This window comes from Maniola hyperantus, chromosome 20 (assembly GCF_902806685.2).
Source record: "Maniola hyperantus chromosome 20, iAphHyp1.2, whole genome shotgun sequence".
Taxonomy (NCBI): domain Eukaryota; kingdom Metazoa; phylum Arthropoda; class Insecta; order Lepidoptera; family Nymphalidae; genus Maniola; species Maniola hyperantus.
Window position 1 is genome coordinate 10,506,221 of NC_048555.1, and position 231,197 is coordinate 10,737,417.

General features: G+C 37.3%; 6 protein-coding genes across 20 annotated transcripts; 5 read left to right on the plus strand and 1 right to left on the minus strand.

The window, feature by feature from the left end:
• Window positions 1–3,956: 3,956 nt before the first annotated feature.
• Window positions 3,957–219,253, minus strand: Trpm (transient receptor potential cation channel, subfamily M). Of its 15 annotated transcripts, XM_069505397.1 has the most exons (35): window positions 218,927–219,252; window positions 192,840–192,914; window positions 95,927–96,009; window positions 83,630–83,786; window positions 82,478–82,691; window positions 81,574–81,733; window positions 78,759–78,895; window positions 71,707–71,863; window positions 69,985–70,132; window positions 67,304–67,493; window positions 62,164–62,422; window positions 58,543–58,726; window positions 55,792–55,981; window positions 53,866–54,077; window positions 51,230–51,382; window positions 45,090–45,290; window positions 44,519–44,676; window positions 43,615–43,805; window positions 42,830–42,975; window positions 40,705–40,926; window positions 38,755–38,988; window positions 37,777–37,899; window positions 34,628–34,819; window positions 31,658–31,747; window positions 31,317–31,334; window positions 29,554–29,743; window positions 28,889–29,006; window positions 28,158–28,175; window positions 26,244–26,386; window positions 16,217–16,388; window positions 15,429–15,602; window positions 12,414–12,581; window positions 11,722–11,840; window positions 10,101–10,272; window positions 3,957–9,644 (listed from the first exon to the last, which is right to left on the minus strand). In XM_069505397.1, exons 1-34 carry the CDS (start codon window positions 219,014–219,016, stop codon window positions 10,103–10,105), a joined length of 5,256 nt encoding a protein of 1,751 aa, XP_069361498.1. In that variant the 5' UTR covers window positions 219,017–219,252; the 3' UTR covers window positions 3,957–9,644; window positions 10,101–10,102. The 15 variants fall into 15 exon arrangements, with proteins under 15 accessions (XP_069361498.1, XP_069361506.1, XP_069361510.1 ...); XM_069505405.1 differs by lacking the exons at window positions 40,705–40,926; window positions 192,840–192,914 and adding an exon at window positions 42,006–42,224 and having other exon boundaries at window positions 45,090–45,287; window positions 218,927–219,253; XM_069505409.1 differs by lacking the exons at window positions 31,317–31,334; window positions 40,705–40,926 and adding an exon at window positions 42,006–42,224 and having other exon boundaries at window positions 16,217–16,385; window positions 218,927–219,253.
• On the plus strand, window positions 75,613–81,008 carry LOC138403738 (uncharacterized). Its single transcript, XM_069505475.1, has 3 exons — window positions 75,613–76,024; window positions 79,467–79,671; window positions 80,299–81,008. Exons 1-3 carry the CDS (start codon window positions 75,635–75,637, stop codon window positions 80,454–80,456), a joined length of 753 nt encoding a protein of 250 aa, XP_069361576.1. The 5' UTR covers window positions 75,613–75,634; the 3' UTR covers window positions 80,457–81,008.
• Window positions 85,890–93,822, plus strand: LOC138403739 (uncharacterized). Its single transcript, XM_069505480.1, has 6 exons — window positions 85,890–85,978; window positions 87,165–87,262; window positions 89,062–89,151; window positions 92,434–92,512; window positions 93,098–93,234; window positions 93,736–93,822. The coding sequence occupies exons 1-6, from the start codon at window positions 85,927–85,929 to the stop codon at window positions 93,808–93,810; spliced, it is 531 nt and encodes a 176-aa protein (XP_069361581.1). The 5' UTR covers window positions 85,890–85,926; the 3' UTR covers window positions 93,811–93,822.
• On the plus strand, window positions 123,799–127,159 carry LOC117991846 (allergen Tha p 1-like). The gene is made up of 3 exons (XM_034979485.2): window positions 123,799–123,848; window positions 125,496–125,680; window positions 126,364–127,159. Exons 2-3 carry the CDS (start codon window positions 125,497–125,499, stop codon window positions 126,570–126,572), a joined length of 393 nt encoding a protein of 130 aa, XP_034835376.1. The 5' UTR covers window positions 123,799–123,848; window position 125,496; the 3' UTR covers window positions 126,573–127,159.
• On the plus strand, window positions 132,377–134,796 carry LOC138403720 (phospholipase A2 inhibitor beta-like). Its single transcript, XM_069505362.1, has 2 exons — window positions 132,377–132,592; window positions 133,499–134,796. The coding sequence occupies exon 2, from the start codon at window positions 133,499–133,501 to the stop codon at window positions 134,786–134,788; it is 1,290 nt and encodes a 429-aa protein (XP_069361463.1). The 5' UTR covers window positions 132,377–132,592; the 3' UTR covers window positions 134,789–134,796.
• LOC117991833 (venom carboxylesterase-6-like) lies at window positions 157,914–166,372 on the plus strand. Its single transcript, XM_034979466.2, has 3 exons — window positions 157,914–158,157; window positions 162,732–163,981; window positions 164,779–166,372. The coding sequence occupies exons 1-3, from the start codon at window positions 157,993–157,995 to the stop codon at window positions 165,053–165,055; spliced, it is 1,692 nt and encodes a 563-aa protein (XP_034835357.1). The 5' UTR covers window positions 157,914–157,992; the 3' UTR covers window positions 165,056–166,372.
• Window positions 219,254–231,197: the final 11,944 nt, after the last annotated feature.

The window sequence follows — 231,197 nt, forward strand, 5'->3', positions numbered from 1 at the left end:
GACTCTAATAGCTTTAACAGTGAAGGAAAACATCGCGAGGAAACCTGCATGCCTGAGAGTTCTCCATAAGTTCTTAAAGGTGTGAAGTCTACCAATCCGGACATGGCCAAAACCCTTCTCACTCTGAGAGGAAACCCGTTCTCTGTAGTGAGCCGGCGAAGGGTTGACATGATGATTATGAACATGATGATATAACTAGTGGTGATAATTAATTACCTACGCACTTAAAACTAAAGCTACGAGTTATATTCGCTTTTATTTGTTTCTGAATCTCAACCTAATTCAATGATCTAATATTCATCATCATTCAAGATTACCGCAGTAAACCTGCGCAGTTGTGTATCTACTCTACATAGATAATAACATTTTAAAAAAAAAGAAATTAAGAAGAAAAACAATGTCTTATCTTATCTTAAACAATGTAATATATGAAACTGTCATTCTAAATTCAATAGTTTGTATTCTGAAATTTATTTAACCAATTTTTTTATAAAATTTTACCAATTTTTTATAATAGGTATTTGTTAATTTTATCTATAATGGAAGATTTTGAAAAACGATGCTACACGTCATCCCTAAAAGAGGAACAGACACATGAATTCATGCTTGTCCATCGCCCTGCACGCAATGATAATGCAAAAAAGGAACAGGAAGTGGCCCTTTCATGATCAATTAGTCCACGCTAGTGACGGTACTCTAATAACAGCTGTTGTTGAAGGACTTGGAACTATAGTAGACTCTCAGGTTGCAAGCAACGAAAACCTAGATGTAGCAGTAACAATTAATACTGGTGATACGGTTGTAAAGATGGAAAACGTAAATCCCCAACCGGGCACCAGTACTGGCGTTTTGATAAAAAGGCGCCCACAAAAACGCAGATACGAATGCACTCGAACGGCGATACCAAGGGAGTCTAAAGCAAAGGCTTTAAAGTTAATACAGACTTTACTTATTCCAGTAAAGAGTAGTGTCAAAACACCCAAGAGCACGCAGATCAAGTCAAGCCGGTCTGCGCGGTTGCAGAAAGAGCAGTGTACGTGCAAAGAGTGTGCTTCCAGATACGAAGATAGTACGTCGACCGACAGCAGCGTTTGTGAGGATTGCCATCGTAAACACTGAACTATAATAAACAACGAAGCTAGGTGTGGTTCGCAGGGGAGCATGCCGTACACAGAATATCTGAGGCGCTGCAACATGTTACGTGTCACTTGAAAATTACCTTGCATATTTTTTTTTGTTATACCTACCTTATTTAATTATAATTCTGCAAAATCCATTTTATTGGTTATATAAAATGTGCTAAATCAAGATTCTATAAGTATTCTATAAGTACTTCCTTAGATATTTTTAGCTTTGTGACTAAGTTGTGGATTTTTTTCTATTCTGGCAAGATTCTGGCTGAGATCTACAGAGCGAATTTTTACTTTGCTCTACGAGACAGCGTTATATCGCTGATTATTAATCTGTCGCGTTTTAGGCAGGCGCAAATTAAAAGGCACCCGTATTCTTTGCCGCAAAGTGCCGCGCGGTAGCCGTGCTGCTTTGTAAATCCATATAATTTCAATCAATGAAATTACGCGCGGCCGCAGCGCGGTAGTCGCGCGTTTGTTATTTTCGCGGCGGCAGCGCTGCACCCCGCGCGGCACTCTGCGGAAAATTTGAAGGCGCCCTTAACTGAAATTTGGCTGAATGAAGTCAAATTAATATGCTCTCATAGATCTCAATCACATACCTATATAGATACGGAGTACGTCAGCTGCAGGGCTTTATTATGCGACCGACCCAAAATGGCGTACCTACCTACTTCCCCATGAATTATACCGCTTATCTCTAATATTAGCAGTGATTGTTGGAACCAGAAAATAGGGGAAACTCGCCTTAAGAACAAGGCATCCAATTTCAAATATGTATTATACCTATTAAAATAAATTCATTCTGTTTTTGAATAAAGAAACTTTATCTAATCTAAAAGTAAAACAATCGTTATAGGTAACTTCTGAGAAAAATTTATATTTAAAAAAAAAGTAGAAAAAGTACGATTTAAGATCAATGATCTAACTCGTACTGCGTACCTTATGCCTAAATCGGTACTTTGAGATTTGAAGCTAGCCCCTTGTAAGTGATGATGCAGACCTAAGATGGAAGCGGGCTAACTTGGCAGGGGTATGGCGGTTTCATTTAACCCATAGGGGAAAGCAGTAGGATTCGTACACTTTTTACTCTAGGTCATATAAAAACACAACTAATAAATATTTCAAATAATTTCAACGCTGCTGGATTACCTAGTTATCTGGCTTTAATTATAGTGTAGTTCAGTGTTGATGCAAAGTAAGATGACAAAGCTATGATGAATTTCCCAAAAAATGGAAATCGTACGAAAGCACCCCACACGCGAGGTAGCTTCGTACATCGAGTAGGGTACATTCGTACATAGTGGGGAGCCTTCGTACACAGTGATTAAAAAGGCTATTTTATATGAAATTAAACATTTATTGATATCAAAATTAACGCAGAATCAACCTTAAGCATAGTAATAATTAACAATATGGTGTTTACAAACAATTTGTTACAATTTAAGTCATTCATTAATCAACATTCTAATTTACCGTTATAGTAACTCGCGTTCATCTCTTTAGCCTTCTGTTTTCTCTCTTGTTCTTCTTTTTTTCATCTTTTTTGCTCTTTTCTTTTCTATCAGTCTATTTTTTTCGGGATTATATGTTATATCCTTATTTTTCTAATACTTTTCCTTTCTTGTCTTTTAGGTGCATTCTCTTCACTTTAGGCTAAGGTAAAAGGTTGCATAATTTCTAGCGGTCATCATCCCACAGTTGATGTAGATGGTGATGGAGGTGCAATCTTGATGATAGATCTTGTTGAGTAAGAGTTATTTCTTTGGGAGTTGAATTGGGAATTAGCGCCTATGTCAAAAATAAACGATTTCTTAGTAATTATTATTAAACAGAGGGTCTTCCAAATTTCGTGAAATCCACGTCCATTGTAAGTTTTAACCATTCTAAACTGATTCTAAAGTTGTCGATTTAAATATAAAGAGTACGTCAAATGTTTATGACGTCATATCTATGTATATCTTTTATACAAGCTGGCATAAGTACTAAGCCAGCGTTTTGACGTTTGATAAGAAGTTGCTAATTTGACTTATAGCGCAGCTCACGACAGGCATGAAACTTCGAAGAAAGAAAACATCGAGGTTTCACCCACACTGGCAGGCGTCAAATGTCGCCTATATTTGACGCTCGGTAGGCTATGAAACTACTAGGTTTGATTTAACGACACCGCCTAGCCTAATATTTAGCAGATGTCGATTTCAGGATCAAACCGAGAGTTTCTTCACTCTAGTTCTACTCTGCTAGTCTAGGCACCACCACTATTTGTTGCATGTTATCATCTGGGAGTGGTTTAGAATTGGAATCCCATAACCCAGTTAGTGCAAAAACGATCTGAACTCCCGCGATCCGCACTCCTAACTGCACGAAGGTACCCCAACCAAAAAAAATCAAACAATAATTTAAAATAAAATAACGGTGAGGGTTATCCCAAAATAAATGTTACACATGAATCTAAGGCACTATCCAAAGACTATTATATGTTACTTTAACAATTTGAGCCAAGCTTATTACGAATTAATGTCGTCAAGATGAGTCGAAAATTATTTTCGCGGTGTGAAAACACGTTTTAAATTATTCTAAAAAAACTGACTGTTGTACAGCCACTGCACTTAGCTGTGAGCCTATGAATATGAGCGGGCCTCACATATACAAAAACACAAACGCGTCACCATGTAGCATAGTGTAGATATGACTGTTGTACGAATGCTCCCTCTGTACGAATCCTACCTGCTTTCCCCTACCCCTTATCTACAACGGTAGGTACGCTAAATCGTTTGGCGGCACGGCTTTGTCGGTGGGATTATTGGTGTAAAATAAAAGGTCAAATTTTTATCACAAATATATTTTATTGTATCATTGTACAATGTTTACATAACACAGACAAAGTACATACTATCACTCTGAGAAACAGTTGTATGTATTAAGAAATCCCAATAAGGACAGAATACGTTGGAGACGGGCCTAGAGCTGGTGGAAAAATTAGAATGGGGATGATGTCTATGTCAAAAATAAATTATTTCTTAGGAATTATTAAATAGAGGGTCCTAAAGTCTTAAAATCCACGTCCGCTGTGTTTTAAGTTTGTTAACTAACCATTTTAAATTATCATTTTAACTAAAAAGTACGTCAAATAACGTCAAATGTGTATAAATAAAATAAAGTAGGTTATTTAAGTTTAAGTCAGTTAGTTGTGCATAGTAAAAAGAATGTAATAGTTAATAAGTAGATATAAATAATTTAAGTTAACTTAGCTATCGCATTAGGTTAGCCTGTAATGATAGTTTTAAGTTGTCAAATAAATAAATAAATTAAAAAAAAAACGTCACATCTGCGTTTTTCATACAAGCTCCGTTGCTAAACAATCATTTTGACGTTTGATAAAAAATCGCTGATTTGACTAGTACTTAGTAGTCATCATCCTATTACCTACATCATGAAAGCTGAAACTTTGTAGATGTTTTACCCGTAGTCCGGTTCAGTTGTCCGGTCAACCAGACTATGGATAAAAGAAATTATCCATGGTACAGTTAACCGGACTATGGAACATTTTTTTTATCCATGGTACAGTTGACCGGACCACGGAAGATCTAGTGCTTAGCACTGTAATTGATAGTCAAGATAGGGGCTTCTTTAGAGCATTAAGTTATCATATTCAACCTTAATATATTGCGTAAAAACTGAGTACGACACATGCCATCTGAATGGTCCACTAAAGAAGCCCCTGTCTTGACTATGAATTCCAGTGTTAATTTTATGAGAAGAGACCCGAGTTCTGTAGTGAGCCAGCGATGGGTTGATCATGATGAGATATGGAATAGACTTACTGGTAGATGAGGTAAAGTGTATTAAAAACTTTCAGCTTTTATTAAGTAGGTACCTCCTCAAATTTTTCCACCAACTCTTAAACCATTATGGCTTAAAAATATAAAACATTGTACTAAAAGCAAAATCGATTATGTAGCATCAATTTATGATATTAAGTTGTGCTACCGTTAAAATATTAAAGTATAAGGTCACCTTTCCAGCATAAGCGTAGCGATAAATATGGTATGTAGGTACTACATACTTTAAATATCGTACCTGCTGTGTGATATGTTTATATTATAATAGTCCATAAATATAATACATAATTATATTATTTATATAAATTAAGCCCATTTTATTTTATTTCGAAAACATCATAATATTGCACAAAATAATAGGTAGGAACTAGATCGAAGGGCTTGATAATGTTATCAGAAAGTATCAGTAAGTACATTTTAACTATAATTTTGAAAATTGTATATTATTATTTAATACATTATTTACATTGAAAATTAGTGCAATTGATTTAAAATAAACGTTGTATTAAAATTAAAAAAATTGGTAGTCAAGTGGGAACTGCCAACAGAAGTCAAAACTTAAAAGTATGAAGTAACAGTGATTGTTTTATGGATTTTCAAGTTAATTGTAATATCAAAAATAAAAATTTCACAATTTGTAAATTAAAACCATTAATTAACATTAGTTTCGTTTTTATATCTATTTGCACTCCAATCACTCACTATTAACTTCATGTTGGTGATGCGACCTTGAAATTTTCCCCCATTCCAGCGTCTCTCAACGCGCCTAAAGAAAGTTTCATTTCAATAATTACTTAATTAACCATCTTCTAAGAAAAGTGACCTATATAAGGTTGGTTCAGATAAAGCAAATCTAAATTGACCCAAATAGACCACAACCGAAGGGATAAATTGACAGCAAATAAAAAACATACATTTTAAAAACTTCAAATATTGAATGGTTCACTTATTCTTATTCGACCTGCCTGAATTCAGTTCTCTATGTAGGTCTAGGTAGGAGTTGATAATGTTCTCTATGTAGGTACTATGCACTAGACCGGCAAACATTTTGCAGGCTGCAACCCGTTTTACTTAAAACTTGATGGCCACTATTGGCACTATTACACTAATATATGTACCTAAAACACCGATTTATTGGATGGGTCTAGTGCGTAGTATATATTATAGAAATCATGACGAAAACTATGGCCCTCCCATCCGACCAATCATTTCATTGGGTATAAAACAACACTTTCACATTTACATATTACATTATTTACATTTTATATGATTTTGCTTAATTTATTATATCAAATATTCTTACTTTATAAAGAAAAACGCGTTCAACTAGTTAAAACTGATAATGTTTGCAATAAATATCAAATGATCTTTGTTTTAATTTGATTTATTTATCAACTATAACGTAATTATTGCGTTATTATCATTATAAATATAATAAAAAATACTACAAAGTAATTAATGTGAATTTCAGTTGAATATTTTATAAAAGCACTGCTTGATAAAGAATTTATTCCTATTTTATTAAACCAATATAAATATATTGTTTTAAAAGGGATATATAGTTATTATTAATAAATAATAATTATATTTTATTCATTTTATTTTATTGAACCACCAGCAGAATCATACAAAAAAATTAATTCCTTCCAAATCCTAGGTGCCAAGTCATTATATAATTCAAATTATTGGCGGTTACAACATGCTTTAGAAGGAAAAGTCGTGCGAAAGAACTTATATTATATTTTGTTGGTGTAAACTAAAAACCGTAAAAAGAGAACATTTTATTTATTTTTTATAAACAACAATAAGTATAAAATATTTTAGCAAATATACAAAATTATTCATTTGATTCTCGTTTAATATTTATATACAAACGGGTAAAAATTATTCTGTTATAATATGAGTGTATAGGTATGTATAATTTGCACAAATATTTGGTATAATTGAACACATTGTGATGAAATAATTATAAATGAAAACCTTAGTTTATACCTGTGAACGGTTGGTTCATAATTATCAATTATCTTGATGTATCATAAAATATATAAAGCTGTTCCAAACCAGCACTATACAAAAATCATTACTTTTAAAATAACATACATAATACTATTATTTCTTATTTTTATGTGACAAAAAGTAATTTCTGGGACATGTACACTACCTTATCGTGTTATATACATAAGAAAATATTATTTTATGCAGTGGGTACCATGTCATGCTAGGGATGTGCCAGGACCACGATTTATCAAAAATAATTGCATACACGTTACATTAAAATGTACCAAATGGTATTTTTTACAGATTATGGCTATGCAATATCTTTGACACGTTCCTACGCTCTGTAAATATTGGAAATATTTATTAGTTATGACAAGGTCAATGCTTGTTCTAGAATCTAGTCGAAAGTTAAAAAAGGACAGTAAAATATTTCTGTAACATTAATTTGATGATTTCAAAATTATTACCTATGCATTGAAACAATTATTGAATTAATGCCCGATACCGATTTTTTTCGATATGTAAAATATTAAGAATTTTTAAGTACATACAATAAAGTACATTAGGTACAGTAAATTTTTAGAAAAAAGAGCTAGTTTTCCAAAAGCGTTAATTTTAGATAAAAATCTTAAGAAGAGATTTGGAAAATTATCATCTTATTGTTTTAACTCTACTAAACAGCTTAAGTACTTTATACAAATCTTACCGCTCATTTTCGTCATAAATTTTTGGTTGCCAGCTAATCTAGAGGCATTTAACGAAAACTTTCAAATATTCCTTAATTAATTCACTCATTTACCTGGTCACATGCGATTTTACTCCTAACCTCTACAACAATTTTAAGTTACACCGATTTGTATGCTACATATTATTTACATCGTGAGCACTACATTTTGTATTGTCATTGTCTGTCTTATTATGTACAAGAATCTTCAATAACAGTAGTTTCAGAATGTACAGTGTCAATTCCTTTTTACAATAGGTAAAGTACGAGATTTAAAATTTGTGTCAAGTGTTTTTTTAATATTTTAAATATTATGTAACAGTAATAGTGATAGTTATGAAAATCAATGATTCCTATAAAGGAAGCTTATAAATAATTGAAGTAAGTATGTTATAATTCAAAGGAATTCTATAACGAATAGCAATAATACTTATAGTTTTAACGCTTCTTATCGCATTGAGATTTTGGTGGAATGTCAACCTAATTCCGGAAAAAGGGCAAAAGCCTCATCAAAGTAAGCTTAAAATAAGATTGAGCTTTATCCAAAATTTTAAGAAAGTATTGGTAACTACAGATAATTTAGATAAATCATTTTGATCAGTTTCCAGAATAATAATATGAAATCTTAGAACGAAACAACTTCAAGCAATATTATCTTCTTAGTGACAAAGCCAGTATTTTTTATAATACTTACAACAAAGAAAGTGATAGATAAAAATTTGATATGAATGAATATGAAAAGAAATGTGTTCGATTCAGTCTATTTTCCACAAGCTGCGACTAATATTATACTTTGTACGCGTCAGCGAGTCTTTTTTGCCTTTCTTCAGAAAGTAGCGTAGATTTGCTTGCGAAGATAAATGTGCGCTGTCACTTTGATAAGTAGGGACCAACGTTTTTTACCCCACGCACTGTTTAAAAATTCAATAGGTAACTAAGTAAGTATAACTATTTTGCGAAAACAAATAAGTATAAATATAATATTATTATTAATTTTAAGTCAGTAATGGGTGCACAAAGATAATTAAATAAGTACTTATTTAAGTATTTATAAGCACCAAGTTTTTAATGTTGTTTTCTTGCTAACGATCTTTGCTAATTAAGCTTCAAAATATGAATTATCCTTTACATTACAATTTTCTAATGGTCTTTGTGGGATTACAAAAGGGTTTTTGGTTAAAAACCATGCCATTACAAAGGTAGGTCAAGTTGGGAAAAGGGGGTTTGATAATGGCCTTCGTAATAAGAGAAGTTTAAACGCACAGTATTCAACGTTGCGTAATTATATTTAATTATATCAATAATATGGGTAAAGTCAGACCCCGTTAACAGCATTAACACCGAACGGGTTTTCAGGATAAGACTCCTTTCACACGGCATTAACACCGCATGTCTTTTTGCAGGATATTATGTTTATACCGAATACCTATGTAGTAGCGCATACACTGAGTATATCAGCCACACCTGTAGGTACCTTAAACCAATATGGCGGTGGCATTAACCCACGACTGACTCGTATTTTGATTTCCAAACTGATTTCTAATCCGGTAAAAGTACGCTAAAATTTAAGAGTCACTATATATAGGGTTATAACCCCCCTTTTCCACTTATAGATTGTCGGGCCCGGATTTCAATCGGATGTTCCAGAACATTTTAAATGAAGCTATTCACACTTGTCTCTGAGCCCGATTTTGTATCAAAATCGGTTTTGGAACATCCTATTAAAATCCGTGCCCGACAAACGACAAGTGGGAACGGAGGTTTACAATCGGTCAATTTTTAAAATTTCATTGTCGTTTAAAATAATAAATAATGTTACTAATTGCAATTTTTTTTTTGGCGTTTTCGCTGTAGTGTCTCTTAAGTCTTTTTTAAAAGTTTTTGGTCGTCATTATAGTAGTGCATATCTTCTATAAATTGCTTCCTATACTTAACTTTTCTGGAACATACCTGGAAAAGAAATTTTTTATGTACCAATCGTGAAGGGAACGCCCCGCAACCCACACAGCCCCCGCGCTAAGCCAGTGCGGGCGAGCGCGGGTGACGTGCGGGTGTGCGGGCCTCATACCCCCATTGCCATCTGAACCTATCGCGAACTATAGATAGGTAATTTTAAGAAAGTCTTTTATTCAATGATAAGCTTTTGATTGCAATCCCAATGCAGTTCAAGTAGAACTGCATTGTTTCAGTTTAAGATGGAAGTGTACTAAGCTGGAATCATCATCATCATCAACAACCCATCGCCGGCTTACTACTGAGCACGGGTCTCCTCTCGGCGGAGCGTTGTCGTGGCAGCCGTGAGGTGTCCAGCACGATGGAGGGCCGCGGTGGGAGGTTCTCGCTCATCATGTGTGAGAGAGACAGTTCGCTGCAGGCGTTGGGCTGACCTGTTGGAACAAGTCTTACTTCTAGCACATAGTCTCTGGCCTGGCCGGCTGCGGCGCGGGCGTGGGTTGCGGCGCCTCGGCGGAGCGCTGTCGTGGCAGCTGTGAGGAGTCCAGCACGATGGAGGGCCGCGGTGGGAGGTTCTCACTCACCATGTGTGAGAGAGATAGCTCGCTGGAGGCGTTTGTGTCACCTGTTGAAACGATTTATCTTTAAGGCCTGATTTCCCCCTACGCTGATATCGGTGGCATGTCAGCGTTGCAAAAGCAGTGACAAATTTATGTTATTCTGTGCGCGAAACGCAACTTTGCGCCATCTATCATTCTCATACAAAACTATCGAAATTATGTTTAAAATGCAATTATACATTAGTGCTCGAATTTACCAAGTTTTTTGAAAATATATTTAAAAAATTGCACTCGCTTCGCTCGCACTTTTATTCACATACGAGTTCTTACCCATTATTTCATAGCCTGGATACAGGTAAATTTTTAAAATATTGTGGGAACTCTTTGATTTTTCGAAATAAGAAGCTATCCGTTTTCGGTATGCAAGCTATCTCTGCAAGTAGCTACCTACCAGGTTAAAAAGACGGATAGTGAAAAGGTAACAGATTACAGATAAATAAAAATAAAAAATTCTTTCGCTTTCATAATATTAGTAGGTACAAATAGGGATTTCGTTTGTCTATTTTGCTCATTTTAAAAGTGCTTAAAAACTGACATTTTGTTATGGCTGAGCTCAAACGCAGAAAAAAATTAAAGCGAAAGAGACACGGAAACGATCGTTACCCTTTGGATTTAAATTATTTTTGTACCGAAAACGAAAAACAGGATTGGTTATGAATTAATTAAGTTTTTCGTATTGAGTTTTTGAACGTTGTTAAAAATGAATAATAATACCGACGTCTACCTATTTTCTCCAACAGTCGAATTGCTCTTTTTATTAAAAACGTACGACGTATCTCGCGATAGAATATTAACGAGTTTCTGCTTACTTTTATTTTCTGCTGCAATTTCTGCCGTCGTAAAAGGAAGGTTATTATCTATTATGCAAACTATCTGTTGCTATTATAGTTGCGCGCTGGCGTAAATGAAAAGGTGTTATATTTTCAACATTTATTTATTTTGAACATCTCGACTTTTATTAGTCAGTAGTGTATTGCGTACCTAAATATTTCCATTCTAAGTTCTAAGAGGAAAGCAAACTTCAACGCAGTCGCATTGGTATTCGCGGATATTCGCATATTTTTGCATATTCACATTCTCATTCGCATTCCGCGAAATTACTGTGAATGTTTTGCGAATATAAAAATAATAATTTTGATGTAATATTTGGCTAATAAAACAAAATCCATTAATTTCTAACGTTTTTTAATGTAATAAAAAGTAACTTAACCTCGTAATCACATTAACAGTATGCATCATATCTTTATCATTTGGCAACGGGACTGCCGCCAAGGTCACCAAGCCATAGACAAATGGCGCCAAATTTAAACAAAAACTGAATATTCGCATTTGCATTCGCGAATGTTGGCAGCAGATATTCGCATTCGCATTCGCGTCCGCGAATGTCCAATATATGACATTCGTTACATCACTAGCACTCTAGCAGAGACTACTGACAAGTGCGACTGATTTACCTGACGGTTGTCTCGGAACAGGCAGCAGAACTTCACCGCAAGAGTCATCGCCCAGTAGAGGCTGCAGCGGAGAGGGCAGCTCACGAGTGTCGATTGCGGATGATCTTCGCAGTGAGTGCCTGAATTAAAATCAGTACCCTTATTATAAATGCGAAAGTGTGTTTGTTTGTTGGTTTGTCCTTCAATCACGTCGCAATGGTGCAACGGATCGACGTGATTTTTTGCATGGGTAAAGAAAAAGACCTGGAGTGACATAGGTTAATTTAATCCCGGAAAATCAAAGAGTTCCTACGGGATTTTTAAAAAACCTAATTCCACGCGAAGTAGCGGGCATCAGCATATAATAAATCGTCACTAGTCACTGCGAGCCGCTGGATTCGAGAGGCGCAGGACCGTGGCGTGTGGAAGTCCCTACAGAGAGCTATGTCCAGCAGTGGATGTCTATTGGTTGATGATGACTATGAATGGTAAAATTAAAATTAATTTTGGTATGTGTTGTTTCGACTAGCTCCCTGGCCTCCTCTTCGTATCTGGTAACCTGTGTGTTTGGGTATGTATCTGCTATTATCTCTAGTGCGGCAGTCTTCTATGGCTGACGCCGCTGACGGTGAAAAGAGTGGGGTAGTCTGGGGCGACGTGGGTTCCTTTGCACTGGTGTTACCTGTGGATGGGGTGCGTGTATCTGCTATTACCTCTGGTGCGGCAGTCTCCTATCGCTGACAGTGAGCAGCGTGGTAGTCTGGGGCGGCGTGGGCTCCTCCGCGCTGGTGTTGACGCACACGCTGATGCTGACGCCGCTAACCTCTCCCTCCCCGGCCTCCTCCTCCTCGTATCTGCCCAGGACAGACTCCATTTCTAGGCTACAGTTCAGATTGCTCCCATGTACTTATTCTCCCATTTAGTATTTGAGTTAGTAGCAATGACTGATTTTATACAGGGTGTAACCAGAACGCTAGCAAAAACTTAGCGTTATTGTTATACTACCTAAACACAATTCAATACCCATAACCATTTGTCTCATTTTGTAGTTTTAGTGATTTCAAACCCGCAATGTATAGCGTGGAAAAATCTGGTCAATGCCCCGCGTACGACACGGCATTGTCGACCACTCCGAGTGGTCTACTTACGAAACGTTCGTTGACCTCTAGCGTGAGTCAGATGTTTTATTTGCAATATAATGGCAATATATTGCGAATTTTAAAAAATATAGGACTTTTTTATTTCGCATTTTTTTCACGTTTTTTTGTGGGTAAGTATCATATCAGAGATCATCAGTACTATCATCTGTATTCATTTTGGCTAACGTTCTGGTTACACCGTATATGTGTTAGTTATTATTATTTCGATGTCATATTCCCGTTCTATTCTATACAGCGTTGCTTCGGTGAAAACCGCCAAGATGCAATGGGGCATTTAACATTCGAGACCCGGTCAACCCTTTACCTACGCTGAGTACATTATATTAACGTGCGGAAACCAGCCCAGAGTGAAGAAGGAGAACAAGATGCCATTATAATGAACATGTCATGTAGGTATTCAGAGGCTACTGAATAATCCCTGTATCGTATGTATTTTTGTAATATGTTAGGTTTATTCCGTTTATCCACCCTAAAACAAACACCCTAGGGTGTATACTCGGATACGGATAGGTACTATGTCCATCTATCCACCTTAAGGGGGCCCAGGACGGTGCTTGCTTCATACAAACGTAGGAGGGTAATTACTACATTACTTGATACTGTACGCTCAAAACTAAGTATTATATTGATTAATCTCGTCATTATCTAGGTTTATTGATATAATATGAAACATTGAAAAAAATATTGATTTTAAAGTTACGAGGCTCAAAAGATTCCGATTTTAACACTAAATTTATGACAACTTTGGGCGTGAATGAATAAGATTAGGGGTATGAAAATTCTAAAGAAATGTAACATTAGACATACATAGTTTACTTATTCATTAGTTGAAATAACTATACTTTGCAAACATAAACTCAGTAGTTTTTTCTAAAAAATACTTTTTCTAAACCCTTGATTTCGGTGAAAATCATCGTGCCCCTCACCTTTTTCATACAATGTCAAGTGAAAAGCAAACAGGTTCGGTCGGGCGTACTGCGTCACCTTAATAATGGAATTAGTATATTATTTTTAAAACGGACACATATTACCGAGTATACACACTAGAGTGTTATATTAGGGTGGATAAACATAATAAGCGATATGTTACATCTCAAACATTTTGTGTCATGAAGAAGAAAATACATGGAATAGACTCAACTGTATTAATTTATTAAATTTTATATTTTAATCTACAAAAAGTGATAACTAAGCTTATTCAAGAGACCTAATGGGTTGACGCTGGTTCCCTGGGAACGGGGACGGGCGCTAATGTGGGACGCAACTTGAGTTAATACATTGGCCCCGTGTCATCTCAGGGAGACAGTATCAAAACCGGGAGCCGCAGCAGAAACAGCTGAAAACGACAAGCGGCGCAAGTGCCTCTCTTATCGAGAGTTACATTTTTGTTCTGTTTGCCGTGGAGACCCTGGGGCCATAGAGTCTTAGTGCAAAAAAAAATACGACACATTTCACCGCGATTAATAGCCCCATCTGGTGACAGAAGGGTTGGCTAAATTTTTGCGTAACAGATCAGCCTGGCTGTCCAGCGCGGAAATGCAGCCAGTATTCTTGGCACCATTCCACGCGGGCATATTTTGTATAGTAATTAGATAAGGCTAGCTTTAAGTTTTATTGTAATATTTTCACTAAGCTTTCATAAATAAAGAAGAATATTTTAATGAAACTACATATAGGTAAACTGATGAAAAACCACTAAAATAATAGTGAAATGATTGGCCACATTTTAATAATTAATTTGCGGTAAGGTTTAATCGGAAAATTGATGAATTAATTAGTTTCGATCGAATTTCCATTACGATATAAAGGATAAATAATATAAAATACTCCAAAAATATGACTGTAAGTTTTGTTAATTTATTTTTGCTCTTTTGGAAAAACACAAACACAAAATGCGACTGTTTTATTACAGGACCTCGACAAAACAAAGCTTTGATGTTTTTTTGTTTACCATTCCGGTAAAACCAATTTTCAGCGAAAAAAAACTGGATTGAACTCGATTTATCCGCTCGGGAACTTCCTCTTTTCGGTAGGAAAGGCTTTGGCGAACCAGTGGTAGATGCATTTGACGATTCAAAAGCACTTGTAAAAGTTTAATTAAATAAAAAATAAAATTATTTTATTTTGTTTTATTTTTACTTACGTTGCTTTGGAATATAGAGGTAGGTACATTGTTAAAACAAACGAAAAAACAAAACTATCTACCTACGCGGCAGAAAATATTGTACATCAACCTTGAGAAAGCGATAGCGGTTTTGAAGAGCGTTGTCTCTGTCGTTGAGACCGTCACATAGGTATGAGTGACAGGGACAACGCTCTACAAAGCCGAAATCTCATTCTAAAGGCCGATGTACATTATTTTCTGCCGCGTACTTGTACCTAGTAAAAATTTCAAAATGGCTGCCTTGAAAATTAAAAAATGTGTTCTTATAATGGTACGGAATCCTTCAAGTGCTAGTTCAACTCGCACTTGACCGATTTTTTTGTTTAGAAACTACATATTTTGTGTTTGTGTTTAAACAAAAATTTTAGCAAGTATAAGAAGACAGGTAGATCAAATAGCCATACCGACGCTGTATGAGGTTCTCCATGATGATATAATCGTCTTCCTCGGCCCCTCGCAGATGTTCCTTCTCCATGAACAGCGCGAACTCCGGGTTGGACATTTCGCTGGCGTGCCTTCGACGGGTCGATGGAGACGACGCGTGGTTAGGTGATAGGAGTCGAGTTGTGATGGGAGTTCTAGGGGATAACAATTTGTGTCTGTCAATTAAAACTACCACTATCCATAACTACTTGTCTTTGATAAAACTAAAAAAAATATATGATGTACATTACTATGCAAACTTCCACCGAAAATTGGTTTGAGCGAGATCTAGTAAGTAGTTTTGATTTATCGTGCAAAATGTCGATAAAATACGATTGTAGTACGGAACCCTCAGTGCGCGAGTCTGATTCGCACTTGGCCGGTTTTTTAAATTTAAAAACACAGTTTTAAACATGTTTGAACAACCATGGTATGGGGTAGGTATCATTAAATGCTACAGCTTTTTTCACACTACCTACTTCTTTGTTATTTTGTCTTCTATTGTACTACACCCCTTTCGCGTCAGATTACATTGATCTATGATGTTTTTTTTTTTAAATGTGTTCCTCCCTTTTGTCCTCCGACATGGCGGTCGGAGACTGTTCTAGGTCAGTACTAAGATTGGCTTTTTTTCCATTTGCCTTTCTTATTGCTTTGTTGAAATTGGTGCACACACTAAGTGCAGTGCGTTAGGGATACTACATTACACTAGGCTTATACTTAGACTATGCTAGATTTTTTTTTTTAAATATTAAGATCTATGATGTACCTCGGCGTATGCGGCGGTGAGAACAGCCCATACACAGTCTCCAGCTCGTCAGTGATGCTGGTGTACTCGTGCATGGCCAGCAGCAGGGATCTAGGGGCGCCCCCCACTCGGCTCCGACCCGATGGCACGCCAGTCGCGCCTCCCGTCGCCTCCCAGCCTGATTGAGGACCTGCTGGCAAGGTGAGAACACCTCATGTTAATCACACGAATCAAAATAGCATTTAGAGCCTCAATAGCTCAACGGGTAAAGGAGTGGACTGAAAATCGAAAGGTCGACGGTTCAAACCGCGCCCGTTGCACTATTGTCGTACCTACTCCTAGCACAAGCTTGACGCTTAGTTGGAGAGGAATGGGGAATACTAGTCATTTAACATGGCTAATATTCTTTTTCAAGCTGTTCCATGTATTTTTAAGGAGGAGGGAAAGGAGGGTATGTGTTTGACCTGTTTATGTATATGTACAGTACGCGGCCGAAAGTAATGTACATCGGCCTTTAGAATGACATTTCGGCTTTGTAGAGCGTTGTCTCGGTCACTGGTCCTGTATGATGTTTTGTCGGTCTCAACGAGAGAGACAGTGCTCTACAAATTTGCTATCTAAACTATCTAACGGATCGATCTAAAGGTCGATCCGTTTAGTAGTTTGAATTGTGCGTTGATAGATCAGTCAGTCATTCAGTCAGTCACCTTTTCCTTTTATATGTTTAAGACTAGTGGAATTAGTAGTTACTCCGTGACTTCACTTTTGAGGCTCTTACTGAAAACCAGCGCTGCAACGGTCTGCCATTGTGGTCGTAGAAAATGAGCTTTTCGCGAAGTTTAAAACTCCTTTATGTAGGCAACACAGAAAACCTGCCATCTGTCACCCGTGAGTGGAGGTGTGACAGTGGTAGCGGCGTCGGACGGACGCAGCGAGAGAAAAAAGATGGACGATATAAAAGTAATTAAGCGAGATATAAGTACTAGGTGATTAATTAAGCTAGATATAAACTAAGTGGATGTTACAAGTGTACCTGAATATAAGACTGTGGACATCGGAACTGCGTTTGATTCATATTAGGGTCATCCCAAGACTAATAAACCCGGATTGGAGGTTAAGTTGTTTATATCAGAAGATTGGATGTGATTCATGCCCAAAAATGCGGGTCTATCCTGGAAGATGTTAAAAGTGCCTGTACAAGACGCATAGCAACATATTTATTAGGTACTTATATCGGAAATTATATGAAGAAACCTACCTGAACGAATAACAAAGTGAATATGAAATATATACAAACTGCAATGGTGCTACACTATTACTTTGGGAGTACTTGAGTAGACCTGTATCGAGTTGGAGGGCTTGTCTCCAACGCAACTACTCAAGAGATTGGTTTGAGGAAAGCACCTTGCACTGTCTGGAACAAGCAGAAGTACGTAGGTCGATGGGTCCAATGCATCCATAGGTTGTATTGAAACGGTGAATCTGTGTACTTACCTTCTTACAGTGGATGTTCATTAAAGCATGGGTGAATATTAAGAGTGCCTAATGTTAGATTACTGCATCAAAATACCTAAGTAGGTATTTGATAAGTTACAATATTACCAATTGATACTTTTAGAACAGAGTAAGTGAAGGCTATAATTATTAATAGTAAGTAGATATCAGCATTATGACTTATTTGAGAGTTCAAAGTAAGGGATTATAGTTTTGTTCTGACCGCTTTAATGGATTATTATGTAGGGACATACCTAGCCCAAGATTTGATCTATGAAGTTATAAGTAGTTTAATTTCAAGACTGGATGCAACGCACCGTAGTACTAACACCTTGTATTTTAAAATCGAAATAAGGTAATAAGTGATATGAAATACTTTAAACCAAATAGGCACCTACCTATATTAAAGTAGAATCAAGAAAACAATTAGATTATTATGTAGGTAAGTACTTGATACATGAGCTAGTGTAGAAATATAAAAAATAGAGTTTATTTGCTAGAATGTGGTACAATTTGGTCTTAAATCTGTTTTGATCTAACACATTCAACCAATAACTGAGTGTGCAAATTATTACCTATAGTACATTATCATAGCATAATAAAATGTGAAAATTTAGAATGAATATCTACTTAACTTTATCTATCTAGGAAGTAATGTTAACAGTATAATTTTATTCAAGTCTTAATTTAAATCATTCAACAATCATTTAAAAAAAAAGAAATATGTACATGTGCTTTAGTTAAAAATAGAAATAATAATCTTACAATAACAACGGTCATATCTACATCAATGGGTCAATCAATGGTTTTAGTGCAAAATTTGGGTTATATACAGGGGTCTGATATAATCAAGTAGGTATGTACTTGATACTGGTGTCACTTAAATGAAATATTTCCGAGATTATTCAACTGTTACCATTTTTTTTCATGTTTTGACAACTTTTCTGATGATGTCCACGACCCTGTGACCCCGACTTGACGATGAGGTCGACGAATGTGAGATGAACAAGTGGTTTTGGCCTGCATCTGTGGTGGAGAAGTGCACATAACCTTCAAGTTGTGATTGGAAGCAGTCATGTACCTGCATGGATCGGATAAGAACACAGTAACTCTTGGTGTGAGGCCTGTTGTAATGATACAAAAGAAAAAAAAGCCATCCCGGCCTGCCTCATTATGATGGAGGCTGTAACCTCAAGGTATTGTTATGTAATACAGTAATAAGAAGGTAAGAAACATCTGAATACTACTATGGTTAATTGAGGCAAATCTAGTTTACCTAGTAACTAAAATAAAGTCTTAAAACTTTGAATTGAATAGTCTCAATATGAGTAGTTATTCTTCTTTAATTAAATAATTACATACTTAACTATACACATAGTAATATTTTAGTACAATTTAAGGATAGAATGCCTGAAATATGTGTCAGGTGCATGTGTTTTCATTACCTACCATTTAATGTAAGATTTTTGGATTTGGGTCTATGGTAGGCATGGTATGGTTGTGAGAATGATAGACAGTGATAGGGAGACTAATAGAGTCGATTGCCAGATGCACCCATTGAATACCTATCTACCGACTGAATAGTCTGTATTATGTACTGACAGACATAGATCAACCCGCAGGCCCTGCATAATCAAATATGATTTGAGTTCTCTACTAAGCTACTACTGGACATAAAGAAAAGATTTTGGAAAATTAGACCTGGGGTGGATCAGCTAATAAATAATTAATTGGTCCACTAGATAAAGTAGGTAACATTGAACCTATTTTGAATCTGTAGGTTTACTTATTCGACCAAATTAGAGTTATTAGATTACTTTGAATACCTAGTAAGTATAGGGTATGAAATATCAGGTTTGAATTAATCTAACTATGTACATACCAGAAACAGAAAGACATACAACACTCATGCTCACGAAAGTAGCCATGTGGATGTTGGAATTTTATTTGATTCTTATACCAATAAAATTTATATTAAGTGCTAGTATGTACTTTTGTTCCGTTTGCTCACCCTTGTGGAAATTATAAATTACATTTGCTGCAACCACCATTTAAGGAGAGGTGAGGTTATGAAAGGAAAATGAATTGAATCATTATTATATTAACCTAAAGTGAATTTAACTGATCAGATCAGATGAAAATAAATAAATGGACTTGAATTAAAATATTTATTTATCAGCATAACAGTGGTTCTTTCAAATGTTCTTAGAGTTTTATAATTAAAAAAGGTAAAATTATGTGAGCTATCACATTCATATAAAGTCACTAGTAGCTGACATCCTCTTATACTAATAGATGACATGCATTCGTGATTTTTAGAATTTGGAAAATAAAAATAATAATAAAATAAAAACACGTTTCCACTTCTCATGCTCGTAAGGTTCTATTTTACGCAGGCTATAAGAGGACTAAAGTGCGTTTCATGCTGTTATACACAAGGTATTTAGAGGTAAACAACAGTCTCTCTGAATGACATATGGATGAGAAAGAATTTATGTAATTTCTATGGTGCCAGTGAACTTTTGCACTTGTATTGAGGTTGCGACCTATACCTACCTACAAACTCATTACAGCACCCTCATTTAATCCCTACTCTTTTCGGTCAATCTATAGATATGTACTTATAGTAATATTATATTGTTACATTTCCTCGCAATCGAAGTGAAAATCAGTGTTTATAACTCGGCTCAAGTGGCTTGTTTGGTGCCCTTGTTGTACAATCTGCTTTCATAAATCAAAGCCTTTAGGTACTTACTACCTCGGAAAAACACACACTGAACAACAGGTTAACTACCAAGTACATCATATTTACTGTTGTTATTATTGGATTGGCTTACCAACTTAATAGATGATACTATCTGCTGTAATAATAGAAATTAGAAAGAAATACTAAGTTACGAAGTTCAATTTTTATGTACGAGTAAAGGAAACTTTAAAAGATGCGTCTCTAATAACAAAAGAGAGTTACGAAGGTGTTATTAAATGAAGCGGCAATGACTGTGGCAATGTTATGTATAACAGGGTCTGGATTGTTGTATTTCTTTATATAGCCTACTAACACATAATTTTATCATATCGTTGTTTCTCGGGTATAAATAATGCACGAATAATTCGATCTCTGACTTAGGTTTAGATCTGAAATAAGAAATGAAATTGTCAGTATACAGAGAAGTGTAAATCTTAACCTTGCAAGCCCCATCGGATAAATAGTGGAGAAACGGATTCCCTACCTTTACTGCCCAAATTTTGACTAGCTATTTGACTTTGGAAAAAGGAGCTTATGAGATGCATATTTTTACTAAATAAATAAATTATTAATATAATTATTATAAACAAAAGACGGATTTGTCTCTTGTGTGTGTGCCCTTAAATTATATTAAAATTTCAAACGAGTTGCACAATTATTATCACCTGCAGACATTACACGTAGGGCGATTGTCTAAAACCTGCATCAATCATTATTGTTCTGATTGGCTGAATTTGTGCGATTCTTGTTGCAACAATGCATTGTGGCCAATAGTGAGCGAGCATTAACCAATCAGAGATGATTGCGATCGTGACATTGTAGCTGTCAAACAACCGCGGTAGAGCCCACGGTGAACTAAAGATGTTTACTACTGTAGATACTCCACAAATAGTTGAGAATATCGATTTGAGTGTTGAGTTCAATAGTCTCGATAACTAGTCTTTCAAATCATTAATCAAATTACTGAAAGCCATAAAGCAAATTAAGAAGAAGATTAATCAAATGAGATATTAAGGGAGCAAACACTTAGCGGGTTTGCCATAAACGTTGACACTATAATATTCATTCTATTGACTGTACACAAATAATCGCTTCTGGTGGCTGTCTTGGGGAAGCTAATAAAAAAAAATGGTGTTTAATATTGTTATGATATAACGTGTCATTGTTATGAATGTGATTATTATTTTTAGACTCTAAACGAACTGACAACCAGTGAATAAGAGAAAAGGATACCGACTTATGTATGGACTTAGTCCTGGTGCGATAAGCGGTGATCCCTGAGAATATCTGAAAAGAATACCGACTTATGTATGGACTTATTCCTGGTGTGATAAGCGGTGATTCTTGAGAGTATTTTATGATAACCTAACGAGCAAATAAGAGAGAAGAATACCGACTTATGTATGGACTTATTCCTGGTGTGATAAGCGGCGATTCTTGAGAGTATTTTATGATAACCTAACAAGCAAATAAGGGAAACGAATACCGACTTATGTATGGACTTATTCCTGGTGCGATAAGCGGTGATTCCTGAGAATAGTTGAAAAGAATACCGACTTATGTATGGATTTATTCCTGGTGTGATAAGCGGTGATTCCTGAGAATATTTTATGATGAACCAACCGGCAAATGAGAGAAAAGAATACCGACTTATGTATGGACTTATTCCTGGTGAGATAAGCGGTGATTCTTGAGAATAGTTTATGATAAGCCAACAAGCAAATAGGGGAAACGAATACCGACTTATGTATGGACTTATTCCTCGTGTGATAAGCGGTGATTCCTGAGAATATTTTATGATGAACCAAGTGGCAAATGGGAGAAAAGAATACCGACTTATGTATGGACCTATTCCTGGTGTGATAAGCGGTAATTACTGAGAATAGTTTATGTAATATAACTTGTCCCAATTGTGTCAAAGCAATCGTGCCAAAGGAGGGCAGCATTGACTATAATATAGACCTAAGAATAAGGAATCAAGAATGACAAATGGAAGGTGGCAATACTGACGTAAACAATGGATCGTATTCCGGTGACAAAAGCTGGTCCTAGTAAGAACCAACAAACGAATTGGAAAACGGCTGACGAAGCGTCTGAAAAATGACGAACAATAATAGTCTGGTAAAACCTGATTCGATAATCCCGATGCGAGTGGACGGTGATCTTCAGTATGAACTTCAGCAACTGATCGGGTCGCGATGGTGACAAGAGGGAGTCTAGTTAATTTGATGGAAAACAAGCAGACTAATTCGGGGTCGGCAAGTGGAAAGGGTGTATCCTTTTTATTAATAATAATAGATTTATCTACAGAATAGAGGTACAGAAGTAGATATCATGGTTGGAAATCACTTTACCTGTTCTAGCAGATACTCACTAATGTTCAAGGGTTACTTAAATTCAAATTAAAGTTCTTATAATTGACGTATTCCGTAATGATATATTAATTATGTCTTGCTGAATTCGGTACGTAGTAGCTAGAAGTTGTATAGACCCTTTAAAGTAGATCTAAAATGACATGCTGATTGTAAATGCTAAATATCGGTTCATGTTAATGTACATCTTCGCAGTCACTCATTGTATTACGTTGATGTTTGGTGGAAACAGCACAGTAAAGAGCAAATTCTTAAATACTATTTCAAGTAACATCTATTCCAATAGACTATATAAGCAGTTCGCGCACGAAGGCTTGCTTACTTCACTCGCTAGGTATTAATGTATGGATCGCTGATATGTTATTAAAGCGTATAAGTACACCAATGTATCACGAAATAATTTCCTACATCTTTGTCATTCATTTGTTACACACTGACACGAGACAAGCAACGGTGACCGATGCGGCAATTCACGGCTCAGCATGACGCTGGGTTGGTGCAGCGTTTGGTGCTGTTTGTCCTCAATCACCGTGTTCAAGTTAACCATATTATCATAAGAGGACGAGGGTCTCTGGCATCGTTCGTCCTTACGCGCTCAAGAATGTACAAGAATGGAAGTTTCCAGAAATCAGATTTTATTGTATGTTACATCAATTAAGTCTATAGTGCCATGAAGGACTCGTTGCTTGCGAGACAATAAAATGGGGCAACAAAACGCCGTCTGTTGCGCTCTCTATCGCACTTACGGGGCTTATGGTAGACACAGTTATGCATGCATCTGCCCCTAGTGCAAAGATGATATGGGGCATCACAGGTAACGAGTTTATAATAATACAATAATACCTTGGCTAACATCATTGTGACTTATTTTGTTATATTAATAATAGTATTTGTTGTGCTACAATCGAGATACAGTCAGAGGCAGTCGTCTCAGTTATTTGAAAATATAGGATTACATTTTACACATTGTAGATCTCATAGTGATCTGTACTGTGTGTATCATTATCAATTAGTGGATTCATGTTTCTTTAAATTTCTGGAATAATATGATTATTGGGGTCTCCTTAGAATACATTGTGGTTTGTTTCGATCTTAGTACTTATTAATAATAACAACTACATTTAACCATATTATTTATCTTGACTTCGTAGACATAGGTTCAATATTCAATAACTCAATTTGATAGGTAATTATCTTTTATTGTTATTCAAGTAGAGTACAAAATATGGTCACATAATATCTGTGCCGACATCTCTGCCTTTCTGGTCTGCAAAATTATTTTACAATCATTATTCATATACTTACCGATATTGCTTAGTATAATACTACATATATGCAATTAAAGATTGGCATATTGTTTTCTTATTATTTGTTTTACGTTACATACTTATATTGTAATAGATATATATATTTTTTTTATTTTATTTTTTTCAACGGTGTCAATCAGTAGGTACCACTTGAGAATAATTAAATGTCAATTCACGATAATCAAATTGGTAATGCATGAAACACTACAAAAACATTATAATCAAGGTCAACTCATATCAAATATTCATCAATTGTATGAGAACATTGGATTATAAGATATTCTTTTAATTTATTTTTAAGTTTAAAGAAATTATGAAGTCTACAGAAGTAGTTAGGTTCATTAGTATATTGTAAAACTTTGTGATTAATTTTGTATAAAGTGTTAGTAATGGTCAATGGGATCCAACAACTCTTACCATATCTCTTAAAATGTATATACTAGTGAAAATATTGTAATTTGTGTTGCATTAGAGCATTATGTAGGATTAGAATTCATGTCATTACAGTGGTAAGAAGGAAAGGGCAAACAAACTTACTTTAATTGAAAACTGATAGTGACATTGTTTAAAATCATAGAGTACTTAGCACTCAGAATTTAAGTTGGTGATAATTCACTATCCTTCTTTTCTTTCCTCGTTGTTGTTTTGTTTAAGGTTGATTATATTTTATTCGCTTTAAATGCAAATTACCAAAGATGTTTTATAATTCTCATAATTAGTATTGCCACATTTGCCATGCAAATATTTATTCACGTATTACTAAATACAAATACAAACTTGAAGAATATGTAGTTCATAATAATATTTAAAAATAAAATTATTGATTTCACTATAATTTCCTTGTATTAAGTATTAACATAAATTGTGTTGATTTCAATATTTGATTATACTATTGTGAATTGGTTGTATACGTATATCACTAACAATAACTAGATCATACAATTTTCTTAATATCAAGCTTAAATCAGAATGACTTATAGTATTTACTATTTACTTATCTCAGTGTGATTTGTTGTGTATTTATAAGAATTAGACTTAAAGATGTTGATTGCAATGTACATAATGATTATTGATACCAGTATTTTGTAGGTCTCATTGGCACTTGTTTTGTGCACTTGTTAAATCTAACAATGTTAGCTTTGATCTGTTAGAGGAATTATTATACTAATCATATTAATTATAATATAGGACTGTTAAGGTATTCTATGTTGCTCCTATTGAGTTATGGGTATGAGGGCATTACCCTCGGTTGGAAGGCCGAGTGGTCAGATATGAGGACATATCTGGAGCAGGATGGACGACTGTAGGCAACACAGAAAACCTGCCATCTGTCACCCGTGAGTGGAGGTGTGACAGTGGTAGCGGCGTCGGACGGACGCAGCGAGAGAAAAAAGATGGACGATATAAAAGTAATTAAGCGAGATATAAGTACTAGGTGATTAATTAAGCTAGATATAAACTAAGTGGATGTTACAAGTGTACCTGAATATAAGACTGTGGACATCGGAACTGCGTTTGATTCATATTAGGGTCATCCCAAGACTAATAAACCCGGATTGGAGGTTAAGTTGTTTATATTTATATGTTTTGTGAAAATGGAAAACTCGGCGCTGCGAACTTTTATACTAAGTTATTTGAGTTTTAGTCCACTTTCTAAGACTCTGGTTTACCTAATAGAAAATTATGTTTGGCTTAGACGAGAAAGTTTTGCAGTTCAGAAGTGGAATGACTTCCGGGGGTTTTATTAAGGATGGCTGGAGATTTTCCTTTTCAAAAAGAAGATTATTTATATTAAAGTTTAAAAAACTAAAACTCCGATGAAGTACTATAAAAAATATTAGCATTTTCATATAATATTATGTAAATAGTTAGATAAAGTAATATAAGTCCCGCAAATTGCTATTGCGCTGGAACCATGTCTCATTAACATCGAAAAGACGTCATTTTGACGTCATGCCGAAATAAAAGTATACCATCAGCTCGAAACTTCAGTCTAGTGCTGGCGTCACTAAAATGGCAGCCACGCAATTTGCGGGACTTATACACGCTTTTCAATAGGAACTCAGACTAAAGAAATTATATAGACAGATTTTACGTGGATAAAAGTGAAACCTTTTTGGTGTACATACCTGTAACTGAGTTTTGTAAAGAGCACGCATCTACAGCAGAGTTGTCAGGCTCGGAGTGGGTTTGACTGTGCTGTCTCCTCGGAGCCAGATGTTGGGCCGAGTAATGCCCACCCATACCACAGTCATTGCCGCCTTCAGAACGTCTGCGGAATATACCATTTTATTAACTTATGTACCAGCAAAACCTACTCATTTATAAGGCTCCTTCTTCACAAAATTTGAAACGTCATACAAACCTCGTACTATGAATGCCAAGAATATAATATAAAGTAACGATTTCGTTCGGGCACACACTGAGCGAAATCGTGCCAAGTAAAGTTAATAATGATAGGGAAGGTGATTTTAGTCGGACCAACATTTTTTCTTGGCTACACGGCCCCAGTAATAAATATGGACATGATTTTTTTTATTTGGCCTTAGATTAATCGAAAACATATAGATGGAGCCAATTGCAGTAAATATTAAAAGATAACGATAGGTTTATAGCACGTCTCATTTTTTTACGAATAAAGGAATAAAGTGTTTTTTGGAAGATAAGTGTTTCTGTAAAGTTTGAGATGACATAGACTTGTGGCTGTTGCGAAGCATTGTATGATATAAGTAGTTTAAAGCAAATAGAAATATTGTGTAAGGTATTTAGTAACTTTGTTTTTGGTACCACTGTGTAATATTCAGCGAATTATTATTATTGGCAAGATCAAAAATGATAATATGTGTTTACGAAAATAAATGTTTGATCAAAGAAGAAATGTGTCAAAAGATTTTAGATATTATAATTTATGATTCCGTAAGAAAGAAGAAAATATTTTTTCTTACGTAGGTACCTATAAGTCAATTCGGGCATACTTAGCAAAAAGAAAACAACTAGTGCCGCAAAAGATCAAACATTATAGACAGATGAACACATACAGTATGCTGTCGAAAATAATGTACATCGGCGTTTAGAACGGACATTTCGGCTTTGTAAAGCGTTGTCTCTGGCACTCATAGTACTATATAAATGACGTTTTGTCGGTCTCAACGACAGACACAATGCTCTACAAATCTCCTATCTAGTTCTAAGGGTCGATGTTCATTACTTTCTGCCACGTACTGTAACATTCTTCGCGTTGCACAGTCGTGTAAAAAGGGTGCACTTTTTAGATTAACTTATAATAGAAAGGAACAGATGCGCTGAACATAACTTTGGTTTAGCTTTAATATACCCGAGTCGACCATGGTAGTAAAATTGCTGTGGTGTAAAATGTATAAAGTCATAAAAGTGAGCAAGTATTCGATGTTTTACAATTTACCCATGTTCTTACCTTTTATTAATAAAAATATTATTTTGCTAACTATAAGTAGTAGATACTTAGTTACATTGTTACAAATGCAAAAATCAACAATATTAACTTTCAATTTACTGATTAATTTTAACATAGAGTACTTAAAAGAAATCGATATAGTTTATTTAGAGAGAAATAGGTAGGTAGTTAAAGTTCGAAGAAAGTACTATGAGAAGTAAAATTGCATTCTTATAAGTAGACAGTATTATACCAAGTTTATTTATAATCAAGACCAAGAAAAGTTTATTTTAAAGATATTTTTTAATTTCATATAGTCACAATAAAATACGACATAATCATACAAGTGTTTTAATAAATCAAACTTCAATCGCTAATGTAAAGGTGACGTGATAATAATTGTGTGTGTGTAAGTGAATATAAATAAAAGTGCGTGTGTTAATGTAAATAATAAAATACATCAAGTCGAAACAAATGAGCATGTGTGTACAATATAATAATAAGCTACTGATAAAGTATGATTTGTACATATTATTATAATTAAAACATTAAAATAATGTGCTCAAGAACTACTCATCTACATCGCTATATTTATAAGCAAAGCCATTCGCCAAATGACTATTTGACTTACTGTTTCCACAACCGTCTCCTAACAGATGCAAGAAAGTAACAAAAAATAAAATTAAATCAATCATGGCGATGATAAATTTAGTTTTCGCGAACGACCGCTGTACGCCAATACCGTGAGTGAATAACAAAATGAACTATTTGTCTTTTTTAGGAAATAACATGAGCGTAATAACAAAGTGGCTGACATGCTACAAAATAAAATTTACGAGATGAATGTATCTATCCTATGTATGAAGCAATAAATGGATTTTGTCAACTACTGTTTTTTCTGTTCCAATTTTTTATACTTTCAACTGTAGTAATTTGTGATATTGCTGTTTTCGATATAATCTACTTGTTTTTACAATATACTTAGTGGTGATTAATTCTGCAATTTGCCTGATGCTGGTGCCTAACATTAATTTAAGCTCTCTTTATCTTATACTTTCAATGAGAATGCTCTTCTAATTTTTTTGACTAAGGTCTACACGTAGTCGATTCCACTCCGTTTACGTCTTTGTGGTTGTTTTTGAAACAAAAAGGCCTAGATTGCAAAAAAATCTCTACTACTCTCCGGGCTTTATGAAAAAATTGTGTCAGATTCTTATTATATAGCGTTCGATTTTCCATCAATTTTTTTTTACTATGTAAAATAAGTAAACCGGAGTAGAACCGCAGTGTAAACCGAGCCTTAAGCTTTGCTCTATATCAGCTTATATTACCGCCATTTGAAAAAGAGAAGTGTTGTCTTACCGTCTGGCGTTGGCTGTTCGTCGGGTCCCTGCGGAAGTGGTCCGAGGACGGAGGCTGTGCATATCGGAAGGTACCTCACGAACTTCTGGTAGAAACGCATCGTCGGCCGTTGATGACACTATATTGTTTTAAAACTTATAGTTCAATTGTCTTTTTTAGTCCTTAGAATTTGAGAATACGTTTTTATATTTGCATCTTATTTCTTTTTTTAATCTTTTATTAACAGGCTTTTACATTTATGTATGTCAGCCTTATTGTACTCTATCTTATTCTACAATTCTATTTATATATACAATTCTAACTTACATCTTATTTTAAAGTACATTTTGTTAATCGAAATCTAGACTTGATCTCGTATAGATAATATAACTTATAATTTTTTTAATTTATCTGTTATTTTATTATTAACTCAATCTCAATCTTATCTTAATATTTTAACCATTGAACGGAGAGTTTAGAATTTTCTCTCTAGTTAAATTTAGAGTTGACAAAAAATTGTCTCAAATTTTGCTTATTGTAATTTTTACAGCAATTAGAAGTTCTTGTAGGAATTAAATTTCGCTTTTTTTCTTTAATCGCTAGAAATTCTTATCACATTTTAAAATTTTCTATTGAAATTTAAGATTACTCAAGTTCCAGAACTATCAAATCTACATCGCCTGTACCTTTCTTCTCATCGCTGGGCTCAGTCCTATTGCTGTCAGAAGACCTCTGCCTGGCGGGAGTGACAGGTGCTGTTGGTCTGATGACCGTCACATCAGGGCCGGCCACGCTTCCTCCTGATGACGTTGATATGGAGTCCGCTTCTGCCTCCTTTTCAGGCCCGGCTTCAGGCCCGGAATGAGGTAACTCGTCCTATGTTAATAGCAAAGGTTTTTTAGTATAGTCCTTGCAATTTAACAGCGCGGGAACTTTACTTGTGGTTACGTCAGACGCGAGCAAGCGCTCGCAAACATGCACATTTGCTTTACTTTACTTATACAGATACGAATTAAACACAAGGAAAAGCTACGCGCACTCGTGAAATGCAAGAACTATTACTATCATATTATAATGGCGCTGATTCTGTTGTTTTTCTCTAAACTAAATTTAGACTACCTGTATCTTTTTCTTTTTAATATTGCCAAAAAAAGACGGAACATAAGTTTTACATTTAAAGACTAAATTTTAGCGTGCGCTACAAATTTAAACAAAAGGCTCGCGGCTGGCAGCTAAAGACAGCTCTAAATTAAATTTAAAACTGTCAAACTGTGTCTGTCCTTTTCATATTACATTAGTAAGAAGAGGATGCGAATACTCTAAAATTAAATTGTGCTCAGAATCAGTACCATTAACTGCTTACAGCAAATTGAATTTGAAATAAGCATGTTTCAATTTTAAATAAGAACTAGGTAATCAAAAATTAGTGTTAAGGGTTAAACGGTAGTCGACATTTACTTAAGTCAAACTTGAATTACCTACACCTAGTTTAATAAACTTTGGTATTACAGATCATCCAAATTTTAGAGAGTATCACAATAATCCATCACCAACCAACCATCAATAACCAACAGATTAATGATATTGTAAGATTACATGATCATATCATCTCTCATTAATCAAACTGGTTTATCGTTTGGTTGCACTGTGTCATCAAAATCCACTAAACAGACGTAAGTAGTAAATTCTACTCACGACCATGCGGCAGGGCCGATTTAGGACACGATTGTCGGTTAGGCCGATCGAGGATCCGACCTACAATGATCCTACACACGACATGTTTAGGAGGTAATCTAGAATCCTCCCCACTTTTTCACCCTAAATCGACATGCAGAGTCGTGAGTAAAAGACTTAAACAAACACGATGGCACAAATATTAAAAATGTATTTATGAGTAATAAAAAATATACATGTAATTATATAAGAAAACACAGGAAAAGTGAAGTAAATAAGATTTATGAGAAGCAAAGTATTGAAGAAGTTTATGGATAAAATGAAACAAATAAGAACATAAGTATATATCGGTGCCATCTCACGCACGACAGGAAGCGTTTTACTATTAGACACTAATAAGTAATTTTACTATTAATCAAAATTACTAAAATTTCCGCGTTTTATTGACGTTGTTTTTAATAACAAAAAAAAATGATTTTCTAATTCTTAAAGTAAATTACAGTTTATGTGTTTCTTTAATAACAATTGTATAAGATTTCTTTTGTTTCTTGAATTTCAACTCAAAATCTAATTTTAGACGAATGTCTCTCTATATTTAATATCACATATCATATCAAAGTTCAAATAGTAGTGCAATATAAAGCATAAATAAAATGGGTTCTAGATATGTCCCTTGCAGAATACCTACTGTGCTTTGACAAAATATGTTTACCATTTTGTGTTTCAAGCTGTTTAAGCCAAACTTGTCGTCAAATGACTTATTATATTGACTTACTGTCTCCACAATCGTCCCCTTATAGATGCAAGAAAGAAAAAAAATAAGTAAATAGATCAATCATAGTACCGTCAACAAAAACAAATCATTATTGTAGGCCTACCTTTTAACTGAGATGGAATGGTGGTTTTATTATTTGTTATTATAGCAGCAATAGAATATGAAAATTTGAACTCTCTACCTATTACGGTTCATGAGATACAGCCCGCTATAGACACAAGGACGGACAGCGGAGGCTTAGTAAAAGTATCCCGTTAGCACCCTTCGGGTTCGGGTACAGGACACTGAAAAGTCTTTATAGGCAATAAAACGCGGAATATGATCAGCTGGAAGGGGCTTACTTCGGAGGCCTGCGAGGCGTGCTCGTCCTCCTCCTTCACCGGGCGCACCACGAAACGCGCCACTGCACCCGTGTCGCTGTCCGACAGCACCTGCCGCGACCATGATATACGTAAGATCACACTAGGTTTACTGTTCCAAAACTTTATAGCCCGGTAGGCTTAGCACGCGTTCACATATCTCGATAACGTTTAGGCATCTCGAGAAATACAAACTAGTACTAATAACACTGTTACTTGTGTACTTTTACGGTAATACCACGACAAAATTCCTACGTTTTCCAGATTTGAACTCCCGCAGATTTGCTTTTTAATGAACTTGATTTGATCTTATTCTTGTCTAACGTGTGTGATCTTACGGTAAAGCAAGGTACAAACTACGACACTTGCTTATTAAACCATGACCTTTTTGACGATACTTGTCAAATGTTCAAAAATTTAGAATTTTGAAATAAACTTTTTTATTAGAATTTTTATTGTCTTAATCATTTATAATATTTCCTAAATATATTAGATGTAAATAGTATTTTGAAACAGGGCTTTTCTATTAGGTGTCGCAGTGTGTAATAGGCTTTACGAAGGCACATCTAGTACACAATTTGTGATCTGTGTTCGGGGATTCTTGTGATTTTACTTCTCTTTGATTTGTTTTATTAAACGTAACGAGAAAAAAAATCCATGTTCGAAGCTCAGATTTAATACCAGTATTGCTTTGGAAACTTGATATTTTAGTTGATTGGCATGAGATTTAATCAGTTTCATTTTTTGTTACAAAAATTGTTTTTTTTGACACGTTCACGTAAACTATTTAAATTATTCAAAATATTATATTTTAAATGTAATAATAATGACATATATAAACTATTAATAAACTTAAATCTAAAAAAAAAACGTTAATTTACCTATCAATTTTAAATTACCTTGGACCTCCTGCATAGGAGACTGACGTTTTAACCACTAGGCTGTCACCGCTTTTTTTGAAATGTAATTATATGTATTACAAAAATTACATAATAGACTACAGATACCAAAACCGATTGAGTTGGGGTCCTATAGTGCTGGAATGGCGACCTCGCACCGGAAAGCGCAGCGTTAGAAGAGCCCCGTGGCGCGTGGAAGTCCCTAAAAAAACCTATGTCCAGCAGTGAACATCTATCGGTTGTTGATGATGATGATGATGACATTTATTTTGGTGTAAATAAGATACCTGGTGTTTATTTAAGAGAGAGAGGAAAGTCTATTTGGCCTGGTTCAACAAAGAAACAGTGTTGTAATGTTCAAAAGCGAAATTTCTTAATTTGCATTTTAATGAGGACCCAGCGGAACACTTCCGAGGTTTATATTATAACAGAAAAAGGTTTTATTTCGAGGAAAAAAGGTACTTCTGAAGAGCTACAGAACTGAGTTGTAAGAATAACGAGATATTTGTTTTTTTTTCTGAACTTTTTTTTGGGATCAGCTTTTAATCATCATGTGACTATACCGGATCCATAATAACCTAATTAAATTTCTATCTATCTAAACTTAGTAAAAATACTTATCACTATAATAATTTTAAAGGAACACTGCAGATGGGATTTTGATACCTGAAATGGAATTATGCCCGAAAAAACAGATCACAAATTGCGTAAAGTACGAACGGAATTCCAATAACAAATAAAAAAACACAAACAAAAATCTGGAAAACCATTCAAACACGTAAACATGAAGGAAATAAACAACAAAGTTGCAACAAACATATAACATTGTTAATTGTTAAATGTAACCATGCTTGAACAACGAGCAAATAGTACGAGAGCCCGTGGAACATTTTGAAGAGGTGATTGAAAAAGCTGAAAGTTTAGTTACCGTCAGGGAAATAACTCCGACTTTAGTAATATCTACTAGTAGTAGTAGGTACTAGGTACCGGTAAAAATACTTGCCACTTTTCTTTTAATATTTACTATTATTAAACTAATATTTAATTTACACTTACACTTACTTACTTAGTTACTTACTTAGTGTATTTACACTTTCAATATCAGTCTTTCATCTCAGTTTTTATAATTTTTATCATAACCAGCTCGAAGTTTTAGAAATCACTACAACCCACCGTAATATGCTGGATAGTTTAGTCTATCAACCACAGAAGAATTACTTTAAAGTATCGTGAGTGATTTCCACTATAAAATACTAGCATGTGCCCGTGACTTCGTTCCCGTGGAATAAACAAATTTCAAACCCCTATTTTACACCTTTAGGGATTGAATTTTAAAAAATCCTTTCTTAGCAGATGTCTACATCATAATAGATATCTGCATGCCAAATATCAGCTCAATCCGTCCAGTAGTTTGAGCTGTGCGTTGATAGATCAGTCAGTGAGTCAGCTTTTCCTTTTATTATTTAGATTCCGGCTCCGGCGACTCTGTGAAAAAGGACCCCGGATGGGTTCGAAACTAGTCGGGCTTACGTAGACTAACCACGTGAGTATAGCCAGTATCATCTTAATTTATAAGAGAAGAACCTCCATACTTTCAAGCACCTTTTCAAAATTTCCTTCAAGCTCTTGAACCAAAAAGAGATGTTGTGTTAGCAACAAATAACACATTGCAAAGTAAACATTGGAACATCACAATATCAATATGACAGCGTCTCTACATTATCCGATATGTCGAGATGGCAATCGGGGTATGAGGTGGGGGGACGCCACGTTTACCCGCACGTCACCCGTGCTCGTCCACACCGGGTTAGCGCGCAGGCTGTGTGGGTGTGCGGGGCGTTCCCTCCCGATTGTCATCTCGACCTGTCGCGTACTATACATTATCTGATCGCCACCATTATTATTATACACGTACTACGCATGGAAAGCCGTGGGTTTAGGATTAAATTTTCGTGATCTTTATTGTTGTCTGTATGTTTTGTGTTGTGTACTGTATTTTCTTTATTTTTTCCAAATAAAAGAATATTTATTTATTTAGGTCATGACAACTCACCTCAGACCTATCACTGGCCGTCCGAAGCCTTGGACCTCCAGTCGCGAAGCTCGGCGGAGGAGGTCCCAGAGTGTCGGTGGAGCCTCGGTTGACCAGCGACGGGTGTGTGGCCATGAACCGGTGTATCACAGCGAGGTGGTTCATAGTTTGCTCCGCTACGTCTTCTAACTTGCGTAACCTAAATTCTACACTCTGAAAAATGAACAGCCTATTACTGTGCTATTACTACTACTATTAGGGCTGATGCTAACAGACAGAGTGGAGCCGTTACTTTTAACTTAAACTCAGCTTTATATACTTTGACATACGGTTGCAATTGGTATAGTGAAAACAAAACACGAGGAAGACTCAAAGAACCAGTGTTGTGTTCGATTTTTTTTGGCGAAAACTTTGGATGTGGTTTATTCAAGAACTACCTATAAGGGGTTCGGTTCCAAAACATGCTCAAGAATTTTATACAGTGTACCCCCTATGCCTGTAATTTTTTTATCAGCATTCATAACCACATAACGGTGGGGTTTAGTTGGAATATTTAGATAATACTAGATGATGCCCGCGACTTCATTCGTGTGGGTTTAGGTATTTAAAAATCCCGTGGGAACTCTTAAATTTTCCGGGATGAAAAGTAGCCTATGTCCTTCCCCGGCATGCAAGCTATCTCTGTGCCAAATTTCGTCAAAATCTGTTGAACGGATGGGCCGTGAAAAGCTAGCAGACAGACAGACAGACACACTTTCGAATTTATAATATTAGTATGGAAGTATGGATTTCTAATTTATACGTAATATTTCTATGAGAAAAGTTGATAAAATAGTCGTGATGAATAAAAAAAAATATGAAAGTTATAAAAATAAAAATACGTTATGTTTAAATGCTAAAATATGAAAGATCATACGTCTAACGTAGAGTAGTAGGGTTCATACTATGACACTGAGGAGAGGTTAGATGAACCGCAAAAATTACTGTAACGGACAGGAAAGCGTTTTATACGACAGAATAGGAGAAAGCAATTTTGTAAAGATACGTTTCCTTTGTCTGAGGTCAGACCTCAGTTCCATTTCAAAAATGTATCCCGTCAAATACCTAAAGCTTTTAGAGAGATCGCTCACCGCGACTTTTGGTAGCGATACAGCCGCAAAAAGATCAGTTATATAGTTATAATCATCATCATCATCAGCCTGTGGACGTCCACTGTTGGACATAGACCTTTCCTAAAGAGCGCCACCACACCCGGTCATCAGCCTTCCTCATCCAGCCACTTCGCGCCAGCCTCTTTATATCGTCGATCCATCGTGCTGGACGGCGTCCCACACTACGCTTGCTTATACGCGGTCTTCACTCAAGAACTTTCCGGCTCCAACGGCCATCGCCTTAAGAAAGGCATGACCTGCCCACTGCCACTTCAGCTTGCTAATAGTTTGGGATATGTCAGTGACCTTGGTTCTTCTGCGGATCTCCTCATTTCGGATCTTATCCTTATAGTTATAATTGCGATAGAGTTACTAGTGAAACGTGGACACTGACAGTTAGCCTCGTCCACAAACTAAAAGTCGCTCAGCGCGCTATGGAGCGAGCTGTGTTGGGCATCACTCTCAGGGATAAAATCCGGAACGAGGAAATACGCAGAAGAACAAAAGCGACCGACATAGCTCAAAGGATTAGCGGGCTGAAGTGGCAATGGGCATGTCATGTCTGTCGCAGAACCGATGGCCGATGGGGCAGACGTGTTCTGGAGTGGAGACCGCGTACCGGTAAGCGCAGTGTAGGACGACCCCCCGCCCGCTGGACCGATGACCTGAAGAAGGTGGTGGGGAGCGGTTGGATGAGGAAGGCGGAGGACCGTGTTTGGTGGCGTGCTCTTGGAAAGGCCTATGTCCAGCAGTGGACGCAAACAGGCTGATGGATTGGATTGGATTGGATACTAGTGATGGCTCGCTGACCCGTGTACACTTTGCCCACGATACTACAGTAACGCTACTGTCGCAATTCAGAATCGCGTTCAAGATATGTGCGCTGTTTTGCTACAAAAAGTCACCGTGGGCCATGTCTTTTAGAGACATGGCCCACGACGTTAGGGCAAAAAAGAAGAATCTATCAAATTAGTTCAAACTCGAGCATATCGAACTCTAGGCATGCAGGTTTCCTAGCGATATTTTCCTCCACCGTTCTTTAACGGATAAACGGACGTAACTGCGAAAAGGGGGTTAAAAAGAGGATGAAAATTTCAAGATTATTTGAAATTCCACCCCCGCCGATTTTCAAAAGTTTTATTTGAGTCAGCTAGTTAATAATAATGTACCCAGTGAACGATTTTAAAACTGAGAAAAATTCAGGTTGAAGCATGTAATCAAAGTGGAGAAGGAACCAGAAAAATACAAAAGGTGGCACTGAATAAAACAATAGGAGTTCAATGGACCGACGCGCGCCGAGTAGGGTTGACGTGAAAGGCAGAATATCCTTCCCTAATTCATTGTTCCTGATGTGCACTTTCCTGAGAGGGCGCGATAGCAATGGCTCGCGATTTATTCGGTTAATGATGATAGAATGAATTGTTCTTTTGGCATTTTTTGCAAGGGTTCTGACTTCCGTACTTCAAAAGGAAAAAGGAACCCTTATAGGATAATTTTGTTGTCTGTCTGCCTGTCTGTCCGTCGTGTCTGTCAAGAAAATTTATATGGTACTTTCCATAGAATCATGAAATTTGGTAGGTAGGTTGATCTTAAAGCACAAGTAAAGGAATAAATCCGAAAACCGTGAATTTGTGGTTACATCACGAATTTTTTTTTAAATGTGTTCATGAACAAATAATCAGTATTTTTAATTTTCAAAGTAAGATAACCATAACAAGTGGGGTATCATATGAAGGGAAAACCTGTACATCCTAAAACAGATTTTTATTTATTTTTATGGATAATAGTTAGGATGTATTTATCGTGCAAAATATTGAAAAAATACGTCTGCAGTACGGAACTTTGGCCGGTTTTTTTTTTCTGAATAAAAAGTATGTCCCCAGTATGCAAGTTTTCTCCTGACCAAATTTTATCGAAATCGGTTCAGCGGTTTACACGTGAAAAGGTAACAAACTGACAGAGTTAGGTACTTTCGCATTTATTATTAAGTATTACTTGTATGGAGTAGGGTATAGTTACCTGTATAGATTGTATTTGGCAATTAGCTTTTTGATTTAAGTCTTCCATTTTGGTCGTGATATGTTCTACTCTATCTGTTGTATTTCTTACCCTTTCCTCTATAGAATTTGATAATTTAACTTCCTGGAACAAAAGTAGAAAATTAACACTAATCATAATAACATACCCTTACCGTAATAATAACCCTTCTCAATCTGAGAGGAGACCTGTAGGTACTCAGTAGTGGACCGATGATAATGATAATAACATGGCTCCATAAATGAAACGTTATTTGACACATTTTGTTTGTAATCGATAAACTCTGAAACTACTAAACCTATCTGAATAATACTTCCACCATTAGAAAGCTTATTTATCTAGGAGTAGGTAAAAAAATAGATTATACGACGTTAGTTTTTGTATACGCAAAACCTGAAAGCAGCTTGTTCAGAATCAGTAACAGAATCGATTGCAATCATTTTTTAAACGTGTTATGTTTTGACCGAAAAATACTTTAAAATCCTGCAAGTTTGGACACCTAGTTGAATGACCGCATGCACCAGCTGATTCGAGCCGTGCAAGCGGGAACGCGCACGATCGATGCCAGCCGTCCCGTTCGGTCACATTAGTTTTGCTTGGGGTGACCATGTTTTTGTGATGTCAACAACTCAACACAACAAGCTTATAACTTCGTTCGTGTTTCGGTTTTTGCGCTAACTAAAACTAACGTTGTACATTAAGTATTTAAGTTATTCAGGTCGGTATAGATATGTGAAATTCGACATGATTGAAGCCGGTGAATCTGATCCCCAATTGTGTAAGAAAAACGTATTCATCGTTGTTGTTATCGTCAACAAATTCTGCCGTTTGATTGGCTGTGAAAATCGAATCAGCAGAAAAATCAGAACAGCGAATCAACCAATCAAAGATGAATAAGTTTTTCTTACACAATCGGGGGGCAGCTATAAAGATTTAAAACAAAACAAATTAATTTCTTACTTGTTCCCTAAAATATCCTTCTACACACTCCTCCTCAAAATCGTACAACCTCTCCATGTCTTCTTTCTCCAGAAACAACTTTAACCCATTATCGTATTGAAATCTTTGGTGCGATACATTCCTGGTGACCCATTTACAAGTAGCGTAGATGTGACAGAAAATAATTATGGGAGGCGGCAACACAGGCTTCTGTTCGTATTCCATAACTACGGTAAACCTTTGGAACATCCATACCTAAAGATGAATTTTTTGTTAGAACAAGAAATGGCGAGATTTACTAAGTACATAGGTACTTAATTTAAAAGTATTCAAAAAACCCTGATTGCAGTTTGGACTGCATCTTTTTCAACCTGCACATTAAAGCGCATAAAAAATTTGATGCTAAAAATTCCGATTTTTCTGATTCGATTCTGAAAATTCTTTCACATCAGTGAAATTCGGGGATAATGTATCTATCAAGTGTAAGGTTATTTTTAAAACTTGGTTTAAATTGTCGGAAATGATATAAAATTACTAATTTGTCTAATGAAGGTAGTTTGATAAAATCTATCTTTCACTCATTCGATGTCATACGATCTGTTGTTAGGAGGCCAACTGGAGTTAATTTGTATACCTATACGGGTACTTTGAAGGTTATTATTTTAGTCTCCTCTCGAGATTTGGGGTGATTAATGAAGGTACTTTCGGTGTTAAGATCGTGGAACTGGGTAGATAAATGTTGTGATAGCAATCACGATTAGAGCGTTTAAATCATTTATTTCGTCATGTTAGTTTTTTTTAGGTTAAAAGTCTCGGATAACCTTTACTAGTTGAATATAATATGTTCCTCGCGTAGGTTTTGGGAGCACATTCCAATAATTCGTTAAAATTATTTAAATAATAGGCTGCTTTTAGAAGATAGTAACATTATCCCCGAGTGCTATGTACTTAATATAAATTATTATATAACAAAAAAGTCGCGGGAATAACTAGTTGGTAAATAAGCTGGCCAAAGTAAATTACTAAAACTAGACACCGAAAGCTCACGAATATTACTCAAAGCGACACTTCAGTGTAATGTATTGTTGTAATTCAAATGGATGAGATCTGTCACGTTTTATGGTTTAACAACAGCTTCCAGCAAAATGTATGATTTGCATATAAATTGGAACAAATTTGGAGCCTTCTATTTGTGGAAACGCATTTGTGTCTGGATCTAAAATATACAATAGACCTCTACTAATAAAAGACAAGTACGCTGGATTAGCGATTGCTGACCTGTTTTTGAAGCAACGTGATTTTCGCCATTTTGGCGCTTAAAACAGCAGTGAGCATACTCGGAACTAGGTAAATGTTAGTGAGACATCAGCTGTCCATTTGTCACAAAGTTTCAACTCTAATTCCCGGTACGCTCGGCGAAGCGAATTATTTGAAACGCCCCACGCTTTGAATCGCCACAAAAATTACTGTCATTTAGTACGCCACATCTCTTCCAGCGTAAGTACTTTGTATATATCCATTTCAGTGAAAATATGACATAATCGGAAACAACGATCTATTTTGTGTAATTCGTTGGATAATTTAGTATCTAATTTGTTACTTCAACATTTGAATTCATGCGGTTTTAACATAAATTTATTCGCTTCTGACTGCGGTTAGTATCCATATATAAAGGAAATATCACTTAGGCCTTATAAGCAGTGAACGACAAAGCATAGAAAAATTTCGTGCCTTCCATTACAGCGTAACAAATTCTCTACCGTGGTAGGCGGCAAACTCCGTAGCTGTCACTGTAAATAAGCGAAGAATGACAGCGATCAGTGTTGCATGGCACTATTGCGATTTAAACAGACGCGAATATGAGGCTCTTATTTTCGAATGACAAATATTTGCAAGAAAAGCGCCTTCTATGCTTTGTCGTTCACTGCTTACAAGCGACAAAAATAAAAGAAAAAGCAAAAAATAAAAAACCTGATGCGAGACTTCATTGACTTCATTAAATATATTGTTAAAGACTGCAATAAGGAGGTTTATAAGAAGGATGTTGGCCACGAGGAGGTACACCGTCATCGCGATGGGGGTGATCCAACGCCCCGTTACACACTTCTGGTTGCCAACGTCCATGCCGCATGGGGGGTCGATATCCGGTGCGAACACCTCACCGTACAACATGAAGTACGGCTGGTAGAATATCTACAAATAATAGGTGCGAGTCAAAGAAATAGAAACGGAATAAAACGTAGCAAAAAAAAGTGGCTAGGAACAGTTTTTAAAAACGTTCAAACATAATATAAAGTACACATCTACTTAGAATATCTATAAAAACAACCGAAATAATAATTCTGTGGATTTAAAAAACATTAAAGTCCAAAATAAAATTAAGTAACTATATAAAATACGCCCAAGTGATAGAGACAAATTAAACTAAAAAACATAATTTGATAGTAGACAAATGTGATAGTACAAAAATACATAAATAAAAATGCATACTACAATCACAATAATAGTGACTCAACAAATTATTTAAAAAATAATAGCAAAAATAATTACGGACTGGCACTAGGTATAATAAAATATACGTTCCTAATATCTACAAAATGAATATAAGAATAAAAATACTAACTACTGAGACTTAAATACAGAACCACCCTAACCCTCTCATATATCTATTTAGCATTTACAGCTAATCAAATCTCGCAGCAGGCAGCTAATGTACAACAATTATTATGATAATAATATATCTATGCTGTGGATCATATCGCAGATTAAGTATTGTGTACCTTTAAATAATATAATACCGATAAATTAAAAATGTAAACTATAGAACTCAGATTACTTATTATCAAAACCTTTTATTTGATTTGAGAGATTAGTTTCAAACTTAGAGCTGCTGCTTCAAATAATTGAAAACGTTAAAAAATAACAAAGAAAATACTGTAAATGGTCTAGGTATTAGTTTGCTTGAGTAGAGAATTAAATTAAATGTCTTTGTTGAACTTTAATATGATTCTTTGTTCAATGGTTGAACTACTATTAATAAAAAAAACTGATTACAATACTATGCAATCCTTTCAAATCAAAATCAGAGCTATGCTATATTTAAAAAAATCCAATATGCATATTGTATATAAAGAATTTGGTAATTAAAAATCCATTTATAAAATACGATATGATCCACATAATCAATTTAAAAAAGTAATAACAACCGCAACAAAAATCAACTACGGAGAACAAAAACAACGTCTACAATTTAAAGTTGTCAAGGTTGGAACCTGGTGCGATACTCCGTTTACTTCGATGAAGATATTATTAAACACGGCTATCAGAAGGTTGACTAGCAATATGTTAGCTATGAGCAGGTATATGCTCATCACCACGGGGGGCACCCAGTGGCCCACGCGGCACTCCTCGAGCCCCGGCAGCCCGCAAGGGGGCGCCATTTGCTCGGCGAAAACCTCCCCGTACAGCATGAAGTACGGTTGAAAGAACACCTGTAATTTGTTAGTGGTGATGGGAAAACACTAGAAGATTATGAATTTATGATTGTATTGAACCAAATATGTAAGTATTACTTATAATAATTTACGTAGTTAATAATAATATGATTGATGAAATTATAACATACCCCCGCCGAAGAACTAGCTTGATATATTTGATTTTTTACAATGTGTTCCTACATTTAATTCAATGTGATTTGATGGGAATTAAAAGTGACAGTTCAGTATAAAGAACCCATGCTACTTTATAGTGGAAAAAACTTAGTGATATATAGATATAATATTACCTACGTCTTAATAGAATATATATTTTTTATCCAAATAAACATTTAAGCACAAAAATTCTTGAATCATTATAATATCATCAGGAACATTACATGATAATATAAATTACTCCTAAACGGATCAGCCTGGCTGTCCGGCGCGGAAATGCAGCCAGTATTCCTGGCACCATTCCACGCGGGCATGATTTGTACAGTGATTAGATAAGGCTAGCTTTAAGTTTCATTGTAATAAATAAAGACCTTATGAATATTGTTTTAACATTTTGAATGATATGTTAGCTCATTTTCAAAACTAAATTTTTCCAAAGCACTTACCTCTCTAATCAAATACCAGCTAGCATCTCTGTCGGGATACAAGATAGCTTGCCTCGCGACTCCGAACGACATCAGCACAACCAATAAGAGCACCACGAAGTATATCATATTCTTAACCATTTTACCCATCATTGTGACTAGAGGACCTGCCAACAAAATCATTGTCTCTATTAGTAATTTTTTCTGCGTTTTCCCAATGTTCGGCTTTTTTTACTGTTCCTAAAACTTCTTAAACTGTTTTAAAACGTTTGTAACTTGTTAAAGTAATTATACTTGTATACTTGTAAAAGTTTGCATAGAGTTCTATTATACCTACTAGTTAACGAAGTTCTTTATCATCTCAACTTATCTGTTATAATTTATCTGAATCAGAAATAAGCTGTGCATCAATTAGGTTTTACTAGAGTAAGAATTTATGCAAAATAGTGCAAAAATTAACAGTTTCGCTGGCAGATTATTCTAAACAGATATGTTTGTCAACGTCTAATCATAACAATATTGTAGGATACCTACAACAGAAATTTTCAACGAAAATGATAGTTGTAAATGGTTAATTCGAAAGAATACCCGGCTGAGTTTGTTCTGGGCTCTTCTCAGACCTGGGCGCGTTTGGAACCCTCGTAGCTTTAGTTTTAGTACGTTTTAATTATCACCACTATATCATCATACAAATAAAAATTTTGACAATCAGGAAGTGTAAAATTTTACCTATTCTGAATAAATAATTTGAGTTTGAGTTTGACTAATAAACGAATTTACTTCTTGGAATATGGTGCTCGACTTACCTAAGTACTTGTTAACCCCCAAAATATTGAGGATCCGTAAATACCAATAGATGATATCGACGCAGTAGATCACTCGGCCCACGTCCATGGAGGCGGCGCGCAGGCGCAGCGTGAGCCCCACCAGGAAGAAGATGATGAACCCCGCGTCGTACGTGTTCCACATGTTCCATGCCCACACGCTGAACTTATGTCTGCGGGACCACATCGCAGAGTCAGGATATGACATTATACATATACCTACAGAGCTTCGACAAAGCCGTCTATACTCTATCCGCGGAAAGAAGTTACTATAGCGCTCTCTCTGTTGCGTAATCTCATACCAATGATAAGAGACAAAAATCTCAGTGGGCACTAACCATTTTAAGTCACCAACCTTCATTATTATCTTGGTACACGACATGTCAAGGTGGCAATCGGGGTGGGAACGCCCCGTAGACCCACACAGCCTTCGCGCTAACTCGGTGCGGGATAGCGCGGGTGACGTGCGAGTGTGCGGGGCCCCCCGCCTCATACCCCGATTGCCATCTCGACCTGTCGCGTACTATAAATAAATTTTAGTCACAGACTTAAGGATAAATATAGACGGCAAAAGCTGCATCAATAATAATTAATTAATGCTAGCAGTATATAACTGAATATTTCTGAACATCTTTTCTTACTAAATGTTTAGCCTTTTTAGTTCAAATTTAAAAGACACTGAGCTTTGGAGGGTTATTTTAAGATAACCACCATGAATTAAAAAAAACTGATAACTTTACTATACTTATCGAATTCGGGGGTCAAATAGCAATCCCCCGTTTTAAAACTTGTGGTCAAATAGGCAAACCCTGGTGAAATCCGGGACAAGCTAGGTCGAGGAAGTTTTACAGAAGTACAATTTATTATACCTACTGTAGGCACTTACCTAATAGCAACAGGCTCGGACGTAATAATTTCCCTAATTTTCTCACACAAAAACGTGAGTATATAACATATGGAGTATATCTCCGGCCAAGATGGCGTCAGGTCCATCTTGACTAATACTGTATAAGTAAACATCAGTAGGAACAATATGTAGGCGATCTGCAAGACAAAGTTAAATAAGTGGCAGTTCTGTCGAAGCAAAAGGCGTTTGTAAATCATCAACACATTGTTACGTCACAACATTGCAATTGGTCAGAATACGAATGAAAGGGAGCGCATTAGTCATGTTTTTGGTCAGCTTTATCTTGACTCTAGCTATAATGCTAAGCTTGATAATGCTCATTGGTTTGCTTTACAATAAATTCCTACATCATTTTGACGTCAACGTTAGAAAGAATTGCAAAAACTATTTTTTTTAGTGTATCTTTTGTGAAATTTTAAAATAATATGATTCTTAATGAAATAAGCACACAACTACCACGTTAAGACCAAAATCAGAATTCTACAAGTAGAATAATTTACTACTCAAACTACGAAACATAGATATACATACAATTAGAAAGACCACTCACCGAATCAGCCCAAAACTTAGTAATGGGTGCCGTGAAGAACTCGTAAATCTTTTTCCTCAGCCTCAAAGGTCGCATCCTCTTGTCCTCCGGCGCATGGTACTCCGGGAGGTCCCGGTACGTCGGGTCCCACCCAATTTTACCAACTTTCCCGTTCTGATCGACCCTGGTTTCGCATTCGGCTCCTGAGCCAATCAACGCCTGCTTGAGTATAGAGAAAATCGTATAAAGGTTACCACGACATGTCCAAGACTCAGACTAGAGAGAAAAGGTAGACGTTAATTAGCTCCAGAATATGAAGCTGTCCGAGAAAGCCAATATTAATAGAAAAGAGATTATACAAAGTCTTGGTTAGCCATTATAATCACTCCAAATTGATATTTCGACTTTACTAAAGATACTCCAATATTGTAAGGTTCATTTAAATATTTGTGAAAATATAATTAGAAAAACGACCAGTTTTCTAATCATAGTTTAAAAAATCATGGACAAACATACACACATTCCACAACGTACTTAAGAAGAAAATAAGCTTCTTTCTCAAGTTGTCTACTTAGTGAATCATAAAAAGGCCCATCGCATGGCATGAATCCTTGAATATTTTCTACAATTGGGTGTCACAAAAAACTGGCTTCACTTTAATGAACATCATAGTTCGCGAAGGCTCCGTCTACCTTTTTCATTCGTCTGTGGTTCAAGAGAGAAGTAGAGCACAATAGGGCCAGATTAGTTAGAATTTAGAAACAACAGGGAAGTTAAAGCTTTAAGCAACACTGGCTTTTACTATAACATAGCCTTTAAAACAGAAACAAAAGTCACAGAATTTTTTGATATATACGAAAATACTAATATTATTATATAGCGTGTAGTAATTAGAACGCTAGGCGCTATTATTGTACTACCTAAACACAATCTAGTACCAATAATCTTTCGCCTTATATGTATAGTTCGCGACAGGCAGAGATATTAATCGGGGAGGGAACGCCCCGCACACCCGGACAGACCCCGCGCTAACCCGGGGCAGGCGAGCGCGGAAGACGTGCGGGTGTGCGGAGCGCCCCCTGCATCATACCCCGATATACCTGTAGTTTTAGTGATTGAGTATTTTCAAACCCGCAATGTATAGTGTGCAAACTCGGGGCCAAAGCCCCGCCTATGACGCGGCATTGACCACGGGGCACCTATCTATGCCAAGTTCGTTTTATTTGCAATACATTGCAAACTTTAAAAAATACAGTTTTTTTTGCGTTTTATTTTTTGTGGTATTAATCAGTAAGTTCTATAACCTGTCTTCGTTTTTGCTAGCGTTCTAATTTCAGATAAACGAATATGTTGCAAAGCCTATATTTTCTCAAAAAAGGTTGTATTTTAATTTTTTTGGAGAACTGTCATAACTCATAACTTGGTTCAACTTGCAAAAACTTTCTTAGAAAAGGTTTTACCGACGCGGTGACTTTTATTTCTGTAGTCTCAGTAGGTACACGTAAAAGTTAAGCTAAAATATCTCTATTAGAAATCAAATACATTTTTTAAAGGCAGTCACAAGTAGAAAGTTGAAGCCGAAAAATACAAAAAAAACATATCAGTAATAAGTGATTAGTAGTGACTAAAAGATAGTTAAGTATATAAAATTATTATGTTTAGTAAAAAAATAGAAAAAAAGCTTAAGCGAGATTAAAAAACATGTACCTAGGTATGTGTACCTATCATTTTGCCAATTAGGAGAGAGATTAATAATTATTGCATAAAATAAAATGTTTTCGATGTTAAGGACAAGGGCATTATAATTAGGTAATTACCTACAGTGTTTTTCCCTTTTGTTAATACAAACATCCCTTCCACCATGTTGAATTTTTCATGAATCAGGATATAACAAGCCAAACGACGAACCCAACCCTATAATTTGTGTAAAGTAAAAAAATAAACATGAACAAATTGTGCCTACGTACCTACTATAATTTTCATATAGACTATATAAATATTTTTTAGGTCACAATCATCACGGCTGACTGTAACGGTGTTATTGCACGCTTTATTAATATTATGTAACGCCGTACCATGTATCTTTTTTATAATCTAGCAATAAGGCCCCGTTTTCACGCCCCCCTCCCCCTCCCCCCGCCTCATACCCCGATTGCTATCTCAAGCTGTCGCGGACTATGTCTAATGTCTATACATTTTAAATACTAACATAAATGCCTCAATCAAACTCAAACTCAAATTATTTATTCAGAATAGGTAAAATTTTACGCTTCCCGATTGTCAAAACTTTTATTTGTCTACTTAATCATTATTAGTATTAACTAAAATCAGTATCCCTTTCTGCTTAATATCTTTTAACTTTTTTGGGTAAAAACACAACGTATTATTTTGCTTTCCAGTCAATTCAGGCCCTTTGTGAGTAAAATGTTTTACGTTCTCCATAGGTTACATTTATTACTCATTTGTTTAGGCAGGCTCGATTTAAAAAAGCGCTGAGTAAGCCCTATTTATCGCTCAATTTGCCGAGCAATGCCGCTTTGAACAATGGCCCTAACGATACAAAAAAATAAGAAAATCCTTTATACCGACATTGAAGAACAGTTAGTATACTTTTGATCCTTTCTGATTTATACCAATTCCCTTATTTTATTTTTCACTCGAAATGATGTAGGGATTTTAACGATATCCAATATCCAAATCTGTTCAGGCATTCAGAAGTTATGGTGGAATAAAGAATCTCACATAAACCATGAAAACATTACGCTTTTTTAGGGCAGTAGTGCCATGAAAACAAAATCTGCGCACAGCCGCAATAACTTTAAAAAGAAAAAAATAAGGACGTTCCAATAAAGTGCAAAGTTCTAAGCATTGCATTGACAGAGTGAACTGAACAGTACACTGAGCTTTGTCGCAAAGTAGCAATGCACACGACGAAACAGATGTGTTTAAAGTTTAAACTATAAAGTAGCTTGTATATACCTCAGTGGTCTTAGTCTGTGCTCCTGGGGGTATTATCTTCTTAATTATAGTACATCGTTTCACCACACCCACCTAGCATGTAACAATTTAGATTGTAATTATATGATAAACCTTTTTTATTGTTGACAGGGGAAATCTTTTTAAGTTGCGCGATCCCTTTGGAGAGATATCGGGTTATGCGCGATTTCTACCTACTAAAACCCCTTCGGTGGCCATCCTCAGAGGCTCCAGGAACTCTAATGAACGAAGTCTGGCTGGGCATACTTAGCCCCTTCTTTGAATTCCTTGTATAGATTGAATAGGTATCTTCTAGGCAGGCGCGCTCCACCTTGCATCATCCCTACTATTTTATGTAATTGCAGTCAAGCTTGCATTGTTAAAAATCCCTGTGAAAGGAGAGATAGTAAAAGATGAAGATCATCATCGCCCATCGCCGGCCCATTACCACACCATTACTAAGCATAAGTCTCCTCTCAGAATGAGAATAGCTATAGTCTACCACGCTTGGACAAGTGCGGCTTAACACAACTTTTATGAACATTATATAAAGAACTGTCAGGCATGCAGATTTCCTCGCGATGTTTTCGATAGTTTTTACATATTCTAGGGTCGCGTCAGCACGACAATAAACTAGACTGCACTATTCATAGCTTTCTACTGCTTTATCACATTCGCCATGATAAGAAGTTCAAAAGTTCCCTTGCGTGAACTTAAGCTTAAGGCATGGTCTATACACTACACCCTTTTAAAGCGCAAAGTTTTTAAGTACGTTATTGTAGACGGCTTAAGCGGCGCACCTGAGTGTTTTTATACTGCTCGAGTGGGGCAATCTTCTTAATAGAATGTGTTTGAGGTTTTACCGCGATCCAAGTGAAAAATCTTGTGAATTTTTTAGAATTTTTTAATTCTCTTACTTAACGGTTTTTACTTAAAAATTGTATTATTTAATTCCGTTACACCGTACACGCAAATCACCAAAACGTGTTCTAGGTTACCTACACCAAGTACCTATTCCCTTAACTAGAGCACGATTTTGATACGATTCTATTTTATGTACACTTTATGGACACAAACAAAAAACACTTGACTTAAGATTCTCCCATTATTGGGGGATTTTTCTTTCACAAAATATAAAACCAGCTTAATTTGATATTTAAATAACGTGCCAAATCTGTATGGTACCTATAATTTAAGTGCAGTAGGTATGCGATATAGGTAGGTACTAGGTACACCGCCCGCCCTCTTATAGATTCAGAAAAAACAAGCGATATTTAGTGATGGGAGGGCGGGCATATGGTACGCGGCAGAAAATAATGTAAATCGACCTTTAGAAGGAGATAGTGGATTTGTAGAGCATTTTCTGTCGTTGAGACCAACAAAACGTCACATAGGTATGAGTGACAGACTCAACGCCGCTCTACAAAGCCGAAATGTCATTCTAAAGGAGGATCTACATTACTTTCTGCCGCGTACTGTACTGCACGTTGCGTACCATACAGAATTTTGCTTTTTTTGGAGACGGGCCTAGCCTACATTTTATTGCAGAAAACATGTTTAGTTCCATGGGAACAGTTACGAGCACGGGATACTAACTAGATATAGAATAAAACAAACGAGAGGAATTTAATAATCTGAAACATAAACTAGCGCATTTATCCGCTTAGAATAGATACAAAGTATAAAATAGTACACAGTAAGTTCTAGGAATGTGATGTGTATTACAGATACAAAAAGCGGGGTTACTTTATTCCTGATTAGGGTTACCAGAATCAAAATTGAAAAGTCCTGACTAACAGACTTCCCCTTTAACACTAAAGTTGTGATTGGTTTACTACTACAATCAAAATAATACTGTGATTGGCTAAAGGAGGATGGCGAGAAATGAGAATGGACCCACATAATTTAAAAACAAGGAAGCATCGTTCAAGTATGCATTTTAGGCCTATAGTGAGAAAGTGTCTGTCAATCAGAGATGATTGCTATTGCCACACTGTAGCTATCAAACTATGGCGGTATAGGCCTCTAATTTATAGTACTGAAAAGACCAGAAATTACCTATATACCATGTGCGCGCGCGACATGTAGTATAAGTAATGGTACCAGTAGGTAAGAAGTACACATTAGTAATAATAAAAACAAAGTAGAAGATTTTAGATTATGTCTGGTTGATAATAAAAAGTATCATAAATAAATTTTTTTGCTATGACAGTGAAATTCAATGAACATTTTTTTGATATTATCAAAATCCAGCCAGAACCTAGCCAAGTGCGAGTAAAAGTCCTGACATATCCTGACAAATCCTGCCGACTGGTAGCCCTATTCCTGCCCCAGTTTACTCCTATGCGGATATCTAAGCAGAGCACGTCAGAATGCAGGAGCCTTTGGCGCACTTTGATTACCTACTAGCTGCTATTTCAAACGGAGTGTTTCTATTATTCAACACGGACTTTTTACCAATTTTCCGTCTGTCAGTATAAAATTTCGCCTATATGAAGATCACACCTAGTGGAATATCACTCACTCACTCACACTCACTTTTTAACCGACAAAAAACCTATGTTCGTAATTTTCAGGCTTGTAGCTTGACCGATTTGAGTGCAGTTTTTTTTATTACACTTGAGTAGCTTTGGAAAACGGATATCTTGGTGTTTTATACATCTGCATAGCACTATCAAAAACTTTGACAGTAAAATTTAAAAGAACTATCACTTGCTGTTTGTGCTAGATAATATGAATGTAAGTAGGTACTTATTGATGAATTTGTTTTGTTTTTTGTCAATTTTAATGTTAGTGGAGATTTTTAGTAGATCCAAGCAATTCCAACACCTTTCAATTTAACTAAAATATGATTATATAAATAGTTAGTATAGCTATTTATTTGTTATTTACGATTCAAAATGTTTTCAAGAACTTCAGATTTACGATGGCATATATAATAATTTTAATATAAATTTTAATAAACTCTAATATTCATTCATTTGTGAATGCATGAAATACCTTAATAATATTATATAAATTAAAAAAAAACACAAATAAGAAGTCCTCGAAAAAACAACGGATTTTAGGATCCGTTTTTTTCCGGCCAACAAACAAAAACAAACTCGATTTTCTATACGCCTAAGTAGTTCCATAGTATGAATGTTTTGAAAGCGGATGGTAAGCAACTAAATACAAAACGTTACCTCGGCATCGTTCGGATCCTTCGTACTGCGGTCATCCTCCATGGACTCATTCTCGAAATGCTCCTCCTCAGTCTGCGGCATCAGCTGCAGCTCTTCCTTCGACTTGAACTCCAGTTGCAGAATGTACAGCGGACACAGCAGGCACAGAATTACCTTTGAGTACACGACAAAGCCGATGTTGCAAAGGAAGACTGCTCGGTGGATGCTAGCTATCACTTTGACTTAAGCATCAGCATGCCACAATAAGGTACGAGTATCAACTATATTGAAAAAATCTCTTGACGCCGATTATGCTTAATGCAAGCCAATTTGTAACAAATTAGGTGAGTCAACATAGTGCCTACAATGTTTAAGACAAAGATTTCTGGGTGCGTATAAACGCAATTCTGCTACGCTACGCAAAGTGCGCACGAAATAACCCGGCAATCTATAATATCTATGCCTTAGTCCACAATTGCAGTAGCTACATAATTGTCAATTTTACAGGACAGCTGTTTAAAGTTTAGATATGACTAGAACTGTAAAATAGACATTGTGTAGCTAGTGCATTACTTTGAACCAAGACATCGATATTTCAATAATAGGTATACGCTGTGTTCATACGCGCCAAGGAACCTTTAAGGTTTAGACAGACACAAAGCGGGACGGCAACGTGTCCAACGTGCGTCTATGCTAGACGCACGTTGAATGAAATGTGAACGTACAGCGAACCTACAGAAAAACTATCTCCGAACGTTGTTCTACGCAGTACCACGCTCGCGATGTACGAAACCATATTTGTTTTATTAATCCATATTTATTGAGTCCATTATTTAATACCTTCTATGTTAAAATTATTAACTCAAACGAATTTTCTCTGGTCACTCTTCCATGATGCTCCGAAATCGACACAATATCCTAAATATATTTACAAGCGCAATGAGATGCGACGCGAATCAAATTGGTCAAAAAAATTAAAATTTGAAGGAACGCGACAAGCGTGAACTAAAAGCTCGATGCGTGCTCTAAGCTTGCCGTTCGAGACTCCTTCGCTCGTTTACGCTACGCGAATATGTACATGCTCTGTTCGTGCTCGCTTCGTCAAGTGTAGACGTTTGAAGAATTTGTACAAGGAATGAATATGAAGTCGTTCACACTGCAGAGCGCTATCTCATACCACAGCAGTGGAACGCGTTACAGTATCGTGTATTACAAATCATAGACACGTTTAATGTAATATTCTGCTGTGCTGCTGCCGTAGCGATTTGTTTGTCCACGTCTTTAGGCCAATATGATAACTCACCCTTTACCAACACGAACAACTTTCTTATTTAGAGACATAACATGGGCGAATGATGTGAACTTTTTTAGGCGCGTTGGGGGATTTTGGGATGGGTAAAAACTTCAACGTCGCATCACCGACATGCTATTTTAATAGTGTTCAGAGTGCTATAGATGTGAAAACTAAACTGATGTTAATTTACCTACTAATCATGAAATTTTAATTTTTGGTACTACAAATTATTAATTTAAAAATCCGGAAAAAAAATACAGTTATTTCATACCTAACCGACTTTTTTAAGATTTCACTTATGTCGGAAGTCCCTACAGACGGCCAATTTTTGTAAATTAGATTTTATCGATTACCTTGTGGATTTAGTTTGTAGTAGTTTCCATGTTAGTTCAAAGTACCCGATAAATAATACGCAACTATCGGATTAACGAAGTGTTCAAGCGTAAGCACTTAAGACGAAACTTTCCACGTTAAAATCAGTGGATCGGCTAATCCCGGATATAACGCCTGGCCTGGAAGAAAGATCTCTCCCTATCGCTATCAAATTCATCCCAAACTATGTATACGTATATCAAATTCAACTTCATTCATATTATTAGTTTAAAATCATAATTACCATGCTTAAATGCTAATATGAGTGTATTATCATCAATTTTGAGGTCAAATCACGAGTTCATTATAAACAATTTAAACAAAAAAAAAGTTAGAATAAGTTTCTGCGAATGTCTAACAGTTGTTGGCATTGAAAGACTGGTATGTCGATTCTGGAAAACCTGTATCAATCATTATTATAATCGTAATTGTGATTGGCTAAATTTATGGGATAATCCGTACAAAATGTCTCCTCACGCGCCATTTTGACTCTATGGGTCAACTGTCATGTCAAAAGTACGGTTCACCTTTCAAATAAGGACTAATACTAAAATCATAATCGTACTTTTGACATGAAATTTGACACAAAGTTAAAATGACGCGTGAAAGTAATTTTTCACGCATTATAATATTCTTGTTGCAACAATACATTGTAGCCAATTAGAGGTGATTACGATCGTCAAACTGTAGCAATCATTTTACCGTAATCGAGCCCCTTAGAGCCCCTGAATTTATTTTATCAGCTCTTACGTTCCCGATGTGATGTCTCTAAATCAACAAAAAATCATGAAATTTTGTTGGTATAATCGGCGTCAATAATAATTGCATGCTTATTCAAGCGACGTATTGACACACAGACATCTATCTCGTAATCGTTTGTTACGATGGAGCGTTGTTATTCTCTAAACACTACTAAGTACGTGCCAATACAGGTCTGTGCGTTAATAAGATGAAAGAAAAGATTTAAGGAGTTCTTTTTGTTGTTTTTCACCTTTAAGTTGGTGTTCTTTCGAGTTCTCAAGCCTCCCATCCATAGATCGGCAAGGATGATCTGTGAGCAAGGGTGTGCGAGTAAGGCTCTATGGTTGGCTGCTACGGCTAAGCTCAGGCAAGTTTGTCCGGACCAGTTCTGGAGTTCACAAGTCAGCAGCTGTTGCGCTTGATCGTCGTCTTGTCGGTAACAGTAGTCTAGCAATTCAAGTGCTGAAACAAATGAGAACATTGTGGTTAACAGGTTTATCATTATCTTATCCAATCAGCCCCCCGATTTTGTAAAAATAACCATTTCATCGCTATCGCAATCGTCAGGAAATTCTGCCCTTTGATTGGTTGATTCGCTGTTTACATTTTTTCACAGCCAATCAAAGGGCAGAATTTCTTGACAATTGCGATAGCCATGAAATGGTTATTCTTACACAATTGGGGGGCTGATCTCGACGCGTTAATTTGGAAGGAAGATATAAGTTTTTAACCAAATTCTAAATCTGGTACCTACTATGTATGTGGCTAATTCCGTTGTCTACAATATCTACTAAACTAAAATGATTTCTGCAAAAGGATAGCACTAGATTTAAGTCAATTTAAAAATTGTTTTTTAAAATATCTCTAATTGTTTAGTTTACTTATTCCATTAAATTCCTGCAGCATTTGGAAAGCTAGTTTTAGAGACATGAAATTTGGAGTGTGTTCTTCGTAAAGACTGGGTATCCACTAAGAAAGAATTTTTCGAAATTCCGCCCCTAAGTGGGTTAAATGGGGGATTGAAATTTATGTAGTCCACGCCGACGAAGTCGCGATCATAAGCTAGTTAACGGGAATAACGGGAATATTTATAAAAATAACGAGAGATTTTATGTCGTCATAAAATTATTTTCTCCCGTCGATCTGAATAACAACGTAATAAGATCGCCATTTTACCCGTCGCGGCTTATGTTTTGATCCCAGCGGGAATTGGGGATCATTGGGAAATTGATTCAATATTTGTTATCCTTATCTATCGATCTGTAATCGCTTTTGCACACATTATTATTCAAAACAAAATTTTTTGATTAAAATGTTTCGATCGTAGTATATTCATAGGAGAAAATATTCTGAACTGGCTGATGCCCGCGACTTCGTCCGCGTGGATTTACATTTTTCAAAATCCCGCGGGATTTCTTTGTTTTTCCGGGATAAAAAGTAGCCTACGTGTTAATCCAGGGTATAATCTATCTCCATTCCAAATTTCATCCAAATCCGTTTTTTCGTGATTGAGTACCAACATCCAAATATCCACACTTTCACATTCATAATATTATTAGGATTAGAATTAGGATAATACATTTCCAAATTAGGTCACATAATTCCCTCATCATAATTTTATCAGCAGAAAACGAGTTTAGCTAATTTTGTAGTTGCCTGGAGAAATGCTCTACCTAATAATATTTTCTACAAATTATATTTTTCGTACCTCTGAAGTTCTTGCCATAAAGTCTCAGTAAGGATATTCTGTTCCACATTTTGTATTAATAGCCTGGAGCAATGTTCTAGCGAATGACACTTTTTTCATTTTTCATACCTTTGGTCTGTCTTGTTGGTCAAGTGGTTAGCGTGTTCGACTGCAGATGACAAAGTTTTGGGTTCGATTCCCGAGTCGGGCCTAAAATAGTTAATTGGGATTTTCTGTTAAGAAATTCTCAGTACTAGCCCGGAGTTAGGAAGTTAGCGGTGTTTCAGCCCCATGCCTCGGAGAGCATGTAAAGCCATCGGTCCTGCGACTGATCTCTTTCCAGTCGTGTCGGATTTCTGTCCCATCGGGCTGTGAGAGTGAGGGAATAGAGAGTGAGGGATTAGAGAGTGCACACTTGTGGACTACATCTCTCCCGCGCAGTTGGCTAACTTCTATGGAGATTTGCCTCCGTGGTCGTTATTATCTTACCTTTGGTCTCGAACTCCTTGCCATAATGCCTCAGTTCCTCGTACACCTCAGTCTCCATATCGTCCTCAGCAGCTTCATGTGCCATCGCCTTATACAGCTTGCATGCTACCAAGGACTTCGCGAGGGCCTCCTCCCCATGGGTCCACATCAGTAACGCCATCTGATGCCTTTTTGTGAGTACTGCCCACATCTGCATAGAAAAAGTTAGAAATAATTCTCACATTTGATTTAGTTGATCCACAGAATATATCAAATAGTGGTGGGGTGATCAGATCAAATCATTGATGACGGACCCGTCATCAATGATTTGATCTGATTGATAACGGACGTGGGAATTTCGAAACATCTGGCATCAAGGTCCCAAGGCACGTGAGTTGCACCGCACGATGCAGCGTGGCAAATATTATACTTGTAGTTTATATTATGAGTTTGTCATTTGTATGTACAGCAAAGCGCACTTGAGCGACGCGGCAGGCAACTACGCGACGCGGCGCGACAAGTATAGTTTATGTGAGTTTGTATGGAGCAAAGCACACCGCATTGCGCAGCGCAGCGCAAATGCGTTTAGACCTTTAATCTTGTCTACACTAATATTAGTTAGTGGGTTATCTCCGGAACTAATGATTCGATTCTGAAAACCCTTTCACGGATATAATATATAGGTTCTAGTTTGGGCTGGGCAATGAAGTGTGAGTCAGCACTTCTGTCTTTGGGGTTCTGTACCCGAAAGGTGCCAACGGGACTGATTATTTATTGCAACTAAATCTATGACTTATAAATACTGTTGAATTCAACCTAATTTAATATTTTCGTTCTAGTTTAATTTTACTTGAGTTTCCTTCACAAAACATAAGTCATTTCATCAAATTAGACTTGATTTAGGCTTCTTCAATAGTCTAGCCTAGTTTTAGCTTAATAACCATGCCTTTGATAGAATTATTTACAAAATGGAAGTAATTTAGTACATGGATAGCGTAACTATTTTTGATTATAATGTTTAGGTGCTTTTAGCGCTAACAGAAGCACTAGGGTAATGGTGATTAATGCGGTATTTATAACCTAAAAAATTTCCTTATATATATTCCATACCATATACTCATAATATACTAAATCCGAAAGTGTGTCCGTTTGTTTGATAGAGCGGTTATTTACTCAACCGATCGACTTGCACAAAGCTTATAATTTTGTTCAAAGTAGGTACTTTTCGGTTCAGTTTAAACTGGTAACAGAAAAAATACCTGAAAAGGTAACAGACAGATACTCTTTTGCATAATATAGTATATACGTAAATACAATACGAAATATATAGGTAACGTAAATATAATAGTAGGAACGTAGTATTGTTGATAATTTATTATCTGTAATACCTACGTCTTTTGTTTAATGGATTAACCTTTGAACCTTTGGCAGCAAACTTCCTTCCTACAAGATACTTTTTATCCCTGAAACAAAGGGTCCTTAGGTACGGATTTTTTAAATATCTAAAGCGAGGTCTAAACTGGGGGCAAAAGATTAGCAATACTAACATTATAAATGCGAAAATGTGTCGATCTGCCTGTCTGTCTGTCTGCTAGCTTTTCACATCCCAACATTTAAACCGATTTTGATGAAATTTGGTCCAGAGTTAGCTTACATCCCGGGGACGGACATAGGCTTTTTATCCCGCAAAAGCAAAGAGTTCCCAGGGGAATTTTAAAAGCCTAAATCCACGAACGAAGTCGCGAGTACCACATATAAATAAATATTACTTTGGTGGATTGCAAAAATAGCTATCGTGTTGCGTGTTGGACAAATTGGGCACAGCACGCAAGAGCACGTTGCTTTCAAGTTTAAATACGCTTTACAATTCGCCATTATGAAACTCCAGTGAAAGTAATTTTCAGTAAATTGTTGGCGACCTTCAGCGGGCTTTTATTCTAGGTTATATTTTGATATTAAGGGGTTAAGTAAGAATGATGATCTTTTTATTGCCACACTGAAATTTTTCTTATAAGATCTTGTAAAATGTATGGTTGAGTAAGACCTATTGAAGTACCTACTTATCGTAAGACTCAAAATAAATTCTAACTAAAAGGTCACGTAAATTTTAGTTTAGTAGAGAGTTTAGTTTCTCTAGAACCAATTACAGAGTTAAAGCCTTTGTGCAGTTATCGGTGCAATCACGGATTTGCGAATCGAATGAATACGTATTTTTATGACGGCCACTTCGAAGAATCACGGATACGACCCGAATACGGATGAGTGCAAAAACGCCCATTAAGTATAGCATTATGTAGTTTGCTCTAGAATTTTTTGATCTCTAAAAAAAATTCTGTAGGTCTAGTTCGAAGCAACGAAGTTTGCTTTTGAACTAACGTAGGTGCCTAGCTGTACATTGTTATCAATCTAGTCTAAACAATAAAATCAATCTAGTTTTCAAAAAAAGTCTATAATTGATTTCTTTTAAGTCCTGCAGCGTAAATCCAACCCTTACACAAGTGTATTATACTTAATAATTAGGTACCTACTTCCTTCTTTATAATAGAAATTTTACGGTATCACAGTAAATTTTATCCTGAAAAATCAAAGAGTTCCTACGGGATTCTTAAAGGCCCAACTGTTTAACCGATTTATTTGAAAGGTATAAAGGTAGCTTGCGTCCCGAAAATCGACATGGGCTACTTTTTATCCCGGAAAATCAAAGACTTTCCACGGGATTTTTAAAAAGGCGCTGGCATCATCTTAGTTCAAAATAATGCTATGCTTCCTTACCAGTAGTTCATTGAAGGGGTAGTCGAAAAGCGCCATTTCGGTGGTGACAGGCATGAAACCGGTGATGAGTGATAGTCCACCAGCGTTGTGCCGGGTGAACGAAGCGCTGTTGCGGTGAACGTTCACACTCTTGTTCATCACCTTGGCGTAGATTGGACGGAACTTGCGGCGAGTGTAGTAGCACCTACAATAAAAAGGACGCTGAGTAAAGAGTGTGTATGAAACCGGTGATGAGTGAGAGTTCACCAGCGTTGTGTCGGGTGAACGAAGCGCTTTTGCGGTGAACGTTCACACTCTTGTTCATCACCTTCGCGTAGATTGGACGGAACTTGCAGCGAGTGTAGTAGCACCTACAATAAACAAGACGCTGAGTAAAGAGTGTGTATGAAACCGGTGATGAGTGAGAGTTCACCAGCGTTGTGTCGGGTGAACGAAGCGCTTTTGCTGTGAACACTCACACTCTAGTTCATCACCTTCGCGTAGATTGGACGGAACTTGCGGCGTGTGTAAAGCACCTACAATAAACAGGACGCTGAGTAAAGAGTGTGTATGAAACCGGTGATGAGTGAGAGTTCACCAACGTTGTGTCGTTAACCTATATCCAACAGGTGGAAGTCTATCGGTTGATTATGATGATAATGATGAATCTCCAAGTCACGTCATGTTTTACACTAATTATTATCATTTGTGTTGTTGTATTGATATGTGTATCAATGTAAAGGGTTCATTTGATAGTTGATAAGGTTGATACCCATGTCAAACTCATAACTGACAATAAACAGTTTTGCACCCGCTGGGGATTATCGTTCAGCGCAACTTATTGATAGAACATCCAGTTGTGGTATCAATCTCAGAATTTAGATTAATTCTCTTGAGACTTCGTCTGCGTAAACTACACAAATTTTAAATCCCTATTCACCGCCAATTTTCACAAATCCTTTCTTAACGGATGCCTACGTCATAATAGAGCTTTAGCCTCAATAGCTCAACGGGTAAAGGAGTGCACTGAAAACCGAAACGTCGACGGTTCAAACCCCGCCCGTTGCACTATTGTGGTACCTACTCCTAGCACAAGCTTGACGCTTAGTTGGACAGTAATTGGGAATATTAGTCATTTAAGATGGCTAATATTCTTTTAAAAAAAATAGCTATCTGCATGCCAAATTTCAGCCCGATCCGTCCAGTAGTTTGAACTGTGCGTTGATAGATCAGTTAGTCATTCAGTCAGTCACCTTTTCCTTTTGTATCTTGTGGGCAACTGAAAGCTCAGTCGGTTGCTTCCATGCAACTTTGTCGCTAAGGAATTCATCAGTTAGATATAGTCCGTACAAAATAAATTCTCCGCGCCATTTTAACTCTATGTGACACCTGTCATGTCAAAAGTACGGTTTCACCTGTTTTAAAATAAGGCGTAAAATCGTACTTTGACATGACATAAACACTGAAGTTAAAATGGCGCGTGAGAACTCATTTTGTACGCATAAGTTTTTTTTAATGAATCAATATATTTATTAATTAAATAATCCATATATAATAGAACTATAAGTATTATAATAGCCTCGACTTAATAAGTGTCTTTTTACAAAATGCATTTGATTTTGATTACATCAAAAACATTGTACCCAAAACGTAATTCACGCGAAATGTTCTCTGCACAATTAAAACGCCAGTTACAAACCGATCGGAAATTTAAAAACGATGAAACTGAAACGATCACTCCAATCTACCCGGCTTTCAACAAATCTGCTGATATTAACTGGAAATATCGAGAGATAGAGTTTTTCACTTGTTCCCTAACACTTTTCATTTGTTTTATTGGCACTTGTATGAAATTTAAATTACTTTCCATTCGTTCAGCAGTTCACTCTGGTTTAGTCCGCTTTCAATATTCAATCTATCTGTACTAAACTGTAGTAACGTTCTTATCATCATCATCATCATCAACCGATGGAAGTCCACTGCTGAACATAGGTCTCTTGTAGGGACTTCCACACGCCACGGTCTTGCGCCACCTGAATCCAGCGGCTCCCTGCGACTCGTCTGATGTCGTCCGTCAACCTAGTGGAGGGTCTTCTGCATCTTCCTGTTAATTTTGTATCTCATCTTACTGCCAAATTGAAAACTAAAATTCGTCTAACCAGGTACTTACCCCGTCAATTAGTCAAGCAAAAGTGTGTTTCTTATGAAAGGATTCGGTTAAGGCTCTGATAAAACCCCTCCTGAAATCAATTCCTGGCTACGGCCATGGAGGCGGACGTCTTAACACCTAAGCTATCACGGCTCTTTAAGGTGGCGCAGTACCCTCGACCTAACCTGTTTGCTTTTCACTTGACATTGTATGAGAAAGGTGAGAGACACGATGATTTTCACCGAAATCAAGGGTTTAGGAAAAGTATTTTTGAGAAAAAAATACTAAATATATGTTTGCAAAATAAAGATGTTTCAACTAATGAATAAATAAACTATGTCTAATGTTAAATTGTTTTAGAATTTTCATACCCCTAATCTTATTTATTTACGCCCAAAGTTGTCATAAAAATAGGAATCTTTTGAGGCTCGTAACTTTAAAATTAATATTTTTTCAATGTTTAATCTAAATATATAAAAGGAAAAGGTGACTGACTGACTGACTGACTGACTGACTGACTGACTGACTGACTGACTGATCTATCAACGTACAGCTGAAACTACTGGACGGATCGGGCTGAAATTTGGCATGCAGATAGCTTTTATGACGTAGGCATCCGCTAAGAAAGGGTTTTTGAAAATTCGACCCCTAAGGGGGTGAAATAGGGGTTTGAAATTTGTGTAGTCCACGCGGACGAAGTCGCGAGCATAAGCTAGTATATCAATAAACATAGATAATGGCAAGACGAACCAATATTATACTTAATTTTGAGCATACAATAAATAATGTAGTAATTACCCTCCTACGTTTGTAAGAAGAAAGCACCGAATTGAGCCCACTTAAAGCAAGCAATTTAAATTAGAAATACATCACTCGAACTCAGATAAAATCAAGTAAGTAGGTATATGACAAAAGTTTCATTCAACGCCCCAACGCGTATTTTCGCGATATGAACCTGTTCCAACTTCCATTGTATTTGTAAGTCACAAAGAGCGATCCGTCACTAACCCGCGGGTCTCATGAAAATGCGATGTCGACGGAATAAATAAACCTAAGTATTTCTTATCTGTTGTTTATACAGCACGCAGTTGCTGATTTTCTAGTGCCTTTTGAGAGATAAAGGGAGAATTTAAATATGACTTTCAACAATAATCGAATTGGTAAATTCTTGCAAAGTTTTGAGGAGATGTTTTCATACAAATGCTGATATACTTAGTTCGTACAAAACGGCTTCTCACGCGCATTTAAACTCATAGAGTCCATGAAAACGGGCAGTGTTATTAAATCCCATGGATACCCCTGGTCGGTTTCTATGCGGCATCGCACCGGAACGCTAAACCGCTTGGCGGCATGGCTTTGCCGGTGAACTGGCCACGGCCGTAGCCTCCCACCAGACAAAGAAATATATATATTCCTCCCAAATAATATATATACAAAACCTAAGAAATAAGCCTTAAATAATTAGTATATAAAATATTTTAAACTTGTCTTACCTGTAGGCACCTCCCATAAGTTTATTGATCACCAGGCCAATATCATGCAGCGTGTACACATATCCTCTAGGCAGGTGCGGTCTCACGTCCCTCAGGATGTACCTCAGGGTGTTACTGGGGCCACTCTTGGTGTTATAGAGCTCTTCTAGCCTCGGTATGGTGAGGAATTTTCTCATGGAGACGCCATTTTCTAGGAGGAGCTTCACGAAATCTATCCGGTCGTGTTCCAGGGCCTGCATCATCGCTTCGTCGAGAGCACCTGAAAGAGAAGACTGATTCAGAGATTTTTCAATTATTATCTAAATCTAAATACATAAAAGGAAATGGTGACTGACTGACTGACTGACTGACTGATATATCAACGCATAGCTCAAACTACTGGACGGATCGGGCTGAAATTTGGCATGCTGATAGCTATATTATGACGTAGGCGTCCGCTAAGAAAGGATTTTTGAAAATTCTACCCCTAAGGGGATGAAATAGGGGTTTGAAATTTGTGTAGTTCACGCGAACGAAGTCGCGAGCATTAGCTAGTTCAATATAAATCATGCACGTGTATAGTGATATCAAGAATACTGGCTGGCTGGCTAATTTCAGTCTAGAGATAGATTTTGCAAATTTGCATGTAAATTCTCTCTATAACGTAGACCCAGATTAAAAGGATTTTCAGAAATCTACCGAGCGAAGCTAGGGCAGAAAAGTCAAGAAAAGTGCTGTCTTTTTGTTGTGAAAAAAATTGAAGTTGGTCATCAACGCAGATATTTCCAATAAAGTGTCTTTGATCATAAAATCACTGAGAGGATAAAAGGATTTTTTATTTAATCCCGTTCGATGGACCTTTATTAATTTTCCTTTCGCAAACACTGTCTCCCCTTCGTGTTTTATGATCGCCTTTTACGTTCTCAAAAGGCTGTGGAGGCTAAACACACTTTGGACAAGTAAAGTAACATTGGGTAAACATTAATTATAACGGACTTCAATAAAATTCTAATTTAATGAACCTACAGCCAGCCGCTAGTATGAAGCTTCCCCTCTGCTATATATCTACTCGTGTGGCCGAGGTCTACTATGATAAACTCACTAGTTGATTAATTTGGGTTCAAAATCCCAAAAATGGTTGGGTTAATAATACAAAACAAAGGACTTTCAGAAGGCCAACCTCCAATAGTGGAGAGGCACAAGACCTTCCGAGCTTGTCGTTACTTGTTCTGTTATCTTAGAAACCAAAGAAACAGTCCCAAATACCCTTGATCTAAGAAAAATCCCACAACAAACTCAAAAAGTAATAGTCTGTGAACTTCGGACTAAGCAAAAGACGCAAACCAAGAAATGCCTACATCTTCAAAACGGGAATTCGCTTTGATATTAGTTATAATTTTAGCAGTCTATGTAATAAAGTACGCGGCAAAAAATAATGTAGATCGGCCTTTAGAAAGAGATAGCTGTTTTGTAGAGCATTGTCTCTGTCGTTGAGACCGACAAAACGTCACATAGGTATGAGTGACAGTGGCAACGCTCTACAAAGCCGAAATCTCATTCTAAAGGTCGATGTACATTATTTTCTGCCGCGTATCTACTGTACCGACTTATGTCATATATAAGTATCTATTTATGTATGTTCCACTTTAGCGCCTAAACTACTGAGTTGATTTTGATGAATGACATATTCAAACAATTCAAAAAAGAGCCTCAATAGCTCCACTGGTAAAGGAGTGGACTGAAAACCGAAAGGTCGACGGTTCAAACCCCGCCCGTTGCACTATTGTCGTACCTACTCCTAGCACAAGCTTCACGCTTACTTGGAGAGGAAAGGGGAATATTAGTCATTTAACATGGCTAATATTCTTTAAAAAAAATCGTTATTAGGGTCCGGGTGACCTAAATCACCTAAATGCCTATGTGCAAAAGGCCGAGCCTATGCGGCCCGGACATCACATAGGCTACATTTTATACCATCAAAATCGATATGAAAGATGTAACTTTTTAGTTAATATTGATCAGTTAGTTTTGTAAAAATCTGTGAATTTCATACCATTGTTTCATTTAGCCGTAAGACGTCAGAACTTTTAAATTAAAATCCGAGACAATTTTAATGCGATTTTAATTAAAAACTCCCCGAGGGATTTACAGGCAATTTCTTCATCTTGTGTAAGTAAAGTCTACCGCCATCTTAAAAACAGTTTTAACTTTGGATTCATTTTAATTAGGGAGTGAGAACTTTAATTTGTTAGCCGATTTAAGTAGAAAATCTCATAAATCTAAACTAGGTAGGTAATAATTATAAATGCAAAAGTGTGGCTGGCTGTCTGTCTGTCTATCTGCAACTTTCCATCGGCCTATTTGTTTAACCGATTTTTATGTTTGGTACAGAGATAGCTTGCATTCCGGGAAATAAAAGACTACTTTTGGTCTCGGAAAATCAAAGGGTTCCTACGGGAATTTAAAAAACCTAAATCCACATAGACGAATTTCCGGGCATCATCGATTTCGTACAAAAGGTAGCTGGCATTACAGGGATGAGTATAGGTTACTTTTTATCCCGGAAAAACAAAGAGTTCCTACGGGACTTTTTATCCTAACCAATACACTAATATTATAAAGGCGAAAGTTTGTGTGTGTGCGTGTTACTCTTTCACGCAAAAACTGCTCAACGGATTTGGCTGAAATTTGGAATGGAAATAGATTATGCCCTAGATTAACACATGGGCTACTTTTTATCCCGGGAAATCAAAAAGTTCCTAAATCCACGCGGACGAAGTCAAGGGCATCATCAAGTCAGACATAGTATTATTTTTGTATTGACATACTTATACCTAATATTTATTCAGCTTGATACATACAGGCATTTATTAGGTTTACATAGCCACAGGCAATTCCGAACAATGGACGTCCGTCCGTCCGAGCCGGATATTCGGCGCTCCATTATTATACATATTCCAGTGGAATAAAGTATTAGTCCAATTGTGAAGGGAGGAATAATTTATGAAACCGCACAGCAAATACGCACGAAAGGGATGCGATGGCTTTTATTAATTAAACACGAAAGCCCGACCGGCGCGGCGACCAGTCATGATTAGACGGATTACAGAAGCGAAAAGAATATTCTTTTGGAACAAAGTATAATTAGGTAGGGATCATAGAATTATATATTACTTCGTATGGACAGGGTTATTGAACAAACAAAATGGCACCGACTCATTGGTGCTTATGCACCAATGCAACCTCAGTGACGTCTGGATTTCAAACGGGTCGTTCATTAGTATCTAAGAGGTGGCGCTGATTTATTTGGTTTCTAAACCGTGAAAAATTTTGTTCGCTTGGGCATATCTTGTCATTTATTTCGATGCTAATGGGTCTAGAGTAAAGATGGGCGTTATTGGCTATTTCTGGCCACGGTTATTAAACCGCTATTTAGTTACAATAGCGCTATTGATAACAGTTGCCTAGTATCGGTATCAAAGCTGTGTTTCAACTAATTTAATATGCGCACCGTTTTTGTTTGTAGTAAGTAGTAACTTAGTTAGCTGCCGTATCGAATCCGTCTGTAGGTATGGCTAAAGTTTCAAGTCGTGTAAGTGCATTAGAATAATATTGACGATTTCCCTTCATGCTTTTCTAGGCTTAGGACTAGCACAATTTTCAAAAACGTTTAATCAAAGTTTTGTACAACACTAATTATATCACTTAAGTAGGTACCTAAAACTATTAAAACTTTATTTTTTATCTTAACACCTTTTTACAATTTTATACACCTACTAAGTTATTTACAAATTATAGTCAATCGTCAATATCACCCACACTACAGGCAAAAGCTACCTAAATAAAACAAAGCAATATCTCAAGACAAAACTTTAGTATTTACTGAATACAAACACCGCTCAAACTATCTAATTAGGTATTAAAACTTTCATCAAAAGTCAAAACAAACAAACGCGCCGTAACACCACCTGATCTGCGCGCGCATATTTCACTAAAATAAAACCAATTTTACTTTCATGAAAATCGTGAAGTAATCACAACCTTAAGTTCATATCAGCAAAGTTTAATTATCATGATCATTGAGGTCAAACTATATTGGACGCTTGCACGGATAGTTTGCCACAGTCAAGTTAACCAACAACATTTCACAAAGATTGATAAACGAAAAACGACCTTATTTTTATTAGTCTAAAGCTTAACTGTAATAAGCTTGATAGATCAAACCTTAATGGACAAGTACTTGAACAGTTAACCAAACAAATTAGCGCCTTAGTGTAATAGACATAAGGTCGTTTTTGGTTTATCAATTTTCGTGAAATGTTCTTAGTTAAGTTACTAAGCCGGTAGCCATTAGCCAATAGCCATTAGCCAATAACCGCTCCTTCTCAGCTTTCAGTGAAAGAAAGAAAGAGAAGGCATAATTATTGCGTTTCTAGTTACCAAAAAACCAAACAATGCATTGTCAGTTGCCAGTTGGCAGCGTTGCGTTGTCAGGTGGTTCGTCATAGATGATATCTGTTAACCGTTGCTAGCTACGACAATAACGCTATGGTACGCTAAAGGCATGGCAGCGGTTTTCAGTTAAGTTAAGCTATAGCGGACACATGTCTAGTCTAGAGTTATCGCCATACCTAATTAATTTGCCACTCTCTGTAGACAACGCAGGCAAAGCTGTGAAAATTGTTGGCTTTCCTTCACTTTGATAAAATATCCTTTGTGTATGTATTAATAGTTTATACCAGAATCTAGATGAAGCCCGTGACTTTGTCCGCGTTGTTTCTTAAGTCCGCTGTGCACGAATGCACCAGAATATCGGCCAACAGGGAGAAGTGGCGTGAAAGAAAATATAAAAAAATACGTATAACATCTGCCCCCAAAAACGTCTCTTCGTGATGACCACGGCCCACTCAACATGGGGTTATTCAAGGGGCGGACCAACAGATTCCTAAAAGGCCGGCAACGCATCGGCGGTTCCTCTGGTGCTGCAAATGTTCATGGGCGGCGGTAATCACTTAACATCAGGTGACCCGCCTGCTCGTTTGCTCGCTATCTCTATTAAAAAAAAACTCTGCCAAGAGTGTTACGACGCAGAAGAAGAACCCGGTTAAATATCTAGAATTACAGTCAAATCCTAGGAGCTGCTAGATGAATGAAGTGTTACCTGGTGGCCATTCCTGTCCATACACGAAGATCTCGGACTGAGCTATGTCCACTCTGTTCCACGTTAGCGCCAAGGAGAGCTGTTCGCTCGGAGACAGATGCTGGGCGCGAAACAGTGCCGTCAGTATGACCTGGTCTAGTTCTTGGACCTCGCCGCCTTCCGCTCGCTCCTGTATCCTAAACACTGTGATCTGTTTGGAGATAAGTTAAGTTAATAACTTCATAATAACATTCCAAATCCCCATTTAACCCCCTTAGGGGTTGAATTTCAAAAAATCCTTTCTTAGTGGAAACCGTTCTTACCTACTTTTTACAAAGAACACACCTTCCAAATTTCATGTCTCTAGAATCAGTGGTTTAGGCGCTTTGATGTATAAGTCAGTCAGTCATTCAGAACTTTGACATTTATATATACAGATAGGCAAGAACAACAAAATCTGAAGGTACACCAAACAAATCGATGCGTAATAATTCATGTTATATGACGTAAAGTTTTCGATGCAAAATATCACCCGCTTTACCTATTTCCTGCTTCGCGGATAAGCTAAACAAATTCTTATCGAATATTGCGAAATATGGTAACAAAAATATTCTAATACTGCTTCACAACAGTAAAGTATTTCAATATTTACAGTCGACTTGGCGGATGCAATTTTGATATTGGAGTTTCTAGACCAGAAATAGTAATAAAACCTCTAGTAGTTTTAAAAACAGATACTTAGTCTCTGTTTATAAGACCGTTAATTACTACGGACTAGTTGTTTTACTTCTGTAATTCATCTAAGGTATCTAATAGGTGTCACACTAATCACACTATATATCACACCCATTTACCCCCCCGTAAACGGGGGATGGAAGTTTGTATGAAAGTCTATCATTTTTAAAGTTACATCGACGAAAATTGGTACACAGACTTTCGGTTAAGAATAAAAAAATATGAAAATTCTACTGCCAAGAGGGTTAAATTAAGTAAGGGATGAAAGGAAAGGGATGGAAGGGATTTTTGAAAATTTAACCTTTGCGTAGTCCACGCGGATGAAGTCGCGAGCATAAGCTAGTTTACAATAATAAGACCTGTCGTGGTAGACTATGGCCAAAACCCTTCTCACTCTGAGAGGAAACACGTTCTCTGTAGTGAGCCGGCTATGGGTTGATCATGATGATATAAGTAAAGTATCGTAACATAATTTCGTATTATAGTACTTGTGCGCAGTGAAACATAATAAATCGTTCAATTTTCCGTTCCAGTTGTTTCAATTAGACTCTTCGTTGCATATAAATCTCTTTCTATGAGGACAAATTGGGGTCTCAGTTGATGAAATGTCTCGCAGCTGACGGAATTAAGGCTGCTCAGACCTCAAAATATTATACACTGCGGGTCAGATTCCAGACGTGATCTGCTTATTATCTATAGTAAGTAATATTATAAAGAGCTAAAGTTTCTAAGTTTGTTTGTAGGGGGTAATCTCTGGAACAAGCACCTCTCTCTCCTCATTCACTCTCCTTGCAGCAGCACAAAAAAATGCTGCATCAGTATATTGATGCAGCATTATAAACTCGTATGCTTCTTCGTAATTTTTCTTATTTTTCTTGTTTTATGTAATATTTAGTATTTAGTATTTAGTACTATTGTAAATTGCAGTGGTTTTTTTTTCATATTGGTATTTTTAGCTTAAGTTAACTGGTAATCCCGCACTTGCAAACTTTTAAAATGCATGCCGGTTTGCCAGTAATTGGGTGTACACTCTAAATTTTTTCTCTGTGAATTCTAATTGTTATTTTATAATATGTGTACTATCTGTTGGCAAACCAATAAAATAAAATAAAATAAAATAAACAACTGAACCAATTTTAAAAATTCTTGCACCATCACCAGTAGAAAGCTATATTATTCCTAAGTGACATAGGCTATATTTTATTGCAAAAAATTAAAGATCCCTACGAAAATTGGAATAAATTACCCATGCGAAGCTGGCTGGGGCGGGGCGCTAGTAGTAGGTATAACAAATATGTATCCGTGATATAAGCTATGATAGCCTGATAGATAGTGGTTAGGATGTCCGCCTTCTGATCGGAGGTCGGGGGTTCGATCCCGGGCACGCACCTCTAACTTTTCGGAGTTATGTGCGTTTTAATTAATTAAATATCACTTGTTTTAACGGTGAAGGAAAACATCGTGACGAAACCTGCATGCCTGAGAGTTCTCCATAATTTAATGTATAAAACGGGTACATACCACGATTAATCCACCACCCGTGCCACCCGTGCCGTGGGGACCACGACCCGTGCAATTGGGTTGAAATATCGACAAATAAAAAGAAAAATTAATCGTGATGTACCCGTTTTATACATTAAAATAATTATGTCGTTCTCCATAATGTTCTCAAAGGTGTGTGAAGTCTACCAATCAGTGCGACTCCGACTCACACTTGACCGATTTTTTTCTTGTGAGTTAAGCTTGCGCGTGACGACAATCACGGCTTATAAAAAACGGCTAAGTATAAGTCAGACTTGCACACGACGGGTTCCGTACTGTCGTACAAAAAAATAACACTTTTTTATTTTCACAAGATACATCCCGCTGACAAACAGACGGAGGGACTGCGAAAGCTTAGTAATAGGGTCCCGTTGGCAACCTTCAGTTATGGAACCCTAAAAATCGACTTTGCATAATATACATACCAGATTCTTTTTCCTCGTGCACTGCAGCAGTTCGCTGTATAAGCACTCGGCCTGCTGCAGACCTACTTCGAAGGTCTTCTGGATGGTGCCGATCAGGTAGTCCCGCATGGACTCCAGCACCGTCTGCTCCCCACTCTCTGACGCATACCTGGTAATTAAATAAACATATTATTATTAGAACCATCGTGAAGATCTGCAGTCTGCACCCGTATACACATAGTTGAAATTCCACGGACATACAGGGTGTAACCAGAACGCTAGCAAAAACGAAGACTGATGGTAGGTACCTACTACTGACGATTACCGATATGATAACACCGAAAAAAACGCGAGGAATTCCAAAAAAATCCTATATTTTGTAAATAAAAACCGGCAAAGTGCGAGTCAGGGTCGCGCAACGAGGGTTCCGTACTACAGTTGTATTTTTTCGATATTTTGCACGATAATTCAAAAACCTATTTTAGAATGTAAAAGTAAAGCCTTTTTATATAACACCCCACTTGGCATAGTAATCTTAGTTTGAAAGTTGAAAATAGCAATATTTGTTTATAAACACATTTTAATTTTTTTCTTGTGATGTAACCACAAATTTACGGTTTTCAGATATTTCCCCTAATGTCCGATATAAGACCTGCCAAATTTCATGATTCTAGGTCAACGGGAAGTACCCTGTAGGTTTCTTGACAGACCGACAGACAGACAGACAGACAGACAGAAAGACACACAGACAACAAAGTGATCCTATAAGGGTTCCGTTTTTCCTTTTGAGGTACGGAACCCTAAAAATCACGATTTATTGACTGAAATAAAACATTTGCTGCTGTAAAGCTGTAGGCAAAAGCTAGTAAGTAAAAACCTTATGAAGTTATTTTCAGGGTCAAAATGTTCGTGAAACATACGTCCTACGAATATCACCCGCATTCAAAATTCTATATGTTCCTAGGAATTCATACATGCGCAATATTCAAAACTTTAAAGCATGTTAACCGCATTATCTAATATGTACTTGGAAAATAGTTAGGAAAGTTTAATATTTCCTTTATATCGAAATAATATACCCGCAAAGGTATTATTGAACTTTGAATAAGGGTCCTGTAATAATGAACCCGCCTTTTCCGAGAACTAACTACGCGTGAAATACAGGTAAACGACCATTTTAACAGATCTAGGTATGATCTACAATATAATGGTTGTGCGAATTTCCGTAAATAGTAATACACAATGATATTGTATGCGTGTAGTAGTGTGCACCGATGTAGTCCGTCCGTCCGTCCTCGGTTAATCTCAGAGACTATTAGTGCTAGAAATCCGTAATTTGGCATGGGTATAAATCACGTATAAATATTAATCACGCCGACTAAGTGGTGAAATAAAATTGATTTTTTAGGGTCTACCTCATAGTGTGGGGTATCGTTGAATAGGTCTTTTAAAAATACTGTGGGTGTGGGAACATCATTTTTCGATTGCTAGATCCGTTTGTAAAATATGATGTTTTAAAGTGCTAATTTTTTCTTAGTGTCAAGTGTCCGTCGTCGTCGTCCGTCCCCCCCCCCCCCCCCCCCCCTCGTAGAGCGTTCGCTAGAATTCTCAAGATGTTCGTAGCAATATTTGGCTCTATGCTTGGCTCGGCTCGTTGTTCAGTTCGAGAAAAACAAAAACGGCGAATGTTCGATGTTCTGTTGCAAGTGAATGCTCAAGTTTATCAGAACCTTTAAAACTCACTTGTGCACAAAAGCGATGAGGTCCGCGGCTCGTCCGCTACCGTCACACACCACTACGGGCACCGGCGGGTTGTCTGTCACGTACTCCAGCACTGCACGCACAGTGTTCGTTCCGCCTTCTATCACGAGGCACACAACTGGTGTTGATGAGTGGGTGTCTGTAACAAAGAAAATAAAACATTATAATAGCACACGAGCACAATTCTGTATTTATTACGACGGTTTTCCTTTCATTTCATTTATCAAGTCTCTTAGAGAGATTCCTTATAATGGATCCTAACGATCTATGCAATAAAAGTACAGGTTTTAATTTTTACAGATTTAAGTCGGGCCGATTCCCGGGTGTAGCAAGCGAATTTTCGAAAATCTTTGAATGCAGTTTTCTTTCTATCTACAGTATTAAGAGTACTTTCCTTTCAGGTGGCATTACAAAATTCTACCCTACCCTATATAATATGTCATTTATATCGATGCACACATGACATATTGTTAGGTAAACCTAGAGTTGGTTGTCCCAGTGCTTCCTCCATATTTATTTGTATACAAGTCTGTTGTTTACGGTATCGTTTAAATTATGAAATTCCTAATCTTCAGTGATGCTCAAGCGATGAACCTAATTAAAGCAGGTTACTTTAACGAGCCGAGCTTTGAAGTTAATTACGAAGAGAAATTGGTATTTTGATTACGTTTACAGCGTCGTAATCTTTAAATGAGATTTACAAGCTATTCTAAATTCGTGCTCTGTTTAAGGCTAAATGAATCTTTGACTTGTGCAAATTATAAAATAACACTTAGAATTACGAAAAGTACTGCACTAATTTTAATAAAACAAAAATTAACGATAGTTCGTGTGTGTGTGTAGGCGAGTGTGTTAGGGTGAGGGTGTGTGGTGTTATATGCTTGTGTGTGTGAGTGTGTTTGAATTTGTATCCGTACCCTTATTATGAAAGCGAAAGTGTGTTTGTTTGTTGGTTTGTCCTTCAATCACGTCGCAACGGATTGACGTGATTTTTTGCATGGGTATAGATAAAGACCTGAAGAGTGACATAGGCTACTTTTTATTCCAGAAAATCAAAGAGTTCACACGGGATTTTTAAAAACTTAATTCCACGCGAACGAAGTCGCAGGCATCACCTTGTACATAATAATATTTGGACCATTTTCTGCAATTACCGTCTTCAAACAACCAGACCCAGAAGCTGGCTTCACAGCTACCTGTGCCTATCCCTAGTGTAAATCATGGCTAATCCACAAAAACCACTCCATTTTTACCGCGACTAAATTGACATTTCAGCATCTTAAAGATAATATTGAAGACAGGCAATAACTTCAGTCTGTATAGAGTTATAGACGCGAAATAAAACTTTCAAAGATGCTTTTTATTAGGTGTCACACCTTTTTTTACGGCGGCATCGTAAAATATTCTATTTTTTTTATGTCCCATTTTTACGATTGACAATGAAAACGGACACAACTAAATTTTGTATTATTTAGGTATATATAGTGATGTTTGGAGTCATTAATTCTATTGCCTATTTACCTACTTAATTAATTCATAGAAATACACACATAGACATCATGATCATAATCAACCCATCGCCGGCTCACTACAGAGCACGGGTCTCCTCTCAGAGTGAGAAGCTCAGGCGAGAACAGCTCGGCTCGAATCGAAAGCATCTAAACATTTCATAGCTGTAGTAGAGACGTTATACTAGAGCCGATATGATTCGATCTATAAGTCCCGCAAATTGCTATTGCGCTGGAACCATGTCTCATTAACATCGAAATGACCAACAGCTCGAAAATTCAGTCTAGTGCTGACGTCACTAAAATGGCGGCCACGCGCATTAGCAATTTGCGGGACTTATAGCAGTAAAGATTAAATATACTATTTCATTAATTAACGAATTGGTCCGCTAGCGGATATATGACGCTCGGTTATACATGATATCATCCAGAAATTGGCAAAAACTAAGCCTTTTATGTTGGTATGAGATGAGAGCTCTAAGAGAGATAGGTATTTCTCTCTATTCCAACACACAAAGGAGAAAGGTCGTATAATATCTTTTATGGCCACCAGGGAGGCATGAAGTCAAGTGTGTCTTGACTTATGCACTCCGAGAGAATTCATTTCGAGACCCATAAAAGACTTCCATTAGAGATTGGCGAATTTATTAATAGTTTCTCTTCGAAATTTTGTAGTCCTGATACGTTTTTCTGGTTCTTTGAATCTACTGTTGAAGGGTGGCCAACCATGTGCGTTGTTAGTGATGACATACGGATCCGAAACATGAATGCTCAAGGAATGCTCTATGGGAGTTATAAGAAAGCTCAGAGTGACGGAGAGCGCTAGGATTTTCTCTACGTGATCAAATCAGAAAGAGGACATCCATTGAAGAACCAGAGTAATGCTGAACCTGTAGTCAAGCGGAAGTGGCAATGGGGGAGGCGCATAGTTCGAAGAACTGAAGAAGTTGGGCTTCCAAGGTGCTGAATTGGACATCTCGCACCGGCAAGCGCAGCGCGCGCTGGCCGTCCTCACAGCTAGATGGTCAGATAACATTAAATAATAATGCGAGTCGCACAGAGCTGCTGGATCCAGTTAGCACAGGTGGAAGTTGCTACAGCCTACAAGAGATCTATGTCCAGCAGTGGACATCTATCGATTGACGACGACGAAGAACTAAAAGTTTGTGCAATTTTAGCTGGGATTCCGGGGGTTTATTCTCTCAATGTAGTTTAAAGTTATTCCTATCATTGTTTTGATTGCATACCTACATATTAGTGTTAAAAAGACATAAAAAGACGTATAATTTTTTTCTGTAATCAAAGTCAAAGTCAAAGTCAAATGATTTATTCAAAATAGGTAATAAATTACTCGTATTGATGGTCTGGTATGGTGTTAATTTTTAAAGGATCTTCGAATCTCTATGAGAATAACATTATATAGATTCGATAGAAATTAGGTATCCTAATTAAATCACAATCATTCTAAATCTACCTATTAGGGTACATAATCTTAAGTTTCTTTAATTCTTAACATAAAATTGTATATAAAGAGCTTGTTGTCGATCATTCCCTTCTTTTTATCGTAAAATACTCGTACAATACATGTACTGTACGCTATTTTTATAAAATTCCTTCTAGAAAATTCTTCAAAGCTTTAAAAGCTCCTATCAATTCCCATTTGATTGAAGTTTAAAAGCAAGCCTTAAGATGAAAACAAAGTTATCTACCTGGGATTATAAAAGAAAAGTTTTATCTTTCATCATTTCATCTTAAAATCTTATAAATGTCTCAAGAGATAATGACATAAAAATAAAAACATTTTAGCACAGAATTTCTGGTACGAAAGATCGAAAGATACAAAGCTAAGATGTTTTAACTTTAATCTGAGATACAAAGATTATAAAATCAAGAAGGAAAATCGGTCAAGTGTGAGTGATAACTATGTGAAAATTTCAACTCTACCTATTACGGTTCATGAGATACAGCCCGCTGATAGAGTTACTTAGCACCTAACCTAATAGGGTCCCTTTGAGTACGGAACCCTAAAAAGTTGAAAAATACGATAGAAACGCTTTTGTGCTTGTTATTACGATTCAGTTTACTTTGTATCCTCCTCCAAGGAAAAAAAAAAAGTTTACTTTGTATGGGATTGCTGAGCAATGGGGTGTAATAACCGGACGTAGAAACTATAATAGGTATCTACTCATGTGCTTATAACCTGTAATAGGTGTGTCGAACGAGTGCAACCGAGGAGTCTGAGCATGTTTTATTGTATCGAGCGGGTTTGCCGTACTTGTTGGAAGAGATAAGCGACGAGGCGAGGGGTCGCGGGCAGAGAGGCGCGGAGTGAGGGGCAACCGAGCCGAACGACCGATCCAACACGTTCAGTGACCTGCGCGCCGCGCCGCTCGCAAGACAAGATGGCCGACGCTAACCACGTAGTATTCCCGCGTAAATTATTAAAAAAATTCATCCTTTTATACAAAGAATTATCATGTTTATGGGATAGAAAATGTTTAATGTACAAACAGAGGAAGAAACGGCACGAAGCTATAACGAAATTGACGGAATTAGTGCAGGAGTACGAACCGACGGCTACCAGAGTCCATGTTTTGCGAAAGATAGAAAGTTTACGGGCGTGCATGAGACGGGAACACAAGAAGGTGCAGGACAGTCGCATGCAGGCTAGCCACCTGAGCGAGGTATATTCTCCACACTTGTGGTACTACGAGTTGTTGTCGTTCGTGGTAGGAGAGGACGGCAGTGAGGGGATTGGTGATGATAACGATAAACAACAGTCGCCTGAGCCGGTGAGTGGAGATTCGAATTGAGTGTTGCCATTTGTAGATTATAAAAACCCGTCAACTGCGAGTCGGACTCGCACACGAAGGGTTCCGTAAAAATAAATACTTAACACATATTTTTTGTGATTTATCACAAATTCTCGGTTTTCAGATTTTTCCCTTTGTGCTAGACGTTGAGTACCTGACCAGTTTTGATTCCCTTCACGGGTCTTGACAGACATAACAGACAGTCAGACAACAAAGTTTAGTGATCCTTTAAGGGTTCCTTTTTTCATTTTGAGGTAAGTACGGAACCCTAAAAATAACGAAACGTGAATAGAATTACGTACTACATTTTAAGTGTGATATTAAAGCAATTTTGAAGCGTTGATAACCTATTGGTTAACGGTCTCCTATTCATTCCTCTCCTAGTCATTCATTCTATTCCGAGCACGCACCATTACTTCTCGGAGTTGCTTATAGTACTCGACAGGTCGAGATAGCAATCGGGTAGGGAACGCCCCGCACCCTTCCCTTTACTTCTACCGGGTCTCAGCTGAAAATCAGCATTCCTGCATCTTATGTGTGTTAACGCATATGATGCAAGACATTATGCTGAGCTGTACACCCATTTGGGGTGGTGTCACAGATGAAAATGTTACAGTTGTACTTTGTTTTTATCTGTAACACCAACAACAAATAAATGCATTTTCTTTCTTCTTTCTTTCTTCTTACTTGTGGTTTTGATTCTGACGGGTCCTGACAGATACGACAGATAGACAGTCAACAAAATAAGTAAGGGTTCCTTTTATTCTCTGGGGGAACCTACGGAACCCTAAAAATAAGCTTTTTCAATCTATTAATTTTCCAGCTTCCGCCGAGCTACGCGGCAATCTATCATAAGTAATCTTATCGTTTAAAATATGGATTGATAAGCAATCGCTTTCAATTCAATCGAATGAATGGAACCAATTTATTTATCCCGGCTATTATAATAGGTATCTAGATACTACTTTAATCTGCTATGCTACGCTTCTGCAATATAATATTAATTTTTGATATCTTTTATTGCAAATAAATTATTGATTCGAAAATATCTGTAACTTTTCAGAGTTACATATTTTCTATCGTCAAATAAACTAACTGAGGAATAAGTTTAGCTTTTGAGTTTTGACAGTTTTAGTATGAGATATCTGCCAAATTTATTGCTTGGCAAGCTTGGCAAGTTATCGAACGATTGAAAAATGGAACCATAAAAGAAATGAAAGATCACCTTGCACGGTGATGAAAACATCGTGAGAAAATCTTCACGCAAGTCTTACATAGTGTTTTCGAAGGTGTGTGAAGTCTGCCAATTCCCACTTAGCGTGAGTGGATTATAGCCTAAAAACCCTTGCCATTCTGAGAGCAGAACTGTGCTGTGTAGTGGGTTAGTGATAGGTTAAGGCGATACCTAATGATGGTGAATATTCTTTATACTGCTAACTTCACCACATTTATAACTAAAACCGCATGTCAATTACGTAATTCACAGGCAATCCGTCAGGCGGAAACAAATCGATCGTCAGCCTTAATTGTCCCTTACTGGAGGTTGGAGCACGGTCTGTCGGGGGCTCGGTCACGGGCACGCACGCCTTATTAACGGTGAAGGAAAACATCGTGAGAAAACCTGCGTGTGTGAGACTTCTCTATAGTGTTCTCACTGCGTGAAGTCTGCCAATCCTCAATTGGCCAGCGTGGTGGACTGTTGCCTAAACCAGTCTCATTTTGAGAGGAGAGTCGTGCTCAGTAAACCGCATGTCAATTACGCAATTCACAGGCAATCCGTCAGGCGGAAACAAATCGATCGTCAGCCTCAATTGCTCGCTCATTTGAGGCTGGAGCGGTCGCATTCAATGCATATTGCAAATAGATATATTCCATTATAATATTGTCAACTAACGGCCGCAATCAATTTTCAATTTAAACATGTAAAAGTAAAAAGGTGACTGTCTGACTGATCTATCAACGCACAGCTCAAACTACTGGATGAATCGGGCTGAAATTTGGCATGCAGATAGCTATTATGACGCAGGGATCTGCTAAGAAAGGATTTTTGAAAATTCAACCCCTAAGGGGGTGAAATAGGGGTTTGAAATTTGTGGAATCCACGCGGACGAAGTCGCGAGCATGAGCTAGTCCGTTATAAAAAGTAGCCTATGTCATTCTCCGGTCTTTAATACCCATGCAAAAAATCAGGTCGATCTGATGCTCCGTTGCGACGAGATTGAAGGACAAACCAATAAACCAACAAACAAACACACTTTCGCATTTATAATATGGGTAGGGATGGGTAGGGATGTACTTCATCATCAACCAATAGACGTCCACTGCTGGACATAGGTCTCTTGTAGGGACTACCACACGCCACAGTCTTGCGCCTCCTGAATCCAGCGGCTCCCTGCGACTCGTCGTAGTGGGGGGGTCTTCCAACGCTGCGTCTTCCGGTGCGAGGTCGCCATTCCAGCACCTTGGGACCCCAACGTCTATCGGTTGTACGAACTATGTGCCCTGCCCATTGCCACTTCAGCTTCGCAACCCGTTGAGCTATGTCGGTTACTCTAGTTCTCCTACGGATCTCCTCATTTCTGATTTGATCACGTAGAGAAACTCCAAGCATAGCTCTCTCCATCGCCCGCTGAGTGACTGTGAGCTTTCTTATGAGGCCCATAGTTAGCGACCATATCTCGGATCCATACGAGTATGTATGGGATGTACTTACAAGGATGTAACTTCTGGGCAGCGATGTACTTCTCCAGCTTCCGCCTGAGCACGATCTCCGCGCCGTACCGCCCCACTGATCCGTTGTCCACCAGCAGGAAGTAGGCGTGACGGTTGTTTAGTACCGCCAACTTCGATCTGCAACAAATTACACAATTAGGACAAGTAGCGAATTATAAAGCGCTGATAGCCTATCAAATTCAAAGTCACTCAGCATTATATAATAAGAAGAAGAAGAAGAAGGTACCTACCTAAAAAAAATATAAATCGTGTGAGGTCAAAGATCTTTGTCAGCCCTAGCACAGACTACGGTCTATTTGGGCTGCAAATTGCAAACACCAGTCTCGGTTTTTATCTAGTGCTTTGGTCTAAAAGCATGGTGTAAAATGTTCACTGTTCATTAAGTCGTAATAAAATTAAAATAAATTAATAAATTAACTTATATTTATTACTTCATACCTACAGGGTTTTTTTTTAATTTTATAGACTAGCTTACGTTACGTACAGTACGCGACAGGTCGAGATGGCAATCGGGGTATGAGGCGGCAGGACGCTCCGCACACCCGCACGTCACCCGCGATATCCCGCAACAGGTTAGCGCGGGGGCTGTGCGTGGCGTCTCCACCCCGATTGCCATCTCGACAGGCCATGTTGCGCAGGATACTTGTCTTTATGAGAACAGCATCTCAAGCATCGTCATCTATTCCAGGAACCGGAAGACGATGCTGATGAACCAAATATGGAACCAGACCAAGAGGACTCGTACGACGAGACGCAGAACTACCAGCACTACGCCATGGGGCAAACCATGGTGGAAGTAAGCGGGTCCCCCATACAGAAACCATATTCCAACTTCGAGGAAGACAAGTCTAAAAGACACTGCACTGAAGTGGACGACGAGTACGATGCGATTGGTAAGTTAAAGTCTTCAAAACTCAAGTTTTTAGGGTTCCGTACCCCAAAAGGAACCCTTTTAGTAAAACTTCGTTGTCTGTCTGAACAATCTCGTTAACCGTAATAGGTAGAAAGTTGAAATTTTCACAGAATGTATATTTTATTATCGCTATAACAGCAATTCTAGGTAATAAAAAAATCAAAATGGCCGCCCTCATAATTAAAATGTACCTACTATGGAACCCTTCGTGTACTAGCCCGACTCGCACTTGATCGATTTATAATAGTTATTTTTTAACATTCTATTACAAGCTAGACCTTGATTGCGACCTCACCTAATAGTAAGTGATGATGCAGTCTAAGATGGAAACTGGCTAACTTAGTAGGGGTATGGCAGTTTTACCATACCCCTTATCGGTATCTACACGCCATCGTACCGGAACGCTAAATCGCTTGGCAGCACGGCTATGCTGGTGGTGGTAACTAGCCACGAAAGAAGCCTCCCCCCCCCAGACCAGAAATAATTAAGAGGTCCTAAATTCCCAAATTGCCCCTGCTGGGAATCGAACTCGGGACCTCCACGGCGACCTCCCGCTAATAAGACCACAGCTAGTTTTAGTTCTTCAATTTTAACGGCCTTGTTCCAGGTATAAACGTAGCGGCGAAATTAAGAGGTCTGCCGCCGAGCATGAGGATATTGGCTGAGAAACTGATCAACGATGTACTGTTCCAAGCACAGATGAACTGCCTGCAGTCCTCCACTGTCATCGCGACCCCGGACCCTTTCAAACAAGACGATAGATAAACAAGATAAATAAACTACTTTTTGAGCCTCAATAGCTCAACGGTTAAAGGAGCGGACTGAAAACCGAAAGGTCGCCGCTTCAAACCCCACCCGTTGCACTATTGTCGTACCTCCTCCTATCACAAGCTTACGCTTAATTGGAGTGGAAAGGGGAATATTAGTCAGCATGATAAACTTGGCTCATATTCTTTTCTAAAAGTCTAAGTCTTTTTTTAAATTCAGACACTAGCCGATGCCCGCGACTTCGTCATGGATTTAGTTTTTTTAATCCCGTGGGAACTCTTTGATTTTCCGGGATAAACATCCATGCAAAAAATCCTGCCGATCCGTTGTTCCGTTGCGTCGTGATTGAAGGACAAACCAACAAATAAACGCACTTTCGTATTTATAATAATTTGGGCATTGCAGATATAAATGTAGCGGCAAAAGATCTGCCACCAAACAAAAGGATATTAGCTGAGAAACTGATCAATGATTTGCTGTTCCAAGCCCAAATGAACTGACTGTCATCGCGACTCCGGATTCTTTCAAACAAGATGTGCTATAAATAAACCATTCAAAAACAACAGCCTTTTTTATTATTCAGTTATTTTTCAGTTTTTTAAGTTAGCTCGGAGTTTTTCTACGTGATCAAATCAGAAACTAGTAGGATAGATCCGTAGAACTAAAGTAACCGATATAGCTCAACGGGTTGCGAAGCTGAAATGGCAATGGGCAGGGCACATAGTTCAGAAATCAGAACGCTAGCAAAAACTTAGCGTTATTGTTATACTATACAAACACAATCCAGTACCAATAACCATTTGCCTCATTTTGTAGTTTTAATGATTTAGCATTTTTCAAACCAGCAATGTATAGCGTGCAAAACTGGGGTCAATGCCCCACCTACGACGCAGTATTGACTCCAAGTGGCCTACTTACGCAACGTTCGTTGACCTCAGTCAGCGTCAGTTAGATGTTTTTATTTGCAATATATCGTGAACTTTTAGAAAATATTGGATATTTTTTTCGCGTTTTTTTTGTGGTATCATATTATCTGTAATCATCAGTTCTATCACCTGTCTTCGTTTTTGCTAGCGCTCTGGTTACACCCTATATATCAGAACATAAGAAATACCTTGGTGATGCCATCGCATGGTAAGGCACGTCTCTCCCCCGGCCGATGAGTTCGTTGGCCCCCTCCACGATCCCCCAAGGCGCTATGCCGATGCTGACGACGCGACCGGCGCGCTGCGATCGCTCCAACTGCAACGCGTCACCTACTTGTCGCGTTACACCTGTTTTTGGAACAAAAAAGTGTATCAATAACTGGTAAAGTGCATGTCAAATCTAACTGATCTATCAACGCACAGCTCAAGCTACTGGACGGATCGGGCTGAAATTTGGCATGCATTGGCTATTGTGACGTAGCAATCTGCTAAGAAAGGTTTTTTGAAAATTCAACCCCTAAGGGGGTAAAATAGAGGGTTGAAATTTCTATAGTCCACGCGGATGAAGTCACGCATAAAGTAGGATTGTGTTTCCACATCAATTACAAATTAAGTCGGCTCGGCTCGCAGCCAAGTGCGATTCGGACTCGCACACGAAAGGTTCCGTAGGTTCACACAAGAAATAACACTGTTTTCCAAATTTTCACATTCTGTGAAAACATCAAGTCTCTACCTATTACGGTTCTCGAGATACATCCCGTAGGCAAACAGACGGTCGGATCCCGTTGGCATTCTTCGCGTACGGAACCTTAAAAAGTAATGATGAGGTAGAACATGCCTCAGAATATTCACTCTTGTTTTGAAGGTATTTAGGTTGGATACCTATACGTGACAGAGCCTGGCAGGAAGTGGCTGGATGAGGAAGGCTGAGGACCAGGTGTAGTAGCGCTCTTTAGGGAAGGCCTATGTCCAACAGTGGACATCCATATGCTGATGATGATGATGACACGTGACAGAAAACACGGACGCTGGAAGAGCATTCCACATACGAACAAAACAACCTAAAAAAAGCTTTGAAAACATTTTTCTCACCAGTGTTGGTCCCTCCAGTAAATATCCACGCTCCAGTGGTCTTGGCAGCCTTCAGCAGTCCCTTCCTCAGCACCTTCTTCAGCTTGGGTTGCAGGTCGAAGTTGGCTTTACCGCCTTGTATGGTGATGAGCAGCTTGGGTCGGTCGAGGGCCCACTCCCGCGTCAGCAGCTGCACTATTAGGTCTGGCCGAGTGTCGTGGGACAGTCGGACGTACTAAAACAAGAAGATTTTTGTGAAACGCACCTTTTTATCCAAGTCTTTTTGAAGATCTCCCTGAGCGTCGTGACGCTTACGATTTAATCCGCGTGGATTTTGGTTTTTACAAATTTTTGGTCTGGTGGGGAACTACGACCGTGGTTAGTTACCACTCGGCAAAGCCGTGCTGTCAAGTAAATGTTACCGTTAATATGTATGAGTGTAAGGTGTAAAAAAAACCCCCACACTTCTTGCAAGTTAGCCCGCTACCATCTTAGACTGCATCAACACTTACTATTAGGTGAGATCGCAGTCAAGGGCTAACGTCTAGTAACGGAAAAAGAATAAAAAAGTCCCGTGGGAACTCTTCGATTTTTCGGGGTAAAAAGTGTTTATATCTGTTTCAAGGATGGAAGGCATGTCTGGTCCAAGTAAATGATGCTTGCGAATTTTTCCAAGTTAATTTAGATTTTTTGGATCTCATCATCGCATCGTCACTTACCATCAGGTGAGATCCAGTCAAGGGCTAACTTGTAATGTAGCAGACAGACAGACACAATTTCGCATTTATATTAGGTAGTATAGGAATTGAACAGGCGCCTATATTTTCACCTGCCGGCGCTGTCAGAAACGTACCTACCTGTTTTGGCCGGATGTTGTCCTCCTTGAACCTCGACGGTGCCGGTATGAATCTGTGGGTGCGGCCTGGGTGTATGTATATACTTTATTGCACCACAGAAACACAAATGACAGGTTATAAAAAGAAGAAGAAGGGTGTGTCGTGTGGGCACCCATTCTTCACCCGCCGGCGCTGTTAGAATAGTACCTACCTGTGCATTGGTTAGGTGTGGTACTCCTTGAAACTCGACGGTGCCGTATGCGGCCGTGGGTGCGGCCTGGGTGTGTCGCGTGGGCACCCATGCTTCACCCGCCGGCGCTGTTGGAATAGTACCTACTTGTGCTTTTGTTGGATGTGGTCCTCCTTGAAACTCGACGGTGCCGTATGCGTCCGTGGGTGCGGCTTGGGTGTGTCGTGTGGGCACCCATGCTTCACCCGCCGGCGCTGTTGGAATGTTGGTGCCATGAGCCGTTTTGCTGAGCCCACACCAGCATCTGTTGACAACAAGATTACAGTTTTACTAAGAATCATATAAAAATATATTATCCACACTAAAATAAGCAGCGAAAGCAAAAGTTTTTAAGTATATATTATACCTATCTGTCTGTCTATTACATTTTCCAAGCATGAAGTCGTTCCTTGGTACCTAAAATATTAATTCACTATGAACACTTCCTGATTCTTGATAACTTAGGCGGGCAGTAACCCTGCAGCATCAGCGCGAGCCAGACCTTCGTTATTTTATAAAAGCTGAAATTATCTCCGCGTATTTGTCCCCAACACAGGGAGGAACAATCAGCGACTACGAAGATTGGATCATGGTGGCTTTGGGAGATAACAGGTACCAAAGCAAAGGGAAGGTAGGTATAGTATTTTAGGTAAGTTTTTTTTATGAACTCATCATGTTGCTAGCGATAATAGTCAGCGTTTAATTTATGTTTTTACATGAAATAAATATATGATTGTCCCCTTTTAAGGTGTAAGAGACCCAAAGATTTCCCAATTGATTTCCCAACTGTCAAACATTCGGTCGAAGTAAATAAAGACTCGAAATAGAGATTTTGACCTTTTTACCTTTTGAGCAGTTTGAGGGTTAAATTACAAAAATCTTTATTTATCATTATATAAAGGTACGTAGCATTTATCTGTGGTAGATAGATATATTCATCATGATCAACCCATAACCGGCTCACTACAGAGCACGGGTCTCCTCTCAGAGTAAGAAGGGTTTGGCCATAGTCTACCACGCTGGCCATGTGCGGAGATTTGGTAGATTGGATATATTATGTTTTTTAATTTGTAAAGAAGTATATTAAAAAAAGAACTACAGGCTTCTTGTGTTCTTTTCTTGAAGTGTCTTGACATTAGATTCTATCAAAATATATTCATTTGTTTCCTTCATAGTTCTATTGAACATTTTTTCAAAATCCATGTAATAATTTTAGTTTATACGTGTTTTTAGGCATTTTAGGTATATTTATCTCAAATTTTCTGTAAAGCTGTTTAAAAATCAATCAATATTATCAGGTATATAAGAAACAAATTCAGAATGGAAGAGGAAAGCGCGGAAAAGAACGATAAGGTATCAACAACTAGCATAAACGAGACCGACGAGGCAAACCACGAACCACCAACCACAAGTAATTTCGTGGACCAGGAAGACGAAGACAGACATGCCTGGAAGGATTCCGATGAGCGTTCGGATGATGAAGTTTATTCTATGTCCTCGTGCAGTGACAGCTCCTTTGAAAGCCGACCTAAGAAGCCTAAGGTGTGTAAGAAAGTATTTCAATCCAGGAAATAAGGAAACACCAGCTTCAGTAATTTACTCCTATTTATTCGTCACAAATTACAATACTGCACATCTATCTTAAATATCTACTTTTACTTCCTCTTTTCACGTCCACTAATTAAATAATCCCCGGCATATATCCCTTTTTCACTTTTCCCTTTCTTTTCTCTCTGGTTCAGACGCCAACGAATTTTCTAAAAGCACATAATATATAGAAATTATTGCGATGGTTCTAATAAGTTTCAATAATTTTGTAAAGTAGTGATAATAAAAAGAATACCCGGCTGAGTTTGTTATGGGCTCTTCTCAGACCTGGGCGCGTTTGGAACCCTCGTAGCTTTAGTTTTAAGTTTGCGTCATAATTATCACCACTATATCTTACAAATCCAACATCTGACCATCAAAAAGAGTAATTTATTACCTATTTTGAATAACTAAATCATTTGACTTTGTCTTTGACTATTTATTGAACTTTGACAGAATTGATGACCAAGGAGTTTAGTATTGTTTATTATAATTATCGATATAAATTTCGATTCAATCACAGAATTATTTATACTCTAATTAAAAATACATTTTGTTTTAACATTAATAATAACGCAAAATTAATGAACCCTTACAGGTAACTGGCGTGGTGGAACTTCTACTGGCATCCCACTACGGGAGACAGTTGGCCAAAGGCCGTAGCAGGAAGAGAACGCAAAAAACCAGAAGAGGCCGAGTCGTGAAGAGAAAGCGACCAGCGCCCAGGCGTCCAACGGAGAGTACTGATTCAAAGGAAAGGCTGGATCAGAAGGATCGAAAAGGATCTTCCAGAGTGAGCCCTACTCGACGGTCCTCTGATGCGTCGGACGTGTGCAGCAGCTGCAGGAGGCGTAGAGGCTGTAAACGGAGGTATATAGTTTATCTCAATACTAGCTGACGCCCGCGTCTTCGTTCGTGTGGATATAGATTTTTAAAAATAGCGCAGGAACACTTTTATTTTCCGGGATTAAAATTGGCGTATGTCTGTTTCCTGGATGAAAGCTATTTATTCATTAAAAATCCTAAATTTTAACAATATAGGTATGCCCTTTACAATATTACGTAGTCATTAGTTACTAAGGACGTATGAATGGGCCGCGTGACAACCCCTGTACTAGTGAATAGTAGGGCGATTGTCTAAAACCTGCATCAATCATTATTACAATCTCAATTGTTCTGATTGGCTGAATTTGTGCGATTCTTGTTGCAATAATGCATTGTAGCCAATAGTGAGCGAGCATTAACCAATCAGAGATGATTGCGATCGTGACATTTTAGCTGTCAAACAACCGCGGTAGAGCCACTGTACTACAGTGACTTCCCCATTCCTAAAAACTTAAATAAATGTTATTACAATTTGGTGCGCTAAGGTCGGACATGTTATACCGGTGTCCTATATCCGTAGTCTGTACCAAATAGATGATGCTCGCGACTTTTTCCAGATGGATTTAGGTTTTATTTAATAATCCCGCGTGAACTCTTCGATTTTCCGGGACAAAAGTAGTGTATGTCCATCCCCGGTATGCAAGCTTATCACAGAAAATCAAAGAATTATTAAACACCATGGGATTTTTAAAAACCTAAATCCACACGGACTACATAAATTGTATGAAATCATAATAACTAACTAACTATTTAAATCCACACGGGCGAAATAGCGGGCATCATCTAGTTGTAATTGTATCTTTACTAGATTCGAGTACGTATTGCGAACGGAATTTTGCGAAAACTGCAGAAACAAAGTTAGGAATTATATTGAATACAAGCGGCCGTATAGAGACCCTACAGAGAACAAGGTCCCAATTGATAAAAAGCTAATGAAATCAGGTTAGAATTTCATAGTGTTGAAACAATAATAATAATAATAAACATTCACAAAAAAGTAATTTACTAATCATACATAGATAGCGCTGTTGTCATGAACTTGTAGTGTTACACATAAAAATGTTAAAGTATCTTGTACGATAGTATACGGAACCATTCGTGTGCGAAACCGACCCGCACTTGACCGGCTTTATTTCTTTTTTTCTTTCTAAATTTTCGTAAATCTTTTCAGAAACAATTCAGGTGGGGACAAGAAGTAATATGCTGTCACGTCTATACATCACTTCCAATTCTGCGCCTGATGAGAACACCGAAGTACAATATAGCGAGGTAAATTACTTTAGGTTACACCATACAGTGCGCCGCAGAAAGTATTTAATATACATCGGCCTTTAGAATGATATTTCGGCTTTGTAGAGCGTTTGCTCTGTCACTTATACCTCAGAACAAGGACTATTAGAAGTAGCCCTATTGTGACACTGTTACAGCGAGATAGCTAAATGCATTTAAGCTCTTATTAGAACGTGACAAAATGATTATGTCCAAAAATTATGTACAAAAGTCCTTATCACCGTGGCCACTTTTTTTTGTTTGCCAAAATGTATTTGTACGTGAGATTTTGGCAAACAACGAGAAGTGTAGAAGGAATGACATTTCACAAGAAAGAAAATCTGCTTGAGCGAGAGGGACTGAGGGGGCCACGCTAGTTGCAAATCTGGACATATCTGTGACTCATACCTGTACGTTTTGTCAGTCTCAACGACAGAGACAATCAGTACCTATAATAATATTATAAATGTAAAAGTGTGTTTGTTTCTTGGTTTGTCCTTCAATCACGTCGTAACGGAGCAACGGATCAACGTAATTTTTTGCATGGGTATATTTTAAGACCTGGAGGGTGACATAGGCTACTTCTTATCCCGGAAAACCAAAGAGTTCCCACGGGATTTTTAAAAACATAAATCCACGCGTACAAAGTCGCGGGCATCAGCTAGTGCTCTATATATCTGCTATCTCCTTCTAAAGGTCGATATATTATGTACATTACTTTCTGTCGCGTACCGTATGTGCTTTTTCATACAACGTATTACGATTATTCTATTTACAAGTTTGATAAGACATATTTCATGACTCAGCTACTGCATTAAAAAAAAAGCTATTATCATTTTACGGTGGGTTCATCTCCTAAGTAACTTAGTTTATTTGTCAAGATATTTTGCAAATCCTGTGTACACATTTTATAGATACATTTATCAGCCTGTGTTTGTTTATAAGTGTCGTAGTTTGTGTTAAATTAATGTATTGTGTGTTCCTAATAAATAAAATAAAAATAAGAGAGAGCGTGCACGAGAGCGTGCGGCGAGTTGCGGCGTGTTTTAATATCCGTTTGAATTTAAATCAATTAAAATCCGGAATTAATTCCGGAGTGCGCGCGCTTCTATATAGTTCTATAGTTTACAGATTTTGCTGAAAAAACGTACGGAAATTTATCGTGGTACTCGCTAGCTCTTCCCGTCGTGAACTGTGAACTAAGGAAACGTCTTTTTAGAAGTTTTCCTGTATGTACTTAGGTACAATTATTTAGAAATGCCACGGAAATGCTTTTACTGCCATTGCTTATACGAGTCCTTTTGAAGCCAGTCGGAGGAGAGCTCTGAAAAACCTCTATGTAAAAATAATATTTTACTACCCCACTTTTACGACTCTACTGAGAGCTTTCGCCAATAGCCCAAGTTGAACATCGATGAAACAAAAATCCATATTTCATTTCCATACCTTAGGTATATTTAGGGTTCCGTACCTCAAAAGAAAAAAGGAAGCCTTTTAGCTATCACTTCGCTGTCTGTCTGTATGTCTTTCAATTCAAGGGTCTGTCCGAAAAGCGTGAATTTGTGGTTACGTCACAAAAAAAAATTTGTTCACGACTAAATCACATCATAGATGACGCTATCCATTATTAACTTGCATTGTTACAGCTACAGCTATTGGAGCGATTTTTTTATTATACTGGTTTGAGATTTCCACGATGATGCGGAACCCTTTATTAGGCCTCATGCCAATACCTACTACTATGGCTACTTCGAATCGAAAATTTTCAGTAACAAAACAAACTAAGATTTGTTTTACAGATAACTCCTGAAATGATATTCGAAGCCGTGAAAAACCTATCGATGTGGAGACAAGATATTCCAACCAGCTCTATTCTAGATTATATCAGTGTTAGTTTCTTATTTATCCTAGCAGAATATATACACTCTCATATTCCCTCATTCCTAGTCAGGCAGGATTCCTATCTGTATGCTGGATTCATATAGATTCATATATGAGATTGCCGAAGTAAATCAAACAGTTACAATAGTGCCCATATATCTAACTAGCTTATGCTCGCGACTTCGTCCCCGTGGATTTAGGTTTTTTTAATCCCGTGGGAACTCCTAGATTTTCCGGCATAAAAAGTAGTCTATGTCCTTCCCCGGGATGCAAGCTATCTCTGTACCAAATTTCGTCAAAATCGGTTGAACGGTCGAGCCGTGAAAATCTAGCAGACAGACAGACAGACAGACACACTTTCGCATTTATAATATTAGTATGGAAGTATGGATGAGACGGACTTATATAATTATTACTATTACTTGTATAAAATATGTAGGAATCATTTATTTGTTATTTAATGACAATGACATTGTTCTCTTTTTATAAACTAAGAAAAGAGGTTTACATATGTCACACCTCCCTTCTTAAACAATAACTTCCCTTACTATCTTAACTATATAAATCATCGATGCCAAAACGTCTTGGCGGCCCTCGTTTACGAACAGACTCGCGAGGCGCCCTGTCCACCACTGCTAACTCGGGCTGCTGGCTAGTGCTGGGCTCAGGCGCCGCGCGACCGGGCGACCAGGAGCTCGTCTCCCCGCCGCTCTCCTGCGGCCCTTCCTCGGGTACCGAGCTCAACGCCACTGCCACCATCGCGCCCCTGGACCGTCCCGCTGCTGATGGTCTATCACCAGTTTCAATGTTAATTGAATTACCGATATTTGAATTAATTTCCGAACATTTTTTTATCTGATCGACATGTCTAAATATCTCAGTTCCATCTCCAGTACGCAGCTTATAATTTGTACTCCCGCTTCTTCCTATGACATCCCCGTTTAACCATTTATTGCCTGTTCCGTAGTTTCGGTACCACACCCTACTTCCGACCTCGAACGATCTCTCAACTCCTCCCGCCGCAAACTCTTGACGTGCCTGGGCAGATCGAACTATATCCTCCCGTTCCGGCTTTAGCTTATCCAAACGCGTGCGTAATGACCTGCCTTGTAACAGTTTGGCTGGGCTTTCTCCTGTCGTGCTATACTCGGTATTCCGGTATAATAATAGAAAACGACATAACGCTGTGTCTACGTCTACCCCCTGTATAAGAGCTTTCTTTATTACTCTTTTACAAATCTTAACCGCATTTTCCGCAGCACCATTAGACGAAGGATGATACGGCGCTGAAAAAATTTGTTCAATCCCGTTCTGACTTAGAAAAGTTCCAAACTCCACGCTTTGAAACGAAGCAAAATTATCACTAACTAACTGCTTTGGAAGACCAAATCTAGCAAAAATATCTCTTAATTTATTAATTACAGTTTTCGCTGTGATGGAACCCATCTTTACCACCTCAATCCATTTGGAACTAGAATCGACTACCACCATATAAGTAACCCCCGCTATAGGTCCCAAGCAATCGATATGCAGTCTTGTCCACGGGCGACTCGGCCACGGCCACATGTGCGGTGCGTGCGCCGGCGGCGCGTCGGCCACTGCGGCGCAAACCTCGCACGCGCGGCACATCGCCTCCAACGCTTCATCTATTCCCGGAAACCATACGTAGCTCCTCGCTAATGCCTTAGTTTTAACTATCCCCATGTGCGAGTCATGAAGTTCCTTCAACACTTTATCTCGGCACTCAACGGGTATTATGACCCTATGACCCCACATGAGACATCCTAGTTCGCTATATAACTCCTTCCTACGATTGAAAAATGGCCGTAATTCTTTTATTTCTACCTCCGTGGGCCAACCGTCCCTAATGTAACTTAATACTCGTCCCATGATGGGATCTCGGCAAGTAAATTTTTTTAATTCTTTATAATCAAGTAATAAAGCTTCTGAAGCAAAATGTAAATACGTTTGCTCGGGACATTCGCTCATTTGAGATTCACTATTTTCTCTATGAGCTTGTATCATCCTTGACAAACAATCAGCTGTATTTTTATCAGTACTTACATATTCAATTGAAAAATCATATGCCGACAAAATTAACGCCCATCTCTGAAGCCTGCTAGCTGTCATGTTTGGAATACCTGACTCAGCCCCAAAAATGCTCACTAAAGGCTTGTGGTCCGTTCGTAATATAAATCGGCGCCCATACAAGTATTGGTGAAACTTTTTAACGGCAAAAATAATTGCAAGAGCCTCCTTTTGAATCTGACTATAATTTATTTCCATCCGCTCGCAGTATGATGCCCAGTTCCCACTCACGACATCGAATTCCCCTAATTTCCTGGGAGAAACCATCTTCACTTTATTTTCCATCCAGTCGCCACTATAAAATATGTAGGAATCATTTATTTGTTATTTAATGACAATGACATTGTTCTCTTTTTATAAACTAAGAAAAGAGGTTTACATATGTCACAACTTGTATTTACAGGTATATATCTACAATAAAAAACCGGCCAAGTGCGAGTCAGGCTCGAACAATGAGGGTTCCGTACTACAGTCGTATTTTTTCGACATTTTGCACGATAATTCAAAAACTATGATGCATAAAAATAAATAAAAATCTGTTTTAGAATGTACAGGTGAAGACCTTTCATATGATACCCCACTTGATATAGTCACTCACTTTGAAAGTTGAAAATACTAATTATTAGTTCATGACCACAATTTAATTTTTTTTGTGTGATCTTACCCTAAATTCGCGGTTTTCAGATTTTTCCCCAAATGTCAGGTATAAGATCTACCTACCTGCCAAATTTCATGATTCTAGGTCAACGGGAAGTACCCTGTAGGTTTCTTGACAGACAGACGGACAGACAGACAGACAGACAACGAAGTGATCCTATAAGGGTTCCGTTTTTCGTTTTGAGGTACCCCTAAAAATTATATTTTCTCATTTTTTTTTTTTTTTTTTTTTTAAAGAATATTAGCCATGTTAAATGACTAATATTCCCCTTTCCTCTCCAACTAAGCCTAAAGCTTGTGCTAGGAGTAGGTACGACAACAGTGCAACGGGCGGGGTTTGAACCGTCGACCTTTCGGTTTTCAGTCCACTCCTCCACTCGTTGAGCTATTGAGGCATTGTAAGTGAATTTTTAAAAGTGTTTATTAAATCGATATAATTGCCGGATTCATATTATGTGCAGGGATTTTATATGCAGGATTCCTACAGCTACTTCATCACGGCTTCACAACTGCGTCTATAAACTTCGTTTTACTGCTTGTTTCAGCGAAATTATCCAGTTAACAGGGACAAGGAAGCGTTGTTACGTGAGCTAACCAGCAAATTGAGGATCTGTGTTTTGTTAGGTGAGCAACAATAAAATATCAAACCCCACCCCTATTTCTCACCATGTCACTTCTTTTTAGGCTTCCGTACCTTGAAAGGATAAACCGAACCATTATAGGATAACTTTTCTGTCTGTTTGTATATCTGTTTGGGTACTTCCCGTTGACCTAAAATTATGAAATATGGCAGGTAGGTAGGTCTTATAGCAGACATTAGGGGAAAAATCTGAAAACCGTGAATTTGTGGTTATATAACAGATTTTTTTTTTAAATGTGTTCATGAACTAATATTGCTATTTTCGACTTTCAAAGTAAGATTGCTATACCAAATGGGGTATCATGTTAAAGGACTTTACCTGTACATTCTATTTTCATTTATTTTTAGGCATAAATAATAGATTTTGATTTATCATGCAAAATGTCGATAAAATACGATTATAGTACAGAACCCTGAGTGCGCGAGTCTGACTCGTACTTGGCCGGTTTTTTTCTAATTGCCAGTACTAAATTTTGGGTGATACTGTACCATTTCTGTATTTTTGAGAATCTGTACTTATGGGAACAAAGGAACACTGGTGCGTCGTATCATAATTATTTATTTTCCAGGTATAGTGAGTGAAGCGCCAAACGAAACCTGGAGAATCAGCTGCGACCTGCAAAGCCGCATGCTGACTTCGAACCACGTGACTTTGTTCTGGAATCTGTATGCTGACACTCTTAGACCGGTCACGAAGAAAGACACTGTAGGTACTCTTCTTTCTACATATACAGGACTAGCTTATGCCCGCGACTTCATCCGCGTGGAATTCAAATCCCTATTTTATCCCCTTAGGGGTTGAATTTTCAAAAAAATCTTAGCAGATGTCTACGTAATCATAATAGCTATCTATAGCTGAGATATTTGTCTAGTTATCATTTGTATGGCACGCAATAGAGAGAGTGCTATAGGTACAGTTAGAACTGTCCGAGTCCGAGACAGGTTGAGATGGCAATCGGGGTATGAGGAAGGAGGACGCCCCGCATACCCGCACGTCACCTGCGCTCACCCGCACCAGGTTAGCACGGGGGCTATGTAGGTGTGCGGGGCGTTCCCTCCCCAATTGCTATCTAAACCTGACGCGTATTATACCTACTAACTTTTTTCCGCGGATAGGGTATCTAGGCCACACGTCCTTGTATTGTTGAACCCACTTCGAGCACATACTTTAAGATTACTTAGATTAACTTTCTGAATACTATTTCAGATAACTCATAGGCCAAGAACAAAACATCAAGCCCAACAAAAAACGTTGACTATATTTGACGAAGACATAACTTAAAGGCATACCTACTCGTATAATACCTAAAAATAAATTTGTATTGTAATATGTATGTAAAGTGTATGTGATATTATGTATTGTGTAATAAAACTTTTCGACAGTTTGAAATCGTTTTAATAGTAAAAACTGTAGATTGCCGAAAAAGTAGGTCAAAAGGATTAGAAAACCTCCATGTAATCTATATTAAATATAATATAGATACTGTACGCGAGAGGTCGAGATGGCAATCGGGGAGGGAACGCCCCGCACACCCGCACATGCCCCGCCCTAACCCGGTGAGGGCGAGTGCGGGCGACGTGCTGGTGTGTTCTTCTTCCTCTTCATGTCTTCTTCTTCTTCGTCGTAACAAGCCACAGTTCACGACAGTTAAGGAACTTGTAACAAAACGTCGAGGCTTCGACGTCACTGGCAGGCGTCAAATGTTCCTACAACTGACGTCTTTGGGGATAGATAGGGATAGATGGTATGATACGAAGTAGTACTTAGAAATTCTTTGGGTATGAACTTCACGAGCCGCCATTTCTCCCTGCCACAGTTCATGACATCAGTAATTAGGAAACTTGTAACCAAACGTCTATGCTTCACCAACAGCGGCAGGCGTCAAAACTAGGTAGGCTATGAAACGACTGACACTGGAATTCATAGTCAAAATAGGACGATTCAAGCGGCATGTGTCTAACGGCGGTTACGCACTCAACCGATCCGAGTCCGTGAAAATACGTTCATTTTTGTTTTGTATGGTAGCTTATGACATATAATGTCGTAGATAATCGCTGGTATTCTCACGGATGACGGGTAGAACTCGGATGACGGAAGTGCAGTGCGTAATCGCCGTAAGTCTAATCACTAATGTTTGACAGCGGATATCGATTCAGGAACAAAACCTTCCTCCCTCTTCCTTTCCTCACTCTAGTTCACTCTGGTGTTACGCAATAACGTAACTAAAAATTGCTTAAAAACTTGTCAGTTTGTTAACAAATCAGTTTTATGCTGGGTATAAGCCGACTTGATACAGAAAGTTTGTTAAAAGCGTAGACTGAATAAAAAAGCTAGACTAAAGTTCTATGTAACGTAACCGCAACTGAGATAGCGGCAGCCCGACGCGACGTAACGATGAATAACACGACAATTACCATTGTTAAGTAGTCAATATTTGTATTAACCGATCAACAATATTTGTATTAAACGTTTTTTATGTGAAAAGAAGTAAATAACTAATGAGAAATACAATGATGCCACGAATTCTCAGTTTTTTGCAACTAAAGTTGTATTCCTTGAAAAAAATCGGTTACACGATAAGGGACAAAAATAGGTTAGCTGCGTCTCTGTTTTTCACATTCGTAACTTTATCTGTGCTCTACTTTTTAGTGTGAATGAGAAAGCTAACGTTCCTTTGTCTAGATTTTTTACTCCGTCTACGGTTAAAAGCCTTATAAACTTCAAGGTAGGTATCTACTTTGTAGTTACGAACTAAGTAAGCTAAACTTCGCACTAAGCCGGCAGCGGAAACTATGATTTAGTGCAGGTAAGTGTTGCAAATTAAGATAGTTTGCAACTTCACCTCGTAACGAGAATGTCTGCTAACAATGTTTGTAACCCAGTTCATGAGAATTCATAAACAAGATAAAGACAAAACAGGCAGGGTGGTAAGAATCACCGATAGATGGCGCTATACTCTATCCGCGTAAAGAGATTAATATAAACTTAATTTAACTTATGACTGCGTGACCACATCACAGAGTCAGGATATGATATGATACACATGATAGGTTTGCCGTAGTAGTTTTTACTCTACGATACAGACAAAAATCTCAGTGGGCGTTAACCATTTTGATTCACTACAAAAACATTCGGAATTAATTTAGAAAATATACATAGTTCCGTTTATGATAGCCTATGTTTTTTGTACAAATTTTCATGGATAGAGTACGTACTCTATACACGAAAGTAGGTTGGTAATTGGTTACTACCCTCAAAATAATTAACGCCCACTGACTTTTTGTCTTTGTCATTTGTATGGGTTTTCGTAACAGAGAGAGCGTTATATTAACTTCTCTCCGTGGATAGAGTATAACAAGGTTACATTGACTCAAGCATAGGATTGATAGTTACTCACACATGCTCATCTTTAGCGCTGGGCACAAAGCACTTGCACTCCCGCTTCTGGAATGTGCTCTCGATCCAACTGCGAGTTGTTTTCTGTAACAAACAAACAAATATCCTTACTCGTCATACAGAACCTCCTTTTTTCAAGTTGGTTAAAAATAATGTGATGCGGACTCCCATCGCCGACGATAAAACACAATTTACAACCAAACTGACATTTTTGCAGTAATAGCCTAGTCACCTAGTGGGATTGGCCTTTCTATTCGGGAGGGGGGTTTCTATTCCAGGCATGCGCCTCTAACTTTTTGAAATTACAGTACGCGGCCAAAAGTGATGAACATCGATCTTTAGAAGGAGATAGCAGATTTCTAGAGCACTGTCTCGGTCGTTGAGACCGACAAAACGTCACAATTATGGGTATGAGTGACAGAGACAACAGTAGGTATTGCGGATTTTCTAAAATATAAAAATGTTAAATATTTAGGTATATAGTACTTAGGTATAATTACTGAAATTCTCTCCGATGCTTTTAGGTTTCACAGATATTAAATTACATAAAATACTCGCCTGAAATATTGCAGTTGCGATTTTGCGAACGTTTTTATTACTTTAGCAGAAAGCAATTATCACTAAGTAGTAAGATGCGAAAACTTAATGCAATCTGTATAATCTCTTCTCGACAATATAATCCATACTAATATTATAAATGCGAAAGTGTGTCTGTCTGTCTGTCTGCTGGCTTTTCACGGCTCATCCGTTTAACCGCTTTTGATGAAATTTGGTACAGAGATAGCTTGCATCCCGGGGAAGGACATTGGCTACTTTTGATCCCAGAAAATCAAAGAGTTCCCGCGGGATTTTTAAAAACCTAGATCCACGCGGTCGAAGTCGCGGGCATCATCTACCTAGTAATAGACAATACAGGGTGCGATTAGAACGCTGAAATTTGGTATGCAGATAGCTTTTATGACGTAGGCATCCGCTAAGAAAGAATTTTTGAAAATTTAACCCCAAAGGGGGTGAAATAGGGGTTTCTTTGTGTAGTCCACGCGGACGAAGTCGCAAGCATAAGCAAGTGAAAACATAAAGGCATTTTAATTCATCATCATCATAATCAACCCATCGTCGACTCATTTCTCTGCACGGATCTCCTCTTAGAATAAGAAGGGCCATAGCCCACCAAGCTCGTAAAACTTAAACTCTTAAAACGCACAGAGCTTCGAAAAGTGAGAGTTGCGTGCCCGGATTCGGACCCCCCACCTCCCGGATAGTAGGGGGAACTAAGGCTTGCTACGTTACTAGGCATCACGGCTTAGTTTCAATTATTAAAAAATAACTTTTTGTTTTGTATTTAATTTCGTAGCACTTGTAGAAGTACTACGTCTGTTCACTCTGTAGCCGTTCTACAAACGTAGCAAGCTTGTTATGCAGCCTCATTTATTTCATTATTTCATAGCTTATATTATTATTCCTGCGACTTCCTCCGCGTGGACAACACAACTTTCAAATCCCTATTTTACCCCTTAGGGGTTGAATTTTTAAAGTCTACTTAGCGTATGGCTACATCGTAATTGTGTAGCAGTTTGTTGATAGATCAATCAGTCAGTCAGCTTTTCCTTTTATGTATTTAGATTTCTTAGTTTATGAAATAGTACCGATGTTTTACAAATATCGTGGTGCCATTTTAGTATGCACTGTATTTCAATATGCAGAGCCCTGAAATCCAGAGAATTTAAATATATTGCAACGAGACAACTTGTTTCAAACCTTAACATTGAACTAATAAAATACAAAATTCCTTGTATCCTCGCTATCGTCCAGAAGTTTTCAGTAGCTGTGTAGCTTTACATTAATAAATTGTTTGGCTTGGACCAAGGACTTGGAGTAGCTAGATATCGCCAGCTGAGTCCGTCCAGGAGTGGCCTGGCCAAAATAGGGTCTTGGACAGTAGTAATAAAATTATGTGATTTTTTGTATGTTTATGTTGAGTGTGTTTATGGGACTAGAATTCATTATTAAAGAGTATAATTTAAAAAATATCTAATATATATAGAATATCTAATATAGGTATATATTATAAACGCTAAAATGAAATTAAACAACGTCATCGTAGATAGGAAAAGTACTTATAGTATGAAGACCTGTGACCTGTGAAGTGCCTTTTTAGGGTTCCGTACCTCAAAAGGAAAAACGGAACCCTTATAGGATCAGTTTGTTGTCTGTCTGTCTGTCTGTCTGTCCGTCTGTCTGTCAAGAAACCTACAGGGTACTTCCCGTTGACCTAGAATCATGAAATTTGGCAGGTAGGTAGATCTTATAGCTGACATTTGGGGAAAAATCTAAAAACCCTGAATTTAAGGTAAGATCACACAAAAAAAAATTAATTGTGGTCATGAACTAATAATTAGTATTTTCAACTTTCGAAGTGAGTGACTATATCAAGTGGGGTATAATATGAAAGGTCTTCACCTGTACATTCTAAAACAGATTTTTATTTATTTTTATGCATCATAGTTTTTGAATTATCGTGCAAAATGTCGAAAAAATAAGACTGTAGTACGGAACCCTCATTGCGCGAGCCTGACTCGCACTTGGCCGATTTTTTTAATGAATGTGCGGCATCTAGGTATTCCAGGTCTATGGCTTGGACGGTGCCCTGTTTAAACTTGGATATTCGTTTTCGCCTGGAGTCCAATTATGGTTGTTCGAGCGAATGTTAATAAGCCGGATTATTTGGTTATTTGTTCTCTCAGGACTTTCATTACAACTACCGATCTCTGCGTAAAGGGCCAATACACATTGGACCACCAATGCAATTGGCCAGTGCCGGCCACTGTGTAAACAACACTATGACCACGACATTGAGGCATGTCATAGGGATGGATCTCACTGGCACGACTATTAATTATTTTCCTACTCTTATTTAACCCAAAAAGACTAAAACAAATTAACAAAAAACTTAACAACAATGACTAACAAAAACGAAACAAAATGTGTCTAGTGCTGACGTCACTAAAATGGCGGCCACGCGCTTTATCAATTTGCGGGACTTATATAAAGTTGTAAAGCACATTTAGTACTAACTTGTTATCGCTACATAGACATAATACCTACCTAAGTATTCAAATTACGAAATAAAATTTCATTTTCACTGTAAAATTCAGATAAAACTTTTCATTATCTCTAGTAGATACTTGACTTTCCTTTTAAATTAATTATTATTATAAGAATCGTTGGAGTTTATAACTTAAGTTATCCAATATAGCCCCGATTTCGAATTAATTTAAAAAGTTTCTAGGAAGGATTTTCATTAAAATGTTTTTGAGCTACTATTATAATAGAGATATAAATTTGCATTTAGAAACTTTTAATGATATTTTAGATTTATACAAGCAAAATTATATCTCGGCGTACCAACCAATGACGGATTGAACCAATGATGATTACGGATCCACCAAATAAATCAGCGCCACCTCTTAGATACTAATGAACGACCCGTTTGAAATCCAGACGTCACTGAGGTTACATTGGTGCTAAAGCACCACTGAGTCGGTGCCATTTTGTATGTTCAATAACGCTGTCCATACGAAGTAATATATAAGTCAATGGTGCTTATTGGTTTCTGCAATAAGACTGAATAATACGATAGCTCATAGTCCCAAATTGATACTTTAAGGGGACTCACTTCAGTGCTTTCTTCATACAAACGTAGGAGGGAAAATACTACAATATTCGATATTGTACGCACAAAACTAAGAATTATATCGATTTATTTCGTCTTTATCTAGGTTCATTGATATATAAAACATTGAAAAAAATATTGATTTAAAAGTTACGAACCTCAAAAGATTCCTTTTTTTACACTAAATTTATGACAACTTTGGGCGTGAATAAATAAGATTAGGGATATGAAAATTCTAAAAAAAATTATCATTAGACATGGTTTATTTATTCATTAGTTGAAACTTTACTTTGCACACATAAATTCAGTAGTTTTTTCTCAAAAATACTTTTCCTAAACCCTTGATTTCGGTGAAAATCATCGTGCCTCTCACCTTTCTCATACAATGTCAAGTGAAAAGCAAATAGGTTCGGTCGAGCGTACTGCGTCACCTTAACACAACGACGCGACGGCTGGTTGAAATTAAACAGAAATTCAGGCATCCTTTAATAACAACCCTTGGGATAGTTGATAACTCGACACACCCACGAGAAATTAAACCTTTGTTATATAACAAAGGAGGGAGCTTATAGTTGCAATAAAATTAAATTATAAGTATTTTTTTATTCGGTGATAGCCCAGTGGTTAAAACATCGGCCTCCTATTTGGGTTTGAGTTCGATCCCGGGACCACGACCTCTGTCTATCTTTTCGGAGTTATGTGCGTTTTTTAATGGTCAAGGAAGATATTGTGAGGAAATCTGTATGACTGAGAGCTCTCCATAATGTTCTCAAAAGTGTATGGAATTTGCCAATCTGTTTGCCAATAAATAGCTTTTAAAAATAATACCTACGATTATTGTTTTTGCTGCAAAAGTTGTTACAGCGAATGCCGCCATTTCGTTCGAAGTTATAACTAATAGGAGTTGTAATGTGTTATGTATTAATTGGTCGACATGCGACTTTCCTGCAGGAAGCTGAAACTTCGGATATTGCTCAAGTTATGAGTTCTGGAAGAGAAGTGTTATTACTTATTAGGTACATGTAGATATTACTTCAGAGAGTGTGTTTTTATTTACTCACACATATAATGTATTTATTTATTTATATTAGGTAGGTATATTATACTAGCTGATGCCTGCGACTTCATTCGCGTGGATTTAGATTTTTAAAAATCCCGTGGGGAACTCTTTAAATCTCCGGGATGAAAAGTAGCCTATGTTACTCTCCAAGTTTCAAAAAATCACGTCAATCCGTTGCTCCTGGTTGCTCCGTTGTGGACAAACCAACAAATAAACACACTTTCGCAATTATACATTCGAGGGAAGGGGGTGAGGCGCGGGGGGGGGGGGGGGCACCTGACAGGAGACCCGTGTATCATTAACGATGCTAGAAATATAGCACATAGCTATTTTTTATCTGCACCACAACCTTGGATGTATTAAGCACATTCGACCAACACCACCCATACATCTGAGCTGCACCCTAGATTGATTTCTAGATCCTTTTTTCAAATATTATTCATTCCTTCGTGATCCAATCAGAAATGAGGAGATCCGTAGATGCGTGGAAGTCCCTACCTCTAAGAGACCTATGTCTAGCAGTGGACGTCTATCGGTCGATGATGATGATGATTCGTTCCTTCTTTGAAAACAAGATAATATAAATAAAGTATAAGTCCCGCAAATTGCTATTGCGCTGGAACCATGTCTCATTTACATCGAAATGTCGTCATTTTGACGTCAGCCGAAATAAAAATATACCATCAGCTCGAAACTTCAGTCTAGTGCTGACGTCATTAAAATGGCGGCCACGCGCATTAGAAATTTGCGGAGCTTATAGCTATTATGAGATTCAAAAGAAGAGCTCCTATCAATCTTTGATGTATAGATACCAGGAGAGCATAAATCAAGCGCGTAGTAAATTCTAATAGAAAATTCACCCTCGGAAGCCGAAACTCGCACAACGGAAGCGCAGAGCATAAAATATAAACGCCAGATACACTCCCGTGAAATACATATTATAATCTTCTTAAGGCGAGTCACCGAGGCGAAAAAACCGGTTTGCTAGATCAAATGTTTTAGGTATTTACTATTAAATAATGGCCTTGCTAAAAATATACAATATACCTAAAGACATTGTCTAAAGAATGTGCTACTTTGATACACAATAGGAAGTACTTCACTCGATCAAATAAATCTTGAAATAAGCCGAAATAAAAGTCTAAAACGAATTATTTAATACTAAAATTTCTGACTTGGCAAATAATTTTTATATGGAAATATTTGTCTTTAAGTACTACAGAGAACCTGCTAAATTTTGGTTTTCAACAGGACTTCTATAATTTATTAAATTCAAATTTAACGTTTGAAACACAGAATTTGACCGTTGCCAAGCGGGTTACTTCAAAGCCGCGCTGCCCGCCTCGGTGACTCGCCTTAAAACGTGCCTGGTGGCACTTGTGGAAAGATATGCCCCCCGACCAGGAGCTACTGGACTGGAGGACTGTAACCAGAATGCTGGTAAAAACGAAGACAGGCGATAGTACCTACTGATGATTACTGATATGATACCACAAAAAAACGCAATTTTTTTTTATAAAATCCTATATTTTGTAAAAGTTCACGATATATATTGCAAATAAAACATCTGACTGACGCTACTTTTAAAAAATATAGATTTTGCAAATATTATTTATTTTTAGATTCAAATGAAAATACAATAAACAAAAATACCAAACTTATTCTAGAACATAAAAATTACAGATCGAAAATATCATCTAGATTTTTAATTTATTTTTTGCGTTTTTTTTGTGGTGTCATTTCAGCAATACTCTATACTATCACCTATCTTCGTTTTTGTTAGCGTTCTGGTTACACCCTACCTATATAAAAGGACTGACTGAGTGACTAACTGATCTATCAACCACTGAAGCTATTATACGTAGATATCCGCTAAGGATTTTGAAATTTGTGCAGTCCACGTGGACGAAGTCGCGGGCTTAAGTATTATTATAAATCCGTACTAATAATATTATAAATGCGAAAGTGTGTCTGTCTGTCTGTCTGCTAGCTTTTTACGGCTCAACCGTTCAACCGATTTTGACGAAATTTGGTACAGAGATAGCTTGCATCCCGGGTAGGGTTGCCAGGTCGCCAAACCTAATAGCCGGACAGACCTGCCAGTTTGGCCGTACATTTGGGTAGAAAGGCCGGACACCCTACATTATTGAGGTTTTGTGTCTTAGTATTAATAGGTCTCTACGACAAAAAAATTGTATGATCAAGCTTTTTTTATTAATGTCATAAATCTTGTTGTCAGGCGGCACTGCCGCCTGCGGGAGCGACCGACAGTCGACTCGCCTGCGCACGGCCACGCTCGTTTGCGAAATGTAAAAAGCCTAACAAAAGCCGGCCAAGCCGGACACCGTTTATTTTAGCCGGACACGCAATCAAAAAGCCTACCTATGTCCGGCTTTATCCGGACGCCTGGCAACCCTTATCCCGGGGAAGGACATCGGCTACTTTTTATCCCGGAAAATTGAAGAGTTCCCACAGGATTTTTAAAAACCTAAATCCACGCGGACGAAGTCGCGGGCATCATCTAGTTGATTACAAACTGAGCACAGAACTATAGTTCGCGACAGGTCGACATGGCAATCGGGGTAGGGACACCCCGCACACCCGCACAGCCCCCGCGCTAACCCGGTGCGGGATAGCGCGGATAACATGGCGATACCCCGATTGCCATGTCGACCTGTGGCGTACCATACTTACGTTCTGTCAAAGGTCAGCAAAATAATACCCTATGCTATGCGACATTTAAACAATTCTAAACTCATTAAACTTTAGAATTCCTGACTCTGCAACAATACAAAGCTCAGAGCTTTTGCCTAGTTCCTGTCAGAAAGTTTAAGCTAAGCTGACGTTTTGCTGACGGCTCATTGTGATAATATTAAATTAACAGACAGTGATAACTCGCTCTTATGATACAATAAGCCTCTACCTTGTTATAAACAATTTGCTCAGAGTGAACTAGAGTGGGGGAACTCTCGGTTTGATCCTGAGTCGACGATAGCTATGTCAAATATTAGACTATGGTGACGTAAAATCAAAGAAAAATAGGGCTACTTTAGGGCTACCTGCGTAAAATGTTTTTGCCTGATTCCTATCAGAAAGTTCACGAGCTAAGCTAACGTTTTGCTGACGGCTCATTGTGATCATATTAAGTCAAGTTAAGAGTCAAGTATTGTGAGGGAACTCTTGGTTTGATTCTGAATCACTACCCATAATATAAATGCGAAAGTGTGCTTGTTTGTTGGTTTATTGGTCTGTTGGTTTGTCCTTCACGTCAAATGGTAAAAAAGATGTATATAGATTCAACTCCACTTCACTCCGTAGCACCTCAAAGATTTCTGTGCAACTTTAAACTCACAAAGACGTATATAAGAACAAACAGAAGTTATTATGCTTTCGACAGATGAAGTGAAAAATTTCACTCATTTTTTCCTAGATTTTCCTCATTTCCCCGCCTTGACTGCGAACGGCACAAAGACGTATTTCTGAAGAGCGAGAAACAAAAGAAAGGGCGCCTTTTGAAAACATAATATTTCAATCCGACGACTGCTATTAGCGTAACCGTAGAATTCAAAATCAGTATAGAGATGGTATATGAGCGTGAGCACGTCGCTGCGTAGATTATAAAGTCCCGCAAATTGCTATTGCGCTGGAACCATGTCTCATTAACATGGCGTGGCGTCAGCCGAAATAAAAATATACCGTCGCCAAATTTTTTTTTTGTGAATTTGCAATTATTCAAAACACGATACGCGTACCCTACCGACAGTTTTGTCAACGGTACTGGTTGCTCGACACTTCAGTCTAGTGCTGACGTCACTAAAATAGCGACCACGCGCATTAGCAATTTGCGGGGCTTAAACTAGTAAATTATTTCGTTTGTTATTGTAACAGTCGGAAAAACAGTCTTTAGTGTAACTTTTTAAGAGAAATGTCTTCTAAAAGTTCTCTATATAAACGAGAATTGATTTTTTTTTAATACTAGCGACCCGCTCCGACTTCGCAATTTTCGTAGGGATCTCTATTTTTTTTTAAATAAAATATAGCCTCTAGCTCTCAAGGATAATGTAGCATTCCAATGGTCAAAGAATTTTTGAAATCGGTCTAGTAGTTTTGATTTATTCGTTACAAATCTTTCCTCTTTATAATATTTGTGTAGATTAAACAGAAACAAATGTTTAAACGAGTTTTATAATAACTTTGGGTAGTGGCCTAGTAGGTAATCAACTTTAACTATAAGAAAAGGCTCCACTATCGAACTGAGCCTCATAAATTGTTTGAAATAATATTTGAAATCACCAACGAAGGTTAGGAGTTTTATGTGAATATATAGACAAAAGTGATTTGCATTGTTTTAAATGATTTTTTAAAGAAAAGCACGTTTTCTGAGGAAAGATTTCATGTTAAATTTAACTTAATTTATTCAAAGTTTTGAATAAAGTTAGGTATTCAGTTCTCTTAATGCTCTTGACTGACACTTTAATTGCGCTGCTTTTACAAAGAGAAGCGAGTAAAGGCTTGGTCAAATAAAAGCGTGAGTGTCGCTTCTTAACGTAGTAATAATAATTAGGTTAGCTCTGCTAGACGCTTCATCCCTTGTTTTTGTTTAAAGATTGATTTATCATCAATTTATAAAATTCTATTAGAAAAGCCATATTAGTACTCTTTTAGAAAAGTATTAATTTTATTTTAATTTTTGTCATTTTGAGTACTACTATTATTTTAATATTTTTTTGTCACTAAGTGTTTAATGTGACTAATTTTATCAAAACTATGTAGGTACAACTTGTTAGGTATATCATAACATATTGTACGCTAATAGGCTGAAATTGGCTGTACCTTTCTGTTTTTGTAACATCTCCACTGCTTACCCATATTCGCAATAAAAAAATTGAATTTGAATTTGAATTTATGCGTCAAGCAACTTACATCGAAAAACTCTGTTCTTAGTGCATGGAGACGGTCGTGTCGATTCTGTCGTGCTGCTGCTGTGGCGCATCGGAGCCACCACGCGCTATGTCTAACCAGGCCTTTATTGCTCTTGAATGACACGTTAATTACACAGCTTCTTGTGATGAGAAGACGCCATGTTAGTTTAAGTGACATGCCCTAGCCTAGAGTTACTAATTACTACAGTAGTCAGGTAATTATTTTCAAAAACTATAACCTACTTTAATTTATTAAGCTACTAAATGATGCCCGGGCCTTCGTTTATAGGAGTTATATTCGCTATAAGACTGATCAGGCTAATCTTGATATCCAACCGTGGCGTGGCCTGTGACGGCATCACAATTTTTTTTAAATAGAGATAGCGAGCAAACGAGCAGACGGATCACCAGGTCTTTATCTCTGCCCATGCAAAAAATCACGTGAATCCGTTGCATCGTTCCGACGTGATTGAAGGACAAACAAACACACTTTTGCATTAATAATAAGGGTACTGACCAATATTGGTTGAATGCATAGCTTCAGAAAAACACCACAAATTCAGCCAATCAAAACAAAAGCGACTATAGCAATATGATAATCACAACTTCCCTGTTAGCCCTCTAGTACGACCTATCAGGTCATGTCTATAAAATAAAAAAACCTATATGATTCGTACTAAAGAACTAAAGTAATTGGCTAGCACATTGTAGTGAACACAAACGTTGGGGCGATCGACAATAAATACCTATCTACTTAATTTATTAGCCTCTTTACGACCCACTGTGGGACCGTGGAGTATCTCTATCCCATCCCATTGTTGAATATACTTGAACCTAGAGAATAGGGTACCTACTTGTTGGCGAAAATACTTAAGCTTGGTTAGGTAGGCTAAGTAAAGTGAGCAATTCCTTTGTTGGTAATTCTATATGTTTTTTATAATCAGTGCATACTTACAATCGGCTCGAGATTTTGTTTTAAATATTAATTAAATATTATGAATGCTTTTTACGTCCGCAAAATGCGTAAAAAAATGAAGATCGTTTGCGTAATTTGCAGATACGAAAATTTGTATATATAAAATTCAAAGTCCTGACTGACTGACTGACATATATATATCATGAAATTTTGAGGGTGTGTTCTTTGTAAAGAGTAGGTATCCACTAAGAAAGGATTTTTCGAAATTCTACCACTAAGTGGGTTAAATAGGGGATGAAAGTTTGTACGAAAGTACGTCATTTTTCAAATTATTTGCATGAACACATGTCACAAATGAAGAAATACGTGTTCCAGGATTTTTGGAAATTCAATCCCCACCTCTATTTTCTAAATTCCACCCGAGCGAAGCCGGAGCGGGACAGCTAGTCTAAATATATAAAAGGAAACGGTGACTTACTGACTGATCTATCAACGCACAGCTCAAACTACTGGACGGATTGAACTGAAATTTGGCATGCAGATAGCTATATTTTTTTTTTCAGGCGCGTAATTTGGGCCTGCTTATGGACTCAGACCTGAGATTTGAAAATCATATAGCCGAGAAAGTTCGCAATTGCTTCTATCGACTGAAGATACTTTACAAAGTTCGTAACTATCTTTCTCAAGAACTGCGTATCCAGTTGGTAGAGGCTCTGGTGCTTTCAAAGCTGAACTATGCAGACACTATATATGGGCCACGGTTGTTATGCAGAACAAAACGTCTCGTTCAACGTGTGCAGAACGCATGTGCACGTTTCAGTTTTGAGGTTCCTCCGCGCAGTCATATTACCCCTTTTCTGAACAATCATAAGTTGTTGAAGATGAGATCAAGGAGGAAGTTACATCTTGCTGGTTTACTTTTTGGTGTGGTTAAACTGAGTAAGCCCACGTACCTAGCCGATAAACTTCATTGGGTAGGCGATGGTGAATCTGACCGTTTGCGAAGCTGTCGCCATCAACTTCGTATTCCATTCCATCGCACTGCCGCATTTAGAGGTTCATTTACGTACTCCGCCACTAAATGTTGGAATAATATCCCCCCTCCAATAAGGAATTTAAAAAGTAAATTTTCATTCAAAACTAAATTGAAAAAATTCCTTTTGGAGAAACAGGTAGAATTTCAGGATCATGTGGCGGAGTACTCCTTTTTGTAACAAGATTTAGGTTACATCATAGCCATACCTTATACATGTGCATAGATGTGTCCAATTATATATATATATATATATATATATAAGTAAGTATAATATGTGTGAATTTGTATATATTATTAACATATAGAATAGATAGATTAGAATATAAGTACAATTGAAATAATTCCGTGGCGCCACCCGAATCAGGGTTCCTACTGAAAACCAGCGCTGTATGTTTTTGTACTTGTGCAAGACATATGGCATTTATGCTGAGTAGGGACCTTTTTTTTCGGGTTGTGCCACACATGACATGGTTTATTCCGGCGCTTCTTCTACTTGAGGTCTTTTGACTTTACTACTCAAGTATAAGAGGCGCCGGGATAACCTAACCTAATAATGGTAATGTGTGGTACAGCCTTAAAAAATAAACGTTTTTCTTTCTTCTTTCTTTCTTCTTTCTTTCTATAATTATGACGTAGACATCCGCTAAGAAAGGATTTTTGAAAAATCAACCCCTAAGGGGGTGAAATAGGGTTTTGAAATTTGTGTAGTCCACGCGGACGAAGTCGCGAGCATAAGCTAATAACTCATAATATTGTGATGTTTCTTTTCAAGAAAATTTTCATTCATCTTAATTTACTAGTCTGTAGTCTGTACTTGGGTACAAAATAGAACATCTTTGCCAAGAGAAATATAAAAATTTGAACGGTTGACTGTTTGAGATGAAGGGTACAAATGGAAACATTCTCCTGTTGAATGTCTGTAAACAATAGCAAGCCCGCCCGCCCGAGCACCCGCCCGCCGCGGGGGAATAAATCCAATTTGGAATTGAAAATTTGTACTTACAAGCAATAGAAGTTTAGATTGCGTTAACTTAAGTGGAAATAGGATTTCTCTTGAGCTGGGAAACACGATTTTCATGAAATTCTTTAACGGGACGCACTTTCACAGACTGACTGTGCATAATAAGAGCAAGCTTGATTTTTTATGTAAGTACGAGTTCTCGCAAAATAAGTAGGTTAGATCACTGCATAGTTATTAAACGGCCTGCGAAAGCCCAATCATAATTAGTTTAGCCGTTTCTAAATTTTGAAGAAAAAATTGATTTGTTGTTCCATTTAATAATATAAATGCTAAAGTGTGTCTGTCTGCTAGCTTTTAGTGGCCCACACGTTTATCCGCTTTTGACTTTTGGAACAGAGATAGCTTGTATCCCCGAAAAGGATGTTAGCTGTTTTTCTTCCTAAGAAATCAACGAGTTTCCGTGGGATATTTAAAGGCCCATCCTCTTAACTTTCATCTATTTGCACATATTTGGTACAGAGATAGTTTACATCTTGGAAATAGATATACCTACATAGACTACTTTTCGTCCCGGAAATCAAAGAGTTCACGCGGATGAAGTCGCGGGCATCATCTTGTAAGTTATAATATAATCATGGCCGCACCATTCATAGAAAACTAGGTGATACCCACGACTTCGTCCGCGTGGATTTACGTTTTTCAAAATCCCGCGGGAAGTCTTTGATTTTCCGGGATAAATGCCTATATGTTAATCTAGGGTATTTATAATCTATCTCCATTACAAATTTCAGCCAAATCTATCCAGTAGATTTTGCGTGAACGAGTAACAAACACACACAAACCTTAGCCTTTATAATATTAGTGTGATAAGTATCTATCTATAACCAAAACGCAAGTGCGTACAAAAGGGTTTATTCAATCAAGAGTAGTATTATCAGAAAAATGTTTCCTGGAAAATGTAATAATATATCGCTCAGTAAAAACCTTCAGATGTTTCCCACATCCGTTCTGGATTTTCCCTACATTCTCCTCATATTTACAAATCGAATTTGTTATGGTTCCGTTTTCCTCTCTTTGGAAACTAGTTTGCAATGTATTTCCGACATTTTCCTAACAGTAATACTTGGTAAAGAATGAAAGTTTCCTTTCAGGGTTTGAAATAAATTTTCACTTTGTAAAACTTGTAGATCTAGTGTATCTGTGTATAAGTACAATAAACTAGATGATGCCCGCGACTTCAGCCGGGTAAGTTTGAGTTTTCTAAAAAGCCCGAAGTAACTCTTTGGTTTTACGTGATAAAATACTTTTTATCCCGGAAAACCCGGAGATCCAACAACCAGATCGATTTTGTAGGTATAAAATGTAGCCTGTGTCACCCAGACTGTACCAACGAATCAATTGACACCTCCACTCATCAAAATTAGCCCAGTAGTTCAGCCGCTACAGTGGAACACACATAGATACAAAAATACATAAATACATAGACTGCCAAAATCAAAGCCTTCCTTTTGGCTTTGCCGTATTCGGATAAAAAGGTGTCATACAAAAAATTCCAATCGTGATCCATAGTTCCATACTATCCATGCTTATATTATAAATGCGAAAGTGTGTCTGTCTGTCTGTCTGCTAGCCTTTCACGGCCCATCCGTTCAACCGATTTTGACGAAATTTGGTACAGCGATAGCTTGCATCCCGAGGAAGGTCATAGGCTACTTTTTATCCCGGAAAATCAAAGATTTCCCACGGGATTATTAAAAACCTAAATCCACGCGGCAAATTGCGGGCATCAGCTAGTTTCCTATAAAGTTTTAAAACATTTTTGTTTAACTCTCTCTGGTATTCAAAGTAGCAAATAGATATTTACAGTTTAGTTTGCAAAACAATTTGTCACTCTAAACAGCACTTTTGGCATAAACTATGCTGTATCGCACCTGCATACTTTGCGCAGAGTTAGTTACGCCAACTAGATATGCCTTGCTCGATTAAAGTTTTTGGTCACAGACTTTTCTACGTCAGAATCTGCCTAGTGCCTACAAATAATCTGCAACCATTCTGCTTGCTCTGCATGGGCCTTATAACTTCTAAATTAATGCACAGAATTATTTAAAGCAATAAGCAGAAGCCAAACTTATACTTACATTGCGCTCTAGTTAAAAAAACCGGCCAAATGCGAGTCAGACTCGCGCACCTACGGTTCGTATTTATTCGAGATTTTACACGATAAATCAAAAACTACATAAAAATAAAAATAAATCTGTTTTAGAATTTACATGTAAAGCCCTTTCATATGATACCCCACTTGGTATATTAATCTTTTGTACTTATATCTTATATCTTTACTAGCTGATGCCCACGACTTCGTCGGCGTGGATTTACAATTTTCAAAACCCCGCGGGAACTCTTTGGTTTTCCTTGATAAAAAGTAGCCAATGTGTTATTCCAGGGTATAATATAATTCTGTTCCTTTCATCCAAATCCGTTCAGCGTGATTGAGTAACAAACATCTACACATCCACACTTTCACATTTATAATATTATTAGGATTAGGATTAGGATTTAATTTCACATCTGGTATGTTTATAGCACTGATTCCTGAGATGAAGAATTGTGTAGTTTCTGTTACATTTCCAGTAATAGAGTATCTTTGACCAGTTCTCCATTATGACCTACTTCGTCGAAGAAGGGTGAGGATCGCTGCTCGTTTGTCATATTAATAGCGAACAGCAGCTCTGATATGAAAGCGTGAAACTTGGAAAATTGCTATATATAATTAACTATACAATTTAGTACATATTTGCAACCTAAGAACCTTTGTGCACTGAAACAATGCTCTAAACATCTGCTATCTCCTTCTAAGTGTCGATGTACATTACTTTCTGCCGCGTATTGTTCATATTTTTACGAAAATCTGACAATTCACAGACACATATACCTATTTGTTTTAAAAGGTGTATTACAAAATTCTGCATATTACACTACTTACGTAATATGTTTACATAGCATGTACAGAACTTCACGTGAAACGTGGATTTAAATTATTACTAAATAATTAAGAAGCTAGGCGCGCGCGACACGCTAACGCGGCAGCCATTTTTAATATTTAACACCTGTTTACTATTTCGTATTTAGGTCAACCTAAGTAGCTATACTTGTTTGAAGTTACTTACACTTACGGTAATATAATCGGGTAAATAAATAAATTTGATTGTATTACACCTATGATGAATCTTACGTCCTTAAGAACTTTGTCATTTAAGAGAAAAATTCAAACCCCTAAGGTTTTAGACCAAACTTTAGATTTTTTTTCTATCGAGAAAAGTTTGTCCAATCATGTTTTCATCGGGTAAAGCAATAGAGAATATAATGAAAAATATTATATATTAATTTCACATTTTTAGATCCATGCATTACGGACTTATTTTAATTTTAGTATCGACGAGAATAGAGACTGCCGCGTTAAGTTTAGGCCGAAAACATACCTATATCATGCCACGCCACACGTTTCGAGAAATCCCGTGCATGCAATACATACGCGCAAATGTAAATACACTAACTGTTGCCCGCGACTTACGCGTGGATCTAGGTTTATAAAAATCCCGTGGGAACTCTTTGTTTTTCAGGGATAAAATGTAGCCTATGTCCCTGTCCGGCCTTAAAATATACCCATGCAAAAAATCACGTCAATCTGTTGCCCCGTTGCGACGTGATTAAAGGACAAACAAACACTTTCACATTTATAATAGGGGTAGTGATGTCTCTAGCCGAATTGCAGAATTTACGGTAAAACGTTATCCGCGCAATACACACGGATAAAATTTATTGCGACAGCTCGTCACGTATCGAGCTGATGTTTACGGGTCCCGGGCGGCGAAACGAGCCTATACACATCATACGTGATTATCGGTACAATATCATACGTAGTTATTATATGAACGTACATCATAGATAACTGTGATAGCCTAGTGGTTAGGACGTCCGCCTTCTGATCGGAGGTCGGGGGTTCGATCCCGGGCACGCACCTCTAACTTTTCGGAGTTATGTGCGTTTTAAGTAATTAAATATCACTTGCTTTAATGGTGAAGGAAAACATTGTGAGGAAACCTGCATGCCTGAGAGTTCTCTATAATGTTCTCAAAGGTGTGTGAAGTCTACCAATCCGCACATGGCCAGCGTGGTAGACTATGGCCAAATGGTAAAAATAGAACCCTTATGGTGCGACTTACTCCGTCCGTCTATCCGTCCGTCTGTCACAGTCGATTATTTCAGTAACTATTAAAGCTATTGATATGAAATTTGGAACAGTCTCAAGTGGAAACACGCCAGTTTGTATTGAATGCACTATACCTAGTTGCGTTTTACAGACCACTTTAGTTAGTGGAATAAAACACGAACCAAAAACACACCCTCACAATACGAGTTACATCTACCATTTGTTTAAAGCCTTGAACTTAATTACCCAATTATTTATATTAATGTTCCCACAAAACCTTAGGACGTTGCCGGCCTTTGAAATCATAATTAACTTTTCACTGTTTATTTAAATGGTTACCTACTCAAATAAATAAATGGAGCACGGGTTATTTAGTTTTTTAATATAACTGGTACTGATTCTGAGCACAGCTTAATTTTAGTGTATTCGCATACTGCTTTTACTAATGTAATATGAAAAGGACAGACACAGTTTTACAGTTTTAAATTCAATTTAAAGACGTCAAACTCCATGACTTTAGCTGCCAGTCGCGAGCCTACTGTTTAAATTGGTAGCGTGCACTAAAATTTAGAGTCTTTAAATGTAAAATTCATGTTTTGTCCTTCAATCATGTCGCAACGGTGCAACGGATTGACGTGATTTTTTGCATGGGTATAGATAAAGACCTGGAGAGTGACATAGGCTACTTTTCATCCCGAAAAATCAAAGATTTCCCACGGGATTTTTAAAAACCTAATTCCACGCGGACGAAGTCGCGGGCATCAGTTAGTGTAGATCATAAAAATGCCTAACCTCCCACTAACTAACGTCGTGTAGCAAAAACATGATAAATGGGCACCTATATATTAACATTTCACGTTAATAACAGGCCACGGGGTTTCGTGTGGCGTCCATAAATAAAGAGTTTTTGTATAGACACAATTAGACACAAAAGTTTAACCGTTAATTTGTGGTTTTTGACGTCATAACTCCAAATTAACATGACTTTCATCGATATCGATCATAGTGATGATACCCTCTTATCTGACGTCTATTCCTCTCTTATTTACTGTTGTATTTTTATTTTAATACATATACATACGTACCTATATTATGTGTATTTACTTTATTTAATTAGTAAACCCTTTCCGCTTTCTTTAATTTTTATTATATCCTCTACCCTAAGGTTGTAACTCCAATCAGGCGGTGTACGATGCGCCTAACAGCTTTGTTTAAGGTCCAAGACACGGGTCTACCCGCGAAATTCAATTTGGTTTTTCACAATTTGTAAACTAATGCGACAAAGTAGACTTATGGCATCCAAATTTCGCCCCTAGCCATATCATCTTCACAGGTTTATATAAAAAGCTTTACTTGAAAGTGTCCAGTTTAAGAAATTAGTCAAAATAATGACTAATTTCTGAGTCGCTCACGTCAAACTCATTATTTTGACTAATTTCTTAAACTGGACACTTTCAAGTAAAGATTTTTATATAAGCCTGTGAAGATGATACTGCTAGGGGCTTAATTTGAATGCCATAAGCCTACTTTGTCGTATTAGTTTACAAATTGCGAAAAACCAAATTGAATTTGAATTTCGCGGGCAGACCGTGTCTTCCAACTTAAGTTAAAATAGAATCGGCTCTAGTCTGTAAGCGCTGGGCTTTAAAAATACGGCTAGTCACTAAATAATTTTTTTTTAATAAAGAAAATAGTAATTATATTATTCCGTCGAACTGGAAGCAATAATTAAACTTAATATGGTACGAAAGTGGATTGGGACGACGACGCTCGAATCGCTGAAACGTATTGAGATCCACTGAACGGATTAGAATAATTGGAGAACCCCGGCCGAGGGCGTTTATACGAAACGATATTTGGACGTATTTTCTAAAAAACTAAGAAATATCCAAAACCCATCTAAACATATAAAAGGAAAAGGTGACTAACTGACTGATCTATCAATGCACAGCTCAAACTGGATGGATCGGGCTGTTTGGAATGCAGATAGCTATTATGACGTAGACATCGGCTAAGAAAGGATTTTTGAAAATTCAACCCCTAAGGGGCTGAAATAGGGGTTTCAAATTTGTATAGTTCACGCGGACGAAGTCGCGAGCTTAAGTTAGTGTTATACTAAATGCGAAAGAGTGTTTGTTTGTTGGTTTATTTGGTTTGTCCTTCAATAACGTCGCAACAGAGCATCGGATCTATTGCATTGGTATAAGTAAAGACTTGGAGATTGATAGGCTACTTATTTGCCGGAAAATCAAAGAGTTCCCATGGGATTTATAAAACGCTAAATCACACGGAGAGAGACGCGGGCATCAGCTAGTTATTAAATAAAGAAAATAGTGATTTTATTATTCCATTCAACTGGAAGCAATAATTAACTTAATATGGCATGAAAGTATCTTTAAAAAAAAGAATCTTTAAAAAATCTAAATTTACGCAAATGAAGTCGCGGTAGATAGATACAAACAAACAATAACTGATTTTATATAATAAATCATCTATTAAGTATTAAATTATTGGAAGAGGAAATATTACGATAGGTATTTTAGCCTCCCACATACTCTTTTCCTTTCCCAAACTCCCCTTTAAACTTTACGATATCCTCCCTCCTAAAATTCCCCGTCCTCTAAATGTTGAATGTGTCTTAATGTTAGTGTGTAGTCCTTATATTAAGTATCTATGTAAATTTTTTAAAATTAACAAACTAAAGCTATAATTTGTGTATTTATGTTTCTCTGTTGTCCTTTCCGTGTGTGTGTCTGTCTCTGTGATTCCAGTTGTAATATTTTATGTAATAGTTATATTATGTCACTAACAATAAATTAACCCTTCTATTACAGTAAACAGTTTAAGATTTTAACTGCACATTTTTACCGGCCAATCTCGTCTGTGTCTCCTTCAAGCTATTTGAGACTGACAAAGTGCATTGTGCTGACATAGCACTGGAAAAAGCAATATATTAAGAGAAGAAGAAGAAGAAGAGGAAATATTACGATAGGTATTTTGCATGTGTTATTCGAATTACAACTTTAAGTGACATTATTTCTTCCATAACACTGCTACAGGTATGATCGTAAGTGTTTTGTCAATAAAATTAAATTCCGCGGTAATTTCCATCAAAAGTTTGCATGGAATGGAACCCAGAAGTAGGATCACTTTTTATAGTTTAGTTATCATTTTCAGATTCTTTTACGAAGGCCTTTGTTTTCAATTGTTTCCTTGTTCATTCTATACTTTAAAATGTACGCAATAAAGATAAATAAATAAAATAAAATAAAAATGCTTTAATACGCATTCCAACCTTGATAGCCAACCAAAGTGGCAGCCTTAACATCGCAGTCGTGTCGTTGTCGTTGAGTGTAAAACAACCACTCAATCACAGCACACCGATCACAACGGGTTCTTCGGAGTACGGACACAGAACAAGATGATACGATAATACCATCTGATCTGATCTCATTTAATAAACTCAGAACCGTTGGCGTATCGATTTTGTCTCTGATTTTGATTTTAATCGATTTTCTTAACAATGCAATTCTAAAGCTCATCATCATCATCAACAACTTAGGGCCAGCTCACTACTGAGCGCGGCATTGGCCTACATACGCAACGTTCAACGTTCGTTGACCTATAGCGTCAGTCAGATGTTTGATTTGCAATATATCGTGAACTTTTACAAAATATTGGACTTAAAAAAAAAATATCGCCTTTCTTTTTGTGGTATTGCACCAGTAAAACAGTACTTTCACCTGTCTTCGTTTTTGCCAGCGTTCTTGTTACACCCTGTATAAATTTTCTTTAGGATTTCTCGAGTCGCATTAAACGTAATGTAATAAATTAATTAGTATTCTCTTCAAAAGCCTTAACATTAAACTTTCCCGCCGTAGATGTTTACAATACAGAGTCTTACTAATTGCTAATTTGTACTGCCTAATTAGGCTGATTTACCAAAGCAAACAAACAACATACGCCCATTTTACTCGTAACTAATAATTCAAATACACAAACGTTAGAATAGAAAGGCATAACAAATTAAATCAATGTGTCAACAGCAACACTGATTTCGTAATTCGGGATGATTTAGGGCTGCAACAATTTTTTTATTTGTTTCATTTTATAACCAAAAGATATTACAAAAGGCAAAGCTCACATAGTCCGTAAAAATGACTCCTCACGCGCCATTTTTACTCTATGGGTCAACTGTCATGTCAAAAGTACGGTTCACCTTTAAAATAAGGATTAAAATCGTACTTTTGACATGAAATTTGACATGAAAACTAGAGTAAGTAGTATCTATCTTTCTATGCATTAAGTATGGAAAGATAGATAATATTTATGCTCAGACGCGGTTGGCAACCCTATTGTCTCGCGTTTTCATGTCTTAATAATATTTTTGCCGACGTTACAGTCTGCCCATCATTAACTTTTTATTTCAGTTTTAGCTTTCCAGATTTCAATCTAAACGTGCAAATTTATTTTATTATTACAGCTGTGCAGCGAATAGCGATCTTAAGTACATACTTAAATATTAGTCCCTTGTAATTAATTAATTTAATCTCCAAGAGAATTTTATTAATTTTAAAACTTTCGTTACGCTTTTTAGGTTTCCGTACCTCAAAAGGAAAAACGGAACCCTTATAGCATCACTTTGTTGTCTGTCTGTCTGTCTGTCGGTCTGTCAAGAAACCTACAGGTTAGGTACTTCCCGTTGACCTAGAATCATGAAATTTGGCAGGTAGGTAGATCTTATACCTGGCTTTAGGGGAAAAATCTGAAAACTGTGAATTTGTGGTCACATCACAAAAAAAATTAAATTGAAAAAACAAATTATTAGTATTTTCAATTTTCGAACTAAGATAACTATATCAAGTGGGGTATCATACGAAAGGGCTTTACCTGTGCATTTTAAACAAATTTTTATTTATTTTTATGCATCATAGTTTTTGAATTATCTCGTGGCACACAATACAAGAGCCCAAACATGGCACACGTTTCTAAATTCACCCTATTTAGCTTCAACTGCTCCATTTATACATTCCCGCTAACATTCAAGTCCTGTAAACTAACCTCAGTGATTAAGCCGCAATGTAAATCGATTAAGCACTCGAAGCTGAATAAGGTGATTTTAGAAGCAAACTTGAACAAAAAATGGAATGGAGTAGTGTAGCACTATTAATTTTTGTTATTTCTTTGAGAGATTTTTCGTTTTTGTAAATATGAAAGTATTATATTATATCTATACTATATAACTATTATACTATATCTGCTCGTGCTGATTCACTGACTGACTGACTGACTGACTGACCCTGAACCCACATCTTAAAACTAAGGGCTAGTTCCGGCGCAGGGCGCTTCTTCCACCTAAGAACAAGCAAAAGAAGCGCGGAAACTAACTGTCATGTGTGGCACAACCCGAAAAAGGGTCCCAGCTCAGCATTATGCTGTATGCCTTGTTGCACAACATACAGCGCTGATTTTCAGCTTGTACCCTGAACCGGGTGACGCCACGGAATTATAAACTCATAATAACTAATAACAATAATTCTACAATAGGGCGCCATTTTGCAATTGCTATTGCAACCACTCAATCAAAATGGCGCCCTAAACACAAAAAGCATTTGCTAGTCGTTGAGTCTCGAGTCGGAACGAGACTAGCTTATAATCATAATCATAATCATTTATTTATTTTGCTCAGATATGGTAGGTACATGTATATTATTTACATGGGGTCTTAAAAATTAGATAATCAGTCACATATCCTGCCAAACATGGCGTGCAAAATTAACTTAAAAACCATCAACCACCCGCATATACAATCGACTCAAGATGGCTTCCCCGCAATAGACCACGTCACTTCCGTTTCAAAAGGCGGCAACTACAAGTGCGACAATATTAGGCTGCATCATCTCTTGCCAGTAGGTATGATTGCAGCCAACCGCTAGTGGTATAAATTTAAAAAAAAAAACCGGCCAAGTGCGAATCAGACTCGCGCACTGAGGGTTCCGTAGTACAATCGTATTTTATCGACATTTTGCACGATAAATCAAAAACTACTTAGGTATTAGATCTCTTTCAAACCAATTTTCGGTGGAAGTTTGCATGGTAATGTACATCATATATTTTTTTTTAGTTTTTCATTCCGTTATTTTAGAAGTTACAGGGACACATTTTACCACTTTGGAAGTGTCTCTCGCGCAAACTATTCAGTTTAGAAAAAAATGATATAAGAAACCTCAATATCATTTTGAAGACCTATCCATCGATACTCCACACGTATGAAAAAACACAGGTTTGATGAAAAAAAATTTGAGTTTCAGTTCTAAGTATGGGGAACCCCAAAATTTATGTTTTTTTTTTCTATTTTTGTGTAAAAATCTTAATGCGGTTCACAGAATACATCTACTTACCAAGTTTCAACACTATAGCTCTTATAGTTTCGGAGAAAAGTGGCTGACACAGTGGCGGACAGACAGACAGACAGACATAACGAATCTATAAGGGTTCCGTTTTTTGCCATTCGGCTACGGAACCCTAACAATGCCTAACATACGCTAGTTAACAATGTTCCTTGGGAAGTAATAGGATCATTATTTAACATTTTCTTATATTGCGAAGCACTTCGTAGCTGCATAAGCTTACCGGTAAGACGCTTCTAAATGGCACTTCTGACCTACTTTTATGTATGTGCTTTAAGTTAGTAATATATTATACTACTACTATATTATATTCCCTGCTAGGTGATTCGCTAACTCAGTGTCTAACACAGAATGATAGCCACCGAAGTTGGTTGGTTCTACATTGCTGCTTCACTGGGTGGTAGTGAAATATTTTTTCGTAGAAAACCTTCAACGGATTAAAAAATGAGCTCTGTGGCTATCGTTCAGTGTTAAACACTGAGTTAGAGAATCACCCCACTGGTGAACTTTCTAAATATTATCTATCGTAATAGTGCCTTACAAGTAGATATTAGCATATAATATTAGTCTACACTCTACATTATATTATGCAGACTGTTCAGGAGTATTTGATTTTCAGAAAATGGAGCATTGCTTTAAGTAAATCTAAGATTTTCAGAAAATCATTAGTCGAAAAAAGAAAATACTCTGAATATAAAAACTCACATCTTTTACTATTTTATATAAGTAAATTCGAAAGAGCTTATGTTTTTGGTTTATTGGTTTGTATAATTATATAATATTACAAATAAAATAAAAAACTACATAGTCCAATATCTTGTACGATATGGTACAGAATCTTTCGTGTGAGTCCGACTCCGTACTTGATCGGTGTTAACAACACACTTCAAACAACAACACACTGATCCAAAAAGTGTGTTGAAGTAAAATTGTTGAACGAAACAGAATTTTCACTATTAACGAATGGAAAAGAGTAAAGGAAAACGCCCATTCGTTAAAGGGGTTTTGGCCAAAGTACATCCATCAATTAAATTAATGAACCAAGCACTAAGTATTTCGGACATAGAACTCGAAGGAACTTTTATAAATCCTTTTGTTTTTTTGTTTTCTCAGTAAGAATTATTGCAATATAGGTACCTACATAGTCAAGATTGGCATTATTATTATAGGAGCGGATTTTTTTTAAAAAGAATATTAGCCATGTTAAATGACTAATATTCCCCTTTCCTCACCAACTAAGCGTCAGGCTTGTGCTAGGAGTAGGTACGACAATAGTGCAACGGGCGGGGTTTGAACCGTCGACCTTTCGGTTTTCAGTCCACTCCTTTACCGGTTGAGCTATTGAGGCTCTAATATGCCGGACTGTTTAGCCAAGAATGGGCGTTTCCTTTTAGAATGTAAATGCAATTACTCAAGTTATATTTTGTCCAAAATTCCACTTACTTGCATAACATTATTATCTAGTTCCCGGGGCACGCTAACACGAGTCCCTAATAATAATTTCATCACTTCCTTCGGTGTTAACAATTTAAAGTCAAGGAACTTGTGAAACATCACGCAAACTCTACAAATGTGTAATCTAAATTCTGTATTCAGACCTTAAAGTTCATCATTCAGTACCTACTTCATTTATGTAGGGTATTTTTTTATTTTTTTTATAAAGAATATTAGCCATGTTAAATGACTAATATTCCCCTTTCCTCTCCAACTAAGCGTCAGGCTTGTGCTAGGAGTAGGTACGACAATAGTGCAACGGGCGAGGTTTGAACCGTCGACCTTTCGGTTTACAGTCTACTCCTTTACCGGTTGAGCTATTGAGGCTCTGAATCTCTCTATTTCTTAAATAGGTATTTTTGATTAATAAGTTTTACTCCAGTACTTAACATTTTTTTAATAAAAATATAATAACAACCAGAAAACAGGCAAAGCAAGCAAGCATGCAAGCAAGCAAGCAAGCAAGCAAGCAAGCAAAGCAAAGCAAGTTAATAACAAGCAAACGAGCAGGCGAGATTACCGCTGCGCGCCCATGAACTTTGCGGCGTTGCAAAATTTTCAAGAATTTGATGATCCACCCCTTGAATGATCCTATATTGAAATATAGTGGGAACACCGCCGAAGTACGTTAGTACTATTATATCTTCTGTGGCCGAAGGTAAATGGCTCCACAATTTGCATATGCGTGGAAAAGAGATCTGGCACAACGGACGCTCAGCACACGAGTAGATAGGTATATATGGATATCTTTTTTTTTTTAATTACCAACATAAAGAATGTTTAACAAATCCAATTTAGACACAGCAAAAAACCACAAAGGTTTAAAAAGTGTGTCATTCCGTCTACTTCTTAATACATAATAATAGTGTTTCTATAAACAATTTACATTGTTTATAGAAACACTTATTACATTACATTTTATACAAAAATGGGGATCATTACAATTTGTTAATATAACTCGTGTACTCGTGTACTCTGTGTATAAAGCTGTGATAGCCTAGTGGCTAGGATGTCCGCCTTCTAATCGGAGGTCGGGGGTTCGATCCCGGGCACGCACCTCTAACTTTTCGGAGTTATGTGCGTTTTAATTAATTAAATATCATTTGCTTTAACGGTGAAGGAAAACATCGTGAGGAAACCTGCATGCCTGAGAGTTCTCCATAATGTTCTCAAAGGTATGTGAAATCTACCAATCCGCACATGGCCAGCGTGGTAGACTATGGCCAAAAACCCTTCTCACTCTGAGAGGAGACCCGCGCTCTGTAGTGAGCCGGTGATGGGTTGATCATGATGATGATGACTCGTGTACTCGAAGTGCACCAGGCACCCAGGTGGTGTGGGAAACATTGAGAGTAGTCAGCACTAGGCTGAAGTTTCAAGCTGATGGTATATTTTTATTTCGGCTGACGTCAAAATGACGTCATTTCGATGTTAATAAGACATGGTTCCAGCGCAATAGAAATTTGCGGGACTTATAAAGGAAATAGGATACTAATATTATTTCTAAAACTAATTTTGAATATTTGTGCAGAATTTCAGGTGTCCGAAGTCGGCTAGGCGGGTACGTAGGTGAATGGGTCTTTTGGGGGCTTTGTGCTAATAAATTCTCTAGTAAGCCCGTAATAAACTAGACTGTGGCTTTAGGAAAATATATTTCCGAATATACTCGTATTTTTATTTGTATTGGTACTGGGCGAATGTATTTTTATTTATTTAATGTAATTTTTATTTATATCCTGGGTCAAATGATTCAAAACTAAAACACGGCTACTACTCATTATTAATCTTTAATCTAAATATAATATAAAAGGAAAAGGTGACTGACTGACTGACTGACTGATCTATCAATGCACAGCTCGAACTACTGGACGGATCGGGCTGAAATTTGGCATGCAGATAGCTATTATGACGTAGGCATCCCCGCTAAGAAAGGAATTTTGAATATTGAACCCCTAAGGGGGTGAAATAGGGGTTTGAAATTTGTGTAGTCCACGCGGACGAAGTCGCGAGCATAAGCTAGTTATTAATATGTCTGAAATCTGAAATACAGTAAAACTGTTTTTCTGTCGTTTGATATTTGCCTACTTTACTGGAAATCACAGACAAAGATATTAGTTCTAAGAACGTATCTACAATGAGTTAATTAAAGAGAGCCAAACTACGTTTGTTTGGAGCTCGGTACGAACAAAACCCCTCTTAACGGTGAAGGAAAACCCCGTGACGAAACCTGCACTACATGTCTGAGTGTTCTCCATTATATTCTCAAAGATGTGGGCAGTTGTGAAACTGACGACCTCCCTGGCGCAATGGTAAGCGCTGTGGCCTTTTTAGTGGGAGGTCCCGGGTTCGATTCCCGGCAGGGATTTGGAATTTTATTTTCTAAATTTCTGGTCTGGCCTGGTGGGAGGCTTCAGTCGTGCACCCTACCGGCAAATCCGTGCCGCCAAGGGATTTAGCGTAGGTTAGCCCCCTTCCATCTTAGATTGCATCATCACTTCATCTTCATTCTGGGCTGGTTTCCGCACTTAAACGTTTCCGTCTATTGTGCGTTGCATCATCACTTACCACCAGGTGTGATTGCAGTCAAGGGCTAGCTTGTATCTGAATAAATAAATAAAAATAAAAAGTTTTTAAAACGTGTCTACAAAATTTTCGTGATTTTTAAATGTAGGAACAAATGTAGGAACATGTTGGCCTAAAGTGATGAACATCGATCTTTAGAAGGAGATTGCAGATTTGTAGAGCACTGTCTCGGTCGTTGAGACCGACAAAACGTCATATGGGTATCAGTGACAGATATAACGCTCTACAAAGCTGAAATGTCATTCTAAAGGCCGATGTTCATCACTTTCGGCTGCATACTGTAAGTACATAAATAGCTTAATATTCAAATGAGAATGAATCTGCGTTTGTATGGAGCAAGTGACAGAGAGCCCTCTGTTAAATATTCATCTTTGCTAGTTTGTAAAAAAAACTGGTTCATTACAATGTCAAGGAACGTAGAAAATTCTCTCATAAATTTTAATGAAGTTGACATTGAATAGAAAATTCTATCGAATTAAAATCTGATCGCGTGTCCGTTACAGTAAGCAGATGTAAATTATTGAAAGAAATCGTCACAAGGATCGCCGGCTGGTATAAAATGAAGAAAATCGTTAATGATTCATTAGTTTATAACGTTTATTTAAGGAGTTCAGTAATCAGTTCATGAGTGTGTTAAAGGATTTATAGTAATTATCAAGTAAGTGTGTGATTGTTACTTACGAACTTTAGAAGACTCCCCCGTATTCACAATCATTACAATGTCTCACAGTGCGCTTGAACGCACAGTGTGTGGTTCCACCAATCAGATTATCTTGTCACGTCAATTTTCGATAATCTGATTGGTGGAATCTACACTATGTGGTCGAGCGCACTGTGAGACATAGAAAAAAAATCTTTAAACTAAACTAAACGACAGGATTAAAATCTAGTGCTACCTTTTTCCACAGGGAGCACTTTACCATACTTAATAGAAAGCAATATTATATTTAGACCTGTCATTTTAGGTTTTGCTAAGAAATTGGGAAGATATATTAGCCATACAATACAGCTATTTTAGTTTTCTTTTATGTACCTGCCGGTACCTACATGCCCTTTCCTCGCTATTTCTCCTCCAAATAGCTTCACATACATTCACTAGTTTGAGGATGACCTTTAGGTTGTGAATAAGGTCTCTGGGCGTAGGCGGTGTATTAAGAAAAGCCAATTTTTATGGTTCCGCACCTATCTTGACTAAAAAGGGAACCCTTCTAGCATCCGTCGTCTTGTTTCCGCTGTCCGTCTGTCTGTCTACATTGTGCTTGTCAAGATCCTTTTCTCAGAAGGCTTGGACGTTTCAACTTGAAATTAATGTCTAGTCTCTTGGAGCTGTAAAAAACTCAAGATTCTAAGTCACACAATCAAAAAATACGGCCATTTATGCTGCATTTGGTTTGAGCCGTGCGTTGATAGATTAGTCAGTCAGTCAGTCACCTTTTCCTTTTATACCTATACTAGCTTATGCTCGCGACTTCGTCCGCGTGGACTACACAAATTTCAAAACCCTATTTCATCCCTTAGGGGTTCAAGAATTTCCAAAAATCCTTTCTTAGCGGATGCCTACGTCATAATAACTATCTGCATGCCAAATTTCAGGCCGATTAGTTTGGTCTGTGCGTTGATAGATCAGTCAGTTAGTCAGACATCTTTTCCTTTTATTTTTTTCTTCTTCTTCCTTACCTTATCCCACGCTACGTGGGGTCGGTACAACATGTCTTTTCCTTTCATATATTAAAAAACCGGCCAAGTGGGATTCAGGCTCGCGCAACGAGGAGATATTTTTTCGACATTTTGCACGATAATTCAAAAACTATGATGCATAAAAATTAAATAAAAATCTGTTTTAGATTGCACAGGTGAAGACCTTTCATATGATACCCCACTTGATATAGTTATCTTACTTCAAAACTTGAAAATACTAATTACTAGTTCATGACCACAATTAATTTTTTTTTGTGTGATGTAACCACAAATTCACGGTTTTCAGATTTTTCCCCAAAAGTCAAAAAGTCAAAAGTCAAATGATTTATTCAAAATAGGTAATAAATTACTCTTTTTTTGATGGTCAGATGTTGGATTTCTAAGATATAGTGGTGATAATTATCCCGAATGTATGCTATACGATCTACCTACCTGCCAAATTTCATGATTCTAGGTCAACGGGAAGTACCCTGTAGGTTTCTTGACAGACCGACAGACAGACAGACAACAAAGTGATCCTTTAAGGGTTCCGTTGCTTTTAGAGGTACGGAATCCTAAAAAGAAGATAGTGTGATGAGAAATGTAACATAATATTTCTATTTTATAGGATGAACCTACTCCTAGCTGTGATCCTGATAGCTTGTATCATACACGTTCAAGCACATGTCAACAAAGACAGGTTCAATTCCGTAAACATAGATGATGTCCTGGCAAACAAGAGGTTGCTGACAGCGTACATAAAATGCGTTCTGGATAAAGCACGATGTACACCAGAGGGCAGAGAGTTAAAATGTAAGTAATAGGAATAATTTTTTAACCAAACATCCCGTAACCCTCTTCACAGCTCTATGCTATGGTACAACGATTAAGGAAGGGACCATCCCTTGGTATAAGATTAATAGGTAGTGCCCGATTTTTTCGGTCATGCGTCAAGTTCCATGCTTCAGTGACCTACTATGACATGGCAATCGGGATATGAGGTGAGTCATGGAGGAGGGTACGCCCCGCACACCCGCTATACCGAACCGGGTTAGCGCGGGGCGCTGTGTAGGTGTGCGAGGTGTCAACCCGATTGCCATGTCGACCTGTCGCGAACTATAACTACCTACATACCTCTGCTGCCGCTACCTACATCGTATTTAGGGTATCGTAGTAAAATAAGAAAGAAAGAAAGAAAAACGTTTATTTTTTAAGGCTGTACCACACATTACCATTATTAGGTTAGGTTAACCCGGCGCCTCTTATACTTGAGTAGTAAAGTCAAAAGACCTCAAGTAGAAGAAGCGCCGGAATAAACCAACCCATATAACCCATATACCTAGTTTCGTCCAGTCCCTCTATCCATCCGTGCGTCTGCTCTTAGATGCAGAATTTTTAAAATGGCTGTGATACAGACAGATAGACAGACGGACTGAGTGAAACTATATTGCGTTGTTTTACTTCGGTACCATAAAAAGTTTTTTTTTAAATTCTAGCTCATATAACAAAAGCACTACAGAACGGATGCGATACTTGTACAGACGGACAAAAGGAAGGGGTCCGTAAAGTCATCGGACACCTGGTGAAGCATGAAAATGATTACTGGAAACAACTCGTTGAAAAGTACGACCCTGAAGGAGTATATTCGCAGAAATACGAGGACGAACTGAGTGAACTGAACGAGGACGAAAATATTTCAAAATGAGCTCAAATAGGATCTCATTCTTTCTGCCGTAGACAATGCTTTGTTCGAAAAATTCCAGAGGCGCCTTGCAGAGGTTAGCTAAGTTTCCTTCTCTCTCGCACATTCTACCATTTTCAATAATTGTGAAAGAATCAGTACACTTTTAACAAATGCGGCTCAGCCAAGTGCTACAAAATAAAATACGTTCATTTTAATCATATTTTATCGTATTATACCTACCTAATTTTGATAGAGAAAAATGGCGATTAAAAATACTGAATGTTTTCGCTATGTTTCTCTATGAAATACAACTAATATTACAATAAAAAAATACGTATTAAATTAACGCAGTTTTATTGTTTACATAAGTTAAAGTACTGATTCTTACACAATCATTGAAAATGTTAGAATGTGCGAGAGAGAAGAAAACTTAGGTAACCACAGCGCCTTAAGGAAAATGCCGTTCCGAGATTTGATGAATAATTACAAGATGAGCGACAAAGTGTCCATGAAAATATCCTCTCATTGCATCTAGCCATTGCTTTTAATTGCTGACCGTTTAGTTTAATTTATTGACCGAGGTTATCCGATGGTGATACGGAGTTGACTTATTGACCGTATGTCTATAATTATGTAGAAGTCCATAATATAAAGAATAATACTAACTAACCGGCGGTAAAGGTGGGGTGCCCCGTGCCGGGTGGCTCTGATCTTTTTCTTCCACTCACGCCGGGTGGCTCTAATGAGCTCTTTAATTTTAATTTTTACTTCATTTTTATACTATTCTGTTTTGTTTTATTATCCAAAATGTATATTAACATTCTGTTGTTTTTGTTTCATTAGCTACCTATTCAATTAAAGTAACCATCCGACGACCCACTAAATGACTACTTTTAAAATTATAGTAAGCAATTGTTCGTAATATTGTTACAGTGAAACTTTTATCGGTTGAATTTAATGTTATTTTTGTAAATATTCGTGAACGTTTGTTGTTTATTTAGTACTTATCGCTCGGTAAATGTACCGTTATGTTATTTTATTCACTGTTGTTACAGTTTGCACTAACTGTTCAAATATTAAATGAAATTTAAGTTATGCGAATATATTTTATTTATTCACTCTCTCCAGGCCACTCGGAGTCAATGTTGCGTCGTAGGCGGTCCATTGACCTGAGTTTTGCACGCTATACTATACATTGCGGGTTTGAAAAATACTAAATCGCTAAATGCTAAATGAAAAAACTACAAAATGGGGCAAATAGTCATTGATATTGGATTGTGTTTACGTAGTATAACAATAACGCTAAATTTTTGCTAGAGTTCTGGTTACACCCTGTATGCGTTTAAGGAGGATTTAAGCATGTCACAAATATCACTTTCTTTTTAAGAACGAATGGGATAGGCAGACACAAGATAGCGCCTAAAACAGACATCTTTCAGATGAAATGCATAAGGTTACCTGAAAGATAGACCGAAGGAGGTGATGAGGTTTTTAGTCCGTAGGACTTTGGGCAACAACCCCAATGGAGTAGAGACTCAGGCATGCCCGAAATACCGAGGTATCTGTGAGAATTTTCCTCTTTAATTCTCTAATCTGTGATTTTCCTCCTTCCGCAACCACAGCGCGAAAACTAGTGAACGGCGTGAACAAAGGTGTGGAATGTGGATGCATGTTCTAACTTCTATTCCCCATTATAGTCAATAGTCAATTTATTGGCAAAAATTTGTTTCCAAGTCACACTATTTGGATGGTTTACACTTTACGGACCTTTGCGCCGCGATCCGTGTGCAAGTGTAGAGCGGACATTAGAAGATAGCATTTTATACATTTCTGCTAAAAGAACTAACAAGATGCCTATGATGTAACAGAAAGTCCCTTTTCAAAGCAAGGAGCTTAAATGTTCATTTTCTTTGTCGCTAGCAGTTCAGCTTTATATTCAGAGTTCAGACTTTTTGCAGCTAATGATGTAAAATATAGATAACAGAGTAACTTTCATAATAATAAAACGTCAAGTCCGTTTAGCAAAGATTTTTTCACCTCACTCGCTCGGAAACAATCCTTTTGCCCTTTGAAATCTGAGTGGAAAGTGGTAATTTTGCTCCTTAGGGCGCAAAGTACGAGTTGAAATTCGAACTGTCGGCTATGCGTCCTACCTACTTACTTTTTTCTTTCAATTAAAAATACTACGTGATAATGAAACGTTCAGAAACGCGGTTGGTTTTTACTGTCTTTACTATTTATTATTATTTACTAACTTGTTAAGTGACCCGTAGGAACTTTTATTTTATTAAATTAAAATATAATTAATTCATTTCTATTTTTATTTGGGTAATTAAATTAAACAATCTGTTTCACGGCTCAACCGTTCAACCGATTTTGACGAAATTTCATACAGATATAGCTTGCATCCCGGGGAAGGACATAGGCTACCTACTTTTAATCCCGGAAAATCAAAGAGTTTCCACGTGATTTTTAAAAACCTAAATCCACGCGTAAGTAAGTCGCGAGCATCAGCTAGTTTAGAGATAAAATGGCGAGTGAGATCTCAAAATGTATGAAGGTACTTTACACGCGCCGCGCGTCGTAGACGCTCCCGCATCGCGGCGCGGCCCGCTTTCTGCGTTCATGACGCGCAGGTGTGGCCGTAGCTTTAAATAGGAATTGGTAAAAAAAAAAAATAGGACATCGAAAGCAAACATTGCTAGCATGTTAAAATGAAATTATTTTGAACCTGACACAATTTTATAATGAATATAATTAATTATGAATATATTTCCATTGTTCCAAGTCCAACTAAATTGAACACGCGATTTTTCATGTCGTCACTTTGGGTGCGACATTGTTTTAATTTTATCAGTATTACTAGCTGATGCCCGCGACTTCGTCCGCGTGGATTTAGATTCTTTAAATCCCGTGGGAACTCTTTGATATTCCGGGACAAAAAGTAGCCTATGTCACTCTCCAGTTCTTTAACTATACTCATGCAAAAAATCACGTCGATCCGTTGGTCCCTTGCGACGTGATCAAAGGACAAACCAACAAACCTACGAACCAATAAACCAACAAACCAACAAACAAACTAGAGGTGTCAAAAAATAATGTACCTAATAAATTTATTAAATATATAAATGTATTCAAGATATTCGTTTTTAGATTAAAACAAAATTGAATACAATATATAATAAGTAGTGAACATTTGAGAAAATCCTTCCTAAAAAATAACTCAGGCGTTCGATCTTTGATACGCCGCGCGCGGCGCGACCGAGCGACGATATTAGAATAAAATATATTAGGTAGGTACAGCTGAATACAAATATCGTCGCGATTCGACGGTGAATAATTATTACATCGAATTTTCGTATTGGCCTGTTACATGTTGACTGTGATGATACGAGTATGCGGCTAGTATTTTTATCATTTTGTTTGTTTCGTAATAAATTTTGAATGCAGTTTTATTTATTTGTGAACTTGAGTGTCGATAAATATTTAATGCGAATAATTGTAATGTAGATTAGGCAAAATAATGTAGATTAGGTACATTTTTGTGTTGTGATAGATTTGTGTCGCGCGTTAATAATACCTATTATAGTAGATTTGTTCTTTTTGGAAATACTTGCGTCATTTTATAAGTCGTATGAGAAAATGTTTTTCAAAGTGTAGGTATTATCATACATTTAAGTATTATAGGTAATAGGTTAGGTACGTGAAGTGGTATTGTTCTTTTTAGAAATCATCATCATCATTTTATAATTCGTATGATAATAAATATGTAGAAATGTATGATAATAAATATAGTAGTTACCTACTAAAAAGATTTTTTTATAGGTAACTAGGTAAACTTACCTACCTATTGTATTGTAGGTATCTACTTGACATTGCTTTATCGTTCTACTTGTTTTTATTTTTACATACATAGGTAGGTACTAGGTACTGTATTCCGCGACAGGTTGAGATGGCAATCGGGGTATGAGGCGGGGGTGACACCCCGCACACCCGCACGTCACCCTCGCTCGCCCGCACTGGGTTAGCACAGGGGCCGTGCGGGTGTGCGGGGCATTCCCTCCCCGATTGCCATTTCGACCTGTCGCGAAGGTATGGATTGGGTACCTATTAAGAGTAAAATTTAAAATTTAAATCAATCGAGTTAAATACAAGCTATACCCTAGTTCTCGACCTTATTGACGGTTATGAGAAAGTTGTTTTTTGTCATATTCTTGTTCAGTAGGTATCATTCATAGATTGTTAAAATGTTGTTCCCTATGTCAATAAGGTCGGAAATCGCTTGCACCCATTTATCTGCTTGCGCCTCATGGTGAAATCGGTGCAAGCAAATCTCGACCTTATTGACGGTTATGAGAAAGTTGTTTTTTGTCATATTCTTGCTCAGTATAATTCATAGATTGCTAAAATGCTGTTTTCTGACGTATGTCAATAAGGTCGAAAATCGATTGCACCCATTTTTCTGCTTGCGCCTCACGGTTCAAGCATTTTTTTTTTTGTAACAAAATAATGTAACGTTAATAATTATTAAATATTTGTCTGTAACACGTGATAATATTGTGATACACACATGAACCTGTATTTGACACCTCTAAAACAAACACACTTTTGCATTTATAATAATACTAGCTGATGCCCGTGACTTCGTACCCGTGGATTTAGGTTTTTAAAAATCCCGTGGGAACTCTTTCATTTTCCGGGATAAAAAGTAACCTATGTCGCTCCTCTCCAGGTCTTAAACTATACCCATGCAAAAATCACGTTCATCCGTTGCTCCGTTGCGACGTGATTGAAGGACAAACCAACAAACAAACACACTTTCGCATTTATAATAGGGGGCCTTAATATTATGGTGAGTAGTAATTATATTATCTTAAAACCTTTTGAAACTCTGGATTTCCTTAAATGCTCGTGCCATGTCACGATAGTAATAAGGGTCAGTTTTGTATACGCTGCAATAATTACATTATGTTGATTAAAGAATCACGAGTCCAGACTGTTTACGTTAAATCAATATCAACTCTATTAATACTGCAAGTAAAGTCTAGTTTTCTATGTACACAAAGTAAGTGATGTGTTTATCACAACACAAAACCGCAATATCCAACATTAACCATAGATATGGACATATACAAGTACGCTAGTTAAGGTGTGGCAAAACACAATGACAGTTATTTTTGTGCTGATTCAAAGCGCCCCACCGAACATACCGGAAATAAAAAAATCATCATCATCATCATCAACCGATAGACGTCCACTGTTAAACATAGGTCTCTTGTGGGGATTTCCACACCAGCAGGAGAAATCAGCGGCTCCCTGCGACTCGTCAGATGTCGTCCGTCCACCTAGTGGGGTGTCTTCCAAATTCCGATGCGAGGTCGTTATTCCAGCACCTTGGGATCCCAACGTCTATTGGTTTTACGAACTATGTGCCCTACCCATTGCCACTTCAACGGTTGCGAAGGTGAAGTGGCAATGGGTAGGGCACATAGTTCGTTCGTGTTAGAAGACTAGGTGGACGGACGACATGGGACGAGTCGCAGGGAGCCGCTGGATTCTCCTGCTGGTGTGGAAGTCCCTACAAGAGACCTATGTCTAGCAGTGGACTTAAAACACTTTATATCAAATGGTCTTTTGTGTTGACACTTGATGTTCTGATGTTCACATTTAATTCCAAGTACGCTCACGAAACGTTCACTGCTGCTATCTGCGCCAAAATGGCGACAATCAGCTTGGTTCAATAACAGGTCGGCAACAGCAACTCCAGCGCACTTGTACAGGTCAGTGACACTAACCAGTTTAGCATCACCACTATAAAGAGCGACTAAACGCGTACAACGCGTAGGTACGGACGTAGCATTTTGCAATATTCAAAAGTTAAAATATTGATCAAGGCAGTGACAGTGACAAAAACAAAAGAAATTAATTGCAAGCATGATGATTTTGTGAAAGATTTGTGAAACTTTCATTGGTGAATTAAAGTGCACACAAGGATAAAAGTCACGGCTGTGAACTTTTGTGGTGTGCAGTTTGACTATAAGGTATGGGATATCTTTAAATATATAAAAGGAAAAGGTGACTGACTGACTGACTGATCTATCAACGCATAGCTCAAACTACTGGACGGATCGAGCTGAAAATAAGGGGCTGAAATAGGGGATTGAAATTTGTGTAGTCCACGCGGACGAAGTCGTGAGCATATAATTTAATTAACGTGAGCTAGTAATATATAATTTATCTTCTTATTTAAAAATATTAATGTTTATTTGGACGTTATCTATGCGTTTGGGCATCGTTCATGTTTGAAACTTTGTACAGTTTTTAATTACAGGCTATTGACCGCGACTTTGTCCGTGTGATCGGTTCTAGTTTCTACGCTGCGCCGCATCGTACCGGAAAACTAAATCGATTCGCGGTGACTTTGCCGGTAGAGTTGCAAAGCTTTCCATCAGACCGTTTTGCAGACCTGCTGCGCGATTGCGGTAAAATGACAGCTGCATTTCTGCACGATCGCAATCACTTCTGATTGGTTGACGCTCGCTCATTATTGGCTAAAATGTATTTTTGCAACAAGAATCGCACAAATTCAGCCAATCAGAACAATTGAGATTGTAATAATGATTGATGCAGGTTTTACGAAATCGCCCTACTGGTGCAGAATTTTCCAAATGGGCCCAACCTGAAATCGAACCCAGAACCTCTCATTTATAAAACCACAGCACTCACCACTGCACCAGGGAGGTCGTCAAAAATTACGTTATGGCAAAATACCATTAAAAATTTTGAATCGGATCATCCAATCCATTGATGTTGGAATCCCCCTCTTCCAATCCATCCAAAACATGGAAAGGAAATGTTTTAACTATTTCTAAATATTATTAAACATCTTTGATGTGCCCTCAATTTTCAATGAGTCGTATTCATCCCAAAAACCTGTCTCCTTTCAGATGCCGATATCAAAAATATATTGCAGTTGTCATCTCCTACTTCTATTCCTTACCTTCGTCAAAGCGACACCGAAATGCGAAATCATGAACCAGCAAACACAATACCACGTCACTTGCACTCCAAATGATAACTCCGACTACAAACTACAAAGAGGCCTAGTATCTGATAACAACGATACTATAAAACTAACTCTCCGAGCTTGCAGAATTTCCGAAGTAGAATTAGAAGCATTCGAAAACCTATTTGCACTAGAATACCTCGATATATCACAAAATAAAATCTCCGAACTGAAATTGGGAGTCCTCGATGGCATGGTAGAAGTTAACCATCTGAATTTATCACAGAATTTGCTGACCGGATTTCCGCTTGGACTATTCGATCAGAAACCTAATTTGAATACTTTAGATTTAAGTGGGAACAAAATTGAAAATTTGGAGCTCGGAATATTTGATCCGCTAATGAAATTAAAATGGTTAGACTTATCTGGTAATTCGTTGAAAGGTAAAGATATAAATCCTTATATTTTTGATCAAACGACGAAAATAAATTACATAAGTTTCGCTAGAAATAACATGAATCGAGCACCAGAAAACTTATTAAATGCTTTGGAGGATTTGAGAACGTTAAATTTAGATCGGTGCCTAATCACTGAAATACCTGCATTTGCTATTGGGCGCAATCTTAGAACATTGCGAGAATTAATAATATCTACCAATCAGATCACAAAACTTGACGATGCAACAGCATTTATTAATCTGGACAATCTAAATACACTTAATTTAGCCTATAACGTTATAGAATCGATTGATTCTAATACATTCAAGCCATGTAAGAAGCTCAGAGTTATAGTATTACGAGGTAATAAATTAACCGATATACCGGATACTCTATTTAAGGATATGAAGAGCATAGGTAATATTGATTTGTCACATAATGAAATAACAAGTATTCCTGTAAACGCTTTTCGTGGGACATCGCTAAAGAACTTGAATCTGGCAAGTAATCGTATAACATATTTGGCTGACAACTTTTGCTTGGAGTTAAAAAACTCTGGGGCGATACTTACAAAGTTTTACTTCAATCAGAACCCATGGCAATGTGCGTGTTTAAGAAATATACTGGATGAAGTGAAGAAGTATAAGATATCGTACAATGGAATAATGTATGATGGAAAACATCCAATATGCGTGACAACGAGTGAACATTTCTGTAAAAGACATGACACGTTCAATAGTGTTTATAAGGAATTGTATGATAGGTTAGTTTTGGGATTACAAATAGATACTTGAAAATTGTACTCCTCTGGTTTGTTTCAAACTTTTGAAAATATGTAATTTTTAAATTATCAAGTTAGCAGATCTTTTTGACTGATGATAGATAAATTTAATATAGGCCATGAAGGCGCGCTAATCGTGGAAGATTTACTGTGGCAGCCCTTTTTAACCGACTTAAAAAAGGAGGAGGTTCTCAATTCGTTGGAATCTTTTTTGTTTGCATGCCTGATTTTCGCATACCTAATGTTCTCAACGGTGTGTGAATTCGGCCTAGTTAAGTTTTTACGGCCAAGCTAAGTTCACAGGCTGCAATTTGTCCATAAATCTTCACCTAACCGCCAATTTCGCTGCGATATATTTATCACTTTCCAAGTTGGACAGATTTCATTTATTATACTCTAGTAGGTACCTACTCTAGTGCTATATTTTTAAAATATTTTATACTAGCTGATACCCGCGACTTCGTTCGCGTGAAATTAAGTTTTTTAAAAATCCCTTGGGAAATCTTTGCTTCTCCGGGATAAAAAGTAGCCTATGTCACTCTCCAGGTCTTTATCTATGCCCATGCAAAAAATCACGTCAATCCGTCGCACCGTTGCGATGTGATTGAAGGACAAACCAACGAACAAACACACTTTCGCATTTATAACAAGGGTAGGTACTGATTGGCCGGCAAGGTCATCATTTATGGTACGACTGCACTATTGGAATTCGGCTAATAATTCAAGTTCGGGTTACAATACGAATGGCTATGCAGGAAAAAGCAGCTACCAGGCAAGCAATGAATTAATTTCCCCATTACAGTTTACACGTCATCAGGAAAAATTAAGTTCTACTACTTTGATATTTATTAGAAGTAAATTATGTACTTCATTTCTTTTTCATCGTTGAAGCCGTATATGGAACGGTTATTGTTAGCTATTAAGTTCATAACAACCGGCGGCAGGTCATAAATTACACCCAACCGCGAATTTCACTGCGTGTATGAATTTATTATGAAATTGAAATATTACTACTATTTCGATGAAATTGCAAAGAAATACGATATTTTAATGTAAGTATAGAACCAAGGTTATGTGGTAAGGGAGTCACTGTATTTGTCGTTGTGAACAAGTTATAATATAGACGATATCCTAATATTAATATTACAAATGTGAAAGTGTGGACGTTTGGATGTTTTGATGTTTGTTACTCAATCACGCAAAAACTACTGGACGGATTTGGCTGAAATTTGGAATGGGAATAGGTTATGTCTTGGATTAACACATAGGCTACTTTTTATCTCGGAAAATCAAAGAGTTCCCGCGGGATTTTGAAAAACGTAGTCGTTGTCATAGCCGTAGTGCCTGTAAAGTGATCATAAAACAAGCAGTCTAGTCTGATGCTGATTTGCCCAGGTCATAGTCTAAGGATAATAAACAAGCCCGACACAGATCTGTTTTTGTACAATGCGCAGTCATAGGCCTCGTATTCAGATTAGACTAGAATGAGTAAATTTTAAGAACGGATTCGCCCTAATTGCTTTATGTGTCAACTGTCATATCAAAAGTATGTTTTAGTAAAAGTTTGTATAGTCCGTAAAAAATGACTAAATGAAAAATGAATAAAAATCAACTGTCATGTTAAAAGGACGGTTCACCTTTAAAATAAGGACTAAAATCGTACTTATGACATGAAATTTGACACAAAAAGTTAAAATGACGCTGAGGAGTTAAATTTTACGCGTTATACGGTAAACCGTACTTTTGACATGACAGTTGACACAGCAAATATGACGAATCCTTTCTCAAAATTTACACACAATACTTGTTTTGCGCGCACTATTGTAGACGCCCACTCGGTGTTCAGGGGAACCGTGTATTACAAATCATATGCGCGTGTTCGATGCGACGACGCGACGTCCTGACATCTTCAGCCGTCGCTGCGGCCACGCAATGTGTCTAACCAAGCCTTTATTTTTATTTTCTGAAAAATTGAATTTTTAAGAAAGATTCTCTTTATTATAACATCAGCACGGGATCCAGATACGCTGGCGCTGGCCGCTACTTTACGAAACGTTTAATGTTTAAATGGTCCGCCGTCCACGGACTTTGCATTACATAATTAAACCGGAAACGGTAGGAACTGGAAGGTTACTTTTCAAAAAAGCGAATATATTTTTTGGAAAAAACCACACAGCACCTAAACCAAAAAAAAACCGGCCAAGTGTGAGTCAGGCTCGCGCAACGAGGGTTCCGTACTACCGTCGTATTTTTTTGACATTTTGCACGATAATTCAAAAACTATGATGAATTTAAAAAAAACTGTTTTAGAATGCACAGGTGAAGCCCTTTCATATTTATTTTATTTATTTTATTTATTTTATTTATTTTATTTATTTTATTTATTTTATTTATTTTATATCTAATTAGAACGGCAGTGCCACTTACACTAACTAGATGATTAATAATAAATTTAAATACAAATAAAGGTACAAGAAAAAAGACATAAAATACAAAACGATAAAAGATCAAAGAATTTTGAATATGTACGCTGAGAACATTGAATGACATATTCATGCAATGCTCTCAGCGTACTTCAGTAACTCCCGAACCAGTATTATAGACCCATCATTAAATGGGTCCCATTGAGCATTATTGTCCAAAAGCGCGTTGAATGATGCTAATGAACGGGGTATAGGTGACATAGATCTAGCAATAGTGCGATGATGTGGGACCACGAAAAGTTTATTTTTTCGTGGACGAAGATTACTGTTGGATTCAGGGACACGTATGCGACACAGTTGGTTATGAAGTTCTGGAGCATTAACATCTCCTCGCAAAATTTGACACATAATGATAACTGATGATATAACATTATATGATACAGTTGATACAGCCCCACTTGATATAGTTATCCTACTTCGAAAATGAAATGAAATGAAAATACTAATTATTAGTTTATATGACCACAATTTTTTTTTGTGTGATGTAACCACAAATTCACGGTTTTCAGATTTTTCCCCAAATGTCTGCTATAAGACCAACCTACCAGCCTTTCATGATTCTAGGTCAACGGGAAGTACCCTGTAGTTTTCTTGACAGACCGACAGACAGACAGACAACAAAATGATTCTATAACGGTTACGTTTTTCCTTTTGTGGTACGGAACCGCTCTACAAAGGACCCACAACAAACATACCTAGTATTCATTCGAGTAAGTAAATTAAAATGGTGTTCTTCGCCCACGGCAAATATCTTCAAACAGATCTGATGAGTTCCATTGTGCCGGAGCAACGCAGAGGGATTAATTAGTATTAGAGGATCCCGCAAGCACAAATAGTAGCTATTCTTTTAATTATGACCGTGGTTTAGCAAGCATACAGTTGGTTAACACTTTATAGTCAGATAAATGGCCGCCGCCACATTTTCTCTAGACTAGCTAGATGATGCCCGCGACTTCATCCACGTGGATTGAGGTACTTAAAAATCCAGTGGAAACTCTTTGATTTTACAGGATAAAAAGTAAATGTCCTTCCGGATTCCGAAAGGATGGGCCGTGAAAGGCTAGCAGGCAGACAGACAGACACACTAAAAAAAAAAATCTTTTTTATTCGTATAAACTTTTACAAGTACTTACTTACGAATAGTCGGATGCATCTACCACTGATTCGGAATGCCTTTCCTACCGAGAAGAACCAGCAAGAAACTCGGCACTCGACTGCACTCGACGGCAAACTCGACTCTCGCATTTATAATATTAGTATGGATAAATTATTAAAAAAATCTATTTTCAGCACAATGTATAGGTACCTAATCGTACAGATGAAGGTTAAATTGTATGGAAAAGGCATTTATTGAATAGTAGGTGCATTGTAATAAGGGCCTTTGAAGGTAGTTTCCGAAGGAAGTAGGTTAGTAAAATTATTTAGAAGTTTTCTCAGGTGTGTGTAAGTATAGGTAAAACACTAAAAATTATAAAACAGGCATATACTTACCTACTAGTCGACTGTAACATTGTTAAACTGTGTTCCAGACCCTACTCGGAATATTATAAGGGAGCTTCAATTCGGGACGAAGGTAAAGGTCAATTCACATTAACCTTTACAAAGCGCATGCCAATTTGCTTCGTAACTATGTAACGTGTTACTATTTTAATCTACCTGACCTTCGAGGTCACAGACTGATAATAATGACCATAGATATATAGAAATGAAGATATTTACTTTGTTAAAAAACGAGTATGCATCTCTATGCTGTGTGATTACTAGAGTCACATCGAGCCTTCGGCCATCCAAATAAACCACCTTCGGTCAAACCGTCGACTTGGCCAAAATTGGCCTACATTTTGCAGGAGCATGCCGGAGATGGATATAGGAGATTTGAAATTTTTCGGGAATCCACGCGGACGAAGCCGCGGGTATCATCTAGTTTAACATAAAATAATAAAATTCAAGAATCTCTACTATATATTTTTATTCAAAAGAGGTACACTTGACAGAAGCGAATTTTTTGTTCGTTAGCTTCACTTTTTACTATATTTTTTTAGGTCCCCATACAACCCATTGAAAGAATTCATTGGCAAATATATTGTTCATTCGAAAAATATAAATTGAATAAAAGTGTTTCTTTCACTTAGCTGAACTTCCTACACTGCAATGAGAAAACGAGTAGGTACTGTAAATACTTCCTAATGGGTTCCTAGTTCCTGCTCCTACTTCGGAAAGTGGCAATAAGTATTGAGCGCCGCACATAATCTAGACCGCAATAAAACTAGAACGTGGAGGTGAAAATTTCACCGTGAAATACGCAAACTTCGACACCAAGTTTATTTCAAACGAGGAAAGTTATAGTGCAAGTGTGGAACGGCACAAACATTCATATACCACGCTTATAGTTCACCGCGAAATCCTTTGCGCTGGAAACTGCACTCAGTATAGAAGCTGTGCACTTTGAAACACTCTTCTAGATGTTTACAAAGAGAATTACATAGTTGTAACACGTAGGAACTCCTAGTCGCGTGTACCTACTACTCACTAGCTATAAGTTCTCTAGATCACAATAAAACTAGAACGCAGAGGTGAAAATTTCACCGTGAAATACACAAAACTTCGAAATCGAGTTTATACGGGTTTACTTCAAACGAGGAAATTTATAGTTCAAGTGTAAAACGGCACATACATTCATATACCACGCTTATAGTTCACCGCGAAATCCTTTGCACTGGTATACACTCAACGTGGAAGTTGTGCACTTTGAAACACTTTTCTAGATGTTTACAAAGAGAATTACATAGTTGTAAGTGATATAACACGTAGGAACTCCTAGTCGCATATACCCACTACTCACTAACTATAGTTCTCTAGATCGCAATGAATCTAGATTGCAATAAAACTAGAACGCGGAGGTGAAAATTTCACCGTGAAATACGCAAAACTTTGACACCGAGTTTATACGGGTTTATTTCAAACGAGAAAAGTTATAGTTCATGTCAGTGTAGAGCGGCACAAACATAAAGTTCACCGCGAAATCCTTTGCGCTGGAAACTGCACTCAACGTGGATGCTGTGCACTTTGAAACACTTTTCTAGATGTTTACAAAGAGAATTACATAGTTGTAACACGTAGGAACTCCTAGTCGCATGTACCCACTACTCACAGTCACTAGTATAAGTTCTCTAGATCGCAATAAAACTGGAACCGCGTAAATTTCACAGTGAAATACGCAAAACTTCGACACCGAGCTTATATGGGTTTATTTCAAACGAGGAAAGTTATGGTTCAAGTGTAGAACGGCACAAACATTTTTACCACGACAACAATTTACAACGCTTAAAGTTCACCGCGAAATCCTTTGCGCTGGAAACTACACTCAACGTGGAAGCTGTGCACTTCGAAACACTCTTCTAGATGTTTACAAGGAGAATTACATAGTTGTAACACGTAGGAACTTCTAGTCGCATATACCCACTACTCACTAACTATAGTACTCTAGATCGCAATAAAACTGGAACGCGGAGGTGAAAATTTCACCGTGAAATACGCAAAACTTCGACATCGAGTTTATTTCAAACGAGGAAAGTTACTGTTCAAGTGTAGAACGGCACAAACATTCATATACCACGCTTATAGTTCACCGCGAAATTCTTTGCACTGGAACCTGTGCACATTGCAACACTCTTCTAGATTGTTTACAAAGAGAATTACATAGTTGTAGTAGTGAGCCGGTGATGGGTTGATCATGATGAACTCATAGAAAATCCTGCATGTATCTTATTTTCATTAAAGGACCACCCTCAATTCGAGCGTCTAATTTAGACTAGATACAATTTTATTAATTAAGCTAAAAGCACCGAGCTGAAATATCAAAGACACTGCATTTAGAAGCAGAGCTTCAGTTTCAAACGAGGAACGTTACGGTTCAAGTGTTGCAATGCAAAACTGAAGCAGCATCCATTCACCGCGTTTAAAGTTCACCGCGTAACCCTTTTCAAACAAACTGTTCACTTTGAAACACTTGCATCCCATTTACAGGGAAAATGGCAACGATTCTGTTGTTTTTCGCTAAACTAAATTTAGAGTATCTGCATCCTCTTCTTTTTAATATTGCTAAAAAAGGAAGGATGGGAAGACGACATAAGAAAAGTTGGAGGAGCAACATGGAAAAGGACAGCGCGTGACAGGCAAAAGTGGAAGCTGCTGGAAGAGGCCTATGTGTCGAGAGGACACGCTGATAGCTAAAGAAAAAAACAAATTCTATTTTAAAAGACTAAAATTATAGATAAATATTAAAAAAGAAAAACTATCAGCATTAAAGGCTTAATAAAAAAAAGGAAGGAACATGAATTTTACATTAATTTAAGGCATCTAAATTTTAATTTAACAAATTTAAACGATACGCTCGCGACTGGCAGCTAAAGTCACGAGGTTTGACGGCTCTAAATTAAACTTAAAACTGTCAAACTATGTCTGTCCTTTTCATATTATATTAGTAAGAAGAGGATGCGAATGCTCTAATATTTAGTTGTGCTCAGAATCAGTACCATTGTTTCAGTAGCAAGCGGCAGCATAAACTGCATCTTTTGAAGGTTCCGTACCCGAAAGGGACTCTTACTAAGCCTCCGCTGTCCGTCCGTCTGTCTGTCAGCGGGCTGTATCTCATGAACCGTAATATTTAATTTTAATTTTTTGTACGATAGTACGGAACTCTTCGTGAGCGAGTCCCATTCGCAAACTGGTTTTTTGTATGAATAGCGAGCAAAGCTGTCAAAAAAAGTCAACCGTTAGACCATAAAATAATAATGTCTGTTTGTTAGTTTGTCGTTCAATCACGCCACCACGGAGCCACGAATCGACGTGTTTTGTATGAATGTGCATAAAATCACAGCATAGCATAGCTCACAGCATAGCTGCATAGCATATCTTTGGTGGAAAAGCAGCCTAAATCAATTAATATCAGACATCACGCCTCCAAGTCGTTTTCATTAATTAGAAATGCTTGACAGCAATTAAAACGCAATTAGTTCCAACTCTAACAGCAATAACTTCTCCATTATTTTCTAGAGCTATTGAGACAGATCGAACCTCTAATATCTTGGTCGTTGACATTTCAGTAATGGATATCAGTACCTATATTATAAACGCGAAAGTGTGTGTTTGTTGGTTTGTCCTTCAATCACGTCGCAACGGAGCAACCGACTTTTACATCTAAATATATAAAAGGAAAAAGTGACTGACTGACTGACTGATCTATCAGTCGTACAGCTCAAACTACTGGACGGATCGGGCTGAAATTTGGCATGCAGATAGCTATTATGACGTAGGCATTCGCTAAGAAAGGATTTTTGAAAATGCTATCCTAAGGGGGTGAAATAGGGGTTTGAAATCTGTGTAGTCCACGCGGACGAAGTCACGAGCATAAGCTAGATTTTAATGTGGGTGGTGATTAAGTATGGATTATAATTACTCATTTATTAATTATAGCACCTAAGTACATTATATAATTTCGACGAAGAAACAAGAGTCAAGAAGGTAAACGAAAAGTTTGATAAAGGGATAATCTGTCACAAATCCCTGTGCCATTATGGAAGTAAATATCGCCATAAGTTTGGGGGCATTTGAACTTCGTTCGACACGGGTATAAGTAACGGCTTAGGGGGCTACAACTCATAATTTATGGGGTCTGTTTCACTACTTTATGAAGCCTTTGAAACTGAAATACTTTATAGGTACTAGCTGATAACCGCGACTTCGTCCGCGTGGATTTACATTTTTCAAACTCCCGCGGGAACTCTTTGATTTTCCGGGATAAAAAGTAGCCTATGTATTAATCCAGGGTATAATCTATCTCCATTTCAAATTTCATCCAAATCCGTTCAGCCGGTTTGCGTGATTGACTAACAAACATCCAAACATCCACACTTTGACATAATTATAATATTAGTAGGATTAGGATTAAGATTAAATACATAATGCAGCTACCTACTTATATAAGATATTCTACCAATCCGCACCTAGCCAGCGTAGTAGACTATGGCCAAAACCCTTCTCATTCTGAGAGGAGACCCGTTCTCTGTAGTGAGCCGGCTATGGGTTGATCATGATATTATATGTTATTTATTTTCACGATTCAAAAGCACTTGTAAAAGTTTATTTGATACTAGCTTATGCTCGCGACTTCGTCCGCGTGGACTAGGTAGTAGGTACACAAATTTCAAACCCCTATTTCACCCCCTTGGGGGGTTGAATTTTAAAAAATCCTTTCCAAGCGGATGCCTACGTCATAATAGCTATCTGCATGCAAAATTTCAACCTGATCCGTCCAGTAGTTTGAGCTGTGCGTTGATACAGTCAGTCAGTCACCTTTTCCTTTAATGTTTTTTTTAATAAAGTATATTAGCCATGCTAATCATGAATAATATTCCCTCCAACTAAGCGTAAAGCTTGTGCTAGGAGTAGGTCCGACAATAGTGCAACGGGTGGGGTTTGAACTGCCGACCTTTCGGATTTTAGTCCGCGCCTTGCGCTATTGAGGCTCTACATTAGCCCATAATTTAGCGACCATGTCTGGGACATGACTTAGACAGACAATAAAGTGACCCTATAAGAGTTCCTTTTTTATGTGGAGATACGAAACCCTAACAAAATTGGGGATCTATCTAGCTTTCTAAAAAATATAAGAAGGCAATTAGTCCGTGAGCTTGCACGAAGTATGATGACGAACAGATTTTGTTTCACATTTTCCCGCCGAAGGTGAAAATGAAAAATTGAACTCATGATAATGAAAATGAATTTTATAAAAAAAAAAACTCGCAAAGTACATGACTGGTTCAAATTCTGACAAGGGGATTGATTGACTTGGGGTTCTGGGGTTGAAATGGGGTACTGTTTTTGGCAATACCTATTTGCATTACTTTCTGCCGCGTACTACATAGCACCAATATATGCTACATATCTACCGTCCTATTAGTTCAATGTTTCATTTACACTACACACACTATATTATATATTAATATATGTATATATATTATGTATTATATATGTACCTATGTATATCTTTATCTATATATTATTATTAAGGCATTTCTGTGCCTATTAATATACATATTACTTATATTATAATTATTATCTTTATGTTCCCTGACAACTTACGTACACCTTAAACCCAGTTTCACTAGCCCTTAAATCCTCTTCAACCTAGTTGCCTGGTAGAGATCGCTTCACAGCGATAAGGCCGCTGATTGTATGTTCTTCTTTTACATGTTTCTTTTTGTGTCTTTTCTTTTTGGTGTACAATAAAGAATATTAAACTAAACTAAACACATATTGTGGTTATGTATAGTTACGATAGTTTACAGCGTTTATTGAATTCTCCCGCTGCGCCGAATTTACACATCCAATACCTACGTACATGCAGGCCGCAGGGAAATCTACGGAATATTATTACACAACGCCTTTGCAACTGCGCCTTGTTGCTCATTTTGTTTATTTATAATCGATAAACTCTGAAACTACTAAACCGATTTTAATAATACTTTCGGAATTAGAAAAATATCCAGGAGTAGTTTTATAACACAAGGTATAAAGAGGAAAAACTAAAAATTTCAACTCTCCACCTATTACGGTTTAGGAAATATAGCTCGCTGACAGGCATACGGGTGGACAGCAGAGGCTTTGTAATAGGGTCACCCTTTGCGTACGGAACCCTAAAAAGTATCTGTTAAAATTAGTCTTTCATTTAAAATATCTTTTTTAGCTGTGAATAGGTAGGGTAGGACTTACTTACAAAGTCGCGGGCATCAGCTAGTTTTAAATAATATCATCGTAGTAGATTCCATAGTAAAAATTGGAAAAGTTCCAATTTAATGCGCGTGGATTTTTTTTACTTGGGCTCTTGAACTCTTACGAAATGGCACTTTTTTCAAGATTTATTCTCAGGACGCCCATTGAATTGCTCAGACCTATTGAATTTGTGTCCGGGTGGGAATTTTCCCGACAAAGAGCAACGCAGTCTTTCTTCTCAAGAGGGAGAGGGCGGAGACGCTAAGCACAACGTTCCCCTCTGCTACAATGGTCTACTGGGGGAAAAATATGTAGGCAATTAAATTTATCTATACATATAAAACGAAAAGCTGACTGACTGCCCGACTGATCTATCAACGCACAGCTCATACTACTGGACGGAAATGGCTGAAATGCATGCAGATAACTGTTATGACGTTAACATCCGCTAAAAATTGTTTTTGAAAATTTAACCTCTTGGAGGGGTTTGGAATTTGTATAGTCTACGCGGACGAAATCGAGGGCATAAGCTAGATATAAATAAGAAAGAAAGATAAATAAAGCGTGTAGGTACTAGGTGGTACTAGGTAGGTAATAGTATTACGCTTAAACAAAGGTTGCGGTGTGAAAAAAAAGGGCAAGATAATATTATAATTAAATTGATTAATCGCTGAGGCTAATTATGGCAAAAAAACTCAGCATCACTAGCGTTCAGCAACCTCCATTGTATTTTGTGAACTCACAAGGGGTCATTGTACGCAAAAAAATAATACCTACTTTTTATACCTAATTTCAAAAGGACTACAGTTTAAACTTGAAGGAAATTTATACATTTATAAAACCAAATTGTAAGAATAGATTCTTTCAGCTTGCATTACCATTTTAAAAATGACAAAAATGGATTCTTTTTGTATTGGGACCTCCAATTCGTGATCTTAATTAATAGTTTATGTATAACATAAAGTGCTTAAGCACTTAAATAATAAAAATAGTTATGTTACAATTCTACCCAAAATATTATCTTTGATAGTACCTAATATCTAATAAGTTCAATCGCTGTAATCCATCAAGCATGATAGAGTTAAGACGATTAACGGATTACCTATTGGAAACAGCACGGTTATGTTGTCACGATTATGTATACCTACTCACTATTTTATTTTATTTTTTTAAGAATATTAGCCATGTTAAATGACTAATATTCCTCTTTCCTCTCCAATTAAGCGTCAGGCTTGTGCTAGGAGTAGGTACGACAATAGTGCAACGGGCGGGGTTTGAACCGTCGACCTTTCGGTTTTCAGTCCACTATACCGGTTGAGCTATTGAGGCTCTAATATGTCACTATACTGTTTACTAGTTCAAACAGGTTGAGCTGACACGACTCTTTATGTATTCGCTTTCATATTAGCCAGTTATTATTAAATTAAAAAAAAATTGTTTTTGACCAATATTTACCGTAAACTTGTACCGTATGTATAACTTACAACTTTTTACGTAGTTCATATAAGCTAAGCCTGGGTCTCAAGGACGGAGAATGTCTTAAAAACTACTAAAACAATTATTATTAATCTATAATTTTATGTAGAGACTATTACTAAATCACTTAATATTTGTTTCCTGAACAGGTAAAATAAAAACAATTAAGATTTTGTACGGGCGCAGCTTCAACGTCATTATCATACCTGAAACAATAACAAAAATTGTTAATATTATAACTAAAGAAATCCATACTACTTTTATAAATGCGATAGAGTCTCGGTCTGTCGATCTGTTACATTTTCACGGCCTATCTCTTTAACCGATTTTGAAGAAATATCTTGACAGTAATTAGGTTACTTTAGCAAATTTTTTTTGTAGTTGTGAGCAAGTTTCAGCCAATACCTATCGTTATCTCCGATCTTAATAATTACTTTTCGCAAAAATGTTAATTTTTCCGGCAAGCTCGATTTAAAAAAAAGACGTGTCAAAGGTGTTCGATAATTTAGTCACGATTTTAATGTTGTATTCATAAATATCAAGGTTATAAATATTAATATCCCGTAACAAGAATGTAAAACTACGTACAAATTTTATATTATACTAGGAGTAGGTATATTACATTTTAATACCCACGCACCTGTTGTTCCGAGCGAAGTGAACCCGAGAGTGAGATGCGGAATATTTTAGCATAATCTTTTTATGCTGACATCTGACGCTTCCTACAAATTGCTGCATTTGACGTTAATTTCAAACACATTTTGAGTAAATAAAAGGTTGTTTTTCTTTGAAACAACAATCTCTACCTGCCACAGTTCCAACTGTTTATTCTATATTATATAACAATTATATTATTATTTACTTTTATTTATGAACGTCTAGCTATCTTTACAAGCTGCTTTAAAGTCTTCTTACTTAAGTAAGGGGCTTTAGTAGTACACCTATATCATTCCCATACGTTATACACTACTGATTTGAATGCAGTAGTACGCTAAATACAAACGAACTACTATAAAAGTAGAGAAATAGAAATTTTATGTCTGCAGAAATCTACAGCTACAAAATCTCAGTTTATCTTTCTTATCTATTCTTGGCACCATTCCACGCGAGAATGTTAGTTTAAAGTTTTATTGTAACATTTCTAATTAAAAAAGTTTGTCTTTAGAAATGTTTTGCCATTTCATTCATATCAGTTCTAGCGTTTCAAAAATTCAATTACAAACCGTTGATCGATGAAAACAATCACCTACCGGCATATAGGCATTTCGTATTTATAGGCCGCTCCAATTAGCCCACCCTTAGTCCCTTCGCAATCACGGGACTATTGATCATATTTCATGGGGTTGGTTTACAGAAACTTTTTAGGAATATCTATTTATTAAGAAGGTACTTATACATTAAATCAGTTGGAACCTGTGTATTATGTAAAATAATAAGAATACCATGATTAGTTAAATACTAGAAACATGCTAGAATGAAGTAAACATTAAAGTATTATTGACTTTGAATTGTCACAAGATTTTAAAATTTTATACATTTACCACTATCTTTAATTGGTTTTCATGCAAATTAAGAATAAGTATTAAAAATCTCAACTTAGTTTAATGTTATGCTTTTAATATTACTTTTTAGAAAGAAAGTTTGCCAGGATTTAATTTTAAGATTGTTGGCACAGATCCACCCATTTCTTTTACTAGGGTATCAAAGGTCACATGTAGCAGACAAAAATAACTATTAAAGAAACTGTACAAAATAATGGCTTCAAAATTGAGAACATGTGAAGCGCTGGGTTTGGAGTAGCGGTTAGAATTACTAGGATATCATAAACCACAGGCAGCAGGCCAAGTACAGTCAGCACTGTCTCCATAGCAGAGAGTGTGAAAGAGCCCTGATAGAGCAGTTGCAACTTGTTTTTGTTTTAGTTACAGGGAAGTCCTTCTTCTCCTGACTGTAGGCTTATGCCTAGTGTGTGAGCCATCTTTCAAAGGTGCAAGATGCAAGGGAAGGCGGGGAGGAGTTTATTACTCTGTAAGTCATCTGGTATCTACGTGAGATCTGCTTGAGACATCCATTAGAATTTTCCCCCTCTCGAAGAAAAAAAACACATCATCTGATCCAAGTAGATTAACTAAAATAAATTTGGCCTGACACATTGGTTGACGTGCCTAAATAATAAGTCGAAATGTTTTTATACCTAGGGAATCTCCGAAAGTAAAATAAAAGTTTTGCTCCATAACAATATAACCTTTGTCAGAAGATGTCCTGACGCCTAACAAGTTAGGTATTCTCTAAGCGAGGCTTACGTTATTAAGACATCGCCGGACCCTTATTAAAAGTTTTGCTACAGAAACTCTGTCTGCACACTTTGAAACATATATTTTTATTGAAAATAAACTAAATAATATTCTGGGCATATGTCGTATTCCAACTTGCTTTTTTAAAGGCTGTGTCGCTTTTACAAATAAAATAGCATTTATTTATTAATTTAGCGTGTGGCAGAATAAATAGTACACCCGAATCAGATGTCTGCCTGATAGATCTAGAGCTATTGTAAATGAGCAATGCCTCCTAGATTTAGATAGATCAAGTCCAAATTAGGGTAAATTTATTTAGGCCAGATGGAAGGGATAACATTGCGCTTGCGGACCCCTGGTTCTTAGTAGGTACCTACCCCACCTGTCCCTTGAAGAGAAATAGTAGATAGATGTATTTTCTAAAAATAATTGAGATACTTAAGTGCCTATTTTTAAGAATTTTATGTACCTACTTACTTATCTTGCATTCAGAATATCCTACCTATATCGAAATTCTACACGAAATAATATGCGGTAAAGCTCTCAGTACAGATTTTCAGAAATTAAAATGTACCTACTGTTGATCATCTGATTTATGCTCAATTATTTCCAGAACTGACCTATCCATTCATCGAATGATTGAACCTGGGACCGCTTACTGGTGCGAACCGCGAACCGTTGCATCAGAGAGCTCAGTCAATTCACCTAATACAGATAAATAAACACCACACCAAAGTAACATAATATTATATTCAGATATAAATATAAATGCAATAGATAATAAAAAATCTACCTTGAGAAGTCTTATCAAATCCGCACACATGTTTATATACCTACTTTTAAATTAACAATTCATGTAAAATTCGCAAAACTAAACACATGTTTATAATAATTATTTATTTCACGTAATACTATTTTATGTGTAACACATAAATAAACAGAAATGCAAGCTACGCGTTACTGCTGCACCACGCGGTTACTGAAGATGACAGCTGTTCCCAATGTACATGTAACACATTAACACATATCTGTCCCTTTCTAACAATGCACCGTTTTCTTGTTCTGCATATTTCTATCTTGTTCCTAATTGACCATTTTAATAAAACACTTTCCTTTAACTACTATAGTATGGAGAAAGGGGTCTTTTTAAGATTGCCGGTGGTATAATCATTGTTGCCGTAGAGTACTACAATAGATTTTTTTTCAACTTCCTATCCTATGATGGGTAAAATAATTCAAAACATTTTAAAGGGGACATTCTTTGGCAGCGTATTCTTAATATGTATTATTAATATTAGCAACAAGTCTTTTGTTAATTTGATGGACTCTACCTAGAGGTAGGTAGCTGTAATTAAAACTTGTAGTCTTTATTACGGAATTAGTACTTACTCAATGTATTGCAAGAAAAAAAAAGAAATACATAGGAACATCAAAAGTGTACATATCTACTTATAACTATGTGACTAACATTAAGACGTTGTTTTCGAATTGCAATACAATCGGTAGGTAAAGGTATTAAGAAAGTACATTGTGCATATTAGGTATAACATATTAGGTTGGTATAATCTCATGCATTGTCATAATAATAATTACCAATTATCAATTCCATATAACAACAACCGCAGATCAAAACTAGAAACAACTCTGACATTATGTCAGTGAAACATAATAAATATTAGTATCAAAATTAGGTCATACCTACAAAGTATCAAAATGTTAGTAGATTCTTGTTACTTAATAATTTACGCAAATACATCAATTAACTTCTATCACTATCTACATATTAATAGATAAGCATTAATAGATAAGTAAGTAATTATATAATAATTAGGTAGGTACAAAAATATTATCTAATGAGTAACTGAAAATAAAAGGAAAGCTAGAAGTCAGACTGCAAAAGCAACTTTGCTATCAACCTAATGTAATACAATCTGCAAACTGGAAAAGATTTTCATTCCTTGATACCAACTTGGCTCGAAGCTCCAACTCTTATCAATTGGTTCAATTGCTGACTTGCTAAGTAGGCCAGTCATGTAATGCTGGGTTATTATTATAACACCGCACCTACGTCTGATTTTAACATTTAAACCACACTTTAACATTTTCATCCATCTACCAATATTTCGAACAGCGATATTAAACTGTTCTTAATCTTTGCTTTAAAAAAATTTAATAAAATAATTCTTAAAATTTTGCTTTCGACAATAGCTCACACTTAAACTATTGCATGTGACAAAATGCTTAAAACTATACTTACGCATTTTTAAAAATCCGCACGTAACAATAAACTTTGAATTTTTTATTTAAACAAAATTTTAAAAAAAAATCGTAAGGGCCATGAAAAGGTAAAAGACATGCAGATACGGTTTCATGGCTCAAACTATATTCAAGTAAATTTTTTGAGCAAAGAATTCCGAACTTTTGTAATTTCATAGAAAAAGCCCCACAAAGACTATCGTATCTGACAAAAATGTAACATACGACTTTTTTACACACTTTCGCATTTCATCTATTGTTACGGATTACACTCGCTTGTGGCACGAATATAATACATAGAGGAATACCTTGATAGCCCTTGACTGCAATCACACGTGGTGGTAAGTGATGGTGCAGTCTAAGATGAAAGCGGGCTAACCCTTTGGTTTCTACACGGCATCGTATCGGAACGCTAAGTCGCTTGGCGGCACAGCTTTGCCAGTAGAGTTGTAATTACTACGGCCGAAGCCTCCCACCAGACCCGATCAGAAATTTAGAAATTATAATATTCCAAACCCCTGCTGGAAATCGAGGCCGGGACCTCCCACTAATAACTCCACAGCGCTTACCAAACCAATTATGTACTTACTAGCCTATGCTCGCGACTTCGTCCGCGTGGACAACACAAACTTCAAACCCCTATTTCACCCCCTTAGAGGTTGAATTTTCAAAAATCCTTTCTTAGCGGATGCTTATATTATAATAGCTATCATTCTGCATGCCAAACATCCCAATCCGTCCAGTAGTTTGAGCTTTGTGTTGATAGTCAGTCAGACAGTCAACCATTTAGATGAACTGTTACCTATTTTCTACGAAATTGCAATCTCGACCTCTGACCTTCACAAAAGACTACTCGTCCTTGACTTGAAACTACTGTTTTACAATTAGCTGCTTTCCACTAAGCTTTCCACGAAGATAAGATCTAGGTTAATAACTACATACACGGTAATTGTATAGGGCGCTATCGCTAAGTATACTGCAACTACCTTTCTACCCAAGTCCCCTACTAAGGTTGCCCAATCCAAACTATCCATCCCAATCCAACTAATTTAATTATTTTCTCGAGATCTAAATAATTATAGGTATGTATATGTACCTATCACAAACCGGTCAAGTGCGAGTCGGACACGAACACAAGAAGTAAAACGGTAAGAATAACCGCAAAACTGACTTTGTTTGTAGAGGTTTATTGTTAGTATGAAAAAAACTATAATAGAGCGTTAGTTCTATTTTTTCTGTAAAATATACATACATTTTTATTCACTATAATTATTTTAGAATAGCTGACCCGCCCCGGCTTCGCTCGGGTGGAATTTTGAAAATCGAGGTTGGGGTTGAATTTCCAAAAATCCTGTAACACGTATTTTTTCATTTGTGATCGAAACCCCAAATACCAATTTTCATGCAAATAACTTGAAAAATGTCGGACTGACAAATAGCAAATAATGTATAGACCTTGAGACATTAAAGAATATTTCTAATAAAAGTTATATCATTTGTCTCAGTCTTTATTGACAATTCCATGCCGATCAAGAGATTTTTACCAATCAAATTTTCCAAACCATCGATGCAGACCATTAGTTATAGTACAATCTATCAGTGAAAGAGTTTTCAGAATCGAAAGTGAATACTAACAACTATCTGAAGATTTAAGGCTTAGTTCCATTGGTTTATTTTTGGCATTGTGTCTATATCATGTATCTACCACAGTGTGATAAGGAGCCAATACATAATATTATGTCATTTCGGCCGTGAACATAGCTCGTCGGGTGTGTGGGGGTGGAATTGCTCATATTTGGCCGAAAGCCAACGCTAGTGGCAATAACTTTTGATACGCGGTTGTGTGCAAATAATATGACTTTTTAGCAAACAACAACGCCAGACACTACAATCTTTATGTACTAGACTAAATTAGATACTAGGTTTGTCTATGTATTGTAGAGCATAACTTGTAGAGACTCAGATGTTAGTGATATTTAACAGACTAACCCGGCCAAGTGCGAGTCAGATGAACGAGCTTTACTTGTACATTCTAAAACGGATTTTTATTTATTTCAAGGCATAATAGTTTTTGATTTATCGTGCAAAATGTCGATAAACTACGATTGTAGTACGTAACCCTCAGTGTGCGAGTCTGACTCGCACTTGGGCGGTTTTTTGTATCGTTTGACGACCTCCCTTGCGCAGTGGTGAGCGCTGTAGGCTTATTAGTGGGAGGTCCCGGGTTCGATTCCTGGCAGGGGTTTGGAATTTTATAATTTCTAAATTTCTGGTCTGGTCTGGTGGGAGGCTTCGGCCGTGGCTAGTTACCACCCTACCGGCAAAGCCGTGCCGCCAAGCGATTTAGCGTTCCGGTACGATGCCGTGTAGAAACCAAAGGGGTATGGGTTTAATAAAAACTGCCATACCCCTTCCAGGTTAGCCCGCTATCATCTTAGACTGCATCATCAGTTACCACCAGGTCAGCCCCCCAATTGTGTAAGAATAACCATTTCATGGCTATCGCAATCGTCAAGAATTCTGCCCTTTGATTGGCTGTGAAAAAATGTAAACAGCGAATCAACCAATCAAAGGGCAGAATTTCTTGACGATTGCGATAGCCATGAAATGGTTATTCTTACACAATTGGGGGGCAGATTGCAGTCAAGGCCTAACTTGTATCTGAATAAAAAATAAAAAATAAAAAATTACATCCCGTTCCGCTGCAAAACCTCGTCCATTTAGGTACCTATCTATTCTACGTACGAGTAGGTAGTTACATTCTACGCGAGCCTGAATGGCCTTTGAAATTTAGCGCACGTCCGTGACCAATCGACTGATTTGAAAAATTGGTTTTCTACTTGCATGGATCGTTGGGAAGTTACCGTTACTTACCTATAAATTGTCTTTTTTAGGTCATTTCTGTGTCCGCCTACCTGAATAAAATATTTCGCGTAGGTAGGTATCAGAAGATTATTTGTACAGTACGTAAGTAAAAAAAAACCGGTCAAGTGCGAGTCAGGCTCGCGCAATGAGGGTTCCGTACTACAGTCGTATTTTTTCGACATTTTGCACGATAATTCAAAAACTATGATGTATAAAAATAAATTAAAATCTGTTTTAGAATGTACAAGTGAAGACCCTTTCATATGATATCCCACTTGATATAGTTTTCTCACTTCGAAAGTTGAAAATACTAATTATTAGTTCATGACCACAATTTTTTTTGTGTGATCTAACCCTAAATTCACGGTGTTCAGATTTTTCCCCAAATGTCAGCTATAAGATCTACCTACCTGCCAAATTTCATGATTCTAGGTCAACGGGAAGTACCCTGTAGGTTTCTTGACAGACAGACGGACAGACAGACAGACAGACAGACAGACAACAAAGTGATCGTGTAAGGGTTTCATTTTTCCTTTTGAGGTACGGAACCCTAAAAATAAAGTAAATAAAAAAAAGTAAAGTAAAGCCGAAAGTAACGTACATCGGTCTTTAGTTAGAATGACATTTCGCCTTTGTAGAGCGTTGTCTCTGTCACTCATACCTATAAAACGTTTTGTCGGTCTCAACGACAGGGACAGCGCTCTACAAATCTGCTATCTAAATCTAAAGGTCGATGTACATTACTTTCGGCCGCGTACTGTAGATAATGGACTTACCATGGGGGTGATTGCGTGTGAGTTTATAATCATAAAGCTGTTAGAACACTGAAACAAAGTACTTAAACCCTGAATATTTAAAACCGTAATAAGTCTGAAAACGAGGTCAGTACCCGTAGTACAAGATTTTACGTCTCACCAAACCAAACCAAATTCGAGAGTCGAAATACTTCCGCGTTACAGTAAACTGGATCTTAATAGCCTTGTTTTAAAGCTCAAGTTTGTCTACACTTCTACAGCCAGCGCTCCAAGCGGAAACATTTGACTTCAATTTAAGGCTGTTTAGGTCCATTTTACTGTAACGCGGAAGTATTTCGACTCTCGAATTTGGTTTCGTTTGGTGAGACGTAAAATCTTGTACTACGGGTACAGGCCGAATACGACTAATAAAACTGTAAAGTAAAGAAAAATCGTTACAATGTAACTTTTAAAACAAAGGATTCTGAAACTTAACTTTTGTTAAGTATAAAATTGGCCATTTTTAGGGTTCCCTAGCCAAATGGCAAACAACGGATCCCTTATAGATTCGTCATGTCTGTCTGTCTGTCCTTCCGTATGTCACAGCCACTTTTTTCCGAAACTATAAGAACTATACGGGTGAAACTTGGTAAGTAGTAGCCTATGTCACTCTCCAGGTCTTCATCTATACCCATGCAAAAAATCACGTCAATCCGTTGCACCGTTGCGACGTGATTGAAGGACAAACCAACAAACAAACACACTTTCGCATTTATATTATTAAGGGTACTGTACCCGTAGTATAAGATTTTACGTCTCACCAAACCAAACCAAATTCGAGAGTCGAAATACTTCCGCGTTACAGTAAACTGGATCTTAAATGCCTTGTTTTAAAGCTCAAGTTTGTCTACACTTCTACAGCCAGCGCTCCAAGCGGAAACATTGGGATATTAAAATCAGTGGCGTTGAATATTTGACTTCGATTCAAGGCTCTTTAGGTCCATTTTACTTTGATGTTATTGTGTTTCGACTCTCGAATTCTAGCAACGTTTGGTGAGACGTAAAATCTTATACTACGGGTACTGATTTGTACTTAAAGAGGGGCCTTAGTGCCTTTGCTCATCATGGAAGATAAGAAATACAATTCCTCGTCATTCTAAAGTGCTTCACAATAATTTATTACTCATACTATGTGAATCGATATTCAAAAGAAAATAGTATGACTCTCTATTTAATTTCTTTGTAGAACGCCCGCCATTAGACAACAAGAAAATAACGATCTCACTAATGAGTAAAGAAAAGTGTCGTCCGTTCAAAATGAGTTCTCACGCGCCATTTTAACTCTGTGTCAACTGTCATCAAGTGTCTGTCAAGTACGGTTCGGTTCACCTTTAAAATAACAACTAAAATCGTACTTTGGCACAAAGTTAAAATGGCGCGTGATAACTTATTTTGTACGCATTATACTAATGTCGTTTAATAGGGCTGATTTCCCAAGCTATGTAGTATAGCTTACTACTTTAACCGTTTCTTACTATACATTTTACGGTGAAAGAAAACATCGTGAGGAAACCTGTATGCCTGAGAATTCTCCATATAATGTTCTCAAAGGTGTGTGAACTGTGAAGTCTGCCAATCCGCACTGGGCCAGCGTGGCTGACTACGGCTTACCTTAAACCCTTCTCATTCTGAGAGGAGCAGAGAAAGATTTTTATTAACCTAATTAAATCCTTCTAAACTCCTAAAGACACCATACAATACAACAAACAAGATTTAAAGCTCTAGTAGTTAACTGTAATCCAATTTTATTTTGTCTACGCTTGCCTTAGAGCCTCAATAGCTCAACGGTTAGAGGAGCGGACTGAAAACCGAAAGGTCGCCGGTTCAAACCCCACCCGTTGCACTATTGTCGTACCTACTCCTAGCACAACCTTGACGCTTCGTTGGAGGGGAAAGGGGAATATTAGTCATCATTGGCTAATATTCTTTTTAAAAAAAAAATTGTCTACGCTTGCCAAGGTCAAGAACACCCATAATACGTAACAAGAGCACATTTTATGCAAATCTTCTTGTTTATTATATCAATGGTCTCAGAAGTCAGAACATTAAAGTGATGACCTCATAAGGCCTCAGTACACATTGGCCCAGCCGCTTGGGCGAGTGTCGGCCAATGTGAATGAATTGAATAAAGGAATTTATTTATAGCCGCTAATGTGAAAATGCTAATTTAATTTTATCGCAAAATTCATGCGAAACCTCTATGAAGTTTGGGAAGGGAATGTAATTCGTGAAAAGCGTAACGAGCCGAGAAAATGAACGGCCCGGCGATTCTTGTCATAACCGAAATTAGTTAGCTAAAGTTATGAAATTCGTATTTTTCATTTCATTTCATTTCATTTCGAACGAAAGAGGTTGAAATGAATCTCATTGGCTGGGTATGACGTGGGCGTGTGAGCAAGATAGGATACAAGATTTGATATAAAAAGCATAAAAAGCTTTGCTTCTGCCGGGTGTTCACGATTGGTGCACGCCATTATATTATTACTGCTGATTGTAACTCGCACATCTCATCAACTTGGATTTTTGTAACAAATCTAAATATATAAAAGGAAAAGGTGACTGACTGACTGACTGACTGATCTATCAACGCACAGCTCAAGCTACTGGACGGATCGGGCTGAAATTTGGCATGCACATAGTTAATACGACGTAGGCATCCGCTAAGAAAGGATTTTTGAAAATTCAACCCCTAAGGGGGTGAAATAGGGGTTTGAAATTTGTGTAGTCCACGCGGACGAAGTCGCGAGCATAAGCTAGTTATCATATATCTACTAACAAATTGCGCAAGGAATCAGTTTTTAAGGGGGCATTTCCACTGAAACGAAGCGGAGACCTAACTTCAACCAATTAAGTTTATTATAAGTGATTAAATTATTCACATCGCGATTGTTTAAAAATACCTTGATTGAAAACACACGTTTACGCTCCAGTGGAAACATGTCTTTATTCTTATAACGCATCTTGTATATATTTGCCCCAAAATGATGAGAACCCATAAAAGTTGGAAAGTCAGCCGCACATAGGAAATATACCAACCACAATCATGGTAGGTAGATAATTGTAGTAAGTCAATAAACAACATTGATCATGTACTTAAATATTTGCGGAGTGTGTTGGCCGAGCTTGTTGGGCCAATGAGTACTAGGCTCTTTGGATATTTTATCTGTGTGATAAAAGAAACTCTCGCTCGATAGCACACTCACACTACAGCCATTCGACGCCGGTTCATTGGAGAGAGCGCACGTGTTTTTAGTTTTACCTGTGTGTGAAATTAAAATGTGGTTATTGCTGTGCCTGTGTGCGCTTGCGTACGCGCAGGAAGCGCCCCGAGTGAATACTACACAAGGTGTTGTTGTGGGACTGCGTATTGAAGATGGTGATTATTTGGCCTTCTATGGACTACATTATGGTGGAAATACGGGCGACGAAAACAGATTCAAGGTAACGTTTGTTGATATCGTTTTACTTGAAGGCAGCGTCATTGATATTATCACTTGAAGATTTAGTAGCAGATACTGACAGGTAGCAACAAACTGCCGGCAAAGTTTTTCGAAATAAAATTGCAAAAATTTTGATACGATAAATACCAAGTACGTAAGTACCTACCTAGCTCAAATAAAATAATAATTAAAGAAACGTTTTTATAATAAAGATCGTCAAATTGCGATAAATCAAATTTAATGGGTCAATAATTCAAAAAGATTTTCGTGATTAAGTAGGTATTTTAAATACATATCGTAGGTAATACTTAAATATAATTTTAGTTACTTAAGTAAGTAACTAATTACTAATTAGGTATTTAGTCTACATTTTCGGAGAACTTACAAGGATTAAGTATCTAGTAGGTACCTACCTACCTAATAAGTAGGCTAATTAAAATTATTCAAATCGATTGTACAGTAGGTAGGTAGAAAATGGGTAGGTACCTAGGTAGGTATGTAACTAGATAAATGTTACATAATTAATTAAGTAATTTAAATTTAACTGGGTAGGTATTCAATATAAAGTCAAACTTTTAATCTGACTTAAGTAAGTTATAATGAGTCCATTATTAGGTAGGTAGAGGTGCCTAATTAATTATTTATTTATCACTTGTCACATACATTCATTTAGCAGTTGATAAGACAATAGGTAGGTATCTACCTAATAACATTCAAAAATACAGCTGATACAAAAGTAAGCGAATAGGTATGGTCTTATCGCTTGAAACTAAGGAAAAATAAAACGAAAAACATGACTAAAAACGTAACATAAAATACTAACTAAAGATAAATTTTAAAAATAAAACGAGCATGTAAATTAATAATATACTACAAACCTACTGCATAATATTACATGTTATTATACGTACCTATGTTAAAAAAAATTAGAAATAAGTACATAGTTATTATATGTAGTAGGTACCTCAGGTACTATATTCAGGTAGGTACCTACTTTGTTAAGATTCAGCCGATTAAAACACAAGTGCACGTGATTGTAGTGTTGCCATGTGCTAGACTTTCCTCGGATTTGTCTTCAAGGTATTCTTTTTTTTTTTTCTTATTCATTATAGGTATACGCTTGACCACAATCACACCTGATGGGAAGTGATGATGTGGCCTAAGATGGGACGCGTTTACCTAGAAGATGCCTATTCACTCTTGTTTTAAAGATACCCGGGTTGTAATTGGTAGGAAACACATATCGCGGAAGAGTATTCCAAACCTTAGCCATACGTATGAGTAATGATGACGCAAAACGTTTCGTGCGTGTAGATGGAATGTCGACGACATAAGGATGGAAACTCGCCCGACGTCTTGTGGTTCGGTGGTAAAATGGTGAAGGGGGGACAAGATCGAAAAGTTCCTGAGCACACTCTCCTTTTCCTTGTTAAATTCCTTTGTTAAATTATAGGTAAAATTTATAGTTAGTTATTACTAAGTATAAATTTTAAATTTTAAATTTAGTTAAATTATAGGTAAAATTTATAGTTAGTTATTACTAAGTATAAATTTTACTTATAATTTAACAAATGCCAAGTTGGTTTCTTAATTAATAGGTACGCTGTATAAGGCTTTTGTTGAATATTAAGATCGTTTAAAGATGTAAGTGATTTTGTCGAAAACCCATAAATAAATCAACAACTCAAAGTAAATTAAAAAATCAATAAATCATGAGGTGTTGCATGCGCCGTCTATACTAATATTTTGTAAGTTTGTTTGTTTGTAGGAAGTATAACAGTGTTAACAGTAGAAAACTACATTATTTCTGAGTAATATAGGCTATATTTTATTTATTGTAAATATTATATGTATAATAAGGTACCTTTGCGAAGACGCCCGGGGCCTGTCGCTAGTGATTAGATAAAAGTCTAGAATACCTACTGATACGCGTACTACTATCACAAAAAATAAGAACATTCGATTCAAACACTTAAATAAAATATTATTTTCCGAAATTAAATACGAAATTATAAGTAACCTTCTATCTATATTATTTCTTATAATATACTAACGTGTTCATAATAATTAACATGGCATAGAGACGAACAATCAATAAAATTGTTAGTGCTTCGACATTTTACTAAGACACTAAATAATGTAATAATAATAACTATGTACTAGTAGATTCGTAGGTCAATGTAGTTAGACACGTAATAATTATTTGTTATGTAAAACTGCAAAGTTGTTATTTTGTCGCCGAGCCAGTTAAGCAAAATAATTACCACTTTCCACGCAGATTTCAAAGGGCAAAGGAGTCCTTTCCGAGCGAGTGAGATGAAATGGTAATTTTTAACGAGACAGTATCTACTTGTGTCAGTACGATACGGTGTACTAGAAAGAGAAGAGCCAACTTCTAACGGATGCATCAGCATTAGACAACCATTGCATCGTACAAAGGAAACCGTTGTCCTGATTTAGTAGTTATAAAATATGGAATCTCTACTAAAGAGCGTCACGAATGAAATTATGCAAGTGATTACTATTGTTACACACCTGGTTGAACTTTATTGCAATCGATATAGAGGTACAAATGCAGTGCGCTTTTCGTACTTTGCCTCAGTAACAATGCTATAACATGTGATATATACATATGAAATATACACATAACCTTCAAGTAACTACTTAGTACTTCTACATAATTATTTTTCTGCGTTTTACGATATAAATAGGGTCTTGGCCTGTATTAATAAAATAAGTGATTTCTGGATAGCTGTACTTTATGGGGCTAGAATTCATTATTAAAGATAATAATAATAAAAAACATGATTTTTGGTTTATTTTTAAATAATTCATTATTAACCTCACGCTGTACGGAAAGCGATTAATGACGTCACATCGCGTAAACGACAAACATTCTTCAATTTTTTAACATAAAAAAGATTTTTCCACAGAAATTAAGTACTCTATTTTTATGTTAAAAAATTGAAAATAATTGTCGCTTTCGGATTGTGATGTCAATAATCACCTTCCGTAGAGCGTGACGTTTATTTGTTAAAAATAAATAAAAAACATGATTTTTATTATTATTAAATTATTCTCTTTAAGAATATGACAAATTCAGATCAATTTTGACTTGAAGGAAACTGAAAGGCTCTTATGTAAAAGTAGAAAGTACGGGGACCTATATGTATATTATATGATTAACCCTAATTAACCTTGTGGAAGAATTTTGGACTGCTTATTATTTACTATGTGATCAATAGAAGGATTGCTATCTTCAGCAAGGAAGACGGAGAGAGAAAGATATAGAGAGTATTTAAGTTCAACTAAATAACACAAAGATTCACGCTTAGATATCGTTAAAGAACCCAACGTTGAACTATTACAGCCCTTGTGGTTTATCATAAGGGCTAGAATTAGTTCACGAAATTTCCAAAAAATCAGATGATTACAGATTGTTGCAATTTTTATCGCAAACGCGTTCCGTTATTAATCTCTGTGGCATTTGTCCCAAACCTGTTTTAGGAGAATTAAATTTTGAACAATTTTTGAACTTTAAAAATTAAACAATAAGATTGAAAATTGAACAATAAATATAGTTGAACATTTATTGAAATGCACGTGGTTTCTGGTTTGATACTTTACGTTTTTTTTTTCTTTTTTGTCATTCACTTCGAAGCACTTTCGAAGAAACCCGTTACCGTTTCGAATCAAAAAAGTCAAAAGGTTTTTCTCAATAAATCTACCTAGATAAATCAACTTTGTTGTGCGTAAAGCTTTGGTTGAGTGATTTACATAATAGTCAAAAGTTAGTTACATAAATCATACAATAATAACAATATTTAAATAGTGTAACAGCTTCGCTCGGGTGAATTTTCTGAAAGTCTACATCGTAAAGGTCTACATTCAAAATTACAAGTTTCTAGACCCAGCGGTTTAAGCTGTTTGAAAAAATGCCATTCAGTCCGTGGGTTCTTTTATATACTTAGATAGGAATCGTTTTGTTATGCATTTACGAATCATCGCTTTGTATTGTAATAATAATATGTATATACTACTCATATTTAATTAGGTGCCTAGATATTATATTATAAACCTCTCCACGTGACTAATAATTTCATTTCTTTTTGGGTCAATTGACTCCATGACTCGAAAACCAGTCACTGGTTGACTTATCGAAATACTAGATAGGCTTTCAAGAAAATCAATAAAAAATATATATCACTGAAAGACATGGCCAATGACTAAGTAGGGCTAAGTCCGATAGCGTTCAAGTATCTGAAGTCTTATCTGAAGATATAAACCAACCCATGATAAGAGGTATCGATAACTTAGATAATGTTCCGGGAATAGAACGGACTGGAATTTAAAAGGGTAGACATATTATGTTGTCATACGGATATGTTATAAAGAAAAATGATGACTCAAATACTAGCTGCTACATTGAGTGGGATTAGACAATACTACAATTAGTTATGCCAAATAGAGTTTGAAGGCCAAACCACAAAAGACATCATCCAGAAACTTTTTATCTATTTTAATATCGTTGTAAGTAATGACATCGAGAATTAATTCAAAACTGTTGTTTTTCAGGCGCCCACCCCGCCACCGGCTTACCCTGGAGAGTTCCATGCCATAGATAACACAATACTATGTGCCCAGCAGGGCCCACGAGGACTCATTGGCAAAGAAGATTGTCTAGTACTCAACATACATACAAAAAATGTAACAACCCCCAAACCTGTAATGGTATGGATTGAAGGTGAAGAGTATGAGTCTGCAGGCAGAACGCCATATAACTTCAAGAATTTAGTCCAACAAGATCTGCTGGTTGTTTCAATTAATTACCGTGTATCAATCTTCGGTTTCCTGTGCCTTGGAGTGACTGATGCTCCCGGTAACGCTGGCTTAAAAGACATCATCCAAGGGCTAAAATGGATCAAAGAAAATATAGCTGGTTTTGGAGGAGATCCCAACAATGTAATATTAATAGGGCACGGGTCAGGAGCAGCCATGGTTGACTTGATTACTATGTCCCCAATGTCTCAGAATTTAGTACATAAAGCTATAGTACTGAGTGGTTCAGGGTTGGCTCCGTGGGCCGTGTCATACGATCCTATAGGCTATGCTGAACAAGTAGGAAGAAAATTAGGATACACAGACGCTTCGAGAGAAGATTTGGCGAAAAAACTTGCCTCTACTGATATCAGCTTACTCTCCGGCGTTCTTTCAGATTTCGAATTTTTCAATGCTTCCCTACTGTTTGCTCCATGTGTTGAGAATGCTAAATTGAATCCAAACGACACGTTCCTGTCCGATGCCCCGATTAATATTTTAAGATCTGGAAACTATATCCATATTCCATACCTAGCTGGTTTCGTAGACAGGGAAGGAACGGTACGAGCTGGACAGGCAGCCGTCAACAATTGGCTTGAAAAAATGGAAACTACCTTCGGAAATTTCATACCAGTGGATCTCGCTTTTGAGTCTGAAGATAATCGGACCGCCGTGACGCGTAATATACGTCAGTATTACTTCGCTGAAAGAACAGTGAATATGGAAACTATAGAAGATTATCTTGAATACCACGGAGACTCTCTGATACTTGTTCCCGCTATTCGAGGGACTAAGGAAAGAGCGCTGACATCGAGAGCTAATGTTTGGTTGTTTAAATTTACATTCAGAGGTACACAGAACTCGGACTGGGCGTACCCACAAATTCCTCTCAACGGTGCGAGACATGGGGCAATTCTTAACTATCTATTTAACTATGATTTAAGAACAGGCGACAATACTGCTTCTACGTCAATCACCCAACGATTTAAAGCATTTGCATATAATGGGTAAGTTTTATTATTGACTTTCTTTCACCACGTTTTCGAAACGCTTTTGTAACAGTTTTCGGGTGATCGTAGATTTTTTTAAATTATAACAGTGGCGCGACCTATTGTAGATTAGTTCGTATCACTATTCACTGACCTCTAATAATATACGTACACTGGACTTGCTATTGCTGACGTGTTTTTGAAGCAACTTGATTATCACCTTTTTGGCACTGATAGCAACAGTGATCGTCATAATATGAGCATAATCCGTACTATCCATATCCATACTTTTTTCCATACTAATATTATAAATGCGAAAGTGTCTGTCTATCTGTTTGCTAGCTTTTCACGGCCGTTTGATGAAATTTGGTACAGAAGCAGCTTACATGCCGGTAAAGGACATAGGATACTTTTTATCCCAGAAAATTGAAAAGTTTCCACGGGATTTTTAAAAACCTAAATCATTGTGGGCGAATTCGCGAGCATCATCTAGTAGGAAGTAAATGTTAGTGGTGAGACATCTGCCAACACAATGACCATTCGACACATGTGTCAATTTTAATTCCTGGTAGGCGCGGCACTTTGAATCGAACACAAACAATATTGTCATTTTGTATATTTGTCACACCTTATCTAGCGTACTTGTATGTGTCCATATAGTGTGTTTTGAGTATACACACAACGCCATCTAGTAGCGTAGTTACTAGTATATCATCATAATGGAGGCTGAATTGAACAGTTAAGATATCATATCTTACAATTATAGTAAGTACATGCCAGAACTAAACTTAATTCAATTTTGTTTTTTTTTCTAGGAACCCCGCTCCATCATTCCCTACAACGGCCACACCCTGGGATCCTATAACCAACCAGAGTGCACCAATACTATTGATGAGTGGTGGAGAAACTTCAAACCGTATCGATCTATACAATGAGCAACAACTCACACACGTTAACAGGGAAACTACAGAGTTCTGGGACCCGATCATCGCAACTTACTATCGGCCACCAAATCCAGTATCATCAGCAAATACATTGCTCTCCTTCGGGCTAGTACTTTTAGCTACTCAAACGTTACTCAGATTACTGTAAAACATGTTTAGACATTAACTTTTAATCATTGACTTATTATATTACTTCGTAAGGACAGGGCCATTGAACAAGCAAAATGGCACCGATTCATTGGTCCTAAAATGTTTATGCACCAATGCAACCTCAGTGGCGTCTGGATTTCAAACGACCCGCTCATTAGTATCTAAGAGGTGGCTCTGATTTATTTGGTTCCAAAACCGTAAAAAATTTTGTTCGCTTGGTCATATCTTGTCATTTATATCGATGCTTTTAATATAGGTGCATTAGAAATCACACAAATTAATATTGATTCAGTTTTTTGGTTTGCGATTCCATTTGATAGTATTTTTGTGGTAATTTCCTATTCGGTATTAATTTTGCCACATGTAATATATTTATTAGTGAAGTGTTATGTTTTTATGTATAACGACGAATTAACTTATGAGAAAAAACCGGATTTTGTAAACCGTCCTTTTAGTATAAGAATTTTACGCTTTTGAGTATATTTATGTGAATTTAGAGTAAATGTATTATTTTGTAACAACTAAGTAGGTATTTGCATTTACTTACAATGATATATTATTTTACAAATTGATGATAACTGCATTTATAATGTAAGTAGAGTTGACTTTTTTTCACTTTATTACCTACTCTAATTTTGAAGCAGCGTTTTATTGGATAGTAATTAAGTATAATTATTAATCAATGTATTATGGATGTTCCTCTTGATTAATTGTTCCGCTCCCGAATAAATCTATTTAAAAATGGTAACCCTTTTTTATAGTATACCTACTACTTGCATACCTAATTATTATTTTCTACGTGCTGTCAAGTATAAGTCACGCAAATTTCTATTGCGCTGGAACCATGTCTCATTAACATCGAAATGACGTCATTTTGACGGCAGCCGAAATAAAAATATACCAGCAGCTAAGCATCAGCTCGAAACTTCAGTCTAGACTAGTACTGATGCCACTAAAATGGCGGCCACGCGTATTAGCAATTTGCGGTACTTTTACTAAATACCTAATATTATATTTAAATAAATAAATAAAGTAAAATATTAATTGAAGTTAAATATATTTATAATTTCATTCTGGAATTAAAAAAATAGTCCGACACGTCCATAACTTATTATATTTTACGAATTTTTCGAAAAATTTAGAAATTAAAGAGTTTGAAAGCTTTTTATGTTTGCGTGTTGTTGTTTCGTGATATTTTAAAGGTAGCTATAACTTATATGGTGTAATTTTATTGTTTTAAAATATAGTAGGCATAAGTAATCTTGATTGTGATTTTGTAACTTTTATTTCAACCCTATTAAATATATCTACCCTTTTATTTTATTTTACTCGTTTTTTGCAATCAACAGCGATATATACAATATAATTTTACATAATAACAGACTGAAAATAAGGCCAAATAGGATTACAATTTTTTACAGATTACTTAAATAGATATTAATTAAAAATTTATAACAGTACGTTTGATAATTTAAACAAGCTTTACAATAATATAATAATATGAAAATATAAAAGTCAATTAACTAGTACAAATACCTAGTAGGTGATTCACAACATATGTATGTGTGTGTGTATGTGTGAGTGTATGTGTCTCTGTGAGTGTGGGTGTGTGAACATTGTTTAATTAAAATTATTGTACATATAGGTACAACGTTAGTTTAACCATACGGAAAATCTGAAAGTTCTTAGTCTGTTCAGCCCCCCAATTGTGTAAGAATAACCATTTCATGGCTATCGCAATCGTCAAGAATTCTGCCCTTTGATTGGCTGTGAAAAAATGTAAACAGCGAATCAACCAATCAAATGGCAGAATTTCTTGACGATTGCGATAGCCATGAAATGGTTATTCTTACACAATTGGGGGGCAGAACCAGTAACAGAATCGATTGCAATCATTTTTACAACGGGTTATATTTTGACCAAAAAATACTTTAAATTCCTGCAAGTTTGGACATATTTATTGTTACTAACACTTAATGGATCTATTGTTGTCCGATTAAATAAATTAATTGAATAAAATAAATCCTTAGAGACTAGTGGTTCGCCCCGAACTAAGGCCTAGCGGACCGCGGTATCCTTTATTTCCCATGGATAAGATAGTTTTCACAATAATGTTAACAGCCTCATCTATTGTGAAGTTATGTATAATATTGTAAATAGATCACTTGAAAAGAGCAACAGCCAAGTTTCTTGCTGGTTCTTCTCGGTAGGAACGGCATTCCGAACCAGAGGTAAATTAAACTAGTTGTAGTAAAAAGCACTTGTACTAAGTCTACTTGAATAAAATATATTCTATTCTATTCTATTCTGTATGTCGAGTCAATTCTTGCTTGCGAATGATCTGCCAAAGAGATTACTTGAACACTCCAAATTTTCCAGATACTAAAATACAATGAGATTGTACGCCAAAGAAAATAGTTTTCAAATAGAAGTGGTAATGTTTGAGCCTTGAGCATTATGATAATAAGATGAACGACCTAAATCCCATCCAAAACAGATCCGATTTAGGTGTGATTCACGCAACCTGAATGCTAAACGGCTACTTAGGTACCTAGCTAAATAGTAGGTAGATAGTAGATACTAGATATCTATAATGCATAAAATTTGAGAAAGGACTCGCCATTATTTGCTCTATAGAGCTCCATTGAGAAAGCACTCAAATCTCTACGTAATAAGTCGCTTCCCGCTGTCTGTATGTGTGTATGTATGTATGTATGAACGCGTAGATCTTTTAAACTACGCAACGGATTTTAATGCGATTTCACCAACAGATAGAGTGATTCAAGAGGAAGGTTTATAGGTACAGTTTAATTCTCAAAAAATTAGAGACTCCTAGAGAAATTAAAATAATGTGAATTACTAGAACTAGAACCGAACTAGAGTCGAAATAGAGCCGAAAAAAATTACAACGGAAAACAAGCTTACTAGCTTTAATATTACAGAATAGAATAGATTTTTATTCAAGTAAACTTTTACAAGTGGTTTTGAATCGTCAACTAGTTCAATACGCAAGAGAAAATCTTAAATCCACGATTCATACTTCATAATGTTATGAATGCGAAAATGTGTCAGTCTGTCTGTTACTTTTCACGTCCCATCCGCTTAACCGATTTTAATTTGGTACTGAGATAGTTAACATCCCGGAGGCTACAATATGTACCGGACTATATTCGGCTTATACCGGAAAATCAAACTTCCCAACTTTTTTAAAAATTAAATCAACGTGGACGAAGTCGCGAAGACTACTTTTTATACCGGAAAATGAAACTTCTCAACTTCTCAAGGTATTTTTAAAAACCTACATCCTAGCGGACGAAATTGCGGGCATAAATTATTTATTTTATCGTTAACGTTTTACATGCTACATGTATTATGTGCAGTGCCTGACCACCGGCACTGCACTGTTTGGTTTATAAAGGTAGAGAAAACATTGCAAAAACCTTCAACACACGTTTCTCCCTGCCATACGGTATTTGACAACTAGTCAAATCAGTAACTTTTTATCAAACGTCAAAGCGCCCGCTTAGTATGCGATATTCTATGAAATACCGGTGTGTGAAGTTACAATCATTTGACGTCCTTTTTTTAGTTTAATCGATAAGTTAAAATGGTTACACTTAAAACCAACAAAGGACGTGGATTTTACGTATTTTGGAAAATTTAATAATCACTGAGAAATAATTTATTTTTGATGTAGTCAATACCCAATTGTCCGCTCATCGTAACATGACGCGTGAGGCGTGAGTAATATTATGTTGGCACCATTGCAAATCACACAATATCAATAAGAACAAACCCTAAGTCCTAAGGAATAAAGAAACAAAGCAATGGTGCCAACATATTACTCACAGTTGAAGCTCCAGTTTAAATGCGGTTCCCATACTTCCAGCGTGGGATGGAATTACGCTGGGATCGGAATAACTTACAATGATCACGGGATGAGCTATCACGCCACATTGAGTTTGAAATATAGCGCATTTTCCTCACACTGAACAGGAATAAATGGGGTTCTAACTCTGTTCTATTTTAGTAATGACAATAGATATTATTTCTACAGGACTATCGTACCCCTATATTAAAACGGTTTTTTTAAAATTCAGATACAAGCCCTGGGACTGCAATCTCACCTGGTGGTAAATGATAATGCAATCTAAGATGGATGCGGGCTAACCTGGAAGGGGTACCTGGCAGTTTTTATTAAACTCATATCCAGTGGCGGATTTGCAGTCTTAGCCGCCCTAGGCCCCAGGATTTCGTAAGTAACAGCCGCTCCTTTCTCAACACCCATTAATCATAGTCGTAGTCATGAGTTGATTGGGGAGGGGGGGAGTGGGGATTAAAAATTTACCTTTTGATTTGTCAGTAAAATACAATCCAATGATAAATAGGAGCGCGAGCGCAGCAGGCGCAATTTTTTTTGTTATTAAAAAAAAGTGATTTTTGCCATGATTGGCCGCCTCTAATATCTAGCCGCTCTAGGCCCGGGCCTACTGGGCCTTAGGGCAAATCCGCCACTGCTCATATCCCTTTGGTTTCTGTACGGCATTGTACCGGCACGCTAAATCGCTTGGCGGTACGGCTTTGCCGGTAGGGTGGTAACTAGCCATGGCCGAAGCCTCCCACCAGTCCAGACCAGAAATTTGAAAATTGTTAAATTTCAAACCCCTGCCAGGAATTGAACCCAGGTCCTCCCACTAACAAAACCACAGCGCTTACCACTGCGCCAGGGAGGTCGTCAAAACTTCAACTCAAAACACTTTTTTCAGAATCTAAGACCAACTGATTTTTACAATAACTTAAGGAAGCTATAAGAGGAGCTATTAAATTAGCTCTTAAAGCAGATATTCCTGAAAGGCCTGCGGTAATCACTTAACATCAGGTGACCCGCCTGTTTGTTTGCTCGCTATCTCTATTTTTAAAAAATACTTAAGATAAAAACATGCAAGAAACTCGGAGGTAAAATACGCAATGGATTACAATATAAATGAGAAAATGCAAAAGGCAGATTTTATATTTTTTTCAGCTGTGTACTTTACAAAAGTGTCCCAATGCAATCTACAGTCGCAATACTTTATACGAGTCGAAATGAAAAAACTTTTTCTATAAACGTTGCATGTTTCGGCCGCCAGGGGTTTCGCCGCAACGTTGCATTGAAGAAATATCTAGACTTTTAATAAAACTCGAACTGGACAATTTCAGTACATTACAGTACAGACAGAACGCGCCGATTCTAGATTGTTGAGTGTTAGGTACATCTAGGTTTTCTTTATAAAGCAGTCCCATATAAGTCCGAAAATTCTTTCACTAAGAAAGAATTTAGTAAACACCCAAATTGCAAAAGAAGCCGAGGCGGGTCACCTAATAAAAAATATTGTGATTCTGAAAAGGTATTTTCATTGCCATTTATGAACTTTATTTAAAGTTAATGAAAAATTTAGCTCTTCCCGAGTTCGACCTCATCCCTCGGTGCTTACGAGTAGGTATTATTCTATACCATCTTAAAATAATAACATTTCCGTGAGGAAAATTGCGAATTTCCCGAGTGTTTATTAGAGGGGCCGTAGATGGAGATTCGAGATTAGGTGATATCACACTTATATTATTAACACTTATTATATTACGAACGAAAATTAACTTGAAACACAGTTGTGTCTTGGACTGTAGTAATAAAATTGATGTGATGTTTTGTATAGCGTTAGTTTATGAGGCTAGAATTCATTATTAAAGAGAATATTTAAAAAATAATGATCATATGGATGATAATGAATTTTAGCACCGTAATGTACCGCTTTACTACAGTCCAAGACCCATGTGTATTTCCGCTATAACACCAAAAAAAAATATCAAAATGGCTACCATTAAAATTAAAAAAATTATATTATGTTCAAAGAGGTTGGAAGTATATTTCTTGTACGATGGTGACAGGTGAGATCACAGCTAACTTTTTTGATGGAATGTCCAATTCAGCTGATACAAAGCTTTTCGAAAATTATTATTAGGTATTCTGTCGATGTCCGAATAATATTTTGAAGGTAGTTTTATTTCCCTAACTTACTAAAAATAAAACTTTCCAAGCACAGAACAATTTCTCTTATATTTCCTTTTTTTTTGCTCTTGAAAAAATAATAATTTATCTGTTCTACAAACATCTTCGCTTTGTTATGAAACGCTATGAAAACGACTTGGAGTGGTTCCTTTGCTCTAAATACAACTGCAAAGATGAAACCCAGCCGATGTAAATTGAAGAAAATTTTCTTGCACAGAAATATGCAAGAAATATGCAAAGTATACTAGCAATATTTTTGCTCTAAAAAGCTCGCGATGTTCTGTTTTTAATTATTATGCAAAAAAACATATACAAGACTTAGGGCCGGTTGTTTCAAACCATTGGTCTTCGTAAGATCCGTTCGTAAAATTTAACGGACGTAGACGAACTTTAACATCTGTTAATTTAAGTGCGTTGCTTCATTGTACAAAAAACTGTTCGTCATTGTTATTTTGGTTGCGAAACTAACCCTAAAAATTAACTTACTTCTCCGTATCCTTTTCTTATTTCATTTTAAGTATATTAAATTATATACATAGTTATTAATATTGCTACTTCGCATTTTAAACACTTTTTCTTTCTTACAAAATCTTCAAAAAAACTATCATTAAAAGCTTTGAATTAAATTGATTCCATTATAATTTGTAAATAAAATATTCCGTTTGTAAGAAGTATGAAGTTACGAACTGATTTGACGATCACCAATGGCGCCAGCACTGGTTAACGTAAACGTAACTTTTTAACGAACGTTAGCGCTAATAGATGCTGAATCAACGCTTTTGCTTTACTTACGTTCGTTAGCGCCATATTTAAAGGTTACGTGTCCGTCAAAGTTTGTTGAAACAACTGGCCCTTAAAGTCATGTAAAGCTTATTTCACACTACGGGATAAGAATTACATTATGGTCCGGTCAAAATAGACTTCTTCTTCTTCCTTACCTTATCCCACGCTACGTGGGGTCGGCACAACATGTCTTCTTCTTCCACTCATTCCTGTCATTCGTCAACGTATTATCCACTCCTTTTTCACGCATATCCTCTTTCACGCAATCCATCCACATTTTCTTTGGTCGTCCTCTCCTCTTTTTTTTCCACATGCATACTTAACATTCTTCTAGTGACATGGCTTTCTTCCCTCCGCATTATATGTCCATACCATGCCAGCCTATTACCCCTCATATTTTCTACCACTGGCGCTACTTTCAAACTTCCCCTTATATATGCATTCCTTATCTTATCCATCCTTGTCACACCACACATCCATCTCAACATTCGCATTTCAGTTGCATGTTTGCCTTTCATCTGTCCCCTTTACCGCCCAACATTCTGAACCATAAAATGAGACAGGTCTAACGACTGTTTTATAAATTTTCCCCTTAAGTTTAAGGGTTATTTTCGGGTCGCATATAACACCTGAGACCTGTCGCCATTTCAAATAGACATTGTTAGAATAATTCGCATAGGGCTGAAAATTGGTACGAATGTGGGGGAACACCAATATAATGAATTTTGAAAAGTCCCGATCGATTTATATTACTGTTCCCAACATTCGTACCAATTTTGGCCCTGTGCAAATAATTGTAACCTTGAATGTGACCGGACTATAATATAATTTATATCTCGTAGTGAGAAATGAGCTTTACAATCGTTTGTTTAACCACCTCTTTGATGGGTACCTACGTAATCACCTGGGTTTGGATTCTGAAATGATCAAAGAGTATTCTGAAACAGGTCAGGAAATATTTGTTATTCTGGTGTCTATAATCCATGGAGATATGGATCAGCTTAGCTAATTGTGTTGTTATCTGATTAATTATATTATATAATATTATACTATTTCATTTTTCTGTATTGCGTGTAAGTACTATCCAACACACCTAGTTTCTCCTTTCACCAAAGGTTGCCTGGTAGAGATTGCTGTGAGCAATAAGGCCGCCTTTGCATGCAATTATTTTTTAGTTTTAGTTTCTGTAATAGTTATGTAATATTTTTTGTGTACAATAAAGTATTTCTATCTATCTATCTATATTCGTACCGGAACGCTAAATTGCTTGGCGGCACGGCTTTGCTGGTAGAGTGCCACAGCCGAAGCCTCCCACCAGACCAGACCAGAGGAAATTTAGAAATTATAAAATTCCAAATTGCCACTGCCGGGAATCGAACCCGGAACCTCCTACTGATCAGACCATTGCGCCAAGGAGCTCGTCACAACTGTATAGTCACAACTGTTGTGTTAAGGGGACTCACTTCAGTGCTTTCTTCATACAAACGTAGGAGGGAAAATACTACAATATTCGATATTGTACGCACAAAACTAAGAATTATATCGATTTATTTCGTCTTTATCTAGGTTCATTGATATATAAAACATTGAAAAAAATATTGATTTAAAAGTTACGAACCTCAAAAGATTCCTTTTTTTACACTAAATTTATGACAACTTTGGGCGTGAATAAATAAGATTAGGGATATGAAAATTCTAAAAAAAATTATCATTAGACATAGTTTATTTATTCATTAGTTGAAATAACTTTACTTTGCACACATAAATTCAGTAGTTTTTTCTCAAAAATACTTTTCCTAAACCCTTGATTTCGGTGAAAATCATCGTGCCTCTCACCTTTCTCATACAATGTCAAGTGAAAAGCAAATAGGTTCGGTCGAGCGTACTGCGTCACCTTAAGTCTTCGGAGATGCGTGATATTTTATTCTGACAATTTAAACAATTCAAAACTTTTAAATTGATTATTTCAAACAATTTACATCCATTTCAAAATACATACATTTTCATTATCGTCAACCGATAGACGTCCACTGCTGGACATAGGTCTCTTGTAGGGACTTCCACACGTCTTCCGATGCGAGGTCGCCATTCCAGCACCTTGGGACCCGTACGTCTATCGGTTTTACGAACTAAGTGCCCTGCCCATTGCCACTTCAGCTTCGCAACCCGTTGAGCTATGTCGGTTACTCTAGTTCTCCTACGGATCTCCTCATTTCTGATTTGATCCCGTAGAAAAACTCCAAGCATAGCTATCTCCATCGCCCACTGAGTGACTCTGAGCTTTCTTAAGAGGCCCATAGTTAGCTAAAACAGTTAGTTTCATTTAAAGAAAGACTATTCCATTTTTTCAGGCGGTTGCCTATCACAATAACTCTAACAGAATATATATAAAAATGCACACACATCAAATGAATATTTACGCATGGCATGGGAGTGTGTTTTCCCAAAATAAAACAACCTTGTACTTGTATTTTGTTGGGATAAGATTTTTTGTGTGGTACAAACTACAAGCTTTGGAGGCCCGTACTCGTAAACTACTATCACCTGAGCGGTCACTTTAAGTGTGATATTTCCCTGTCGAGACTTGCACCGCTTTTTTGATTAAAAGAATGTTCGTCATCATTTCAGCCACTATAGACGTCCATTTTTCTTGAAACCCCCTGATGCTAATAATTCAGGCATAAAAATACCTAATTTTATTTTTTATTTTAAAAGTTGCTGATTAAAAGGTGACCTTATTCACGACATTAACGCACAAGTCGGCAAGTTTTGGTGCTGAACGTTTATGCCTTTCCCAGCAGCTCTTTCCGACTCATTTTGATGTCGTCCTTCCACCAAGTGGGGGTGTCTATCAACATAATATTATCTCATGTTAGTAGTGGTTAAACAAAAACGCTACATCTTGTGCCATGGGCCTCGGTCATAAACAGTACAAGCTATGCCCTTAAATAAATTTTATTGCCCCACAGGCGCCTATGAAAATAATCCAGACGTGTAAAATGTTACAACAAAATAATATTTGTAAGCAATTTGAACATCTTCCTTTATACTGTAGCATATTGACATCATCTTTAAATTGATAGGAGTATCAAGGGCTGGTCACATCGAATGGAACGAAAGGTTGAGATTTTGATGAGGATGCATGGTGGGCAAAATGGTTTGACAACTAAAAGAAAAATAACGACGGTTCAAATGAGCGGAGCTCGAGCTAGAAAGAAAACAACAGCAGCACGAGTGACGAGGAACACCACCAGCGGAATTCCCTGATCCTGATATAGATTTACCGCTTTCATCGCAAAAGTTGAAACCTTTAATTATCTTTATAGCTATACCACAAAAATTCAGTGCCTGAAGACCATAGTCTTCGAACTGGGCCTCTTCTCAATGATGACATACTATCTACGAATCCTATAGGCCGTATTAGAAAGCTCAGTGTCACTCAGCGGGCGATGGAATATGCTCGAAATTTTTCTACGTGATCAAATCAGAAATGAGATCCGTAGAACTAGAACAACCAACATAATTCAAACTTACTAGACTGCTGAAGTGGCAATGGACGGGGGTAGTTCCAAAAACGGATAGAGGTTGGAGTCCCAAGGTGCTGGAATGCCAAATCGCAGCAAAAAACGCAGCATTGGCAGACCCCCTGGTGGACAGGTGAGATCAAACGAGTTGCTGTAAGCCGCTGGATTGGACGCACAAACCATGGCTGTGAAAGTCTCTAAAGAAAAAGTCTCGAAATAAAACGAAGTCCAGCTGTAGACGTCTATAGGTTGACGACCTGTTCGAATAGTTACGTAGCTTTAAATGAAATAAATTTAGTTAGATATGTTTGCCAACTTAGTTAAGTGGATCCACTAGACCGGACTAAGTCACTAATTTCATTTCATTGTCCGAAATCGCTATAACTAACCATTGTCTCGATTTTACAAAGCTACGTGTTTTAGGTTACAATTTAGAGGAGCCATTTTGAATTTAAATTAAATTCTGTAGAGTTCTTTTGTTTTAAGAATATTATTGAATTACAATTAATTTCGTACGTTTGAAGTTTGGACCGTATCTACTTAGTGATTTGCCCTACGATAGGGCTGGCCCTGGATGTATATAAAGGCTAAGAATTGCGGCCGTATTTGAAGTGCGTTTAAGTTTACTATGTGTCATAACGTGTTGAATGCAAAGGCTATTCTTCTTCTAATGTTGCTTTATGTGAAAGGCTCTAACATACTACCCTAACGGCGATTACGCACTACACTTCCGTCATCCGAGTTCTATCCGTCATCCGTGAGAATACCAGCGATTACGACATAATCCCATAAAAAACAAAAAGGAACGTATTTTCACGAACCGGATCGGATGAGTGCGTAACACGCCACACGATGCGTTGCGACGGGCGGGCGGTGCGACGCCTGGGCGGTGCCGCTGCGTCATAGAAATCGCTGTACACGCTATACGCCACACGATGCGCTACGACGCGACGTCGCGGTGATGCGCCGCACGACGCGTCGTGCGGCGCTACTTGGGACCAGAGAGACGTAACACCCCTCCGGTGGTGCGGTGCAACCCCATACTTTCTGCCAGAGCGGCAACGTATTCAAATCAATAGCGGTGTGCAACGCACCGGAAACGCATCGTGTGACCTTAGTCTAAGAGGTGTGTTGTCAGAAAATAAAACAGAAGTCAGTAGTTTAGGTAGGTATATTGAAATTAAATATAGGATTAAAAAGTTATTATAAAATGGTACAGTTCTTGCAATTCACGAAGGCTACTCAACTTTACTTGTGGTAACGTCATTTACAATTACATGGTCTTTGCGTAAGTGTGCGTGCATGTCGGACCAATCAGTCGCGAGCAAGTGCTGTCAAACGCACACATTTAGTGCCTTCGTGTAATGCAAGAACTATATCAACACTTAACTATTTCATTCCATCAACTGTTAGTTAAACTGGCAGTTCAGTTAACACAGGCAGAATGAAATAAAACAGGCGTGCAGTACAGTCCATATTTAACTTGCTCCGTGAAACTAAGTTACGGAGTAATAAACTTGATTACAATACAGCGTTGACGAAGTGTTCGCTATATACCTATTTACTTACTAGTACTTAAAGTAGCTTCAATTATTATAGCTACATACCGAGTTGTAAACTGTTGTACCTACCACCTATTGTAGTAGGTAGGTATTTGAATAATAATAGATGAATAAATTATGATTGGAGGGATATGAGTGGGAGGCTTCAGCCGTGACTATTTACCACCCTACCGGCAAAGCCAAGCAAATTAGCGTTCCAGTGCGATGCCGTGTAGAAATCAAGGGGGAAAACTGCCATTCGCCTTCCAGGTTATAGCCCGGTTCTGTCTAAGACTGCTGAATAAAAAGAAAAGCCATTTAAGTGTTTTTGTGTAAGGTACGCTTATACGGGTAATTGAAATTCCGCAATTCCAGGCAATTTAGTCAATTATTAGCTGATGCTCGCGACTTCGTCCGCGTGGAATTAGGTTCTTAAAAATCCCGTGGGAACTCTTTGATTTTCCGGGATAAAAAGTAGCCTATGTCACTCTCCAGGTCTTTATCTATATACCCATGCAAAAAATCACGTCAATCCGTTGCACCGTTGCGACGTGATTAAAGTACAAACCAACAAACAAACACACTTTCGCATTTATAATAAGGGTACTGATGACGTAACGATCACATCAAGCATTTACGACAATACCCAGCAATACTTGAAAATTTCAGCAATGTTACGCAAAATAATTGCTCCAGATTCCTCCGCTTATTTCTCCAGATTGACCCATTACGTAAATTGGATGGAATTGCGAAATTTCAATGCTCGTGTACGCGTACCTTTAAGCAAACCGGTAATCAGCGCAATGTGCAAAGGCAATAAAGGGTTTCCAACTGAAACACCGTAATCAAGCTAACTGTTTTACCTTAGCCTCAAGATTACCGCTGCACGCTAACCGCAAGCCAAGCAGTTTTAACCAAGAGTTCAAGTCCTACTCAATTATGTAGTCAGTTACGTTTTTGTTGATTTTTAGGGTTCCGTACCTCAAAAGGTAAACCGGAACCCTTATAGGGTCACTTTGTTGTCTGTCTGTCAAGAAACATATTATAATATTTGTAGTACTTCCCGTTGACCCAGAATCCTGTTTAGCAGGAAGGTAGGTCTTATAGCAGACATGAGGGCAAAAATGTAAAAACCGTGAATTTGTGGTTACATCACAAGACAATAATAAAAATGTGTTCATGAACATATTTTACTATTTTCAACTTTCACAGTAAGATTACTATATAGTACTTATCTACCTACATATTATTATGTTAGGGTTGTGCCATGTTCGTGTTGCCAGTGATGACTAACGGATTCGAGACATGGTGGCTAACTATGGGCCTCATAAGAAAACTCAGAGTCACTCAGCGAGCGATGTAGAGAGCTATCCTTGGAGTTTCTCTACGTGATCAAATCAGAAATGCGATTCGTAGAAGAATCAGAGTAACCGACATAGCACAGCAGGTTACGAAGCTGAAATGGCAATGGGCGGGGTACATATTTTTCCTTTAAATTACAAAACAATTAACTCTGCAATCGAGTTTAAACTCTACGGTCTTATAATTTATACAAAAAATTCTAAAAACACTGACTAAGCATATTTTTTTGTTTACACAAGTCACAGATCCATTAATCATTGTACATTAAAAGAGAATAATAAATTATGTTTTTCCTTTTTATAAATAACACAAAATTTGATCTATAATTTACTTCTTAATGTAGCACCTAATCTGATTCAAGAGAAATTTTATTTTATTCCAAAATAAATAAGGTTCCTTTTTACATAAAAGTATTTTCTTAATTATGCAAGGAAAATTTTATTCTATTTAACATGTCATAAGGTTATTTTTTAAGTGTCAAAGGTTTTGTTTACTATTTTACTCAATCCAAGCGTCAGGGTTGTCGATGCTGGAAAATTTTGACACGATCGATTTAACTGCAATCGTAAAATCGGCAATAAAATCGCACTTGGAAAAATTACATTTGTTCAAGGCGATATACACAATAGGTACCTACGTCTACTTACTATAAAATGTAAAATACGTTTTATTAACGACTAGCCGACTCGCCCCGGCTTCGCTCCAGTGGATTTTTTAAAAACCAGCGAAGGGCTGAAATTTCTAAAAATCCTGAAACACGGTATTACTTAACCGAAAGACCATAACTTGAAAAATGAAGGACTTTCATACGAATTGTCATCCCCTATTTAAGATGGTTTGATACAGCCGGCCTATAAAAACTGTGGTCGAAAATACTCATTTACTTCATATTATTGTTCCTGAAAGATAATTTTCTGAATTTTACCAGATTTGCACAAATATGAAGTAAATGAGTTTTTTGACCAAAGTTTTTATGGCAAAACATTTAGATGCATAAATGGTATGCATCTAAATGTTTTTGTAATTTGTGTGTTTTTGTAAAATGTATTTATCATAAGACTAAGTTATGATAGTTATTTAATGAAGCGTCATAAACGATAATATTTCCACAAGCATCGTCGTAATAATATTGTCATCTTTCCAAATTGCCATTTTAATAACGTGCACGGAACCCTAGATCGAATTACGTCTCTGTAGGAATAAAATTAGCTCGGCTTACAAAGGATTAAATTGCTTTATATTGCTATTTTGAGGAGAAAATCGTTTATTACTATATTTAGGTATATAAGAGTAACGTAAGTGCCTACCTAAGTAGGCATCACTCAACTCTTTGAGAACTTTGTGGGGAACTGGTCTTATTAGTGGGACTTGGGAGGTCCCGGTTTTGATTCCTGGCAGGGGTTTGGAATTTTATATTTTCTAAATTTCTGGTCTGGTCTGGTGGGAGGCTTTAGCCGTGGCTAGTTACCACCCTACCGGCAAAGGGGTCTGGTGCCAGGACAAGATCAGATTAAGAGGCGTAAGATTTTTTACACCTTTATTAAAGCTGTTTTCTCCCAAAGCCACCATGCCCCAAATTTCGTAGTCGCTGATCGTTCCTCCCTGTGTTGGGGACAATACGCAGCGAAACTTTCAGCTTTTATAAAATAACTAGCAGATGCCCGTGACTTCGTCCGCGTACTGGTTTCTCATGAGATCTGAAATTTTCCCGCTGCAAAAGGCCTCACTTACCTACTCACTCAGTCTCACCTTAAGACACGGATCCCAGAATACCTAAATGCCAATTTTCATATCTCTAACTTCAAAAACATAGGATTCTCATATAACCCTTCCACCCCCATTTTACGCTCTTAGGGAGGGAATTTAGTTAGATCCTTTCTTATCTGATACCTACCCCCTAGAAATAGCCTATATTTCAAATTTCAAGTAAAAATAACAATTGTTAAAACTTTTCTATAAAAACATTGCCCCCCTATTTTACCACCCTTAAGGGGGGATTTTCCCAAATTGAATTGTACAGATTTTTATTATTTAAAGCTAATAACCTAAATGTCGATTTTCACGTCTCTAACTCCAAAAACATAGGACTTTCATACAACCTTTGACCCCCCTTTCGCGCCCTTAGGGAGGGGAATTTTTCAAAACCGTTTCTCAGCTGACACTTACGTCCCCTACCTTCCAATTTTCAAGTTTGTAGGCTTTATAGTTTCTGAGATTTCGTGATTAGTCAGTCAGTCAGTCAGTCAGGCAGTCAGTGAGTGAGTGGTATTTCTCTTTTATATATTTAGAAGACGAAGGCCTGGCACGCGCGGCTCTCCCTCTCTATAGCTCCGTTACATTTATTTTCATTTCAAAGGCCGCTTCGAGTTCAACCCACTCTGTAAATGTGCCCTAACCAAGTAGTGCAACTGAAGTTAGTTTTTTTTTAATTTATAGACTAGTGCTTGGCTGCAAATGAAATATATCCTGTAAAATACCGATAGACAGGCAACTTTGCGCCGATAGTAGGTATACAAATATAGCGTTATAGAGTAGCGCTGCCCGTAGAGCGGAACGCGCGGCTCGCAGTCACAACCGCGACGCGTGCGCGAACTGACTCCCTTGAAAAAGGACCCCGGATGGGTTCGAAACTAGTCGGGCTAACGTCGACTAAATACGTGAGTAAAGCCTCTGACAGATATTATATATAATGGAAATCACTCACGATAGTTTAAACGCTAAAAATATAGCGTTTTCGCCATTCAGTAAAACAATGGGCGAATAAATTAGCCACCGAACGTTGCGGAAATAATTGAATGTCAAGACTTTAACAATCGCCCGATTTTATGATCAATCGATCTAACATAATAAGCCAACATTTCTTGTCGTGGTTCCAGACGTTTAGACGCTCAACGTCAAAAACGCAAGATGAAAAAAGATCACGGTACGCAGAATGCCAAATATACCTATAGTACGCGATAGGTAGAGATGACAAAGCGAGGCAGGGGCACGCCCCGCACACAGTGGCGTGCACAGGAATTCAAGCCAGGGTATGCATTTTAGGTATGAACTTATTTTACGGCAGGTTATAATGAAAAATTGATTGATTTCTTACAATGAGGGTAAGCAGTGCGTTTATGCCTCTATGAGCTGCACGCCACTGCCCGCACACCCGCACGTCTACCGCGCTATCCCGCCCCGGGTTAGCGCGGGGGCTGTGCGTCCCCACCTCGATTGCTATCTCGACCTATCGTACAGCCTACCTAAACAGCCTTGAATTGAAGTCAAATATTCAATGCCACTGATTTTAATTCCGCAATGTTTCCGCTTGGAACGCTGGCTGTAGAAGTGTAGACAAACTTGAGCTTTAAAACAAGGCATTTAAGATCCAGTTTACTGTAACGCGGAAGCATTTCGACTCTCGAATTTGGTTTGGTTTGGTGAGACGTAAAATCTTGTACTACGGGTATGTATCGCAGCCTCCTAGGAATTCCGAGTGACGGACATTATCGTTAAAGTTTCTAACTAAATTGCAATAAGTCTCTAAGTGCTTACCTTTATAGTGGTCTTAATAGTTTTCTGCACATAATATTATGAAGACGTGTAGAGGATGGTATGTATCGACTATCGGAGCTTCCGTAGGATTTCCGAGTGACGTCATCGTTTTTCCTCACTAAATTACAATAAGTATCTAGATGCTTACCTTTATAATGGTCTTAATAGTCTTCTGCAGATATGCCGACGTGTAGAGGATGGTATGTATCGGAGCTTCCGTAGGAATTCCGAGTGACGTCATCGTAAAGTTCCTCACTAAACTGCACTATCTAATCAGTAAAACTGCACTATTACCGCTGTTGTCTTTGACATTATTATTGTTTTATGAAAATATATCATTTGATGTTTAAACTCTTATACCTACTTAAGTTTGATAGCTCATTTTTAAGATATTAATATTTTCGTATCTCCAGAAAAAAAGGAACCCTTATATAACTTTGTTGTCTGCCTATCTGTCTGTCTGTTGTGTGCATCAAGACCCTTGAAGGGAAAACATAAAAGGCAGCAGTGTCTTATAGCACAAGTAAACATCAAGTAAAGGAAAACATCCGAAAACCGTGAATTTGTGGTTAGGTACATCACAAAAAAAAGGTTATTTCTTGAAGATGTGGTACGGAACCCTTCACGTGCGAATTCGACTCGCACTCGACCGGTTTTCATGTCTTTTGTTTCATACATCGATGTGTTTGATAGATTTTTGTTAAGTTGATATTGTTAAAATTAATAAAATTGCTGGGGTCTCAAGGTGCTGAAACAGACATAATATATGTGACTAGCTTATGCTCGCGACTTCGTCCGCGAGGACTACAAAAATTTCAAACCCTTCTTTTACCCCCTTAGGGGTTGAATTTTAAAAAATCCTTTCTTAGCGGATGCCTACGTCATAATAGCTATCTGCATGCCAAATTTCAGCCCGATCCGTCCAGTAGTTAGAGCTGTGTGTTGATAGATCAGTCAGTCAGTCACCTTTTCCTTTTATATATCTAGATTTGTCCAGCAGTAAACGTTTATCGGATGATGATGATGGTGATGATGAATAATGGTGGAAAGTTCCAAACATTTGAAAGTTTTTACTGTTAGTGGCAAACAAGAAAACAAGTTTTAAATATTCAACATAAATGTTAACTTATCATAATAGCCGAGGGTGACTCTTGAATTGCAAATTGGGACCGTCCAAAGTTACCCTTTATTTATGCATTCTCTGTGATTTATGCATAACTAGATCTCAAACCGAGGAATTTAACCGTTTTATTTATCTAATTGCCAAAACTACTGAAGCATTTTACATTATAATATTATTTTATTCTTTGTATATTAAAGTTAAGATTTATTATTATAGTCGTGATCCGTGAATCACTCACTCGTACAGAAAAAGGGTTATTTTTAGGGTCCTGTATCCGAAGGGTGCCAATAAGCCTCCGCTATCTTGGGTTCCGTTCTTTTGGGTCTTCTGTTTAATTGTAATTTTTTGTCGTATTGTTGAGTTATCTAGTTTATTATCGCATGTTCCTAATTAATTTAAGTAAGTTTAATATCGTAATAAGTGCTTCTATAAACAACTTGCGATGATAATTAAAAAAAAAAGTATCTGTTCACTGTTTATTATCACTTATCAGTTATTTCAATTAATATTTTGTGTAAAAAATGCAGTAAGTACTAACCTACCTATTCATCGTCTATGATAAATTATGTATATTTGAATTTGAACTAAGTATAATTTTTGACATATTTTCTTGGTTTTATACGAGACCTATCTATTTCAGTTTTAATAACTGGTACCTACAAAAATCATTAATATAATCTTCTATTGACAGACAAGCCCATTGGCTTTGGGAGGAATTTTTTACCTAATAATATATCTCAAATATGTTAAGCATCTTAAAAACCACTCATTCCACGGAACAGAATATCACACTAGGTACATATAACTAATACAACCACTGGGTGTATATTTTGTTCACAATTTTACACTTCTCACAACTCAATGTTTAGGAGAAATTTTCCACACACAATCTACTCATAAACTGAACTTAAGTGTTACATACTGCGCAGGAGCAATTGTATCGTGTCTTTATTTAATAAACACGTTACCGTGAGACGACGTAGCCTTGACGTGCGGTACTCGACAATTACATGATTAAATGTTTATTTATGTCAACATTTATAATTTATCAGCCGCAGCTCGATTGCGGTAGAATGAAAGCTACAATGTCACGATCGCAATCACCTCTGATTGACTGATGCTCGCTCCCTATTGAAATTCAGCAAACCCCAACAATTGCGATTGTAATAATGATTGATGCAGGTTTCTAGCAATCGAGCCGCTCTGGTCGATTACGAAAAACGTGCATCAATCGTTGTTATAATCCCAATTGCTGTAGTTGGCAGAATTTATGATATTTTTGCTCCAACAATGCGTTTTAGCCATCAGCGAGAGAGTGTCGGCCAATTAGAGCTGGCCCCCAATTGTGTAAGATAAACGTATTCAACCAAACAACAAACTGGATTTTTGAAAATTCAACCCCTAAGGGAGGGGAATAGAGGTTTTGAATTTGTGTTGTCCATGCGGACGAAGTCGCGAGCATAAGCTAATTTAATTTAAAGTGTCATTAGCACTGGTCATTAAATTTCTTACGATCCCTTAAATTAGTATATAACGATATATTGAACGAGACATACATTATTTAGGCATTATACCTCTTTATCTTTCAGGTTGGCGTCATTTTGTACAAAATTTTCCTTAACAAGCAAAACAAAGACTGTTGAACGAAGATTAATGACTGCCTGCGGATAACGGTCTCGTAAACCGTGGTAAATCTAAAAAAGCTTTAATACAATACAATAGAATTACCTACTTGACTTTGCTTTAAGTTATAATTTGGACAAAAGGTAGCGGTATTCTAACAAAAGTTCGCTATGTTAAATTTTAAACTCTATATTAATTACTTACTGTTGTTACAATACAATACAAGATTTAAAACAATCTATTGATTAGTCTTAGAAAATATTTGAAACTGTTTATAAGATTTTCGGTCCAATATTCTACCTAGATAAACATGCTTTTCCTAAGCATGTAGGACGTAGGTAGCCAAATATAATGTCTATGTAATGAAAAACTTTATCTCATATAATACTTATAATAACTACTGTAATTTTGAATGGCGATGAAGGGAAATAAAATTGTGCTCATTTGGAAGAGAAAAATGAAAATAGAAATGGCTGAAGTAAAACGTTTCTCTACCTGTCGAGTATCTCGAAAAGAAAAGTTAAGCAATATTATATCTATTCAATAAACCGTAACAAAGGACCTCCATTTTCTTTATACAAAGAAAGGTTAAATATACATAATAAATGAAACCGAAACGAATTAGACGTCAGTACAAAGTCACCTCACCAGACCGGGGAATGATAAGTTAAGTCATCACCAAACAAGAGCTGTACAATCAGACAATTTGTTTAATCAGGGGGCCGTCGTATTAAATATTTACATTTATAGAAGAATGGCCACACGAATTACATTTTGCGGACAGTTTCATTTAAAAAACCGGCTAAGTGCAAATCAGACTCGCGCATTGAGGGTTTTTTTTAATTCTTTATTCAGTCAAATAATAATTATACAATTTTACGCTTGACATCCTAAAACTCTGTTGAGTTTGTATGGATGTTGCAGAAAGTAATGTAAATCGAGCTTTAGAAGAAGATAGCAGATTTGTAGAGCATTGTCTCTGTCGGTGAGACCAACAAAACGTCATATAGGTATGAGTAACAGAGACAACGCTCTACAAAGCCGAAATTTCATTCCAAAGGCCGATGTACATTATTTTCTGCCACGCACTGTACTTATAGTTAAATTAAAAAATAATGTAACGTTACAGCCAAAACCGCAATAAAAATAAACATCATCATCATCATCATCATCATGAGCAACCCATCGCCGGCTCACTACAGCGTGCGGGTCTCCTCTCAGAGTGAGAAGGATTTGACCATAGTCTACCACGCTGGCCAAGTGCGGATTGGCAGATTTCACACACCTTTGAGAACATTATGGAAAACTCTCAAGCATGCTGGTTTCCTCACGATGTTTTCCTTCACCGGTAAAGCCAGTGATAGGTAGGATTTGCTTAAAACGCACATAATCCCGGGATCGAACTCGCGACCGCGATAGAAGGCTAATATCTTAACCACTAGACTATCACGGCTTACATAATATATGTTAAATCAAAATAATCTAATATCATGCATTTAAATACTATCTAGACCTAAAGGAGTCGTGTAACGATACTTGAAGCGGCTTTTCTCATGCCGTAAGACGACGCTGTTGCTATCTCAATAAGTGCGGCTATTGAAACAGCGGTCGCATGAGCTGAGCGGTGTGGAACTTCTTAAAGTTCGTTATAAGCCTAGCACTCGTGTGCATAAGGGACTCGTGTGGTTATACTTGAAGCGGCGTTTTTAAAGCTGTAAAACCATATCTGAAATAGTGCGGCCGTTAAAATAGCGGTTAATCAAGCGCAAGTAGAGTAAAATTCCCACTTTAAATATTTTTCTATAAGCGCACACAGCACAGTCATGCATTTAAAAACTATCTAGATCTAAAGAAGTCGTGTAACGATACTTCAAGCGGCTGTTCTCATATAATACGAAACTGTTGCTATCTGAATAAATGCGGCCATTAAAACAACGGTCTCATGAGCTGAACGGATTTAATGCTATAAGCCTTTATTTAATTGCTTAAAACACATGGAAAATATTTGACCGCATCAACTAAAGCTTTTGGGCTAAGCCGTAATTTAATAAAATCCTTTCAAATGAACTTATTTCATACCACCTAAGGACAAAGATATTTATTTGTATTCACTGGAAATAGTCTATAAATTATTTATTAAATAAACTTTTACAAAGTGTTTTTGAACTGAAAAGTATTTTCCACTGCCACGTGTATTACAAAGTTCTTTTCTTGTTCTGATTCAAGCCTTGATTCTGCCTACTGAAAAACCAGCAAGAAAATCCGCAATTGCTCTCTTTAAACTAAAAGCTTTAATTATTACCGACAATCACTTATTACGCACGTGGTGTACACGCCGTTCGCTCATGCATTCTCATCGCAACGGCATTATTATATCTCTACGTGTCTGTTTTAATGAGTATTAGTTACGTTTTTAGTTGAGTATGTAGATTTATAGCCACATTAAACATAACACCTTGGAAAAATACTTAAAAATTACAAAAACACAATAATTCATTTCCAAAAACGCGTGCAATAAAGTGACGTCATCCATCATCCACTGAGAACGTGCGTCGATCCGCGACAGCAACACACGTTACAACAGTTCACGACAGATAGGGAACTTGTAATAAAACGTCGTCGAGGCTTCGACGTCAATTAATGTTACCTACATTTGACACTTGCCAGCTCAGTAGCCAATGAATCGCTTATTTTTCTTAGATTAATTCACGTCACCCATAGCCTAATATGTCACATATCGTCGATTCAGGATCTAACCAAGAGTTCTCTCACTCTACTTCATCTAAATATATAAAATGAAAAAGTGACTGACTGACTGATCTATCAACGCACAGCTCAAACTACTGGACGGATCGGGCTGAAATTTGGCATGCAGATAGCTATTATGACGTAGGCATCCGCTAAGAAAGGATTTTTGAAAATTTAACCCCTAAGGGGGTGAAATAGGGGTTTTGAAATTTGTGTAGTCCACGCGAACGAAGTCGCGAGCATAAGCTAGTTCAGTATAATACCATACATTACAAAACGCCAAGCGGTGGATGAATTCGAACAAGAATTAGATTTGACAAGACACGTCATCATCATCATGATCAACCTATCATATTTTAGAATGAGAAAGAGTTTACGCCATAGTCTACCATGCTGGCCAATTGCGGATTGGCAGACTTCACACACTTTTGAGAACATTATGAAGAATTCTCATGCATGCAGGTTTCCTCACGATGTTTTCCTTCATCGGTAAAGCCAGTGATAGGTATGTATTGCTTAAAACGCACATAATCCCGGGATCGAACTCGCGACCGCAATAGAAGGCCAATATCTTAACCACTAGACTATCACGGCTTACATATATGTATAGCGCATATGCCATCCTATTACAAATTGAATTTTATAGTTGAATCTTATTATATTGCCGCTAGTTTCGTGGCCATACTGAGCTAATGGCATGAGATAAACTCGCGAGAGGTATGGGTATACTTACTCCGTGTTTTAAATTATCAGCTTAAACCCTTTGAGCTAAGCCTAGGCTTGATTAAAATCTTTAGATGTTTACTTTAGAGTAGGTATTTAGACTGTACAAAGCCTGAATATTTCTTGGCCTTCTGAATAACTCTCTGAAATTCAGTTCTGTGGGATACACAGTAGCTTTGTTGTTACGATGTCAGTCTCCTATTCAGGGTTCCGTGGTTCAATACCTGGCTCAATCTCCTATCCTATTTTATCGGAGTTATTGAGTACTTTGAGCAAGTAGATAACCACACTACAGAAACAAAAACAAGGATTCGAACTCGAAATTCGAACTCAAACTCAAAGCATTTATTCAAAGTAGGTCGGTCCCTACTTTGAATAAATGCTTTGAGTTTGAGGTAGGTACATTTTTTAGGGTTCCGTACCTCAAATGGAAAAAAGGAACCTTTATAGGATCATTTTGTAGTCTGTCTGTCCGTCTTTCCGTCGTGTCTGTCAAGAAAACCGATAGGGTACTTCCCGTTGACCTAGAATCATGAAATTTGGCAGGTAGGTACGTGTTATAGCACAAGTAAACGAATAAATCCCAAAACCGTGAAAAAAAATGTGATAATAAACAAATAATTAGTAGATATTTTAAATTTTCAAAGTAAGATAACTATACCAAGTGGGGTATCATATGAAAGGGGTTTACCTGTATATTCTAGAATAGATCTTTATTCATTTTTATTTATAAGAGTTTTCGATTTATCTTGCAAATTGTCGAAAAAAATACCCGAGTACGGAACTCTCGGTGCGCGAGTCTGACTCGCACTTGGCCGGTTTTTTACTGTCAATAATTATCGTTAATTTTGTAAGATAATGATGTAGTGGTGATAATTAATGACGTAAACTTAAAAAAATTAAAGCCACCAGGGTTCCAAGCGCGCCCAGGGCGCTTTATAAATCAAGGGATTCTGAATTTCTAACCTTATATTATAGTAGCTCATGGCTGTCTCTGGACAATAGATACTCATTATGTGAAGCGCAAACTAAAAATACCTTTCCTCGTATAAAATAAAACACGTCGAGCCTTATCATAAAGTCATTAAAAGATAATCTATTTTCATAGCAGTTAATTTACCAGTCGACCCAGTTAACTGATATTTTATTAAGGCCTTGGACCCACAATAAGCGCGACGGTAGTGACGCGCGTAAGCATGTTCTGTACGGCAGAACGTCCCACTAAAGTCAAAGTCATTTAATGTGATAGGTCAAAACTCTACCATCAGCAATCCAGAATGCGAAACTGCTGAGAATATACCAGTAAAAAACTTGACAGCTGCTTTTTAGGGTTCCGTAACTCAAAGGGAAAAAAAGGCACCCTTATAGGATCACTTCGTTATGCTGTCTGTCGTGCCTGTCAAGAAACCTAGAGGGTACTTCCCGTTGAAATAGAATCATGAAATTTGGCAGATTAGATAAGATTACAATACTAAGTGGGGTATCATATTATGAAAGGGCTTTATATGTACATTCTAACACCAATTTTTAATTATTTTTATGCATAATAGTTTTTGATGTATCGTGCAAAATGTCGAAAAATACGAATGTAGTACGGAACGCTCGGTGCGCGAGCCTGACTCGCACTTGGCCGGTTTTTTTAACACAAGTAAATTACTTTTGTGTGCAGTTTCAGCACGAAACGACACGCCACGTCACGCGCTATGTGTGTTTAAGGCTTTATCTGATATTTTATTGAAAGCGTCAAACGACGAGGCTAGGCACTAATTAGACTAAAACCTCACTAAAACCGTCATGACCAAAATCAATATGGCATTTCCCATCTAGATTAGAATCATGATTTGAAATTAATGGCTATATTATCTTCGTCAAAATACAATAAATATTGTTATTTTATAGTTAACCCTGTTTTTCATAGCTGATACCCGCGCAGCTTTGTCCGCATGACAAGGGTCTCTAAAAATCCCGTGGAATCAGTTTTAAGGTTCCGTACCTCAAAAGGATAAAAGAAACCCTTATAGAATCACTTCGTTGTCTGTCTGTCGTGTCTGTCAAGAAATCGACAGGGTACTTCCCGTTGAAAAACTAAAATATGTTCATGAACAAATAATTGGTATTTTCAACTTTTAAACTAACTATTCCAAGTGGGGTATCACATGAAAGGGCTTCACTTGTGCATTCTAAAACAGATTTTTATTTATTGTTATGCATAATAGTTTTTGATTTATCATGCAAAATGTTGAAAAAATACGATTGTGGTACAGAACCCTCGCTCGGTGCGCGAGTCTGACTTGCACTTGGCCGTTTTTAGGGTTCCGTACCTCAAAAGGAAAAACGGAACCCTTATAGGAAACCAAACCTACAGGGTACTTCCCGTTGACCTAGAATCATAAAATTTGGCAGGTAGTAGGTCTTATAGCAGACATTAGGGGAAAAATCTGAAAACCGTGAATTTGTGGTTATATCACACAAAAAAATTATTTGTAGTCATGAACTATGAAGAGAAGATGATCTCTTCTAACCTAACCAATCCGAGTCGGGGTGCCCAGAAGAAAAATATTTAAAACCGATATCTTGAAAAGGCCAATTTCCAGAAGAGGACGCATACATGCTGATGGATGGATCCAAAGACGATGACCCGTTTGCACAACGATTTATCCGGTTCAAAGGACCAGACGGTACACGAAGCAACTACCCGTAATTGCTTCAAATTAATCCAATAAAAGACGGTATTTCACGGCAATTTAACTTATTTACGTCAAGAAAGTGCTCTTGAAAGCGTCTTTTTATAATTCACATAATAGCCTTTCTCTGTTGCAATGCACAGAGAAGATAATAAATAAAAGTGGCTTAGGGGAAACATTTTAGTTTTTTATGAATTTAATAACTTCTGGCCGAGTATTCCATCCGCGTAGATTTAGGTTATCTCGGAGGGACCCTTCCGACTCTGACTAGGTCCCTATATCAATGCAAAAGATATCACCTCGATCACGTTGCTCAACAAACAAACTTTCACAGTTTTGATATTACCTCTTCCTCTCTTCCTCTCTAGTTAGGGTTCCGTACCGCAAAAGGAAAAACGGAACCCTTATAGGATCACTTTGTTGTCTGTCTGTCTGTCTGTCAAGAAACCTACAGGGTACTTCCCATTGACCTAGAATCATGAAATTTGGCAGATCTTATAGCTGACATTTGGGAAAAAATCTGAAAACCGTGAATTTAGGGTTAGATCACACAAAAAAAATTAAATTGTGGTCATGAACTAATAATTAGTATTTTCAACTTTCGAAGTGAGTGCCTATATCAAGTGGGATATCATATGAAAGGTCTTCACCTGTACATTCTAAAACAGATTTTTATTTATTTGTATGCATCATAGTTTTTGAATTATCGTACAAAATGTCGAAAAAATACGACTGTAGTACGGAACCCTCATTGCGCGAGCCTGACTCGCACTTGGCCGGTTTTTTTAGTATTTGCTAGTTAGTTGTTGTTGTCTAGCGGTAATAGATATATACATTCTGGGAAAATTTCAACTTACTAGAACCAACAAAGCCTTTAAAAATAATATATTTACGATATCTGCAGTGCACACTCATAAAAGTTTAAAGGTACCAACATAAAGCGAGGTGTAAAATGCACGTGATATGCAAATTTTAGTTACCTTATATGAAAACGCGAACACTAACTAGGAAAAATGGCGTCACTGCATTTAAACTTTAAAATAATTTCACTGAAATGTAGGTTAAGTGATATTAAGTTGTTAATGCTCAAATTATTATACTTATTTTCATTATATACCTATCATAAAAAACATTTTTCAGCCAATAAAAAATATTTTTACTAGTTAAATTTAATTTCTAGTAAAGGCCACTGACTGACCAGTGAGGCGTCGCGTTCTATTAAATTCAAAAAATCCCACTTTGGGTTGCAAAAGTTTTGCTTTTAACGGTGAAGGAAAACTACGTGAAAAAACCTGCATGCCTGAGATTTTTATAATATTCTTACAGGTGTGTAAAGTCTGCCAATCCGCACTTGGCCAACGTGATGCCCTATAGCCTAAACTTTTCTCATTCTAAGAGGAGACCCGTACTCAGTAGTTGACTTGTAGTAGTAGATGGTTGATGATGATGATGATGATGACGATTCTACACGACCTAACTATGTACCAACTGAAGAGTCGCACAATTACATGAAAATAAATCAAATTCTCCAATAAATTAATAGGTACGAACTGAACACAAAAAACAAGCGTAGAGTTATTAATAATATGTCCAATAAAATGAACAATTTGAAATTGAACCAAATAAAATGAGAAAAATTCATACAGTGGCAATAAAACTAATAAATCACACACCTAAAACTGGAATCAGCAAATGTTTCAATAAAAAAAAAACATAACACACTGCAAACGGGAATCATGATCACAGCAAAAACGATCGCGATGTGGTCAATGTGAACACAAAGCTGAATACGATTTTTGGTAGGGATATATGGGGGACAGTAGCAGAACTGAATATTATGGACAAATCTAGCGGAATTCGGCTTCCATGTAGCATTTTGAAAAAAGCCCTTGAAATTCCGCTACAATATTATGACGTCATGAAATGTTTAGTACGAAGCGTCGTGCCTCCGCCGCGCGGACAAAATGCCAAAAGAGAAGTAGGAGAAAATTAGCCTTGTACTGCACGCACGCACACAAACGCGCGCACACATGCACACACACACACACACACACACACACACAAGAAGCATGCCTCACACGAGCTACTGACTTTATGTTTATCATCGAGTGGCAAAGACAGGGACAGCATTGCCAGGCCAACTTTCTTGAGTCCACTTTCCACCCTCTGTTAAAAATAAATGTAACAAAATATAAATTAAGCCTACAATCAGGAATATTTTTAGGGTTCCGTACCTCAAAAGGAAAAACGGAACCCTTATAGGATCACTTTGTTGTCTGTCTGTCTGTCTGTCGGTCCGTCTCTCTGTCAAGAAACCTACAGGGTACTTCCCGTTGACCTAGAATCATGAAATTTGGCAGGTAGGTAGGTCTTATAGCTGGCATTAGGGGAAAAATCTGAAAACCGTGAATTTGTGGTTATATCACACAAAAAAAAATTATTTGTAGTCATGAACTATGAAGCGCGAGCCTGACTCGCACTTGGCCGGTTTTTTTTATGTCGGTTAAAAATAAAACCGGCAAATGCTCTGAGAGCCGATTGGAGTATTTCGTAACTTAATAGGTAAGTAGCTACTTTATCAATAGGTCGTGTGACTCGTGAGTCGTGAATGAACAGGTGTGAGCGCACGGGCCAAGCCGCCTTTATCTGTGTTTATGTTAACATGGTATAAACAATGCCGTGGCCCGTGGGTGGTCACTGCTCACCATATTTATATATATGAGCGGCTTATAGCCCGTACAAAATCACTCATGACGCACCATTTTAACTCTTGGGTCAACTGTCATGTCAAAAGTACGGTTCAGGGCAAGCGCGGATCCAGCATTGTGGGCACGATGGGCATGCCCACAACCCTAATAGACTTGAGCCGTCACTCTTTCACGGTCTATTCAGGTCGATGATAGGCTGATGATATTGGTTATTATATCCAATGCCTTTATAAAATAAAATAAAAACAACTCTCCCAGTCAGCGCAACTACCCCAGCAAGATTTTTTTCTACTCTTCGCAGAGTAAAATCTTTGTTGCTGGCCTCATTGGCACAGAAGAGATTATCCGGGCTAGCTCCCCTAAATATACGCAAAGATGTGAACCTGGATAATATGCAAGAATGCACTATATCGATCATGAGTGAATTTATATTCCGACTCGCACTTGGCCGGTTTTCAGGTGGCTGTGCCCATAATCTTTTTTGAGCCCTGGATCCGCGCCTGGTTCAGGGGTTCACCTTTAAAATAAGGACTAAAATCGTACATTTGACACAAAAAATTAAAAAAGCGTTTAACCGATTTCGATGAAATTTGGTACAGAGATAACTTGCATCCCGGGGAAGGACATAGGCTATTTTGATGCCGGAAAATCAAAGAGTTGCCACGGGATTTTAAAAAACCTAAATACACGCGGACGAAGTCGCGGGCATCACCTAGTGGGTAAATATTTTACTGTTCTGGTCGTAACTAGTTGACGTTGATAAATTAGTGATAAGAGTTGTTAATCCCAGGATGTGATAGATTTTATGCCCGAAAATATAATTTTGTATGTTTACCTAATAAATAGTACTACAGCACTGTGGAAAAGTACAGAATGTTTTTAGGGTTCCGTGCCTAAAAAGGAAGAAATAAACCCTATTAGGATCACTTTGCTGTCTGTCTGTCGTGTATATCAAGAAAACCTATAGGTTAACTTCCCGTTAACCTAGAATCATGAAAGGCAGGTAGGTAGGTCTTATAGCACACGAAACGTTACGAAACCTGCATGCCTGAGAGTTCTCCATAATGTTCTCAAAGGTGTGTGAATTCTGCCAATCCGCACTTGGCCATCGTGGTGGACTATGGCCAACCCCTTCTCATACTGAGAGGAGACCCGTGCTCTGTAGTGAGCCGGTTATGGGTTGATCGTGAATGAATATCACATACAGAGTAGGGACATAATCTAAATATATAAAAGAGAAATACCACTCACTCACTCACTTACTCACTCACTCACTGACTAATCACGAAATCTCAGGAACCATAAAGCCTACAAACTTGGAATTTGGAAGGTAGGTTCCTTCTAGGATGTAGGTGCCAGCTAAGAAACGGTTTTGAGAACATCCCCCCCTAAGGGGGTGAAATGGGGGGTGGAAGGTTGTATGAAAGTCCTATGTTTTTGAAGTTAGAGTCGTGAAAATCGACATTTAGGTTAACAGGTTTAAATAATAAAAATCTGTATAAGTCATTTTGGAAAATTCCACCCTTAAGGGTGGTAAAATAGGGGGGAAAAGTTTTTATAGAATTTTTTTAAATATTGTTATTTTAACTTGAAATTTGAAACGTAGGTTCTATCTAGGGAGTCGGTCTCAGGCAAGAAACTAAACTAACTAAATTACCCTCCTAAGGGGGTGAAATGGCGGTTGAAAGGTTATATGAAAATCCTATGTTTTTGAAGTTAGAGATATGAAAATTGGCATTTAGGTGTTCTGGGTTCCCCGAGCCTTAAGGTGAGACTGAGTGAGTAGGTAAGTGAGGCCTTTTGCAGCGGGAAAATTTCAATTCTCATGAGAAACCAGAAATTTAACGCGGACGAAGTCGCGGGCAACTGCTAGTATAACATATAACATATAACATTATAAACGGTTGCATCAAATCTGTGAATCTCTTTGTGCCAATATTCCAGCAGCTTAGCATTCTTATTGTATGTAAATGTAGTTGCATTTCGTATCGCTTGTCACAGATGCATCCTAAAGCAGGTTTAACCTTGCTCCATCCATTCGCATCATACGATTAATGGTAATAGGATTGCTGAATATAGAATTTACTGGGACGTATATTTTTACCCACGACAGCCGGTATATGCAGTTGTGTATTTATTTGTTAGCATATTTAGGGATCCGTAGTGAAATAATTTGTTCTCATCCAGTCCGTCTGTCTATCTGTGGGTCACAGCCATTTAAAAAATAAACTTTGAGAACTGTAAAGTTGAAGCAAATTATTTCCCCTGGCGTATATGCGAGCAGCTTTCTAGTTTCTAGGTGCTTTGGGCTTAGTATTGATGAGTCAGTCTGTGAGTCTTACTTTCTTTTTATATATTATTAGCTGATGCCCGCGACTTCGTCCGCGTGGAATTAGGTTTTTTAATAATGCCGTGGTGACTTGACTTTGATTTTCCGGGATAAAAAGTAGCCTATGTCACTCTCCAGGTCTTTATCTATGCCCATGCAAAATCACGTCAATCCGTTGCACCGTTGCGAACCAACAAACAAACTTTCGCATTAATAATAGGGCACTGACTAGCTTAGTCGCGACTTCGTCTGCGTGGACTACACAAATTTCAAACTCCTGTTTTACCCCTTTAGGGATTGAATTTACAAAAATCCATTCTTAGCGGATGTCTAAACCGGTTAACCATGAAAAATACAATGCACGTGATTTTCACGCCGCTTTGGATGCCTCGTGTTTCTGATAAATATTAATTTACTGCTCGTATGTGAGGAATCTCGGCTAAACTTGTTCTAGGTCTTACTAGGCACCTAATAATTGTTACACGTGCAAATTATAAGTCCCGCAAATTGTTATTGCGCTGGATTACTCGCAAGAGACGATACCGCAGTCGCACGTCAGTAGAGTAGGTTCGCTACTCGAGTTTCGTACATCTACTAAAAACAAAGAATTCTTCTTGAACTTTAATGTCAAACTGCTGATCCGTCGCCATTTTGCCGAGATTCGTAGGAGACGCATCGCGCGAGCGACGGCAAGGTGGGTATCGTGATACTAGTAGCAGATGCGTGGATACTGGTAGCGAAGTGTGCGAATCAACATACAAATGTATGTGAGATACTCCTCAGCGACTCATCTTCGAGACTCCCGTAGGATACTAGTCGTCTGTAAGTATCGTAATGTAAAAAAAGGCCTAAGACATGTCACCGATTCATTATCGAAGGGTTTTTTTAAGGCGAGTCACCGAGGCTAAGCGGAAAAAACTGGTTTGCTAGATCAAATGTTTTAGGTATTTACTATTAAATAATGGCCTTGCTAAAAATATACAATATACCTAAAGACATTGTCTAAAGAATGTGCTACTTTGATACACAATAGGAAGTACTTCACTCGATCAGATAAAATCTTGAAATAAGCCGAAATAAAAGTCTAAAACGAATTACTTAATACTAAAATTTATATGGAAATATTTGTCTTTAAGTACTACAGAGAACTTGCTAAATTTTGGTTTCCAACAGGACTTCTATAATTTATTAAATTCAAACGTTTAAAACACAGAATTTGAACGTTACCAAGCGGTTTACTTCAAATCCACGCTGCCCGCCTCGGTGACTCGCCTTAAATTCGTTATAGGCGCACGCTTGACCACGATCACACCTGATGGGAAGTGATGATGTGGCTTAAGATGGGACGCGTTTGCCTAGAAGGTGCCTATTCACTCAGGTTTCACTCAGAGACTATTTACTACACTTTCAACGCACTGTCGCTGAAAAACACCTGTCCATACACATTAACCTAAACCAACAGCCCTGTATGTACTCATCCCTTACTCCTACCATATAAACAGAACCTGTAGGCTGTATGCCGTAAGTGAAAACAAACTCGGTGTCAGATTATGAATGTAACTAGCGACCCGCCCCGGCTTCGCATGGGTGCAACGCTTGGACGATCTAACCTAAGGACGCGCCTCGCATGATTATTCCCCTCTGTCAATAGTAATGGATTTTTAATCCACTGCGTTTATAAACACTGTTTGCGGAATCGATTTTGTCATTGTCAGAATCGTTTTCGATGTGTGACGACGTCTTACACGCTGGGTGAAAAATGCCTGTTTGTGCCGTTAGTGAGTGCAAGAACAAATCAAACACATCAAATTTACAAAAAGATGGAATTTCATTTCATAAGTAAGTATTTTTGGTGTAATAAACGCTTTCTATAAATTAAATTACATAAATTATTATAATAAAATAACAATCGAGAACTTTACCGATTCAGTAATTGAGTACGTAATAATTCGGTAGAAACGAGTCACACTTCTCACGAGACTATATTTTGTTTTTTCTAAACAATTGCAACCCTCGTTATATACAAATTAGGTTAAAATTTGAATACGCGTGAACAGCATGAAATTACGTAGTAGTAAAAATAACACTAGTCTCGTGGGAAGTGCGGTATACTAAAGACGGAGAGCCAGCGCCCAAAAAACTGTTTGAATTTACTAAGGCTAATTTTTTGCGCATACTGACCAGCTCTGTCCCCATATTCTGCTGACTAACCATTACAACTTTTATTTATATGCAATATACAAGTTATATAACAATTTTCAGCCTTAGTAAATTCATTTTATTACCTCGCAGGTACGACACCTTTGATAGCGCACCTGAGTCACTGTTCTCAGGTTCACTTGACTGACCGCAGTATGTTTGTGTACGCAACCATTCTAATGAACTATAAAAAAATTAGCCTTAGTAAATTCAAACAGTATTTTGGGCCCTGGCTCTCCGTCTATAGTATACCGCACTCCCCACGAGACTATTGTGTTATTTTTACCAAATTTTTCAGTATTAGATTTAATTGCATAGGACATAAGGTTCGATTTTTAAGAATCATGTGATAGTGATTGCGGTTCGATTATCGATATCGATGAAAACATTTTCTTTATTATTAACGACTAAATTACCGTCTTCAAGTCAAGTAAAGAATAGTTATTATTAATTACCACAATTTTTTCGCTACCTATACTTGTAATAAAACTGGTCGATTTCTGTGATTTCACGTACTTAATACATTTAAAAAAATATTAAAGCAACGCAATTTTAGTGATAGGCGAGAAACGGGGTAGGGTGTCTCTGAACTGGGTAATTTGTAGCTAAAAGGTGTACCTTTCTCAAGGATGAGGATTAGGTAATAATTTATCATAATCGTTTTATTTTTACAGATTTCGATATTTTTACAGAGAGAATCGCCAAGAATATACATAACATTAACCTAATGGTAAATAATGACGTGTTAAAAATAGAAGAGGCCACCGTGTGTGTTTACTAATTTATTTTCATAGTATCATATCTGTCTTATGGAATTTTGCTGTGGGGTAAAAGCGGCAGGTATTGAGAAAATTTTTGCATTGCTAATTTGTAAGGGCAATACGTGTAATATTTAATAACTTACATTTAATTTTTTTGGACAAAGAGTACACCATATTGGAATTACCATGTAAACCCAATGTGCAATAAATAAATGATTGATTGGAAAGAAAAAAACATTTTATTGATTGATATACCTACTAATTATGTTTGGTAGGTTTTTGCGCGGTCAGGTTTATTTTGTATTATATAATAATATAAGTCATTAATAAGCACATTTTCACTATCGAAATTTTAAATGAAAATTTCGTTATATAAAAAAATACAAAAGATTAAAAATGATATAAAATAAGTAAAAAAGTATGTGCATATTTTTTAAATAAATATTTTTCTTATTTTTACGTTGCATTATTAGTTTTTGGGATAATTACCTATTAAGTGAGGTGAATGTATGAATACGCTACGCTGACCAAACACTGGTTTTAAGTAATTAAATACGAGTAATAAATTCTTACTTCTACTTTTGTTTCTGAAAAACTATCGATATATTTTAAAATATCGATACGGTAGCATCGCAAATCAATTTGACTGTCTTACACTCGTAATGTCTTTGTATGTTGATGTATATAACTTATTAGTGTGCGTAAAATGTAGTAGTGTTGAAGATTTAGATATGTGTGTGTTAATAATGACACAAAACTTTGTTGAGTGAGTGTGTCAAGTTGTCTATGTAGTGTTTCCTCGTCCCGCACCAAAAGTGACAGAAATTTTTATTCGTAATATTAGGCGCGTTACAAGTCCATAGGTTAGATCGTCCAAGGTGCAACGTGATGTCAGATATCTACTCGTGTGGTGTCAGTGAGGAGATTATAGGCGCCGCGGCATCGCCGCCTCCGTCTCGTTTTGTTGCGCGTTAGTTTTAATCTTACAAATATTTCGTATTATTTTGATTTTGTGATATCTCGTAAGATATTATTCTAAATTAAATGATGTGAACGGCAATTTAGGTCTAAATTGAATATTACAGATGATTAACTATTGTTTTTTGAAAAGAATTACTAGTATGTCAGTAAAACTCGAAAGTAAGGCTTTGTTTCAGATCACATTTAAAAATCATAAAATCGAGTATTGTGAGCCAACCTTCAAAGATACATGTATGCTATCGCGGACTTTTTTGTAGAACTTTGTAAGAGAAACAATTTCACCATACATTGTTTTCGTGTAACTTTGACCATTTAGGCAGCGCACGCCTCCGAAACTGTCAAATGAGAGGATTTTTTCCGACTTAATTCACATTATTTCAATTTCCCTAGGGATCTCTAATTTTTTGAGAATTAAACTATGCCTTTATTAAACCTTCCTCTTGAATCACTCTTATCTATTGGTGAAAACCGCATCAAAATCCGTGGCGTAGTTTAAAAGATCTACGAGTTCATAGATACATACATACATACAGACGCGGGAAGCGACTTTATTTTATACTATATAGAGATGTCACATACATGATGTATTGTTTTCACCATTGACTTACTTCTTATGGACAGGGTTATTGAACAAACAAAATGGCACCGACTCATTGGTGCTTATGCACCAGCACCAATGCAACTTCAGGGACGAAAGAACCTACCTTGCAAACAAGTTTGTAGGCTTTATAGTCCCCGAGATTTCGAGATTAGTCAGTCAGTGAGTGAGTGGTATTTCGCTTTTACATAATATACTAATACTTATTACTAGCTGATGCCCGCGACTTCGTACGCGTGTATTTAGGTTTTTAAAATTCCCGTGGGAACTCTTTGATTTTCCGGGATAAAATTAGTAGATGTCACTCTCCAGGTCTTAAACTATACCCATGTAAAAAATCACGTAGATCCGTTGCTCCGTTGCGACGTGATTGGAGGACAAACCAATAAACCAACAGGCAAACACTTTCGCATTTATAATAATAGGGGTAGTGATTTACTTATGCAGTACATGACAGGTCGAAATGGCGATCGGGGAGGCTACGCCCCGCACACCCGCACAGTCCCCGCGCTAACCCGTTGCGGGCGAGTGCGGAGTGCGGGACGTCCCCCCGCCTCATACCCCGATTGGCCATCTCGACCTTTCGCGGACTATAGATATATATTATAATAAATATGTTAGTAATAAATAAATATAATAATAATGTATATTTATATATTCGGTACTAAGGTAATGGGTATGTAAAGCGTGAAGTACAAGTGACTAGGTCATAGGTATAGGTTACCTAACACATGTCTGTGGTTTGTACACGAATGCCCTTACATTTGATAATATCTAGATCTAATAACTAAATTGAATCAGATGTAATCATGATAGCACATGATAGTGTATACTGGAGTAGTATCTAAGTATAAAGTCGAAAGCTCGAAAGCCTCGATAGCTCAACGGTTAAAGGAGTGGTCTGAAAACCGAAAGGTCGCCCGCCGGTTCAAACTCCGCCCGTTGCACTATTGTCGTACCTACTCCTAGCACAAGCTTTACGCTTAATTGGAAAGGAAAGGGGAATATTAGTCAGCATGATAAACTTGGCAAATATTCTTTAAAAAAACCGGCCAAGTGCGAATCAGACTCGCGCACTGAGGGTTCCGTACTACAATCGTATTTTATCGACATTTTGCACGATAAATCAAAAACTACTTACTATATATATATCTCGTTCAAACCAATTTTCGGTGGAAGTTTGCATGGTAATGTACATCATATATTTTTTTTAGTTTTATCATTCTCTTATTTTAGAAGTTACAGGGGGGGGGAATTATATTAGAAACCTCAATATCATTTCTAAAGACGATATTCCAATATCATTTCTAAAGACGGATTCCATAGATACCCCAAACGTATGGGTTAAAAGAAAAAAAAATTTTTGAGTTTCAGTTCTAAGTATGGGGAACCCCAAAATTTATTGTTTTTTTTCTATTTTGTGTAAAAATCGAATACATCTACTTACCAAGTTTCAACAGTATAGCTCTTATAGTTTCGGAAAAAAGTGGGTGGTGACATACGGACGGAGAGAGACAGACAGAGTTTTTTGCCATTCGGCTACGGAACCTAAAAAGTAGGTCATGGTCATGCATGGAATTTCGTGGGAGCTCATACGAGACGGATTAAGGATAAGATTTAAGATGATGATAGATTGATGAAATACAACAAAATCCCGCCAAGTTCAAATTCATTGGCAACAAACATGATCTTGGCATTAAACTAATTTGTTCACTACAACACAAACATACTTGACACCATTACTGAACCTTAAGGTATGATTCCGAACCACGCTGCACGCAGCAGTGCTGCCGCAACAGTACTGTCGCAGCACTACTGGTCCCCATACAATCTCTATAAGCTTATGAGATTCAACATACATTCCGAGCTAGGCAGCAATGTCGCGGCAGCAATGTAGCGGAACATTGCTGCCTAGCTCGGAATGTAATCTCATATAAGCTTATAGAGATTGTATGGGGACCAGTAGTGCCGCGACAGCACTGTTGCGGCAGCACTGCTGCGTGCAGCGTGGTTCGGAATCATACCTTTAGACTAACTAAAGAACGCTAAAACGGTGACCACGCACCGCCGAAAAGCGTAGCGAGAAGACTAGGTGGACAGAGTCGAAGGGAGACGCTGGATTCAGGCGGCGCAAGACTGTGGGGAATAGAAAAATAATGAGTTTGACGTGAGCTACTCACAAATTAGTCTTTATTTTGACTAATTTCTTATACTGGACACTTTCAAGTACAGATCACACAAACACACACCCACACACACACACATACACTCACACATACATATGTTGTGAATCACCTACTAGGTATTTGTACTAGTTAATTGACTTTTATATTTTCATATTATTATATTATTGTAAAGCTTGTTTAAATTATCAAACGTACTGTTATAAATTTATAATTAATATCTATTTAAGTAATCTGTAAAAAATTGTAATCCTATTTGGCCTTATTTTCAGTCTGTTATTATGTAAAATTATATTGTATATATCGCTGTTGATTGCAAAAAACTAATAAAATAAAATAAAATAAAATAAACCTGTGAAGATGATATTGCTAAGGGCGAAATTTGAATGCCATAAGTCTACGTTGTCGCATTAGTTTACAAATTGAGAAAAACCAAATTAAATTAGAATTTTGCGGGCAGACCCGTGTCTTGGACCTAAACGCCACAAACTGTGAGTCAATAGTAAACACATCCTGCTCGAATATATTAAGTAACAAATAGTTGCCAAATAGTTCCTAACAAACAGTGACTAGTAATTCCTTTATCTATTGACACAGTAACTAGATGCAGAGGTATTCAAATACGGAGAGCATTGAGACGGAGGTTTACTTGTATGCGACAAATAACCCTCGAAATTAGTGCGATCAATAGTTGAACTAACTGATACAGATCTCTGGCATCTCCTTATCCATACTAATATTATAAATGTGAAGGTGTATCCATCTGTCTGCTAGCTTTTCACGGCCCAACAGTTAAACCCATTTTAATGGGTACAGAGATAGCTTGCATCCCAGGGAAGAACATGGACTACTTTTTGTCCCGGAAAATCAAAGTGCTCGCATGGGATTTAAAAAAAACCTAAATCCACGCGGACGAAGTCGCGGGCATCAGCTAGTTTGTTATATTTTACTACTAGCTGCTGCCCGCGGCTACACCCGCGTGGATTTAGGGTTTTTAAAAATGCCGTGAGAACTTTGATTTTCCAGGACAAAAGTAGCCTGTCGGTAGTAGCCCGTCCCCGGGATGCAAGGTATCTCAGACCCCGTAAAAACATTTAAACGCATGATATTCGAAATCCCGTGGGGTCACCACGATTTAGGAATGCAATTCCTTACAGCATCAGGGCTGAGAGGATGGGTCCTCGAGTTCAAAAAGTCTTTACTTGATAGGAACCTCCAATATAATAAAATTTATAACCGACAGTTTCTAAATCCCATCAGTTTTGGTTGTCAGGTCCCGTACAGCATCAGAATTGAGGAGTACAAATCCAAACTTCTTATGGGAAAATATCTATAGATTAAAAGAAAAAAAAACCGGCCAAGTGCGAGTCAGGCTTGCGTAACGAGGGTTCCGTACTACAGTCGTATTTTTGTCACATTACACGTTACAGTCGTATTGTTCGACATTTTGTTATATGTTAATCCTTGCTTAATCCTCTACTTGTCTGTGAAAGTCTGTGAAAGCGTAATGTGTATATTAAGTATTAACATAATAAAAAAACTGGCCAAGTGCGAGTCAGGCTCGCGCAATGAGGGTTCCGTACTACAGTCGTATTTTTTCGACATTTTGCACGTGTTACGCCACACACTTGAGCCAACCCGAGCCAATCCGAGCCAACCCGAGCCAACCTATGTGAGGCCGGCTAATCACTGCCCAGCCGGTCTATCACAGCCAATGACAGCCACTTACCGCCACTGACAGCGAATCACCGCCAACCGCAGCCTAACAGCGAATCACAGCCCACCTACCGGACGCCTTCGGTAGGGATACAGCTTTAAAAAGCCATGAGAGCTCATTTCGAGAGATATTATTGTACGTAACATGGTGTCAGCAAAAACTATGCCAGTTTGTGTTCTAAATATTAGTTAATCGGTAAATTCAGTGTAAGTAGAAATTGTGACAAGTAAATCAATGCAAATTAATAGTGATATAAATAAACAGTAGGTAATAAATACATCAGTGTAAGCAAAAACTAATGTGTTGTAAATAGTATTAAATATAAATCAGTGATTATTATTGCGATGAATGATTAATAAATAAATTGGAGCGATTATACTGCTTGCTGGTTTTTATTTAACCCACTGCTTCATCTCAGAAGTGGGATAGATAAGGAAGGCTATGTGGCATAATCGCGCCGATTCGGAAAAGACGGGCTGCTTTGTTTGTCCGCAAGGATAGAACAAATCACCACGTGAAAATTCATGTAAAACGAGCGGCAAGAAGACACTTCTGCGGCCCGGAAAATCCTTAGAAGAATTTTGGAAAGAGATATTCATCTGCAGTGTTTATGGTTTCGACACTCGATGTCAACCTTCCACAGCTACGTAGACATGTTAACCGAGGTATGATCCATCCATTACTCATTTCAAATTTTGATCCCGTTTATAATGATATTAATGCATAGTGTAAAATACGCAGCATCTCACTGAGATACCCGCAATTTGAATTCGCAGTTTAATTCTAGAAAACATACTTGGTGTCTTAGTTGAAGTGCTTCCCAACCACGCATGCTGTTTTTCCTATGTGGAAAACCATAAGAGTGCTATATCACCATACCGCTACAGTAAAAAAAAATATTATATGAGAGGTATCATGTTGTCTAAACTAAGGAAAAAGAACTAAAAATCATGCATAAAATGTTTAAAAAAAAAAAAAGACAGCATTATTTTTGAGTTTGTCCGTAAATAAATAAAATACCTGTACGTAAACTTAACAAGTAATTTTAAAAATAGTTTTCTAAAAACCCCTGACTGCGGTTTGCACCGCACCTTTTTCAGCCCGCACATTAAAGCGCATAAAATCCGCAACTTTGAGTTTTTTATTAAGTATTTTATGTACTTGGTGACACACGCCATCAAGACGAATGATGTATCATTTATCAAAATTGGTTAAGTTGTCGAGTAGTTACGAACAGACATACATATTTCAGGTCAAACAGTAACCCTTCCTTTAAGCTTCGCGTAAGTTAACAAAAATATCTAGTAATCGATGATAGCAGTTTTCAGACTACCCGCATATCTCAACCAGAATATTTTTTTGAAACAAGCTTTGACGTAATTTTTTTCATATTTGTAAACGGTTCAGTCGTAGTGTAATTCTAAGGTTAATTTTTTAAGTCGGTGATATTCCCGCCGCAGTCATACAGACTACAGAGGGCAGGTGTGAGATACGTATAAATGATTTTGATGGGCACAATGATATCAGATATTATCTTAAGAGTCAATTGCTAAACAGTTTCAGTGTGCTCAAACTCTGTTTTACATATTATCATATTTTACGTTGACTGTGGAGTTTCTTGTGAAATTAATTTTTATCTGGTGTTAGATTGTTGTAAAATGAATATAGATCTTTATAAGAGGGAGAGACGTCCTTCATAAACCAACCGGAAGCTACTTGTATTTAAACGATATTGTGTTCAAAGTTATCTTTCTTTTCTCGGAACTTTTGGCGAGTCCGTGAAGTGCAAGTGTCACCACCTATGATGGTCACCACTTAGCGGCTTTGTTCTGTGGCCTGACGCCAGCAGTCGGTGCGAGGTACCTCATCATGGAGTGCAGGGTTGCAGCCAGCGGGTACCTATATGCCGCCGCAACATTGCCTGTTCGGGAGTGCTCATTTATGTTGTATGGTATGACTTCATTTTTTTATATATTATTATACTAAAGGTAGTGTTCATGATGTTGGTACGTGTTGTAACTTAGCACAGTAAGTAAATCTTACTCGCATACGGCTCTAGACGTAGTCTCACATAATGTACGAGCCAGTGTATTGGTACGAGTAAATAGTGTAATGACGGCAGAATCAGGCACTTTAGGAAACGAATTAGTAATAACCATTACTAGTTAGACATCCTTATGGTTTTGATAATACTTGTGTTACCTGAAAAAAAGAGTAGTGCTTGTATGTACAACACATGTAACGTACTTTTGCTGACAAGTTTTCAACCGAGTAAATTTAATCTCATTCTACCTTTAGATTTTCGGTTTAAATGGTAATTTTGTTTTGAACCATATGATTTAGCCATGTGTCCTTCATTGTTAGCCAGGTGGACCATAAATACCGTCAAAAATTTTACTAAGCCGACTAGACTGACGTTTTACATAATTAGATCTAGTTCAGTTTGTGCTATTACGCCTACCTGGTTATGTACGAGTAGCTGAAATAGTAGAAATGGATAGAACACTTGTTATTATTTGACTAAAGATCCTGTATTGCCTAAATTCAATCATGAGCTACCTACGAAATTGCATAGATATTAGATACCAAAAGCCTAACTTTTTGTAGCCAAGCCTAACTTTTTGTAGCCAAGCCTAACTTTTTGTAGCCAAGCCTAACTTTTTGTAGCCAAGCCTAAGTTTTTGTAGCCAAGTCTAAGTTTTTGTAGCCAAGTCTAAGTTTTTGTAGCCAAGTCTAAGTTTTTGTAGCCAAGTCTAAGTTTTTGTAGCCAAGTCTAAGTTTTTGTAGCCAAGTCTAAGTTTTTGTAGCCAAGTCTAAGTTTTTGTAGCCAAGTCTAAGTTTTTGTAGCCAAGTCTAAGTTTTTGTAGCCAAGTCTAAGTTTTTGTAGCCAAGTCTAAGTTTTTGTAGCCAAGTCTAAGTTTTTGTAGCCAAGTCTAAGTTTTTGTAGCCAAGTCTAATTTTTTGTAGCCAAGTCTAAGTTTTTGTAGCCAAGTCTAAGTTTTTGTAGCCAAGTCTAAGTTTTTGTAGCCAAGTCTAAGTTTTTGTAGCCAAGTCTAAGTTTTTGTAGCCAAGTCTAAGTTTTTGTAGCCAAGTCTAAGTTTTTGTAGCCAAGTCTAAGTTTTTGTAGCCAAGTCTAAGTTTTTGTAGCCAAGTCTAAGTTTTTGTAGCCAAGTCTAAGTTTTTGTAGCCAAGTCTAAGTTTTTGTAGCCAAGTCTAAGTTTTTTGTAGCCAAGTCTAAGTTTTTTGTAGCCAAGTCTAAGTTTTCTGCAGCCAAGTCTAAGTTTTCTGTAGCCAAGTCTAAGTTTTCTGTAGCCAAGTCTAAGTTTTCGGTAGCCAAGTCTAAGTTTCGGTAGCCAAGTCTAAGTTTCGGTAGCCAAGTCTAAGTTTCGGTATTCGGTAGCAGTACTTTCATCTCATTGCTCGTTAAAACATTTACATGCAGGAATTTAAGTAAGATTCCTTATAAGGGGTAATAGCACTCACAGCAAGTAGCTATTTACTTCAACTTTACCGCCGGTTAGTCTTTCAAAAAAAAATCTTAAAAGTAAGACATGGAAAATAATAAAATTCTTACTGAAAACGGTAATAATTTTGATGAATATTGAGATTTCTGTCTCGGTTTTATAGTTAGATAAGATCGCAGGTTGAATCACAAACCAATAGCATTGGATTAGGATTTTACAGAGTTCATGTTAACCAGTGATCACATAATATGACCCTTCCGTAAGATAGCGAAAGGTTATCGCTTATGATCAGTATACAGGTTGGTTATTATAATATGTTGTTTTCGAAATTTGTGATAGGATAAAGCTAACTAGATAATGTAACTTTGTATGACAGGGGGATTTAGTTATTTAGCGGCAAGTCCCCACAAGCTTTGCAACAAAAGTAAACACTGATAACATTTACCCTGGTACATTCTTGTAACTAAGCTGGTAGGCATTGGTAGGTCCTGAAGTATTAAGGGGCTTGGAGGCTACAAATTATTTACATGCCTGGGTGCAGCAGACTCCTTAATTGCCATATCACAGTGCTTACGGTTCCTATATTGCCAACTATTCCTATAAATAACGTGAAACCGAAGATCTCGTTGAGCTATTGCCTACTAGAAAGTTAACCAAACGTTTTCCCATTGCGGGAGCAATCATTGTTTCAGGACGGCCGAATGTTACGCCACACACTTGAGCCAACCCGAGCCAATCCGAGCCAACCCGAGCCAACCTATGTGAGGCCGGCTAATCACTGCCCAGCCGGTCTATCACAGCCAATGACAGCCACTTACCGCCACTGACAGCGAATCACCGCCAACCGCAGCCTAACAGCGAATCACAGCCCACCTACCGGACGCCTTCGGTAGGGATACAGCTTTAAAAAGCCATGAGAGCTCATTTCGAGAGATATTATTGTACGTAACATGGTGTCAGCAAAAACTATGCCAGTTTGTGTTCTAAATATTAGTTAATCGGTAAATTCAGTGTAAGTAGAAATTGTGACAAGTAAATCAATGCAAATTAATAGTGATATAAATAAACAGTAGGTAATAAATACATCAGTGTAAGCAAAAACTAATGTGTTGTAAATAGTATTAAATATAAATCAGTGATTATTATTGCGATGAATGATTAATAAATAAATTGGAGCGATTATACTGCTTGCTGGTTTTTATTTAACCCACTGCTTCACACGATAATTCAAAAACTATGATGCATAAAAATAAATAAAAATCTGTTTTAGAATGTACAGGTGAAGACCTTTCATATGATACCCCACTTGATATAGTCACTCACTTCGAAAGTTGAAAATACTAATTATTAGTTCATGACCACAATTTAATTTTTTTTGTGTGATCTAACCCTAAATTCACGGTTTTCAGATTTTTCCCCAAATGTCAGCTATAAGATCTACCTACTTGCCAAATTTCATGATTCTAGGTCAACGGGAAGTACCCTGTAGGTTTCTTGACAGACAGACGGACAGACAGACAGACAGACAGACAGACAACAAAGTGATCCTATAAGGATTCCGTTCTTCCTTTTGAGGTACGGAACCCTAATAAAAAAAATTAGTCGCTTGTGTACTTCGCTAAATACCTAAGCGGTAGGTTCTGAAAGGTGTCGTTTATATGTCGTAAAGCCTGCTCCAATGATAATGGGAAACGTGCTTATACCATTCTGGCGCCTAGCACGTTGGTGCTTGGTACACTACATAAAGGCTATGAAGACTGCGCCTACCGTGTTACTTTATGACTTCCCCCTTAAAGGATAATACGAGTACTTATATCATAGGCGCTATGGTTAGCTGAATTTTCTCTCTCACACATTTTATTATGAGGAAAAGAGCATCATCAGACAAAAAATTTAAAAACGTGTGATTCAGTTACGGTACAGTTCAAATAACCATAATATGAGCTTAATTTGAGGTAGTTATTTCGAAATTACAGACAATTTTATTTATTAGTATAGAGTATAGATACAAACATACATACATAGGAAGCTAATCTAAATAATTTTAAATACATATCAAAAACTGCCGAACTGGCAGGATTCGAACCTGCGTCTTCTGTGTTCGCACCCGACGCCTTGACCGCTAGGCCACGGTTGCGCTTACTGACAGTGACGAAATTTGTGATATGTATGTTCACTCAGTACTGAAGAAGAAAAAAAATTTAAAATAAAGCTAAACTATAATTCCTTCTTTTGGCTTTGTTGCGAGGTCAAAAATCATAATAAAGTTAGTAGATATATACAAAACAGTACAAACAGAATCTCTCTCTCACACACACACATACACACGCACACACACACACCTTGTATTTTCTATTTAACATTATATTATTACTGTAATTCTTAATTAACTACTTAATATAATTATTTTAATTACTGTATACAGATGTTATGGAAGAGCGGGATCGCCTGCCACAATTACTGGTAGCAATACTAGTCACTCTGGGATGATCTCAATTACCACGCACAATTTCACATAGAAATTGTTTTACTGAAATAAATATTTTTGATTGAAAATTTGATGAAAAAAAAAGAATCATACTCCGGGTTGCGCATTTGTCACGTCAAAACGCATAACGTGATATTTTTCCAGACATTTCCCTCCAGGCGCTATTCGAGAACGAGTTTCCAAGTTATTTTCCCAGTAATAGTAAATGTCATTCCATTTTACGTCCCACTTACTTCTCACCTTGTGACTCTTTGTGAGTGCTTCCCGACAATTACGGCATCTTGGGACCCTCTTCTAAGTACCTAGTCTAGTTAAACTGACGCAAAATGCTAAAACATATCAAAATACAGCCCTTATACAGTATACTTTACTAGATGATGCCCGCGACTTCGTACGCGCAGATTTAGGTTTTTAAAAATCCCGTGGGATCTCTTTGATATTCCGGGATAAAAATAGCCTATGTCCTTTCCCGGGATGTAAGCTAACTTTGTACCAAATTTCATCAAAATCGGTTAAACTGTTGAGCCGTGAAAAGATAGCAGACAGACAGACACACTTTCGCATTTATTAGTATAGTATGGAAGTATGGATACGGATATGGATTAATATCTACTTAAATTAATCTCGATTGCTTTATACGCTCAGGAAACTTCGAGATGTCTACTCGAAAATTCTCTCCAAAATTCTTCAATGCCTAAGAACCATGACATATAGATCCGAGACATGGTCGCTAACTATGGGTCTCCTATAAGAAAACTCAGAGTCACTCAGCGGGCGATGGAGGGAGCTGTGGTTGGTTGGAGTTTCTCTACGTGATCAAATCAGAAATGAGGAGATCCGTAGGAGAACCAGAGTAAGCGACGTAGTTCAACGGGTTGCGATGCTGAGTGGTACTTAATGTCAATAATTTCGAGTCACTTCTAAGGAATTCTTCATTGTAATTCCTTGCAGTCCAGCGCTGCAGTCGACTACTGCATCAAGCTGAGGCAGCGCTCTATTCAGCCAAAATAGATATTTAGCTAGATTTAAGAACTGGGTACCTGGGTCCCGGGGAACCAGGGAGCATAAACTTTGGTTGGTTCCTTTGGTTCCGCGGGGACTTACCCTATCTGTTTGTGTTGTTTGTGACTTCGTCCGCGTATAATTAAGTTTTTTAAAAATCCCGTGGGAACTCTTTCCGGGATAAAAAGTAGCCTATGTCACTCTCGAGGTCTTTATCTATACTCATGCAAAAAATCACGCCAATCCGTTGCATCGTTGCGACGTGATACCTACCAACAAACCAATAAACCAACAAACCACTTTCGCATTTATAATAAGGGTACTGATGTTTTTATGAACAAAATATAACACACGGGCAAAGACTAGAGAGTCATTCTACAAGTTACTCTCTTTCCGTTTCACGTGTCCCACTTATGTACGAAATTCTAACCTTTCATCTTGACCTACATTCAACTAGTTCTTCCTAATTATAAGCCCGCCTGAGAGGAAGTTTTGAATTAGTTACTCACATTGAAGTGACGCTTTTTCTTGAGTAACCGAAGAAGTATTTCCTATTTCATGAGCAAACAACCCCAGAGTAAGTTCCCAATTTATTTATTATATCTTGTTTTACGACTGTACCCCACTTAAACACAAACGTTCGAACTCAACTTGCTCCTACGAGATCACGGTAGTCACCTTCCTCCTACGAACTTACGGTAGTTTTACAGTGGTTTATTACTTACTAATCAATTAAACTCCGCAAGACCGTGGCGTGTAAAAGTCCCTACGAGAGACCTATATCCAGCAATAGACGTCTATAGGTTAATGTTGATGATGATGATAAATTAATTAAAAGTCAACTAACCAAATTTCACTATATAATTATATTATAGATGCAAAAGTGTGTTCTTTTTGTTGGTTTGTATGTTTATTGGTTTGTTGGTTGCCCTTCAATCACGCCGCAACGGAGTCGCGGATAGACGTAATTTTTTGCTTAGGTTTTGTAATAGGTTACTTTTTATTTCGGAAAATTAATGATTAATTAATTTTTCAACACCCAAACTTCACGCGGACAGTGTCATGGGCATCAGCTGGTGTAGTTTTACATAGAAATGATTTTTCTTGAGTAAACGAAGAGCCATTTCCTATTTCATGAGCAAACAACCTGGTTGTAAGTTTATTTCGTTCCATCTTGTTTTACGAGTATGCCCCGCTTACACAAACTTCTTTCCCCCTACAAATTTATGAGATCACGGTAGTTTTTTGCAGCAGTTTATTACCTACTCACTAATTAATTAAAAGTCCACCAACCAAACAGTATAAAATAGTAAAATAAACGAAGCTATTTCCATTTTCCTGTTCCATGAGCAAATAACTCGAGAGTGAATTCCCAATGTTGTTGGGAATTCACGTTCCCGTTCTATGTTGTTTTACGAGTGTGCCCCACTTGCACATAAGCGTTTGAACTTCGAATTCACTGTCCATCTTACAAGTTTACGAAATCACGGATATTTTTGCAGTAGTTTATTACTTTTTTTTTAATGAAAATATTACAATAAAACTTAAAGCTAGCCTTATCTAATTACTATACAAATCATGCCCGTGTGGAATGGTGCCAAGAATACTGGCTGCATTTCCGCGCTGGACAGCCAAGCTGATCCGTGGCGCAAAAAATGAGCCAGCCCTTCTGTCACCAGATGGGTCTATTAATCGCGGTGAAATATCTCGTAAAAAAATTTAAGCACTAAGACTCCATGGCCCCAGGGTCTTTATTACTAACTATACCTACTATACAATTTCATTAAAAGTGTACCAACTAACTGACTAGGTACTTAATAATTACAAAATAGTAGCGCATCTCCTTCAGTCAACGAAACTATTTTCATTGTCCTGTTCCGTGAGCAAATAACTCGACAGTAAAGTCCTAATTTATTTAGTTCCATGTTGTTTTACAAGTGTGCCTCACTTTTACATGTGCGCGTTCGTACTTCCCTTCCCCTTACGAGTTTAATACATCAAAGCAGTTTTTGCAGTAGTTTATTACTTAATTAAATTGCCTAGGTACTTAATCTACCAGCCACATAGTTATTTAAAACTAGATGATGTCTATGATGATAGCCTATGTCCTTGCCCGGAATGCAAGCTATCTCTGTACCGAATCTATGATTAGTATGGAAGTATGGATAGTAACGCTTTCCCTTGAGTAAATGAAAAATTTCCACTTTCTGTTCCAGTGCGCAATTCTGTTTTACGAGTGTACCCCACTTGCACACAAGCATTAGAACTCACCTTCCTATTACAAGTTTACAATTAAAGATCTACCAGCCAAATAAAATAGTAAATATTTCCCTTGAGTAATTGAAACTATTTCCATTTTCCTGTTCCATGAGCAAATAACTCGAGAGCAAGTTCGCAACTTATTTCTCCCATTATGTTTTACGAGTATGCCCAACTTGCACACGCGTGTTCAAGTTCAAACTCACCTTCTTTTTAAAAGTTTACGAGATCTCGGGAAGGAGTTGCACAAGTTTATTAAAATTAAGTACCCAATTAAAGATCGACTAGCCAAATAGTTATAAAATAATAACGTTTTCCTCGAGTAAATGAGGCTATTTCCACTTTTCTGTTTCAAATAACTCGAGAGCAAGTTCGCAACTTATTTTGTCCCCTTCTGTTTTACGAGTGTGCCCCACTTGCATACAAATTACAAACGTTCGAACTCATCTTACCATAATGTTAGTTCATGAGATCTCGGGAACGAGTTCCAGGTACCTACTCAATTAAAGATCTACCGGCCAAATATTTAGTTAAGGTACCTATAAAATATAGCAAAGCTTTTCCTTGTGTAAATTAAGCTATTTCCATTATCATGTTCCATGAGCGAGACGAGACGACATCTCGAGAACTCGAGAGTAATTTTAAGACGAAAACGTGAAAAAGACCACAATTTTAGTGAGCAGTGGTGAAAATAGATTAGGCACTAGGAAAAGAATGTTTGTCTAACTATTTTACTGTCCAGTTGAACAACTATTACAAAATTCCACTGTAAGCAGCAATTTGCAAAACTTTAGCTAAGCTTTATGAATTTCAAGTTTGCAAGTTGGTAGCGTGGAAGGCATAGTAGCGAAGGAACTTAATTATAAATTGAACGGCCGTGTCCGAGCCAGTTATGTCAGTAGTTTAGGTGTAGAGCCTACGCAAATATTTATAAGCCTCTATGCCTGAAGTTACTGTTCAGTGTTCAGTGTACCGAGGTAGCGTTGATAGCCTAGTGGTTAAGGTGACGCAGTACGCTCGACCGAAATTGCCGGCGCACGTGGGTGACCTGTTTGCTTTTCGCCTTACATTGTATGAGAAAGATGAGAGACACGATGATTTTCACCGAAAGCAAGCGCGCGAAAAGGGAAGGGAATATTTCGAGGCTACTAAATTTAAAATCAATATTTTTTCAATGATTTATTAATCAATAAACCTAGATAATCGTCCTAACCACTAGGCTAACACAGTATATTTATATGTTTAGATTAATGTTACTAGATAATTTTATCATTACTTACACCTTGGGCATCTTAGGCATTTAATTAAAGTATAAATTATATCAAAGCTTGAAGCAGATACCTGCGCGTCCTACAATAACATCACATGTATCACGTAGTTATGTCAGAAAGGAGGCAATTTCAGTAAAACAATTGTTTCTCCGAGTCACACCAACGCTCAAGCTGGCGTCGCAAAGCTCGTTATATGCGACAAATAATTAATTCTTCGCTACAACGCGTCCCACGGGCCACGGCACAGTATGACATTGAGAAAAACTCCACACGATTTATATTACTGCTGATAAAACTGGAGCTTCAACGGGCAAATGTTACGGGTACCTGATGGCGAATATCATTCTAATAAGCTTTACAAGCTTTATAAGCAAGCTGTGATAGCCTAGCGGTTAGGACGTCTGCCTTCTAATCGGAGGTCGGGGGTACAATCCCGGGCACGCACCTCTAACTTTTCGGTGTTATGTGCGTTTTAATTAATTAAATATCACTTGCGTTAACGGTGAAGGAAAACATCGTGAGGAAACCTGCATGCCTGAGAGTTCTCTCTCACTCTTTCTTAGCGGATGCCTGCGTCATAATAGCTATCTGCATGCCAAATTTCAGCCCGATCCGTAGAGTAGTTTGAGCTGTGCGTTGATAGATCAGTCAGTCACACAAAAGTCAAAGGCGACTGCCTTTATATCTCGATGAAATTGTGAAACCATATGAGAAACCACGTAGAGACGAAGAATTCCAGTGAAACGTTAAGTTATCACGGCAAGTTATCGGAGTGGACAATAATTCAGACAACTCTAGAGAACACAAGAACCTAGGAGAAAGGCAAAGGGTAAAAGGTTGATTCGTATTGAGTGGGTTTAAGTGCATTCCGCCTTTGTGGATCCCGTTATAAGATAAGGCAGTTAACAGTTAGATAAGATCAAAGTCGGATCTCTCTTCATAGTTCCTGATAGCGAATAGTTTACTTGAAGGCAAAGGGTTTTGCTATCGTCAATTACTGTTAAAGGTATTTGAAGGTTATAGGCATAAAATATAAAAGCAGTAACCAGGGATGAAAGATAATCTAAATATATAAAAGGAAAAGGTGACTGACTGATCTATCAACGCACAGTTCAAACTACTGGACGGATCGGGCTGAAATTTGGCACGCAGATAGCTATTATGGCGTAGGCATCCGCTAAGAAAGGATTTTTGAAAATTAATTCCCTAAGAAGAAATAGAGGTTTGAAATTTGTAGTCAACGCGTACGAAGTCGCGAGCATAAGCTAGTTTTCAAATATAAAAGTCGCTAAATTCAGGCGGCGTTAGACCGTGGCGCCTAAAAGTCTTTACAAAAGATACTAGACTTAGGTCTAGTAGTGGGCGTCTATCGGTTGACCTTGATAAGGATGAAGTTACTTGCAATATACAAAAAATAAGTTCAAATAATATGTTAATCAATAACGACTAAAGGTCACAGCACAGATAATAATAAAAAACTGATATTATTTTCAGAAGAATCTGCTTGAGCAACGATGAAAAAAGGTACGTCTACCAAAAAATAAAAAGGGTCAAAGTGCAGCCGCTCCACTGACTCAATTATAAGTTAACCTGACCGTGAAATTAGGATAAAAACCTATAATATAACTAGCTAGCTTATAAATGCGACTTCGCGCACGTGGACTGCACACAATCCCCTATTTTACTTTCTTAGGGGTTGAATTTTCAAAACCCCTTTCCTAGCGGATGTCTTTGTCTACGTCACATCCACATGCCTTTCAGCCTGATCCGTCCAGTAGTATGAGCTGTGCGTTGATAGTCTAACTTTTATACATTTAGATGAATTCAATAGACACTAATCAAGTAAGCGTTAAATGAGTTGGAAGACCATAATATATCACGGTGTCCGCTCGTATTACACTTCGTTGGCTGTGAGATTGATTTGTTAACCATTTATCTATTCTGATCTTAACGTTAATTAGGTTTCTTGTTAGACTTTCCCTGTCGATGTGACTGAGTAATCGCCTAAACAGGCGGTATATTATCACACTTTTGAAACAAAATACTGAGAAGTTTGGAAAATTAAGGTCTTTTCTTTCTTTACTTCTAACACAAAGTTTTTTATTGTGAGATAGGCTTGCGCTTGACGACAATCATGCCTAATAAAAAGCAATAATGAGGTCTAGGTTGGAGTGCGCTTGCCTAGAAGATTGCCTATTAAGTCTTGCTTTATAAGATCAATGTAAATTTCATTTCCTTACTTAATATCAAACATTTATTATCAAACAAAAGATGTTTTTATCATTTAATATCCAACAAAGCATTTGGTTTCATCAAATCGTTTAATGGAGATAGAACCAGAGGTCAAATGCCTTAAATGCTGACCTCTTTGTGGGGAACCAGCGAGCCGGCAATCCTAGCTTGATTACTGCGCGCTTGGTTAACAGTATGTTGCAATTATAAGTTTTTTATTCGAAGTAGGTCACATATTTTATGCTAACGGGTCATAGCCATGGAAAATTAATGCAGATACTGAAGCAACTATGGAACGCGTGGATTTAGGTTTTTAAAAATCCCGTGGGAACTCTTTGATTTTCTGGGATAAAAAGCCTATGTCCTTCCCCGGGATGCAAGTCTCTATACCAAATTTCATCAAAATCGGTTGAACGGATGGGCCGTGAAAAGCTAGCAGACAGACAGACAGACAGACGGACAGACAGACACACTTTCGCATTTATATCATTAGTATGGATTACTTCCCCTGCAGACTCCGTGCTACAGTCTAAATGATTAGCCAATAGTTAGGCTCAATTTCTAATTGTTTGAAAATCTGGTACCAATCAGTTGGGCTGTCCTTTAGGTACATTGAGAAATCTTAGGGGTTTTTTTTCGGCAAACCCCCTGACATTTATGTTGCAGAGCCCTTGAGTGTCGGAAAATTTAATATTAAATTTCTTTTCATATTTGACAGTTTATATATGTATTATTTTTATTTTATAGGATAGTAAATCTTTGAGTGGTGGGAAGTGGCTGAATAAGAAAGGCCGTGAACCGGGTGAGACTGCGCTCATTAGAGAAGGCGAAGAAGTCTAGATAAAGTTAACAGAAGATGATGAAGCCTGGCTTTTCATATTATCAATTAAACAATTGGCTGGTTGAGTTAAAATTGGTAACGCTGGACATTTAGATCTGTACTTATTTATTTATTGTACGAAAAACATTTACATTAAGAGAAAAAGGGAGTAAAGGTGGACAGGGAAGCACTTAACTCTATGAGAGATCTCTACCAGTGACCCTTGGTAGTGCGAGAGGTTGTAGAGGGAGTAGAATAGGTACAAAAAGAAGATATAAATATTTTATAGAATATTTATATAGGTAGAAAGTAAATATTTTATATTTACTTAATGTAGGTATTTTGCAAATTATATCGATTTTCGATTTAGGCAAACGTTTTATGGAACAAATATTATAAGGTTTGTACGGGCTATTTCCTTTTAGGCAGGTATGAGGTTTTGTCAATATCATTTTTCATGATATCGTCAATGATGACATTGACGATATCATGAAAAATGACATTTCACATTTTATCCGGAACATAATACTATACATAACATAATACATAATATTTTGTTCCGTGCGAAATAGTGATAGAAATTGCCCTCACCAAACTAGACTTGACTGAGGTAATCTATCACAGTGTACAGCATTAGGTACACATTTAAACATTATAACTAGAATAATGACTCGTTGTTTTGCAAGCATAGTAGGTAGTTAAATATACTAACCAAATTATTGATCAAATATTATTTTAACAAGTTGGAGCGTAGTTAAATGTATAATCCGGGTAGAGGTCACCAAATAACACAAAATTAACGTCGCACACGATGCTTAGACACGTTTAATACCTTTATCATTAAATGTTGTCACAATTCCTGCGGCAAAAATCAAAATGTCAAAAAAGTGCAATCCGGATTCCTCAAAATGGCATTCACAAACAATAAAAGATATTATGAAATAAGAAAATTCTTATAGGCATTACACAATAAACATTTATTAAATTTAAGTCCGCTATAAAAATTAACCACAAATTAACCGTAATACAACTTAATGAACGCACCAAATGATTAACTTACCTACTCTATTTTTAACCATAAACGCAAACGTAGTGTACCTAAAAGATAACCTATAAGTTGAACCGTTTTACGCCTTTGTTTAACAATTCACATACTAGGTACTCACCGTTTTCACTTCACTGTTAGATGATTTCGCGTTGGACATAGCCTTGATCATCCTGCTGGAGTTATCCAGAAGACACTTTTGAATACTCATTATTCCTTTTTTTCGTCACAATTTCACATCATTGAAACACTTAACACTTTTTATATAAGCACAAAACAAAACACGTTTCAGTGGCCCATATTATTTGTTAGGGTGCACTGTAATCACATTTTGGTTGGTTAACTCCTGGGTTAGGTTATATCCATTTGACGTAAGAAAGTTTTGGGTGTGCGCGACCTGGAGACACGTACACACGTGGTCACGATCGGAGCTGTACTGGCGTCTGGCTGGTTGGTGCGGCCTCGATGACCGCGACTCAGCTGTGCCGCGCGCTCCCCGCGGCCGCATTTCCAAACAAAGGACTTTGGCATAGACCCTCGCCACACCTCACCTGTAACTTGTAACTGAAACACTATTATGATGGGGTTCGCAGAGAGTCGCTGAACTCAGGCAGTGCAAGACCATGGCGTGTGGAAGTTCCTAACGCCACACCTCACTTGTGACCTGTAACTGAAAAACTCTTTTGATGGGGTTAAGAGGCTGTTGATTGATGATAATGACATTAAACGAGTCGCAGGGAGCCGCTGAATTCAGGCAATGCACGACCGTGGCAAGTGGAAGTTCTTAAAAGAGCTGTATAAAGCTCTTGTAGGAACTTGTTGTCCTGTCGTCGTTAACCGATAGACGTCCACTGTTGGGCATATCCAGTAATCCAGTAATCTAAATATATAAAAGGAAAAGGTGACTGACTGACTGACTGACTGATTTATCAACGCGGAGCTCAAACTACTGGACGGATCGGGCTGACATTTTGTATGCAGATAGCTATTATGGCGTAGGCATCCGCTAAGAAAGGATTTTTGAAAATTCAACTCTTAAGGGGGTGAAATAGGGGTTTGAAATTTGTGTAGTCCACGCGGACGAAGTCGCGAGCATAAGCTAGTGGATGCTATAATGTTTAACCTCTTTACTATTAATATGCATTACAACTAAAGATTTAGCCATTCATTTTCCTTACCTAGGTAGGTACCTTTTTACCAACTAAACTGTGGATCACAATGACCTGCATCAATAAGTAAGTTTTACATGTGGAAAGTCACTGTATGTGTAGTCTATAATGCTTTTACTTGCGGAACAACAGCTAGGTCTAAAAAGCTAAAAGCCGGTTTCTACTTTCTATGTAGGTAGGTACCTATCAAACTGATTAAAAAAACTTTAAACATTCCAGTAATCCAAGAAGGTTGGGTACAAAAATAACTTAGGTAGGTACCGTTCAAGTTTTTAACAAAAATTAAGTATAATAATTAATAAAATTGTGTACCTATTTATTTAAATTGAGTTTATTACATTCAACAGAAAGGACTTACCTTCATAAAGATTAGAGTATCTTGATGAATAAAAAATTAAACTTCTCACAGTAATAAATCGCAATTCAGGATTTGCATAAATAATTCAAAGTAATAAATACCTAACAAGATGTTTTAATTGCTACCTAATCAAATTAATTTATACTAAGTATAATTTTATTGGTAATCACTGAAGAATTCCATCACAATCAAAGACAATAAAATAATCTACAATTTTCGTTCCTTTCTTGCGGCCATATTTTTTCACAAATGACAATCTGGCAAAAACAAGTGAGTAGTGACAGTTGCGAATGGCCAATCACAGACTCTCTCGCCAAAGTTACAGTTCAGAAATTGTTTTGTTGTTATACGTGGTTATATTATATTTATCAATACTTAATCTTTTTTTCTTTTTCTTATTATGTAGGTAAACCAAGAAGACTATCAGAGAAGAATTGATAATATATCAGAGATATATTATTAATTTAATAACTATTTAGAATTAATAATTATTTTAGTTCAAAATTCAAATGACTTACTTATAAAATTTAATCAACGTACTTTAGACAAAGAAATATTTTTCAATTTCAAGTTTTTTCTCTATACCTCAAGAGTCAAGATAAAGATTTAGAAAAAGAACAAAACCTGTCAAGTGCGAGTCGGACTCGCGCACCCTCGGTTCCGTACAGAAGAAGTAAAACGGTAAGAACCATTTTTATTAACGAACTTTGTTTGTAGAGGTTTATTGCTAATAGCAAAAAAACTATGATAGAGCGGCGTTAGTTTTATTTTCTGTAAAATATACATAAACATTGACCTTACCTAATACTTAGGTAATTACGGTCTATACTTATCAGATTTTTCGATTAGTAAAGAACGATAAATTAAAAACTAATGCATAAAATAAATAAAAACCTGTTTTAGATAGTACAGATTAAAGGCCATTACATTTGATCCCCCAATAGTTATTTTACTTTGACAATTGAAAATACTACTTAATAATTATTAGTTCAATTAACACATTTTAATTTTTTTTGTGATGTAACCACAAATTCAGGGTTTTCAGATTTTACCTTTACTTGTGCTATAAGACCTACCTACCCGCCAAATTTCATGATTCTAGGACAACGGGAAGTACCCTAGGTATAGGTTTTCTTGACAGACACGACAGACTGACGGACTTACAGACAGGCAAGTGATCCTATTAGGGTTTCTTTTTTCCTTTTGAAGTACGGAACCCTAAAAGTAGAAAAACCTGCTATCGTTTGCCTAAAAATTGGAAAAATATTCACACAAGTAGGTAACGCTGTGCCCACTACCCGGGGCAAAAGTAGCTAAGTACCTACCTATTCTATAGAAAACATTCAAAGCTTTGATAAAATACGCACAGTTGAATGTCAAAGACACCTGTTTTTTATTTCATCCTTTGCCACGAGTACAAAGGGAGAAAAATCGGTCAAGTGCGTTCCGAGTCACGCATAAGATTCCGTAGAAATGTCAAAATTAAACTGAGGCACAACAATAGAAGTATTTCGCAAGGTATTTGGTGCTCAAGTACAGTACGCGGCAGAAAGTAATGTACATCAGCCCTTAGAATGACATTTCGGCTTTGTAGAGTGTTGTTTCTGTCACTCATACCTATGACGTTTTGTCAGTCTCAACGACGACGGAGACAATGCTTTACTTTGCTATCTCCTTCTAAATGTCGATGTACATTACTTTCTGTATAGTAAAATTGCAAAACAAGAAGTTGCAACACTTGCGTTTTGCAACTTCTTGTTTTGCAATTTTTCGCAGGTCGTGGACTTAGGCGCCATCTCCACGATCTACAAGGAGTCTGGCCAACTAATGTTGTGTCCACAGCTGGACATAGGCCTTTTCAAGAGCGCGCCACCGTACACGATCCTCCGCCTTCATCCAATCACTTCCCTTCTTTAGGTCATCGGTCCAGCGGCAGTGGCGGATTTGCCCTAAGGCCCAGTAGGCCCGGGCCTAAGGCGGCTAGATATTAGAGGCGGCCAATCATGACAAAAAGCACTTTTTTTAGTAACCAAAAAAAATTGCGCCAGCTGTGCTCGCGCTCTTATTTATCATTGGATTGTATTTTACTGACAAATCATAAGGTAAGTTTTTAATCCCCCTCCCCCCCCCCCCCCCCCCCCCATCAATTCATGGCTATGACCATGATTAATGGGTGTTGAGAAAGGGGCGGCTGGTACTTACGAAATCCTGGGGCCTAGGGCGGCCAAGACTGCAAATCCGCCACTGTCCAGCGGGCTAGATGTCGTTCTAAACTGCGCTTACCGGTACAAGGTCATCACTCCAGAACACGTCTGACTCATTGGCCGCCTGCGACAGATATGTACCTTACCTATATTTTATTCTGATAAAATCTAGGATGAGGTCTAGGTTGACCTGCCCACAGCCAGTTCCACAATGTTTACTAACTTCAGCTTGCTAATTCTTTGAGCTACCTATGTCGGTCAATTCTCTTTATGTTTTTATTTGTCTGCGGAACCTTGAACCGAAAAATCTATTGAGCAATAAATAATCCTTACCAACACGAAAGCGCGCTAGAGCACTTCAATGTGATGAAAAAAACCTTAACTGAAAAGGTTAGCGAACAAACGGGATAGAATTGACACGGAATCGAATAGACACGGGATAGACTCGGGATGATTCGACAGATTACACTGAAGTACTTAATGTGCTCCCTAGTTATATAATATGTACCTACTGTTTAACGTAAACTAAGTACATGGTATCCTGCTACTTCATCCGATAGATTTTAATCCCGTGGGAATTCATACTTTTTTGGGATAAAAATTGGCCTATATCCATCTTCAGAATCCGTAATACATATAAGTGTTATCTCTGCTTCATCAAATTAAAAGATAACAGACAGACAAATAGCTGTACACATTTGCATTTAGATATACTTAATTAATATGGATTATTTATTAAGTAGTTTTTTTTAATTCCTATAGAAGTTAGCCACTGACAGCGATGTCACCTGGTGGTTAGTGAAGATGCAGTCTAAGATGGTAGCGGACTCACGTCAATGCCGCATGACACCGGATAAATCGCTTGGCGGCACGGCTTTGCCGGTAGAGTGGTAGGTATGATCTTTATTGAAATAAGTTTAAAGTTCATAATTGAATTTTTTTAATTATTTGGAAGGTATAATAAGAACAGACAATTCTATTAAATAAATCTAAATCTAAATTAAAACTAAAAAAACATTAAATTAAAACTAAAATAAATTAAATTAAATCTAAAACCTTTTGTCTATGGGGGCCCATAATCGCAAAGTGATAAAACCCTGGCTAAAAATAAAAATTAAATATATATATATGTGGGATAATTCACGGATTTGATGACGAAAACTCACTTTTACACTGAAACTTCTTTATTTTTGTTACGAGAAAATTAAAACGTCTTACATCTTTACAATCTGACAAGTGACAAGACTATTTTTGAGTTTGACAGTTCGAAACTTCATAATCAGTCTACGTTCTTATGACACTGACACTTGGTAATACCAACACAAAAAAAAGTATTATTTACTACTAATTTATCCCACACGGCTGTCCTGATCATTCATCTGCCCCAGATGAATCGTCTTCCGGCGAAATCCATGGTTTCATGAGATCAGCTGAGGTTGTTGTATTAATAGGGCCTTCGGTGTTACCAATCTTCTTCACGGCATAACGATCATTTGGATTGCATTTTACAACTTCATAGGGTCCCAAGTATTTAGGATATAATTTACTTCCTTGTGAAAACTGTGTTTTTCTTATGGCTACTAAATCTCCAATGTTATAGGTAATTGCTACTCTTCGCTTCTTATTATAATTTCTTATGTTCTCTTCTTGTACTTTCTGTATTGATTCTTTAGCCTTTCTCCTAAGCTCTTCTCTTTTTTCGTTAAAATTCTGTATATTTTCCTCTTCTATTAATTTCTGAATTTCATCATCTTTCTCTCGCATTTTTGTACCAAAAAGAAGTTCGAACGGTGTCATCTTTATGCTTCGTTGGTACGTTCCGTTTAAACAACGTTGCACTTTTGAAACACGTCGGTACCACTTGGTCGGGTCATCGGCACTCAGTTTGCTCAACATGGCAATGATAATCTGGTGGATACGCTCAACTTGACCATTCCCTCTTGGTTGTCCGGTGGTAATTGTATAGTGCGTTATATTTTCAGTTTTACAATACTCCTGGAAGTCGTTTGCAGTAAAAGCAGCATTTCTATCAGTAATAATTCTTTCAGGTGCTCCAAAAGTCTGTTGTTGTAGTCTTAGTTTCTCTAATGTTTCTTCAGTGGTTAAAGTCTTAACAGGGTAAATCCATGTAAATTTCGTATAAGCATCCACGACAGTAAGGATGTATTTGTAATTCTTGTGAGTGGAAGTCATTGGTCCTAGATGGTCCACATGGTAAGTCGATAATGGGACATTACCTTTATCTATCGGGTGTAGGAAACCTTCTTTTTTGCCTCTTTTATGTGATATGAGAATGCATTCAATACAATTGTTTATAACTTTTCTTATTTTCTCAGTTAAATTTTCAATGAAATATTCTCTATTAATTAGTTCTTCAGTCTTTAAGATTCCAAAATGCCCTTTTTCGTGATTTTTTCTGATTATCTCATTCTGCATATTCTTAGGTACAACAATTAACTTACTTCCATCTTTCTTCTTGTATAGTATTTCGTTCTGTATAATATAGTCTTGGTAATTTTCTGTTTCTAAAATTTTCTTAATCAGTCTTAGATAGTCATCTTCATTCTGTGCTTTCTTTATACGAGCTGTTATTTCAGTAATCATCATACAGATAGGGTGTCTACTCAGTGCATCGGCATGTCTCATTCGTATTCCTGGTCTGTGTTCAATTTTGTAGTCATATTCTTCTAGCAGCAGGGCCCAACGAGCGACTCTCGGAGGTAAGTCCTTCTTTTGTAGTGTCATAGTCAGAGCAGAGCAATCTGTTATTATCTTAAAATGTATCCCCAGAAGGTAGACTCGGAACTTCTTTATAGCAGCAACAATAGCTAAAATTTCTAAGTAATAGCTATGGTATTTCTTTTCAGCTGGAGTCGTCTTTTTACTCATATAGTGCACGGGGTGAAACTGATTGTCTTTGGGGCTTCTCTGTAAAAGAACAGCTCCATACCCATCCGCGCTTGCGTCGGTGTGTAATTCTGTTTCTAAATCTGGATTGAATATTCGGAGAACTGGTGAACTACACAATATTTGTTTCAATTCTATAAAAGCTTTCTCACATCTATCATCAAAATCGAATACAGCATCTTTCTTTAATAAATCCGTCATCGGCTTCGCAATCAGGGAATAGTTTCTTATAAATTTTCTGAAATACCCTGTCAGTCCAAGGAATGACTGAACAGTTTTTACGTTATTTGGCTTCTTGAAATTTGCAACAGCTTTAATCTTTTCTTGAGACGGTCGTACTTCGTTGTCACAAATAATGTAACCAAGATATTGGATTTCCTTCTTTAAAAAATGACATTTCTTCCAGTTAAACTCTAGACCGAATTCTTCGCTTCTTTTAAGTACTTTCTCTAGTTTACTTATTCCTTCTTCTTCTGTTATTGAGGGTATGATTAAATCATCGAGATACACCAGCAAAGTCCCATCGGTAATTAAATCGCTAAAAATATCGTTAATGAATCTTTGAAATACAGATGGCGCTGTACACAATCCGAAAGGCATTCTTTGAAATTCGTATTGACCTTGGGGTGTTACAAATGAGGTGTACTTCTGACTGTCTTTGTGTACTTTCACGTGTAAAAAGCCATTCTTAAGATCAAGGGACGTGAACATCTTTGCCTCCTTCAACTTGTCTATCTGGTCTTCTATTATAGGTAGGGGAAATCTTTCTTTAATTACTTTCTTATTTAATCGTCGATAGTCTATACACATTCTACGTGACCCATCTTTCTTATTAGCCAGAACTACAGGACAGGCGAAATCAGATTTGCTAGGTTTGATTATTTCTTTGTCTAGCCATTCTTTTACTTGTGTATTCACAGCATTCATTTCTAAGGGTGACAGACGTCGAGGATTCTGAAAAACGGGATCTTCATCGGTAAGTATAATTTTCAATTCAACATTACTTTCTTTCTTCTTTTCATCAGGCTTGTACTCTTTACACATCTTACGAATCTTTCCTGCGTATTTAGAATCTTCTATATCATAATCTTGTTCATTGTCCTTTTCTTCCATTAGAAGTGTAAGATACATAATCTTTTCTAGGTAGATACCTTCGGGAGTAAAACTCACTTCAAATTCTTTTAGGATAGGATTTCCAATTAGTATAGTTACAGGTATCTCGTTATCTTTTACAATATGAAATTTGATGTCTGTATAGTAATTATCAATTTGTACATTAGCTGTAAACATTCCTTCAGTATAAACTTCTTTTTCCGCTATTCCTGTAATACACGTTGAACCTGTTTTATAATCTGCAATTCCTTCTTTTATCTTTTCAAATTCTGATTTCGTTATGAGGTTAATATCACTTCCGGTGTCTATTAGAGTTACAAAGTCTTTTCCATTAATCTTTATCTTTTTGTAGGGTACTTTTTCTTCTTCATTTTTATTCAGAATGTTCAGCGTCTTCTTAGGTTTATTTGTACATTCAGTTGATTTGTGACCAAATTCGTTGCATTTAAAACATTTTATTCCTTTTGGACAGGCGGGTGATTGATGATCCAGGTCACCACAGTTGTAACATCTTTTTACATGAGTCATCTTACGGGTTGAATGATGTCCAGATGTTTGGCCAGACTGTATCGGTCTGTTAGGCAACTTCTTTTTAAAATCACTGTAGATTTCTAACTTCTTGCGAAAATCCTTTATGTCTGTAGCACCATATAAAATGACTTTATTGGTCTCTAAATCACGGATGCCATCAATGACATATTCGATCAGTGCAGCGTCTTCAACCTTGCCATGAAGTGCCAATTCTTTCATAGACAGGAAATACTGTTGGTAAGTTTCGTCGTTCTTCATCTTACGTGATGCAAGTTTCTTGTGTATGATTGCACTATTAATCTTAGGGCCAAATTCTTCTTTTAGTGCCTTTTTTAGACTCGCATAGTCTTTAACTCTTCCTAACGATCGCAAAAATAGCTTAGCAGTTCCGTCTAAAAGTCGCTTTGCGTATATCAGTTTCTCGACTTTTGTCCATTTCATAATATTAGCAGTATCTTCAAATTCGTCAATAAAAGTCTCAATAGGATAAGTGTCATCTCCGGTAAAAATGTTCATCGACTTCTCTAAATCCTTAAATGAAATCTGTACATCTAACTCTTGCTCTTCATCTTCACGTTCCTTTTCATCTTTGATTGGCGACATATTGTCTGTCAAACTGGTATTAGTCTTTAAATTCTTACGTCTCTTAGTCGTCGTACAAAATGATGGCTTATTTGGACTCATAGTCTTTAAGTCTTAAAAAAAAAATCTTCATGTCCAAAAGCTACCATTTTAGTACATTTTTTCTTCAGCTGGCAACATTTTTTAGCATAAACAATCGGGACACGATGTCAAAACAATCCGATGTGTGCCTACGTTCAGTCGAGTCTTTGCAACATCCGGTCGGTAAAGCAGGTCTCAAAGGCGTAAAATGGCGACGCACCGGTACTAACTTTCCATCGAATGACTTGCGATAAAACTTCTTTTTAGAATCTTCAGTCTTCGTTTCGCCTCAAATTTTTGGGTTATCCCGGACGAGCCCCCAAAAGTTGTGGGATAATTCACGGATTTGATGACGAAAACTCACTTTTACACTGAAACTTCTTTATTTTTGTTACGAGAAAATTAAAACGTCTTACATCTTTACAATCTGACAAGTGACAAGACCATTTTTGAGTTTGACAGTTCGAAACTTCATAATCAGTCTACGTTCTTATGACACTGACACTTGGTAATACCAACACAAAAAAAAAGTATTATTTACTACTAATTTATCCCACATATATATATAGGTAAGTATAATATGTGTGAATTTGTATATATTATTAACATATAGAATAGATAGATTAGATAAGTACAATTAAAATAATTCCGTGGCGCCACCCGAATCAGGGTTCCTACTAAAAACCAGCGCTGCATGTTTTTGTACTTGTGCAAGACATATGGCATTTATGCTCAGTAGGGACCTTTTTTTTCGGGATGTGCCACACATGACATGGTTTATTCCGGCGCTTCTTCTACTTGAGGTCTTTTGACTTTACTACTCAAGTATAAGAGGCGCCGGGATAACCTAACCAGGTCTAGCTGGTAATGTGTGGCCTTAAAAAATAAACGTTTTTCTTTCTTTCTTTTCTTTCCTTTATAAAGGAAACCTCTGTACAAAATGTAAAAATCATTTTTTACAGACTATGTAAGTAAGAGTACATTTTACATGTATGATACATTTTTAATGTATCATAGTTTTTGAATTATCGTGCAAAATATCGAAAAATACGACTGTAAAACGGAACCCTAGTTGCGCGAGCATGACTCGCACTTGGCCGGTTTTTGGTATCATATCATTGATCATCAGTACTATCACCTGTGTTCGTTTTTGCCAGCGTTCTGGTCACACCCTGTATAGCACTAGACATCGTTCATTAAGACGCATTTACACGGGCATCTGCTTTCTTGTGTAACGATGCGGAACGTTAACGTATGATCGATTTGTACTACCTACTCCGTACACTGCAATAACTCACAAGTTTCACTCACAGCGTGTGATGTGATGTCGAAACTGTTTTATTGTTCTACTAGACTATTCATACACTTAAGGTATGATTCCGAACCACGCTGCACGCAGCAGCGCTGCCGCATCAGTGCTGTCACCAGCTGTCACAGTCCTGTCGCGGCACTACTGGTCCCCATACCTACAATCTCTATAAGCTTATATGAGACTAGCTTATGCTCGCGACTTCGTCCGCGTGGACTACACAAATTTCAAAACCCTATTTCACCCCCTTAGGGGTTGAATTTTCAAAAATCCTTTCTTAGCGGATGCCTACGTCATAATAGCTATCTGCATGCCAAATTTCAGTCCGATTCGTCCACTAGTTTGAGCTGTGCGTTGATAGATCAGTTAGTCAGTCAGTCAGTCAGTCAGTCAGTCAGTCAGTCAGTCACCATTTCCTTTTATATATTTAGATTACATTCCCAGCTAGGCAGCAATGTCGCGGCAGCAATGTAGCGGAACATTGCTACTTAGCTCGGAATGTAATGTCATATAAGCTTATAGAGATTGTATGGGGACCAGTAGTGCCGCGACAGGACTGTGACAGCTGGTGACAGCACTATTGCGGCAGCGCTTCTGCGTGCAGCGTGGTTCGGAATCATACCTTTATAGTCCGCGACATGTCGACAATGCAATCGGGGTATGAGGAAGGGAAACGTGCCGCACACCCGCACGTCATCCGCGCTCGCCCGCACCGGGTTAGCACGGGGGCTGTACGGGTGTGCGGGGCGTTCCCTCCCTGTCGCGTAGTGTATATACATATACATGTCAGCACATTGAAACTAACCCTGAACGTTTGTTGTGATCTAGCTGTAATGTAGTTTTGTTGCGAGCACTGTAATTCTAATCTATCTATACTATACTAACATTATAAATGCCAAAGTGTGTCTGTATGTCCTTCCTTCAGGCCCTAACTAAGCAACCAAACGATTTGAATTTTGGTATAAATGTGGTTGAAAGGACGGAGATAACATAGGCTACTTTTTATCTCGGAAAATCAAAGACTTCCCACGGGATTTTTTAAAACCTAAATCCACGCGGACGAAGTCGCGGGTATCAGGTAGAAAGTATAATAAATCTAGACATACATCAGAGACCAGAGGGCCTAACATGCGCCCCGCGAGAAAATTTTGTCTACGCATTATCTCGTGTTTCTTCGTACAAATAAGACGAGTAAATGCGTAGACAAAATTTTCTCGTGGTGCGCATGTTAGCCTAACTGGTATATATCTAGATTTATTTTATAGAGGGGAGCTGCCTACCTACTCCTATACAACACCGTTTTTAGAACCGCCGAATAAATGGTTAGTACACTTCGTTCACCTTGAGATAGCAGAAGTTTTTGTTTGCGTAAAATGAAACTCGGTGAATGCTTCGATGATTTTGTTAAAGGGTCAGATTTCAAAGCATTATAAAACTCATTGATGAAGGAATTAAACTGGCTTACTACTGTAAGGTACATAATAGAAACTGGATAAGAAATTTTGGGGCTTGCTGCGCTCGCAACAATTTCTCCGTGATATAAGATGACAATTATGTAAACCTTGTAAATGTAAAGGCCCTGATTATAAAAAAATCAACACACTTCTTACTTACTTTGGCGCCTTACGACCTCCCTGGCGCAGTGGTAAGCGCTGTCTTATTAGTGGGAGGTCCCGGGTTCGATTTCCGGCAAGGGTTTGAAGTTTTTTAATTTCTAAATTTCTGGTCCGATCTGGTGGGAGGCTTCGGCTGTGGCTAGTTACCACCCTACCGGCAAAGCCGTGCCGCCAAGCGATTTAGCGTTCCGGTACGATGCCGTGTAGAAGCCAAAGGGGCATGGGTTTAATAAAAACCACTATACCCCTTCACAAACATTAAGCTTACTCATACGCGGTCTCCACTCATGGAGCCATGTTTAAGCAGTGTGTGAATTATTATAATTAGGGCCTTATATTGTAAAGGTAGCAAAAAATTCGCGCTTGCTACGCTCATGGACGCTTAGTCTCTACTTTACCTTGGTGCCTTCAACGCTGATGATGCGGTACAGGTTGCGCGAGGAGTCGTAGAAGAAGGACACAGACACCGCAGCCGAACTAGCTGACATCCACGAGCGCTTCGTCTTGGGGTCTATGTGAAAC

Bases quoted from the DNA above. Each gene is read 5' to 3' on its own strand.
- LOC138403738 (XM_069505475.1), top strand. From the start codon at position 75,635: ATGGCCGACGCTAACCACGTAGTATTCCCGCGTAAATTATTAAAAAAA. The intron at 76,025-79,466 runs GTGAGTGGAGAT...CATCTATTCCAG, and splicing joins AACAACAGTCGCCTGAGCCG to GAACCGGAAGACGATGCTGA. The intron at 79,672-80,298 runs GTAAGTTAAAGT...GCCTTGTTCCAG, and splicing joins CGACGAGTACGATGCGATTG to GTATAAACGTAGCGGCGAAA.
- LOC117991846 (XM_034979485.2), top strand. From the start codon at position 125,497: ATGAACCTACTCCTAGCTGTGATCCTGATAGCTTGTATCATACACGTT. The intron at 125,681-126,363 runs GTAAGTAATAGG...TTTAAATTCTAG, and splicing joins AGAGGGCAGAGAGTTAAAAT to CTCATATAACAAAAGCACTA.
- LOC138403739 (XM_069505480.1), top strand. From the start codon at position 85,927: ATGCGTCGGACGTGTGCAGCAGCTGCAGGAGGCGTAGAGGCTGTAAAC. The intron at 85,979-87,164 runs GTATATAGTTTA...AAATCTTTTCAG, and splicing joins CGTAGAGGCTGTAAACGGAG to AAACAATTCAGGTGGGGACA. The intron at 93,235-93,735 runs GTAGGTACTCTT...ATACTATTTCAG, and splicing joins CGGTCACGAAGAAAGACACT to ATAACTCATAGGCCAAGAAC.
- LOC117991833 (XM_034979466.2), top strand. From the start codon at position 157,993: ATGTGGTTATTGCTGTGCCTGTGTGCGCTTGCGTACGCGCAGGAAGCG. The intron at 158,158-162,731 runs GTAACGTTTGTT...GTTGTTTTTCAG, and splicing joins GCGACGAAAACAGATTCAAG to GCGCCCACCCCGCCACCGGC. The intron at 163,982-164,778 runs GTAAGTTTTATT...TTTTTTTTCTAG, and splicing joins AAAGCATTTGCATATAATGG to GAACCCCGCTCCATCATTCC.
- LOC138403720 (XM_069505362.1), top strand. From the start codon at position 133,499: ATGCCGATATCAAAAATATATTGCAGTTGTCATCTCCTACTTCTATTC.
- Trpm (XM_069505397.1), bottom strand. From the start codon at position 219,016: ATGAGTATTCAAAAGTGTCTTCTGGATAACTCCAGCAGGATGATCAAG. The intron at 96,010-192,839 runs GTCAGTAGCTCG...TGTTTGTTACAG, and splicing joins CACTCGATGATAAACATAAA to AAAACAACTCGCAGTTGGAT. The intron at 43,806-44,518 runs GTAAGTGCCTAC...GTGGTCCCGCAG, and splicing joins TCCGAGCCTGTTGCTATTAG to ACATAAGTTCAGCGTGTGGG.